We start from the raw sequence: 288358 nt of genomic DNA, 5'->3' as shown, positions 1-288358 counted from the left end.
GAGAGTATTTGGTAATTATTTATTAGTTGCTGCTGGCTTTGCTGCTGAAATGATATTTTCAGTGTGAATATTCCAACACAAATCCCTCTCCCTAAGCACATTTTCTATGGACACATGAAGAGGCACGAGGTCCAGGGATACCAGATGAGGAAACTGTGGACTTACATGAGTTTTTCCAGTTTCATTTCTCTTTCCTGGTCCTCAATTTTTAATTTATCATAATCAGCACTCAGCTTCTCCTGTTCCAGCTGCAGCTTCTGGTTCATACTGGAAATGTGAAAGGAAAAGTCAGCACAGCTCAGCCTGAGCCCCAGGAGGAAGGGAGGATAAATCTCCACAAACAAAATGGGACTGGGCAGAGAAAAAGTAAAGCTGTAACTCTCTACTGGAAAATTGTGAAAGAAATCAAGCATAAAGAACCTGAAGGACATTGTTTTAAAATATTGGAGAGCTAAATTCAGTGGTTTTTTTCCTTTGCCTTAAAGGACACAAAGTGTTGCTGGCATCTCTCTGTCTTGCTTCCTCATTTCCCTACAATTAATCTTTGGCCATACAATAAATACAATAAAAGAATGCCCAGATTTTAGAAAAAGAAGAATACAGGAGCAAAACATAACAGAGTCACACTGGCGTGTGAGCAGAAGATATAAAAACACCTAAAAATGGGAGCTGTTTGAGTCACCCAGACTCTCAGAAGGTCTGGGGCAGGACTGGCTGCTGTGAGAGGATCTCAAACCCTTCCTGGGGACATGGAACCATGTTCATGGTGGCTGAACTCAATGACCTTAAAGGCATTTTCCAACCCAAATGATTCCATGATCCTTTAAAACCTGCTCTCCTCCAAGCTCCTCTCACCCACTGACCTGCAGGTGCAATACTACTCTTTTTTTTTTAACTCTCTATAATTTTATGGCCTTGTTAAAGCTCCCAATAAAGAATTAGGCACTGTAATCCACCCTGCAAAATAATTACAGGGTTGGCTGCTGCATGTAAGGACAGCACTTCCAAAGAAACATCAGTCGAATCTAACAAAACCAACCCCAAACCAGCCCAGGACTGAGGAAGGGATGAAGGGGGTGAACATACTCCCTGATTTCATCAATTATTTTCTGCTTCTCTTCGATTTCATCCCTCAGCCTGGACAGCTGCTTCTGGTGGGCTTCCCTGTGGCTCTCCATCTGCTGCTCCAGGGCCTTCTGCAAACACCAGAGCCAGGAATCAGACATAGATCCAGGGACACACAGCTCCCTCTTACCCAGCCTCTAGATTGGAGAGAAAACTACCAAATCCATTCAGGAATCTGCCTGCCATTTCCTGCTGTAATCACAAAACTCTGTGTCTACTCATCCAAGCATTTAATTCAGTTTTTAGCAACAGATGTACAACAATTCTGACTCATTTTCTTGCAAAAACTACCACACAAAAACCCAGGGCTTGGCCACGAATGGCACTGATTTGACACCAATCCTCTCTTATTTCCCCTCTTTATTCCCCCAGGAAAAGACATGCACAGCTCTACCTGGGGCAGAAGTAAAACCCAAACCTCTGGGAGCTGTTTATCCACAGCCCTGCTATTGAAATTGTTCCTTAAATTTAAATTCTAGGAATAAATACGCCTCGAGCAGCACAAAAACCTCAATGTATCTCTTTAGATTGCTAATAGAAGATTTGCTTTTTCCCCTCAGAGCTGTAAGGTACAACCACTTTAATCACAACTGATTTAATCACTTTACAACTGCTTTAATCACTTAAAATTTTTATCGTGGAGGCAAAAGTTCTGCAGTCTACAAACCTCTATCACTATCCTCATAAAACTGCATTTTTCCTTCTCTGCAATTTGCAACCCCATCGAAACAACTCATTATTGCAAACATTGCTTTGCTTTCCAAAGGAAAAATACCAGAAAACAGGTTTATATATTTTATTATTATTTCCAGGAGATAATCAGAATTCCAGCCAAACTTCAGGGAAGGAGCCTCTTTTAAAATCAAATTTATAACTACCTAAATGGATATTAACCCCAGTAGCCTCATTCACTACTGAGCAAATTGACTTTCAGCAGAGCTCCACCAGCAAAAAATGAGTGTAACATAGAGGTGAATCAATGTAATTTTTGGTCACGTGAACAGGAAGACAAAATTCCACCCCAATGAACAATCTCACCACGAGATTCCCTCAAAATTTCCACTGTGCCAAACTACCTTCATCTCCTCTGCATCCTGGAGCCGTGTCAGGTGTTCCTTCTCCTTGTCCTTGAAGCTGACTTCGTGCATTTTTTCTGTTTAAAGGTGGAGACAGTTTTAATTTTAAATTTTAAATTTAAATTTTAGATCTTTAAATAAATTTAATTTATTCCAGGAGATGGAATAAAGATTCTGTTGTAACAATACAGGAGATGATAAAATTTTTAAAAAAGTAAAAGCCTTGTCCCCACCTGCTCCTCCCTCAGTCAGGGAAGATCTGCTTTTGATACACACACATTTTTCACATTAAGTTGGAGGGGGAAAACCAAGCAATCCTTAAAATGAAGTCAGCTGGGAGCTGGGAAAGACACAACTTGTGCACATCTGAGGGAAGCAGCTTTGTTTGGAATGGGGCAGGGGGTTTGCCAGAGGGACAGCTGACATTTAGATAAATTCTTCTCCCAGAATTTTACGGAATACTTTCTTAGCAAGGTCGATTGGTGCTGTTTGGTAAAGGATCTGGCTGGGGTTTTTTATAATTTTTCACATCGTTAAAACACAAAACTGAGTCCACGAGACCCAAAGTTGTACCTTGAGCGCGTAACTTGGCCAGCTCCTCGTTGAGGGAGTCCTGGGACTCCTCCAGCTGCCTCCTCTTCTGCTCCATGTTTTGCATGTAGTCTGTCAGGGACTTGATCTTTGCTTCGTGCTTTAAAGACAAGGAATAGCAGTGAGATGGGAGGAGCTGTGACCTAGGAATTCAGGGAAAACTGTCCCACACAAAGGAGAGAGAACAGAAAGACTTCCACATCCAGAGGTGATGACTGGGAGAGCACACAGCAAAATGTCTGGGAAGGAGCTAAGAGATCAAAGCAGGCTGTGTTTTTCGAGGTCACACTCAGTAGCCCACTTTGGAATTCAGGCAGTAATCCCAAAACGTCCCTGGAAGCTCCTGACTTGGTGTTAAGCAGATTTTTAAAGGCAGATGGACACCAGCCTTATGAGGTGCCTTTGGGATCTTCAACCTGCAGAAGCTCAGAGCCACTCTCCCCAGCCCTCCTGATGATTTGGTTCTTGCCAATGACCTTCTGAGCTAGGAGAGATTACGGTTAAATAGAAAACAGTGAAGTTTGTAGTGAAAACATCCAAAAAGGAATTAAAATATTCTAATTTGGGGACAACAATTAAGATACTGTTTGGATTATTGCATCCTAATTAAAAAGCCACTGAAGTACCTGTGGCTCACCTTAAAGTTCACCTTGGCAGAGAGGGAGGAGACTTCTGGGTCGGTGGTGCTGAGAAGGGGAGACTTGGAGGAACAACCCTGAGCTGGAATTAAAATAGTTCCCCCACCTTCTTTGGCTTTTAACCCCAGGGAGGCCTCCACAAGCACTCAGAAGGAAAACCTCCAAGATGCCAAGGCAGGAGATCGCCTGCTTGAGAGTTTTTCTGCTTGGTATCATTTTCAGTTTACATTTTTGGGCAGCCCATACCGTGCAATTTTAAGAATCACGCTTCCAGCTACAGCTTGATTGAGTAGAACTTAATAAAGACACTGTGCTGAAGGAAAAGGGGCTCTCCCTGCTCCAGGTGTGCTCAGGATAACTGCTAGGGAATGAAATACAGGAAACTGGATCATGTCTTTCCCTTCCCATGGCCACTTCCAAGCAGGTGAGGATGTCAGAGTTCTCAGCCTTTCTCCACAAGCATCGCTGCCTGGCCCTGCCACCCACTCAGAACCCCTCCTCCCACCTGGATTTCTATCCCAGAAAGTTTTCCATGTATATTTTGTAGCTTGCTGCCTGGTTTTCTTGGCAGCACACCCACAGAGCAAATCTGGGGAGCTGCCCAAAGGTTTGGCTCATGAAAAATATGGTCAGTGATCTTTTAAAGTGATCCAAGATGCAAATTACAGAATCACAGAATGAACTAGGTTGGAAAAGATCTTTGAGATCATCAGATTCCTGGTGAGGAAACCACTCCAGGGAGGAATTTCAGTGCTATCCCACCAAACACATTTTGAGACCTACTGTAGGACATGACCTTGCCAGAGCTCAGGACAGGACCTCCGAACGTGCTGAGAAACGCTCAGGGGGAGGAATGAGAGAAGAGAGGGCAAACAACAAAACACGCAAGAGACGACACTGCTCCGCTCCACAAGGCCCATGTCTCACTGCTGGCACACACATTCCATGGGGAAGGAGGCTGGGAAGGCCACCAAAGCCCGGGAGAAGGCAGGAGCAGACCCACCTGGGAGATGAGGAGCTGGCAGGCCGCGAGCTCCCTCTCGCTGGCGTTCATCTTCCTGTTGGAGTCCATCTGGGCGCTCTCCAGCTGCTTGCTCCGGTTCACCAGCGACTTCACCTCCGACTTCATCTTGCTGATGTAGAGCCTGGCCATGGTGAACTCCTCCTCGATCACCCCGTTCACATCTGCCAACTGAGCACACAGGGGTTGCCAGCTCCTCACAGCCACAGCACCTAGAGCTTTTCCTGCTCAGGGACCTGGGCTGGAGGCTTGGTCTGGGATTTGGGATGGTTTTACAGGCCAGGTGCCATTTTAGAAAGAGTTTGGAGAAGGGGAGAAAGATGTTAATTATTGCATGGGAATTTCTGAGAACTTAAAACTCCTATTTGGAGGACAAAAAAAATCAAAATTGGGATCTTTTCACAAAGCAAAGAGTGTTTATTATATTAAGGGGACATCTTCCTTCAGAATTTTTGATTTGATTTGTCCTCTTTTCTTGTATGTTTTATGCATATATGTGAAGGGATATCAAACAGTTTACCAGGTATTAGGTTGGATTTCAGGGGGAAAGGTTCTTCCCCCAGAGGGTGCTGGGGCACTGCCCAGGCTCCCCAGGGAATGGGCAAATTCCCAAGGCTACCAGAGCTCCAGGAGCGTTTGGACAACGCTCCCAGGCACAGGGTGGGATTTTTGGGGTGTCTGTGCAGGGACAGGAGCTGGACTTTGATCCTTGGGAGTCCCTTCCAGCTCAGGATATTCCACTGAGGAGCTGTGCAAGTTCTCCCTGAGCAAAAACACGGCCCAACTTCATCTGCTTCTCCCCTTTTCCCAGCCTGCCAAAGGGAAGGGAACATGTGCTCCTTCTCCTCCCAAAAATCCTGAAAAACGAGACTTCTTCCAAAATTTTCAGTCCGCTCTGAAATTAGACACACTTGGAGAAGATGCTAATTGCCAACAAATTTGCAATTATTCCCCTAAATGCTCCTCAGTCTGGCCTGATTTCCACTGACAGCTGTCCCCTGAAGTGCTGACATCTCAGTTCCCATAAAAACTTGTACCAAACTGCCTCTGCCTCCATTTGCAAAGATCTCCTCTCCCAGTCCCTGCTCCTGCGGCCACCAGAGGCTGCTGTGACATCTCCAAAGGCTGGGATCTGCAGAACCACACGGACAGCAGGGACTGTGTCCTCGGCAGCAGGACAGGCTGGAGCTCCTGCTGACCCAAGGGGGCCTTGGCAGGACATCAACAAAAAAGTGAACTAAAAGTAAGAAAAACGTATTGCAAGGAGTTTTCATACATCTCAAAAATGAACGGAGCCAGTTTTAAGCACTGCTACTTTTCATGTGGTTTCAAATGGACAAAGATGGCACTAACACCACCAGGGAGATTTTCCAGGCCAGGGAAAGTTTCCATCGCTGCCATTTAGCAATGGCCATAGAAATATTTTCTCTGAAATCAGCATTTTGTTCATCTACAGATGTGACAAAGTGAGCAGCCACCTCCTCTGCTGAGGAGGCCACACAAAGGCAAATCTCAAAGCGGGGCTGACCAAAATTTGCACCAAGCTTCAGACCAAAAATTGGCCACCTCAGAAGCCAAATCTCACCCCTAAAGCTTTTTCAGATTCTGGGAATTCTGAGTCATGCCACCTAAGGAAGGAGTTGGGCTACGTGTGTATTGTTTTGGGGGGAACTCAGACCCCCCATTAAACAGTTCAGTGACTCCCAGATGGGCTCTGGCCTGAAATACTGAGCTGGGAATAACTGTGGGAACTGTGAGCCCAGACACTGAGCCTCTCCCAGACAGACAAAGAGCTCTGCAGTGTCTTCCAGCATGCTCAGCCAGGATTTACACAGAATGTCCTGGGAGACGGACTGCTGGATCCACATATTCCACATCTACTGATGCTCCCAGGGCTGGAGCCAGGATGGGAGAGCTGGGGGTGTTCACCTGGAGAAGGGAAGGCTCCAGGGAGAGCTCAGAGCCCCTTGCAGGGCCTGAAGGGGCTCCAGGAGAGCTGGAGAGGGACTGGGGACAAGGCACGGAGGGACAGGACACAGGGATGGGTGAGATATTGGGAAAGAATTCCCAACTGAGAGGGTGAGGAGGCCCTGGCACAGGGCGCCCAGAGAAGCTGGACCCCTGGGAGTGTCCAAGGCCAGGTTGGAGCAGCCTGGGATAGTGGGAGGTGTCCCTGGCCCTGGCAGGGGATTTGGAACTGGATGAGCTTTAAGTCCCTTCCAAGCCAAACCCCTCTGGGATTCCCAGATTTGCTGGAGTGTTTTTCCCTGCAGGAGGAGCTGGGGAAAGCACAAAGCCCACTCACAGTTTTCACATCGTTGGTGCCGATGATTCCCCCGATCTCCCCCAGGTCCTTGAGCAGCAGGTTCAGGATTTCCGTGGCTCTCTTCTTCTGGTGGTTACTGAGCTCCTGCAGCTGGCCCAGCTCCCTCTGGGTCGCTGTCAGGGCACTCTGGAAAGGTTTAAAACCAAGGGTTACCCTCCCCCCTTCAGGCTGGGCAGTTTTTGTGTGGCATTTTCCTCGTGCCTGCTGGCACAATGTACTGACACATCCAGTTCCACCTTGGCATAATCCACTTTCACAACTCACTTGCCACCAAAGGCTACTTTAGATCTATTAAATGTAGCAAATCCGCTAAGAATCTTATTTGCATAATACATCAAAGGAGGTTAATCACAGAGAAATAGGTATAGAGGGATAGAAAATTCAATTTTTTCCGATGGATTTTGTGGTAATCTGTTTTACTGAGGGAGATAACAAAGTCTTTAATGAAACAGAGCTGTTAACAACAGTTCCTTAAGTTGGTGTCATGAATTAAGGGAAAAGGATGCTTTAAGCTACTAACCAGTCTTGATTTTCCTCAGATCACATTTTTCCCTTAAGATCAGGACACATCAGCTGAAAAAGCCGATTAATTTTTATCTGGTTCCTTCCTTGAGATCCCCTGGCTCCCTGTGAAATCCCTGCTCCGCCACACAGAGTCCAGGAAACCACAAAATGCTGCCATTTGCATGAGGCAGATTTTCACAGCTTTCTTGGCAAAATACAGGTTTTAAATATCCAAAACACAGGATGGCCACTTCTCACATCCAGTTCCTTGCTGCAAGAGCTACAATCTGCCACCAACTTCCACGGAGCAGCTTCTGAATTACCTCAATTTAGTTGGTTAATTAATACAGGGAAGAGAGAGTGACACCAGCAGGTTTTTGGGAAGCCCTTGGGGAATATTTAGGGAGCAAGCATAGGAAGAACAAGTTGCTCTTACACTTTTCTGTGCCAGCTCATCTGCCAGCTGCTCGTTGGTCCTTGTTTTGTCCTCCACTTCCTGGGATTTCTGGTCATAGTTGACAGCCAGCTCTTCCAGGGCTTGGAGCACCTCCTTCACTTCATCCTTGGCTGCCTCATTCTCAATTTGGAGTCGGGTCAGCTCCTCCTGGATCTTCTCATAATCCCTTCTCGTGGAGGCCAGAAGCTAGGAAGGAATATCACAGCAGCATTAAGTGACCCAAAAACTCCTTCAAAAGACAACACTGGAAAGGGGAAAAACAGGCAAAGAGGGGGAAAAAGGGTGAGCACAAATCCTGTGTGCAGGAGGGGAGAAATCCTGAAAACAGCACCAATTCCAGCATAAACGTGTTTGGAGGAAGCACAAAAAAAGCTCTGAACTTCAACAACAAGAAAAATCTTCATCAAATCCTATTATGACCCAAGACTTGAGGCAGAGAAACTGATTTTAAACAGCATCAGAGCACCAAAGACGTTTCCTGCCCTCAATCCAGGGCTGCAGCTCAGACCAAAAAAATACCACAAAGTGAAATGTTTCAGCAGAGGCTCGGGGCTTTGAACTGAGCCGAGGGAAAAGGGCTCTCTGAGGCAGCCTCAAAGACCTTGTGGCTCCACAGAAATATTTCGATAAGCAAACCTAAGATGATTATTCTCAGTTCTCATCTGAAGGATGATGCTGAGGACAGATTAGCTGCTCCTATTTGCTGAGGGAAAATATTCATCTCAGAAGAAAATACTGACTTCACACACACACACACACACACTGGTGAGTGTTTCCAGGCTGTAAAACTTACTAAAGTTACTCTCTGCACGCTGCTGAGGGAGATGCTGAGGTTTCAGTGACTGTCAGAGGTCACCGGCTTAGTCCTGTCCCTTGCCCTTGAACCAATGTTCAGTGAGGTGGTAAAGCCATGAAAATTCAGCTGTGGTGTCCTCAGCACAACCCCAGCCCCACCAGCAGCCCTGTGCTGCAGAATGATGTGAAAAGAAATAAAAGTGACACCTAACATTTACTGCTGATACTGCACTTTCAAGAATAAAAACAAAATCAGGGCTTGGCATGGCATGAAAACATCAAAAAGGGCATTACACCAGATAAAACCCATGCAGGAGATAGGAGAGGGCCTCATGCTCATCCTAACAGCCAAGTCTGGACATTCATTCACAGAATTCACTCCTTCCCAAGAAGTCTGGACTATGGGTTAGTATAATATTGCAGACAGTGGTATAAAACCTTCCCTGCTGAAATGTTTTGGGTGGATTTCTCCTGCTCTGCCCACCAAGCAGCTGAGTGAGAGACCCCCAGCAGAACACACACCCCCCCCTCAAGCAGACCACCCAAAAAGCAGAATGTCCCAGGAGAAATGGGGCTTTTTTTGGCTCAGAGTGCTCGTGGAAAATAGGAAAGCAGGGAGGCAGCTCTGGAGGCTGGCATGTGCCCAGAGAGGCACCGAGAGGATTCAGATGTAAGGGAAATTTATCTCCCTGGTAATGCTGCAGCCTCAGAAGTGCACTCACGTTATGGAAAAACCCATTGGATTGCCAGAGCCAGATGGCATGTAAATATTTAAACAACAAAATAGCTTCAAATAATTTTCCTGCTAAACACAGATGGAACTATTATTTACATTTACTTAAGAAATTTTCTCTGTGAATATTACCGTGCCTTCGAGAAGCGCTGTGCATCACCTACAGCATAAACAAAGAGATTCTGGCTGATACTATGTGGAAAAAGGGAGCAAGGTTTTCAAAAGCCACTGATAACACGTTAAAATGATGAGCTGGAAACAAAGGGAAAAGCTCCATGGCTGCAGCACCTCGTGGATCAGTTCCATGTGGGGATGGAATATTCAGAATCCCCCCAAAACACCCGCCTTAAGCAGCAGCCAGGGGTGAAAAAGGTATCAACACCCCCCCCCCCCCCCCCCCCCCCCAAAATCAGCCTCATCTGCAGCAGGCCTCAGGTTTATAATTAACCTGCTGGCTTAATCAAGCAGAAATAAGGACTGGTTAATTAGGGGGGGAGCAGAGTGAGGCAGCTGCTCGTGGATCAGTGAGCTCATCACATCTCCAGGGGAGAGCAGGGACAGCTGATGTGGGGAAAAACACCTTGAATAATAAAATATCACCTTATCCTTCAGAGGTCAGAGCCCGGCAAGCTCCTGAGGTGAGTCAGAAAAAGATTCTGAACAACATCAGCTGCAGAGATTTCACAGCTTAGCAAAGCTGGACTAAGAATGTGTGCAAAAAAAAAAAGGGGGAAAAGTGGCCACTGAAAACCTGATTCCTCTTCCAGAGGTGATACTGGAACAGGGAGGGTGGGGAATAATTGTGTCAGCTGCTCCCAAACAGGAGGAATGCACATCACCCCAAAAGCAAGGCACGAGGACGAGTGTGAGGGAAAAATCCACCTTAGGTGATTTCAAAAAGGGATGTAAAAAGGTGGGAGAAGTGAGGTGACACAAATAAACTCGTAGCACACATCAGGAAACAATGGGCTGAGCAGGCATAAAGTGCATTATTATGCTGGTGGAGCCACAGGCAGCACTGCTCAGTGCAGGGCAATCAAATCAAGCCGTGGCAAGAGAATGAGGAGCTTAATCTTGGACTAAAATAAAGCTGGAGATTCCCCCAGCCAGGCCAAGTCCCCAGAGGGGGCAAGTGAACCCTGAGTGATGAATTACAGATGTGTTCAGACATTGTTTTCTCCCTGATAACACCTTGGGAACCCTTTCTGAGGGCCTGGATTCCCAGTAAAAGCAATTCCTAAGAAATATCACAGCAACATTTGGGGAACTTGGTGGTTTTGCCTCATTTTGCATCTTCAAAACTCCTCAAAAATGACAGATAAGGGAATGGCTTGACTGAGTTTAGTGATCGTATTCCCCATCTTAAACCCAAACCCACATTCATTTTAGGGACAGAAAAAAAGCAATCAAATGTTTGAAGTGAGCAATCCAAGATTTTACAGCAAATCTGTGGCAGCACCAATTATCAGGTTTTTCCATCTCACAGATTGCTGCCTCTAATTGCCAAAATAATGACAATTAGTAATTTAATATCAGGAAACCTCTAACTCCCTGTAGTCCATAGTGCATGGATACCTGAATGGGTACAATGAAAATCACATTTGGCATGAAAAATCCTGGCCCCACTCTTCCCCTGGACCTCCAGCATCACTTCCCAGTGGGAAGGATTGTTATTTCAAGGCATTTTATCAAAGGCTTCATGAGACTATGATGAAATTTAAAGTTTAAACCTGGCTGACACATTTTCCAATTGAATTTTAGCCAGTGAATATGAATAGCTGTGATGGAATCATTAAACAAGGGGCTCAGGAGCAAAATGGAAAGGGGTTTTTTTGGTTGGTTTATTTATTTTAGTTTCTTACCTCCTCTTGATCCAACATTTGCTGCTTTAGTTTTTCAGCCAACTGGCTCTGCTGGTTGATTTCATCATCCTGCAATGAAACAGGGGTTGAGATTTTTAATTTCTCTTCACAGCTCTCATTTGATCACTTTTTATCTCCCCTTTCTAGAAAAAAAAGGGGAATAATTCAGCAAACTTTGTGAGGGGAGAAAAAAATAAACATCCACAGAGCTCTGCAGTAAAAGCTGTCAACACTGGTGTAAATGGAGATATTTTGGGTTTGGGATCCCAGTGTTTGGGATCAAATATCTTCTCATTTCCTACAGTGCTGTGCCAAATTATGCTTCCCATGTTTTCTAGGGAAGAACTCAAACCTGCTGCCAGTTCCCTCCAGAATAATTTAAGGGGCTTTGCTGCTTTTGATGAGGAAAGTGAAAGAAGGACTGAATTTTTCTTTTTCTTTCCCTAATCAATATGTAAAAGCTGGAGATTGCTGCTGGGGATGTAGTCAGAGAAAAGCTGGAATTTCTCACAGAAAACTGCTCCTTTCAGTGCCATCAACACTGCTGTGCAACCAGACTGTGCAGGGACACCTCGAGCACACCAAAATTAAGGTTTAAACACGATTCCTCTGTAGCCACAAACAGCCAAAATCCAATTTTAACAGGCAAGGACACACTGGGCTTTTTTCTGCTATTTTCCTGCTAATTACAACTGAATTTTCAAATTGAGTATCGATTCATGATGAGAGCTGCCCTTTCTCTAGACAGCCTTTTTGCTGCTCTCATCCACAGTGGTGAGTGGCTTTTTCTGGGCCTTTTTTCCCCCCCACCACCACTTTTCATCTTTCCAAGAGCCAAAGCTCTTAATGGCTGGATGAGGGAATTGCTGAGGGCTTTAAGTGCCAGTGATGTCCCTCAAGCTGTGCAAAGAGATAAATACATGAGCCACCTGCACTTGGGGCTGTGTTTGCAGCTCCAGCAACACAAACAAAAGGGGATGGGGATATATTTTCCTGAAAATTGTGAGCTGGAATTATTAAGGACAGTCACCATTTGTTTCTTTCCCTGGTGACTCCAGGGTGATGTTACAGTTTGCTGAGGGATTTTACAGAAATCACTGAAGGAAAGGAAAAGCCTGAATTTAAAATTGAAGGAAAACTTGGCTCTGATTTCCTGGAGAGTGCTCCCAAACACTGTCAGCACATGGAAAGGGGGTGGAGAGCTGAGAGGATCTGCTTTTATGCAGTGTTTGGAATTTTCCAGCCTTCTCCAGCTCACAGTGCTCAAGAAATGGAGAAAAAATACACCCACAATATGGCAATAATTTTCCATTTCCACCTGGAGTCAAGCATTCCCACCTTATCATCCAGCTGCCTGTAGAGACTGGCAATCTCCTCATCATATTTCTGCTTCTCCTCTGTGGAGATGCTGGCGACCACGGGGGTGATGTTATCAATGATTGGGGTGTTATCACAAGGCTCCAGGTTCTTCTGGTCCTTGGCACTGATCTGCTCCTCCTCGGGCACAGCTTCTCCTGCAGGAACACGACTCATGACAATCCCAAATCCATGGATACTTTAGGATGGGCCTTGCCAGCCACTGATGGACTCAGGGGAGTAAGGAAGGGCTTTTGTGCCACTGCCAGGGATACAAATGACATGGAAAAGGTGTGGGAAGGTGGCCACTCTCATGAGGAGGATGATTCCATGGAAATGCAAACTCCATGGACTCCGTGACCTTGGAGGTCTTTTCCAAGCTTAATGATCCTATAAGAACCAGCAACAGGTTGAACCCTAAAAGCACTGAAATCCTTTCACTCCCAGGATTAACTCCATGGATTAACAGAGGTGTAAATAAGGAGGGAAACCCCCAAATTCCAGCCTAAAATCTGCTGGCATTTAAATGTCTCTTCCTCTTGGGATTTCCAGCTCGAGGATAGACCAGAAGGGCACCAGGCCAGAGGTGTTCAAAACAATATTCACCTTCTGCCTTGCAAATTCAAGCACAAACACCAACTTCCACAGGTTGCCTGCACACAGCAGACACATTTCCTACAAAATCCCTGTCCCCAAGGAATATTTCCTTCGGGAACAGCGCTGTGTCACAATCACAGGCTCAGTGATGAGGGATGGGCAAGCTACTCATACCAGAAATTAAATCCACTCTCCCCAGAGGCTAGGGAGAGGCTCTGGGAGCCCCTGGATGCTGCTCAGGGAGTGGGGAGGTTACAGCCAGCCCTGATCCACAATCAGGTTTTTTTCCTTTCCCAGGAAAAGCTCCTATATTTTAGCCCCTGAAAGCTTTACCAGCCTTTCCTCTTGCCAATTTATCTCACTGGCAGGGGAACAGGTCAGCAGGACAAATATATCAAAGCCCAGAAAGGCTGAGTGGGGCCCCAAAGCAAAACAAAAAGGGCAAGAAAAAGCACAACCAACCAACCAGGTGATTTTTTTCCCAGCTTAAAGCAGGAAAAAGTGGAATTTGAAATCAAGCAGCATCACCTCTATCAAGGTACTTCAAATATTTTCTGCCCTGTTTCTGAAGGGTTGATGGTATTTTATATTATTAATGAGGGAAATGTGGATTGATTTTTTGCTGTTGGAGCAGAGAAGGAAAGGTGGGTTCGGTCAGAATGTGGGGCCTTGTACACAAAACAACACTCCTCAGGCTGTGGAGAATCCACCAGGAGCTTCCCAAAAGGAATGTTTAATTTGTCATCCACTGGATGAGAACCTCCTGCCTGTAAAACACAAGAGAATTGTGCACTTGGTGCTGAAACCCTCAGTGAGAATTGAGCTCACCCATTTCCTGCTGCCCTTTTCTTTTGTAGAATAAATCCTTCATTCCTGGAATAAGCTGTACCGGTGGAATATTATCCAAGATGTGATTTCTGTGACAGCTTCCTTTGTAAAAAGCCTCCTTCCTTCCAGAGGATGGGATTGCAGAAGGTCAGACAAGAAATCAATAATCTTTTGAATGCATTGCTGGGTAACCCTGATGGAACTGCAGCACTGAGGGAGGGGATGAGGAGGGGGATATTTAAACAAAAGGATCCATCCAGGCTTTTCTTTAAAAAAAAAAAAAAAAGGGAAGGAAATTCCTCAAGAACAGCAAGGAAATCGAAGTGGCCACATGTGGCAAACACGGGCAGAAGGAGGGAGAACAGAGCAGGTCCCAAATCCCCATCCCAGCATCTCCATAGCAATGGGGCTGTGCTGAGAAGGAAAAATTCCCTGTGCCAGGGTGTGCAGAGAAAGGCACAATCAGGGGGTAACAGCTCCTCTGAAAGAAACAGCACGGAGAGGTGGCAGAGGGAACGCTCTGCATCCCTGAGGAGCAGCGATTATCCTGCCAGGGTGGCAGTGGGATGGGAGACACCAGAGCTGCCCGTGCCACACCAACTGGGACTCGTCATTCAATCACCCTTTGCTCTTGGTTCAGGCTTTTCTCGAGACACATCCACACACAGAGCCTGGAGGACACGGAATTTAGAGAATACAAAGGACTCCAGAGCAGCATTCGTGGGGATTTGTTGGGATTTCAGGGAGGCAGGGTTGGTTTCTTTGGATTGGGGGGGGGGGGGGGTTTGTTGGTTTGGAGGTTGGGGGTTGATTTTTTACTCGTGAAATAAACAATTCAAACTGAGGATAGGTTGCTAAAATTATTTGTCAGCATTGCAGATTGAATTAATTTTTTTGCAATTTGTATTTCAATAAAAATTTGTTAATTTGTATTTCAATAAAAACTCTTTCATTTCTATGTATCCATATTCTGCCTCCTCTACCACCCTACAGCTGATGTTACAACCTACCCTGAACAGCAATTCCCCATGTCTCTAAACAGAAAATTGGCTGTTCTCAAGAAAAAATTTCATTTAGAAGCCACAGGAGCAGACAAATGGTGATTCTTCTAATCAGATGCCACTCCCTGTCATTGTGCTAAAGGACTAATTCTTCTAATGTTAAATTCAGTTATAAAAAATCCCCAAACCCAAGGTCCAATTACCTTCAAGCACAACGTTCCTCATGCCTGAGGAGCAGAATTATTTAAAAAAACCCCCAAATATAATGACGTTTTTCCTTTTCTTTATTAACATCATTAACAACATTAAAATTAGGGATGCCTCCCGTGTTCTCCACAGCTGAAATCACACTAATTTTGGCATTTTCACTGGTTCTTCCTGCAAATAGCTGCTGGTTTGCCTGGTTTCTGCCTCTTCACCTTTCATTATTGTTATGAAGTGTGAGTTATAACTGAGTGTGAGTTTAGAAGTAGTGATCAGACAGAATTTATTAGAACTGTGATTTAGGGCAGGATTTCAACACAGACACATCCAGCTCCCAGTTTTTGGCACCTACCATTCCTCCACCTGTTCAGCTCCAGCTCCAGGTGCTGGATAACATTCTTTAAACTCTTGTTCTTGTCCTTCTCCTTCTCATACTTCTTCTTCCACTCCTCTGCTGTCAGCTCCAGGTTCACAGACACCGTGTTCTTGATGGTCTTGGCCCTGCACAACAAAACCCAGGTCAGCTGCTCTGGGATTTTTATCCCAGTGCAACAGCGGGGATTGGGAATTTTTCTGTGATCCAGAGGGAAATTAACAAAGAAATTGTGGGTTCCCCATCGCTGGAAGCGTCCAAGGCCAGGCTGGATGGGGCTTGGAGGAACCTATGGAAGGTGTCTCTGCCCATGGGAATGAGATGAGCTCTGATGTCCCTTCCAGCCCAAATTCTAGGATTCTGTGAAAATGAGAAGCTCTGGAATCTGCTCCCAGGTTAAGGACAAAGCCAACTCCTGTCCTTGTTGCTGTGCAAGGTCAGCTGCCATGTCCAGCTTCAGCTGAGACCCCCCAGCAGCACCTTGGGCTCATCCCAACTCTCCACAACCACCCCTGAAACTCCCCCAGCAAAACTCATCCGTGTTTGGAGCATCAAAGGGAGTCAGAGAGGGAAATTCATCCTTCCTCAAAGCTGAACAGGCCTTTCAAAGCCCATTTCGGGGAGGGAGGGAAGGAAGGAGAGAAGGGAGGGAGGAGCCTGGGGGGGGTCACCACCAGGGAATGGGGTTATCCAGGGCTGAGCAAGGGATGCTGAACTCCTGCCAGAGCCTCTGGAGCCAGGCTCAGGAGTTCCTGCCTCCCTAGGCAGAAATATCCCAGATTTCAACCCTGCTAACAGCAACCAGCACCTCTTCATCATTGTGAAAGTGCTCAGCTCCAACCAAACCCAAACAATTGTGCCAGGAAGTGCAAAGCAAGCAGGAAACAATGCCCAGCACCTACTGCAGCAAATCCACGTTGAAAAAGGGAACCCAAACCAATCACTCTGAATTAAGAAAGCCTCAGATCTTGGCCCTTCACTGCTCAGACACCAAGTCCCTTCAAATGCCTCCAGTGTTCTTGAATAAAGCAGAGGATAAGGAAAGGAATAACAGACAAACCTCCAGCAGTTTATAAAGCTTCAGTGATTTGCACTCTGTGGCAAGCAGGAGTTTTATTATCCTTAAAAATATTTTAAAGTAACCATGTGCTTTTAAAATAATCCCAAATATTTTAAAGTAACCCTGTGCTTTTAACATAATTCCTAACGGGGTTTGCACATTGTCTCTGCTCAAGTTTCCACTCATTTAACTGTACCAGGGGAAAAAAAAAAACCCACCCCAGCAGGAAGTTTATCCTGATGATGGATGAAGCCCTTGCTGACAACTAAAATTAAAAATGATATAAAAACACAAGGAAAGATGGAGTAGAAAGAGAAAAAAAGCTGATTCACTACTAGCAGAGGAGCACTTGTACAATTTGATTGCTACAAAAGCTCCTGTGAAGATGGATTTTATTCCTGACATTTATTTTAATGGGGACATAATTCTTTTTTTCCCAGGAAAAATGAAGGAATCAGCAATCAGCCATGAGTCATGGGCCTTCCCCTAATGCTATTCAGGTCCTCAGCTGTGTCACAGCAGACAAATGAGACACCACAACCCAAGAGCCTGGAAAAGAATCCACATCAGGCAGCACCATTCCCACCCCAGTGCTGACAGAGAACGTTGTGCATGGATAATCCATGGGCTGCTCTGCATGGACCACCAGTCCTCCCAGGGAAATACAAGTGATTTCCTTCCTGCCAATTCAGTGCTGTTCACAAGGAACTCCTGGTCCACCCTAAACCCCAACCAAGCTCACAAATATTTCCCTATTTCCCCAGTTCTTGCAGTCCCATCCTCAGTGAGGATCCCCTTCAAAATGTTCCTCCTCCTAGGAAAGCCTTGAATGCTTAGCCAGGATGTGCAGAGTCACTTGGAAAACTGCTTTGCCCCAAAAAGAAAGGCAAATTTCTCTGATTACTGGGAAGAGCAATGAAACCAGGAGGAATGTAAGCTGCAATTTAACTTGGAAGCTGGAGTTCAGAGCTGTCAGTGCTCTCTGTTTAATTCCTGCATCCCAGTGCTCGTGTTTGCTCCACACAGGGCGTGATCTGGGCAGCAGAAGTTTGGATCTTCAGTAGCTAAAACTCATCTTGGCCACACAATGGGGAAATAAAACTACAAAGCAACTCTTTAACCCCATTTTGTTCATGGCCACTGAATTTTGTGGGCCAAAAGCTCCATGTGGTGGAAAACAACCCAATTTCAAACAAAGGCAAAGGTTCTGTATCCTCCAAACTGCTCAATTCTCTTTCAAACAATCCTAACTTGCCAGTAGTTTTCCTTTCTGCTGCTACACAAACCAAACAAAACAAGTAATTTTCCAAAGGATCCGAGTTCTCCTCAATTACCACAAAAGCAGTAATTACATAATGAGCCTGACCTATTTCTGCACACTTTCCCAGTGCATTTCATATCACTGTTACCAATAAATGCACATGCAAGAGAAATTTTCTTTCTGCATCCTTCCATACTTTTTGATCCTAAATTGTCCACATCCTCCAAACATCAGGTCCACGAGCTGCCATGGCAACCTCTCAAAGCTGTCAATATTACAGAGTCCACACTCTTTAATTTTCCTGATTTTTAAAGATACTTTTTACAACCATAACAATGACCCCTGAGGTGAAACTCAGGGAGAAGACACGTCTTAAAAAGCATCAAGAGCAGTGTCAGATACAGCAAAACTGAATTTTTCCACAGAAAACTGCCCAGTGCCTTTATCTTTCCCATAAAAATTTCAAGGAATTAAGATAACACTTTGTACTTCCTGCAGGAAAATCAACCGGGGCTTCCAAGCAGAGCAGGAAAATCAACTGGGGCTTCCAAGCACAGCAGGAAAATCAACTGGGGATTCCAAGCAGAGAAGCTTGGCCAACATAAACATTGACTTTTCTGGGAATGAAGAGACAGCACTCTGAAGTTCTCCAGTTTTTGACCAACTCCAGAAACCACAAGCTCTGGATTTCCAACACCTGGAGGAGCCCCAGGGATGCATCCAGGCTGATCCCAGCGGGACTCACCGCTGGCCAAACATCAGGGTGGACTTGGTCTCTGCCTCGTTGAACACGGAGGGGGAGCAGCAGATGACAATGGTGGTCCTGCAGTTCCCACCCAGGGAATCCTGGAGGATCCGGGTCATTTTGCTGTCTCGGTAGGGAACGTGGGTTTTCTAATCCAGATACAAGGAAGAGACAAGAACAGTTCTTTTAAACAGAGCAGTAAGAGAGAATGTGAGGCCAGGAGGAACGGATCTGAAGCACACAGTTGTTCTGATTGTGCCAAGGTTTGATAACCAGTGACATCACAGAGAATTAATTCCTTATCTCGGGCAGAACAGCCAAAGTGTCACTGGTTTGTGGCTGGTCAGCCAATGTTTTCTCCCTTCAGAACTGAAATGTGAGCTCCTTTTTCTCCCGTGGATGGCAAAGAAACAGATAAATAAAAGCCCCTGGGCACCCCCACGGACAGGATTACTCACAGTTCCCTCAGCCAGCGCCGAGATCACATTGCCCAGAGCAGACAGAGACTTATTGATATTTTTAGCTTCATCCAGAACAGCCCCCTCTGCTCCAGTTTTGCTGACCTGCCAAAGAGAGCAGGCGAGAGTCAGGCTCTGCTGGCAGCACACACAGCCCCAGCCCCACAGAGCTGTGCCTAAAGATGCTCCTGCAGGAGCAAATCCCAGCTTAGCTCAGCATGGACGAGGAGAATTTTACATCAGCTTTTCTGTTAGCACATGCCTCTAATAATTCCACTTCTCTCCCACTCCAAGAGCAAGCTGTCCCTAATTTTATTCAGGGAGAAGTCTGTGCTCACTTGAGGACATTTGGGAAGCACTTCCAAGGCCAAGCTGTCCATACAGACAGGGAGCACCACAGGGAGACTCTCAGTGGCCACCAAATGAGCATCTTGGCTCTGTATTTTGCTTGCATGGACCAAAAATATCAGGCCAGGTTTTGTTCGTGGCCACTGCCTCCTTTTGCAGGCCAAAAATGACACGTGGTGGAAAACAATCCATTTTCACACCAAGACAAATGTCTCCTAAAAACTGCTAAATTCTATTTCAAACCATTCTAACTTGCTGGTATTTTTCCTTTCTGCTACCACGCAAATATAACAAAACGAGTAATTTTCCAAAGTATCCAAATGTAGGATAAAGCCACATATTTTTCATTAAATTAAAACTCTCTGTACTTTCACCTAAAAATGACATAAAGTAAAAATAGTTGTGTCTTTTAGGAAGACAACCTACCCAGGAAACCCCAATCTCAGGTTTTCTGTACCATGTCCAGACATAACAAACCACAAAAGTTTATTTTTCAGAGAAGAGCAGTGCCTGTCCAGGCCCTCACTTCATAAACATCATAAAGAGCTTTTAATTTAACATTCATATGCAATCATTACCATGATTAATTACTCTGACAAATCACTTCTGCATTGTACCCAAGGGTTATCAATTAACATGTCACAATGAGCAACCCAAAATCCCAATAAACCTGATTTTGAACACTCCAGAAGACATCAGAATGAGAATTGGGAAACATTTTTGCATTGCAGCACTACTCTAAACCTTTACTCTTTTGGTAAACAGATCAAAGTTCTTTTTCTGGGGTTTATTTTTCCACATTGGAAAGCAGAAATAGTCACCACAATCAAGATTCAGGGAGCTTCAAGGAGACTTGAAAACTGCATTAACTGCTGGTATTTCATCTATTTAATATGTGAAATAATTACAGAAAAATCTAGAACCAGGACATGACAATATGAGCAAGTGAGAACATCTAATTTGATAAATTATATAAAAATTACATTCCTTTTTCCAGCTCCACAGATGTAAATGTAAAGCTATATAAAAGTACACTGGTTCAGCTCACTCCATTATAAATGCAGACCTTGGGGGGTTGCCTTTCACACCAATAATTCTGATCTGCTCCTTTCCTCCAGCCCGCATTAACCAAAAAATTACAACAGCCCTATTAATGATAATCTAAGGTGAGAGTTCTGTGAAACCTCTCTGAAACAACCTCACATCCTCAGTGTGGTGATCCCAGTGGGAGCAGTCCAGGAGAAAGGAGAATTTACCTTCTCACTCCCAGCCAAGTCCACCAGGTAGAGCTTCCCACTGAGCTTCTTCTCCGTTTCCACATTTTCCTGTTTGATGTTAATGAGGAAGATGCTGTGGCTCCTCGAGCTGTGCTCATTCATATCTGCAACCACAGGTCAGGGCTTTTGTTTAAATGCCTTTCAAACCTGGCAGGGAATTCCATCCCATCCGAGCTGGCCCATGGCTACCAAATTCCAAACCCCAAAGAAGTTGGGCGGGTCTCGGTGTGACTCTGGGAGGGGATCTCACATTTAGGCAAAGTTTTCATCCAAACCACACTGTTTAGACTCAAATGTCACTTTTTTATTGCTTACCTAGGTGAAAATCCCCCTTTGCCCAGGTCACAGGTAAAACACAGTTGCAGTTTCAGCTTCCACTTAAAAATAAGTTTGATTGTAACCAGGTTATGCTGGAATTTCATAAAGTAGCAACAAGAAAATACTAAGAATCAAGGAACCACTTTCTCACTCAGCAAATTAGTATTTGGGTATTTTTTGTTAAAGAAAATAGCAGGAGCAATGGGAGGAAATGTTGCTCAGAACAAATTTCTATCAGTACGATGGCAAAAAAAGCAATGTAATATTTACCAAAGCAAGAAGGCAGGGACAGAGAAGAGAAAGGAGTTAACCAGGGCATCAAAAGAAATAAAATTAAATTAAAATTAAAAACAGAAACACAAAAAACCCCAAATATACCCAAAATACCACCCCACCACCAAGAATTTCTTTATAAACTGAGGTTCTGCCAAGGTGACTGCTTGGATCAGGGACATCTTCCGGTACAAATTTGGGAACAGACCCTTTTATCCCCATTCATGCAACACAACATCAACAAGTTTGGATTCTTTTGGGGTTTAATTCCTGAAGACTTGTTTGTTTTGCCATCACTGGAACCCAATCCAAGTCACTGCTTTGCTGGGATAAGCAGGCAGAGGCTGAAAATTGCCCTATGCTCTCTGGCTGCTGTTTGACCAGGGAATTACAGCCCAAAGGAACATGTAAGTACATCATTTTAGCTCTTTGTAATTCCAAAGTATCTTCAGCCTGAGCCCAAATCTGTGCTGTGGTGTTTTATGGAGCAATTCCAGTTCACGCCACGCCTTAAATTCAGAGTTCAGAGCTGACAGTCAGTGGAGGTTCTGTACAAAAGTACAGTCAATTGACTGAAAGTGTTATCATTCCAGCAGCACTACATCGTTCACAGACTAACTCTGAGTCCTTGGTGGACAGGAGGGATCAATAAATCCCTTGGAAGCACAACCACCCCCTCTGGAGAGCCAGAGAATCCATGGACACTCACTTGTCACGGCCACGTGCCGGTTGGCCTTCCCTTCGTCGATGACATCCAGGACTTCTTCAGGACTGGATACGAATCTTTCTGTACAACCCTGGGGACAGGCAAGTCAGCAGTGTTTAGCAGGAATGAATCAGGAGTGTTTAGCAGGAGGAGCATTTAGCACTAATGAACAAAATAATTAGGAGAACCATCAGCATCCCACAGGATCGTTGGCGAGGCAATGGACCCGAACGTGCTTTGGGGTGATTTTCACGGGGAACTTGGGAGCCAATTTTTTTCCACAAGATTAAAGACTCGGTGAAATCCAAACACACAGCACGAAATTTTCCATGGGAAACATGGAGTGATACAACACATACTCCTAATTCGGGTTAGATTTCACACCCAAGTTAATTTTTCCCCCTCAAACTACAAGACAAAATGCAAAGTCCTTCTCTCTTCATGCAACAGCACTGAATAATTTAATTTTATGGGGTTTTTTTGCTCCTCAGGCTGAGAATAAACAGAAAAATATTATACATCTATCATTTAGGCTCACATATGTTCATGTCAAGCGTATTGCATTCAAGTGAGGACCCAGAAAGTCGTACAAGTAATTCCTAACCCAACCAATCTGTTCTGAGCTCTTGCGAGATTACAGCATCCACGCAGCAAAATATTAAAGAACAAAATTCCTCAGGTTGTTCTCTTTCATATCTGACATGAAAGGGGAATGTGAATACTTAAAATTTAACAGCATCCTAACAAAATGGCAACGTTCAAAGCCAGGAAAATAAAACAAACATGATTCAAGCCCATTAATATTTCAGGAAACTTGTTTAAACCCAGGAACCAACACAACCTGAACATTCAAGGCTTCAAACAGGAGTTGAATTATTTCAGCAAACACACTGGATGCAAATGGAAATGTGTAAATAAATGCACATGTGCGAAAGAATGAAAAGCTGAGGATTAAATTATTCTTTTACCTTAACATATGGGACTCTGTTTTTATCTTCATGTACAGCGAGGTTTGTCTTTGACACTGGAAAAGACGTGCAGATCATTAGGAATATTCCAGAGGTGATAAATAACGTGTCAGCTCCAGGCATGACAGACACATTTTGGGGATGGGAATTTGTAAATGAGGTCTGCAGTCACTCCCCACTCCTTATGAACCTCTCATATTTCTGACACATAGAAGTTGTTCCCTGCTCTGTCAGTCTTGTACCTGTTTATTTATAGTCAACTTCGGGGCACAAAACCTTTTGTTTATTGCTTAGGTGAATCAAATAAGCCCAGACTAAGCTGGGTTTTGGCAAAGCAGAGGAGACAGGAGAGCAGCCTGGGATTCAGAACAGCTCAGTGTCACACTTACAGTCATTTCTACATTTACAGTCATTTCTACATTTACAGTCACTTCTACATTTACAGACATTTCTACATTTACAGACATTTCTACATTTACAGTCACTTCTACATTTACAGACATTTCTGTCCTCACACTGATTAACAAATTCACCTTCATTAACACACAACATGCAGAGGTAGAGGCATGAACTGTGCAAGAAGCAGATCCTCCCCACCAAACTGCCTGACAGAAGCAAGGGATAATTCTAAAACACTCCCTGCATTTTGGAATCAGTTTTCCTTGAGGAACACACACATGGCCAAGGAGGCCCAGCCCTGCCTTGCAGGCTGTGAAATCCTCAGCGCCCTCTGATTCAGAACGAAGCTCGTGCTCTGCAGAGGCAGGTGCACAGGAGACAGATCAGATGATTTAAACTGCAAAATTCTCCTGCTCAAACCCTGGCACACAGTTTAAATTTAATCCCCTCCCAAATAAAGTCAGTTTCCCCTCAGGCTTTGGTTCAAAGCTCTGCATGAAGCCAAGGCGCTCAGTCACGTAAGAAGCACAGAACTTACCATCAAGTAGGTCCCTTATTTTGTCCAAATATATCTCAAAGTAGGAAACCTAATTAAATAATCACAAACATTACAGATTTAAACGTTGCTGATTTAATGTATTGCTGTCTCTGTGTTTCCACCCCTGTCAAAGCACCAAAGTAAAAATAAAATCCCACCTCCCACACAGTTTGAATTACATCTTTCGTGAGAGCACGCTTGTGTCTTGAATGATTTACAAGCCATTGATCTTTCTCCATTTATCAATGATTCATCAGGAAAGTACACAAAAAAACCTTCAGGCAAATCTTCTCCTTTTTTTTTGGGTAACACAGGCAGAATTGACAAAAGCACTGAGCTGAATCAAACCAATCCAGCTCCCGCCACACCTGTGCAGCCACGCCATGAGAAGGGTTGGGTTTGAGGACTGTAGCAGATTGTACATTGATTTTCACCCCCCCAAAAGCAGAGAGCACCTTTACCATACAATTTCCATAAGCCTCAGCAATACATATGAAATTAAACTTTTAAATGAAGCACACGTGACGGTTCTGCCTTGAATCAAATCCAAGGAAGAAAATGAAAATGAGCTCTGCTGTAACAAAGAGAGACAATTGTCCTCAAGAAAAAAAAATTAAGGAGAAGGAGAATGAATGAATGAATGTATGAATGAATGAATGAGTTTCCTAATAAAAGGGTATTTGACTCACAGAAGCAAACAGAAATATGGGAGGGGAGTAAGGTCTAGCCCTTCCCTAATTCAGGTTTATCCAGATTATTCAGCAGGAAAGGCTGCGTTCCAGGTATCAATGAACTCCTGGTATTTAGTGAAGTCTCATTTTCTCTCATCTGAAGAATAATGTCTGGGCTTTTTATACAGGTGAGTTGATCCTTCCATGTAACAACTGCTATTAAATACAGATATATTTTGCTTTTGTGCCTTTACTTCCCCATTTAAAGCCCTCCTCTGGACCAGCTGATTCCAAGAGCCCACTTAGGCCAGATTTAATATTTCACATTGAAAACCAACACATGGAGGAGAGACCAAATTCTAAATGGATCCCCACTAGAGAGAGAGGGGGGGGAAAATGCTATTAATTCTCAGTGCTGGCTCAGTTATTAGAAGAGTTTGGTTAAACCGTGGCTGCTGATGACAGAACACTCCTCTCCCTGACAGCTCCTTGTACAAGCACTCTCTGCTGCTCAGGCAGCTTTTCTGGGAGAGATTGATCAGCTCTGGTGGGAAACCACTGGAACAGTGCTGGCAGAATGTGGTTTCCAACATGACACACCAGGAGTTTCCCGTGACTTGGGGTCCCCATCTCTTGGTATCCAAGGGCTGTCGCGTGGAATTGCAGCAGCCCCGGGAAAGCTTTCCAGAGGAGGGGAGGGAATCTGTGCCACTCCTGTGGGAATTCAGAGGGGTCTCTCCATCTTTTACAATCAAAGGTCTCTGCAAGTATTTCGTGGTTTATTTGTAATATTTTTTCTGCCTGTACCTCATTGCTGAGAAGGTTCCCAATAAATGACTGAGCCCTTCCAGAAGCTGGTTCAGAGGTGCAAGGTTATTAAAATAAATACACAAATATTCCCCCAGGAGCACTTCAAAGAATTTAACGCAAATAGCACTAAAATAGCACTTATCTCTAACTTTTAGGCACAGAAAGGACAGAGAGCTCCATTCTCAGTGAGCAGCAGGAGAAGGGAGAATGTTTTTACATCTATCTGTGCTCAGCTACCGAAGTATTTAGGCCTGGTTTTGTTTTGGGGCAGGGATGACACAGAGAGCTCCTTTCCCCTGCAATCCATGGCCATTTTACTGATGTCTGCTTGGAAAGAAGCTGCAGCCTGACCCCGGCTCTGCCAGATGGACCAGGGCCCCCCACGGCTGAGAGCTCCCTGGGACACGGGATGGACAGTGGGAATTAAAGGTCACTCCGAAGCATTTGGGACATCACATGGCTGGGATGAAGGAAGGGACATGGAAAAACATGGCAGCTGTTCCAACGGAGCCTTGGACCTCCATCAGAAGGAGCCTGTGCACCAGGAATTCAAAAATCACTTCTAAACATCCTTCCATGGACTGCCCAATCTTCCGCCACTTCCAACCCCACATCCTTGAGATAGGATGTCAGTCTTTTCCCAAATGTCCTGCAGTTCCATGGGATTTCTGGTCATACCCAGTGGGGTCCAATCTCTGGAGAAGCTGCAGTTAATCAATATTTGGCCACCCAAAGGGTGGTTCCAGCAAACCTGAGCCGGACACACACTCCAGAAAAAAATTCCAGTAGCTGCATGAGGTGATTTCTAGGAAGTACCCTCAGTAATAAATACTGGATTTTGAGTTACAAAAGGGATGGAGGAGAAACCCCCCCCCACAACATTCCAAGGCAGATCTTCCATGGATTTCCTTCCCTTCGACCCATTACATAACATGTCACTCCACATTTACCTTTATGTGGAACTCCAGGTTCTCATCCATGGAGTAGATGTGATCAAAGATGTCGTGTGCAATTCTGGGGATGATTCCCATGAGCTGAGGGTCATGCAGTTTTCCCTGCGGACACAAAACCCAATGGTAACTTGGGAATCCTCCCTCAGGGACAAGACAGGAGGGAGATTTATCCAAACTTTCCTCTTCCAGAGGGTCCCTATAAATGTTTATTGCTCTGGGGAGGGGTTAACTTGATGTTAGTGCTCAGAGAAGGTGTCAGAACCAACTCCACACCTTGGAATTCCTCACGCCACGGAGAACCCCTTTGTCCTGTCAGCTCCTGCTGCTGTTTCCACTCTCACCCTCTGACTGAGAAGCACAACAAACATCCAACTCACAGCCCGATTCTCCCTGTAAAGCAGGATTTTGGGAATTTGTCAGTGACAAGAAGCATTGAAACATCCTGTTCCTCCTTCCTGCTATGCTGGGGGAAGCTCTGGGCGATGGGGATTTGAGGATTCCAGTCCAATTCCAATTCCCGTTCCAATTGGAGCTCACTGGCCCTATTGCCAGGGAGCCATGCCTCACAAACACTCCTGCTTTCCATATTCCTCTGCACAACCACCTTCCCCTGTTCCTCCAGGAACTGAGGATTAACTCATCCCAACAATTGCCCTGCGTTGCTCTCCCAGGCACGTCCGGGAGAGGCAACGCCACGGAAATGGAAACAGAAACCTCATTTTGAGACAAAACCCTTCTCTGACCACAGCTCACACTGAAATGCTGCTTCCAAACGTTCCATGAAACTGCTTAAATATGCACTAACAAGTCCACAGTCAAAGATTCCATCAGAACACGGTGTCTGGAATCTCTGGTACACCTCTGGGATAAATCTTTGTCCAATTAAAACTGCCCACGTCAGCACAAAAAAGATTCTTACTCCAAACAGTGGTAGGGAATTGTTATTATTTTAGAAAAATATAGCAGGTAACCACACAATTCCCAGTCATGGGAGGTCAGATTTGATCTGTAATTGCTAAATTTTTTTTTTTACCTTTTTTTTTTTAGCAAAATAGAAGAAAACCATGCACTCGTGTATGTGGTTTTTATTATTACGTTTGTCAGTGACCAGTGGGTCACACTGACCTGTTTTCCCACTTTTTCAGCTTTTATTAGCATCCTTAAATACAGTGAAAAATATAGATATTATATATATAAAAAATAATATATAAAATAGGTAATATATAAGTATATTCTATTGATACATAAATATATTGTGTTAATATATAATTGCATTAAGATATAATTATATTATGTTAATATATAATTGTATTATGTTAATATAAAATTATAGCTATATTCTAAGATATAATAATAAATAATAGACTACAAATAATATATAGTACATAAAAATTTTGGCCTAAAATACAGGCTAAAATATAAATTTTAGCCACTGCCTTGTTTAGCCAAAGCCGGTGGAATGGCAGTGAATTTCCCAGCACCAGCCAGGGATGAAGGCAATTTCACACAAAGAACTGACACCACCTCTCCCTCCACCCCAGAGCCTGTGGTTAAAGCACTGATTGGGTTCCTGGCCCTGAATTCCACAAACATCTTGAGGGGGAAAAGAAAAAGGGATAAATCAGCTCCATTGCTGACTGCTTTCCCTACAAAGCAGCACTCAGCTGGAGCTAAACTGTGAATATTTTATTTATGTTATACAAATCACATCCCCTCCTGCAGCAGTTAAACCCTACACCACACCCAACTTCTCACTGAGCTGCTCCAAAACTAAAAAGTCCTCCCCATCTGAGGCACCATTTTATTTCAGATTATGAGAATGGGGAAAAAAAAGGTAATTAATTAAATTAAATCCTTGAGGAAGGGGAAAACTTGAATATACGAACACCCCCCAAGACTTTGTTCTCCCTTGCTCCACCACACCGTGAGCGCAGCCCCATTTCCACACTCTCCATCCCTTCTCCCCGGAGAAACCCCTGAAAATCTCACTGGAACCAACCCTGTGCTGCTGCTCAGGGAGTTTTCCCTAAGAGGGGAAAGGAGCTTTTCCTAAACTGGGATAAACAGGGATTTGCTGGGATTCCTTCAGGGCGCTCAACTCCAACCCAAGCTGTGCCTACACTCCAAAGCACAGCAGAACACGGAATTCCTAAGGCAGCCACAAAAGCAGGAACGCTCCAGCCACTTTCCTGCAGTGGTTTTGGTGGAGCTGGATTTTACCTCAGCCAGAGGAGCCTTCAGATTCCAACTTGTGCTGCAGAGACCTCTGGCAGCACCAGGTAAACTTATCCCTTAAAAATTTTTCGGAAGTGACAATAATTGCATTTAATTCAATATTCTCGCAAGCCCCATGGTAATTGTATTTTCCTTTCCACAGCTCCTCTAGCTCAGAGGAGAAATCCAGGTGTAAAACCTGAAGTGTAAGGGACACTCAGCCACAGCTGCCACTGTTAAAATCAGTAGAAATTTCCGTGGATTTGCATTCAAACAAGAGGGGATGGAAGTGGATTCCACTTTTATTTATTGAATGGTTTGGGTTGGAAGGGACCTTACAGCTCATCTCAGTCCATGGGCAGGGAATCTCCCACTGCAAGAGAGGGACCAGAAACAGGAAGGCAAGAACAAGGACAAGGTGGGCTGGAAAGCTGGAATTAAAAATGGAAAGAAACCACAAATATTCTCATGGATTCTGCTGTAACCTCACGGAAAAAGGGTTTGGAAAACTGTGGTGCTGCTGCCACTGCAGCTGGGAAATTCCTCCAAAGAGTTCTGTGCTCGTTAAAGCTCAGATATTAATAAAAACAGTAATTTCCACAGGTGAAGTGCAACATTTGAGGCAGAGCTGGTTTCATTCAGGATGTTGATACAGTAACATCGATTTATGGGGACCGAGCACTGAAAGCTCTGCTGTGGGGTCAAAGCCCATCAATTTAACTTATGGTAAAATAAAAAAGTGCTTTTTCAAGTTTTATCCTGCTATTCAGGCAGCAAAGAAAGATCTGTGCCTGTCAGAAAGGCTGTCCTGGCTGTGTTCTAGCCCCATGTCCTGGTGGAGCTTAACACCAACACTGTGAAGCATTTCCCATTTCCCATTTCACAGAAAATCCCCCGTAACAGCTTTTCCAAGAGGATTTACTATTTCTTCAACTTCAGACTATTTTTTTTCCCCCTTCCACAACACACTTTAGCAACTTCACAAGAGGATGTAAGGCTAAGAGGGGGATTAAAGCTGAATACAGACTTGATTCCACTTTGAAATGACAGCTTTTCCTTTATTAAAGGAGGAAAACAGCCGTTTTTCCACGGTCATTTCCTTTATCACCCGCTCAGAATTCTGAATATAAATTGGCTTTAGGAGATCTTTCCCAGGCCATGTGGAAGCACCAGCTCGAGCCCTGCAGACATTTTGATTTAATTACACCCAGAGCTGGTGGATTACTCAAGGATTGTGCCATCTGTGAGGCCTGAGCCAGTGATTTCCCCCCCTCCTCCCAAGGACAGACTTAATTAGACACCACTGATTGCACCCTCCAGGAATGCAGTGATTTTCCCAAGGCCCCGTGGCTCTCATTGTCCTTTAACCTTCAGGTTTGGTGGCTCACCTGTGGTAATTGTGGAACAAAACCACGGGGTGCTGCTGAACCCAGGAAAACTCAGTTTTAACTCCCCCAGAGCCCAGCTTTGCTGAGCTGAGATGCCCCAAGCCACAGACACCCAGTTTGGGGAGGAGCAGCCTCATGCAAGGATGAAATCCTTGGAATTCAGCAGGAATACCTAAATAGCTTCTGCCTAACCCAAAAAAAAAAAAACCCAAACCACAGGAAAAGCCCTGCTCTGTCACCCTCAGAGCAGCAGGAACATGAACAGACTCAGCATTTCAGCCCCTGGAATTTGCTGTAATTCCGTGCCCTTCTCCAAGAATTCCAACCCCATCCGTCTGTGCTGCAGGATGCCAGAGGGGCATTCCCAGAAGGAGACTGCAAATGAGAAACCCAAGAACCAAGGCAGGAATTTCCCTAATCCTGCAGTGCCAGGGAACTCCGCAGACTTTTACTGCTGCTCTCATCCGTGGATTCACAAACCCCCCTCAAACCCTTTAAAACACAAACATTCCTGTAATGACAAACAAGGAGAAACCACACCTGATGTGTTCTGCTCACCGTTTGTTCCCAATAAATCTGGGATTTACTCAGATATCTGTGGAAAAACCTTGAGGAAAAATCCACATTGACTGAACTGCTGAAGGCAGGAGGAGCTGAACATTCCCAAATCCACTTTTCCACGTTTCTCCCAGCTCAGAGCTCTGCCTTGCCCAGGTAATTGGCACATGGAATTTTCCTCCTCCCCCCAAACTGGTTGATTTTGCCCCTGTACCTCCATAGTGTGTGTTTTTCCTGATGAGGTCTGTCCATAAGCAAAGATTGTCCCGTTGTAGCCTTCCAGAACATCTGCAAGGAGAAGGAAAACAATTAAAACTTTTTAATGACATCCTCAAGCTGAATTATCAGCATTTTTTAAGTCTTTAAAGTGTTGGAGCTGAATTAGGAAGTAGTTTGGGCAATAAAGAACGGGGAAAATATGAGATATTGAGCTAATTTTAGGGCCAAGAAAATCATAATAAAATCTAAATTACAGAATTGTAGAATTATTGGCATCTCTGTCACTCTCCTGCGAGAAAAACCTCTCTGGACATCAGATATCATCCAAACACATCTGTGGAACACGGGGAAGAAAAAGCTGAACTGCATTTAAAACCATCAGGCACCCTGGAGAAAATCAGACAAATTCCCAGATACTCCTTATTATAAATTCACATTCTATTTCCTACTTCTGTATCACAGTTCACGGCCTCATTAATTTCCAAGCCTGTCTGCAAAGCAAGAAGAAAGTCAAATGAACAGGAATTTGAAAACCAGCTTCTCTCAGGGCAGAATGAATAATTTGATACTGGATTCAGATACCAAAATATTGACTTTGCAGTGACTGCCCACTTCCAGCAGTCTGGGAGGGCTGTAAATTGTATTTGTGATGTTTCCCATCCTCTGGATCTCCTTTAATAGAGGTTTCCAGGCAAAGAAAAAAATGAAATTAATTAGATTATAGATGATATGTCATATAGATGGCATTTACATAAATACACAAATAATCCCCTTATTTGCAGCTCCACGTAGGTGCTCCAGACAGGAAGGAAGATTGAATAAGATACAGTAGAAAAATAGAAAAACAGTCTTGAACTCAAAGACAGTGACAAAGTTAGAGGCCATAATTACTGTCCTTCTGGAATTAACATTTTTAATTAATTTAACATCCTCAGCTGCCCACAAAAATAGAAACACTGCTTGCTTTAAGGAAACAAAGTTTAAAATAATTGATTATCAATAATTATGGGATGGATAAAAAAAATCCAGTTGTACTATTCCATAGGAGTTCATTACTACTATTTCATCTTCCTGCCAAATTTGGTTATTTTTATTTTTTTTAAATAGCTTGAATTAAAAACAAGAAAGTGAAAAAAAAGAAAAAAAAAAGGGTTATTATCTCCAGGTAAATGCAAGGTACCAACTGAGCTCACAGCCAAGGGGGAAAATAACCTGATTAATCAACTGTTATGTAAGAAAATTGCTCAGAATTTGCATCAATATTTGCATTTTGCTGGAGGAAGCAGAGATAAGTCATTTACCTTCTCAATTAGCAAAAAATACCTTATCCTATTAAGGAAAAAAAAATAGCCCTCTGCATCACCTGCAGTGAAAACAAGTCAGAGGTGTCAGTATTGAGGTTATTTTTGTTGGAAGATTTTCCACCTGAAGTCATTTATGGGCCATCTGTGCACTGAATCCAGAGAGAAACAGCCCCCGACAGAAAGAACAAAACTCCAAAGGGAGGGGGGGAAAAAATCAGATTAACAAAGGACTGAACCAAGATCAGGTGGGATTTTTAAGTAATTCCCAGAAAAAAAGGAAGTCTGAGTGGTTTTGTCAACTCCTGGCCCACAGTGATTCCCAGTTTTTCCCCAAAATCCTCCTTCTGCCCCTCAGCTGCTGCCTTTTTTTCCTGAGGATGGACACAACAAACACATTCCCACAGCCACATTTTTAGCCCTGTACTTCTCTTTTTCACCCATCATCTTCCCCAATTCCTCAGATTTACAACCAGAAAAGTCACTCAGCTCCCAGGTGGGAGCAACACCACCACCCAAAAAATCCTTTAAAGCCATTTTCTCCTCCTCCCAGGCCACACACACGTGCACTGAGGTGCTCCGGTGCTCCCAGACATTCCCCCTTCCGTGGAATTGCAGGAAAAATGCAAAATCCAGGCCCACATGTGCACCTGGGTGGATTCAGGAGATAAAAACTGGGGTTTTGGGCAACAGAGAGCAATAGAAAGCAAAGCAGAAGTCGTGGCAATCACACCCTGTTGTCCCCTGGCAGATTTGGGGCTATTTGGGAGCTTTGGTTAAAAAGAAGCAATCCCCACTGGTGATTCCACACACATTTCCACTGCTGGCACTCTGGCCCTCAGGAGTCCCTTCCTCCTCCCAAAAACTCCCTGTTCCCCATGTTTCTCACGTCAGGAATGTGAAACACTTGGGCAGGGATGGAGCTGTTTGCTCAGACCTAATCCCAGGCCTTGTTTGGTAAAAACCCCCTCGTTTGGGTCATTCTGATTGTCAATATAGTTATTCCAAGCATTGCTCCAGGGCCAGCAGGCATTTTCTGGGATGGCAGGAATCACAGTGGAGCCATCAGCCATTCCATGGGAGCGCAGTGAAACCGGAGAGCAAACGGGAACCTTGGGAAGCTGCCTGGAAAACCCTCAGGGATTCATTCACACGGTGCCCCAAGTTGTGCCACACTCAGCCCCCCTTTCCATGCAGGAAATTACAGGGAATGCAGCCCATCAGGAACATTTCACAGCCTGCACTTTATTAGGCTTTAAAATGGAGATTAAATGGAAGGAAATCTAAGTCCAGAGCTCCGGAGCTTCACTCCAGGGCTGCTGTGCTCTCCCTCCCTCCCTGTCTTGCCCTCTCCTCTTCCCCCTCTCCTTCCCATCCTTCACCTCCTTGTTCTCTCCTTCTCTCTTTTCCCCCCATTTCTCTCTCCTTTTCTTCCAAACCTTCCCCTCACCAACCTTGCCTTTCAAAATACCTGGGAAGTCCAAATCAACCCACATGGAAAATACATTTGAGTGCTATTTTCAAACGGAATTTGGGAAGTATTTGCCTTTCTCTTTGGTTCATAAAGACAATTCAGTCAGTGATTCAGTTCTTCCCAATTCCTCTCGCAAAGGATTTTATTTCTCTCACCATTTTTGGAGGAAAACCAACTTCCAAAGGGGATATAAAGGCCCTCCACAAATTCACCAGCAGCACACCCGGTAGGATTGAAACAGCTCCCCAAACTTCCAGGCAGTGCAGTGGTGTGTCAGCAGCCTGAACTAACGATCCCTGAACTCCACAAATCCAGTTTTTATTAAAGGCTCACCCATCTGAGGGCAGAGCTGCTGTAATCAGACCCCTCTGAGAAGAGGAAGCCGAGTTCTGACTCATTTCTGCTCTCCAACACCAAATAACTTTCCCTCTGGTCCTTCCCCCCCATCACCTGGGCTGCCCCAGGTTGGGCTGCTCGAGGTTTTCTGAGTGAGCCAAACAAATTCCTGCAGAGCTGCTCCAAGGGTTTGGAGCAGGACCCTGAAACACCAAAATAAAAACCTTGGAGGGCACAGGGACACCCCACAAGGCCAGGGAACAATGAGGGTTCTGCTGATAACCCCTGGATGCTGCAGTGTGGTCACAAATCCAGCCCTGAGCTCCAGGAATGGCTGGACAATGTTCCCAGAGTCGTGGTGGGACTTTTGGGGTGTCCTGTGCAGGGCCAGGAGCTGCACTGATGATCCTGTGGGTGCTTTCCAGCTCAGCATATGCACGATTTTGTGAATATCACCATAGATGGATCATCCAGCACCAGAACAAAGCATGAGGGTGACTTCAGCACTGGGGGGGTTTGCCAGGTGATTAACATGCACCCCCCAAAAAAAGATTTTGCAGTGAAAATCTTAAAATTTCAACCATTTAGGAAGGTTTTGTTCCAAGAACTAGGGTGTTTTCCAAGAGGCATCTGTGTCCTCATTCCAGTTTTAAATTAAAGCTCTCTGCATGCAAAGCAACTCCCAAACCAGGGCCTTCCCCACTCTCCTTCAATGATCCATCCTCCCACTCCATTATACAGATATTCCACACTCATCCTGGACTGAACAGTCTCACACTGCATGAAAAACACACTTTTTGTCCCTTATATCCCAAAAACCAAGTGTTTGTGTGGAATAACAAGGAGAAAGTAAGGAACAGCTGTGCTGCAATTCCTTCAGCATTGATGGTTTTGGTTTTTTCCACACAGACAAGCCCTTAAAGAAAGGAAATGTTTGGAATTACTAATTACTAAACTCCCCTTCAGACATCCAAACATTCATTACCCAGTCTTTAAACAGCTTGAGGGCACAGAGACATCCTTTTCCCTCCCCCCAGGCAGGGACAATAAGCAAAGACAACACCTACCTTTGACAATCTGCTTGGCACAGGCATTATAAACTTGTTCCTGGGTTGTGTTAGGAGGTAACACCCTGTCAAAGACGTAGGGCTTCCCTTGCTGCAAACAGAGGAGAAACTCCATGAGACAAAGAACATTTCAACCCCTTTATCATCCCAATCTGACATCCTGAAATGCAGCATTTCCCACAGAGGGAGCCATTCAGTGCACTGGACAGGACAATATCTTGTGGACTGAACAGATGTGACATTTTGGGTGCTCCAAACCCATCTTTTGTATGGCTGGCAAATAAAACATGGCATATGTTCCCTGTGTGCTCACGTTGGGGTCAGCAGCCACGGATGGGGGAGACAAGCAGCAGGAGCTGGATATTTCCTTCCCCTCCTGGGAAATGAGGGGAAATAGCCATGTAAAAACTGGGGGGATAATCCTGTAAATATTGGGGGAATAGCCACGTAAATATTGGGAGAATAGTTATGTAACTATTGGGGAAATAATCCTGTAAATATTGGGGAATAACCTTGTAAATATCGGGGCAATAATTCTGTAACTATTGGGGCAATAATCCTGTAAATATCGGGGGAATAATCCTGTAAATATCGGGGGAATAATCCTGTAAATATCGGGGGAATAGCCATGTAAATATTGGGGGAATAATCCCATAAATATCAGGGGAATAGCCATATAAATATCAGGGGAATAGCCACGTAAATTTTGGGGGAATAATCCTGTAAATATCAGGGGAATAACCCTGTAAACACTGGGGCAATAGCCATGTAAATATTAGGAGAACAGCCATATAAATACTGGGGGAATAACCCTGTAAACACTGGGGGAACAGTCATGTAACTATAGGAGGAACAACCCTGTAACTATTGGGGCAGTAACCCCGTAAATACCTGCAGAAGCTCTGCACTTCATTCCTACAAACCAGCAAAAGCTGTGCTGTGAGAAAAGCCCAGCGCTGAGAGGAGCTCAAGTTTGCAGGTCCTGAGTTCTGCTGAGGCCCAGGTGACCCAGAACGCTCCCAGTACAGTCCCAGTACCCTACTGGTTTCATCCCTACGCTAAACATGCAAATGTGTCACCAAAAGCACAGCTTGGAGCCAAAGCAGGCAGCCCATCACAGTTACGTCACCCTAAACTTGGATCATATTCAGAAAAGGTTGTGATTTTCCTCCTCAGCACCAACAAATCACCTGACGCTGTGTGGGAGGCGCCCCGCAATGACATCTGGAGCGGGACTGGTGCCACGCCGAGCTCCCCGATTCCCAAGCGGCACCAGGAGTGACGTTCCCACACGGATTCACGGCGCAGCACAGCCCGCGCTCCCGGAAAGCCTTGATCCCTCTTTGCAAGAACCGTAATTGCTCACAAGCCCAACACGCATCACCACCCCTAAAACCAGCCTCGTGTGACACTTCAAAGGCCCCTTCAGACAGAGCTCTGCTCCCCCAGCTGCACGCCGCATTTAAAACACGAATCCTTTATCGAAAGCGACATCCTTCTCATCTCCCATCAAAGCTCCCGGTGTTCCCCCTTCTCCAAGACACCACTGAGGAGGCCTTCAAAGCTGAGGAGGTGGCTGGTACCCGGTGCCATGCTCAGCTGAGGGAGGTGCCACCGGTGCCACTCGCAGCAGCAGCTGCTCCAACGCTCCGCTCAATTAACCATTTTTGTCACGCTTTGATTCGACTTCAAGAGAGCAGATCAGGAGCTTCCACTCACCTGCTCCTTCAGCTCGGGGGAAAAGGAGGCAGGGAGGGGTTTGCCTGAAGTGTGTGTTGCTGCTCCATCCCGGGGTTTTGGAGTTCCAGGATGAGAAGGCAATTTCCGAGTGGTTTAGTGGGTAATTCCTGGGTTTGGGGCCACCCATGCAGCCCCTTGTAAGACACAAGCCTGGAGAGGTGACTCCCGATCCCAGATTTCCCCCATTCCCAGGAAAGTGGGGAGACCAGCCAGCACCTACCCCACACTCTGTTTCCTCACAGCTCCCCACACTGGGATGCTCCCAGCCAGCCAAAGCTCTGCACTCCCAGCATGAGCTGCCCTGCCCTGCTATGAACATTCCAGAACCATTTCCCAAATGGAATTTTACCCCCTTACCCCAATTTTGCTCATCCCAAGCTCCAGGCAACAAAGCCAAAAAATCTCACAACCTCAAATATTCACTTATCCCATTTATTCCCTTCATGCCCAAGTTGAGGCTCAGAGAGCTGTCAGTGCCTCATCCCACCAAGGCAAACACAGCTCTGGTGCCATCAATCCAGCCCTTCCATGGAGCATTCCATGCCTGGAATGTCAGAGAGCCTGAAAAAAGAGTAATTCCATAATAACTGTGCTCCACGCAGCTGGAAGAGGCACTGCCTGTGAGTGGGATTTATCTGCCGGGCTGAAAAGCTCCAAGTGCGAAGCAGCAACTCCTAAAAGTGCTCCACAGGTCAGGTTTCCTCCTTCCAGGAGTTTTGTTTGGGAAGCTGAAAGGCTGGAAAAGCCATCACTGATATCTGAAGGAAATAAAGGAATGTGGGGGATCACAGAGCATCTTCACTGACTGCACGAAATGAGAGCAGTTGTGGGGTTTTGGGGGGTGGGTCTCGTGCTTCAAACCCACATGGATCTCATTCTTTGTTCAGGAGTTCCTGGCTGGATCTCTGATGTTGGGGAGATGTTGGGCTCTTCCTGTGTCACCCCACTCGAGCTTCTGAGCCTTCCTCCTGTGCCACCAGCTCCTCGCTGCCACATCCACACAGCCCCAGGTTTTTATGTTTGGGATGGGGGTTTTCCTGTTTGTTTCGTTTGGTTTTGTTTTGGGTTTTTTTTTGTTTTTGGGGGTCTTTTGTGTTCTTCTTATGATCTCCTGTATTCTGAGAGGTTTTCCCCAAAGATAACAAAAGCCACATCCACCCTACAGAGGCAACACCCTCCAGATCCAAAGGGTTTGCCCCAAACCAGAAGGCAGCATGAGCAACCATGAATATCCCGATTTTCAGCGTGTTCCCTTTTCTCCCCGTGGTCACCTTCAGAAGTGACATAACTGCATTCATTTTGTTTTACCAAATGTAACTCATCCTGCATTAAACACCAAAATCAAGAGGTACAATTCAAGGAAACAACAAGCAGCCAGAAATAAAATGTTATTTTCTGAGCGATGCCAACCGTTTCATCTGTGCACCTCGTGTATTATTTTCCAAACTTTCTCATTACATGCAGGTTATTATCTCCCATCCATAAATCACATCTCCCTTCCTTCCTACAGTCCCCCTGACAGTCTGTTCCATTAACTTGTACCACTGCTGCATAATGGCTGGGATAAGTGCTCTGATCCACCCACACAATTCCTGCTGGAGTTGCACTGACAGCCAGAGAGATTCTGCTCTGGCCCCTGGACAGCACCAGGAATTCTGTTCAGACATATTGACAATTACTATTGCACTTCTCTAGTTTCCTATTGAGTTAAAAGGCATTTTAAAAAAAAGAAAAAGAGGATTTCACAACCACAAAAAGGGATCTTCACCATAAATGCCAAATTTACCCTCAGAGCAGCACTGTCGCCAGAAGCTAATGCAGTCTCAATTAAAGAAATTAAAGATAACCAAATACATTTCCTGGTTTAATAAAATAAATAAATAAACCTCAACTCCCCCAAATTCCCCAGAGAGAGGAAATGAGGAAAGCTCAGAGCTGCCTGCTAAGGGTGAGAAGCCCTAATGGAATTCCATGATTAATCCCCTGTGATCCTCAGGGTGGACTCCAGCCCTGGGTGTGCAGGTTGTGACGTGAAGGGAGATGACACCTCCCCTTCAGGCATCTGAATCCACTCCCAGATCCATCCCCCCCCCCAAAAAAAACCCTTATAAAAACCATGGGCAAGGTAAGATGGCTCAGAACAGAACTCCCAAGTGCTTGAGTAGAAGGGAAGCAGGCAGACAACAAAATCCTGAATTTCTTTGAATTTGGGGGGCTGGGAGGAGGCATTTGAGTATGATGAGGGATTTTAGCCTGAAACCACCCCCCAAAATTAGAGGTTCTCACAGGTCACACACAAGAGCACAAAACCACAGAGGCAGGAGAGGGGGACCCTGAGAAGTTTCTCAGAGCAGCTGTGGCTGCCCCTGGATCCCTGGCAGTGCCCAAAGCCGGGCTGGACAGGGCTTGGAGCAGCCTGGGATGGTGGAAGGTGTCCCTGCCCATGGCAGGGGGTGGCACTGGATGGGCTTTAAGGTCCCTTCACCCCAAACTGGTGTGGGATGCTCTGACCCATTTCAGGATTACACAAGATTAGAGGATGACCAGGCAAGAATAGGGAGAGATGGGGGTGATTTGAGAAGGCAACAACATGGGATGAAGGGACAAAAGCCCCAGCTCTAAGCTGCTCACTGTGCTTGTCTGGCCATGCCCCACACTCCACCAGTACAGTCCTATCCTCTCCTCAAATTCCTTCCTAACTCTTTTTCCAGGTGAGGGACTTCACAGGGGTCTAAAGACCAGCCACCTGAGTGGGGCTGCAGGTCACAAGGTCCCTGTGTCCACGCTGCCTGTGGTGCCAGGGGGTTTGGGAAGGGAGTGGGAGGGTTCTTTTCCTCCACACCTGGTGAAATAAAAGCATCCCCTTTACCCCCTGACCAGGCTGCCTGAGTCATGCAACCACTCAGGGAAACTGCACAAACCCAAGTGCCAAATCACCCAGCTCTGAATCCCTTGGCAAAGCCTGGCTGTGCTGGATCCCTGTCACTGTCACCCTGGCTCCACGCTCAGGCCAGGCAGTTTTATTGGGATGATCTCAGGGAGGATTTATGGCACCTCACACGGCACCACTGCCAGCACAGGTAATGGAGCCGCGTGACGTGCAGGAGCTTAATTAATGGAGAATTATCTCCCAGATAGTTTTCAGTACCCTGAGTGCTCTTGTAGGAGAGGGTTTGTAAATAAAAGATGGATAATTGCAGGCCTGGAAGACAGAATCTTTTCAAAGCAAACCCTCACGGGTGGCAATGGGATTGGTGAGTCGAAGCACTTCCCACCCAGCATGGAGCTTCTCCCTCAGAAGGTGGAACAAAACACATTCCTTCCCTCCAGCCTCCAGAGCAGGAATTAAAGCCTTCCCTCCCTTTGAAAACAGAGAAGCCACATTTGCTGAATGCTGTCTCCATTCCCAACTGGATAAATGGCTGGCCCTGCAAATTCCCCCTGGAATTGCAGAGAACTTTTTAGATTGAAGGGGTTCTTTTCCCCACAAGTCACAGGGATGCTGCAGCTACAAGGCTGTTGCTGTTTTGCTGATGAAGCCCAAGAAATAAACAGGATCCATCCCATTCTCCTGAAGCCATTTATCTCTACTGAGAATTGAAAACACGGTTGAAAACAAATGGGGAAAATAAAAGCATGTGAGAAAAACAGCAAAATTCAGCTGTACTGACTGAGGAAATGCTGCTGCCATCCCCATCCATTTTCTGTGTCAGCTTGCCCTACAAAAACATTGGAACAGCAGCAAATCACCCAGTGGGTGAAAATTCAGAATCCCTGGGTGAAAAAAGAATAAGGAAATTTATTCAGAATAACCTGAATACACTACAGAGTCAAACTGAAGCATCAAAAAAAACCCCAAATATCCTTAAATCTTGATAATATTCCTAAAACTCATTTGGAAAATAAATGAAACCAAGCAGCCCTGTCTGAACAGGCACCGCAGAGCAACTGGAGTCAAACCCAGCATTACTTTTGCAGAGGGGGCTTAATTATTGATTTATCTCATGAATATTTCTGTGGAGCTGATGGAGTTTGGCTCGTGGCCAGTGATCCACTTTCAGCTCTCAGTGCCAGCAGAAAAGAACCTTTAACTCCTTGCAACAAATCCCCCCCCCCTCAGAAAACATCATTTCATTTTGGTGTAGCTCTGCAATTCAGGAAATCAGACCTTGGGGAATATTTGAAAGCTGTTCTTCCACCTTGATGCACGACCTGGAAAACAGACTCTTCCGAAAAGGAATCGGAAGTACAAAGATGCCCCGAAACAAAGGCAGCTATTAAAAAACCCTCTTGAGCAACATTTTTGCATAGTTCTGACACAGCAATACTCAGAGTAGCAGCTCTCTCACTATTATTGACTCGCACTGGTGCAACCAAGTCACTGCCAGACTCAAAATCATCCAAATTTTCTCCAGTTTTCACCAGGCTCCAGCATTTCAGCTAACCTACCCTACTTCCTTACAGCAGTGGGAGAAGAGAATTTGGTTATTTCTTTTGTTTAATTGAGAGAAAAGGCAGAAAAATGTTATCTGTAGAAGAAAAGAAAAAAAAAGATGCCATAATTCATGAGGCCTGAGACCCCTCTAACTAAAAGTCTCCTGATTTTAGGAGCAGTTGAGAATGAAAAGAGAACAGTGGATATTAGGAAAAGTTTCTTCCCAGAAAGGGTGACCAAGCGATCAGGAACGTGGTGGAGTCCCCATTCCTGGAGGGATTTAAAATCCATGTGGATGTGGCATTTGGGGACACAGGTCAGTGGTGGCCTTGGCAGTGCTGGGGAAAGGCTGGACTCAATGATCTTAAAGGTCTTCTCCAGCCTAAATTCCACGATTGTCCATTTCGTAAACATCCAACACCTCGAAGCCAATTTTAAACTACTGGGGTTTTACTGTTATTCAGAGAACATCATGATTTCCTTTGAACAAAACCAAAATTTCACAGCCAGAAAATAAAACCCATCCTCAGGCAGCTCCTGGAGCAGCACTGGAGGAGGGGTCAGACAAGGCCACCTCAGGGGCAGGGATAACCCATGGGTGGAGCAGGGTTTAGGATATTCCAAAACAAAGTGGAACAGGTGGAAATTTCCAAACAAAGCAGTTTTGGTGAAAGCCCCAAGGACCTTCAGCTGCACCTCCAGAAGCCAGAACTCCATCCCAGTTGTGCCATGGCAGTGCTGTGTTAATCTCCACTTCGTTAAACCTATCACTGGCAGATTTATGGGGCCACGGGGTGGCTCAGGAGATTTGTAATGGGATCCTGAGCGTGGAGTCAAATCCAGCCCGGGGCAGGAGAGGTCACAGCGGCTCCACAGGGCACCTCTGGCCCCTGGAGCAGCTTCCCTGTCAGCAAGAGCCAGGATGGAGGGGGATCAGGGAACAGTCCTGGTTATGGGGCATCGTGGCAGGGTGGCAGAGGGAGACAAGGGGGATCCCTGCACCTCCCTGCAAAGAAAGCATTTCCCGAGCTCCCACTGTCACATTTGCTCTGGGGAGCACCGGTTCAGAGCCTAATTTAGTGTGTGGCTGAATCCTGAGGGAGGAATTCCTGGAGGGCCTTGATCATGACAGCAGTGAGCCCCCGGGCACATCTCTGCCCCCCAAACCTCCACCTGTGAGGGGCCAAAACACCTCAGGACATCAGGACAAGGACACAGTCCCTCACCAGAGAGCTTTGTTCTCATCCCATCACCACCAGCAGCACCGCTGCAGGCAGATCATTCTCCTCTGCCCTCCAGAACTGCAAATCTCGAGTATTCCCAACTCCAGGAGAGAGGAAGATTCCAGCATCCACGATTTAACAGAGCAACCACACCCCAGGGCTCAGGGAATAATCCCTTGGTTCCCCGCTGGTGGGGTGTGCTCCTGATCCACTGGAGACCAGTGACAACAACTTAAATTCCCTTCCTCACTTGCAAACCGAGGAGCTAAATGCCAGCAGTGCTGGAAGCTGGAATGTTTACAGATCTGATGCTGCAGCAGGATTGCAAAAGCCTGGGATGGAACAGAAACATTCTCCCCACCCTGCTCCAGCCTCCGACCACACTAAAACCTCACGAACTGAAAACACGGCAGAGAATCACGGAAGGAGAATGACAGGACCAGGAGTTCTGCGCTTCCCTGCACCTTTTCCATGGAAAAGGGATACTCCAAAGGGCTGGAAGGGCAGCAGGCACCACAGTGCTGGGCATGATTTTGTCTACAGACAGAACTGATGTGCAGCTAGCGCAGCATCACCTGGTTTGTAGCATCGTAGCCTTGACCTGCATCCCTCGGAAAAACTTGGCTCTGCATCCCAAGGACTGCGGGAATAGCCACGATTGGAGGGTGGCACAGCCTCCACAGGCACAGCAATTACCCTGCAGAGCAGCTGCTCCCGGCAACAAACCTCTTCCAGCAGGGATGGAGCAGAGGGATCCATCTGCAGGGGCATTCACACATCCCACTGCTCTGGCTCCGCGGCACCGGGGCAGAGCCAGCCCTGCCAGGGCCAAGCCACAGCTGAAACACCTGCTGAAACCCCATGCCACAGCTGAAATATCTCCTAAAACCCCATGCCACAGCTGAAACACCTGCTGAAACCTCATTCAATAAGAACACGGAGGAAGATCAGCTCTTCCAGGAAGGAATGCACAGGAGCATCAGTGCTTCACACAGTGTTTGATCCCCACTATAAAATCACTGAGCTCTCTTCCCTCTAACAGCATTCCACTGGTTTCTTTTACCTTCCAATTCTTATCTCTTTGCCCAGTTTCTTCTGCTCCTTCCCTACCCCCAGTTTCGGAGGGGTGGGATGGAGGACAGAGGACACAGCTCCCCTTTGGGCCACGCACCACCCCAGTCCTTGGAGCCTCAGCTCCAGTTCCTCTCATCCATAACCCCTGTGGAAAGAGGAACTTGCTCATTCCCACCCATCACCTTCCAAACAGCTTCTGCTTCTTGCCCGATTTCCTTCTATCCCTCATTATCTGGAGAAAATCCAAAAAGCAGAATTCTGAGTTTTACTCAAAATGTCCAAATCTCACCATTTTGGCACCAACCCTCCAATCCCCCTCAAGAACAAGCAGCTGGGGAGCAGGTAATGGTAACAAAACTACAAATTTTAGTAAAATTTTTTTAAAATAAGGATTCTTTCCCTGATGTAGCAGGGTCTAGGAAAGCTTAAATAGGAAATTGTTAAGCAGAGACCCCCCCAATGCTGTTTGGAAAACATTTGCATTTGTAGGAGCAGGGCAATGATGACTGCAGTGCTTGGTTTGGTGACACTCAGCAGTCCTATCCCTGTTAATAAAATTGTATCAGGTAATTAGACAAGCAGAGACCAAAAAGTCATCACAAAAACGTTACAAACCAGAATTGCTGCTTCCTCCATTTCTGCACCAGTTATCAGGAGGAAAGCAGAATATTTAATAATTTGGTAAATTAATCCACCGCTGATAAAGTCAAGCATCAAGAAATTCAGATTTGTTTAAATCTAAATCAAAATTTAAGGGGAATTGCAGCTGGCTCTGCATTTGGTGGGAAGAACATCTCCATCAGCTTGTCCCACCATGAGGCATGGGTGGTGACACACCTTGTGCTTCCCTGGACAGCTGGCAAAGGGTGCTGGATGTGTTACTACAACAACTGCAGCCCAAACCCTCACAGCAGGAACGTGAATGAAAGTGGTATTTCTGAGCTGGTAAAACACACACACAAAACACACCCCCCTCCTGGGAACTCAGTAAGGACAAAGAGCTGCTTGGACTTTCTTTGGTAATTTTTTGGGGGGCTTTTTATGAGCAAGAACAGATTTTCTGGCTCATAACCCTTCCTGCGCTCTCCCTGCAGCAAGCAACGCATTACAGCCTGCAGAGAGCTCATCTCCTACAGCACAGCAATGAGATCAGCAGAGCAGCCCCACTTTCTGCTAAATTATCCCCAAACAGGCCGGAATTATCTGGCAGTAATTCCATCAGCAGCTTTAGCAGAGCTGATGCGTTCCCTGAGCACTTTTCCCAGAGCAGAGAGCAGCCCCGTTCCCTCCCAGCTCCAGAGGCTCTGATCCTGTTAAACTCTTCCAGCCATGAGTGAAAGCTCTGCTGCTGCTTCCTGACACACCAGGACAGGGAAGAGGAGGGAAGCACCACGACCTGTAAAATGACAGCCCTGTAAACACAGCACCTGCTGGCTCTTATGTAAACCCTGCCTCGTATTCTGATTTTTCTACAGCAGAAACAAAGCCAAACCTGCAAGACACTGGGCTGGCAACTAGCAGGGGATAAGGAGGTGCAAATCATCATTAACTGGGTGCAAATAATAATTAACAGGATGATTTAATAATCTTTTTTTTTGATTAACATAAGCACTTGCTCTTCCTGATAAGCCACAAGCCGTTCTGCAGGACTTCAGCCTCCAGCCCCCCTCAGCATTTGGTAATGTTTTAAGGGAAAAATCCAAACCAAACAAAAACCAACACACCAACAAGGGGCTCCAGCTCCCAAGCACTGCAGGTGCCTCTCTCCACCACTCCAGGACAGGACAATTTGCTCTGAATTCCCACCTCCACTGGCAGCACCACGGCTGCTGCAGCTTTCGGGCTCTCACCTTGCAGAGAACCCCAAATGACTGAAGCATGCACAAGCAGCTCTCACAGTCCCAAAAATCTGAAATATCTGGAATTCAAACCTCCAAACCTACAACAGATCAGAGAAAAGCAAGGAGTATTTCCACTGCACAAACAGGGAGCCGATGCTTGAGGTCACTGGGAAGTCAAATCCAGGTTTTTTCAGTTCCATACAAAGTTTGCATCCCAAACAGCCCAAATCCAAGCTCTGCTGAGGATAATGGATTAACAGCAGCACCAGGAGCAATTCTATGTTTATCTAGCACTGCTTTTGGTGAAATAGCACATGGATTTACCACAGAACAACAAAGAATGGTTCATTTTAAGGAAAACACGAGTCCCGTATTGAGTGATTCGCTCTGACCCGTTCTGGCACACACCCAGCCATAAAACCACCCCAGGGGCTCCCATTTTCCCCCAGCATTCCCACCTTCCTCCTGCACAGCCCCACAGCTCCAGCATCACACAAGGCACATAAATAAGTGTTTTGTGCTGGCAACAGCTTTGTTTGAAGTTTACGGCTGAGTTTACTCCACAATACTCAGAAAATCTGGGCCGCACACAAAGCAAGCCACGGAGAGAATAAATCCTCTATCACCAACATAAGCAAACATTTTTCTCCAGGAAAATGTTCCTGCACATGCTCCCATGTAGTGAGATTAACTCTGCTTTTAAGATTCGTTTGCAGCGCTGAACTGTTTTGCTTTGAAGTTAAATTGTGAGAGATACCATAAAGTGAGAAATAATCAAGCCAAGTGACAGCAGTTTTCCACTGGGTATTTATGGGTGAGCCAGAAAGCGGGAAGAAAATACAAAAAGCATAGGGAGAGGTCCTGAGAGGAGAAAACCAAGCAAAATGCAAGATAAAAGGGGAGAGGGGAGGAGAAGTAATAAAGGAGAGAGGGAGAATAGAAATGCAAAATAAAAGGAGATGTAAAGGAAGAGAGAGGTAGAGGATGGATATGACAGGGGGGTGCAGGAACAAAAATCCAGGTGACTTTCCTTAGAGGATTTTGGGCACAGATCCTTACCCAGTGAACCACAGGACCAAGCCCTGTGAGAAGTAGCAGCATTGCCCCCATCTCCCTGCTGGCCTAAATACAGAGCTTGGAGCAGTGCAGGAGGGCTGTGCAGACAGAAAAGAGATTACAGCTGCAGAAAAACCTGACTTCTGGTAACAGCTCGGCTAAAAATACTCCCTAACCCAGTTACCCCAATCCAGAGAACGCTCTCCTGCTCAGCCTTTGCTAAGTGGGGGAATAATTTAGTAGCCAGGATGATTCCTGGGTATCAGTGTGACTTTGAAATTCAACTTCCACCCCTCAGAAGCACAGGTCTTCAGCTCAGGAGCTGCCACAACATCTTTTGCTGACTGGAAAATGCTGCCATAGGAACAGGATCTCAGCAAATTTGGGAATATTTTGTACTGCCAAAAGGTGTTGGAGGCCTTTGGGGTCATTGAACGTGTAACAAAATGTGGTTTCGGTATCAAATCCTCCTCGTGGAAGAGAAATGTTCTACGGCAGCTTCAAAACCACCCCAGCTTTTCAAGGTTCACTCCATTCCCTGAGCCAGGAGAAAGATTTTTATACCATCCAAGAGCATCTCCTGTCCATCACCATAACTAGGTAGTGAAAAAAGGAATTCTCTCAGCAGAGAGAGAGAGAGAGGCATTGAAAAAATGAATCACTTTTAGCAAAGACTACTATTAAATATTTAAGTTTTTGTCTCTGGATACTCATTTCTCATGGGGGAAAAAAAAAATCCCACATTCCTGGTGTTAGTGAGACTCAGTCTCACAGTTGGGAAATAGGCATTTTCTGAAGCTGTCCTGTGACCAATTATTGATATTTTAATGGGAATCTGATGACAATCACAAGCACTTCCCATAAAAAGCCAAGAACCAAAGAGGCCATAAATCTGTAGAAATGGATGAATAAAAGCAGGAATCCATCAGCCTGTGACTCCACACCTTTAAGGCTGTGAAGGATCCCATTTTGGATATTTTGAGGCAAATTTTTGCTGCTGTGCTTGCTTTGTTTTGCTGGGATTATTTAAATATGCAATGTTTTCACACTCCAAAATCCAATAAAACTGAATTAAGTTCACAAACCACAAACAAGCACCATTATCCCACGTGTACCTTCCAGGGGAGCTGGAAAAACAAACACTGGCAACACCTCAGCCAAATCCAAAGTGTCAAACAATTACTGAGCAGCTCCAAACCACTTCTCTGTCTGCACACCTGGGTTTTAAAAGGTTGCAGCAACACCAAATCAAGCAAAAGAGGGAAAATAAAGAGCCTGAGAGTATTTGGGAGGAGTTGGGAGTATTTGGGAGTTGAAGAACCCAACAAAAACAAACACAAGAACATCCCTGCAGATGTTAAGAAAAATAAAACAAGCCACAAGCAAATCCCCCTGTCCAGAAGGGATCTTTTGAGGAAAAGATTCACACCAAATTCCAGATACATTTTTGCATTCAGCTAAACCAGCCAGGACTTAACCAGAAACGCCTCAGCAGCCAGACAGCCCCAAGCCAGGGAAACTGAGGTGGAAATGTGGGGTTTTTAGAAATGCATGGCAGTACCTGGAGACACCTTAGGCAGCACAGAACAAGGAATTTTGGAAGAAAACAAATCCCAAGTGAGTCATTTTCATGACAACAGGAAGGACACCCAGGATAATAGCAAGGCTGTCAGCAGCCAAGCTAAAACCGTCACGAGAAACGAAACGAAATCATCTTTCCTCCCAAGCCTGTTTTCCTCACAGAAACTCCCCCAGAGAAAAGCAGATCAATATTAAAGACTTACAAGCAGCACTGCATCCTTAATTTTCCCTTTCTGAACAGCTTTATTCTTCTGGCACAGTTGGAAGCCCCAAGCCAGTGCAGGGAGCTGTGAGCACACGTCACCCCCCGGGAGCTTCCCCCGCACGCTCAGGGCAGGGAGCCTCGGGAAAAATCCTCTCCAGTGGAGCACACCAAGCGCTCCCAGACTGCCCCAAATAACCCCAAATCTCCCTGCACCAGCCTCAACAAACACTTGCCTAAACAAATCCGAGCCCCAGTGGTTGACTGGTGCATCCCAGGGGAAGGAAAAGGACTGGGACAAGCGGGAATGATGCTCAATGTTTAAACCTTCTGGTCCCAAAAAAAGGCATCCAGCAGGAGGGGAAAAGACAACACAGAGTGGCTTGAAACTTCATTTTCCTGTGGTTTGACAATTTGTCTTGTTGGAATCCATCGCCTGTGCTTTAAGTTTTGAAGGTTTAAGTAGGAATCCATATTTCTGACAGGATAGGTTTGGAGAAGGATGCCCAGAGGGGATTGGGAAAAGAGAAAAAAAGATGCCCCGAGAAAACACAAAAGGGAAATTGCCGGGGCGAGGAAATATGCTTTTTATTTGGAGTAAATCATCTTTCTAGCAGCACCATCAATAAATAGAAGCCATTTTCACACCTGAGTTCTCACCGCTCTTTTAGAAAACAGAAAAGCAAACACAAGGGCAGCTTCACCCATAAAACACACATTGATCTGTGCTGGATCACCTGCCCCCAGTTCAGCACTTACAGACAAGCCTGGAAGAGCAGGAATGTCCATTCCAGAAGGAAAACAGCTGAGGATTCAGAGGAGAATCAAACAACCCCCTGCCCCGAACCACTCAGAAGTGGCTTAAAGCTGGCAAGAACGGGCCAGGCAGCCAAGGAGTTCGCTTTGAACCTTTTTGTGAAGTATCCCTGTCTTGGGAACACCTCACAAAATTGAGTCAATTCCAACAGAATCCCAGGAGCTGAACTGGCTGCCACTCATCCCAATAACCTGTGGTTCTGGGATTAGACAAAGGCAGGGTGGAAAAGGAGAATATCTGGAGAAATCCTCATCAACACAGATTTTTTCCATTGCCATTGTGGCAGGGTAATATTGCACTCCTGTTTCGGTGCTTTCTGGGAGTCTCACTGCCACAAGAAATAAATGTGTTTCTTGATAATCAGCATCAGAACAGTTCCATCCTGTCCCAACACACTGTAAAAACAGAGCCAAACCCCTCCTCAGTCATCTCATCAGGCCCCTGATTCTAATATTCCACACAAGCTCCTGAAAATAAGTGTGGAGCACAGGAACTGCCTTAAAAAAACAGCCACTCTTTAAATATCTGCAAATACCAAGCTTGGGAGCAGCTCCCTGAATGGCCACACCAGTTCTTCGGGAAATGAAATCGTTTCTTCTGCAGGGAACAGAAAATTCATCCAGACCCAGTGGGATCACCCTGTGTTTGCTCTTCCCCAAATGAGCAGCAACGTGATCCACAGGCTTCTGGTTCTTCCCGAGGTACCTATGGAGCAACGTCAGCCCAAAGCAAAAAGCCAGAGCCAGAGCTCTGGAAATAGTCTGACCTGAAAGCACCAGAGCCACAGGGGATGAGCACAGCACAGTGTGGCTCAGCTCCTCCACGGAATGGGGAAAGGCAGCGGGGTCCAGACGTTATTCCAGGCTGCAGGAAAATCCTGGGGTGTGCAGGAAGGGGGGGGGACATTGCTGAAACAAACAGCTCCCACAAAGTGTTTGTCAGCTGTCTGAAGACACCAATTCCCCAGGAATTCCATGCTCTGCCAGGTATTTGTATCCCAAAAGTCCTTCTCAGAAGCTTTCAGCCAAAACTCACTCGGTCCTCACCGGAAAAGAGGAGCTGGAAAACACCAGAGATGCTGGGAGGCAAAGCAAGGAGCAGCTCTGCAGAACATGGGATCTGCCAGGAGAACAGCACCCCACAATCCACTGAGAGCCCTGGGGCCACAGCCTCCCATCTCACATCCAGAAGGAGCTTTTTGCACAAGTCATTTGTAGGCACACCAGGAACAAACCCTCCACAGGCACAGGGGATGTGCGTTCGGGGGTCGAGATGGACGCTTGGCTTTTGGGAAAAGCTGCACCAAAAAAAACAATCCCAGCAGCACAGGGCAGTTTTTAAATTTTTATTTCTTTTAAACTCACCATTTATCTGTTATCCCAAGGATTTTGGTTTTTTTTTTTTTTTAATCTGTTTTACCCACAGAGTGACAACTGTTTAACAGCACTCAGAGATCTCTGTACAGGAGGGATTTTGGAACGTGCTCTTCACTAGCACAAACTGCTGACTTCACTGGTATACATGGAACAAAAGATATTTTCATCCCTAAAATATTTGGATATGCTTTAAGTGAGAATCTCTCCACAAGACATCCCAAAAAGCACTTATAGCACAAAGTATGAAAAAAAGAAAACAAAACAAAACCACAGCACTGCTCAGAAAGGAATCAGCCATCAATCTTTGTTTTCCTTTCTCTCACAGAATATTCTGAGCTGGAAGGGACCCACAAGGATGATCCAACTCTCAGCCCTGCACAGGAATTCCTCTCATGGAATATGACACTGCAGAACAGCAGTGACCACGGCAGAGCAGCAGGGCATCAGGTGATGATGGTTTTGTTTGCTTTGAGGCACGTTAGTTATTTAAGTGGAATATTTCACGGATGAGACAACAGAATCTCCCCCGTGTGAGTAAAGCACAATCCTGGAGGATCCTCCCATTGATCCCGGAGGCCTCCTGGATTTCCCAGGGGTTGGAGCCCCCCGGGATGGGCAGAGAGGGGAAGGGGGAGGCTGTGCCTGAGCCTGACACGGGCAGCACGCGGGGACTGCAGAGCTCAGCAGCTCCTGCTAAGCCGGGCTTTACAAATCCCTCCCGCCGCAGCGCCAAAGGCAGCTGACAGCCACAATGAAGAGCCTTTTATCCCTTCCTGGGAACAACATGAGGTTCCCGAGCTGCCTTTTGGATGTTCAGCTTCCTAACAGGAGATATTTTCCTGAACCACCAGCCTGGGAACAGCCCCGCGCTCAAAGGAAGCGGCTGCTCCAGACAAAAAATAAAGGGGCTGAAAACAACAACCCCTCCACAACTAAATTCCTAAATATTTTACACCAGGGCTGGCCGGCAGGATTCTCTGCCACAAACCTAAACCAGCGAGCATCCCAGCAGGTGCTGAGGCTCTGTGCATCCTCCCTTCCCAGATACTCAGGAATAAAAGCACCCAGAGGAACAGGACACGAGCACACACCGGGAGCTGCCTCCCTTTGCCAGCCCAGCAAAGAGCTCCACGCTCTCCCACGAGCAGGAAGCCAGCTAGAAAAATGCATTTTTAGGTATGTCAGCCAACACAATCAATCAGAGAGTCACCTTGAGGCTGCAGAGGAGCAGGGAGAGAAAATGAAGCTGCAGCCTGGTGAGACTCCTGGGCAGCCAACCACAGAATAAAGCCCTGGATTCATCCCCCATCCCCTCTTCCTGCCCTGCTGAGAGGGGAGATTCACCTAAAAGGTTTTTTGTGCTTTAAACTCTCTGGCAGAATGGAAGCATGGAGGGTTTTGTCTGATTTAAGCAAAGGAAAAGTCAAGGTAAGACGTTCTCACCCACCACGAGCCCGGAGATGGGCGGGAGACAGCAAATAAACACACAACAAAACAAATCCCAACTCCCAGGGATTTATCCCGTCGGAATAGAGTCAGGACTCTGCCCCAGGGCTTCCCTGAGGAGCAGCTCTGACCCCCACAACCCCAGTCCCAGCCCAGGGAAACTCAGCCTAAGTGGTTAAACTTTGCCTCTTGGCCGCTCCTTCCCACAAACACCAAGTCATGATCTGCAATTTCTTTGCCCAAGGCCCCAGGGAAGTGTAACAGGAGATGACAGTGGGAAACTCAGGAAGAAAGCTTTTTCCCCCGTGTTTACTGGGAAGAAATAAATTTATTCAGACTTACTAGTCAGAAAAAAAAAGAAGAAAAAATAGATGGTTCCCTTAAATCAGTTATATTTTATTTTTTTCTTACGTGGTGACATAATTCCTCTGGGGGGAAGCTGATAGTTGTGTCTGGTTTCTTAAATCTTAACAGAACCCTTCTCTTTCCAATCCACGGATCAAAAATAAAAGCTGCATTGCAGTGTTTTCAAATGCTATAGTAAAACACAAAAAAAGTGGTTGGTTCTGGTTTATTTTTGCTCCTAAGAGCTTGTGAAGACTGAAATCCTGCTTTTCCTAGAAGGAAGTCTGCTCTGGTGGTGCCTTCCCACGGATCAGGATTCCTTCCTTGCCCCTGCCAGGCGTTATTTGTTGGAGCAAAGCAGCCACTCTAAACCAATAAAATAATAATAAAAATAATAAAAATAATAAAAATAATAAAAATAATAAAATCCAGCAGCACTTCCCACTCTTGCTGCAGTGGGATTCACTGGGGATTGAGCTACACCAGAGCCCAGCGAGCTCAGGGCTGCAAATAAAGAGGACAAAGAATATGGGAAGGTTTTTATGTTCCCTTCCACTCAGCCAAACTACAGCTATTCCCCCAGAACTCCAGCTGATGGCTCCTCCTTGGGAAACAGAAGCTGGATTTGAGGACACATTGCATTAGCTGAGATGATTAAAATCCTAAATAATTACAATTTTTGCCTTAGGAAGGGAAGGCAAACTCTAAGCTTCTGACTTGGTTTTCAAGATAGCAAATAACACCCCAAAATGAGCTGCCAACCTGAATATCCACGTAAAATAAATATCCATGAAAATCAATACGTGCACTTTCCTTGCTTCTATTTTTTTTAACTTCCATGGAAGGAAATTAAAAGTTGCTGTTGCTTTTTCCTTTTTTTTACCCCCACCAAAGGAATTACTCTCACCTGCAAGATACAAAAACCTTTCCCAAAGCATCACAGCTACTGTTTTCCCAGACAACAGATACTTTGCGGACAAAGACACATCACGAGTGGGAAAAGAGAATTTTGAACTCCTCTTCAAAACACAGTGCTGTTAAAGGATTTACAGGAGCTGTATTTTAATCTGCTTTTAACATGTCTGAGGGTTTATTTATTGGGGGGGGAGGGGAACGTGCTGACATTGGTTTCTTAAACATCCAATGGTACAGATACATTTTCCCTCCCAATATTTGTTGGCCAAATCCAGCCCTCTGCTGCTGGCCAAGATTGATAACCAATTTGATTATTCTATTGTTAACAGGCTGCTGGGGGTGCCACCGCTTTAACCTTCACAGAAAGACAATTAATTTGGCAGGACAGAGGGCATTTAACATTTAAAAAATAACTGTGTATGTTCGTAATTCACCAATTTTTTCCCTTGCAACTGTTCGGCAACTTTCAGGAGGGACGTTTCTGATGACCTCGAGGTTTTGGTAAGAATTTTAACAAACCGTCCAAGGAGTTGTGCTGACCATTAGTTTTAGGGTCTCTTTATCATCATACGGAGCACGTTATTGGTTTAACCACAGATGACCAAATCGGAACTAAAGCACCACAGCCCAGGCTGGCCGGACACTAAACCAAAAATCTGCGTTCAGGCCCCCAGCAGCGCCCATGAACCCCCACCCAAAGCGGCACCGGGGGTTCTGAGCGCGGCCCCTCCGAGGGACCCGCGTTGGGAGAGGGAGAGGGAAGATGCTGGGCTACGCTGAGCCCTGGGATCAGCCACATCCCGACCCTTTGTTCCCACTAAACCTCTGGAGCAGCCGAGCCCCGGCAGAGCGCGGGGGCCGCGCAGGGCCGGGCGTGCGGCTGCTGCGGGCTGGGGGCGATTTGGCTTCATTTTAGCCTTTTAAACGCGGAAAAAGCCCCAAACTTGGGTCGCATCCCGCAGCGCTGCCCGGCGCGGTCCCGCCGCCGCTCTGCGGGTACCGCCCGCTCTGCGGGGCTGCCGTGCGGCCGCGGGGCGCTGCCGGGGATGGGGATCCCGGGACTGCGGCTCCCGGGATGCGGCTCCCGGCCCCGGGATAACTTCGGTGCCGGCGGCTGCCGCAGGGGCGCGGCGGAGGCGCGGGCGGCCGCCCCAGTCGAGCATGCCCAGTCCCCGGCATGACATCAGCGCCCGAGCCCGCGGCTCCCCCGCGCCCCCCGGGTCCCCCGAGACCCCCGGGGACCCCCGGGCCCCTCGGCCGGTGGGTTGGGGGCAGCCCCGGCGGGGGGGGGAGGGAGGGAAGCGGGCAGCGCCGCCCCCTCCCCAATCCCGCTCGGCCACTGCGGGAACAATGGATGGGATGGGGGGGACACGCGGGGAGGGCCCGGGGGGCTCCGGCGGGCGCGGGCACCGCGGGGAGGGATGCTCGCCCCGAGAGCAGGGACGCTCGCCCCGCGCCGAGGGATGCTCGCCCCACCCGCGCGGGCGGCAGCGGGATGCGGGATGCCGCAGACTCACCCCGATGACCACGGTCTCGTCGCCCTTGAATTTGGGGATGAATTTGTCGCCGCGCAGGATCTCGGCCTCGTTGAGGGGCCGGAAGCGGCACATCACCTTGATGCTGCACTCGGCGGGGTCCGCCATGGCGGCGGGCGGGCGCCGGGGCTGCGCGGGGCAGGTGCGGCAGCGGCGGGGCTGGGGCCGCCGGGCGGGCGGGGCCGGGAGCCCTCGCAGCCGCTCAGAGCCCGCGGACACGCCCCGGACCGGCCCCGCTCGGGCGCGGCTGCGCGGGCACCGCGGGGACCTCCCCCCGCAGCATCGGGGAGGGGTGCGGGGGAAGCGACCCTAAAGATCTGCTGCGAGTCCCACACCTCGCACTGTCCCAGGCTGCTCCAAGCCCCAATGTCCAGCCTGGCCTTGGACGCTGACAGGGATTCAGGAGCAGCCACAGCTGCTCTGGGCACCCTGTGCCAGGGCCTGCCCACCCTCGCAAGGAAGGATTTCTTCCATCTATCCGAACAAAATTTCCCTATCACTCCACTTGCCCATAAAGAGTCCCTCTCCAGCTTCTTCCAGACACTGGAAACCTGCTACGGGCTCTCCACACAACCTTCTCCTCCAGCATTCCCAGCCAGTCTCCATAGGGAACGTGCTCTAGTTCCCATATGAGCTTCGTGGTTTTCCTCCAACAAAGCCCCCCTCAGCATCCTCCCCCTTTGCTGCTGGCACAAGCCGGATCTATAACCAGGTTAAAGGATATTTCTTCCTGGAATATCACTCCATGTCTCATTCCTGGGAGGAAAAGCAGAAGCAGTGGTGCCTCTGGGCAACACTTTGACCTTGCTCAATTTACAAGAAGTTTTGTCACGATGCAGCCGGTGATTCAGCATCTGGGAAAAGCAGCGTCTGGAGCCTGCTCCTCCTCATCAGGGGTGCTGTCCTCAGCCTCCTGCCCTAAAAATGCTCCTTCCTTACTTGCTAAAATCACCTGCAACTCTCCCTCCTGGCTCATTTATTTCCCTGCATTCACATGACTTGAAACAGTCTAAAATACCATGAAGGAAGTCTCCTCCTCCTCCATCATTTTCTCCCTACGAGAATCTCCTGCTTAAAGAAGAACCGAAACACCATTGATGTCCTCCGGGAAGCTGCAGACACGGCCCAGGCTCCAGCAACTCCTGATCCTGGTTTCCACCAGAGTTTTATTCAATTAGCCTCAGCTACACAATTAAGATGAGAGTGGACAACGCTCCAGCATTTTGATGGAGATCTCCCTTTCCTTCAGTCCTTACCTGAGGTGGATGTGAGGAGCAGGCTGGCTACAAAGCCTCTCACACCCTTCTTAAAAGCAATTCCATGGGGGAGAGTTAGCAATGTGCAGCATGTGATAAGACATTATTACATAATGGGATTTATTCCCGTGGATTACCAATTATCCCTTTTATTTCTCTTATGTTTCAAGCTTTTACCCTGAATAGCAAATTTGTTAGTCATGACAAGTAGGGGCTTAGTCATAAAAGACAACCCTTTGGATGAATTAATCCTTATTCTCCTCCATTATCAAGAGCTCATTTTGGAGTGAGATAAGCACAACTCCATTTTTCTATTAGAGCAGGTATAATCTGCCATCAGGAAGAATGCAGAGAGCCATCTTTTCCCAGCAGTTTTGTCACAAACAATGTGACATTGTCTGGAGCGCAGACAATTCTGTATTGTCACCCAGCTGCTATTTTTACTGCTTATTGCCAGATTAGGTGAAGCAGCCTGGTAGGAACATTCATTTTCAGGCAGATTTGGGAGTGATCAGCACCTCGTTGGGTCTGTGAGCTGCTCCAAGGCTGGGCTGGGTGCCTGAAGGTGTGAGGGACAGTGTGGTGGGAACCTGCTTTGTAAAAACATGAAGATACAGAAAAGCAGAGCTTAAATACTTCACTCCTGCCACCTTAATTCATTTCTTTCCCTTCTCAGTAAAAAATGTCATTTTTTCAGCTGGATGCTTTCAAGAAATCCACGTAGAGTTACATTTTTCTGAGCTTACTTACATCAGAACATAGGAAAATTGTCTTCCACTTAGCACCACAAAAGTAAAACTAAGAGAACCTGGATCTTATCTCCATTTCCCACTTTCCCAGCAAGTTCTCCAGCTCCCCGTTTTAGCTCACCCTGGCAGATCAGATATGGTTTGACAGCAAGTTCTGATTTTTCCTGAAGAAATTCTCCAGCTGAGCCAACCTCACTTCACTGAAGATCCCAAGCTACCAGAGCTCTCCAAAAGTAATAACAAATTCCCTCCTCAAGGACTGGGATCATAAAGGAATGACAGGATTCCATCCCTCTGCAGGGGAGCCTCCAGCACAGCCAAGGTGTTGAGGCTGCAGGAAAACCAGGGAGAGGACAGGACCTGAACAACAGCAGGACACGGATTCTGACAGAGGTGATCCCGCAGAAATGAGGGAACATTTCAGCATTTCCTGTGCACAGAGCCCACTGCTTCCCTTCCTTGCTTCTGGGCTCCAGGAATGGGCTTTGGAGCTGGGAGGGAGAAAGCAGCAAGGTTGAATTTCTGCTGTGCTGAACAATTCCGTGCAAGGAGCAGACACCAGTGCTGGCCAGGGGCGCGAGTTGTCAGCAGGGAGAGCGGCTTTAATGCACATCCCATTGATCCCGGTGGCTCAGCAGTGGCCAGAGGCAGGAAATTTGATATGTTGGTGTCATCAGCGCTCAGATGTGGCTCAGGGGAAAGGGGTGCTAAAGGATTTCTCCCAGGAGGGACCAGAAGGGGCGGGATCCTCGTGACAAAAGGCAATTTTAAATGTCACCCGTAGTTAATGTCCCACAGACACCAGGAGACTCTGAGAGTGCACCGGGGAATGTTTGCAAAGGCAGAGCATAGAAGTGTTTAGCAAGAATAAAAATAAATAAAGGCAGGTTGGAGACCAGGCAAAAATGAGCTGGAAAGTTCTGAGAAGGCAGCCAGGAGGAACTGAGGGTCAGAAATGATCTAATCTGCATCCCCAGGGATCACCAAAGGCACGGAGACACATCCCCAGCTCAGGAGGGACTGGGCTGCAGGAACATTCGGCCAGGCAGGGGAAAAATTCCGCAGCAAAATGTACAGGATTGGCACAAGTGACACTCTCAGGGTGACTATCCCAGACCCAGCATCTCCTTGGATCAGACAGGTAAGGATTTCTTTGGGATCAGGGCCACGGGGGTTCCTTTCTCACACCTCCACAGAAATTTGGATGTGGAAATGGGGCCGTGGCACTCCAAAGATGCTCCATGAGAAAGTGCTTGGGCAGGAATTGTTTCTGATTTGCAAGACACTTCAGTATATGCTTACTTTAAAAAATGTATGTTGAGTACACACAGAAATCTCAATCTCCACATAAATTACTCACGTTATGCACAGTCATAGATTTCGTGTTAACCCACCTATAAAAAATGGGTTTGCCCAAAATAAATAAATCGATTTTACCACTGTATAAAACAGCAGAACGTTTCAGTTCATTACTAAGCACACAAAATATTTTTACCAAGTTACCAGCTTTTCATTTGGGTTAATAAATCACCTAAATAAAAGGGCGGTACCTCGGAAAAAAATACTGTCTTTATGGTATAGGAAGTTATGAAGCAACCATAAAAATACCGAACGGACTAAAAAATACCCAATCCCAAACCACGAAGGCTCCATAGAGACGCAGAAAGAGTTAAGGAGCATCGCAGGCAGCTGATGCCATCTTCTGGTGTCACTTACAGCGGGGATTTAAACCCCCCACGCGGAGTCGAGTCGGATCAGCATCAGGAGGAGGCGTCCCTTGTCCCCAGGGCGGGGCTCAGCGCAGCGCCATTAATTCGGGAAGGGGCACACAGGCAGCACGGGGCTCCAGCAGCTCCCGGCAGCTGCCAGCAGCGCGGCCCCGGGGAGCGGCAGCGCCGAGGGGGGACCCAGGGCAGCGTCTGCGGTGCCACGGGCGCGGCTGAGCCGCTGCCGAGCGTGCGGAGCGCGGCTGGGCTGCGCCGCGGTCACTCGCTGCCCTTCTGCTCCGTTAGCTGCTCCTGCCCTCCCCAGGGGATCCCCACGCTCGTCAGGCACAGCGCGGTGATTTTTACTGACATTCCCAAATTGATAACGTCTTGCCAGGGTATGATAGCACAGGGATGGGGTGTGGGCAGGCAGAGGTTGTGCTCTCCCACCAGACAAAAAGATTTATCTGTTACAAATTCGCTGTCTCTGCCTCAGTTTTTGTTTCCCTCCTTCCTTTGCTCCTTGTCCATTATCCTCCCTGGGCAATTCAACTTGTGTTGGAGTTAAACCAGGGTCCCATGGATTGAAGTTAGGCTGGACTAAAAAGATTTTACTGTTCTTAGTCACAGAAACGATCTTACCCTCAGCAAATTTGTAAGGTTGGGAGGGTGGGGAGGCCCTGGCACAGCATTCCCAGAGCAGCTGTGGCTGCCCCTGGATCCCTGGCAGTGCCCAAAGCCAGACTGGATGGGGCTTGGAGCAGCCTGGGATAGTGGAAGGGCACTGCCCCTGCCTCTAGCAGAGGTGAGTTTTAAGGTCCCTTCTAACACAAATCATTCTGAGATTCAGGGATTCTAAAAGTGAATTGGGTTCCTTCAATGTTATTCCCTGTTAGTTTTCACATTTTAGTCCTATTCCAGCTACATTATTTTCTTTTATTTCTATTTAAACTGGAGTTACTGGCTGACAATCCAGACAGATTAAATGAGTTAAATTCACAGCCGAATTTAACTTACATGTGTGCTCTTCGTTAATTTTTTGAGATTACAGCATTAAAAACCATCCAAAGGACACAGAGATTGCATTTAGAGATACAACAAGTGACTAGGAAATAAGCAAGTCACTGAGGAAACAGGGAATGTATCCTGAAACTCCCTTTTCCTCCTGAAAGGCACTTCAGAAGCAAACATTCAGTTCAGTTCTCACATGAGGGAATGGCATTTTGGGTCCTGCCACCGCAGCAGGATGGCACAACCCAGCCAGTGTAGGGCTCTCCACACCCCCTCACTCCAGGCACTGCTGCTGGGGTCCTGCAAGGAGCACATCTAATGCTTCCCACATAACGAGCTGCTTGGATCAGCAGTAATGATCTTCCATGTGCCTTTGTTCAGATGGAAACACTTCGATCTTCACAGCTCATCCAACTTACTCAGGAAAGATCCTCTCTCCCTCATCTTCCTTCTTTCCCAAGCAGCAGTTTGCCTGCTTTCATTTACTGAGGTTATTCCCAGTCTTTCCCATTAAAGTCTGAATGTTGCAAACCCTCAAAGCAGCAGAAACAGGGAACTGAGCTTTGAAACTGTTTCTCTCAAATCCGGGGAGCCTGTTGGGATGACAATTAAACACACACCAAAACTCCAGTCAGTCCATAAACAAATAGATAAATCTTATTAGAGAAAGAACCAGCATTTTCTAGTACCTGACATTTAAAACTCTGCACATGACATGAAATCCAGGAGAAATTGCTGTAGACAAACCAGGATTCCACAATCTCACCTGAATGACATTCCCAATACACAACAGAACAGAAATCCCTATGCCAATCCTACTGCAGAGATGCACAAAGGAGGGAATTAAAACTGAACAATGTCATATCCTCAACATGTTTAAACAGCACAAAACCACCTCAGTCCGTGGCATTCCCAGCTGGGATCAGGACAAAGTATTTTATAGCAATACTCCCTCCCTTTTCTCTCTGTTTTTCTTCTTTTTAATGAAGATTTCCATGGCCTGCAGCACTCCCATTTTCCTGCACTCGAGGCACACAGAAATTCTGCAGTGACTGTTCCAGTTCTGCTTCCCAGAAGGTTTCACCACCACTAATCCTTTAAACGAAACCCATTCCACAGCTGGCACTTACCATCAGAGCCTTGGGAGTTTATGGAATCCTTCTCTGCACCTCACATTTGCCCAGAATCCATTAGAAGTTCGAAGCTCCAGCTAAAGGTTTTTTAAGTAATTAGATGAGGATTAGACTACATGAAATCAGAGATACACAGCAATCTTAGAGACATCTTCTGGCCAATTTTCTCTGAAAATGATCCACTGAAAATGATCTTTGTAGTGAGAAGAGTCCACGCTAAGTGTACAGCTTTCAATCTGCAGAGGAAATTACTTCCCATTTTCATTAAGCTTCCAAAGGGTTTTGGGGATGGTAGTGAAGCAAGGTTATTTCTAGATATCAAGGAGAATAATTTTTTTTCTTTACAGACTCAAATTTCCAACAGTTCTTCCCAAGGAAAAAAAAAATAATTCATTTATACTTCAGACTATCAGTCATGCCCTGAAATGAGTCCAGCTCTACAGAAAGCCTGGAAAGATCAGATAAAGAGGAATTTTCAGGGAGCAGCAAGCCCAGTGAAGGCACAGTGCAGCCACAGGTGCCCCCCCAAAGCTGCCACCACCCCTCACCTGACCAAGGCAGTGCCGTGAGTTCCTCTATTCCCAGCAGGAATAATCTATCCTCACCTCTCCCTGCAAACATCACATAGAACAAAAAAATAGAGCATCAGTTCAGCAAAAGCCAGGTAATTTTAGACATCGTGACGAGCTCCCAGGATTTAAAGCTCTGCAAGTGTTTTTAGCTGCCAGGACTGTTAACTCGCACAACGTACGATAAAAACAGGTTTAAACACAGCTTGGATTAAAAATAGTTCTTTATACAGAAAGCCAAGAAGGAAAACACACTGACTGCATGACACAGGCAAAGCACATCTTGACTTTCCTGGGAGGGTGGGTCTGGACTAAACAACATCCCCAGGTTCCTTCCCACCTCAGTGCTTGTGGATTTGCAATACAGAAACACCCACGTGTGGAGAAGAAAACAGCAGAAATGATTCACCCCATTTCCTTGGCAGGGCAAGAAACTCTCATTCACTGTTTTCCCAGGTCTCAGGTCCCAGCCCATCCCTCCCCCTACCACAGAAGTATCCCATAATCTGCAACCTTCTGGAAATAAGTGCATATGCTGGGATCACCAGAGCTTCCAGAATTCCTGCCGTCCCTGCTTGCACACTGTGAAATAACCACATATGCACCATGGCCAGGTTTTGATATGTATTTTTTATTTCCCTGCAGTTTTCACTTATCAAGAACAAGTAACAGGGAAAGTTGTCTGAACTAGTGCATAAACAAACATTCGGAAACACCACTACACGTATCTAATGTACAAGAACCGTATAAAAAAAGTCACTAAAACACTACACTACGAAGGTGTCCAACGCTTACAGTCAGACTTTTTCCAACCCGTTACTTGCCTTGTAGCCACAGGAAAACTCTCCAAAATTGAAAAGACAATCTTGCCACAACCCTCCCTCCCCCCCCACCACCTGGGATGGCTCGATAGCTAGACATCCAATAATGAATTATTGCAATGATATAGAATGCAATACATACCTGGTAAAATATCCTTTATGTGGTGTGGTACAGTTTGAAAGCCGGTTAAAATAAGCAGTCTTCGGATAAAATGGCATCAAGGTGAAAATTTTCTCTGATCTGCACAATTGGAGATGTGCCAGATGCATAATTTTCCTAGTCAGGTTTTTTTTTTCCTCTCCTGTGTAATTATTTTTTATAAACTGGTATTATAAATAGAAATATACATTCAAAATATATGGAAAAGTGAGTTACTACATTAAATTTGCATGTATCGATCCATCCCTTTCCCCTGCACAGTAATAGAAAATACTATTTTGCCTTGAACTTCATATTTGACAGTGAAATGCCACTAAAGTATTTACCAAAAAGTCCATCTAGTCAAATTGTGAAACAAAATGAACCAAGTGAAAACTTTACATTTCCTTTAGAAAAAAATTACAAGAATTTTGTTTCCTAGCTATGAATCTTTAACTTTTTTTTTTAGACACAAAGTTGCATTTATTTGTACAAGATACAAAATGTAAACATGGCAAAATAAATAGTTTAAACAAGTGATGCAGGATCCCATGTCATGCTCATGATCCCATTAAAGAATTATTTTTTAATCCATTCAGTTGCAAATTCAAGTGCAAAAGCATGATGATGAATATCTACTATTCAAGTAACAGAAATAATATTGATGATACAAATAAACTATTTTACAAGGTAGTGATTTTCCCAATTTTACAAAATTTACATTATATATCGACTTAATACACGATATAATTGGAGTCCATTCAGGTCTAGCTCAGTTCTCTGTGATCCACAGAGTGCTGTGTTTGCATTCAGTTGGAATAGAAAGGAGCACACCATGAGCACAGCTGGGGACACTGCTTGGAGGTTATGTCACTTCCATGGCCACTGTGGTCTCTGCGATGCCGTTCAAGCCCAGGCGCTCTGGTTCATGGTTCTCTCTGCAAGCGAAGCAGATCCCACAGTTACAGCCACAACAGGACATTTCCTCACACACTTTTGAGTATTTTCTTTCGTATTTTCATACAGCTGTTACCTGGACCAGGGAGAAATCTTAGTAACACACTGCAAACATTATTTAAAAGTAAATCCTGGCATTCAACAACTGCTGTTACTCAACAATGCAGTCCCTTCTGCAAGATTACTGCATTTCACTGTCCATTTCCAGCCTAAGCTATGGATAAAATCACTAAAAGTTCTCCTGAAGGAACAAAGTCAAGATATGATAATTCAGTATCAGTTATTCTGTTAATGACCCAAGTGTTGTGTAATTCCCCCCATTCTGCTTTAGCACTGATTTTTTTTATTCATTTACTAATACCCATGTTTTTACTTTTCCAAATCACAAACATGACTTTGTTTTTTGAATATCATATAATCCAGCAGAGACTTGGAACAAAGCCCAAATATTGCCATTTTCAGAAAAATCTGCCAACTGCAAAGCTGCTGCCATTCCTATGAAACATCATCTAAGTATCCTGGAATAACAGTGCTGTTCAATGAATAAATATCTTAAATGTTGGACTTGATCTTAAAGGTCTTTTCCAACCTAGACAATTATGAATTACGATTTTATATGAAAGATGCAGGCTGTCACTTTTCTGGTTTGTGTTCTACATAAATATGTAACACATATATCCATATGTAAATATAAAAATATGTGTGCCAGCCTTTACCTTCCAATATTGGTATACAATGATTTAGAGGGAAGATGAGGAGAGTTTGACAGAATCTACCCAAAAGTGCTGCATGAGAAGGGATAGAAGGGACAAATGAAATGGCTAAAATTCAAGCAGAGCAGAAGTTGACCATAACTACTGGTGCCTAAAGGCAGTGCACATTATTTGAGGGGTTAATTTGCAAAATCAGCTCTTGTGGTTTGCCATGGCCACACTGAAGGTGCTGAGGGTGTTCCTGGGAGGCTGAAGGTGCTGAGCAGCCTCTTAGAGGTGGAACAGATTCCCTCTAGCGCAGAGTTGGGCATGACTATGGAGAGGACACAGCCTGAAGCTGCACCATGAGAGGTTTGGGTGGGACACAAAAGCAATTTCTTCATGGAAAGGGTTGTCAAGCACTGAAACCGCCCAGGGAGGTGGGGGAGTCACTGCTGAGGTGAGGATGGGTCCCAGGCCGGACACTGATTTTGGCGATTCCAACCCAAACGATTCTGTGATTCCAACCACAAAGTGGGAGCTGCTGCAGCCCTGTCCCCACTCACCTTGCTATACTGCTGATGGCACTGCTGGGAGTTACCTTTGGCACTCTGTCCATGCTGGCAGCAACTGTGGCGAGTTTTAAGGCTGTTGGCGAGGGCGCTGAAGTCCGTGTATTGATATGAACATTGACTGGAGACACAACACTGACGTTGTTGAGGTGCACCGCACTCGGCAGGCAGGAATTGTTCATGGGGAGAGGCTGAGGGCTGCTCGTGCACAAGGCTGGGATTAAGTGGTTTGTGGTGCTGTGGCCAACTGTCCTTACGAGCTGTACAGTTGAGATCCCTGGGCTGGATGATAAAGCCATGTTGGTGGAGTACAAAGTTCTGGAGGTTCCTGGTACATGGAATAAACGGCAGATGTTAAAAATGTGACATTTTGTAGATGAAAAGCCAAAGATTAAGCTCAAGGGCAATGCTTTTTGAGTGTGTATGACATTAATGTCTGGATTTTACAGATTCAGAAGATGGAAAAATTCAGAAGTGGCAGCATGGCACACTCCCACGTGCGTGATCTTCCACCCTCAAAGCACTGCCCTCTTGGGTATGAACTCAGACAATTACACACAGATCTCTCTATCCTGGAACCGCTCCAGTTTATTGATTTTATTCAGTCGTATTTTTTCTCCCTTTATTCATTTCATATTATCATTAAGGCAGCCTGGCAGAAGGTCTATAAAACTAATCACATCATTAGCTGCGAAAGCAACAAATTACTTTAAAAGCCTCTTCTTTATGCCGTCAGCCCAAATCCCATTTGCCTCTTGGCATTGTGGAGAAGGCACCAGCACAACCAGCACCAGAGGAGGAGGGCTGGGAGGGGGCACTGAATGCCAATGGCTGCACTTTTTGGGACAAATTCTAAATGCAGTGAAACCTGAGGCTCACAGTGATGTCAGAAGAATTGCCAGTAGAGGTTGGTTAGTACGTTTTTGGCTGAACACACAAGTGAGGTAACAACCAAATAAAGCATCAACTTTTCCATTTCCATCTCTAAGTACTTCAAGTTTTAAGCAGCTGATTTATTCTTTCATTACAAACTCACACTGGTTTAAAATGATATCATTTAGACTTTTGATTAGAACACATCATTAGAGGACAAAGACTACCAGAGGAAAGCAAACAATGCTCTTCCAAGGTAAAGAGCACTTGGTAGTTTCATATCCATTTTAATAACATATATTGAATCTCAGGCACCAGGTGGGATTCTTGGGGCTGTCCTGTACAGGGCAAGGAGCTGGACTTTGATGATCCTTGCGGGTCCTTTCCAACTCAGGATATTCCATGATTCAAACCATTGCTCCAAAGTACTTAGAGAACAATATTTAAAACTATCACAACTAACACATTTCTTTTTGTTGTTGTTGTTGTTCATTAATATTTAGAAATCAGCAATAAGATCAGTTGATAATTAAGACCAGTTGATACTCTCAGCTCATTCCAGACCAGGATTTTTAAGGGCCCCTCACCTGAAGGCTGGACAACACCATTGATATTGTTGTGGCTGGTGTTCTGCTCCTTCGTTCCCTCGCTGCGCCCGGGGGCAGGGGCACTGACCACTGCAGAGGCAGCAAAGTGGGCACTGGCTGAATCCAGGGTTTTGGACATACAGTCAGAGGTGCTGGAGCCCTGCAGGAAGAGGAAAAGACGGTTCTCATAATTATTCAAGTACAAAATGAAATACACCTTAGGATTGCTACAGTGCACAAGCAAAGCAGATAAATAAACATAGCTTCTACATGTGACCTAATGCACCACAACTCTGAACATTTCTGTGTTACCAGGCTGATGAAAAGTTGGAAATCTGTGTCCAAATGAGTGTTAAACAAGTGCTACCCAAGTACTTGTTTAACAAGTGCTACCAGGCCATGGCCAGTGCTGCTTTCAGCACAACAAATCACTTTAGTATGTGTTGCTTGGCTTGGAGAGGGGAACGGCTCCAGGGAGACCTTGGTGCTCCTTCCAGGGCCTAAAGTGGCTCCAAGAGAGCTGGAGAGGGACTTTGGAAAAGCAATGCAGGGACAGGACACAGGGAATGGCTTCCCACTGCCAGAGGGCAGGGATGGATGGGAGATTGGGAAGGAATTGTTCCCTGGGAGGCTGGGGAGGCCCTGGCACAGGGTGCCCAGAGCAGCTGTGGCTGCCCCTGGATCCCTGGCAGTGTCCAAGGCCAGGCTGGGCATTGGGGCTGGGAGCAGCCTGGAACAGTGGGAGGTGTCCCTGCCCAGGGCAGGGGCTGGAATGAGCTTTAAGGGGATGATTTAAGGTCCCTTCCAACCCAAACCACACAGGATTCCCTATGATTGGAGCAGTTTCGTCTAAGAGGACAACCATGGCTTAAATCTTCTCTGTTCTGCCTCAATGCTCTGCAGCTGCAAATCTCAGGGATGTTCAGTATTTGTGGTACATCCATTCCCAGGGAGTGACTTGTGCCACAGAGTAACTGCCAACACATTCTGGAATGCCACTCTGTTACTCCAGTTCCTACTGGAAAGACTCACCATTCTTACTGGAAAGAACATTAATTCTGCAATTCCAATTTATATTAACTAAGAAAATGACTTTGCACAGAAGCTTGAAGTGTTTTAAAGATCCAAAGTTCATTTGTTTTGTTTAAATGTATTTGGCATCGTGTCTTTACACTTACAAAAAACGTCATCAGTATCTGCCAACACAGAATCTGATTAATTTAAGTAGAAAACACTGAGGGGAAGGGACAATCAGCACAAGCAATTAGATAAAAAATACTCCAAGTAATACACATTTTCCTAGTAACAAACAACAGCAACAGCTTTTATGTTTTATTGGGAAGATGCTAACAGAAAACTAAGTGCAATGGAAAAACATTCTTCCCTTGCAAGGGATTCCAGAGGAAAAATGGGATTCTTTTAGAAGCCAGAATATGCAAATATGCAAAGCTCTTTTTCCTCTCAGAGGTACCAATTTTTAGAGCTCACTGAACATCTGTTCATAATAGAACACATTACCTCAGAAGGTAATTTTAATAAAGTCTCTTCAGAGCACTCATAGACAGGAAGACAAAACCACTGAAAATAGAAAGAGCTGAGAGCACACACAGATATTTTTACACTGGTAACTCTGTGGATGCAGGTAACACATTCAGCTATAAAGTCTCTTACTCAATGTGTAAAATGGAGCCAACTTACTAAAAAAACCCTGAGCAAAGAGTTTTACATCCCCTCTAAAATGTCCCACATTTGCTGGGGTGTCCCACTTGGTGATAAGAGATGAGCAGCACTGTAAACAAAAGGAAGTGTCAGGACATGGCAGGGTGGGAGCAGTACCTGTGCTTTCGGATGTGTCTGTTGGGAGGAATGCTGAGATTGCTGCTTCTGCTGCAGCTGGGCCAGCTGCTGCCTCTGCATCTGCACTAACTGCTGTTGGTGTGTCTGGAACTGCTCCTCTGTGATCCCCCCTGTGACTACAGGAAAGAAAGGAGCCACAGTTACACAGCCTGCACAAAACACACACATGGAAAAGGCGAGAGCGCGGCTAAGGTGGGTAACAAGCAGGTGAAGACAACAGAAATCACGTCAGATGCACCCAAAATCTTCACATCTTATGTAAAGGAGAGGTCAAGCTGTGTTTGTTTGTTGTGTTCTTTCAATGAATCAATTTGTAACAAAAGAATTCAGAGCTTTTCATTGCTTTTAAGCAGTTTCTATCCGCTGATTTTCTCTCCAGTAGCTTTAGGCAAAAGCTTAAGAGAAATTACTTTCCTGGCTTTCAGAAAAGCAGCACAGCCTAAAAAATCAGAGCTGAGGACAAAGAACCCTGGGCTGAGCTGGGTGTCTTCTTTCCCAGTTAACACTGGGAGCTGATTCCTGGACAATTTCCTTTCCTACAGTGCCTTACTGTCCCTTTCTCCAACACCAGAACGGATTCTGAGGGAAGCACACCACTGGCATGTGAGATTTTCTCTGCCAACTATTGTTTGAAATGCAGTAAGAGTTTAGGGGGCCACAGTAAGTTTATTTTTGAGAACCAGGTTAATGCCACCCCAGTAATCTCACAGGCCCAACACATGAAGGGAACGAAGTTAGAAAAGCTGGTTTTAATATTCCCCCCCTGAAGAACTGCACACTTGGTAAACTGGAAATACTGACAAGGGTTTCATGCTAAAACCTGAGCTGTGTGCAGGTAACCCAAGAGCTCTCTTGGGAGCAAGTAAAGAGAGAATTCACTTATCAGAAATTCCCATGAATTCATTTCAACACTTCATCCTCAACTCTGTTTTCCCAACACTGAAGCTGTGCTGCACCTCAAACACCTGGTTTCTGCAGGAATATCCTCCTATCAAGAGCCACTGAGCTAACATTAAAACACAGTGATTCATTTTTCAGGGTTTGGCTCTTCCATTTACCACTTTTAGTACTCGTGGTTGTCCTGAAATTCCATTGTGGAAAAAATACCAGAATGAGGACTGTGACTGCTTAGAAATTAGTACTGAAACTTCTTTACTGCTTCATTTTTAAACCAGGTTTCAACCATGTTAGGAGAGCACTTCAAAGTCCAATTACTTAAAAGTTACTCCTTTTAAACTCGAGCAATATTAAGATTTCCAACCTAAGTTTATTTTGCATTTACTTTGTTCCTCTTGCAGATTCCTACCTAGAATTTAACTCCAAGTTAAATCAGCTCAACCTGCTACATTCCCTCACAAAACACACGGCACTGCTGAAGGCAACAGTGCCAAGAACAGCATTATGGAATATTACATACATTTCTATTTTTAAGTTCTGAGGTAACAAATCCCAGAAAATGTGTTTTGTTTTATAGAAAGCTGTTTAAGAACAAGGTTAGATTTCACATTTTCAATTTCCCTTCCTTCCCAGTTTGTCACAGACCACATAGTCAAGGTTTACTCTTCTACAGGATACAGGGAAGGTAACTCCAGAATTCAGTATTCCCTCACTCTGCCTTTATGTGCCTGAATTTCAGGTATTTATTCAGTCGGGCTGAGCTCAGCTGTTCACCTTGTTATAAACCAGCAAATGTTCATCAGCACATTAAGTATCATTTGCTTCTGCCAAATCAAACACCTGGAGGGTCCTAGAGAAAAAAAGCAAACTTTCACCGTGTCCCAAGGCAGCCTCTAAGGTCAGGGTTAAGAGCTCTGCAGCTTCAGGGGGGGGTTTTATTTTATCTGAGCCTGACTGGGCTGAAAAACCGCACCACAACAGGGTAAAAAAAGTCACTTCAGCTTTCACTTGCATGCTCCTCTCCTCCTTGGAAGGTTTGCATTACTATGTCACTTCTCTCAGGACTTGAAGGCTTTAATCAAAGATCATCTTGCAGGCTGCCCCAAAAGTGGCATTGCATTAATTACTCCTACATGGTATTTAAGGCTGGGGAAAAAATACCTCTAAAAAGTAAAAGTTTGTTCCACAAGCAAAATCCTTCAGCTGGGAATAGCATCTTGTGCAGTTGTGCTCTCTCTAGGGACATGCTTTTCCCATTTCCCATTTACAACATGAGCAAGAGAGTAATTTAGCTCAAAAAATTGGTTCTTGAATCATGCCCTCATTAGGTATTTTGAAGAAAAGTCTACTTGCATACTTTTAAAATTAAAAATTCTGTTTGTACAATGCATTTGAGGAAATACCAGAGTTGCTTTACTAATACAGGGAAAAATGTAACACAGAGGTAATTCTACATATTCTCGTGCACCAAAAATCAAAGCCACTCCCCAGTCCTCTCTAAAACAAAATAACAAAAAAAATTAAAAATAATCAGTTTAAGTACTGCCACCGTTTCCTCTGGAGGGAACACCAAACCAGCTGTAAAATTAACTGATCTCAACAATTACTTCCCAAAGAGAATGACTTCAATAAATGCAGTGACAGTGCCTGTGCACTCTGGTCAGCCCTTCTAAAATGTATTCCCTATTTGCTAGTGAGAAAATCCAAGAGCCGTGCCTCTTGCTGGTGCAGTTATTTGGGGAAGAATCCTGTTGTCTATTGTGTCTGATCCTGTTCCAGAATTGCAGGATCAAGTTTGTAATTTAAATCTATGACAAAAAAAAGTCCTCCCCAGCCAAAAATTTCATGCATAATGTAGTTCAACTGCTGAGGGATTTCCATTTAATTTAAATGTATTCCTCAGATGAATTCTAAAATTATACCACAACTTTATTACTATTCCTCCAAAAAGTGGCTTAGATCCATCAGATTTGGTTTTCTTCTTTTTTCAGCTATTTCTTTAACAGCTCTTGGTGTTCATCAGTAATCCCATCACACTGAACTGCCCTTTTCTGCTACAGCTGCGACTCCCCAGGCCTTCAAGTTCTTTCAAGAAATAATTACATAAAATATATAGTACATTCTATCTGCTCTTTTCATGCAGCAGGAAAATGCTCCTGTGCCAATCTTTTCATGGGAGAGAACAATCTGAAGGTTACAGTGACCACACTGAAAAGCTGTGGAAGTATTGGGCTGGAATAAATACTCTGTGCCTCTGTCAGAACAAGACACATTACTGCAGATTAAATACCCAGTCCTACAGCTTTGAGAGAAATGGAACATTCCACAACCACAGCAATTACGGAATTCAGAGTCAATTCTATTAAATTATCTTGGTTTACAATACAGGATGGAGTAGGGATATACTCAGGTGCTCACTGTTGTAGGAGATCTCATTTGCTCTATCTCAAATTTTTCAGATTTTTGGGTTATCATCTCATTATGACTCCCTTATGATTATAAACAGGTGACAGTGTTAAATCTTGAGCCATTACAACTCTAGCTCGTGAGGCAAGTGATGCAAACACTGCTCAATTTAAGCTTAAACCAATCTTTTCATCACTGGATGCTTCCAATATCAACATTTTTACCATTTTCAGACCTTTTCACACCTGCTCAGGGCACTCAGGAACTTCCTACATTTTTTTGAGTCAAAAAAGGAAACTGACAACAAAAATGAGCCACACCCACCCTCCCCAAGAAACCATCAGTTTTGTTTTGCATTCACAGCGAGCATTCTTCTACCCTTAAACAAGGTTAGACCAATTAGTGCCATTAAGACTCAATTAGACCTAAGCAATTCCTAATATGAGCAGAATCCCTGCTTTGAATAATGTTTGAATCCAGTACTTCAAACTCTAATGGCAGCAAAGCTGAAAGAAGAGCACTGTTTGTGGGAAGTTTGTTCATTTTAAGAAACAAAAAATAGTCACGTTGTATCTGTGGTTAGAAGATCTTATCAGTCCAATCACAAGGAAAACCCCCCAAATTCAGTATTTTCAATCCCAGAAGAAGCCAAATCCTTGCCTACCTGATATGCCATTCTTGCTGGTGTTCAATAAAGCTACAGATGCTGCAGAGACTCTTTTATTATTCACAGTCTGCCCTGCTTTCCTTGAGGTACATTCTTCACTATCACTGTCCTGGAGATTGAGTAGCCTGGGCTGAAAACACTGCAGTCGACATGATCTGATATTGCTTAAGATTTCAGGAAGGGACAGTCTGTTTTCACAATGTTTATTGGAAGCATTGGTCCGTGAAAAATTAGAAGAAAAGTCTAAAGTCTGAGAAGAGCTTGAAAAACTGTTCAGCATTTCCGGGTCAATCTGCCTCAAGACAGGATCATGTTCTGTGGATATTCGGTCCATAATAACCCTGATTAAAGGGAGAGGAGGAGGAAAATCATTAGGTTCGTTATCTCTTTTTTAATACTTTTATCCTTTGAAGGCGAATGAAGAGTAAAAACAACCCAGCTGTACCTTCCACCCCTGCCAATCCTCCTCCTTGCAAATCCTATACATCTCCTTGGGATTGTAAGGGTTGTAAGGCAATGCCTGAACCTCAGTTTGTCCAATTCTGCCAGCTCTGGGCGTTCATACGAAGAATTCATTTGGTCCAAACGAGGCTGTGAAAAAAGAAAAGGTAATTTTATAGGCTCACTCAGAGGATGCTTTGATTGGGGCACTGGTTATCATGCACAGGCTCCAGGACAGAACACGTGGTTTATGCTGAGTTAACCAAAACTCCAACGGCTTCAGTAGTTAAAAAATAAACTCTAAGACTAACATTGAGGCTGTTAAATACTCTGCTTCTAACAGCAAGGGAGAAGTAGAAGAAAATGAAAATAGAAGTTTTCAGTCATCTCAACATCTTTTGGCAAAAGAATGAACTCTCAGGCTTAGGGCAAAAAGAAAGGAGCATCAATTCTAAATAAGAAGGAAGCTTCAGCTTGGACCCTTCAGAGCCAAGCAGAATAGGGGATGTTCTTGCAATTGTCTTTGGACTCACCAAAGCTTCAAAGCTTTGCTGGTGAGAGTGGGAACAGAAGAACTGCAATATTAACACTATACCAACCTAAACTGAAAGAAACCACAACTAAACCCAAGAGCACAGGCTTACAGCATAATACTGGCATCCTGCTCTTCTCCTGAAAGCACAAGGTCCATCAGGATCATTTTCTTCTTCTGCTTCTGACACTGGTGAGGGCACCTAGACCAGAAAACAACGTTATTGTCCCAACCGCCACCTTTGTATAATTGTATTTATTATAAAAGTTTATGTATTTATATAACATGAACTGCCACGTTTATGTATCGAAGCACAGCTAGGAAGGAGAACTCAGTTTATACAAAGAGCTTTAAAATCTATTCAGAGCTGGGAGAAGCCAGCCTGGCCAAAGGGCAGGTAACTGAAATTTCTGCCTTCTGTACACCCAGATTTTGGTGGTTACCTGTGGGAACTCGTCCTCATCGGAGCTGTGGAAGTCGTACTGTTTGATATCGCTCTTGCTGAGCACAGGCAAGGGCTCAGCCAGGGGCTGAGGGGTCACCACACACTCCAGTTTGGGCTTCTTCAGGTACTTCTTCTTCTGACGGACGACATCGGACACCTCCTCCTTCAGAGAGGAGTGGTGAGGATGCTGTTGGAGAAGAACAAACAGAAAATGCTAAAAACTAAGGCATGAGAAGAGAGAACTTAATTACTTTAAGACATGACTGCTTGTCTTCCAAAGGCTCTGGAAACATTTGAGACACATCCTGCAAAATTTACTGAACACATTAAACCCCACAACTTTGCCTCTGATTGTTTTTACAGGTATTTATTAATAAACAAAGAGCTCTCAAGCCATATGATTGCCTAAGAGGCTCCCCACTCTGCACTACACTCAGTATATTGTAATTGCAATTCCTCTTTCAATTATTTTCTGAGATCTCATTTTTCCACGGCACTTTCAATTTTCTGAACCGCTCAGACATGTTCAAAAGAAACAATTTAATTTGTTTCCTGTTTCTCACAGAGCTGACACTTTTGAACAGATGTGCTGGTATTTGGGCTGGCTATTTAAGATTTTTCTCACACGAACCCTCTGCAGTGAGCAACTCCATCGATACTGAACTGTCCACTTGAACACAAATGGTTATTAAACTTCAAAGCTCCCATTTGAAAAGATTATTTCACTTGCAAAATTCTCCAGTTGAAGGAGAAGCCAGTGCAGTTTTAAAAAGTGTTTCAATTTACCCCAAATTAACACTCATCAATAACAGCCTGACTGAAGCTAACTCCACTAATGGAGCTCAGCTTGGGAATCAGAGGAGAAACACGAGCAACGCCAAAATTCCTGGAGAACCAGGCATTCAGGGGTTTGTATGGAATTCTGGGACCACTAGGTGTCGCAGGTGCTAAATACAAATTTCCAGACGACTTCAACTCTCAGCCTCATCCCCAAGCATTTTAACTCCTAATATTTCAGGTTATTTCTTCAGAGATATGCTTGAATTTGAAGTATATCCAAAGGAACGATGATTCCAAAGGAATGATGATCCCAGGAACAAGAGACTCACAGCAGGAAAAAAAAAAAAAAAATCTCACCTTAACTTTACATTCTTGAACTTTGTGGTGGTTGCCATTATGGAGAGATGATGGAGTTGTGCCCATCTCTTTTTCGGGTCTATTCAGCTTCACTTCATTGAGGATTTCACCTCCATAATCACCCAAATGGTACCTGAAAAAAACAGGATCAAAACTACAGTGCTGCATTTCCACTGGGAAATGTCTGAAAGACACAAACCATTGTCTTCCAACTGTCTACACAAATCCCTTCAATTTTAGCTTCTGAAGTTCCTGGTGCTACAATAAATAAATTTTAAGAGATGATTTCAAAGCCATTCAATGAAAATTTATAACCTTGGTTTTTATAATCTGGAATTTTACCTTTTCTCCACAACTTCCAACGTTAAATGCAACAGCTCCCGTTTTGTTTTCTCTCTCCTCTTAATCATCTCCAAAATTGTTATGGCTCTGCTAAACTCCCTCCTTAATTTCAACATCTTCTCATAAGATGCTTCATCGTTCTTTCGGTTCTGTTGAGAGATGAAACAAATCTTTAGTCAAAAGCAAAAGCCATGAGGCACAAACTGCAAAAATAAAGTTACATAATGCTGCTGCAAATGAGGCTCATGAGGACACTCCAAAGCAGCTTTTCTTAAAGCAGATCCTACTTGGCAAACAAAGCCAAGCTTAAGAGTAAACTGAGAAGAACTTTTCAGCCATTTTCCCCCATGTTTTGCTCAGATTCCAGACCAACCCAGTGCAAGTTTGTCAGAATTCAAGCCTACAACACTTCCCCACCTTGATTCCACACACAGTAAGGCTGTACAAGTGTACAAAGCAAAATGCTGAATAATTACAGGTTTCCTGGTTCAAATCATTCCATGCTACACATACAAAACCTGGGAAATTGTTTCCCCTTTTCTCACAGAAAGGGAAGCTTCCAACCCAGCAGATTGTTTGTGCACCAGGCTCTGAGATTCAGCTCAAAAAATGGATGGATGGTAAATTATCCCCTGCAAGATGCTGGATAGGGATCCAAATTATTCCTACCAAGGGAGACATTTAAAATTTCAAGCAGTAAAATCTGCCAAGTCACCTTTCTGGTCTGCATCTTCTCAGTTCTCCTCCGGAAGGCCACGTAGGGGTCGTTGTTGGTGGAGCCATCCCTCTTCTCCTGCTTGATCTGGGGGATGAGGGAGGGCCCCCGGCAGTTCTTGCGCTTCCTCACCCAGTAGTCATAGACAGCCTTGATCAGGTAGTCATCCTCATTTAGCAGCAGTTTCGCTTCCTGAAGGGTTACAAGCTGCAGGGGAACAGGGGAAAGGTGCACTTGGGATGGGGGTGCAGGGAAAGTCACCATACACTCACACCTCTTGTGCACTTCCTGGATAAGTTTCATTATTTTCTAGCACCAGAGTAAAGGGATGAAAAACCATTGATGGAAATTGAAGCCACCAGTTGTTCTTCCCAAGTTAAATATAGAGTTCCCAATTTTTCGGAAGCAGCAGCAGCATCTCTTTCATCCAGTGGTCTAGAACTCCATCAATCTTTCATGAAGACTTCATGAAGAAAAACACTGTTTGAAACAACTACAAGCATAGGATAGAAAGAACTTACTAGAATCTGCAGATCATGATTTGGGAATCGCTTTGACTACTTCTTCCCCCCCCCCAAAAAAAAGCTTCTTATTGTTTGACCTTTATTAATGTGTAATTCTTTGCAGTTGAATGTTGATTCCCCTAGAAGTGAATCTACTTCTTAATTATTTCCCCCCAAAATGTTTACTTTGTCATAGAAAATGGCAATGCCCATCCCTGTTTATTCCAGCCCAGAGACACAAAGCTGTTCACTAAGTTATTTCTTGTTCACTTGTTCACTAAGTTATTTCTAAACAGGTAATTTACAGGTAGTTCTACAGAGGTAATTTAAAGATAAAAATTAAATCTATGTTCACCTTCTTATATGGAAATCAGACTCCAAATAAATGCAAGAACCATCACTAAGTAGTACATTAGTTTAACAGGCTCATATCATCTTAAGCCCATTCATTAAATAAAAAGAAAATAGTATCTCTAGTATTACTTAGAAGGAAGTCAGACAGCACTTCATCTTTCCCATAATTTGCAAAATATCAACTGAACAACTTAATTTGCACTTTTGCAACATGTCAAAATTAAGTCTTGTCCCTACGTTAGGAGAAGCAAAAAAAGGAAACAACACATTTTGGAAAAAAAGGAAATCCTAAGTGTAACCATGGCTACTCTGGAAGTGTTAATTCCAGCCAGAGCAGAATAAAATTGCAATTTGCCATCTATGGCAGAATTAGAAAAGCACTGAACTGTTTTTAAAAGAAAGGAAAAAATACTGCTTGTAAATCATTTCCATTTTGTTTGTCTTTTGCTCCCTTTTTTCCATTAACGTATTTCTTAAAAAAAATAAAGCAAGTCTGCCTTGAGTGCACAGTTGGCAAAGTTACGCTGACCCCGCCGTGTGCTTGTGTTTGCTGGCAGATGCAGAGTCCTTGCATTCCCTGCTTAAATCAGGTTATCAGAATGCCCAGGGGCAACACCTGGAACCCCCTCTTTGGCAGGAAAGGCATTCCCAGCAGCATCCTTCAATATTCCAGAGATAAGGCATGCAAACTGGGAACTGGGAGGTAGCCCCAGGTGGCATCTGAGAGCACTCAAACCCCATCAGCCACTTCCCTTCCCAGGCTCCAATAACCTGCAAAAGTTGCTTTTATATATAGAGGAAAAAAAATCTGTATTCTTACAACACTTTATTTTTGAAGAACATCTTTCAAATCTTACATTTAACTTCATTACTTCAGCAATGCAAGATAAAACCAGCATAAGGAGGATGAATATTAATCATGAAAAGTGATCACCAGAATGGCTTGATCTGAAAGCCAAAACAAATCCACATTCAGCAAGTATCATCCAATGTATTCCCTATTTTTTCCCCTCATTCCCATTTTCTTAGCATAGTAAGAAATCTCTGCCTTTTTGAAGTTGCTCTAAGATAGAGAAAATACAATATTTTGGCCTTTTAACTGAACTAAATCATGTCAAGGAACTGAGGCAGTGCCATGGATCCCACAATGGATTTTTCACTCCCACAAAGCCTCACCTCACTGGGAAAGAATTCCACCTGTTTCAAACTTGACTTGCACAAACTGATCCCTTAGATGGAGTTTTGGAGTAATATTTTGGGATGGAAGACCTTTCTCCAGACACTGCCCTCCTGGAACACCTCAGGATCTGATTTAACACTGGTACATGGTTAATTCACTGTCTGTGCTTCTAACCCTCAAAAATCAAACACAGTCAATGTCCAGCAGAAACAAGTGTAACAAAATTTGGATTCTCATACATTTATAGCCATTTCTACACCTATTGATCACCACAAGCTTGTTCTATACCAACAGTGGTAAAACAAGTTGTAAGTTGTCCCTCTCTAACACACTGTGGTCAGGAATTAAAATTTAAAATCAATCCCTGCAACCCCAAAAGCTCCTTGCCCACCTGTTTTATCTCAAGTTACCAATATCGACACAAGAGACAGCAATGTGATTTCTGTGGGACTGCAGACTCAAACGAACACATTCCTCCTGTTAGGAGGAAATAAAACCAAGCATCCACCCAGAAACCACCCCCCAGAAAAGCAAAACCTCTCAGTGATTTCTTCACACCATACCTGACTAGAACTGGCTTTTTCGAGTCTGTCAACCATTATTTCAAACTGCAGTGGCTTGATTTCCATCTTTCTGTTCAGCCTGTTCAGTAGGGTCTCATCCTCAGAGTCCATATCATAATCTGGCTGTTCATTGTCCAGATTAAAGGCTGGAACACAAGAAATCGAAATGTTGGGTAAGTAACACACTCTGGACACTCATCTGCAATCAGAAATCAAAAATGACTGATGAAATTCCAGACCAGCACTTCTCTGCCAGAACACTTTTTTTGTGCTAACAGGTTTCCCACGTCACACACAGCAGTTACAAGTTGCTTGTCTCCAACTTCCAATATGAAAGGAATCCAAAAAGTTTCCTTTTAAGAGACTTGAAGGGCTGATAGGCACAGAAACTTTGAAATATCTTTGCAAAACAGGAGCAAAGATGCTTGATAGTACTGATATAATACAGCTCCTCCAGAATATCATGGTAAGATTATTAACAACTAAGATAATTTTCAGTCAAATTGAAGACTTAGAAAAAAAGCATTTACACTGAAGTTCCAATATAACTTCAGTTGCCCATTTTTATACAGTACACCAAACCTAAAGTGTTAAAACATTTAATGGAGTAAACTTTTTCTTGTTTTATGTAACTGTAAAAATCCTAGACCAATGCTGTGGGAATTGTTACTTCTTCTCCAAAAACACCTCAGCTGCGGATGTAGAGCCTGACAATTCCTTCAGACTCTCCCAACAGTCAGTTCTCAACTTCTCAGCAAAGCTCATGTCCTTATTACTAATTGTGCTAATTAGTTTCCATACTTGACAAAGTTCCTGGTCGTACTAAAAGCAGAAGGAAGTTCTCATTCAGGTAACACAGAAGAAATACAATTTTACAACAACTACAAGTAAATTGCATATGACAGTAAGAACTGTTAATAGAAACATTAATTGTACACCTAATAAAACCTTGAGGAGGTGACACACCAGGTAACACTCCCAGTAATTCAATCAGCACTGGAATAACAGCAGCTAAGAGGTATGATGAAATATATTCTATTCTTAATAGACAAACAGCACTATCTCATCTCTGTGCTCTTAACTCATGGCTATACCAAGTGCTAATTTAAAAACCTCTGAGCTGCCCTTGTGTGCTTTGAGAGCACCTTAAAAACTTGGGATACCAGGAGCAAAAGAAAACCACAAAGCGTCTTTAAAACAAATCCCAGTATTTTCTCCCCCACAGGCAGGTGGTAAGCAGTGCCTTTCCACATCCCAGCCTTGCCCAAGACCACCCTCTCTGTAATCCAGTGCAATAAATGAGCTAAACCACTACCAGTATTTATTTATTTATTTGCTCAGGCACAGAAACTCAGCCAGATGCAGCTGGGAAGGGCTAAAAAGCAGCGCCTCAGCATCTTCAGCTCAAGCTGCTGCCTCTCAGAGGAGACACTGCCCAACTGTACCAACTGTGACAACAGCACTTAGCCACAACAGTTCTCTGACCTACCACACACTGTAACAATTTATTTGAGCAGAAATTAATAACAGGCTGTAACTATGTGTCAAGAATTGCTGGCAATATTAATTCAGTAATACAAGTTGCATGGCAAGTTTATTTAAGACACTGTCACCGGGAACATGACCAAAAGCTCTACAACAATTAACTGTGTATTAAACTGCAGCTTTCAACATCAGATCTGCCTCTCCAGTAGATCACTGCTCACATGTGGACTGAAATCCATTAAAGTCCACAAAAGGCACTGCTTGTTTGCCCTCAGGCAGATGTTGGTCTCACACCAGAAAGATGTCAACCTATTGCCTGTCAGTAGATAATTCAATAATCCCCTGTGGTCAAAACGTTTCCAGCCAGTTTTTCCAAGCCAGATTATCAGTGAGCAGGGGATGTTGTTCACCTGTAAATTGTGAGCAGTGCCAGTAAACTTCCCTTCATTTCCACAATGGGAAAAGAAGAATCACTAAAAGGTCTTGAACCATCCACCTTCCAGAACAAAATCAGACAGGCTCAAGTAACAGGTGACCAGGAGACACCAAGTCCAGCAAAGAGAAAAAAAAAAAAAAGCCCAACCATTCCATCAAAAAGCATCTAAAACCACCAATCACTCTCAGGAACACACGATGGATATTAGTAATGGGTCTCCAAGAGGGAAGGCAGGTCACTGCACTGCCAGCACCTGAAGTGACCCCATAGTGCACCTCAGCTGGAAGCAGGGGGTCCTTCCCTCTCTCTGCTCAGTATTTTGATAAATATTCAAGATGATAAAAGGCATTCAACAGGCACTTGCCAGGATCACCACACATGAAACAAATCCAGTCTCATTTTCTTAACCAAACCCCCAGAATTCCTGCAAGAACAGCAGCAGCCCTTGTCACTCTTTTCATACCTGCCAGCAATGCTTTTCTGTTATCAGCAGTGTTCTATTTGCCATGACCTGTATTTATCAGTGTGGCTCCCTTTCAAATACAGGGGGTTACATGGGGGGGGTGCAGGTTAATGACCCCCAAGGGATGGAAGCAGTACCTGCATTCTACCTGTTTCAGTGCAGACAGGATGGCCACAAACTCTGAGCAGCCTAGGGAGGTGTGAGAGCCTCAGGAAATGCAAGGTTACCTCTTCTCCTTTGGAGTTAACCAACCCCAAGCTGGCTTGTCACAGCTCTGGGACACCCATGGAAATGTCCTCCTCCCCTGATGTTCATTTACCACTCAAAACAAGCTTTCAGCAATATCCATAATTACCAGTATTCTTCTTTTCCCAAGCTCTGAGTGAACTGAAATTGTTCCAGAAAAAGCCATTATTCACCCTGGAGCTGGCCTGCAGCATGGCAGCTCCCTGGCTTCCAAAGCTATCACAAGACCCAGGTGTTTATGTGCTGTGGATGGAGCCATCCATCACTCCCTCCATCCGACCCCTGCCATGGCAGCTGAGGGAGCTGCTCCTGCAAGAGCTGCTGGAGAACCAGCCCTGTGTTCCAGCCCACAAGGACACCTCCTGCTAAATCCTGGGACTCAGGATGAATCCAGTGTTTTTCCTCCAGAACGTCTGCATTTCTACGGGGCACTGTTGGACAGGATCCCACCTGGAAAGTCTCCTCCAGGAATGCTCAGAACTTGCTGGTTTGCTCATTGCTATTGCAAACACAACATCCCAGTTCCCATCCTCTGCCACTCCACCCACTCCCAGCAGTACCTGCCAGAGGGATTTGCTTTTGTTTACTTGAGCTCCCCTAGGAACTGAGTTTGTACCAACTTACACAAATGCAATTTGTTTTTCAGTGAAGTTACACTGGACTGGGTTTAACTTAACCAAATTAACTAATTTCATTTAGCTAACTAAATTAAGGCTGTGGTTCCACATTCATTTGATGCTGCCACAGGCATGAGTTACCACTGAAACAAGCGGTTCCACTGCCTTCCCTCCCCAGCAAACCACGGCCCTGCCATCCTCTGTGCCAACACCAGCAACCGGGGCTGAGCCAAGGCAGCAAACTCATAAATACAGAGGGTCACCTAACCAAAAAACGAAATACAAACTTTCTGTCAAAAAACTTCACCTCTTAAGGATGGCTGGAGTTCATTCCCCACTTAAGGAACATTGTTTAATTGTTTCTGTGAGGGACGCTTGTTGTTTTCCATCCCCTTAGCTCTAATTCTAGGTCCTAGTGCACCAACTTAATCTCTTTGCTAATTATCAATAACTTAAAATGCATCTCCATGTTGCTGATGCTACAAATACTCTTGGAAAACTATTAAGCATGCTGGAATAATTAGAATAGTTCAAGGTTTTTTCCTTACATTCAGCTCAACATCACCTGAGTTGGCGCAACTGAGGTCAGCTAATGCCTGGAACCTTGCTTATTCACAAATTCCAGGCTTTACAAAGAAATTAACTTTTCTCTGCTTGGAACCACTGATCTAAATAAAAGAATGTAAAAAATATTAAAATCTTAGGCTACCAGAATCCCAGCAAAACATGATTTGCCAGAAATACTCACCAGTAAGCACGAATTATAGTATGTGCCCTCCTGGTGTTTTACATCAGTTTACATAATCTCCCTGGCCAAAGTGGGTATTGTTGCTATTTGTGCTTTTAGCATTAAAACAGAATTTCTAAGCAGTTTATGGAGCATAAAGCTGCCTTGTATCACACCTACTCCATCCAGAATATGTGGGAAAAATTATCTTGGAGCAGTATCTGATATTTATCTTCAGCTCAAATACCTTCTGTAATTCTGTCCAGAAAGACTGTGAGTCTCACCAAGACAAATAAAATTTTGGCATAATATACTTAACATTTTTAGACATGTTTATTAACAGTATTCACAGTTTTTCTGGCAGTGTCCAACAAAGAACAGAATAAAATACAATCCTCAATCAGCAGCTTGGTTTCAGTTCATTCACTTGCCTTCCTTGCAAGTTTGTTTTTTTTATTAAGGAGAGAAACAGTTCCTTATAGTTGATTTTTTCCCCATCACCTCTATGGTCTCTGTTGCATCAGAAAGGACCCTGAGCACATTATTTCAAAAATGTCCTGTTTTGTAAATAAATAGAAAAAATTGGACGCTTCACCACGCTGGTGAGAAATTACTCAATAATTAAATCAAAGGTTTTGCTACAAAGGTTAACTCCTGGGAGGAATCCAAGTGACCAAATAATCTCCTGGACCACATCCTGCAAAGGACAAACGTGATTTGGGTGCCAAGGAACAGCTAAACTGTAAGAGGGTGTCACTTGTCAACAGAACATCAACCAAAAGAAGTGTTAAGATTAATCCAGAGCCCACAAATTTGGATTAATGGGATCTTGTAAGACCTAACAAGCTAAGCTCACACAGAATGCTTCGTTTTATCTATAAAATAAACTCAGAGTTCCCTGCTGAAATGTAATTCCTCAGTTGTAGCCAAACTCAGAGGAAAGTGACTGTTACCCAGAACAGCCTGAACTTCAGGGGCAGCACAGCTGCCCTGCCCTGCCAGAACTCTATTGTGAGCAGCAGGACAAAGGCTGATGCCATTACAAAACTCTTCTGGTTTATTGATCCGCACTTACAGAGAACTTTGGAGTTAACAGGTGAGCAAGACAGCCTCTCTCCTGCTCCCTGCACCAGTATAAGCAACCAGGAAGCAGCCAGGCAGGTTCAGTTATTCCTTCTCAGGACTAGGAAGGAAAAAACCACAAGAAGAGAGGCTGGACCAAGAATACTGGAAGTCCAAAAGACGGGCTGAGGCTCAGCAGCTACTGCACAAGGACAGAGCATCAGCACAGAGCCCAGAAACAAACCCAGCAGCAAAACCCCCACATTCACCAGTAACCCTCAATTCTTCCAGACCTTGAGAAGACACTGGAATTTACAGACATAAATGGATTTTTGAGTCTTCCCACTTTTGAGTCTTTCTGACCATTGTAGCAACTTTGACCTCAAGACAAAGGTGACTCAGGTTAAACAAGGAGGGGCTGAACAAACAACACAACCCACAACAAGCCCAGTGTTTGTAACTTACGTTGGATGTGAATGAACTGCTTTGGTTGCTTGAACTCTCCTTTATACAAACGATTGTAGTAGTTGACATTGCTCTCTGCTTCAGGGACTGGGATAACCATGCTCTCCTTCTTTTCTCTGAAAACCTGCTGTGCTGAGATAGCCCGTTGCAAATGATGTTCCTGCAAGGGGAAAATGGGAGAGTTTATTTAGGTATCAGTGTACAAAGTGCATGTAAAGTCAGTCAGCCTTTTCTCCCACTGCTTCCTACAGGGTAACAGAGCGGAGGCTTTGCTGGGTTTTAGAGGCCAGCAGGATGCTTGTTGCCAGGATGGTGACAAGATGTGTTCGCCATCATTTAGTTTTCCTAATGGATGGGAATCTTGGAGCTGCAGCAAACGAGCTACAAACAGATGAAGAGAACCCTTTGTTGAGACACAGCCCACACCTTCCACCAGACTGGGAAAAAGACAAACATTCAAACTACACAAAATAACCTCAGCAGAAAATTAGGGCTGGGGAAAGCCAAACCCACTCAAACCTGTCAGAAAGAAAATGTATGCAAGAGCCGGCCTTTAAAGGATTATAAAGTCAAAAGAATAGCAAATTTCGTCATTCCTGTCTACCCAGCAATCCTTACTGGCCTTCTTTTAGAAGTTCAGCAAGTTAAGAGCAACAGGAAGAAGAGTTCTCACAGAATAACACCTGAAAAGCAGGGACTCCCCAAACAGGTATCACTTCATTTTATTGTTATGGGACAGAAGTCACAAATTCCACAGACACACTTCAGGTGAAACAGAGATCACAATAAATGTGGCAGTTCACAAAGATTTTTTCCCACACACTTTTAGTAGTTAACTCAGTGACAACCACCTAGTGTTGCAAGTCAGAGCTAACCTCTACCTTCTCTCTTAAAAGACTTTTCGTGTTAAAATTTAAACCACTGAAGAACTTCTCAGGCTAATACACCAAATGGCTATGCTGCCTTCTGTGTGCCCAGTGAACAGGAGTGACATTCCTCACCAGGACAGGACCTTAGATCCACATACAGCCATTGGGAAAAGTTAAGTACCAAGTTCTCCAAATCCAATATAAACCAAGCAAGCTGCAGTCTCCCAGCAGATGAGCTACTGGTGGAACCAGGAATGAAAACTTCATTCTGCTTTTACTGTTCTCCCCTAAAGCTTCCCAGATTTGAGGGGAGGGAGAGTGGCACAGCAGAATATCAACTTGAAATCCAAGCTCAGCTCTGTCACAGATCCATGTGACCTCACTTTGCCTGTTCCAGGGCTGCAGGTTATCCTCCAGCCATTCCCACACACCGAACTGCTGGGAAAAGCACTTGTTTCAGCAGGGAAAAAACCACACACACACACAGAAAGGGTTTGCTGCTCTATCTTCCTCCCTTTGGCTTTCTAGAGTGCCCCTCCCCACCGTTAACACTCCCAAGAGGCCAGGATCAACACCAGGAATGGGAACGTGCCAGCATTCCGGTGCCTGGCTGGCAGTGCAGCCTGGCACACACGGCAGTCTGGCACTCACACACTCTGCTACCCACTTGGAAATTCTCTCAAGAACAAGAGAGAATTAAAGAGAGGAACTCTTTAATTCTACAGAATGGTATTTTAAAAAAGGGGAGTGAATAAAAACCCTTTAAAAATATGTAAATTATATTTAATAAATTATCCCCTTTTAAGTATTAAGATTTACAGAAACACAAATAATGCAATTCCTGCAAAACGAGAGCAGCTTTGGGAATCTCCTGCAGCAGATGAAGCAACATTAAATCAATCAGGCTCCCAAGTGAGTGCTATTACAATTAAGACAAGCATGCAATCCAATAGTTGGTGTGATCTGCCTGAGTTACTCCACACTGAGTAAATCTGTCACTCCACCATTAAAACGTGTCTTGGAGAGCTTGGCAGTGCTGAGTAATTCAACTGCACAAAAACGGTTTCATTACTGGGTTGCTTTCAGCTGATGTCCCTGGAGCTGTTTACCAACAGTCCACAGCACAGAACTGCTGTAAGGACAGGCTTGATCTGTCCAAAATTCAGAACACCTTTTGGCTCTGCAGCCCAATAAAGTGTAATTCAGATGAGTAATTCAGATTCACAGCTGTTGTAGCACCGTAGTAAGCACACACAGAGTTCCCAAGGAGAGGCTGACAATAGGTGTTAGTACTCATTTCACTATAAAAAGCCTTCAAGCGTAACACAGCTTTCAAACAGAGATTTCAGCTTTCAGCAGTGCTGCTGTCACTCCTAGAACAGCAGAGCTCCAAAATAGATAGATAAACTATGTAAATTTTAAAATTAGGGGGAAAATACCTTCAAATCTTTCTGCTGAACATTGACTTCAGGAAAATTTAACTCCTGAACAGTTCTGTTTAAACAAACTCTGAAGATTTTTATATGAAAGCTGGGCTAATTAAATGGATTTATTTAACCTCAAAAAGTGATTTTACAGATAGATTTATTACCTGGTATATCAATGCAACTTTTGGTCTAGTTTTCACTTTTTTCTTACGGTTTTGAAAGACACAGCCAATATTTTAAGCTCACACTTTGTTCTGCAGTAGGGCAGATCCAAAGATCTTACACAAAATAAGGGAGCATTAGAGAACCAGTGATGACAGCAAACAGAACGTGCTGCCATGGGAATAAAAAGGAGTCCCTGACAAAGAGCGATTACCCACTAATTCCTTAAAAAGCACATCCTGACCTCTCTCTCCAGTATGACTACAAAATTTCAAACAAACACAGCTTAGACTGAGCTATTTCTTCAACTACCAGCATGAGGAAGATGTAAATGTTTAGGGTGTGTAACACTGCAGCTTGAGCACATTTAAACATTAAACCAGAACTGTTCTCTGAACCCCTTCTGAGACACCGCAATCCTGCCTTCCACTTTTCCTCAGAAGGGAAAAAGCCCCTGAAATTCCTACAATCCTGGTACCTAAAATACTCAGCTTTGGCTGCAGATATTCAGAGCCAGGTACCTTCACTGCCATTCCCTTCATCCCTGAAACACCACAGATTTCATGTTCTCCCTAAACCTCCTGTCTGGGAGTTTGTTCACTACAAAATAGAGTTCAACAATAGTAATAAGTTAACAGATAAGAGTGTCCTGAAGATTATTTTTGTTAAGCTTTAAGGGAAACAGTGATCAATACTGAATGTTACTTTTTACATCTTTTTCACCAATATTATGGAATCACAGAACAGTTTGGGTTGCAATCATCCAATTCCAGCTCCTTGTCACGAGCAGGGATGCTACCCACCGCACCTACTTCCTTTCATCCCACAAACCAGAGCACTTGGACCCTACAGACCAGTTTGGGTTTTCCTTAACCTTTAAATCCCCTGTTGCCACCCCCCAAGAGAAACAGAGTTTACCAAACTTTAAATAACTAAGTTTTTTGGTTGAGCATGGTTGGAGATGCCCAGGGCTGAACACCATCTTCACATGGAAAAGCTGATTTGTCTTAATTACCAAACTCCAATGAGCAATTCCATATTGCATAAAGACCCCTAGAAGACAAACCTTTAGGATTAAATGTACCTGTTCCCTTCCTCATACCTTAAAATACAAGCAAACCTACAACTCTTTAGAAGGTTGTTTCACTGCTGTAACCCCACAGCCCCCCAGGCAAGTATGATGGAACAGAAAAGTGAATTCATCAGCAGCTTTTCCTATTTAAAATAAGCTATTTCTAGGCCAACCTGGAGTCAGCCTTCCAATCTACCTGTACTAATAACAGAATTAAAGCAAAAAAACCAAACCCAATTAAAATGTACTGACGTCTAAATATCTCACTTGTTTAACGCTATATTTGAATTTGGAAATTTAAAAGGGACATTTTTATCTTTAATACTGAGATTTAGAAAATAAAAGTACAGAACTGCAGTTGGAAATGTGCAGACTCATCTTGCAAAGTCTCAACCACAGCGAGTAACACCTCTTGACAGCACTTCCAGAAAAAAAAGTGTCAGGAAGCTCAAAAGCTAATTTGGTCAGAAGCCTCCCTGCCTTGGAAAGCCTCAGCCCCATCTCCTCCCTCTCTGCACACAGATGCTTTTTCAGAGATTTCCAAGAGCAAAAGTGTAAACTCAAGCACCAGATTTTGTTTTCTTGTGCAGTTAACTCTTTCAATCCTACAGATCTGTTTTCCTTTCTCATCCCTCCCTCTGCTCTGGGAAGGAAGGACAACTGAAACAAGGAGTCACATAGAGAGCAGGAAATCAGCCTGTGCACCACAAAAATCCCCACGCTTGAGAGCTGAAACACATAGCTTCATTTCCAATTTATTTTGAGAAGCAAACACTTCAGAGATTAGCGAAGTTGATAATATGCATTTTTCTACTGATTTGATAAAGACTTCATCTAGTCATGAACCAGAATTGGTTCCTCTTGCCCCTTAAAACATTGTACTAATTATCGAGTAATGCAGGGCACTGGGCAAACCAGAAAAATCCAAACATTGAGTGGAAACCAATACACCCAAACCAAGGCTTTCGAGGAAGAACTCTTCTCAGTTTCCCTAAGGGGTTTCCAACACTCAGAGGAAGGAAGCTGAGGAAAACCCATAAGAAACAGGAGATACGCAAATGGGAAGGGCTCGTGGAACCGCTTCTTAGTTTCACTTTTGGCCCTATCAAGTTCTTCCAACATGATATCCCCCACCCTTTCTTAAAAAAAAATAATCTCAAGAACCACCTGCTCCACACTTGCCTTCCATACTGCTGAATTATGAGTACAGGCCCAATGCACTAAGGGTCAGCTGCTCTTACTGACTCAGTGAGGGGAGGCAGGGGAAAGTGAATCAAACTGGGCTGCTGCATCCTAAAAATTCACAAAAGTCCCTGGAATGGGTGAAATTCCTCACTGTGAGGGTGGGGAGGCCCTGGCACAGGGTGCCCAGAGAAGCTGTGGCTGTCCCTGGATCCCTGGCAGTGCCCAAGGCCAGGCTGGATGGTGCCTGGAGCAGCCTGGGATAGTGGAAAGTGTCCCCACCCATGGCAGGGGGTGGAACTGGATGGGCTTTAAAGTCCCTTCCAACGCAAACATTCACTGACTTTTCCATCACTTTCTTCCCTTTCCCAGTTGTTAAATAACTGGAACTTCCCAAAGCAGCATCAAAGCCAAGCCAATCTGGGATTACTTTACCTTCAAATCCCGGGATTACAGCCCATCACCTGAAGGGTATCTCTGGAATTCTGATGTTGGATCAACCCAACAGAAGAGCCCCCAAAACTCCCAGCCCTGCATGACACCTGAGCAGCCCTGGATGACACCTCGTGTCCAGGTAAAGACATCTCCAGAGGAGAGGAGATGTGAATCTAAATGAGGAGAAGTCCAGTTTGGACCAAAACAATGCCCAGGAATGCCTTCCCTCCCCCTCTGGCACTACCCTAGAGTCAACTGAAGCACTACAAAGCACTTCAGGAAGTAAGAGTGGCCATCAGCCCACAGACCCTGATAAAGGGACAGGGACAGTGAGATGTGCACATATCACAACCATTTTTGTGTTTCTATCTGCAGCACCAAACAGAATAAAACAAGTAAAACATTCTCTAAATAGCTTCAGTCTAGAAAAAAGGAAACAATGCAATTTCAACCATCCTATGTCAAACTGGACATGAAACAACCGTGAGATATCCCAAGTATTACCCCGAGTGGGACAGCAGTAACGTACAAGAACATGAGCAATCTCTCATCCCTAAAAATAATGATTATTCACTATTTATGAACATATGGACACAAAACTGTCACTGCCTATGAGATGTCAAAAAACCCACAGCCACTACAACTCTGTATTTTAAAGTGACATTTATTTACAAAAGTCCCCAGTCTACCAAAACATGACTATAAACTAATTATTAAAAATAAAGTTACTACTATAACAAAGAATTAAATTATTAAAAAATCCTTTTGGAAAAGCTGTTTCTGGTACTAGATGACAAATTTCTGTTTACAGAAGAGCGGGATTTTTTTCCAAAAAAGCTTTATGAGAATATTGTTACAAATAACATAACATGTAGTCCAAAGAGCACCTTGGGCTACACTGGTGTCACTCACAAGATAACAAATGATTCAATTAGGAATCCTGATATCCCAGTCAAAGCAGGATGGCAGGGTCTGCACCAACATATAGAAATATTCTCTCATTTTTCATGTCATGAACCCCACGATGCATTTTTAAAGGCTGAGATTCCTCACCAACGAGCTTTGCCCTTTATTAAATCCAATATTATCCATGGAACCCACATTCTGTTTGATTGCTGGCTGCACACACAAACACCTCCATGTGACCGTGAGTCACAGAACCGCTCCTTGCAGCGGGGAGGAGGAAGAGTCACCAGGAGGGAGAACTGGAAATTCTCCAGCAGGAGCTGACAGGCGAGCACAGCACCTCTCCCCCTCCTGCTGCACTCTGCATTTAACCTAAGCCTGTGGGGAACACTTTTATCCCAGGATTAATATCCAGAGTTCTTCTTTAACTCAGGCACACGCACCTACAGCAGGGAATTTGTGTTTTACAGAGTTTTTAAACAAATGGTGTTTTCATCACCGAAGTGATGCTACCTGGAGTGGTGGAGACCAGATGAACCACACAGAAATCCCTCACATTATAATTAATCATGTCAGAGATTGGTTCTACAGTTTGGACAACTTAAGAAAAGGTGACAGAAATTAAAACACACATACAGTAATTGATAGAAATTAAAATTATTGAAAATTAGCCACAAAACTCCATTTTAAACCAAATACCTTTAACTCAAGAAACATCTAGTATTATTTTTTCAGCTTTCTGTAGTGTCGGTGTCTCCCTTAATTATCCAGTCTCTGGATACCACTGCAGACACTGAATGTTTTGCTTACATCCAAGTCTGGCACAGGGAATCCAACATCACTGAGATGCTTCAAAGTAGAAACAGTTTTTGTTATGCAACACAGACTGGTCTAAGATACACCAAGTGTGAGCTGCAGCCAGAGAAATGGCACAAAGCTGAGAAAAACAAATTATAAATTCCAATGTAAACACGAGAAAACAACCATGGCAAAAGAGGAAGTGTTTATGCTGGCTCAGAACTGATCCGTGGATGAACCACTTTGTGTGTCCCAGGGGGCAGGAGCAGAGAGGAGTTTACTGATACGGAAAACTGGTAGAAAAATGACATCTCACCGACTGGGAAGAGCCTCACAAGCGAAGCTGAGCAAATCTTCACTTCTTGCAATGAAAGATGACACAAAACATCTTACAGAGAACAATTCTGCCAATGGGGAGGTGTTGAGCACTCAAACTTGAGAGACCACAGGTGTAAATGTATTAATGACAGCTAGAACTGCACCAAAGGAAATCAGGCAAATTAAGAACTCAGATTTTTTTCTGCAAATTTCTGCTGCCTTGCATTTGCAGCACTTCACCTGCCACGGACAGAGGTGTTTTAATCCACCACCTTCAGCCCCACTACACTGTGATTAGTATATATTAACAAGTAGGAATTTGCAAAATGGATTAAAAATTAAAACTTTTAAATAGTATATTCTCAAATACTTTATTTCTTTGACTTGGAGAGAGTGAACATTAAATGCAAAATTGTGACAGTCTGTACTGATGTTACTTTTAGTTTCATAAAATTATTTTTGCTACTCCTTACACCTTCTTATATATAGGAATTCAGTTCTAGTTCCACTCTTCTCTACTTGTTACAGAAACTTCAGTTCTACAATTGATCTTCACCACCACTGGCTTTTAGGACACCCAAGGTTTATGTAAATACTAAATGAGTTATTTACCTTTCCAAAAGTTGAACTGTTAGAATGATAAATATGCTGTGGCATAAACAAGGCATTGTTTATTAGCCTTGCTGGTAAAATAAATTACAAATAACCTTTTGAACATCTAGCACCAGTCAAAATGATCTTTCTTATGAAAGATAATTAAGAATGGAGGTTACTATAAGCAGTTTTAATGTCTGTTGATCCGAATCATTCGAACAGGACATTTCAACTGATTTCAGTCAAAACAGAAATTGTACCAAGCCACTCAGTTTTGCCAAGCAGAAATCCAGCACTCCGTAAATCCAAGGACGCCCGAGGTATTTCTTTCCAAGGTTTCCTCAAACTGAAGGAAAAGGAAAGACTGCTCCCTACATTTGAGAGGTCCCAGAGCTGAGCCGTAACAGCTCAACGAGGCAGATTCCAAAGTGCTCTCCTAAGCTTTTGTCATGGAATTACACCTCCTGCCGAGGAACCCTTCCTACAAGGGAAAGTTCCTGCATAATGAGCCGAGGTGTGCCTCAATTAACAGCCCGGCAGCTCCTTTTGTGCTCGCAGGGACACGGGCACCCAAACCCGCCCGGGCAGCTCTCCCAGCCCGGCTCACTGACCCGGCGCAGCCTCTAGCCTGCAGCAAAAATGCAGCTTTATCTAAATTACCAGAGCGGTGTTAAGATAGGGCTGAACCCATCTAACCTCGGGGTGACACCGATTCTCCATTCTCATCTCTATCCCCACGTGCTCCTGGTGAAAGGAAGGATGCTCTCTCCCACAGTGGGCTATCACCACCCTTTATCAAGGCCCCAAAAAGCAGCATGTCCCTTCTACCTGCAGGTCGGCTACTCCGGCTCAGCTTTATCTTAGCACACTCAGAGATCAATTACATTTGTCCCGGGCTAAGCTGATATCCCAAGCACTTGTTGCACGTTTGCTGATAGGTGTTAATGTGATAAGCCCTAATAAACGGCTCGGGAGGTGGAGACTTAAAAGCAAATCTTGGTCGTGTTTAACTTCAGCCACAACAAATTAAACCCGAAGCTCCTCAGTTTAACAGTTCCCCAGTGCTCAGCTGCCGGGGGTTAACTCTGATTCACCGCTATCAAACGGGACATTAAACAGGGACCAGAGATTCTGCAGGTGAAGGCAGAGGAAGGATGAAGCATAAGAGCTGAAAACGGAAATAATGGCTGGGAAATGGAATTGAAATGTGCACTTGGGATGAACATCACTGCACAAGACGATGGGACTCGGAGGGAGGGAGAAAAGTACAGAAGCTCAAGGCAGGGAAAGACCTCAAACAAAACTAAAGTTCAAAATTCTGTGAATAAAGATCACAATCCAGCATTTTGCTGCCTAATGCCAAACATACTTCAGTAATCTCAGCAGTCTCCAAATACTCCCAAAGTAAGTAAATAAATACAGGTGCTTAACTCAAACTGAGGAATAACTTACACTGGGAACTGTATTTCCCCAGCAGATAACCCAGTTGACTTTAGTCAAACAAACCCAATTCCTTTCCTAAGCAAAGTGTGCTGTCTTGATTTCACCTGTTTTTACATGGAAATACAATCCTTGGAGTTTCTCACGTAGATTCCCATGAAGTCTTTCAGAGGGATTTCTGTTTTACAGAATATTTGCATGGTTGGAGCTGAAGTTATCCTCTGTTGACCTGCTGTTTTACACACTGCTGTCCAGGCTTCTTTGTTCTACAAAGCCTCTCGTTTGTAAGGAACTTTGAGGGTTCAACCACAGGTTATGAATGCACAGCCCACACACAAACATCCAGTTAGGAGCAAGTTCAGTCCACGTGGGGAGCGATTTACATGGATTTGTGTTTTTAAACCCAGACCTGAGTGCATCAGACAGTACCAGGTAAGTACTTCTGAGCAGCAGCTTCAGTAAATCCTCACACATTTGATACTCTCCCAGTTCCCTGTATCAAAAGAAAATATTCATTATGGGTATTTTTGCTGATACAGTTTAACAGGAAAACTAGGACTTGTGCAAAGCTAAAAGCTTCCTGCTTTGAAAGGAGAATGAAGATGCTGTTCCAGGAGCATCACGAGCTCCAGGGCACCTCAAAGCTGGACGATGAGCACTTCAAGTTCCAATGTTACAACAGAAATTGAACAAACTAAGAACTAAGCAAGGAAAAAAAATCAAGTTAACTATTTCCAGTCAAAATACTCACAACTGAACGTTGTATTTAATGATCAGAGAAAGCTTATCCCGAGGTGATCCCTGAAGGGCTGGGAAGGAAAGTCCCTTCCCACGGGTACTGTGTCAGCATTTCTGCAGCGTCAAACCACGTCCTTAACTTGCCATTCCTGCACTTTTCCTCTCTAACCTCAGCCCTGTGATGCCATGCCAAGCTGAGCTGTCAATGAACGGATGTTCAAACAAGGATTGAGATGAAGGCTCAGATAGCTCTGACCAGGCAATCCCGGGATCACCCATTACCAGCACATTTTCGGCTTCCTCACACCTCAGGTAAATTCACTTCCCAGAGCCTTCCGTGTGAATGTGCCTCATTACTAAGTAGGATTTCACCTCACAATGTGCAACTCAGCAATCTCCAGCAACAGATATTCAAATGAAAACAGTTATGTGATAAGAAACAAAACCAGGGCTTATCTATTCTGCAACTTTCTCCCTTTCCAGTCAAAACAATTCATTAGCATTAGGAAATACGAGTCTTACTCATCAGAAAAAAAAACGTGTGCCTGCTCAGTTTCTGAACTCACAAAAGGATACCTTCCTGCTTCTGCTTAACAGCGACTGCTCCCTCACGTGAGTTTAGAAGCAAACCCACACAGTTTTCTTCCTCAGGTTTAATTTAGAGTAAATTATAAACATTTGTAACGTAAACATGCTACAGAACAGAAACCTAATTCTTTCACAGCTGGAATCTCCAAGTGAGAGAAACGAGCTGCTGATTTGTGAAACGCTGCGAGTGGATATAAATCTCTGAGATACTCATGCAGAAACAGTTCCAGAATATTCATCAAGAATAAATGGACCAAAATCTGCACTTTTGTATGTACAAAAGATCCATCACCAACTAATTAAATGACATGCCTGCACCAGCGAGGCTGGGTTGTAATGAACAAGGCAGACATGTCACTCAAGCATTTTAAATCCTGCAGATCTGTAAATAATGATGATTTCCAGTGGAATAGATCCCCGAAGGTGCTGTCTGACCCCATAACACACTGTGCTACAAGCCCTTTCTGATGCCACCAAGGCTTCCCAGAGGGTGGCACCGGGAGGACGGCATCCTGGGGCCAGAGGAACACGAGGTTTATGGTTCTGTGCAGCAAATGGAAAACAGCAGCCACCCCGAGGCTTCAAACAACTTTCACTTGGGATAAAAGGCCTTGAGACACTCTAGAAATTGAGGTGACAGAAATGAGTGTGCAGAGATTTCTCTCTCCCTCCAAAAAATCCCTTTCAAAATACACACCAAATCGATCACAGCAGCATTTACTAAGAATTCAAGCTGTTTAGGTAGTTTTCAAATATTTAACTACTGTCATCCATAGCAGCTGTTCCTAGAAGGGCTTTCATATCATTAAAAAAAAGAAGTACATTAAAGAATTCTCTATGTAACACTGGGAGAAGGACAAGCCATGAATGAAACCATCACCACATGACAATAATCTGAATAACCTAAGAATAGCAGTTTATAATCTTGCCTGGCTGATGCATCTCGCACTATGTTTATATACTGCTTCAGTCATTTCATTTTGATACCATTACATAATATATCAAACAGAGCCACATGTCAGGGCAGGGAAAACAAACCTCCCCCTCACAGAAAAACAAATTTTTAGGATAGCACTAAAGTAGTTTTATTGAAGTATAAATCTAATCTTCTCAATCGTTTAAGCAGCTTGTTTGCTTGAACTCTTACAGCAATTTTCCATTAACAACTTTTATTTTCAACATGATTTATCAAAATAACAGCATTTTTTAGGAATTCATTTAAATATTGAATACAAACACAACACTGCAAGATAGACTTTCAAGGCTGAGAAAACCAAATTAGTCTCCAATATTGCTTCATTAGTACCTCAGCATTGTTCCTTTTAACTACAATCCCAGATTGTAGCAGAGCTACTCTTGGGGAATTACTGAAGTTTTGATCACAGTATATTATACACAGTAAATTAAAAAAATAAAACCCTGCCATGATAAGACAGAGGATTCCTTTTAATACCAACAGTCAGGTGAGAAAAAGCAATGAGGCAAGCATGGAGCCTCCTTTGACAGCTGCAACCTCGGAAAAGCCAATCCACAGGCACAGAGGTTTGGCTGAGGCGGAGACACGGATTCATTGAGGAAATTCTGGAGGGTGCATTTACTATCGGCTCTGCAAGTACAGACACATCAGGCGACAGCCCCTGTCTGAGCTTACACAACTCCCAGGAGCACAAAACAAACCTTACTCTTACAGAAAAGTGTTTTAAGATCAGCAAGACAAAGCAGTGTATTGGGAGGACACCAGAACTGCGGGCAAGCGTTTTCAAAGCTGTCCTACTGCTCACCAAAAACCCCAGAAACTTATATTTACCTAGGCGGACAAAAGCTTTTCCACTACAAGCAGAACGCATATCACATGTCCACGCTGAACACTGGCTGATTGATTTGGAAATAACATTTAAAGCTCCAACGCTTCACGCGACGCGTCCAGCTGACGCCTCTGCCAAGCGATGCACACCAAGCAGCACAAACCATCGGTGTGAAATAACTCCGAGCAGCACCGGGGGTGGCTGCAGGAACAGAGACACTGTCCCACACGGGGAGCCAAAGCTGCTGTGTGTCTCTTCAACCCCACATGTGCACAATGTGTGTGTCCGTGTGTGCCGGGCTGTCCCCTCAGCCCCGCATGGGCACAGTGTGTCCGTGTGTGCCGGGCTGTCCCCTCAGCCCCGCATGGGCACAGTGTGTCTGTGCCCAGCACAGGGACTGACAGCACCGCCAAGACACGGAGCTGCCGCCGGGCTCGGGGACACCCGGCCGGAGAGAGGGACAGCGCGTCCCGCTCCCGCCGTCCCTCGGAAAGCGAGAAGCTGGCCCGGACCCGCTCGCTCCTTGTGGAGTGGCACAGCACAGCACGCTGCACCCAGCACTTTCACGCCGCCACCACCTCCCCAGCTCCAGCCCGAGCGACTTGACAGCCACGCACAAGAGGGTTGGCAGGAGTAGTATCAGCTTTAGTCCACAACGCGCCGAGCACCCCGAGCCACTCCGGCAGCCCGAGCCCGCTGCAACACCCCGGCATCCCGAGCACCCCGCACCGGCACATCCCGAGCCCGCTGCGGCATCCCCGAGTCGCCGCTCCAGCATCCCGGCTCCGATACTCCGCTCCGGCACCCCGCTCCGCTCCGGCACAGCGAGCCAGCACCCCGAGCCGCTCTGCCGCTCGAACATCCCGAGCTGGCCCCGGCATCCCGAACTGACAACCCGAGCCACTCCGGTACCCCGCGCACGCTCCACCGCTCTGACATCCCGAGCCGCTCCGGCAGCCGGAGCCCGGTCGGCAGCCCGCGCCGCTCCGCCGGGCCGGCGCCCCGCTCCGCCGCTCTGACACCACGCTCCGCCGGTCCGACACCCCGCTCCGCTCCGCGCTCGCCGCGCTGCCGCCGGCCCGTCCCGCCGCCCTCACGCCGAGTCCCCCCCGCTCACCCGCGCCCCGCGGCCGGGACGCGCAGCAGAAGATGGCGGACGGCGGCAGGGCCCGCTCGCGGCGCCGGACCGAGGCTTACGCTGCGCCGTTTGCGCAGCGCCCCGCGCGCCCCGCGGCAGAGCGAGCGTAGCGCGCTTGGTGAATACCGGCGGCCGGTTCCCCGTGCGGGGGGTGCCTGTAAACAATGGTGCCCCCCCTGCGCCGCGCTCCCTTACCGATTCTTCCTCCTTCTCCATCCCCGTAGGCATCTGCGGCACGGCCCGGTTGATGGAGACGCAGTCGTTGAGGTCGGGCATGTCCTTGCCGCGGTAGATGGGCAGCGGTTTGGCGGCGTCTAGCGCCCGGGCGCGGAAGGAGAGTTTGCTCATTGTCTCCCCCTCACAATAACACCCCGGGGCCGGGCGGGCGGGGGGGGGGGGGGGGGGGCCTTCAGTGCGGCCTCGCCGCCGCCTCCCAGCCGCTCCCGCGCCGCGCCCGCGCCACCATGGAGGGTCCCGCCGCCCCGGCGCAGCTCCCGGCGGGGCCGCCCGTAGCCCGCAGCGCACGCCCCGCAGCCCTAGATCCGCACCGGGCTCGCTCGGTCCGCTGCCTGCGCCATGGCAAACATGGCGGACATTAACCACAGCCGCTCGGCCCTCCCGGCAGCCCGCGCGGCGGGAGCGGCGCTGCGCGCGCAGCCGAGGGCGGGAGGCTGAGGGAGCCTCAGGGAGCCTGAGGGGGGCGGCGGGACCGGGTGAGAGCGGAGCGCGGTGAGCGGCCGGAGTGAGCCCGCCGTGTCCCCGCCGGGTGCCCGAAGTGTCCCCACAGTGTCTCTACAGTGTGCCTGCAATGTCCCCGCAGTGTTCCCGCAGTCTCCGTGCCGTGCCCTGCCCCCACGGTGTACTTCTAGACAGTGTCCCTATATTGTCCCCACAGTGCCTTCCCAATGTCTCTCTGCCGTGCCCCAGCAGTGTCCCGGCTGGGTCCCCACTGTCTCCTCACAGTGTCCCCGCAAAGCCCCTGCCATTTCCCCCACAGTGTCTCTACTGTGTCCCACGTTGTCCCTGCCGTGTCCCCATAGTGCCCTCCCTGTCTCCCCCACAGTGTCCCCGCCGTTTCCCCTACAGCGTCGACACCGTATCTCCACAATGTTCCCGTTGTGTCCCCACAGTATCCTCGCAGTGTCCCCACAGTATCCTCGCAGTGTCCCCAATGCCTCCCCACCCTGTCCCCACAGTGTCCCCACTGTCCCTGATAACGTTGCCCGTGTCCCAGCAGTGTCCCCACAGTCTCCCTGCCATGTCCCCACAGTGGCCCCACCATGTCCTCACCGTCTCCTCACAGTGGTCCCACAGTGTCCCTGCTCTCTGGACAAACCAGCGGTTTTCTCTCCTCAGTGTGTTGGTCAGTGTGGGCTTAAAGTGTTCCAGCCATGAAAACGTCAGGAGGGTTGACACAAACCAACACTTCGGACACAAACTTGTGCCTGCGCAAGTGGGTTTGGAATGACTCTGGAGACTCCACACTCTCCCTGGGAACCTGTTCCCATGCTCTGCCACCCTCATGGAAAATTGTTCCTCATGCTGAGGTGCAACTCCTTGTTTCAGTTTACTAAACTCCTTCATCACTCTTTCCATCAAGGGCAATGTCCTGCAACTTGGAACTTAGTAATCCCAAATTCTCACCTGGACAAAGCCTCAGTCCTCTGCCTATCCAGAGTTTCCTGCAAGAGTTGACATTAGTCTGCAAAACCCTTCATCAAAGACCTTTAGTACCTCAAATATATCCTCACTTCCATTTTATTTTGACACCCTGAGACCAGGCAGCTGCTTCTCTCACCTCTACCTTAGAGCTCTCACAGGAGTTGTCAGCGTCACCTTCTGAAATAAGCTGAAACTCTTACTCAAAACTTCACTGTTTGGATCACTGTGCCAACTGTACATAATTTCCTTTTTTAAAAATTAGAAAAAAATAGGTTCAGTCTCTGAATTGCCTCTTATTTTTAGTTACCTGTTGTGTTTTTTATTTACATGGTTTTGTATAGCAAATACAACTGCTGTTCGTGACAAACACATGATTTACAAAATGAAGGATAAAGAATTGTGTCAACTAGAGAGAGAGAGAGGAAGATGAAACAAGCACAGGAATACACAAGAGGGAAAAAGAAGCAGCAAGAACATTGTGTTCATCAGTCACGGACCCAAATTAGCCTGGGAAAGAGATCTGGAAATTATATTAACTACTCCTGTGAAAGCATCAGGTGAGTGTTCAGTCATGTGAGCACATGAATCTTTAAAAATATGAGAAAAGAAACAGAGAACAAAACTGTGTTAGACTGCACTTATTTATAATTCCCTTAGAATATTTTTGTTCCATAAGATTGACAATTTTTGCCTTGGATTAGAATTAACCGGTAAATATTTAAAATTTGTATGGTTTATCTTAGAGTTTATAATTCAGCACTGTTCTAGGAGTGGCCACACTTTCCACACCCCAAATGGGTTTGGTGCCCCTAAAGCAATTCAGGATTAATTGGCAGCGGCACAGGGTTGGCATTTTCGAGCAGTGATTGTGACATCATCCTGCATGAGCTGAATTTTCCACCTGGATGCCATCACCTGGAGTGTGCTGGGGCCCAGCTGCACAGGTGACATCCCTGTGAGAGGTGGGGTGGCTGCTGGAACAGTCAGTTCCTCCTCAAGTACTTCCTTGAGTAGTTAAAAACCACCACGACTTTCCTCCTCCTGCTTCTGCAAGAAAGAGGCATTTTCAAACTGCTGTAAGATTTTTTCCCCCTTTCAGTCAGCACAGCTGAACAATAGATAATAATAACCTTTTCCTTTTGTGTGCATGTTCTGCTCTTTTTTACTGCTTAAATAAAAAAGAGAAAAGTACAAAAATGAAACATGTTTACCCTCCAGCTGGCTCCTAGTCCTAAACTCATCCCATTATTTTACGTCTACAAGCAATGCAATTTTTTTAAAATGATGCCCTGTAGGATACAGAAAAGGGTTTTTATGCAGTCAAAACAGTCATTGCACAGAACTGAACATGGGCAGAACTGAAGTTTCAGCTTACATTAGTTTAGCTTTAAGAACCATCCATCTTTTAAGCACATAATCTGGTCTCTTCCTCCTGTAAAATCTTACAGGTTTTCTGAAGAATTCTAGCTGTAAAAAATTATGAGCTGTAACTCAGCTGTAGACAAAATAATTTATTTTCATGCACAAATCAAGGAAACAATGTCTCAAACTTATTTGTTCAATAGTTGAATTCTGACTCATCTTCATAGAGATTATGGAATTGAATATGCACATTTGAACACTGGATAGACCAAAAATCCTTGGATTTTATTTAAACATATATATCAGTGGAAATGTCAGAGCTGTATAGGCTTGGGGGCTTTGTCACATCCTTGCTCTTGGTTCTGCTTCTCCATAGTGACATTTAACACAAGGAATCCTTGTTCTCACCATGGCTGCATAAAGCCTGGGATATTTTTTGAGGTCTTTTTTCAGATTTATCCTCTTTATTTGTTAGTTTAGGATTTTTTTTTTCTAATAGTACATATCTCACTGCATTTATCTTCTCCAAGCAGAAGCATCACTTCTGGATAATTAGCTCAGAGTATCTTATGGCAACGTGATACAGCAGGAGCACCTACTACTTCTTTACTCTGTGTGTTGTTACCTTGTAGGTACAGAAAGTAGTTTAAAAAAGGCTCAGTGAGTGTAGAAACAGAGTTTCCAGAAATGATAATGGCCCCTGCCAAGGCACGGTGCTGTCCAGCCTTGTGGGGTGTCCAAAACCTTCATTCACTGTAGGGTGTTAAAAGAGAACTGGAATTTTTAGGGTGCTGATGACTTGAGTGTAAATACACAAAAATAATCAAGATATGAAGTGTACAGAGGAATCATCTTCTGCTACGTGCCAGGTACAGGCTCAGAAGGTGCAGGTAGGAAAGCGATGCTGACAATCCACACCACCAAATATTCCCGGTGTCGCTGCTCCTGCCATCATACATCCCGGATTCCAGCTCATTACAGAGGGGTTTGAGCTCATGTTTAAGGAAATCTTCACTAGGAGGAAGCCTGAAAGCATCCAGCAGGCTGGCTTAGTAACTTCAGCACAAGGGAAAGTGCTGAGCTTTCCAGGAGATCCATGAATGGACGAGGGGAGTCTTTTTAAAGGTTATGAAGTCCTTCTTTCTCCCTGTGTCTGAGAACTCCGATTGAAGTGAAAGGAACCTCTGTCCTATTCATTCAAAGGGGGTTTTGTCAGGAAAAAAGAGCTTGATCAAAGTAGCCAGTAAGCATGCTTAGTGCCTAATGTTCAGAGTTAATGTATCATTCCCAACCATTTCTATTTCCAATTATTCCAAGGGTTTAGGGAACTGGCAGCCTGCGCATTTTCCCCTCTAAGGTCACCAAAACCTACCAGCTAAACCCTGAAATCCAGTATGGAGTAGCTTCCTGGGAGATTTAAAGCTCTGCATGAAAATTATAAAAGTTGAAAATGGAGTTAAAATCTTGAGCCCAACGCTGAATAAAACGAAATAAAAGGGCAGCTATGAAAATAGCAGATTTTCCAAATTACAGCAGGAAGGGACAATGATGAAAAGCAGCAGGAAGCTCCTGATTTGAGAGTTTTACATCAAAACTATTTGTGTCAAGAAAAAGGTTTAAAATGAAAGGGAATTGTGCTTTGTGTGTGGAGGTTACCACAGACATCGGGAGCTCTTTAAAGGAACCTGCTGCAGCTGTTTCCTGTAGCATAAAATCTTGGATTCTGACTCAAAAGATAAATCTACTCTTGACTGTGCCTGGGCTCTTTTACAACCCAATTCAACCAGTGAGTTAACAATAATGCATATATGAAACCAGGTGAATTTGGTTTGGAATTATCAAGTAAAGCCATTGGGTACCTGCACGAGTGCAGCTCAAAACCACAGAAATCTGGGATTTTACCACCAGAAAAAAGGTAACTTTACAATGCAGTGGCCAGTGAAGAAAATAATGTTTATGGCTGGAACTAGAAAAGGAGTGTTAAAATCAGTACATGATAAGGATGGTATTTATGCCCTTTCACTTTGGAAAATAAGAGTAGAGAGATTTACTCAACTGTCATTTAGAAAAAAATAGCAGAGAAAAATCATGAAAACCAAGTTTACAAATGTACACGAATTTATCCCAAAATCTCACACCTCAGGAGTCAAACACAAGATAATTTTAAAAAATCAACGTGTTTTGAGGACATGGGAACTCCCCAGCTTGTGTGAAAAAATTAAAGCGACTCCCATCCTGCAACTTAAAATATCAATAAAGTAAGGCTCATGGAGCATTGAAAACTGTTTTTATTTTTATTCAGATTTCAGGAGCCAGAGTGAAAGACTTGCCATAAAGGGGACTCTGGAGAACTCTGCCCTAGAAGTAAGAGGTGCTCCCTTTCCTCCTCAGAGCTCTGTAGTTCTGCTGGATTTCAGCACAAGGGTAGAAGTGGGGTTGCTTTCTGAAAATAAATTCTCAGGCAACTGTAAAATCATAAAATCACAGAATCTCAGAATGGCTTGGGTTGGAAGGGACCTTAAAGGTCATCTAATTCCAACCTCATTCCATCGGCTGGAACACCTTCCACTAGATAAAACTGAGAAATTAGGAAATACACCAAGTGTACCTTTTATAAAAATAAAGCCACCTAAAAGCTTACCTAAAAAACCCCAACAACACCCCCTTGACAATTGCTGTCTTCTGGATTAATGGCCTGGATACAACAATTTTTCTTACTGATCCGTAATGGCAACATTTTCCCTGCCCACCTTGCTCTGAGGTTGATGCCACTGCTTTGTGCTGATGTGGAATGGCAGGACCCACTGGAGTGGGAATGTTTCATGGCTCCATGCAGGGAAAACCCTTAAAACCCCCCAAAATCTCTGCAGAGCTTATCCCCAGCTGGGGTAGAACCATTGTGAGAACCATTTGCTGCTCATCCCCTCTGTGCAGAAAAAACTCCTCAAAGCCTTTCCCTGTCCCAAATTGCTGGTGCCAATTGGAGTCAGGAGATGTTTCTCTAGAAAGGAAGATTTTCCCTTTATCTGACTCTGATGCAAATCAGAGAGAAGCTTCTAGTCACTCGTATGGGAGTGGTGTCATTGTGTGCTCTGTACTTCCCCCATTTTCCTGCAAAATGGGGCTGGAAGCCATCACTGCAAAGCCAGAGTCTCTCAGCAACGTTGCTGTGCATCAAGAAACCAAAATATTTGCTGGGCTGCAAGAAGAGTCAAAAGGAAAATGAAAGTGTTTCGCTGGCAATGAGGAGTGGGGACAATGTTTGCAGTACTCTGTGCACACATTTGTAATAACAAAAGGAAGTTTTGAGCTGTCGTGGGGAGTTATGCAATCAACATGCAGATTAAAAGATGTATTCAAGCTTCACATTCCTGTACTTCCTTGTCAAAGGGTTTTTTAAGAAAATAGTGTAAAAAAAGGCACTTTTACTATGCAGACATCAGTCACAGCAAAGCTGATGCAGTATTCCCACTTCCAAATTGCTATTCAGCCCTGTTCATTGAGATCTGCTGCTCCATGTACTACCAGATCTTCATAAATACACAAATGCTCTGGAAGAGCTGCTCCAGGAACGTCACACCTTTACAGCAGCTCCTGCTTCCTCAGGAACAGTGGGAGCCATGCTCAGCTCAGGAATTTCTTCTTAAATAAAGTCCCCATCCCTGGAGGTGTTAAGGAAAGACCGGATGTGACAGTTGACAAAGTGGTGATCACTCATAGGTTGGACTCAGAGGTCTTCTCCAATCAAATAGATTCTGTGATTCTGGAATATTTGTGGAATATTTGTGGCTCTCAGGGCACTGCAAACACCCAGCTTCCAGAAGCCCAGGTCCTTGGGAAGAGGCAGGATTTATGGGAGAGCCAATGCAGAGAGGAGCAGGAGCTGTTGAAAACTTCAAAGAGAGCTGAAGAGGTGCCCAAACCACGTGGGACCAGTTCTGTGGAGCCTGCACAGACATCCTGTAGGAAAATCAGGGAATGTCACAGGCGTGATGGGAATTTCTAACCCTGAAATCCTAAAAAATCCTATGAGATTACAAAAAAGGACATTGCTTCTGGCTACTCCAGGTATAGGAAAAAAATCTTCTAAAACAAAAGAATGGCTGGGTTTGGTAATGTTTCTGCAGGTACCTGAGTTGTGTCACTAATTAATCATTCTTGGAAACAAAGGAGAAATAAAGGAGTGGAAAATAATGCCATTATATAACAGGAAAATTGCATCAGGGTTTCACTCTTCAATTGAAAAAAACTGCCAGTGCAATAGGTAGATTTTCAAGGAGCCCAAATTAATCCATTCCCATTTTCCCCCAAGTATTCAGTGGTTGGTTGTTAATTAATTTCTTTGCACAATTCTCTCTCAATTTTAAACACACAGATATTTTGTGAGCTTTTCCTGAAGTCACAGGTTAATCCTTTTGAGGAAAATGATCCATAAAGCTGCAAGGAGTTGTAATCCCAGCCTGTCCGGATTATCCAAACTCCGTTTGTAAGGTACCAAGCTTAAGCAAACAGTGACCTCAGGTCACCTGGGACACATTAAAATATTCTAACTTGGGAAGTTATGGTTCCATGCCCAGCTTTCCTTTCCTGCTGGCACTTCTTTAATAGCAGGTTTTGTTCTGCTCCATTACCAGCTGGAAAGAGAACAGGTTCTCTCCATGACAGGACAACCTCAACAAGGAGCTGTAGGTCTTGGCACAGCATGGAGTTATTGATTTCCTGAAGAGCAGCTCTCAGGTCTCCATTCCACTGTGGGAGAGACTTGGTGGTGTTTAAGCAGCACCCCTGGTGCTTTTCCTTCTCCCCAGCTCGGGGTGGGAGCGGAGCCGTTGTCTGCTGCGGCATCGGGAGATTGGCTGATCATTTTCCCCATGGATCCTGCTGTGGTTTGGCTGCAATTTGCCAATCTCATTTCTGCATTTGGCTTATTCCCATGGACACATCATCATGCAGGGCATGCTTGGAATATATTAAATTCCATTTTTTTCCTCTTTCAGCCATAGCTGTAATGTGTCCGTGCTTACAGGGTTCATTTCACTGTGATGTTCCTGCACGAGGCAGGGAGGAGCTGGAGCTATGGATGCATCCAACCAAACCCTGTTTCCATCTGCCATGTGATTGATAATCTATAATTTATTATAACCATCCCCACCTCAGTTCCTGCCCTTCCTTTCAGTATAATTTCACAGCTGTTTTTGTTCTATTTTTGGAAATGGTTTTATTTACGTTGCCTGTTTTGTGTTCAGCTTTTAAATTATAATTTCAGGTAAATTCCTGTTATCCTCATTCAGGGAAAATTGGCCCTGTTAATGTAAAGAGCCATATGGTGTCAGTTGAAAAGATTCAGTGCAAATTTGATACTGGCATAGGAATCAAGCAAGATAAAAAAAATCTTTGGGAAAGGTCGAGTTGGTGTCAGCAGTGGCAGAGCAGAGGCTGTGGTGACACTGAGCCGTGTGGGTGGCGGTGGCATCACTACATCCAGGGGGAGTTTGCTACTCCGAAACCTCCCAAAAGCCAGTATTTAAAATTCATTTAGAAACAGACTTGAGAAAACAAATTTAATTTCATGTATGTCCAGCAATCCCTTTAGGTCTGTTGCTGACAACATAAATCCGTGTTTTAACTCAGAATTAAGAGAAGTTTTCATTCTCCAGTTTTGCTTTGACAAGTTTGCAATATAAATCTTATCTATATAAATCTGATGTGCAAACTTTCCTGAATGTATTTTAAAAGTATCTTATTTAAGCAAGTGCTTAATTCAAGCATGACATGTGATTTGCCAAACAAACTTATGACTAAGGCAACACAGAGTGAGTTCAGTAGGACCAAAATTTGCTCCAGTGTGATTCATCAATGAGTAAGAGTGATGCTATCTGGAGTTTTAATCTAAGTACAGATTTGAATAATGACCTGAATTTTTTGGAAGAGCAGCTAGCTAAGCAAGAAAAGGGGGAAAAAAATCTGTAAAGAATTCTGTGCTTGATATCACCACCTATTTTCAGCTGTATGAGTCAGTGAGCCATCACATGGATTTGCACAGAAATATCAAAGCAAATCCCACTTCAAACCCACACCACTTCCCAATATATACCCTCACTCATCGATCCCAACAAACCAGGGAACGTCTGTTTGTCTGAAATAAAAGAGAGCAGGGCTACAGGAACAATGAACTTTCTTAAAACAAAGCCCCTCATTTTCTGTGAAACTCCTGCCTAGGCTGATTTACCGAGAAGAAATAGCAGTCCAAAAGTGCCACTTGCTGAGCTCAATAAGTGGAGTTGTTCCGACGTGTGCAGAGACCCAGGGAGGGAAATTGTTTTGCAAAATTGCTAAAAAATTGTCTAAACTGGCAGAGATGGCAACGTGTGCAAATATTCCTTAATAACAATGATTGAGAGAGCTGCAGCTGCCAGTGTAAGACGTGAAACCCAACACATTTCTTCAATATTAGGAGCTTATTGGGATATAAATGGGAGCTGCCTCTGGATCCTGGGGAGGAACATCATTTGTAGTGGTTCATATTATGAGACATGAAGGCAATTACTTGCTTGAAGAAAACACAACTCAGTCTGTTACAGAATAGTTCTGCTCAGTCCCATCCTAGAGGAAGACGAAGCTTTGACAGACCTTCATTTTTTTTCCAGAATATTCTGCAATGTTTTGCAAGTTGCTGCCAGATGTGAAGTTCTCTGGAAATTCAAAGAAGGATTTAGGCAATATTTTAATATGGTATTCAGAATGGCAACGTTTACACGCCAGATGAAAAAAACAGATTATTTTGTACTTTTATTTCTTTCATTGATCAGAAAATCCTCTGTGGATTTATAAATCCTACTGCCTTAGGATGTCCTACTCTTCTCCAATAGTTTATAAACCCCTGTAACTGAAGATTATTAGGATCTCTCACTATAAAGAGGATTTATCTGTGAATCAACAAGCAAACAAAGAGGAGAAATAGAAAATGACACTGGGTCATCATCTCATTAGTTGGCAAGGCGGGAATCAGTCACAGGTTGGACTTGATGATCTTGGAGATCTTTTCCAACTTCAGTGATCCTGGGATTCTGTGATTCTTCCTTGCCCAGGTTGAGTGTAACCTTTAGCTGGGAGTTCTTCAATGCCAGATGAACCAGAACAGGTGAGTACGAAACATTCAAGTACAAGGAGAAATTGCTACTTTAGGGAAAGCAATGCAGGAAAGCTCCTGTTGGGAAAGTGCTGGTTGTCAGAGTAGGACCTTAAAACCCATCCCATTCCACTCCTGCCATGGGACACCTTCCACTATGCCAGGGTGCTCCAAGCCCCGTCCAACCTGGCCTTGGACACTGCCAGGGATCCAGGGACAGCCACAACTTCTCTGAGTCATGGATCAGGGCACTGTGCTGTGGAAAAGATGCTTTTTAGAACAAAAAGACACTCAAAGCCCTCAAAAGATGGGAAATGTGAGTGAGGAAATGCATGTGCCACGTTATTCTGGACAAAACGGACCATCCCACACAGGCTGTTTAGGAAGCAGCTGGAGCTGCTGTTTGGGAGTTCTACCTGCAAGTACATTTCTCTGACTTCCATGAGCAAAGCCACACCCTCAGCGAGGGGCACATTCCTGCAGGGAGCTGCCAGGGTTCTGACACTGCCAGCACTGGGAATATGAATGGCACAGGGAAGTCAATCCCCATCCAGCCATTCCTCTGTCATGGGCATGAGGGCACAAAGCGTGTGGCACAAGCTCTACCTTATGTGTCTTCTTGAACAGCAACATTAATTTCATCTTCATCTATTTTACATTAGTACTGTTGATTTTGAAATCCAGTGCCACATACTAATTCTAGTTCTTAGTGTCAACATTGTGAAAATCAAATCAAATCAAATCTGATTGACTGGAGACAACCTATAAACAGCTACACACTTTAGTTGATTCCAACAGGAGCACAAGCTCCAAGTGTGGCTCAGATGATCTGAAGGTGTTTAGGAGAGAAACAGCCATGTCCTGCTGAGACTACCGAGAAGTGCAACTCCTCCTCCTCAAATACCAAACAAATCTCCCAATAGGGCAACCAACAGCTGCCCAAACGACCAATGATTGGAAAAACAATCGTAGGGAGAGAGAGGAGAGGTGTGTGCCCTGCCTGCTCCGATGGAATGAAGGCTGGAGAGGGATGTGATTGCTGGCTGGAGAGGTAGCAGCGATCACTCATCCAGAGGGAGAAGCTGAACAACTCAGAGCAGGTGAAAACCAATGCTGAGGTTGGAAATCAGGAGACAATTGCTACTGTGGGGTGATGTCCCAATCAGAACAACAAGAAGAAAAAGTCAAATCTGCTCTGATGGAGCTTAAAAACTTCCAGAGATTATTTTGTGCTCTGCTTGGTGGCACTGGCTGAGGCTTCCCCACAGGCAGAGCCCTTGCACCACTATTTTGGGGCTGGAATTTTTGGGTTTAAGCAAAACATTTTAGCTTCAGTGATGCAGCAAAACAAGCAAGGTCTCCTCCTGGCACTGGGAGCCAGAGCTGTGTAGCAATTGGGAAAAGCAGTGAGATTGAAGGGAGAAATAAATCTCCAAATGTCTTTGGGAGCCTTTGTGGAGGGGCAATCCAATTTTCATGGAGCATTTAAGCCCTGACCCAGACGTGTGAGCAGGGAACTGTGGCAAGTCCTCGCCAGGGTGGGTGGGAGCAGAGTAAATTTAGCTGGGTTTGTTTGGAGATCAGACTGTGCTTCTCACACTCTGCTGAGGAGATGCTCCAGAAAAGATTCCAAACACCCCCGTGTTTCTGAACTCTGAGAAGTTGAATAGGTGCAATTGTCTGCAGGGCTGAGGGAAGAGTTCTCGCAGATTTCAAACAAAAACCATATTGTGCGACTGGAGTTAAAAGCAGCAATTTCTGAGACGAGGAAACTTTAGATTGGTGGTTATTTACCTGACAGGTCTCGATGCCCTTCTGCAGCACTACCAGCAGCTGATTGAAAAGAAACCTTGCTTTCCAAATTTCCTTTTTCTGAGAAGTGGAAACATTGAGCCATTTTACTCTTTCTTTGGTTCCAGAAACAAGTAGAAGAGAATATGAACTTCTGATCAGTTGTGCCTTACCAGGGCTTGGTTTTATTGAAGAAGGAAGTAGAAATAAACTTCTTTGAAGGTTAAAAGTTAGGAGGCCTCTAACTGAGGGACATTTTAAAGAAATCTCATTCCAGCTTGTAAGGATCATTAAAAAAACTCATGAACCACTCTATGGGCCTGATAATTAAAGGCCATCTAATTAGTTACAGCTCTGGAAGACATGTTAATGATCACATTTTGGGAAGACCCTGGATATTGTCCATTCAGATCAGCTGAAGGTGCCCCAACAGCTGCACTCAGGGAGCCTCCCACTGATGTCTGAGGTGAAGGGATAACCCTGCTTTCCCTGTAAATGGGAACAGGTGGGGCTGAAGGAAGGGAGCACAAAACCCATCTTCTCTTTTCCCCCTTTCCCAGGGTGGAAAGGGACCCTCCTGGGCCTGGCCCAGCTCGCACTGAGGAGTCTCCTGGCTCTGATCAGCTCGTGGAGAAAGGACATTTGCTCTTCTGAAAACTCTTGACATCTTTGAGATGTTCATCTCCTAAAAGTTTTGAGATCCAATTCAATAACCTATTCCACTTTCCTTTTATTCAGTAACTGTGCTCATTTTGCTGCAGGTCCAGTGATCCTCAGGATACTCTTCATTCACTCTTGCTGTTTAATCCATTATTTTATTGGATACTTAAGTCATCCTTATCAGGCAGTTAATAAGAGGGTCCTTGTCAATAGCTAATGGCAACATCTTCCTCTGGAAACTAATTAATGGAAATGCAGCATTCCTGTCCTTTGGAATGTGGCTCAGTTCAAAGCTCTGGCTAACAAAGCACAAGAAATCATTACAAAATACACACAGGTGCTTTGGGGTTTGTTAGGAAATGTCCTTTGGATATTTAGGAATTGCTTAATATAAAATTATCTTTTAAAAAGTGAAACTCTTTCAGCCTCAGCTCTGGAAGGTGTTCTTAATCACCCACAGTGTTCCACAGAGCTTGACCTTAAATGTACAGAGATGTTTTTACAAGGCTGAGGCCCCGACCCGGTGATGGGAATGTTCCTGCCATGGGCAGGGACACCTTCCACTGTCCCAGCTTGCTCCAAGACCCCTCCAACCTGGCCTTGGACACTTCCAGGGATCCAGGGGCAGCCACAGCTTCTCTGGGAATTCCATCCCAGCCCCTCCTCACCCTCACAGCCAGGAATTCCTTCCCAATATCCCCCTGAATCCTGCCATCCCTCAGTTTGAAGCCATTCCCTCTTGTTCCCTCCATTCCCTGTTCCTTTGACACGGAGGATGCAGCGCAGGCACAGCAGAGAGAGCTCAGTTCGGGGCACAGCCGTGATAACATCTTGTTGTACACATTCCGTAATTAATTTTAATTTACTTAATTAAGAATTGAGTCTTTGGGGAAGGAAGATGAAAAAGTTCCTTCATAAACTGACAATGGGCGATTGTTCCCAGCTCCTTATCCTGGAGGCACGGAGGATAATGGGAGCTATAGAAACCCTTGGACAGATTGATTATATGGATGTGATAGGAATCCCTCGGCACTTGCAGAGTAATGGGCACCTCCTCGCTCTTCCCTCACCACTCCCCATCTTCCCAAGGAATCCAACTCGGGTTCAAAACACGGAAAATTAAAATTTCTCCACAAAAGAACATTTTCATTTGAAGACTCACAGCTTGGGACGTTACTGAAGTGGGCATGGATTTAACCCTTGCCAGAAAAATCAACCAAACATTAAATCAGCGGACGACAGAAGTTGGGGAAATGATGTTATTAGAATTCGAACGTGGAAATTCCCAATACTTTTCCCCGGCATCCATAAAAATAAAATGATATAAAAGAAATCCGACAGATGTAGCGTCATATGGAGTTGCTTAATGGCAACGCTCAGCCTTGCAAAAAAAAGATTTACAGCCACAGTCACTACTAAAACTTGACATTTGCATTGAATAATTCATCATTTGCTGCTTGCTGGGCTTTGTTGCCTTTCTTTTATTCCTCAGTGTTATCAGCTCTGCTCTCAGCAAAGCCAATCAGTTCCAACAAATGCAGATATTTTGTTGTTACTCCCAAAACTTGACTTTGTTTTTAGCTAAACCCAGCTTAAATCTGCCCTCATGAGGACTCCTTGCCTGTCACAGATTTGATTTGCACCATTACCGGCCTGCAGCCTAATTCCCCCACAAGTATTCCAAGCATTTTAACAAGGATCACATGTGGCTTGGACATGTGTTTGCATGCCTACGTGTGCCTCACATTAGGACAAACTCCTTCCACCTCGCTCTTTGTATGGATGCAGCTGAGGACACTCCTGATCTGAGGATAAAAGGTGTTGGAAGCCACAGCTGGACCCAACATCTGGACAGAAACTTGTCAAAGTGGGTGTTAAAGCAGGATTTTATGGGCAATTTTATAAAGTCATTGTCCCCTTGCTGGCTTTAGCGTGGCAAATACCACACCTGAACTTCCATTAATCTCCCAAAGTTTCTCCAAATTTGTAAAATATATATTTTAAATTATTTATTTATTTGTTTGTTTATTGTCTAACACTTTGTTCTCTGTTTTTTATCGTTGTCATAACCAAGTTGTAAATGCCAAAGGTTTATTCCTTCCCAAAATCCCACTTGTCATCCCCTATTTGTTACTTTGGTTTATGAAACTCTTAAGACCAAGTCTGGGAACTATGGATTCTCCTTTTGGTCCCAATTAAACCAATGAGGGATAGGATAGGATAGGGTAGGATAGGATAGGATAGGACAGGAATAAAGTTTTATTTTTCAAATGTAAATCTTCACTTTTTCCTCGGAAGCAGAGCGCTCAATCCCATAACTGAGAGCAGATAATGACAACCCCAAAACTTTGTTATTTTTATGACTTTTTCTCTCTCTAGAGAAAAATCATTGAGAGAAGGAATAACTTATTTTCCTGGAAGTGAAAAGGAACTGTATTTCTGCTGGGAGTTCAGAATTGCTTCTCCTTCACAAAGGCCTCAGATGATTGTGGTTTGATGAGACAGAAACTTCTGAAGTGGGATTAAGAAAATGTCTGTTCTAGGATCCTGTTTTGTACCTGGAAAGTTGGTTCCTCCCAGCACAGACCCTGCAACCCACTCCCCGATCACCTGCTGCAGGTCCAAGTGAAGCAGGAACCAGCTGGGTAAAAATTCTGTGGTTTTGTGACCCAAGGAATTGGTTCTTCAGCTATTTAGGGAATTATCAGTGAAGGACTTCCCACTTACCTGCACCATGGAAGCGGATGTGGCTGGAAAAGCCTTTGTTCTCTCATCCCACTTTGTACCTGGTTCACCACCCCATGGCTCAGCCCAGGACCACTCATTGGGATCCATTCCTGCCTGCAATTTTGGAACTCCAGCTGACAGTGCTTGTGCACAGTGGTTCTCTTCGACTTGTGCCAACCTGTGCCAGTGCTTCCCAGGATTTTACACAGGAATACGTGAGGATACTCCTGCTCTTCCTTCCCTGCCCCACTTCATCCAGTGCAAGTCAAAACCCTTCCCACTTCCCAGATCTTTCCCAAAGCAGGAATTTCCAGAAAGTACTATTCTAAATATATGTAGGTTGTTTTCCAGTTCTAAATCCTAGCCCTTATCTCCCTTAGGGATGACACTCAATTACAGCCAAATCCTTATCTCACAAGCAGGTAAAAACGTGGGAGATGGAATCTCTCCAGGATCTTCTTTCACAGGGGGGGGATTCCAAATCAAATCTTGGATTTTTTAATTATTATTTTTTTAACAAAACAACAAAATTTGCTTTGAACTGTTCACAGCCAAGACCTGGCAGAGGGAAATGAGGGGTCTGAGCTCCCACTGCTTTCAGATACCGAGCCGATACAAAGTGTCACCATTCCAGGCTAAAGGAGAGGTTGTAATGCAGGGTACACGGGGCTGGTGGGAATTTTTGGGAGCTGGACACTCAGGCAACATTTATGGCATCACCACCAACCCAGCCCCAGGCTGCCCGTGAGTCTGAGCAATATTTAAGGACATACAAGAGCATGGAATTGCTCTTCATCCTCGGGAGCACAAGGATAACCAGACACCAGGAGTGGGGCAGGAATGCTTGGTGGGGTTCTGTGGGCTTGGATGTCCCTGCAGCTCCCAGGCTCATGACCTGGGGGTAGGGAAATTTATTTTTTGTAGGATTTTTTTTGTTTTTTAAACCTCCAAGTGTTTTTCCATCACTGATTGGACCCCGGTGTGAACAGTGAGTATTGAACTGAAGGATCTGTTTGGTGTTCGGGATTCCTGGAAATCTCGTGCTTGGACCACTGGGTGTTTTGGGGGCAATCCTGGCCCCTGGAGGTTGAGCTGCTCGGTCAGAGGGGTGGGATGGGGGTGGATGTGCCCGGCCTGGGATGAGATCCTGCCTTGCATGAGCAGGAGCTTCCACAGCCGCCGGCTCCCCGAACTTACCCGTCGGATGCAGCACCGATGCCGTGGCCGTCCCAGAGCACACAAACTATGGACAGGCAGCGGGATTTGCAGGCTGAACTGGGAATTCTCTCGGCTCTCACGGATTTAACTCAGCCTCACAGCTGTGGGTTGCTATTTTAATTTGATAGCGGTGCCCGTGGCCCCCTTTAAGAGTGGGCATCCCATCGTGGCATCGAATAATCCGTCGGAAGACAAAGTCCCTGCCCCGAAGAGAACAGCACAGGAACTGTTTTTTCTGGTGATTTAATCATAATATTGACAACTTTATCAAAAATTACAAAACTGATATTAAAAAAATTCTCTAATTCTTAGTAAGACTAGAATGGGTTTTTTTAAAAAATAGAAAAGCACTTTTATGCTACGGCTCTTCTGGAATTCTCACATTACAACCCTACATAGCAAAATACAAACTGTAGCTAAGAAAGGTAATTCAGTCCTAAGGTAATTCAGTCCACCACGAGCCCTCTAATATCTCTAGACCATCAAACTCAGGGACTCCAAAAGGATTTCACATGACTTATAAACCTTCTGCAAAGATGATTTTGGAAAGACCTTGGAATTTGAAGTTCCTTTTAACCCCTAAAACCTTAGACTGTGAGGATAACAGACCTGGGACATCAGAGGTGGGGTGGGTTTTTTTTTTTCCTTTTTTTTCTTATTTTTAAACTATGTGGATATTATTTTTTTTGCAGCTGATACCAGCCAGAAGTTGAAAATAGGAAGAAAATCCAACGAAAGAAATGAAAATATTTTTGTTTTGTTTCGTTTATGGTGTTCACAAAATGCACCATAATAGAAAGAGGAATATTTCCTTTAATTTGAATGTCATCTGAATGACTCAACCACATTGTCACCCACTTAAGCAAAAGAAAGCATAATAAATAAATAAATAAATAGACAAGAATATGCAACACTTTACATCCTCAAGGAATCACGGCGTTCCCTAAATCTACCGAGGTCCTGATCGGCGTCGTGGGCTCGCTGTACTCAGCCACTTTCGGGTGATTGTGCCATGGTAATGACAAATCCAGTGGTGTTCCACTTTCCACAATGGAGTATTTTTTTTTTGTTTTTGTTTTTTTTTTTTTCCACCTTTTAAATATAGGAATTCTCTCTTAAATTAGAAAGTAGGCAAAAAGTACTTTTTTTTTTTTTAAATTTTCCTTTTTAAGTCTTCTATTAGAAAAAATAGAGATTTATTAAACAAAAAATAATAAGGTAGAAAGAAGGGTTGGGCCTCCATCAAAAAAGTAGATTATGCTTTAATGCAAAGAGAAAGAAATGGCTCTATGGGCAAAATTCAAGTATGAGTGACCAGTTTTTTAATCGTAAAGTCGGTGCAACATTTCTTAAAATGTTACAACACTGCATGACCTGTAATGCTCACAATATTTACATTAACTGCTTACATGAAACCATAAAAACTCTAAAAGAGAGAAAAAAAAAAAATTGGTATGGACTGAAACAAACTACTCCTAGCACCCACATCAATGCCATTATTAACCAAGGAAATCAAGTGCACGAGAGTACTTTACATAATCTTAGGGATGTAAAGTAAAACAGCGGGGAGGGAGCACAAACCTAAGGGCCAAAGGAGACACAAACTCAGCTCTGGGACACGAAGCAGGGGGAGAAGCAAAGGAAATCCCGAGGGAGGAGGGCTCCAGCGCTCGCCCACGCGCACACGGATCGGGAAGAGCCAAGGGCCACCAGCGACACGGCCACGCGCAACGGAAAAACGGGAGCCAGCGGCCCCCGGGAACAGCTCCGGGAAGCTGCCGGGCTGGGCACGGCTCGGGGCTGCGTGGAGGACGGAGAAGACAAATGAACCTGCCCCTGGAAGGAGGGCTCCGTGCCAGGCCCTGCCAGGGCATCCCGCCCGGCCGGAGAGGGAGCGAGCCCCGGGGAGCCCAGAGGTAGCTGCGTGCCCGGGCACGAAGCCCGGCTGGGAAACGCCGGCTCCCGCCGTCCTGGGCCTCGTCCTTGCACACGAGAGCGGGACTCGGGCACGAGGAAGGGAGCTGGGATCCTCGGGAGCCGGGGCTGGAGAGCGGCGGGGCCGCCCCTGCCCGGGGTGCTGATCACTGCCAGTCCTTAGCTAGAGAGCGACAGGCGGGATTGGGGAAAAGGAAGTCTGAGGTAAGCGGTGGTCCCGGACCGAGGGGTGGGAGGTAAAGCTCCACTCCGGGACTGGGAATAGTGAACTGAGAGTTATTTCGGGAAGCCTCGGAGACAGAGATGCCACGGCTTCCGTCACCATCGCCACCGTCCGTGTTACAAAGAAAAATGAAATCAAATGGAAAGAATGTTGTGCTACACTTCCGTTCGTTAATTTTATAATGGCTCATAGCTTTAGACTTTTAAATCTGTAGTGTATTAATTTTTTTTTTCTACATATGTTTCACATTTCTCACTTAATATAACATAAATAATTTGGTTAATAGATTTAACCTGCGCATTTCAGCCACATTAATATATATAAGAATCTGTTAATGGTATAAATAATTCTTTTTAAATAAAATAAATCTGATATGTTACATAATACTGATAAAAATTACTGTTGCTAATAGTTTTGTAAGCCACCCTTAACTTTTTTTCTGTTTTAATACTGTGAGATGGATCCCGGGATTACTTTTCCCGGACGCTGCGGAGCACTGCCCTTTCATCCTACGGCCAAACCAAAGGTTATCAATACCAATCGATCCTGATCACTCCTGAAAGCAGGGCCTCTGCCCCCCTTCCGAGGAAACACCATGTTAATGACGTTAGATAATTGGAGCTAATTAATCTAGGGGGTGGTTGGAGGGGCTCAACGTTACGGGGGTATCGACTCTTTAGTTCCTCAGGTGGCTATGAAACTTTTCCTACAGAAATGGTTGACTAAAATAGTCCTACTCTTTTTTCTTTTCCTTTTTAATCAAATCTACAGCATTCTACGTTCAAAGCTAAGTAAATAAAAACGCAACCAAGGGTTGCAGCCTTTGAATTCTTAATTAGAGCTGTGATCCCACATCCCGTTGGGAATCTGCGAGGTTGCGCTCTCCTAAGAGGCCTGAACTGGAGTACAGCACTTCCAGGCACGGTTCATTCCAAACAGACATAGCAATGAACACTCAGTGGCGTGAAGTGGATGTCATAATTAAGGTATTACATAATCATGCCTTCTCTCTGCTGTTAAATACAAAAACAGCATCTTTTACATTATCATATAAAAGCATTTAGGCTGTATTTTTATTTATCACTTTACACTGGTAGTCTCTTGTATGTGTACTCAATAGAAACCAAAGAATTTTGTACACTATTTTTTGTACAATAAAAGATAAAGTGTGCATTAGGTACGCTTGTACATGACAATATTGTACAATATTTACAGTTCAGATATCACCATGAAATTCTGTATTATCTATATACACAATGAAAATTTCTCAGAAACATTTGGACTATTTCTTATAATCACAATTTTTAGTATTATAGAAAAAAATTTCAGTAATCATCTGACATTGTTACTGCAACCTTTCAAGATTTCTGATTGGCTTATCCAGCAACCTCTATCCCTCCTAATCACCCAAAATCTGGTACCACTGCTCCTCGTGGTGCCCTGCGATGGCAGCGAGCTGTCTCCACAGAAATATTGATAGACCCACGTCTGTATCAATACCTACAGATAGACTCATGTGCACGTTCACTGTGATAAGTACTGGACCAGTAACAAAGACATTCAATGTTATCTAGAGATCTTCCTCCTCTTGAGTTTTGGAGGCTTCACTTGTCTGTCTCCCTGCGGGATTTGGTGGACCTAAAAATAAGTATATTCACAGGTTAGCAAAGGACAGTGGTCAGAGGCATCAAGGAGCTACAGGAGGGCTCGAGGTGCTGCCAGGAACCAGCTCTTAGCATTTCACAGCTACACAGAATAAAGGGATTCCAACAGCTTTGAGGAACTGGGAGCAAAGGATTCCATATCCTGTGCATCCCAAACCTTGGAGAGAGGCAGCAGCTGCAGTGGCTGGGAAGCCACCCAATCAGGGACTGAAACCACCTAATCAGGGACTGATCCCAAACTGCAATAATGGCAAATTTAGTGACAAACTTCTATACATTGTAGTGACCAGAGCAATGAAAAGTGGGAAGAAGGTGGTGAGAAAATGCTGACAACAGAGAAAACTGGGGAAGTCCAGCTGAGGGCTGTTACTGAGGAATGAGGGATGTTCAGCAAACTCTTTGTGTTTAAAAGGAAGCATTCAATTCCGAGCTAGTGCTGGATGGATTGAGAGCCAAGGTTTGTCATCGCTGGCTGCTCAGGAAAAACCAGTGGGAGAGGGAGGAGGAGGAGGAAGGCTGAGCCTGGTGTGGAATTCCACCACCATCTGTTGGCAGCAGCTGCAGCTCCCAGCAGCAGGAACCAATCCTTCAGCACTTCCCGGGCTCCTTCCCGAGCTCTCCAGCCACTGACATTCCCTGCCTCCATTGGCTCCTGCCAGCAGAATTCCCTCTTGGAGCTGAGGACCCTGCTGCACATGTTTCCCATTTCACACTGACTGGGACTGAGCAGCAGGAGCTGCAAAAGCTGCAAGTCACTAAAAAGAGAGCTGCTGATTCCCTGGGAGTGTTTCTAGGAACGAGAATCCTCATGGAAATCAGCCCTGGTCCCAACTTCTGTGCCCACATAATTAAAATATCAATCAAGGCACTGCAGGTCCATCAGTTTGTCTGGGTGAAGAACCAGAGCAGCAAATCCAACCACAGCACCTGCCCTGAGCCACTTCCTGCTGCTCACAATGCCCAGAGCAGGCAGCTTTTAATATTCCTGGATATATGGGTGGGAAAAGGTGGCAGCAGGATGGGCCAGCCCAAACACCCATCCCATATTTATTTGTTACAGACCTACAGTCATCTCCTGCTTTCCTTGGCCTTCCAAAGGAGGAAAACACAACAACATTGTCTTAAATCAAGGCTCAAATCTCAGCTTGTAAAATTCAGTTTCAACGAAAGATTTGGTTGGGTCGTTACTTAAAAGCTGCTGAATAACTTCTTTAGTATTTCCTGATGGTTCTGAAATCAGCTCTGGATTTATACGAAGCTTGCAGGTCTTCATATATCTAAATATATATAATTATATATAAATATATTTCCTTTTTTATACTCCAGAAGCTCCCTGAAGTGTTACTGTAACTTCCACACCCGCACATGTTCAGTCCTAAGCACTGAACATCAGCAAAAAACTTTTTTCCCCTGTGTTCAAACATTTTATAATTAATAATTTGAATAATTAATGACCAAATAGAAGATGTGGGAGGTTACATGTGCTGTGATAGATTCAGTTTTTTATTTTTAGGTGGGCTGCAATGAAATTACAGCCATGGTTTTGATAGAAAAGTGAGGATATTTTATAAACCAAACTTTTTATTGGAAAGTTCCTGGAGCTACATAATAATGGCGTAATTAGTGTGGAAAAACCACTCTTAGGTGTGGTATTAGAAGTATTTTTTTTTTTTAAACTTACCTTTCATGACAATCTCTTTCATTTCTCATGGGGAAAACTGAATTCCAAGAGTTTTGCACTCAAAAGAAAGATGCTTTCAAATGAGGTTTCAATACCTTGCTACTCCAGTTGAGAAACAAATGAGCCTGATTTTGTGTCATTAGCCAGAGGAGCCCCATGGAATAGGAGCTGGACTGGAACTCATCCAGCCATTATCAGGCTGGATGTGTAAATCTCTTTTAAAAGTAATAAAATTTGCGATGCACCTAAAATCCTACAACTTTTCCCATTTTTCAGAACCATCAGACATTTGCAAACAGTTTTTAATGCAGGGGAAATATTGAAAACTCCTCATTATTTCAGAAAATAAAACCAGGATTTGTTAGAAAGCCACCCAAACCAAGCCTCCCTCCAAGGGACAAGCATGCAGAAACATGGAAAAGGAGAATACTCCCAAGGAAAAGGAACTTACATTCCCAGACATTTTGTCTAGTTCACTCATGGCCTCGTGTATAGCAGCTTCTAAATGGTTATTTAGCTTTCCACTTCTAGGGAGAAAAGATGAAAGCCATCAGTAATTCTTAAGGATAGAAAGAAAACTTGAAAAAAATTAAATAACAAACAGATGAATTCAATGGGAATGTTCTGACCCCGGAGCCTCCCAGGCTGGGAGCACAAGGAGAAAGATCAGATTTATAACAGTGTTATGGAAAGTAAAGGTTTGTGTTGGGATTACAGAAGAAAAGTTAAATATCCTTTTAACTTCCAATAAATGGTATTCATTATCTCAAATATTCCCAGTTTTACCCTGGAATGGCAGCACTCCTCAGGCTGTGGGAGAGGTGAGTGAAGGTTTCCTTCTTCCAACCCCAAATTACCCCAGGTCATGGGGCAGCTCCAAGCACATTTCACTTCACAGTGACATTTCTATGGATGTCCACTTCTTCCCTAAGGACTTTTCCCACTTGGACACAGTGACAGGTCCCACTTTGGAGGGGAGGAAATGAGAGGAGGGGGATGAGGAGAACCATCTCTGTCATGAGACATGAATAAATAACTGGGAAGTTGCCAAAAGCCCTCCTGTGTTCCCTTAAAATCCAGGAAGGTATTTTGAGGGTAATCTTGGAAAAAAACAGCCACCAACACTGTGTCATTGGCATAAAAAATCCTTCTCTTTAGCCCCTGGGACACAGAAATAAAAACAAAGCTGACCTCTTAAGAGGAGGGTAAGAGAGAGAATTATCTAATCCCTTTCAGCCTGTGGTCATTCAGAGCTGAGTTTGAATTCTCACAGATTTAAGGAACATCTTTTCCCTATGACAGTAAAAAAGGAGCAGCATCATAGAACAAACCCAATCACAGCACAACTCCTACTCTGCCATCCTTTTAAAGGTGTCCAGAGGGGTTTTTTTCCCCCAAAATTCAGTAATTTTCTTCTTGTTGCCCATCCTGATGCTTCAGACCCCAATATTTGCTGTTCCACAGTTTTTCTCTCCTGGTATTTGCCACTAAGAGGTGAAGTTGGATAAACCCCAGCAGCTGGCGCAGGTGTGACCAGAGCTCAGCCAGCCAGACCCCACAAATCCTGCAATGCTTCTCGGCAGTGGGAAATGAAGGGGATTTCTCTGAACAAACCTGAGCTCAGCTGCCACAAGGACGGGGGCAGAGGGGCAGGTCTGGTTAAAAAGTGTGATTTGGTCAGAACAGTTTGGATGTAATGACTTTTTACTGCTGTAGCTCAGGAATCCTCCAGAAGCTCCCACAGGTGGGACATTTTACAGAGGAGATGCACTCAAAACACATCAGATCCCAGAACCAACACAAGGAATTCCAAGGAATGAACCCCTCAGTTTGGCTGAGCTGCCCCAGAACGGGAGCAGAGAAAGGGAATGACTGGATTTGGTGGGGAAGGGGGACGGACTCACTTCCTGTTCCTTTTCCTGGCGCGGCTGAACGCCTCCAGCCCCTCCGTTAGTGTCTTCAGCTTCTCCGGCTCCACCTGAGGAAGGGATGGACACCAAGCCTCGTTACCCAGAGCAGCAAATCCCACCTTTCCTGCACTGCCAGCCTGGGAATCCCACTGGCACTGCCTCCCAGTGGGGCAGGAATAACGCCTGGATCTCCCCACCCCTGCCACGTTTACCCACGCATTGGAATTTCGCACCAGCAGCAACAGAAACGCAAATCCGGGACATTGGTGGCAACAAAACTGAGGAAAAGAATCCTTTTAGGGCCCTTTTAAACTTTGTGTCTTTAAAATGAACAATGCTGGTGAAGTTTCCCAGTCTGCACTCACTTTGCCCAATGGATTTTATACCTGGAATGCAGCCCTGGAATGCTGAGTGCCTGGGACTGACGATCCCATTTTTACACTAAAGTGTTCCCATCACCTTCAGTTCATGGGTGAAGAATTCCAGGTCTCTGTTCAACTCATGGCACGGCCAAACTCATTCCCATTCCAGAAGGAAAAATCTTTATTTGCCTTTTGAATCCAGGATTCTTCACTAGAGCTTTCTCCAGCTTATTTATTTGTCTTAAAATCAGTTATTTTAATTATTTCTTATTCTTCTTTAGCGCTCAGGGATGAATTTGGGCACGTGCTCAAGAGAACTGGGAATTTAAATCTTGAATATTTTAAATTTAAGCAATTTCAACCACTGTGTGGGCACCAGTCAGTCCCAGTGTAACAACAAAAGCAGAAAATTAATTATAACATCTCTATAATTTCATCATTTGCATCTCAAAACATGAAGCCACTTCACTCTGTTATTTTGATCTGGCTCAGTCATTCCTGCCGGTAAAAACAACAAAATCAGGTATTTATAACACATCAACCTCAAGAAAATGAATGGTTCAGTTCCTGTTTCTCTGCTACCTCTTACTTGACATTTTACATAAATACAAATTTACTGAGTGTGCCTGTACACAACCTGGAAATGAAGTGGGAATGCAAATTCCCTCAGAATTCCGCCTTCCAATGAATCAATAATTAATATTCACCACAGATCTGACATGTGGACATGACAAGGTGGAGCAATGGGTGAGCAGCTGCCAAAATCTCTTGAAACAAGGCCCAAAATTACACGTTTAGACCAAATTTCAATGTCTTGAAGTCACACCTGTGCTAAAGAAATTGGGAATGTGCTGATCCAGGCACTTCCAGGAGTCTTTAATGGAGAAATCTGCACATGGGGAGCTGAGATTTCAATTTTCATGAAATAAATTCAATTATCCCACAAATTGTAGAGTTTTCCCCTTAAAACTGTGCTCACTTTCGATGCAAATACTTCCAATAATTCCTCCCCTCATTGGAGCTTGGCAGAATACAAATGCACACAGAAGAAACTGAAAACCTGGGGAGCTTTTCTAAGGACAAAGATGAGAAGAAAGGAATTATGCCTATCCATGATAGAAATGTGTAACTAAGGAACAAACTGCCAAGGGCTGCCAGGAGAGAAACAGCAAAGTTCCATGTAAATCATGTTATCAAGAGTTAATATTGTGTTTGGGTAACAAAGGACCTCTTAAAGTAACAAAATATCTTCATTATTGGCATTTTGTGATGGTTATACATTAAAACCCACTTTTTTTTGGGATGAAGTATCAAATTGCTACAAAACAGGGTATGGACAGCAACTCTTAACAGAAATAACAATTAATAATATCATCAGTATCAACAGGCCACTGCACACCAAATCACACACAGAGAAGGGAGAACTCCTCCCTGGTTTACCTGCAGAACCACAACAGCCCAGTTGAACCAGGCCAGTTGAACCCATGGAAAGTCACACTGAGAGCAGGATTTGCCCTGTTAAAATTCACCATGGAAAGCTCCCACAAAACCTTTGACTGCTCTCAAAACCTGTTTAGGTGATTAATAGGGATAATAGTCAAATTAATTGCTTAATGAAATGCAGCTCCTCTGGTTTGGGGTTAGACTCAGGCTTGTTCCTCTTCTTCCCAGACATTTCTGCTGCACTTCCTTGGGCTCCTCTAATTTCCAGTAGCCAAAACCCAAGGGAAGGAAGGTGCAATATTCCTCCTTCTCCTGTCTGGATCCTCCACACAGACCCATTATTCCATTAAATACCTGAGTGCTCTAAATCTTTTAAATGGAAACAAAAATCAAATAATGCATAATCTAAAGACCAGAGAATGTACAAATCCCAACAGCAAATTCATGTCACAACACAGGAGGGTCACATTTGGTTACACAGAGACTTTAAAAGATGTTTTCAGGAAGCTCCAGGGAAAAGGAAATTTTCCCAAGTACTGCAGGTCACTCCCACCATGGACTGGTGCAGAATTCCTGAAGAACATTTGGTTTTCAAGGTTGTTTCTTTGTGGTTTCCAAGGTTGTTTCTTAGTGGTTTCCAGGTGATTTCTTCTGGTTTGGTGTGGATTTTTCCCTGTGGATCCCTCCTTTCACCCTCAGCTCCTGCCCTCTGGAATGGGCGTTCACTCTGCACTGCTTGATGAAGGAATTAGACACACTTCTCCTATTTCTAAATTTAAAATGATTAATTAAAGGTGGTCTGATGCCAGAGGTGATCCATGATGTGGGACTTCCTCATGGAGAACGTGGACTGGTCTCCACCTTGATGTGAGCATTCCAAGGATCTGCTTCCCTGTTTTTTGTGCTTCAGTACACACTAAAATTGGTGCCCCTGCATTTAAGATCACACAACTCCCACACAACGCACAGAAACCCCACCACAATAAAGGAGGTTTGCACAAGACCAGCAGCACGTTCTGGTACCCACAAATTAGGGAGGAAACATGAAATTGCTCAGGAATGCAGATAAGAAAATTGCCCTCTTTGCACAAGTTCTAAAAAAGAAACCCTTCAATTCTGTTAAACATTCAGGAGATTTGGACACCCAGGTTCTGAAGTTAATCCATCAAAGCACACTGGGGATGGCAATGTTGTTCCTGTGTTCCTGACTCCCACAGACAGGGATACTGGACATGGAATTCCTCCTGTTTCGTTTCATCCCTACAAGTTTGTGATCTCCTCCTGTGCCTCCACTTCCTAACCTGATGTGTAACTTGGGGATCTGAGCTTCCTAAGGGATAGGCTCTGAGACATTGTCCTGGTTTGGGCTGGGATGGATTAAATCCTGGAAAGCTCGGGAATATTCAGCACTTTCACCTGCCAAGGGAGACTGAAGTTCTCCTGCTCCAGGGGTGAAACCACTGTGGCCCAAAGAGCATCCAGGATTTACAGCTCCAGTGGGGAGGGACTGGCAGATTCCCAGAGAAGCTGTGGCTGCCCCTGGATCCCTGGCAGTGTCCAAGGCCAGGTTGGATGGGGCTTGGAGCAGCCTGGGACAGTGGAAGGTGTCGCTGCCCATGGCAGGGGTGGATGGGATGAGCTGCTCATCCCCTGTCTCCTCTGGATACTGCTCTTGGCTGAATTTTGGGGAAAGGAGCACTTTGGTCCAACCCACTCTCCTCATTTTAAGTGATTTGATTTCTTTGTGTCCCTGACAAACCCCTATTTCCTTAAATCTCTCCTTTCTGCTTATGCATTTTTTACATTTGCATTTTGTAGAATGGCACTTGAAAATATTTATAGGTGGAAGATGTGAGGCATTTTATGAGAACTACAAAGATATGATGTTACACAAGTAGTGGAGACCAGATTTGGGAAAATTTTCATAGTAAAATAACCAGTAACTCCTTGATAACTGCATTTCCTGTACGTTCCCCAACAAGCACATGATTTGTTGACACAAAAAAAGGATTTCAGTATGAAAGAGCAAATTGGAACACTTTCCTTATTACTAAATGATGATCAGAACCTCCTTTAAAGTTGGAAATGTGTGTGCATTTCCTGTGAGGAGTGTGTGTCAATCAGCGAGATTTCACTCATTACAGATTCCTCAGTCTGATTAGGCCACTTCTCCTTTTTGCAGTTTCAACACTTTCAGGTATTTCCATATCAGATGCTTTGGACACAGGCAGGAATTTGTCTGAACACACCACGGAAGTGAGAACAATTTTTTGTTAACACCAAGAAATCATTTAACAAAACCCAGATCTAACCTGTCTCATGGCCCTGGCAGAGGTTTCTCAGGAAATTAAGGGGAAATTCAGCCCTACAAGCTACAGCTATGAACAAAAGCCATTTGTGGTGCTAAAAGAAGAGACAAAGATAAAATAAAGAAGACAAAATTTTGACAACCATTTGTGTGCCCGTGGGGGGAGAGAGAAAGAGAGAGAGATGTGCATAGAGATATAAATATACCTTCCCCTCCTCAGCGTTCTGTTGACATGAATTGTGAACCTCTTCTTCTCTGCCAAGTTTGCCAGGCCAGGCAGTCAGTCCTTTGATCTGGCCCCAGACCAAGTCGCCCACGTTAAACGTCCTCGGCCTGTAGTGGATGAGCTCGTGGGACGAGGGGGAGTCGGGGTTCCGCAGGTCCTCCTCGCTGCTGATGCTCTTAGCATCCGAGGGGCTGGGCACACACCCGTTAATGCTTTTGGCATTAAAATCTCCATTGTAATGGATGTAGTCTTTCACTAAGGAACTTTCCAAGCTATTGGAGGAACTGGGAGATTGCTCTTCCAGGATCAGGTCTTGTTTGGAAGTGTTGAGCAACTCTCCGAAGCCCCTGTTCTGCTGCGGGCGGTTCCCGTTGATGTGTGCACATCGTTCCACAGTGTTCTCCAGTCTTTCCTTGAAACTCATCATAGTTCTTTTGTAATTGTTATACCTGAAATTCTCCTCCAGCATTTTCTCGCTCTGACAGTTCCGCTGTGCCAGCAGGGCCTGGTGCTGCTCCCCCTGCAGCAGCGGCAGCGTGGAGATGTTGTTGGGCCTCTCGTGGCACGGGCTGCTGTGGATATGGGCGGAGTGCTCCAGGAACTCCTCACATTTCCACCTGTTTATCTCCCCCACGGGGCTCTGCTCCCCTTCCCACTGCTTTTTGGGCGTGTTACAAGTGGCTGATTTGTAATACTCGTACCCATCCCCTTCACTGGAACTCTTGCCGTGCTCCGAGTTCTTCAGGAGCCGCGTGCCCCGGGCGTTCCGCGCGCGCCCCTCGTGCTCGGCAGCGGCGCTGCGGCCGTGGATGACGGCGCTGACGGCGCTGGAGAGGTTCAGGGGGTCCCCGATGGAGGCTGTGAAGGCACTCATGGCACTCAGGGCGGGGATGGGGCTCGGCTGCGCGGAGCTGGAGCCGGCGGTGGTGATGACCACCGGCACCCCCTTGCTGGCAGCGTCCACCACCGCCTTGTAGATGGCGTCCACCGAGGCGTCGCCCGCGGCCGCGGCGGCGTTGGGGTTCTCCTTGGCCTGTTGGGCCAGGGATGGGTCAGGTCTCTGCTGCAGATCGCAGGGGGGCTCCTGGAAGGGAGGAAGGAGAGTGTTGGAGCTCTCAGGAACTGGCGCCATTCCCATCTGGTTGATCATTCTTTTGTTTAGGACAGCGGCGTCTTCCTGCATCCTCACCTGGGGAGAAGAGAGGAGAGGAGAAGATGGGAATCGCTGTTTGAACTCAAGTTGGATTTCAGCAGACAAACTGTGATTATTCACTACAGCACGTTTCTTTTAGTCATACATCTGTTACAGATTTTCATGCTGAACAAGGTAGAGAGACAATTAAAAGCCTAATTCAGAGGAAAACAAAACCACTGTCTCAGACTTTGCCTCGTGGATCCAAGTGGACACCTTGCATGACATGACACAACCTCCCATGCACTGCTGGGACAACACTGTCACCTCTTCCAGAGCCTGTCAGGAATTCCCTCTTCCGACTGAGGCACAGCAGGCTCCTGTTTTCTCTCAAGTCCTACACAGCTGCACCAAGGTCAGTATTTCTGATACAGAGCCACAGGATGGTTGGGGTTGGAAGGGACCTTAAATCCCATCCAGTGCCACCCCCTGCCATGGGCAGGGACACCTTCCACTGTCCCAGGGTGCTCCAAGCCCTGTCCAGCCTGGCCTTGGACACTGCCAGGGATCCAGGGACAGCCACAGCTGCTCTGGGTACCCTGTGCCAGGGCCTCCCCACCCTCCCAGCCAGGAATTCCTTCCCAATATCCCACCTAAATTTCCTCCCTTTCAGTTTGAACCCATCCCTCCTTGTCCTGCCACTCCAGTCCCTCTCCAGCCTCCCCCTAGCCCCTTCAGACACTCCAAGTTGCTGTGAGGTCTCCCAGGAGCCTTCTCTTCAGCAGATGAGAAGATCTAATCCAACCTCCTGCTGGAGCACAGGATCACATCCAGGTGGGGTTTGAATCTCCAGAGAAGACCCTACAACCTCTGAGTTCTGCTCTCACCTATTCTCTTTCTTTCCTTCCCAGACCCCACTATTTCTTCTGTCCTCTTTGTGTGCTCCTCAATGAACTCCTGAATGCCATCACTGTGCTTTTGGAATTGGTCAACATTCCTATTTTCCCCTTTGCTGTGTGCCTCTGCCAGGGGATCTCATGGACTGCAGTCCCCCATATCCCACATCTGCATCCCTGTGCTCTGAGCCAGGGCCTGCCACAGCAAACTGGCACCTCCAGATTCAACCACCCGAGCTTTTCCTGTTCCTTGTTGCATCCACAGGCAGGGAACACGATGCCAACAAGATCCCTACAACAAAAACTGTGAAAACCAAGGGGAAAATATTCCAAAAGCCCTTTAACTGCTTACTGTGACTATTTATATAACTGGGAATGTGACACAAAAAAATACTGGGCTAAAGCGACCAAAATTCCTACAAGAGAGGGAACAGGCAGAGAACTGAGATTTTCCAGGCAAACTTCTCCACAGCTCCTTTTTCCTCCTGGAAGGGTGAAAGCACTGCCTGGCCCCACCTGCAGTGCCCTCCTCACACCTGCACTTCTGCAGCAATACTGAGGAACAACAAATCCCTCTTTGCACTCCGGGTTTGTCACCAATTTTTGCTGTGTTAACTCAATACCCAACCTGCATTAGGAATAACTGTCTGTCATGTGGAGAGCAGGGAAGTATTTTTGCCCAGTTTGTCATTGTTTATTCACTCCAATCCCTGTTTTTTCAGGCTGTACACTCCCCATCCCAGCTCTTCCATCCCATTTCAGTGGGAATACAAGAGGACTGCTGCACACAGGCACTTACAACAACTTACGAAGTTTCTAATTCCTGCAAAGTGCTATCAGTATTTCTTTCTCACTGCTGAATTATTACAATGGGCTAAATGGGAATTTAGTATCATTTCTGTGGGATGGAAAAGAGTTTTGCTAAAATTCTATAGTGATTGTCAGCACACAGAGGAACTTCTTTTCAATACATGCAGCATAACTCCTTCCCAAGGAACTAAACCCAATTCCTAAGGAGAAAGGAATAACATTTCAATAACAAATGTTCCTGCCTTGCAAAATCCATGAGCTACTGAAAGAATATATTGTCTACAGCATCCATGTAATTACATAAATAGTATTGTCTTAATCAGCAAAGAAACCCAAACTCTGGAGGATGGAATTTTACCTCCTGAGAGCTGCACACTTGTTTGAATATTGATTTCATTTTGTTTTCTACCTGGAAATTCTGGAACAGACACGCCATGGGGTTTGGGTTGTTGGCTGGGCCAGGAATTTGGGGCTGGCCTTGAAAGCCCTGCACGTTCTGGTAGCCCTGGAGAAGGTGCTGCTGCTGCTGCTGCTGCTGCTGCTGCTGCTGCTGCTGCTGATTTGAAGGAAACATCTGATTGTTGTTGAGGAGCGACTGGAGATGGCTGAGCTGATGGTTGTTCAGAGTAGTGTTCAGAGATGACATCTCCCCTGCAATGCAAGCACAGGCAAACCCCACTCAGCAGCAGTTCCCTGAACTCCCATTGAACTGACTGCCAGGAAAACCTCTGGAAAACAGCCCTGCTCCCTGCCATCCTCTGGAATGAGGCTCAAGGAGTGCTTCTCCTACTCTTTATTTCTCCACCGTTGGGTCTTTTGTGTCACCTCTCCTGACAGGACTCCTGGAACAGCCAGGAATGGCAGGAGGAGCCTCTGTGGAATTCCAGGCCTTGGAATCTCACTTCAACAGTGCTGGTGTGGCGAGGGGGATGAGGAAGGGAGACAGAGACAATCATTTAAACCCCCAACAAAATGGGTTTTTCACCAGCTGAGAAGGAGAAAAGGGTTTTTGGCTCAGCCATGTCACACAACACTCTAAAACAACTATTTTTTTACATTCTAGAATAAAAATTGAATTAACATTTTCTAATACATGAAAACTTCACTTCAAATGAACATTTTAGCTCTAAAAAAACCAAACACACTGTCGAACCTGACTTTATGAAATAATAAAGCTTAAAATACATCCATTTCCTAGTTTGCTTCTTTTTTTAAATTAAAATTCCATGTTTTCCTGAAAATTTCCATTTGAGGAATCACTGGTTAGTTGTATTTTGTATGGAAAATGCCAAGTAGGTTGAGTTCACTGTAGCCATTTAGAAGGTCAGGGTGAGGTATTATTTAATTATTATTTAATTCCTACTAGGATTAGATTACAAACAGGAGTACCTACTCTATTACATGTTTCTGGTAAAAATAACCACAAAATCATCACCTAGGAGGAAAAAACTTTGTTTAAGGGGTTTTTCATCACTTGTTTTGGGATCTTGGTCGTTTGTCATCTCCAGCACAACTACTCCCACTAACCCTGTGCTGCCACAGGCACCCACAGCTGACCCAGGGATGCTGCTGGGCTGCTACTCCTTGAACACTGAGATAAATCCAATTGCTCCCACAATTTTCTGGTGGATTTAGTAAGTCTAGGTGGCAGAATTAATAATTTCCAAGATCAATATTAAACGTTAAGGAATGAAAATAGAGCGTGCTTGACATTTCTCACAAGAACAGCGAGGTTTTCTCAACGAACAAGCTGCAACAACACAAAGCAAAAAAGGAAGTGGAATTTTTACAAATTAAAAACCAGAATGTGAAACTCTCCCTCCCCAACCCTGCTCAGGTTTGATTTTTTCCAAGAAGCTGAACTTACCGAGCAGGCCTGTCCCCAGGAGAGGGTTCAGGAGCTGTGGCACCGCAGAGTTACTGCTGAGCTTCGGCGGCGCCGGCGCGCTCCCGGCACCACTGGAGATGTTCAGCAGGGTCTCTGCCATGGACACCACGGCCGTGCCCCCGCCCAGGGCCGACACCGACAGCGCTGCCACCGCCGAGGACGTGGTGGTGGTGGTGGTGGTGGCCTGGGAGGAGGTGGCTATGGACACCTCGGGATGGCTGCCGGAGCTCAGGACACCCCCCACCAGCTGGGGGTTCAGGGCCATGAGCGCCGAGGCCCCGGAGGCGGCGGGCAGGAGCAGGGGGTTGGAAGCGGGGTCGGCGCCCGGAAAGCTGGGAATGGGGTTGGACAGGAGGCTCTCCACCCTGCTGCTGTCGGGCAGGGGCTCGGGGGGGGCCGGCAGCTGCGTGACCGAGGGCACGGGGGGGTTCTGCTGCTGCAGCAGGTCGGAGATGGTCACGTTGAAGGATGGCACGGGGAGCATGGCAGCTGCCTGGGCCTGGTTCTGGAGCAGCGCTGCCAGCAGCTGGAAGTGCACGGGCTGCAGAACCTGCCCGTCCATGTCACCGGAGAGGAACGCTAAAGCAGCACTGACATTCGGGTTCAGAAAACCTAAAGGGTTGAGGTTGACCTCAGACTTGCCTTCTCCTGCTGAAGGCTGGAGGATATTTAAGAGATTCTGGTTTAGGAGATGTTGCTGATTCACTGGCAGAGAGAGAGGCAGGGAATTGAGGAGGTTCTGATTCAGAGGATGTGGCAGATTGTTGTTTGAAGAGCTGTTCTGCGGGAAGTGGAGCGAGTGTTCGTGGCCAGCGAAGGGGAACTCACCCCCCATGGGCAGCTGGCCCTGCTGCAGAGGGGTCCCAGCTGCAGTGGTGACAATGACACCATCCTGGAGCACAGATGTGGTCTTGGTGATGGCAGCTTGGCTGGTGCCAGCGATGGCTATCGATGACGACGGTCCCGAACCCCCTGGAACGGGAAAAGCAGGAATATTAACGGGGTGCTGCTGCCTGTTGGGACACACCACCAGGGGCACACGGCACCAGGCTCAGCCCAACCAGCCACAGGACACCCACAGCCTGGGAAAAGGGGCTGGGGAATCCACACTGGAATGCTTTAAAAACAGGAATGGATCTGCCATGAGCTGCTTGGGATGCTCCGTGCCACGGCCCATCAGAGATTATGGAATTGTGCGCTTGTACCTCCCTTAAAGTTCTTGGAGAGGGGATATAACAGCGTTTAATTCACACATAATCACAGATTTTCATCAGCATAAACCTAAAACCAACCCTAACTTAATAGTTATGGACCAGGCTGGAATTAACTACTAGGAAGAAGGATCACAGGAATGATGCTGGGTGAAAGACTGAGTCCATGATCCACTTCCAGTTTTAATTCATTCACGGGGTTTTGGATTTTAAATTATTATTTAAGGTATTATTTTGGACTCCTGAATTAAAAAATACATGGCAGGATGAGACTGTCCCAGGTCTGTGGGAATTCACAATTTGTAAAGGAAAAATGCAAACTGGGGTGGTGTAAAATCCATCACTTGGGATGAAAAGGGAGAGCAACTGGGTAAATTTACCATGAGAAGGCTACAAAGAAAGAGTAACGATGTTTATTTGGGTATCTTTATACCCCTTTACCAAAGCTAAAATGTAAATTATTATTATTTTTTATTTAAGGCAGTCTTGAATTGACAGTGGTCACTCCTATAGCTCACAGGATGAGAGACTGAAAGGCACCAATGATCACAAAATAACAATTCCCGTTTTTCTCAACAAATACTCTTTAAAAAGGGATTTGCAACCACACTCAATAAGAACTGAGCCAAACCTTTACACCATTTTAAACTAAAAACACCATTCTGGAAGTGCTGTAATGTCGTGACAACTCCAAAAGGTACAAACTGAACATGGAACACTCTGCATGGCCCTGAACTCAAGAGAACAAAGCTCAGCCCTCTCTCCCAGTGCCATTATCACGTTTCAGAGCAGAAATTGAATAATAAAGTAACAAAAGGCGAGGTGAGACCAAAGTGCAATCGTGGAGCAGAGGAAATCCTACTCTGGGTAAGTGGGTCAAAAACCTTCTTGCTCTCAAAAAGCAAATTTTATTTATTTATTTTTCAAAATAAAATCAGCGTTTAGAACTAATGCTCCGAGGATTTAAAAATCATGGAAAGTCCCAAAGACCAACCCAAAGATTTAAGAAATTCCCAGTGGAAGAATCAGCTGTACCACTCCCCACTGGATGTGTTAAGGAGCACACGGAGAGATTTTTAATTCAAGCATGAGGGAATAATTCTATTTAGAGAGTTCTCCTGAGTATCAAACCTAGTTTGGGTATTTTCCAGTGGACCTCATCTCTGTTTGTAATTTATTTCTGCTCCTGTTGTCCATTCTGCTCAGGTAAATGACCCCATGAAAGAGGATTTGCTGGGCAGCAAATCTCAAAGTTGGAAAATTGCTGCCAGGTTTTGGGGAGAGATGGCTCTGTTTTCTCACCCCCACCACCCACAGCTTCTTAGAGGGCCAAAGTGCATTCAACACCTTTCTCCAGATTAATTAAGTAATTAATTAATTGCTCCCAAGGGAAAAAAAATGTCTTGATGGATGCTGAGTAGGAGACAGAAAATGTGTCCTTATTTCAATCCAGACTGGAGAAGCTGGGAGTCAGAGAGGGGATGAGCAGCCAGACTTCAGCAGGAAGAGAAAAAACAGACAAATATTCCCCTCCAGCCTCTGTCCAACATGACACAGTAGGAATTGGGCTGGAAAAGTCCTGGATTGGGTGTATTTACAGCTGCATTTGGGGACCAATTCCTCTCTGGCACCAGAGTGCCAGAACATCATTTCTGGATCAAAACACCACCCCAACAAGTCAATATTCCAGGTGAAGACATCCATGCACAGCCATCTGCACTGGAATATAGAGCTGAGAGACCTTCTCAATGTCTGGCCCCAGACCAAAGGACAGAATGATCCCAACACCCCAAAACTCCACCACCCAAGGGTTTGCTGTGACCACTCCCAGGCTCCACGATGACACTTGAGAGGTTTTGGATGAGAAATACAAACAGGAGTTGAGCGTCAAAAGGAAATCCCAACTTGATTCCCAGTTCCATAAAAATGTGGTATTTTGGAGCCTGGAAACCCAAGTGAGCTCAGTAAATAATCAGAGTACAGGAGCTCTTAAGGGTAAAAGAGAATGAAAAAAGATGAAGGAGTCAGACTAAAAGCCCTAAAAGCCCAGGCCAAACCCAGCTCCTGCAGCCACAGACTCTGCCAAAGGTTCTTCTGCCACTTGTTGAGAATGAACTCTTTGCAACGCAGCAAAAAGAAGAAATATCCCAAATGCAGAAAAAGCAGATCTGTTGTTCTCTCAGAGGGTCAAAGAAATGTTTTGGGAGCAAATAAATAGGATATCCATTTTAAAAATTATTACTGGTTTTATTTATGAGCATTTTAAATTCTGTTTTCTTTCGAGAGCAGGTTCATTTTCCTGTGTGGATTTTAGCTGTGCTCCTTTTTTTAAAGCATTGCTGGACAGGTGTTCTTAAGCAAAGACAATCAAATAAATGGGTATTATGGAATCAGTTTGTTTTTGAGAAGATTCACTTAAAATAAAGAAATTAGAGTGGGAGATATTCATCATTAATATCTCAGAATTGTCCTTCCTAACTATAGATGCATTTTCCTAAAGGATTGCGCTTAGAGCACACCAATTAGAAAAGAATATTTATTGCCAGTGCTATTTTACAACTCTTTTCCCTGTAAGAAACTCTCCATTATGCATCCCAGGATTTAAATAGTCTCAAAGATACAGTGCTGGAATTTGTGGAATAAAAATAGTCACTAAAACAGGTGTATGAAGCACTCAGCAAAGTGCAGAACTTGCTCATTAGCCATTAACACCTGAAACATTTTTAGAACTGAGCACAAATAAATGGTACAGGTTCCACTTTCTCAGTTCTTGCTTTTCAGAGAATCCCACATCGGTTTGGGTTGGAAGGGATTTTAGGACTCTCCAGTGCCACCCCCTGCCATGGGACACCTCCCACTGTCCCAGGCTGCTCCAAGCCCTGTCCAGCCTGGCCTTGGACACTGCCAGGGATCCAGGGGCAGCCACAGCTTCTCTGGGCACCCTGTGCCAGTGCCTGCCCACCCTCCCAGCCAGGAATTCCTTCCCAAAATCCCATCTCTCCCTGCCCTCTCGCAGTGGGAAGCCATTCCCATTGTCCTGTCACTCCAGGCCCTTGTAAATCACCTCTCTGCATATCCATTAAAACCACAGCCAGCTTTGTTGTACATTCGACATTTTCTTGGCTGCTTTTCTAACTTAGAACCTTGCAAGTTTTGGAAACCCTTGTTGGAATCTCCCATCTCTCCTGAATTCCTCACTCAATTCCACCACCTCCATTCTCTCCCGGTGAAATTCCAGGCAGAAGGACTCTGCAGGATTCTCTCCAATGTGTGAGTGGAGAGAGTTTCCCTGCATTCCTGACCCTGAGATCAGGAGGGTGTGGAAGCACAGAAGATCACTCAGATAGTTTAATTACTACCACAGCTCAAAGGAGCTGTGACACCCCAGCCACCACCGGGTCACCCAGCCACGCCCGAGGTCTCCCGGCGCTGCCGCAGCACCAGGGGGAAATTGGAATTAATAACAACTTAGAGATAAAACCTCGCAGTTTGCATTAGTGGGGAGATTGCTCAATTAGTGATTCCCAGAGCCTTCACTTCCCACTGAAATTGCTGATGGAAAACACGACTTCAGAGTCCTTAAAGATCCCAGACAATGAGTCCTTGCTTTAACTCCCTATTCCATCCCTTACCTGCACACTTACAACCAGGAGCTACACATTTTGACAATTATATTCCTCCTTTTCTTCCTGGAATGGAAAACATTTAAGATCTTTATCTGATATCTCCTTTATTACACCGCTTCCAATTCCAAAGAAACCATAATTCAGCAGTGAAGCACAAGCTGCTGTCACTCGTTCTGCTTATCGAGATCCTGCAGCGCCCTGAGACAGCACAGAGATCACCAAAAACGGGCCAATAAATAAAATATCCCCCTCAGCCCAGCAGAACCAGTTAAAAACCTGCACTGCCCTTGTGGGGAGCACCCCATGCCCATGGAACATGCTCTGCTGGGTAATATTTACCTGCCCACAATCCCCGTGCTGCCTGTGGCACCACGCTCCATGATCACAGTGGTTTTTCTCATTTACAACAAAGCAGCTGAAATCTTGGCCCCTAAAATTTTGGGGGAAGGGCAAAAAGCCCAGAACTGCTTATAGGACGACAGAAGTCTGTAAAATCAGGCTTTTTTAAAATTCAGTTTTGAAAATTTAATACCTGACCGAATTTCAGTCTCGACTCCTCTCCCTGCCCATCTTCTCTGATTCCTGCATTTTCCCAGCACTGCTGGGTAGGAAATGACTCGGAGGGAACTGCTGTGATGTGCTCAGCTGTTAGCAGAAAGCAGAGCAGTGTTTGAGCAGAAAACTGTCAAGACAACAGCACACGAGTGCAGGAGCAGGAATTCAGGATTTTCTCACTTGCTCTCCTCTCTCCCCACTCACAGCTGTGGCAGATGCATTGCAAATGAAGGAAAACACTTGACTGCAAATCTGGGAAGCTAAAAATGCAATAAAAAGCATTATTTCCTTCAATTATCCCCACTCCTCCCCCTAGCAAGGGCTGGAGCTGCCCACTGGTTCCATTTTCAGATGGTGAGAGCTAAATATGTGTGGGAAATCCCATACAATTAATTCAGTTCTTCTCTGTACTAATATCTTTAATAAGACTCATCTTTCTACATTTATTTGTTATTATTTTTCACAAATCCCCTGACTTTTATCAAGATAAATCCCTAGAAAGTTGCATGGCAGCTAAAACACCAACCAGGTAAGTGTCTGGTTAATTCAAAGACTGTGAATTGTTGGAAAATTCCGATTTTAAGAGGTAAAACAACACCAGAAAACCCCAAGCTGTGTTCAAGCAAGCACTGAACATTTTCCTTATTCTCCACAGTTCCTATCTGAATAGAAAAATAATCACTCTCATCTTCCCAAAATAATAACAGGGGAAAATAAGGCAGAATAGGAAAAGGAAGCTGGAATGAAGTAACAGGGATTCCTTATAATCGTTCCCAAGCAGGGAAAAGTCCCTCTGGATGTTTCTATCAATCCCAAATCAATGGGATATTTCAATCTGCTTTCTTTCTTTATTTATGGGATATTTATTTGCTTTAAATTGGAAGAGTAGGTGCTTGCCATCCTGTCTAGGGGTGACTCCAGTTTAATAAGAAATTTTTTCTCAGGCACAAGTCCCAAGAAGTTGCCAGATACTCTTCTGACCAAAGTCCTCCTGATTTTGTAATTCTAGGATATATAAAGTGATTTTGGGAAGCAAATCCAGACTTGTTTGGTTTAATTTTTGTTTTCCAGCAGTTTGCATTGATTTGATGAAATCAGCGCCTCCTAAACCCCTTCTCGGGGGGGTCTGGTTTTCCAAGGCCATGTTCCATTCCCAGTTTTCTTGGCTCTATTAAAACAAATTCCTCTCCTCACCCTCAGTGATTGGGGCCGTGCTCCTCCTTATTTAATTATACTTCACTATTTCTATTCTGTGCATTTCACCAGGGAAGGAATTACAGCCTTTTTTTGCCAGATCTGCCAATTTTTTGTCACTTCTTAACTTCTAGACCCAGAGTTTCTCCTATTTTATAATGTTAATATTTGAGACCACTGATCATCTTTATTTCCGTGGTTATTGTGGTTCCCTTAATTTCCCTTATCAGCTGTACTGATTTGCACGGATTTGATTGTATTCCCAAATATTTTCACTCACTTCCATCCATCCCATTATTTATGGATGTTGCCTTCTCAGCAGGATTTAGATGTTGTATGTTCAACACTCAAACACAGATTTCCTACCCTGTGAACCACACGTTAACAGCAAGAAAAAGGTAAATAAATAAAACCCTACAATCAAATCCATCACCCAGTGATGCAGTCCCATCCTAGAAAAAGAACAAACTCCACCACAATCACCCTGAAAATTACCTGGGAACTAAAGATATTATCTGTGGAAGAAGAAAACAAAAGCTGGAATAACAAAACTTGGTCCATGTGGTTAAAATATAATTAAAAGATTAAGCAATAACCAGCTAATTGTGGGGATTCACAGGATTTTTTTCCTCTCAGGAGCTATTTCTGAGGAGTAGCTGGTCAGAATCGCTGGCACAGACACAAAAAACAGATTTAGCAATTAAAATACTTCAAAACACAGGGAAAAAAACAAGCCACAAACTGAAATATGAACATGAGAGGTTCCTCGAAACATCTTCCTCAGCTGAATTGCTCTGGAAAATTCAGTGTACAGGGGCTTTCACCTGAAACTAATGGAGGAGAATTCCCAATATTCCTCTTCCCAGTTTTGTTACGGAGCTCAGTGCAGGCTGGCAACTCACTTTTACTTTAAAAAGTTATTATTAACACAAAATACTCAACATTTCGCAGGAGTTTTGTGGAAAGAACATTCCCATTCTCCTGGAAATCCAAGAGAATTCCCCTCTCTGGATTCAACCTCACCCCTGAGCCCTGTGCTGCTGTGAGGGCTCAGGCACGAGGCTCAGCGAAGGTTTGTGCAGAATTTTAGGGAATAACACAAAGGTAACACAACCTGAGACTTCACCTTAAAGAAGAAAACGTTCTCCAGGCTTCATCATGGATATTCAATAAATAATTAAATGCAGGCTGTGCATTCTGCAAGCACCAAACTACAGAAATAACTCCTTCAGCAGCAGAGAATGGAAGATTTCACAACTTTCCAGCCTTTGCCTACATGGAATTGCCTCTTATCTTTTAGATAAGGACAGAAGTGTGACTTGAGGCTTTATAATTATACAGTTCTAATCCTCTCAGCCATCCCCAGGGGGTGGGAATGCCAGGGCAGAACTGGAGTCCCCAGGTGGGGTTATGCACCAGTTCCTGTTCCTCCAGGGATAAGAACCGAACCAGTTGTTGATGTTGGAACCTTTCTCAGGGGTTTGACTCATTTGTTCTGTTGCATTTGAGGTTTTGGGATGAAATTCAGCTTGGAGCTGAGTGGAATTACAAGCACAGGCTCTGATTAACACAGGGACACCACAGGAGCCTTTGGGAGCGGTGCAAACTCCAGCCAAGGTGGGAACCCAAGGGATTGTGTCCTATGCTCAGTGGGACAGGGAAGCAAATTCCTGAGGCAATCCCAGACCTTTGTTCTGTGCAGAGAAGTACAAAGTCTCAGAAACTGCATCAGGAAATGCCCCCTGTGTCAGCATGATAAGGCAAAAGAGCCACACAAGGATTGAGAGCTGCTTGTTGTGGCCTCTCCAGGCAAGAAAAAATTAAACCTTTTTATCCCAGGGATGGGGAGAAGCCCTTAAAAGTCATCAGGAACCATGAGCAGAGTAATATTAGAACACTGTTTTTCTATTACTCCTATAATTCCATTCTGGACTTTAAACGGGGAAGCTGAGGAATGCAGAGCAGGTTCTTGCTTGGGTTAATGAGACTTGAACACTTTGGTGTGACCTGGGTTTTCATTCCACTTCAGAAATTTACACCAGTTCCATCTTCTAATACTTGGTTCAACCAGCAACAGTCAATGAATTCACATTTCTGAGCTGTTTCCCTTCTCTCTTTAAACCCCCCGGAGATGATAACAGCAGCAAACCCATTTCCTCTCCAAATCTCCCCTGGTGAACAAGCCAGGAAATCCCTCCCTACACTCCTCCAACTATTTATTCAGCCATTTAATCACCACCTTAGTAAAATTACCCCAATAAAAGCAAACACAGGCTTGGCATTCCCTCCTGCTGGCCCTGAAAAGGGTTATTTTGTACATTTTGGTACTCCTAGGACCTGCTCCAATCTCTGACACCGCCTCTTTAATTCCAGCAGTAAGGAGCTCATGGATCAACCAGACATGCACTGCCAGGTGAGCCACAACGCTGGAGCAGGGCAGGCTGCAAAAGAACTCCAATTTATTTGGAGAAGTGACAAAAGAGGTGTGGGTATGTCCAGAAGTGAATGGATTTTATTCATGAAGAGTGTGAAGAAGTTAGCAGAAGCAAGAGTTATCACAGGATGGTTTTGTGCAGAAAAAGGAAGAGATGTTTTAATTTACCCATGTTTTTTTTCCTTTCCGTTTTAGTTTTGACCATGTGGTTTTCAGCATGAAACAGGTGCACTTTTCACCAGGGTAAACCCGAGTTTAACAAGGAACATTTAAAACCAATCACCACGGATTTCCAAGGATGGAAACCTGGGAGAAGCCCCTCAGGAGGCCACGTACCTGCTTCAGGACTCGTTTGATTACAGCTGCTCCCAATGCTGTTTGGGATCACTGGAGTGGAGGGTGCCTGGAGTCTGGCCTGAGGTGGGTTGGGATGTAAGGAGTTTCCTAAGGCCATTCCTGGCTGGGGGAGCATCCCGCAGCTCCCGCTGGCCTGCATCTGGTTGAGGAGCCCCGCCAGGTGGTTGGAGGGGGCCGGGCCGGCGGCGGGGCCGAAGCCGGGGTTGGTGCTGGGGCAGGGCAGCCCCTCCCCGCGCAGGGGCAGCCCCGGGGCCAGCGGGGCCGCCAGGCCACCCGAGCCCAGCGCAGGCTCTGCCAGGTGCAGCTGGGTGCCGGGGCAGGGCAGGGCGCTGCTGGAGCTCCCGCAGCCCGAGGAACTATTGCTGCTCCCGTGGGAGCTCTGACAACTCATGGACTGCAGGAGCTGCGACATGGAGCTGATGGGGAAGGAGCTTTGACTTGGCTTTCTTATCAAATCAGAGCCAGCTTTGGAAACCCCAGAGCTGTCCAACTGAGACTGTCTCAGCAAGCTCAGCACCGTGGTGGTCGGCTGCTTCCTTTTCCTCAGAGGATCCTTTTGCTGAGACATCAATTTATCTCTCAGTGCTGCCCGGCCACTCTGCCCTTCCGTGGTGGGGAGGAGCACGTTGGCAGCAGGAGGGAACATGGGATTTAAAGTGCTGTGTCCTTCGGTGCTGCCGCCACTGGCAACAGGTCCAGAATTGCTACTGCTGTTATTGTTGTTACCAGCAAGTTTATTTTGATTTGCTAGCTGTGCTTTGGCTGCTGCTGAGAGTAAACTGCTTGCTGGAAAAGAGGCAGCGTTGTGCTGGTTCAAGATCTGATTTAAAGGCATTCCCAGCAAACCAGGCTGACTCTTCAAGGAACCGCTTCCAGCCGATGCAGCGGGAAAAACTGCATTGTTTGGAGGATTTAATACATTACTCATTCCAGCAATTAATGGGTTAGGGATGTCCTTGTATTGATTAAGTCCATCGTGCTTGGTGGAAGGGCTGGATGGCATAGACGGCCTCGGTGACCCTATGGTTGACCTCGGGGACCTGGGAGGGACTTTGATACCACTACAGGATGACTGTGGCCCTACTGGAGGCAGCAGGAAGTTTCCGTGATCGGACGAGGTGGAAGAAGAACGCGATCTTTGGGGAGAAGCCTCGATCCTTCCGATGCCGGATGCCATCATGTGAACGGGGGACGTCACCGGCGACGGGGACAGGGACGTTGAAGCCGAGTGCTGAACCCTTTGGACGTGACTGCCATGGTTCATGTGGGCGGGTTTGACGGTGGGCAGGGGCAGGTTGCTGGGCAGGGGCACCACGGCGGGGGGCATGCTTACATTCATCACGGGTACCTGAGAGTGGACACTCGAGTGGAAAGTGGTGGGGTTCATGATCACGGGGTTCTGGTTCACCGGTTTGCTGGGAATTGGGTCCAGTATGCCAAGAGGATCCTTCTCGGATGTTAATGGCTTTTTCTGAAGAGCACAAGAAGGTGGTGGAGGGGGTGGGGGTGGGCCTTGGGGGGGTTTATGGTGGAACATTGCTCGTGGTATTTCCATACCAGCTGAAAAGTTACACAGGGGTTTTTTCATTACTGGGCTCTTGGTGGTCAGGGTGGGGGACAGAGGTATATTAGTCCTTCCAGCCATTGCACAGGATGACTGTATGGGAGAGCCGTGGAGCATGACTGACGGCGGGGACAGAGGCGTCCTGGTCATGTGGATAGGACTGGAGTTGGGTGCTCCATGAAAACTGGGATTGTTCCTTGTGAAGACATCGGGGCTTCCGAGAGGGTCAGTCCTGGGAGAGATGGAGCCGTCCCCGTAGATCTGCGACCCCGATGACGCTGGGCTGGGCATCCCCCCGTGACTGCCGCGGTACGGAGACTTCTGCCCCAGTTCATTGCTCCCCAATCTCTGCCTGGGATAGGCAGGATGGAGCTCTGCTTGCTGGCTTCCAGCCATTTCTTGCACATAAAGCCTACCCATGGCATTAGATGCCCCCATCATCAACTTGAAAGGAGTCTTACATTCCGGCATCACAGAATTTGTAATTCCTTCATGTGATTTATTCCTCATCGACCTTGGAGTTGCTGCTCGAGTGGGAACTACCGGCGTTGCACCTGGTATGGGAAACACACAACAGTTACTGGTTGGAAAACCAGTGTCCCACGTTTCAGGGCAAAGCTACTGAGTGTGGAAATATTCCCAAAAGCTCAGGGAGCCTTTGGCTAAACTTTTGCTTCAGCAGAAATAAACCCTCCATCACCGAGCGGCTGCTGGAACGGTGCCTGTTCCCAACGACACAGTTGTACATTCCATATCCCAAAGAAACATGGACCATTTTAAACCTTTTCCCTTCCCTTTTGCCTTTTCCAGCCACTACCTCCAGCGTCCTGCATCTCCAGCATCCCCCCTCTGGCAGGAGGAGCGGGATCGCTGTGGCAGGGAAAAGGAGCCTCTGGCACCATCTATTGAGGACAGGAGGAACAAAGCCCATCCAGGATTTGAGACTCATTTCCCACAGAAAAGGTCCTGTCCCAAATGCTGTCCGTGAGGAGGGATCCTGAATGCTTTCTGTTTGTTTTCAGGATGAAAGCCTTGGGAATATTTGCACATGTTGACATATAATGGAAAAATTTCCTGTAAATCCTACTTTTGAGGCTACACGTTCCTACAAGCACAAGGCCACTTTCCACCTTTATTTAAAGATTTTTTTCAATGTTTTACTTCCAGACTAGAAGCACAAGCAGCTCCAAGTCTGGGGGACTTTCTGCCAGTTTTGCTGCTCTGGGAATTTGCAATTCAGCTCAGAGTGTTTGGCATGTAGCCCCTGGATATGCAAAATTCAACTGGAATTGGGAGCTAAAAATTCCATGTTCAAATGAACTCAGAGGTGCCTTGAAATTCCTCTACTCATTTTCCCTTCAGCCTGATCAGAGGGCACTGACAATCCTGCCTTTATCCTATTTGCTCCAACATGAGAGAAACAAACATTTCCCCTGTCCCAAAATACAATCAAAGTCTCATTTAGGGTGACAAAACTAAAGGCTGAACTGCAAAATAAAATAGTTATGAGAGACCTCACTTTGAGTGCTGGAAATAAGCAAATGGTCACATATCAATGTGCAAAAATGAAAAAGATCTTTTGCTTTCAAGGGGATTTACTGGGGAATTTTCTTCTTTGGTTATGCACATAAGTCTGACCGACAGAGGAGGTAAGAGCACATAAATATATATAAATTACCTCCTTCATTTTGCTAGTTTTTTGAAAACAGGAATGTAATTTAAGTACTACTCATTAAAAAAAATGAAGCAGGGAAATGCACAGTAACTTGGGAAATTGTGCTGTTAGTTGAAAACAAAATTACACTGAAAAAAATTTCCAAAGAAGGTTTTAAATCCTAAATTTCAATATGAAAATGCAGGGGCACATCAGTACTATGAACAGCATGGGTATCTGAGCATTGTCTATGTATCTAAAATTTATTATTTCTTGATTTTCTTATAATTTTTCCACTTTGAAGTGGGAAGAGCAATTGGCCAGGTGTTATGATAGCAGTGAGGGGTGCAGAAGAGCTCTCAGGCCTTTTCCCAGGAGCTGTAACACCAGAGTATAGAAATAAAAACTCAGCACCCTTCCCTCCTTTGTCCTGCCCACTGGGATTTGTAATTCTCCTTCAGAACCTGTTCTTGTGAATTCTTACAAAGTCCCTAATTCCAGATGAATTTCTGGGTTTGGAGCTGTTTCAGTGCTAACTCTGCTTTCACTCCAGGTCTCAGGGAGCCCCCCCAGTTTTACAACATGTTTTGATCTTTTGTTTGGAGAGTACCTGTCAACTTCAGGTACCAACAAATTTCCTCATTTTTTTAATTGATGGGGATAATTAAAATGCTAATCCAGGTTGGTGGCCAAAAATAATCCTTGAGAAATGATGGTGGAGATCTCCTCTTGCTGTCTATTCTCCTTGACAATACAATTTCCCATTTAGCCAAGTCCTTAGCCACATCCTAATCCCTTCATAATCACTTTATTCTGCTCCTCTAATTTCCCATGTGACAGAATATCAGACATATTACTACAGTTCCAAAAGATGAGTGCTAATGTATTTTCTTTGTCTAGAACAATCTGGTATCTTTTCCAAGAAAATCATGCTCTTAGTCTGGGCTGACCTGCTTTTAGACTCATTTTCTATCTACCTCCATCTCTGATTACTCCCATTATTTATTCCTTCAATCTGCTTATTTTTGTACTCACAGTAAGACTTTCGGGGTGGTTTTGCATAGTGATTATATAGATAAAAAATCAGATTATGAAATGATTCTGCATGATTTCGTTTTACTCACTTGTTCCACCACCAGGACTAGTTAGAACCAGTGAAGGATGTGGTGCTTCCATGCTTTTATGAAGTGTAGCCACAGCAATGATTTTCCTTTTGTGAATGCATAGTTTGGTGACATCTTCGTCCGCTTTAACATCTTCAGCAGTTCTCTGCTTCACAGCAGCTCCAGGATCAAAATTAAAGACCTGGCAGTGAAAATTGCAGCGTTTAAAATAATGACTACAGGCAGCAAAGTCACCAATTTCACATAAATTAGGAACTTTATATGGACTAGAGGAATTTTCCTCTGTTCTTGACTGCTCCTACATTGCCCAAGAGATTCCTTGACAGGATGTTTGGAAACAACAAATAAAAAATGAATATATTTATAATAACTGAGTCAGATCCTCTCCAAGAGGGGCTAAGGCAGAGGGGAGCTGAATTTTGTATCTTAAGGTCTAACTCTGGGTGGACACCACTTATTTTAGAGATGATCTGAACAGAGACTGAGTCATCGGCATGGGCAGCTCATAAATATTATGGCACAGAGATCCAAAATGATGCTGTGCTTTACCTTGGGAAGAACAAGAGGACATTCTAGGCCACACTTGCACGTTCCATCAGTCAGCAAGTAAGTCTTCACCTGCTCCAAGCAGGATAATAAAGACCCACTGGGACTGTAAAGGAACAGAAATGATGAATATGAGCTCTTTGATAGGTCATGACTTGCATCTGCTCACAAGGGCAGTGGGGAAAATCACATTTTATTTTTTTTTCTCATAGTACTTCTTGCTTTTACTCAAGAATTGAGATAATAGTGACAAAAAACCCCCCAAACACATTTTGAAAAGAAACAAAACTGTTGCAGCCGGGTCTCTTTGTTGCACAAAGTTTGGTTTCATTCAGCTAAAATTTCGACCTTCTCACTGAAAGTGAGGAATATTACACCAAGGAGCCAGGCCAGTGAGCTCCTGATAAACTGCACTCGGATTTCTCCAGCTCCCACCAGAAAATCATTATCCCCACATCCCAAAATAGGGCACTGGAAACTCTGTTATGGCAAAAACACCAATTCATAAGATGAAAAAAGAGTTCTCGTGTCCCCAGCCTGTAACTTGCAGATTGCTCTTTATTGCTGGGCCAGCTGAACTGTTTATCTGGAATAAAACACTGCTTATTAATGGCAGCTGTAAATAGCCCTCATTCAAACAAAAACAACTCAAGTGGAATAGTTTGGATCACGAAAACACTCATGACTCAAAATTCCAATCTATGACGAACTTTGGTACTTAGAATCCAACACATAAACACCTCATCCTGCACGAGAACCGAGTCACATCTAAAGCAACATCTGCAAGTGACATTTAAAGTTCTGCTGACAGTTTAAATAAGTAATTTCTTTGCCAGACATGCCCTGAAATATTTATTTTGGGGAGAAGTGCTCAGGTTGAATATGTGTAACAGTGACAGTTTGGAGGGTGAGGAAGATGGAAGAGCAATCTAAAAATAAAGGTACAGGTCTGGTGACTGGTCAGGAAGTCAAACCTTCCCTGTCTGAAATCCTTGGGGAGCAGGGGGAAACTGTTCTTCATTTTTATTTATTTTAACTAAACCAGGATCCTGCCTGATCCCTTTGGATGTTCTCACCTGTCCTGATCATGCTCAGCCCAGGCAAACTCCACACTTGAGGATGTAACAGCTTCCCATGGGAGAATCCCAGACTGACATTTGCTCTGAACCATCCCATATACACCCAAATCTCTCCAGACACTTTCTGTGATCTTTAAAATCTCCTGTTAGAAAGCATTCCCAGGAATATGATCTGGAGTGAGGATGCTGTTTTATTTGCATTGGCTAAAAAAGGCTGCTTTTCCCAGGATAATTTTAGTAAAAAGAGATTTTAAATAACCTTGGTGTGCTGTTTGCCTGGGCACACATAACCAGTGCAGGCTCCAGGAGATCCTGGAGCCTGGAAAAAACAGGAGTGTGCTGACAACCAGTGAGTGTGAAGGAAGGTCAATCCACTAAATGTGTGGGATGTGGGATGCAGCATCCCTACTGCACACACATGCAGGGTTGTTTGTCCACAGAACCCAACCCAATTTTAAAAAGGGCCACTTCTTCCCTGTTTCTGCCTTGATTCTGAGCAGAGCTGTAAACTCTGCAAAGTCTCTTGTGTGTGCACAAAGTTACTGACACTTCTGTAACACACAGGATAATCCACAGCTTCCTTTGTAAGAAACTACATGGAATTCCAGACTGGTTTGGGTTGGAAAAATCAGCTGAGTCCACCCTGTGCCATGGGCAGGGACACCTTCCACCATCGCAGGTTGCTCCAAGCCCCGTCCAACCTGGCCTTGGACGCTTCCAGGAATGATTCAGGCCCTACTTAGCAGCACTGTTTTGCTAAGAAAAGCCCTGAGAGTCAATTCAGTGCTTCTACCAGGTAACGAAAACCAGTTAATGAATGGATTTAATCTTGATTTAATCCAAAGCAACTGCTGACAGCTGACAGGAGAGCGTCCGTGCTTTCCAAGGAGGCACAAACAGAGAGTCTTTATTCAGCTGGGATCATCTATTCCACTTAAATCATGTCAGATCTTAATATATCCACTAATTTTCCCTGGGATAGCTGTGGAGTCAATATTGTTTGACCTTTCCTCGTCTCCATAAATGCTGTGCATGCTGGCAGGGCAGGGAGCAGCTTGTGGAGACTCAATCCTGGAGGATTCAGCTGCCCCGATGGAGCCCTGTGGATGCTCCATGTCAGGCAGGAGATTGGATTATTGGACTTCCACCCTTTCCAACCAACACATCCTGCTCTGTGCCTTGCACCAAACAGGAGTGTAAAATATTTTGCTTCATCAGAACAGCTCGGAGAAGGCAACCAGAAAATTCACCAAAAAAAAATACATTGGAAAACTTGGGAAAAGGGCAGGAATGAGCTTCCCCACAGCTGTTGAAAATGTGTAAAACTTGTTAGAGCTGTGCAAAATGAAGTTCAAAAGCTGGTGGGATCATCAGGTACATAAAAATACCAAAGCATTATTTTCCTGATGTCTGGATATAGAGATTATTGGGAGAAAAACCACTAATCCACAACTTTTCCTTTCCCATTGATCTGTGACTGAGGCAGAGGCCCAGTGAATTACAGCTGTAATGAGAAATACAAGGGCAAGGTGGTTTCTCTTTGCCATGGGTATCACTCACATGGATTGGGTTTGATTCTGCTAATTGAGAACACAAACCAGAAATCCTGGAATGCATCTGATCCTTTATGGTGGTTTAGTGTAACACTGGAGTGTGCTTTGGCTCATTACAGGCTTTGGTATTGGTAATACACAAAATGTTGCGAGAAGCAGTTATTTTAATCACAGAACAGTGGAAGAAATTTAAGCAAATAACTGACTGATAATCACATAGACTTGTGTGATGCAAACCCAATGTCCCCACATTTTATAAAGCTAACTTTGATCTTTTTTCCAATAACATTTAATTCAGACTCTCTTTGTCTGAACACATTTATTTCATAGCAATTTCGATGCATTTCTTTGTGACCGTTCCAGGGCGAAGCAAAAAAAAATCCAATAAGCTAAGAAAATAAACAAATAAAGTACCTATAACTTTGGATTTAGGTTTATGTTCCTGGTTTTTTTTCTACCTGAGAAATGTGAGGGGTCCATAGAAGTTGAAGAACATCAGTGATAGTGAACACAGAACCTTCATGGGCATAAAAAAATGGGTTTGGAGCTATTGAGTAGTCACATAATTTAAATTTACTTTGAAAAGAATCACAAAATCATGGAATGGGTTGGGTTGGAAGGGATCTAAAGCTCCATCCCTGCCCAGAGACACCTCCCACTGTCCCAGGGTGCTCCAAGCCCCGTCCAACCTGGCTTTGGGCACTGCCAGGGATCCAGGGGCAGCCACAGCTGCTCTGGGCACCCTGTGCCAGGGCCTGCCCACCCTCAGAGCCAGGAATCCCTTCCCAGTATCCCACCTAAATCTCCCCTCCTTCAGCTTCCCAAGACGATCTTGCACTCGAAGAACAATTTCTTGGAAGTTTTTGAGCAGAAGAAACGAGCTGAGTCAGCAGTTTACTGCACATTGTGGCCAAACTCCACCGAACACCGGCCCCAGCCCCTGAGGTGACCTTACCTGATGTAGAGAACTCCACTTTGGTCCACCCTCCGCTGCCAACCAACGGGAACTTGCACTGCTGGTGGCCCTCCATCCGTGTCCCCTCCGTCACACTCCTTCCCACCATTCATTTTCCTGTTTCTGGTTATGAGTCTTCAAAGATATCAACAGTAAGGTGATATCCTTTTATTACATGTCATCCTGGCCTCCCAAAGCAGGCCCTGCAGCACAGCTTTCCCCAAATCCTACAAAGTGCATTGGGAGGCTCCAGCTCAGTTTGAAACCAAGTCCTTAAAAGTGGCCATTTTGGTTAATGAGTCACTTTCCCATTATAATCCACATTAAATATGCAATGTTTAACTCCTTATATATTCATAAGGATGAACTATATAGATAAAAATTAGTGCTTCCAACTTGGGAAATTCATAATTCACCAATCCTTTGTTACCTGTCAGAAAGGAGAATGGGGAAAAGGAGAATTTCTAGTTCAACAGCATGATGGCTCCAAGCTTGATGACTGTCTAAGATAACTTGTATTTTGTGAAAGCTCGTCTCATTTTTATAAATATGAGTCAGATCCAATACCTCCAGGTATTACACCCTTTATATGCCACATTCTTTTTGTTTTCTTTTTATCTTCTGTTCATGATCCAAGTTGTCTTCTTGAGTTTCTTTCCTGACTCCTTGGCTCCAATCAAACAGCCTGAAAGATACAGATGTGGGAAACACGTGAGCCATTCTCTCCAGCCTTTCAGCCCAGCTCAGTAACTCAGGGAGATGTTTACAGCTGCAGCCATTTCCAGAGCTTAAAATCAAAATTTTAAATGTCAATGGAACCATCAAAATAAGGCTCAGAGCAAACAGAATCCTGCCAGCATTTTCTGTTTATATGTGGATGCAATTGAGCTACATCTTAAAAGCTACCAGAGTGCAACTGCTGGTAAATAGTTGATGTACAGTTTGGGAGAATTAAGGGATGCATCTTTTCACTGAATATTTTCACATATGCTTCTGTTCAGAACTATCAGCAGATGACTAAATTAATGCCCTTTAAAAATTGCTTAGAAAACTGAATGAATTTCATGTGAAGGAAGCTGCTTCTAGGCTTTGATAATATCCATAAAAATGCAAACCTCCTGCATTTCGATTGAATTAAAATAATCATCTCACCAAACAACTGGGTAATAAAAAGGGAAAAGCCAGCAGCAGTGACTGATCTCTGAATACCTGTGAAACAATCTGAATATCCTCAGCAATAATTCCCCTCAGAGATTTTCTCTCATGACAGAAGTTGTGTCATTCCCCCAAAATAGTTTTTTCAAGCTGACCAGGTGAGACTTAATTCTTGAGACTGGACATTTTATTGAGGTGAGACAAACATGGAATGTGGAATTTAAATAGTAAATACACCAGAAAAAAAGCAACAATCCTAAATTCAAATATAGGATGGCACTGATGACTGCTGCAGTAACAATGTTAGGAGGTTTTATTTGGAATCAGGTGTCTATCCTGCCTTATTCCCAACACTAACATTATGCCAACATGTTAAAACATAATCAGTGTTATAGACCTGACTGATTTTAATAAGAAAAGGGTTTTTTTTTTAAAGACAGAAATGGAACATAAAGACATTTCTGCAATAACACCACATTACATCTATATTTAACAGTAATAACAGCTCCTTCCTTCAAGACCACTAAAGCAAGACTACAGAGGCATAAATATAGTCCTGGAAAATGTTCCCTTAAGTACCCTCATGCAGAACATTCCCTTTAGAAGTGCTGCTTAGAAATGTAAAGTTCCAAATGCTCCAAAAAGGAAAAAAAAAAAAAAAAACCAAAACCCTCACCAGGGTATTTCCAAGAAGGCTGTGGATAAAAGGAGCTGGCTGGACAGACCCCCTCCACTGAGGGGCTGGAATCTAAAGAACAGGGAATTGGCCAAAGGTTGGAATCCATGATCTTGGAGGCTTTTCCCAACCTTAATGACTGTGTGAGTTCAGCTTTCCTGCAGGATGAAGGCTTCTGGAATGGGCTGGCACTGTTCTGCAGGGATCTGGTTCCACTTTCCCAAGCATTCCAATGGGATGCAGCCCTTGGCCAGGCAAATCTCAGGAAGGGACGAGGGGCCTGATGAGCTCCTGCCCCGTGAAGGTCACAGTGGGTGTCCCATGGACACCCTGTCAGGTCTCCTATCAGAACAATCTACCCTTTAATCTCCCAGGCTGGAACACAGAAACAGGATTTGGAGAGCTCTTGGCAACAGTTCAGGGCTCCCTGAGGTTTTCAGTTCAGAAATTTGGGGGTTTGAGTGGTTTTATTCTGATTAAGGAGGGAGCAGATGAGGTTTCATCAAAAGCAGGCCAGAATTTACCTTATTGCTGAAAGCTGCACTGGCATTTTTACTGTAGGTCCCATGGAAGGCTGAAACAGGTAAAAAATTTCCCTGGTATTGTGAATTAAGTGAGAATTACCCTTCTGTAATGCAATAAAATCAGAAAATTTATAAAATACTGGGAGCACCCGGTGCAGGGGAAGTTGCTCATGTCTCAGCCCAGCCTTGCTGTGGCTCATGTTGCTATTTAGGGCCATTATGAGCAAATGATATCCAGGAATTGCTTTTTTTTTTTGCAAGAGACACCTCAAAGTAACTTTTCATTTCTACAGCTTCTGCAGGGCCCTGCCTCAGCTCCCATTCCACCTCCACCACAGGATTATCACCATCTAATCAGATAAACCTCTGTCTGGACTGCACCTGGAGTAAAACAGGACTGAAAAGAGCTAAAAAAATTCATGGAACCGTTTAATCTGTGAAAAGTATTTAAATATTTTTAGGAAAAAGAGCAGGGTTAGGTGGGATATTGGGGAGAAATTGTTCCCTGTGAGGGTGGGGAGGCCCTGGCACAGGGTGCCCAGAGCAGCTGTGGCTGCCCCTGGATCCCTGGAAGTGTCCAAGGCCAGGCTGGATGGGGCTTGGAGCAACCTGGGATGGTGGAAGGTGAGGATTAGAGGATCTTTAAGGTCCCTTCCATCCCAAACCAGTCCGGAATTCCATGGTTCTAAATTCAATTCTCCTCCAGGTACAAAATTACTTCAACCCCCACGCTCCCCTAAGCAGGAGCAGGACCAGAGCTATTCCCAGCTCCCAAATTTGACCTGTTCTGTGCAATTTTCTGTGCTGGGAGGACACCCTGAGGTGCCTGGGTGTGATGAGATCCAGAAAACCGGGCTAAGGCTCCCTGGGAGTTTCCAATACACACACAATCCGTGTTTTATAGGAAATGCTCATGGAATGAGATGTTTTTCCCTAAAATCCAGCGAAGTTCCATGTGGATTTCCACAAAATAAAGCCCCCAGTCCATGCAGTGATCTCTGCATGTTGCCATAGGCAGGAATGGCACAGGTAAGAGGTGCCCATCCATATTTCCATACTGAAATCCATCGTAAGCCACAGATGGAAAGTTCCTGGGTGTTCTTTGATTTAATTAATTTAATAACATCACACAACTCAAAGCTCTACTGGTCCAGAGATTTACAACTCAACAGGACAAGAGGAGATAGCTTCACGCTGTGCCAGGGGAGGCTCAGGTTGGACATCAGCAGGAATTTTTTCAAGGAAAGGGTGCTCAGGCCTTGGAAGTGCCCAGGGAGGTCTGGAGTGCCCATCCCTGGAGGTGTCCAAGGAAGGCCTGGAGGTGGCACTCAGTGCTCTGGGCTGGAGATGAGGTGGGCATCGGGCATGGCTTGGACTCCATGGCCCTGGAGGCCTTTTCCAACCTTTTCCTGGGATTCCACGATTGCAGAACCCCCCCATCTCCTCACGCACCGTTTGCCCCTTCCCCATCCAAGCACTCTCTGAAGTACTTTGGACTGGGATGCAAAGGAGTTGGATTTTGGACCAAATCCAAAGCGTTCTGGACACTGGAATGAATCCAAAGGCCTGATTTCCATCAGCCATGTAATAAATCCCTCCCCTCAGTAATCTCCTCACAGCTCCAGACAAGTCCTGTTATCTCACCACAAGTAACAAAGCTTTCCACATCCAAACCAGCGACCGCTTTTTGCCCTGTGCCAGCACATGATGTTTAGATTTGTTTTGCAGTCCAGTTTCATTACAATATCCTTCAAAATATTTCACTGGAGAACTATGCAAAAACTACACGGAATTCTTTCCCCCCTTTAGCCCCCTCGACCCCTTCCCTGCACGGAAAATTTCTCCTTAATTTTCATCTGCTGGTGCTCTCTCCCTTTTTGAAATGCTGGGTTCCAGGCAGCCTCTTCGCACACTCAGCTGTTAATATTTACTTTAACAATTTTTTTAGTCAAGTGGGAAAATAGAAAACTCGATAGGATATAAAAAGAAATTTAAACTAGATACTAATTGTCTGGATTCCAGTCTGTTACATACGATATGAATGATGTTTATTTTATTAGCAAGTGGACGTTGAGCCAGTTAAGACAAATTTTGACAGGTTGATATTGCAAATCATGGAATGGTTTGGGTTGGAAGGGACCTTAAAGGCCATTTTGTTCCACCCCCAGGGATACCTTCACTATCCCAGCTTGCTCCAAGCTTCTGAGTAATAAATTCTTTCCTTTTAAAATACAATCTAAATCTCTCCTCTTCTTCCCCCTTGTCCTCTGATCACTTTTGATGCTCCATTACTTTTTCCTTGAACATGAACTTTGAAGTGCCCAACAATTCCATGGATCACAAAGGGGCTCCACAATCCCTGCCTGGCTCTCTGAGGCACAAATCCCAGCTCCTACCTTTGGAGTGGCCACATTTTGAATATAAAGCTTTGCAAACACTTAGAACAAACACCAAACACTGCTTAGAGACACAAATTACAATCTCATTTTCGAGGCTTTCCTTCCTAGCCCCTAAAAACCTCCAAAATGAGAAATGCTCTCAAATCACAGTCTTGGGGTTTCAGAACTAATAAGAAATTTTAGCTTCTTAAAAAGCATCACTTTCAAAGCACTCAGTGAAAAGGAGTTTTTATTTAGTTACCACTTGCACATTATTAATCTGTTTAAGTCTATCAAAGCAATTAGCCAGGATTCTCCTGTATCATCTAATTAGATACAAATGTTGCATCATTTTTTGGGAATGCTTTCCCACTTTGAAAAGCAGCATTCTCCTGACTAATTAGATCAGTGATGAATACTTTATGAGGGCCTATTTTTAGGCCAGTGATTCAACAAACAAAAGGGCCTGAAGTAGGAAGGAAACCTTGAATCCTTCAGGATTCTTTTCCTTGGGGTGGTGTCCAGGACATGGCACAGCTCTACAAGTGATTTACTCATGATTGAGTCATGATAAACATGATATATTCATGATATACTCCGGCCTTCAGGTTGAAAACACATCTCACTTTTAAATACAGAGTATTAAGAATACTTTGCCACAATCAGAAGATTGCTCTGCACTGAATGACTTAATTAAAATGGGCATTTTAAATAGCCCCAGTGCCAACTCACTTTGTACCAGTCCAACCAGCTCTGATACTGAGTTATTTCCAACTTTTAAAGCAGTTTTATATCAATAACAAGGTTTATATTTTCTTATTTTATATCACTTTTGACGTTGTGGATTTTTTTTGGATTAGAATTTAACCACTCTACAAAATAATTCCCTGGACGTGTCCAAGGAGCACCTGGATGCAGCACTCAGTGCTCTGGGATGGTGACAAGGTGGGGATTTGCCACAGGCTGGACTCAGTCTTGGAGGGCTTTTCCAACCTGGATGATTCCCTGACAGCCATTTGGGTGAATTCACCCATAAACAGCAAAAATCCATGAAGACTCCAGGCCCCTGTCCCTGTTCTCCACACCCAGGAGCCCCCTGGATGTTGCCCTGCTCCCAGCCTGCTTTCCCAGCACATGGTTGGACAGAACCCTCTGGCATTTGTTTTCCCGAGCATCCAAGACCAGATGCCCAAAGCAGCCAGTTGAGCTCTGCTATTTAGGGATCTGCACTAATAAAACAACAAGGAAATGATTTTCATGAAGAAAGACTGATTGATGTCCATGGAAATCCAAATCCCTTTCCTTGGAGCATTTTGGCTGAGGGTGCTGTTAATTAATCAGATATAAATCTGATATCCTTCCCACCAGTGTCCAGGGAAAAATCAGAGTATCCTTGATTTTGGAGATTTGATTGTGCCATTAAAGTCATCCAATGCAATGGCCAACTGGGCTGAGCTGGGAAGGAGCAGGATTCTCCCAGCAGTCCTTATGGATAGCACCAATCCCTGAAACCTTCTCCTAGGAAGACCTTTAACCCATCTTTCTGTGCAATTCCCAGAGCTGGGAGCAACTGAGGCTGCCACTTCCAATGAAAGAATGGATAAAGCCCATCCTCTCGAGATACAGAGAGCTCTGAAAGGCTTTGCACAAAAAAAGCGAAAAAAAAAACCCCAAAAAAAGGTAGGAAACAAAAGGATTTTGGGTTTATCCCTCATCCCTGGCTATTCACTATGGATTCATGAAATCCACCTCATGGAAGGACAGCCAGGAGTTCGGATGCTCTTCCAGGCCTTGCACCACATGGATTTTTTCACTTCCCAAGGGAAGTAGGTCAGAACCGTGCACGACACAGACCTACTGCATGTCAGAGAGATGGCAGCACTCAGGTATTTACAAAATGAAGGCTAATATTTGGTATGCACCAGAAATCAGCCACGAATGATGTCACTGTCATCCAAACCTTTCCGAGGGAATATTATTAAATGGAATATTACTGAGCAATGTGTTAATGAGAAGTGGAGAAACTTTACATCCACTCTGTTTTAGGGGAATTTGGATAAAGAAATGAGTTTTCTTTCAATTCTCATGTTACAGGCTTCCAAAAAGCTGATATTATTCAGCAGAGTTCTGCAATGATTTTATAATGAAGATTATATGAATTTTAGGAATCTTTGATAGAGAATGTTCCCAAAATATCTAATAAACAGATGCAGAAAGTGGGGAGGAAATAACTATTTGTAAGTGCTCAGTTCTGCTGCACATTGTTGACTTAGAGGTTACCAGGGAAATGGAAATTTGGGAAAATGAAGATTTAATTTAAAAGAAAAAAAAAATTTGAATAGAACTCTTTCAAAAACTGACCAGGAAAATTCAATTTGATTTTAGACAAGCAATTAAAAAACAGGGAAAAAAAAAAAAATCAAGATTCCTGGAAATCTGGGGAAAGGCTCCAAGCACCAGAATAACAATTATTGAATAGCCCCACATCTCCATCAATTTTAGGAGCAAAAATTAAGCAATAAATGACCAAAATGAAGCCCACCCTCCCATATTTTCAATGCAGAGGTCTCAATATGATACAATCTTCTTTGTATCAGACACCTGAAGTTGAGGACAGAGCAATATTTCAATAATTTGAATAATTCAGCTTGAGTTCCTGCACAGGAGAATGTCAGAACTGTAGCAAGATTGCAAATTAAACCCATAAATTATGCTTTTGTGCCAAAGTAGTAATCACGTGCCTGTACTATTTTTAGGCCCTTGGAATTTTTTCTCCAAGTGCTCTTTTTTCAACTGTTTATTGAATTACGTAGCTCTGCTCAGCAATTTCCCTGATGAAAGTACACTTAAGGTATTAAAAAATATATGGGAACCATAAAAATCAGCTCTTCAGACACCTCAATGCAAACCCCCCTCCCTTATCTGGCATAAATGGAATAATATTGGAGAGTCTGGACTGCCTCTGGACCCTGGGATGCTACAAATTTGATTAATCTCTCCATTAGCAGATAATTACTTACTAATTCAATGTAGAAGTATTTGGAGAATTTGGCCCCACTACTTTATCTGAGAGAGTTTTCTCTGTTTTCTAAAAAAAAAAAAGGATGCAAAAGTTCAAGGATATTTAGGGAAAAAAAGTGGTTTTAATCCTTTTAAATGCCAAATGTTTCCTTCTTGCTATAGCAGGGATTTATTAGTTACAAGTTTAATCATTTTTAATCAATCTCAATGAAGATTTGTATACATGACCTTTCCTTCTCCAGCCCCTTTTTCTCCTCACACTGCTCTGAGTCAGCTCTTTCCTGAAATCACCATTGGATTTAAAAATATTCCTGCTCACCCTGCCATTAAAACATCACCTTTGTTTTGTTACTTAAAAGCTATGAAACCAATAAAGGCCATAGAGAGTATTTTTAATGTATTAATTAAGAGTAGGGAAGGGGATTGAAATAAAAATGAAAAAACCCTGACCTTTTTCCTCATTAAGCATTAGATTGAAGGTGGCTCTGTTCATCTTGTTCACTCCAAGCTGGAAAATAATCAGTTAAAACAGAAAATAAACAATAGTGAGCAACACACTGCACTTAGGACATTGAGATTTCAACATGAAACGGTTCTTAATTATTTCTTCATATTTATAAACACTTAGAAAGGTTCCTTAGGATATTATTTCTCCTTTGAAATGCTGGAAGAACTGTTTCCACTTCTTGTTTTGTACACATTTCATTTCTATCAAACGTCGCAGCACGGAAAAAAGAATCCAATATTTAAGAAACTGCGAATGGATGATTTATTTTTAAAAAATCAGCCTTACTTCAGTTTAATCCAAATTCCGGCAACACAGATGATCAAAATTCTTTTCTGTACACACACACCCCACTATTTTAAATAACATTTTGTGCTTCAGGAGTGTCTGGCTGCCCCAACCCCTTCACTCAGAGATTTACTTTTCAGCAAGCCAAGGTATTTTTAGCCCACTAAAAGGAGCAAAGTGCCTCAATGTTGGTGTCTGTGTATTTTGGGGATGAATTCTTACATAACAATGATCAGATGTGTTCACACCAGCACCTTAATAAGGATAAATTTCCTTGTCCAATGAAGTGTGAGGAGTGGAGTCTGGCTCCTGGGAAATGAAACAATTGATTTTAGGATAAAACATTCCCTGCTTTGGAGCAGGGGTGGTAAAACATTCCTTGGAGGGGATTTGCCACCCAAACATGACAAATTTATGTTTATTGCACAGCAAGGTGGTACCTGGTGGTGACGTTCAGCTCTGCCCTGCCAGGTATCCCTGGCTTTGCTCTGGAAAACCTGATTTTCCTGCAGGGGAAATACCCCAAAGCAGACAGCAAAGGTTTGATTCTCTTCAAAAGGAGCTAAACAAAAGGGTGAATCACAGGCAAGCTTGACAAGCAGAAGAGAATTCCACCAGCTCATCAAAGCAGGGGAAAGAAAAATGAGAGTAAGGCCCACAGGCACCCAGAAATTAAAACCATGTGGCCCTTTAAGGATGCAGCACACCCAAGAGTTTAAGAACAAAGCTCCAAAAAAGATAAGAGCCTGGAAAATGCACTGCTTCGTCCCAGCTGAAGGACAAGATATGGAGCCAGATCCTAACTTACAACTCAAACAGTTCTTTATTCTCTGAAAGAGCCCCCAAAAACGGCTCTGGAATTGCCTAACAGAGATATTGAGGATGTTCTGCTGCTCCAAAAAGTGAATTACTGGGGAAAACGTGGGCAAAGAACCACTCAGGCATCTCCTCATCACAACATATTTAACGTTCATGCTGCAGGTATTTATTTCTCATGTTCCACTGTACCATCTCCTGGACTCCTGAATCCAAGGAAATCAGTGGGCAACTTCCAAAGGCTGCTGAACCTGAATTTCCCTCTGTTTGAAAGAAGAGCTTTTCAAAGCATTTTATTGAAGAAAATAAAGGTCCTTTGGTTCATTTTTACTGCACACCTTCAACTGAAGTGTGTTGTCAGGAATACAAAAGGTTTGCAGGGAAATGAGACAAAGTTGATCCCAAAATTAAGGTGATAGAATTAGAGAAACTGAGGATGTGAATGAAGAGGGATCTCAGGAGAGCAAAATGTTCAGCCCATGGCCAGTGGGAAAAGTCAGAAATACTGAAATTGTCTCTGGAAGCTCCTTCCTTGTGTGTTTTTAAAAGTTTCCTGACGGTTAGAGGTAAAATATCCCAGTTTTCCATCCATATTTGCAGTCAGGTATGAGGAAAAACAAAAAACCTTGGCCTGTTTTCTCTTTCCATCTATCCTAAATCACGCTTGGTGCAAATGGAACTTGCTTTTTATTTTATTTTTTTTTTAAATCTACAGAGCAACCCCCACCATTGCTTTGATAAAACCCTCTTATCTTTTTTTTCTGCCCATCCTACAGTGTTCCCTTTTTTCCTACAATAAACAAACCCAACTCTTTCAGCTGCTCTTTAGGAGCCCTGATTTCTAAATCTGGCATGGGCTGGTTGCTCTGCTTTGCATTCCTCTGGCTAATACCAATTTAAATGAAATTTATTGATTAAAATTTAATAAATAGACATTAAAATATTATTTAAAAATAAATAAAGAATAAATATTTTAATATTTTAAATATTCTTTTTATAATATTATTTTTTAGAATTATTAAGGGCAGGTCCAGTATTGCAAAACACCTCCTGCCTTTAATCTCACCAAGAGCAAACACACCCCAAGAAAATCTGGGATATTTTTAAGGAGTGAGGAGATTCCTATGGAAGGAGAATCCCAGAATGGTTTGGGTTGGAGGGACCTTGAAGATCATCCCAATCCACCCCCTGCCATGGGCAGAGACACATTCCACTTTCCCAGGGTGCTCCAACCTGGCATTGGACACTTCCAGGGATGAGGAATCCACAACTTCTTTGAGAATCCTGTGCCAGGGCCTTGCCACCCTCACAGGGAACACGAGATTTGCATAAAATTCCACCAAGGAATTTGTATCTGCTCTCCCTAACCAGGGACAGCTCTCAAAAAATGGATTCCAAATGAGCTGTGAACATCAAGGATTCTGTGGGAATGCTGCACATCTCAGTTCAGAGGTGATCAGACAGAATTCCATATTTCCTCTGAAGAGGGAAGTCCTGATAAGAATGAAAATGTGCTTAAAACCCTTATTTTGATCCAACAAATATTGTACAGCCACGCCAGTGACTCTCTAAGATGCCCAACACTCTATTGTAGATCAACCTAATTTCATTTAAAAATAAAAACACACACATTCCTTCAACTGGGCCACTTCAGATTAGGGATCTCTTCAGCCTTTTCTGGAGGGATTTAAAAAAGCTTTGGAGAAATCTTAAAGCTATGGAATTAGCCTGGTATTTATAGCTCCGTTTCCAAGCGTGTTCTTTGAGCTTCCTAGGACGTTCTTTTCCCCATCTGCTGGTTGTTGACATGGCATAACCTTGTCTTTTGATTAGGAAAATCTGTAAGAATACGAGCATTTGATTTGATATTGTGCTGGAGAGGTCTGGCTCCATCTCAGGCAGCTAGACTTTGCTCCTCCAACCATCATCCAGGGCAGGAATGGTGCTGCATTTTCCAGCACGGAGAACTGGAGTTCTATTGTCTGATTATGTCAAAATATAATACTCCCAGTTATGACTAATGCTCCATGTGAATCACAGCAGCACAAAATGGTGGTTTTCTCCCCGTTACAATGCTGTGCTTCACATGCTGGTTGGATACCATCTGGTACAGTGAGGTCAGGAAAGTTTTTTTTCTTTGTTCTCTTATCAAAAAGTCCACGTTTGGGTGCACTGTCTGCCTTCCACCAAGGCATGAACTGCTAAACTGTTTACTTTTCTACTTCAGCACCATCAAATGTTGAAGATGCCTGATCTTCTGGTTATTTTTTTAATGTTGCCTCAAATATTTCGTCTTCGCCGCCACAGTGTAAAACTACAAAAACCAAAGTTCAAGTTTCTCAGCTCAATAAATGCATTGATTTACTTTGGAATACTCACCTACATTGCTTCTCATGGTCTTGCTTCAAGTTATCTTGGGGATCTTTTAGGCTTTTTAAAATTCCTGCTGCACTTTGAGCTTTGCTTTAGACAGTCTCCTGTGGTGCTCTCGATGATGGGCTATGTCCATTGGGGCTGGCTCCTTGCCTCCCTCCACCCCTCATCTGAGGAACTCCTGCACCCCACTCACATCTGCTGAGATAATCACAGTATTTCTATTAAAACAATGAGCCAAATGTCTTAATTACACTTCTCTTGATTGCTTTGTAAGCCCTACACAATCACTCTGCAGTATAAACAAAGTAAGATTCGTTTTTAAGGAATGGCTTTGACTGGAACTGAAGCTGCCTCTGAGTTGTACTGATCCACACTAAACCCCTCCAGCTAAAGACAAAAAGCTGAGTTTGAGAGTTGTGATGCTGCAAAAGGCCTTGGTGAGGTAAAAGGTTCCACCAGCACCACAGATGAGCTATAAATGAGTCTTGGCTCAGGCACAGGACACTGGAGAACCCCTGGCTGAAACAGAAGCTGTTGGATCACGGAATCCCAGAATGGCTTGGGATGGAAGGGACCTTAAAATCAGCTGATTTCAGCTCCTCCCATGTGCAGGGACACCTTCCACTAGTCCAGGTTGCTCCAAGTCACATCCAGCTTGGCCTTGGCTCATTATTCCCTGGCATCTGCCTGTTCCTGAGCCATTTCCATCCTTCCTGCTCTGCTCCAGAGGCTCAGTCCCTCCAGCACGGATTGCCCTGCTGCAATCCCTCCAACCCCGAGAGCAGCCAGCAGCCTTCCTAGGACCTGGAGTCAATTAATTGGATTCTTCTAGAGGTGAAATGGATTGGAGCTCATCAGGTTAAAGGCATATCCCAAAAAGTTAATGGGGCCTTTAAACCTTCGGATCTGAGAGCCTGACGACTCACCACAGGCCCAGTCGGGCATCAAATTCACAATTACTGGGGATTCCATGTTTTTTCCAAAATAAATCTTCATTAAAACCAAATGCAACATCAATGGTTTTTGACTCCTTCAGAAAATGGAAAGAATTAGTTCTGATTTTCAAATCAGAACTTCGGAATCTCTTTAAAAGCCATTTATCATCACAGTGAAGGTCTGGGTTGTTGTTAAAACCTTCCCCTGTCACAGAAAACCCTGATATAAAATGGGAATGAAAAATTTCAGATAAGCCAAACAAACAGGGTATAACACAAAAGTCACACAGTGCACTGGCTGTGAAGCCAACTACAGCATTTCCCATGGTTATTTCAATCTCTCAGTGAAGTTTGGAAGCAAAACCCGCAGTTTGGTTTCACTGATTTCATCAGTATCCCCAATTTAACTGAGTTTTCAATTGATCTTCCCAACTGAAGTGCAAAATTAGGGCCCAGCATTTTGTAAAAATGGACATGAATGACTCTTGGTTGTCTCAAACTGCATTTCCCAACCTGGCAGAGCCTTTCAGGAACAGGCTTTTTTCACACACAAACACTTAAAATAAAAATTATTAACTCTGTACAGTTCGTCCCCAACCAGTATCACTTTAAAAACTACACCCCTATAAAATGATGAATATATATTTAGATTTTCTTAAGCACTGGGGCACTAGAGGACTTCCATGTTTAAGCCCTATCCAGAGTTTACCTGTTCTAAATACCGAGTACTAACAAGGAACATTCAGTCCACGATATTATTGAATGCACAGATATTATTGAATGGAAGTATTTCAAAACATGACCACCTTAAGCAGGTTATTCATGTAATTATAATTTATCTTTACAGTAACAAAAGCAATCAGAAAGATGGTATAGCCTGCCATTAAAGAGTTTGCATAAAAATGTATTTTAGATCATAATTCCACTATGGATGTAACATTCCTCATATAAAATTATTTATTAATGTTGAAACACATTGAAAGGTATTGATAAGAGACATTTTTGTGAAGAATTCCCCATGGAGCATAAAGTGCTAATCACAGCAACCACTGCAAAACTGTAATTTACTGGAAACAATTCCAATAGATGGATGAAAGAGCCCAAGAATAAAACCTAAGTCATAGCAGGGCTTAAAAAATCTGGGTCACATGGCCAGTGCTAAGGACTGCAGGAATATCAGGGGAAGAAGCTTCCTCCAAAGGCCTCGAGAAATCTACAGGAAAGCATCATAAGAATTAATTTCAATGAATAATCTGATTTTTAATTTATCAAAATTAAATAGCAACAATAAATTAATGATAAAATTGTCTGCACTGAGTGTATGGAAATGGACTTACTCAGTGACTACAGAATTTGGGGTGTTTTTTGATCCCATGCGCATCCCTAACAATAAAATTCCCAAAAAAGTTGCAGCAATCCAGCAGTGACTTTATTTCTGGGGAAGACACATCTGTTTTTTTCAGAGCCTTTTGCTGCCTCCTTCCTTTGTGAGCCTCCTATTTACATAACAAGTCTGTGCTAACAGATTAAAAAAATCCTGTCCCCATCTAATCTCTCCAGATACAAACAGTATTCTTACAACTACAATATCTGCAGGATCTAAAATTACAGATTTTTTTTATGAGGAAACATGAAAAATACCAAAAACTGTTATTCCAGTAAGAGCAACAAACAGAACTTTTTAATTGTGTGCTGTCACAAATGAGTAAAAAAGAGTGTGGCAGTCAGCCAGTTCTCTTTTTACTTTAGCTGTGATTTAAATGCATTTCTTCTAAACCAAACAACTTGATTACTGGCTGTTTCTCAGGTTATTTTTCTTATTTACTCTGTGCTAGAACTGAAAACCTCTCCTCCAAACCAGTTAATTCCAAAATAGACTCATGAGCTCCATGCTGGGAAATAGCAGCAGCAGCTTAGAGACCCGTTTGGGAGCATACAGTTCTGTCTGATTTTCTTTACAGTAATTGTTACTTTTATTTTGTTACGTGAAAAAAAATCACATAAAATTATATTTATTAATTGCACTGTCTTTCATTTCAGAGAAATCAGAGAATCTCAGACTGCTTTGGTTTGGAAGAGGCTTTAAACCCATCAAATCCCATTCCTGCCATGGGCAGGGACATCTTCCACTATCCCAGGTTGCTCCAAGCCTTGTCCAACCTGGACACTTCCAGGGAATGGCAATCCTCAGCTCCCCAGAAAGAGAGGCAAAGAGAGAATTCACCTACCTGAAATCAGGAAGACTGGTGGGTGTAATCCCCCGGGATTTGGTGGGTCTCAGAACTTTTGGGAAGTATTAGAGAAGTGCTGTTTCTTCAAGTCTTTGTGGTTTTTGCCCGTTTTGTTGCGATAAAGCCTCTTCTTCCTGCAATAAAATACACGTTGTACTAAAAGGAGATTTGCAGAAAGGCAAATTATTCCTAATTTCCCTCTGGAAGGATCTCTGTATTCACTGCCCATACACACAGAATCAGGAGAATTCCCTACAGTCCAGGTAAGGTCCAGGTGTGGCCGTATCCTCCCCTGCTTGACACTTGTAGAGAATTTAAGGCTGTAAAAACAGAGCCCACACAGCTGGAGAATGGAGAAAAAGACTCTAAAACAAGATATTTTTGAGAAGACCCACCACAAAACTTCAGAGAACTAAAATAGCAAAAAGACGCCCAGTTTTGCTTATTTATATACACATCTCTTTTTATATACACTCACACACATGGACATTTCTATAAATTAATATAAAAACCCCCGAAGTAGTTTAGAACCACTGAAAGTAGGTTATAGACTTGTAGACTTTTTTTCCCCCTAAAATGCCTTGTAGATTTTCCCCCTAAACCAAACAGAATGCTGTGACTTGAACACGTGATGGAGAATCAGGACCTGGGCCTAAGCAGGGCCTTGTATTTCACTTTATTCCTACAGCCAGCATAAAAAGTGGGTGCAAATATGCATTAGATGTGCATGATTGTGCTTGGAGCAACCACAGGGCTCGCAGGATTTTCAGGTTTCCCCAATTCAGACTCAATCCAGAAGGCCTGGCCTAAATCAGGGCTCTGCTGTCCCCTCAGCAGAAAGCCTGAAAACTCTGACAACGCCAAATTTTTTTCCTTACTCCTCCATTTTCCTGGAGTTTGAGGGAATTCCTGAGGAGGGAATTCCTGAGGTGCAGCCTCTCACTCTGCCAGAGGGCACAACTCATCCCTCTGCTCCAAGGCTGCTCCCTGTGTCCCTCATGGATCAGCCAAGGGAGCCGATTTGTGTATTTCTGCTGGATTAGTCTTAACCCAGATCCTTCCCTAATCCCTGTGGCTGCAGGAATGCTTGGGCTGGACCAGGAAGGGGTGGCACACGGACAGGAACGAGAAAGTCCAAGTGGAAAGAGCAGCAGCCACTTGGAGAAATCCAGGATGTTTGCTCATTTTATTTCTGAGGCCTGCAGTGCTGAAAATCTTCTCTCCTGCGTTCATGGGAGCATCTCAGTGTTGTCATTGTTTAAATAAAAGTAATGTTTATCTGTTTACAGCTTCCTAATTCTACATTTCAACTGTTATAATGCCAAAGAGCAAGGGAAATGTCTAAAAAATCTGAACACCTGACTAAAGCTGTTGGAAACAATAATCTTGCTTCCATACTGATTAGAATTCCCATCTATTATCCGAGTATTTGCTAGACATGTATCTGGAGAAAATGAAGTTAAAGCACAACAGATGGCAGAAGAAAAAAGAAGCAGCAGCTATCCCACCTTCCAAGGCTACCTTTGCAGGAACATATGGCCTTTTCCTGGGCTTTTGTGTGACAACAAGTTGGCCAGATGAACAGAACTTCAAAAATGAACTGTAACTGCCTAACAACACCATGGACCATGCGAAAAACACGAAAGCTCAAAGAAATACCAGTAAAACAGGCAGGTCTTTCTGAGAAGTTGATTCAAAAATCAGCTGGAAGACCAACAAACTGTCACATCTCTTTAAATGATGTGATACCTCGTTACAAATGTAACATACTATTTCCTCTATGTATGGGATATATATATAAGGCTAACATACTAACATATTTACTTTACATATGTGATCTATAGATATAAGTAACATTTTTTCAAAGGTTTGGCAACGCTGTCATTTGAGTGGCTGTTGTTTTGAGCACACAAGATTTAAGAAGGGATATTATCTATTTTTTGTGTCTCCTGTTACAGGAAAAAAGAAATGGAGTTTTAATTTGCAAGAGGAAAAAATCAGACATTGGTTAAGTCAATATCTCAATCCTAGAAATCCTGAGTAGTTGATACTTCCATGGAAAGGCTCTGCCTGCAGTTTGGACATTAAACAATTTCACGTTCTCTGCATTCTCCACATCTTGATGAAATTCATATTCAAGATTTAGACCCGTAAAGTCTGGAGAATAAAGGTCTCTGCAACAATCACACATTCCAATTTATTTTGGTTTTCTCAAAACATCTTAGAATTAAATTTGATGAATAATTTACGAATTATTTTCATTCATCTGTAACACAGCACTTTGAAAACTTGATTTGTTCCCCTCAGCCCCTTTGCATACCTGGGGTACAAGCATTGCTATTTTCTGGCTCACAATGGAAATGTAATCAACTTTTCTCCTTCACTGATCTTTAATTTAATAAAGAGATAACTGAGAAACTGATGAGAGCTGAGAAGATAAACAAAGAATTTGAGGTCTGTATAATGCCAATTTGTCTTTTCTTCTATTTCTCCTAAACAAATGTTGCTAAGTACAAAAGAATGAGTTAGTAAAAAAAAAATGTAGTAGTTATTACTATGAACTAACAAATCACTGAATTTTCTTATCACAGAATCCCAGAATGTCTGGGTTGGAAGGGAGCTTAAAGCCCATCCAGTCCCATCCCCTTCCATGGCCAGGGACACCTTGCACTGCACCAGGATCAGGACTGCGGTTCTCTCTGCAGGTGTCTCTCCCTCAGCCTTATCGTACAAAATATAAATATTCCCCTCAAAAGGGAAGACATTTGGTAAAATAACCCAAACAGGAGAGAGAAACAATTGTCACAACTGTCTTTCACCCCAGTGTCCACCCTTTCTCCCTGCCCCTCCAGCTGCTCCTGTGCTCCCACACTGCTGGAACACATCTTCCACAGGCAAGAGTTAACTCAACCCAGCAGAATATCTCCATTTCTATCTCCTGACTCGGGTTATTTTATAGAAATATATTTGTGTTGACCCCAAGATCAGAACTTTTTCCATTTCTCCAGGAACACGATGAACACAACTCTACCAATACTGGGATAAATGTACCCACAGCATAAGGAGAAGAAAGGATACCTGGACTTTCAGAGGAATCTCTTATCCCAAAGGCCCAAACTCATTAGGAGAGAAGAAATTTCTTGCAGCAAGCACACCAACAGTTTATATTTTTGCCTCATGACACTTTATCATCACATAATAAAGTGTCTTCTTTTAGCCATGACATTATGCCATTGTTTAAAATTAAATCCTCCCCAAAGAAAATAACATAAACTTCTCTCAACTGTGTTACTTCTTATTTAAAAATTCTTGGCACAAATCTCCGTAACTGGCAAATCTTGATTATTTTAAACTCTCTCACAGGGCAGATGCTGCCATGGGAGCAGAGAGGAGACCCCAGCAGACTCTGCTCTGGATTCAGGCTCCAACCTGCAGCAGAGAAATTATCCTGGAACTGGAAAGGCTGAGAAAATTCAAAATGAATTTCCATGGAGAAGGAATTCCATCCCAGCTCCATCCCTGCCTGCTCCAGGCTGCCTCTGTTGCTGTCACTCCACTTCCTCCAAGCAGTTCTTTCAAAGTGATGCTGCTAATTAGTACAACTAATTGTCCAATTCATTGATAGAGTATCAGGATGATATTTGAATAATCCCTGGGCATAGGGCTCCTAAAGCAGAATTCAGTTTCTGGAATTCTGATTCTATTCTTGCTAAGGTTAATAGATAGTTTCCCACTGAGTTTAATGTAATTCACACTGGATCACTCCTGAGTCTATATTTATATAAAAATGCCCTACTATTTCAATCTGTTTGATCATTTTAAAAATATCTATCTTATTTATTCAGAAATAGAGCTCAAAATTCTATAAAAAATTAGCTTGGGCTTGAATGAGTTTTCAGAAAGCTTTGAGAGACTTTACAAAGTCTGGTTTTAAGGTTTTTTTTAAAGTAAATTGTACTAAATGATCAACTATTCCTCCGATTTTTAGAAATATGTATCACAACAGCAATAAGGCCAAAGGGAAATATTAAATATTATTAATGACAAATGTACCAAATGTCACTGGAGAGAAGCACAATACAAACAAGGATTTAAATGTGTCAGGGTGTTTGACAGCAAACTGACAACAAGAACAACTAAATTCCAGATTTTTAAAGTTAATGACACAAGTATAAATTGAAGGATTTTCACATCAGCAGAGCATGCAGAGGTAACGGATCTGAGAACAAGACTTTTAGTAGCAGCCAACAGACACCTTGGTTAAACCTAAATTTACTTTTTTATTACATGATTTTATATGAAGTTTTCTCTATGACCAAAAAAAAACCCTTTCAAGCCAAAGAAATCCCTAATATACAAGAAGTTGAAAAATTTAAATTGCTTTGCTTAAGTTAGCTTAAGAATTAAATAATATTAATTTAATAATTAAAATGTAAGCGTAATAACATCACAGCCTTACAATTTTGTATGGCTCTAAGAACAGCCAACTGCAAAATGTCAATTTAATGACTGAATTTTTCCTCCTTCACAGAAACCACAATTAAAGTGTCCCAGTTCCTTCATTCTCAGCCTGTTTTTTACACTCTCTGACTTCAGGCATAATAAAAGATGAAGTTTCTGACCCCTGAAGCTTTTGTTTCCTCTCCTGCACTTGCAAACTTCCCTAATTCAAAGGTCTGGCAGGAAGGAGTTAACGGGAGCTTCCAGATGAGAGACTCCATCTCCCAAAGAGAGTCCAAGACATCCGTTCAGGGAGAACAACTTGAAATTCCTCCAGAATTATGTGAGATTGGAATTGATGGACAATCAGATCCCCTGGCAACCCTGACCTGGGAGATGGGAAGAGTCCTACTCCATCTGAGCGCTCCGGCACTGACAATAAGCTGAGAGTGAGGACCCTTCAGCTTCCTGCAAAGTTGAGCTCAGTCTGGCAGCTCTGAGAGACCTCCTCCCAAATTTTGGGAAGCAGCCTTGGTCTGATGTGCAACAAGCTGGACATGCCAGGTCCAGGTAGCTGGATGTGACCTGGCAGGACCTTGAGGGGCAGGAACACCAGCTACGGCACTGGGAATGTCACCAGCTATGGGGATCTGTACTGGGATCTGTCTTTCTCAGCAGGAACACAGAAACTCCAATGCCTGGATGTGTTCTTCACCCAGAAACTTCTTCCTTACCTTACAAGCCCTGAGAGTGGCTGCTCCTTCAACCAGCCTCTCCTGTACTTCAGTATTTTTGGGCTCTGTTTTTTTGAGCTGATCCAAACCAAGCCCAATTTGAAGGATTTGAATGGTCCCACCACCTCCAAAAAGTTCAAAGCTGAAAATAATTCCATACACAAAGAACTTGGATTTTGAAACTGCCTTTCAAGGGATGGCAGCACTATGCCAGGGGAGGAAAAGTCAATCTGCTTTTTCGGAATGTGTGAATGTGCAAACGTGGCAACCAAACCTAAACAAAACCAGGACCTAAAATAACCTCAAATTGGAATTTTACTTTTGCCCTCTTCTTGGATGAACGTGATCAACAAGTGTGAGGAACAGGACCTTCATTTGAGCAACCAAAGTCTTAGAGAATGCCAACAAAACATGGTTTTGAACATAGAGAGAAAACGACGCCATTCTGTAAATGGCACCGGAGCACAGAAAATGCCTATTTTAGCTCCTGCTCAATTGCAGAGAACAGATGGAAACATTTAGTTTGGACAACAAGAATTATTCCTTAATAATTCAATAATTTCTCCCTAGTATCAAGACAGCCTGAAAACCAGTAAGAGCATCTTTAATTTTCCATGAACTGAGATCTGTGTACCTTTAACATCATTAGTGATAAGATTTTACATCAGTTGAATTCCTGCTCTGTGGCATCATCCAGAGCTTTTAGCAGCCTCATAACAGATATGTTATATTATATATACCCTCGATATTCTGCATTAACAGCTACAAATAACAATGCCCAGGTCTTTCCTCAACTCAAGCCCTTGCAGGTAACAGTTAACTGGTACTAAGTGGAAGGACTGAATTAGTAAATCTTAAGTAGGGTCACAAAAAGTCAACAGAAGCCAGATCCAGGCTCCTGAATTATTTATTTTTTGAACTATAAACATGTCCTTGGTTAAACCACCAGAATTAAGAATCGACTCGTGCAGGTAGATGCTCATTTTGCATATTAGGGCTTCCCTACAAAGCTGTGTAAACTTACTCAAGGTAAGAATTTATCCTAAACCAGGAAAATGTAGTAAATGGACACACCAAATGATTTGGCTGTAAGTCAGGGCTGCAGGTCAGCCCAACTGAGCACAGGATGGTGAACACAGGAGAGTAACAAACGTTTGTACCTCAGAGCCTTCAAGTATTTTAGGCAGCTGATAAAAAAGAGCAGCTTAAACCAAGGTTTTTCCCTAAGAGACTTTTGGTTTATTTGTCCAAAGAAACATGAAATACAGAAAATATAAATTCACCTGCACAGAAATAACACTGTATTCTCACATTCCTCAAATTATCAAGGCCTATTGTTACATCTATTTACCAAAATATTTTATATCAGTGTTTCTGCCCACTTGCTGTAAACACATCGTTTTGTGGCAGAATTAATGTGACAGCACAAACATCCCTTCTGCTTCATTAATTTATTAACGTCTTGGTCCAAACCCCAAACCCACAACGAGCTCTAAATTTGTTGCAACCACACCCTAAATGGCAGCCTGGGCTTTGCAAAAAAAGTCTCAAAGCTGAAAATAAATTTAGGAAGGAATTCCTGGCTGGGAGGGTGGGCAGGCCCTGGCACAGGGTGCCCAGAGAAGCTGTGGCTGCCCCTGGATCCCTGGCAGTGCCCAAGGCCAGGCTGGACATTGGGGCTTGGAGCAGCCTGGGATAGTGGGAGGTGTCCCTGCCCATGGCAGGGGTGGAATGGGATGAGCTTTAAGATCCTCCCAACCCAAACGGTTCTGTGATTCCATGAATTTCTGTACAATTCTTTCCAATTTCTGTACCTCTGGATAAATTCTGCCAGTAAGTTTGATAAAAATCCGTTTTTGTAGCGCATTTTCCAGCTGCTCTTTCTGAATACAGAAGACATAAAACCAATAAAAAGGAACAGAAGCTTGTTTTAAGCTTTACTTCCAAATTTTTGTGTGATCAGCAACAGAAGATGACTCGGGAAGGGCCATGGACGTAACCAGGGGTGTGGAGTCATCCTGAGGAACAGATCCAACATACCTTCAGAGTAATGATTTTCTCTGCCCAAAATGATTGCAGACTCAGGCAGGGACTTGAGAGATTATTTTGGAGAAGCTGAGCCAAACTGAAAAGTCTCTTCACACAGAATTGAAAATTGTTTTTAAAATTCCCCACTCTTGAAGAGTAACACTCTAAAAAACTTAATCCATGAAGCTTTTTGGAACTACAGCAAGATAATTTAACACGTTGTGCTGCTCTGAAGTTAAGGTCACACATTCTGCCATCATGTTGTGCATGAATTTTGATTTCCCCCAGCATGATGGTATTTGACATTCACAGAATCATCTCAGGTTAAGGCAAATGGTGAAATGTTGCATCAGGTTGTATTTTAATAACTGGAATTGAGGATTTCAGGTATTTTGTACTCTTGCAAAGGCACCATGCGTACATTTACATGCAGCGACTGTTGTATCCAAGGAAAAGCCATTCAGTGATTTACAGCCACAGCACTCAAGCACAATTATCAGCTTTGAAACCCATCAATTTCATTTTTTTTCCCCTTTCTTCCTTGCTTTTAGCTGGCAGTAGCACAAGGAGTTCTGGCATAGATTGTTTTCAGTTTGTACACATTTCAAAACTGTGCTGATTTCCTGGGACAGAAGATTTAGAATTGCCACGTTCCCTTTAAGTGAGCAGGATTTGCAGTAGTGCAAGATTTCTTGTATTTTTAACTGTTGGGCTTCCAGCACCCAAAGCAAGGCTCATTTTCTCCTTTCACTGAACACTAGAGTGCCTTTTTCTCTCTCAAACCACTGAAAAATCTAACAGGGACAATGTGTTTCCTTTCCTCTCTATCCCTGCTGGATTTAACAGAGTGCCATGGGTAGAACATAACTCTAGGCTTAGTTTTTGTTCCATGGAAGGGACAAAAAGGAACAGGCATCCCATTTATTTTTGGTAGCTTTTGGTGTAACAGCAATGCAATTTAACATATTCTTCTGGTTTTTACACAAAAAGTGATATTGCTGCTCAGCTGCATTCCAGGAGATGCCAGAGAGCTTTCTGGAATGTTAATTGTGAAGTTATCAGCTACTAAACTTCTTTCTGGAAGTGTTTTCTGGAACACTGCAAATCCTGGTAATTTTAACCACCTAATGAGCATGAGTTTTCCCAGACTGATTCCCTCAGGAATATCTCCTCCTGGATAAACACCTGTTAGGAGCCTTGGCATCTTCCCTGTGAGGGTGGGGAGGCCCTGGCACAGGTGCCCAGAGAAGCTGTGGCTGTCCCTGGATCCCTGGCAGTGTCCAAGGCCAGGCTGGAGCAGCCTGGGATAGTGGAAGGTGTCCCTGCCCGTGGCAGGGATGGAAAGGGATGAGCTTTAACGTCCCTTCCAACCCAAGCCATTCCATGATAATCTGGGATGTGAAGCACTGGGAATCGCTGCCCACACCCTGCCAGGGTCCACGGTGAAAGCACACGTTGGTGTCCTGCTCCCAAACATCCCAACAGAACTTCCCACTGAAGGGAATCCTTCTCCTAGGGAGCCACCAGGCACCAGCACAGCTCTGGGTAATTCCAAGGGAATCAAGAGACATGAGGAAAGCTCTGCTCCCAGCTCCCGAATCCCTAAAGCTGTGTTTGGACTGGTTCTCGTGAACCACTGAAACAACAACAGATGAAGAGACAGTTTGATTCCTGCAAAGGACTGGCCAAAGGCCTTCAATCTCGTACTGCTGTCAAAATCCATCCAGAGGTACCATATGTGAAACCTATGAAAGCCGTTGAAAAATTAAATCACCCTAATTAGGCAGCCAGCACTAGGTGCTTAGGAAATGTCAAAGGGAAAAAGCATCCAGGCCCTGGAGATCACCAACATTTGCATTTGAAACCACACCAAGACCACGCCTTTGAGTGAAAAGGAGATAAAATGCAAGTTTTTCTAATGTTCAAAGGGTGCCTTGAAGGTTTTCAGCTATTTTAGTGCATTTTCTTTAGAAGCACAGATCAGGTTTGTGAGTTTTTTGTACTATTTTGCTTTCCAGTCTTGAAAGCATCAACTCAGCATTCTGAGCTTTGAGCTTTTAGAAACATTCTGTGTTTTCTTTTACTGTCAGGCCTTGAGCTGCTGTGGACAAACTCAAGATCCATCTGGACAAATCCAGATGTGCCGCAGGTTGTCCCACCACTCACTTTTGTTGGCCAAACCCTGAATTAAGTAATTTATTGAACTTAAATCATCAAGCTGCAGGTGTTACTGCAAAACCTACTGACAGAAGAATTCATGTTTATTTTCTCTAGATCTTCACAAGAAAACCTCATCAGAAACATCTTCAATGCTCCTCCAAAATGTTTATTTTTTACCTTTTGTTGGAGCTATAGAATCATGGAAATGAGTGACAGGGATGGCCTCAGCATTGACAGTGTTTCAGACGAGTTCAAGGACAGTAAGAAGGAATTTAACTGGTTTGGAATCTCTGTCCTAGAGCTCATCTTGCAAAACCTGACAAAGAGTTACCTAAATGTTTGAAAAGCAGGAGAAGAGTCAGGTATTTGGAGTGAGAGGCCAATCCAAAATGCAGGAATGGAACACTGAAATTCAGGAATGGAACCATGAAATCCAGTCATGACAGGGCTGTGTTTGTGATTCTGTAATCTGGGCATGTAACTGAAATGCTTTTTCAGCTCTGCCATCAATTCCCAGAGAGTCAGGACTCCGGGGTTCAGCAATTGCAGTTGGACAATCCTCAATCTGTCTGCTTTAAAATCACCTTTTTATCATCACTAAATCACCTCATTTAGTTCACTGCTAGAACATAGTTCAATCCTAGATTCATGTTTTATAAATTTCTATTTCCACCTAAAAAAATAATTTACTGTTGTGTCAGTCCAGCAGATCTTTTGTACATTGGGGTTGGGGGTTGTTCCCTCCCTTTTCACTGAATACATCCCATTATTGTAAATATTCCATGAACTTGAATCTAAGCTAAAATTTAAGGAGCACAGCCCTGCTATTCCAACAAGTAAGGGTCTGTAATCCTTGCAACCTCTCTTTGCCTCCCTTCCCTTCATCCCACTTTCCAAGTTCACTTCCCAGGCTGAGGAGCTAAACTGGTTTCAGCTTCTTACATACTTACTTCTGGATTTAGGGATTGATCACAGAGGAGGAAGTCAGACCATTCTTTCCCTCCAGCCAGAAATGTAATCCCCCTGACCTGAACCCAAAAATCACTTATGGTTTTAGCTCTTCCTCCAGAACTTCTCCATAATGGGAGAGGACAGACTGTGCTGGAATTCTGTCAGTCCACACCTGGAGCACAGGCTCTGAATACACAGCAATGCCAGTTTTTCTCCCTCAGAATTTGGTGCTTAACTATTTATTTGTTTAACTATTTAAGAAATGTTTCAGCGTCTGAAAAAAACCCTATTTAAAATCTACCACATTGTGTCTATCAGTAATTTTGGGGATAAAAAACCAAGGCACATCAGGAGTGCAGCTACAAACTTAGGATTTTATAGATCAATTTTATGCCACAGAGCCATAGCAGGAGGACACTGGGCTGTGCTCCTCAGCTCCCTGGTTGGGAGATCATTTCCACACAAATGTCTTGCACAAACTTTTCCCAGTTGGCATCGTTTTTCCTCACTGCAAGTAGTGCAAGGAAAGGTTGAAGCACATGTGCAGCTGAGGGACGTGCAGGAAGAATAATGGACTGCAACAGCAACAAGCAGAAGTACAGCTAGGAAGGATTTAATATGTATAAAACACAGAGAAAATATTTCAGTCCAGATCATGGAATGGTTGGACAAGATCTCTGAGATGATGAAGATGGGAGGTAGAAGAGCATTCATTTTATATAAAATGCCATTTGTTACTATGATAGGTAATGAATATGGAAACCATTTTCTAGGTGCTGTGGTGAGCTCATTGTCACTTCCAGGCTCTGAAACAAGATCAGGGAGCTGTGATCCAGGGTCTGTGAAAGGTGATAGTCCGGGAGCTGCACGAAGGCAGGGAACAGTCACTGCGCTGTCTTCTGGCCTTTGGCTTTTTACATCCACACAATCCCAGAAGGGATTGGCTTGGAAACTCATCCATTCCCACCCCTGCCTTGGCAAGGACATCTCCCACTATCCCAGGCTGCTCCAAGCCCCAATGTCCAGCCTGGCCTTGGACACTGCCAGGGATCCAGGGGCATCCATGGGATAACCTGTGCCAGGGCCTGCCCACCCTCCCAACCAGGAATTCCTTCCCAATATCCCATCCATCCCTGCCCTCTGGCAGGGGGAAGCCATTCCCTGCATCCTGTCCCTCCATCCCTTGTCCCAAGTCCCACTCCAGCTCTCCTGGAGCCCCTCTAGGAACTGGAGTGTCACCCCAGAGCCCTTCCTCACTCTCCTTTAGATGCCTAGGAAAGAAAAAGGACCTGTCTGGGGCAGGAATTCAAAATTTGTAGGGAGCAGCTCCAGAGATGTCAGACACAACCACACAATCCATGTCCAGTGAGGGTCCCACTCCCACCTTCACACCAGTATTCCTGGTTTGAAAGCATTTTATCATCAACCAGCCACACTCCCCTCTTCACAAACTACTCCAATAAAACTTTGGGCATTAAACATGGGCTCTCAGAGTCTGTTTTTCCAGGGAACAGGTGTGTGATTCCCATCTCCTTCTCCAGTCTCATCAGCATGTCCTATCCCTGTCCCTGCAGCTGCAGCCAGGCTGGTCCTTCATAATTATAATCCATCTTTAACTGGAATTTCAGCTCCACACTCCTGCAACCCAAATCAAAACTATTCATGGAGAATGTGTAATTTCATATTTTAAATATGTTTAGATGGGACCATCACGATAATCTGAGGGCACTGGCCCTCCTGCAGAAACATCTGTGTCAAAGCAGGGACTTGTCCCCTCCTGTGGTTCTATTTTTAAAGGCTTGAAATGTATTTTAGATTTTAGATCATCAAGGAAATGGAATTTAAGACAAATCAGAAAAATCGTTTTTGTACATGGACTAGTTCATAAACATAATTTCCACTGAAAAGGCATTAGAAAGAAGCTTTTTAAATGCTAAGAAAGAGAAAAAACAACTGAATTATGGAAAAACACTTGGTAGGAACCCCCAGACTTGATACCCTCGTGCTTAGGAAGGTGCCTGGCTCACTTTTAAATCCTCACTATCCTTTCCAAGAGGAGACATTGTAGAAGAGCTGGATTCTACAGATTTGCAGGGATGCAGACCAGGGCTACCCACAGCCTTAACAGTATCACCGACAAACAGCAAAATCAGCCAAATATTGCTTATGTGGCTTTATTTTTTTTTAACTAGCATCACCTGAATCAGGGATCTGCTAACTTGTTTCACTGGAAGACACAAGTTGTGCAGTTTCCTAACAGAAGTGAATTGGCAGTGAGTTTTAAAGTGCCCTTTGCAGGAGCAAAGTGCTTTCTCTCCCATCACCAGTTCCCAGTAACTGTTTTCCAAGGATCACAATCAACAGAATAAATATTAACGTGATCAAGGCACGTGCATATCATTCTGACACAACACTCAGAGGCAGTTTACTCAGCTTTTTGCACTTTAAATGGTATTGTAAGGTAGAATGATACCAGAAATGGCGTCAAGAGCCCCAGCTGAAGCCTGCGTGTGATGGGTATATATTGAATTCTATACTCTGAGAATACAATATCACTGAAAGCTACTCCATGAGAACTTCACTGAACACAAAGAGGATCCTCCAGTCGGAACACCCACGTGTCAGACTATTCCTGAGTGCCATTGTGCCTCCTGTCACCTGCTCATTTGCCTACAGGATCTGTCCTCTGCAAATGTCACTCGCTGCCACTCAAATGCTCAAATTGTGCTGCAGATAATAAGAAAACTTAAAGAAAAAAAAAATAAAGGCCTGAACCAACATAAATGTCTACACTGGCAAAAGTATAAAACTTCCAAACAAAAATCAGCAGCATAAAAAAATTGCTGTTAGAATTATCTAGGAGAGGTTAAATAGACATTATAATATCTACAACATGTATGATACTGGTTTTCCTTTTACTGAAGGGGCACCTGTGGCCAGGTTTCCTTCTCCATTTGCTGTTCTCTTGTTGTGACAGGAATGAAACAAGAATTCACTCCTGGAGCTACTTCTTCATGAACTATTTATTATCAAACACATGAAGATTCACCAGTGAACACTCCCATTTGTGTGGTATGAAAACAAGAGCATTTTGTTTTCTAACATCTAAACAACGAGCACCTCAAATAGATTCCTGTTCCCATGGAAAATGCACACTGGGATCCATGTCCTGGATTAAGGACTGATCAAAAAAGAGGAGATATTTTCACTTTTGATGAGTTTTGGAATAGAAGCTTTAGCTCACCTTCCCTTCTCCTAAACTTGGCTGCTTTTGCCCCCCCTCTCAGAACAGCACCAATAAACTGAGGGTGGACTTGGTGGACTTGGGTTGGGTTTATGGTTGGACTCCATGACCCTAAAGGTCTTTTCCAGCCTAAATGATTCTATGATTCTGTGATGAAACCTCAAAGAAATGTGATGAATCCTTTGAAGTGATCCAAACTTAGTTTGGGAGGCTGAGCCAAAGCCAGCTGTGGCAACTGCTGACCCACACTGGTGAGGATCTTTACCTCTCAGGAATACTTTTCAGGAATGTGGTAAAAATTAAAAATAACCCTTTTTGTGTTCAGCTCTGGAGCATCACCACAGGTTTTGAGAGGAAGAGAGGCTCTTTTCTTCAGAAACTTGGTGTGTTTGATTTTAAAAGCATCCCTGGTTTTAATTTTCAAGCATTTCCCTGGACTGGGATCCTTCAAGGAGAAGGGCAGTTGAGAATCTCAGAAATGATAATGCTTTCCTTAAGCATTTCAGTACATTCTTCACCATGATAGCGGCCCTCCAAGGATGTGAACTGATAGGAAGGGGAGAAGAAAACAAAACTGAAGAGCAAAATGAAAAAACCAATCTCTTCACAACCTTTCAGGACACCCTCATGTAAGAAACACCATTTTCTTAGGTTTTCATTAACAGCTGCATTTTAAATTTGCTGCCCTTGAGCTTCCTTTTTTTTTCCTGAAGGAATTATTAAAACAAAAATCAAAGATCTGAGTTTGGTTTGGTGTTTCAACAGAAAAGAATAATTCAGTTTATCTTAAGTACTACACTGTACATTCTTCTTTTAAATATTATTTATAATTAATAAATAATGACAGGAGCTCTCATCTGTTATTTTAAATCAGCAGCACTTCCAGCAAAAAGATGCGGCTTTTACTTCACAGAAATTTCTTGTGATATTACAGGAAAACCTAAGGATGGAGATCTGTAACATTTTCTAATACCACAGACTGAAATAATCAAAACCCTCAACATTTTCTGGAGATATCCCAAGAACCTCAAAACTTTCTGGAGGTATCCAGGTTCCTGGGGCTGTAGGAAGCCAATCTTTAGCTCTGCTAAGAAAAATTAACTATTAAAAAAAAACCTGTAACAATTTTGTTATGAATTTTAAAGAGAGAGACACTGCAGGATCAGAAAGTTTTGCATTACTTAAACATTTAACTTTGAAATTGCAGCTAACTCCCTGAGCTTGATTAATTTGGTTACAATAAAAGAAGGGTTGGGAACATTTCCTTTTGTTCAGGGTGCCTGCTGCTCCAATTTTTCAAAATGAAAAGCCTTTGTAGTGGTTGAGTTTTATTTACAATATCTGTGTAAGGAAAAATTCAAAACGTCAGCCCATAATTCAATTTCAGAAGGAGCAGCTGGAAGAGAAATGGGGATCATGGAAAACAAACTTCTTGCTCTGTGCAAAAACTTGGCAGAAGTGGTACAAGAATTTCTGCTCAGGCAGGGAACAACTTATCAAATCTATTACATTTAAAATGTACTTTGAAAATTTGGCTCTAAAATGCACCTAAAAGTTGTGATATTGAAAAGCAACATTAGGAAAATGTCTTTTTTTTTTTTTTAACCCAAATCCTTTAAATAATTTCTGTAGAAAAAAAAATTCAAATTAAGTAGGTCTCCATTTATTAAATTTAAGAAGGTAGAATTCGTTTATACCTTGCTTTAGAGAGAGTACCTTGGGAATTTCACACAACTCCAAGCCTTTCATGTGGAAAGAAGACAGAGCGAGACAGAAAATTGATTGTTCTGAGAAAAACATCAGGGCTTCAGAAAAGGCAACCGGGCTCCTTGCTTTTCATGGCAATTCAGGAAAAACAGGCTGAGGAGAAAACTGATGGAACACAACCCTGCTCCTTGTCTGCCTTAGCATAACCCCAGCCCCAACGTTGGGAATGACACAGCTGGGAGCCAGGCCATGCAGAGAGCAGAGTGTGAGCAGAGCCAAGGCTCTGTGTGTCACAGGCTGCACGGGAATCAAACAGCTCCATCAATTCTGGGCTTTGGACAGTGCTACATCACGGTCCCGCCATTCCACGGCTCAGGAATTCCTCAGAGACAACAAGGCTTGGAGCTGGGGGTGGCACAGGGTGCTGGATGTGGCTGCCAGTTATTGCACTGCTAGAATGTCTCAGGTTTAAAAAGATAAACAGGTGCAAACCCCACTCATCCTCCCGGCTCTGCAGAGCCAGGTTTCCGTATTAATAATGCTGGATTTACCCCCAGCACAAGGAAAACATGGAGCTGCTGGAGGAGTCTAGAGGAGGCTACGGAGCTGCTCCCAGGGCTGGAGCCCCTCTGCTCTGGAGCCAGGCTGGGAGAGCTGGGAATGTTCAGCTGGAGAGGAGAAGGATCCAGGGAGAGCTCAGAGCCCCTTGCAGGGCCTAAAGGGGCTCCAGGAGGGCTGGAGAGGGACTGGGGACAAGGCCTGGAGGGACAGGACACAGGGAATGGCTTCCCAGTGCCAGAGGGCAGGGATGGGTGGGAGATTGGGAAGAGATTCCTGGCTGGGAGAGTGGGGAGGGTCTGGGATGGAATTCCCAGAGAAGCTGTGGCTGTCCCTGGATCCCTGGAAGTGTCCCAGGCCAGGTTGGATGGGGCTTGGAGCAGCCTGGGACAGTGGGAGGTGTCCCTGCCATGGAACTGGATCAATTTTAATGTCCCCTCCAACCTAAACCAGCATGGGATTCTCCAAAAATTAGCACCTGTTGCTAAAAGGTGCAGTAAAGCACGAAGGCAAATTGTGAATTCCATCTGCAGGGAAAGGCCTGGACATTACTGAGGAAGGAAGGATTGAACAATTAAAGCCAGCGGACTGCTGGTTAAATTCCATCTATTTAATGGAAGGGTTTCCTATGGAGGAAAATAGCATATTATCATATAATTAAAGATAATGCACGAGGTCTGAGGGGGTGAGGCAGGGTCAGGAAGGTTTGGGAATACTGGGCTCCACAGGAATGTGGATTCCATCCACAGAGCCCCTGCTTTTAAAAATAGATCAAATGGAACAGCAGCAGTGGCTGCAGTACCTGTACAGCTGTGAGCACTTTAGTGGGGGGAAAAAAAGAGTTCAAAAAACAAGCTAAGATGCTGAGAATGAGAATTAAATGTTTTCTTGGATTTCACTGAAGCATCCTGAGGTTTATCATCATTTACATATTAAAACTTCCAGGAAATAACCAGTACAACACGAACTTTACAGAGAAAACTACTTTCTCTGCCCTAGTTTTTCACATTAAAAAATGCTTTTTCGGAACCCAAACACAGACTTTGATAATTATTCCCCCAAAACATTTGGTTTTCCTTCACCAACTGGTGTAGATTCCCATTTTAGAACAAATAAAAACATATGCAAAGGTCTATCCTGGAAGGGAAGAGTGACAACAAAACAAACCCAACCCCTCAATAAGGCAGAGGTATCAACAACCTCTATCAGCTCTGTTTGTCTTTTCAATGTAAAAATCTTCCTCCTGAGGGTCAAAAAAAATCCCCAAACTAAGGGAAAATGAGAAGGGAAGAGAACTGCCTTCACTTTTAACTTCATTTTCAAAGACTCCATAAATGAGACACTTAATTTGTCTGGGCTAACGAAGCACTTCCACGAATTCTCTATTGATGCTGCTTGAAAATAGAGATTATATATATTATATATTATATATGTATTATAAAGATTTGCAGAATGAGCCCTTTCCCAGCAGATCCAGATATCAGTAAAAGAAAAAAATTAATTACAAACACTGCATGAACTTTGTGTTTAAGTCAGTTTTAACTGTGCTGCATCAGAGCATCACCTGGGCGTCAGCACTCTAAGAACAGTGGAGGTTGATTCCTCAAATTCCCAACTCCCAATAGCCATCCAAAGTTCAGATATGAGCATTAAGGAGCTTATCCACGAATTTATCCATGCCCTTATTCAAGAGCATTTTACAGGCTTGGCTTTGAAAAGCCTCAGCTCGAGTTGGTGCCTCCAGAAGTTCAAAACTGAAGCTGTAGCCTCATTTTGGACCTCTCTGCTACAGCAAAGAAAAGCAAATATGTAAATTCCCAGTGAATTCAAGTGCTCCATTAGGAGCTCAATTATATTCTGAAATGATGTCTTAATTGGTTTGCTCATAGATGAGCTGTACTGCTAACCAAAAATCTACTGCCATAATCAGCACTAAATTTCAGATATTGCCACACATTAAATTAACAGCAGATAATGAGTGGGAAAATTAGCTCTACTTCCATAACAGAAAAAAAATGGTCCCATATTACCTACAGTGTTATACTGAGTTAGTTTCAAAATAGGAAAAAATGATACATAAACAAAACTCTCCTGAATATCCTCACATTTATTTGGCTCAGAAGACCACACATTGATGATAAATAACACATGCAGAGAAAATAAATGGCACAGGACACATCAGATTTGTGCTTTCAGTATTTAATTTAAAGAAGTCACATTTTTAAATTCTATAGAAACCTTCAAGAGATTGACCACTGTTTTACCCTTTTTTCACCTAGTTTTTGTCTTTTTGGGCATAAGGCCCACCCTCAATTACTCTTCAGGTTTTAAGGTAGTGCTGGGTCTCATCAGTACCACAAAAATATTGTAACTGATCTGCAGGTGAGAAAACTCACGAGAAAAGAAAAAGAAAGAAAAACATCAAACGTAGGAAAAAGGAGAAGCTAAGGAAGGACTCATATTCTTGTGACTGGAAGGAGGAGAAGAAACCGAGCTCTTTCCACGGAGATAATTTTTCACTTTAGAATAAATAAACATTAAAAAAGAGGTTAAAAGTTGGCAGAGTGGTCAGATTCCCAAACTTCAGCCGCGGTTCAATTTTGGAGGTCAAAACCCAACTTATTACTGCTAGACAAATGCATAATGTGGATTATTTGAGTTACCTTTGCTGTCTGAAGGAAACAGATTTCAGAGATCTTGTCTGTAAATGAGATAATCTTCAACAGTGCTGCCTCCAGCGACCACCATCGTCAACAAGGATCTGCAGAACAACAGCAGAGCAGAAAATCAGCCAGGAGAGCTAAATACTGATTTATTTATTTATTAAAAAGGCACAATTTCATGCAACACATGAATTTGGGAGCTGCTGTTAAAAATAAACAATCAAGCATCAGAGCCACTATATGGGAAGGGATTTATCTGCTTGAGGAATATGATAATTACCCTGCATTAATATATATAAAAATACACCTGACTTGGGGAATTCACTGTTAGACCAAAATAACAACAGCACGGATCCCATGAGTTAAAATTTAAATTAAATAAAATTACCAATTAGTATTGAAATGTGACATATTATAAGCACTAATAAATTATGAAAAGTTAAATCACCTCCCTAGACTGAAATTAAAGGTAACTTTAAGACAAGGTCACTATAAATGCCAGTTATGCTTTTAAAAAATAAAATTATTCAACAATAAAACCACACAGCATCATTTGTTTGTGCTGCTTTCATATCTCAGCCCTGTAACTACAGAAAGATGAATATAAAAAATTAAATCACTACAAAATTCATCAGGTCCAAAAGTTTTTGTCTTGCAAACAATTTTTCTTTTTTACTCAGTCAATTCCACTTGGTTTAGACTTTCTCAGACCATGGAGGAATCCAACTCTGAGCAAAGGAAAACACCCCTGACTTCCATCACCTGAGAAAAAACACCTTTCAAACCAACCTCTCCCAGAAACCAGCAAGTTATGGAATATCTACATGGATACTCTGCTCTTCATTGAGCTTCCAAAAATGTAAAATCCTCAAAGAGGACATAACTCACATCAGTCTCCGAAATAAAGTTGCCCACGATTATGTTCCCTCTCTTTCTCATGCACATCTGAGAAAATAACTGGCTGTCCCTGCACCTCCACGCCTGCCCAGCTGGGAAGTGATGGATCCGTGTGGGGAAAACTTTCCAGACACAAAATGAGCCAGCAAAGTCCTAAGAAGCTGCTGGGCAGGCACTGGGAGCAACGCTGCCCTGGCAGATTGGTGGTGAGTTTCCAGATATGGTTCAAGGTGGGGTTGAGGGGCAGGAGAGGAACACAAAAAGGTGGCTTTTGTAACTGAAGGCTCAAGGAATACCTGGAAGTCACAGAAGTTTCTGTGAAACAAGAGGTGAGAAGGATCTGGTGATGAGCTCAACATCACTGAACAACCCAATCCAAGACACCAAACGTTGGTGCACTGAGGTCTAAGGAACGCCTGGAGGTGGCACTCAGGGCTCTGGGCTGGTGACAAGGTGGGCATCGGGCACAGCTTGGACTCCATGGCCTTGGAGGGCTTTTCCAGCCCCAATAGCCCTAAACCCAAACCCATCCCCTTTAAATCCAGGCCCTGTGCAGCCAAAACCTACAACCCCTTGGAATCAGGAGTAGTTAAGGTTGGAAAAAGCCTTGAGGATCATCGAGTTCAACCAGCACCACTTTTTGACAGCTCTGTTGGCTTTGGTGTCCTTTATTTGGTCTCTAAGCCAACCCAGTGAAGTCCAAGGAATCAACTGGTACAGAAGCCAAGGCAGGATCCAACAACAGATTTCTTTAAGGAGTTCAGCACAGAATTTGGATCAGTGGCTCCAAAGGAGGAAGCTCACCTGCTGAAAACTGGAAAATGGACTGAGAATTGGAGTGAAAAATGGCATTTTAATGGAAAAACATATAATGTGGAGCAGCTCTGGGATGAGAATGCAATATTTCATTGTGCCACTCTAAACAGCTCTTGTTTGGAGTCTCCAGAGTGGTTCAGTGTCTGGGACTTGTCTTCCCTAAAAATGACTTTGTTCACATAATTTGGTGTTGAGGTTTTCTATCAACTGTGCTTCAGACTTCCCATTCAGTTCTTAATCTCCCCAGATTTCTTTCAGTGCCATGAAAAGATCTGTATTTTATTTTTTTGCCTGACAAGTAAATCATTCTCACGTTGCCTTTTGTGTTACTAGATGATATTTTCTATTTTCTTTGTGAACTGCACAACCACAATCCCGATACTTCAACTCTGTTCCCACTGCAGATGTTATTTCTGATCGGATTTAATCATCACTCTCAACCAGAACAACTGCAATAATTGTAAGGGTATCATTAATTTTGTTCTCAAAACCTCTAAGCCTTCTCCAAGGGCTTGGAGCATCAGAGCACTGGGAAGAAATTTCTTCTGGGTTTAACCACATCTTTCAAGGGAATCTGCTGAATTTCTTGGGACCTGTTAATTTTGCTGAATGGCACCCAAGTGCTTAATTTTTTCTTCATCTGATTTTATGATCATCACCCTAAGACCAGGAGGAGACACTCTGATCTCACCTTCAATCAATGGGAATTTATTGATGAGATTAAACGTTTTCTGTTTAAATGCACATGATGTTATTTACAGTGTGGATTCCTGAAAGGCATTTGATACAGACACCAATAAAGACACAGTTCCACAGAATTCCAGGATGCTTTGGGATAGAAGGGATCTTAAATCCCATCCAGTTCCAGCCCTTGCCATGGGCAGGGACACCTCCTACTATCCCAGGTTGCTCCAACTCCCATCCAGCAGATCCCTATGGATCCTGAACACCCTTTCCTAGTCACCACAGCCCAGGAGCCTGCAATTCCTTTGTGCTGCTCTTCAGGTGCTCCCCATTCTTCTTTTTACATTTTTCTGGTTTTCTTATATTCTCCAGCACCTTATTTTGAATGTTGTTCCTCTAAATATCCCAGAGTATGAAGAGTTGGTTCTACAGGATTCTGCATCCTAGTCTGGTGCCAACCCACCAAACATATGTCTCTGCTCAAATGGAAGAATCTGTTTTGATTTCTCTTTTTTTAAAAAAAATTTCTTCCTGGACTGGGGACAAAACATTTCTTTAGCTACAACTCAACATTTAGTATCTTCTGAGATATGAATCTTCCTATAAATTTTTCTTAATTTATTCCCATGTAGCAACTTTGAAGAAGCTGAACTGCGTGAACACACGACAATAATTATTAAATGTTTGAAAATTCATTACTAAATCAAAAGCAATTTCGAAATTCTTGGCTGTGAGGGTGGGGAGGCTCTGGAGTGGAATTCCCAGAGAAGCTGTGGCTGCCCCTGGATGCCTGGCAGTATCCAAGGCCAGGTTGGTCATTGGGGCTTGGAGCAAGCTGGGATAATGGGAGGTGTCCCTGCCCGTGGCACGGGTGGCACTGGATGGGCTTTAAAGTCCTTTCCAACCCAACCCATTCCAGGATTCCATGATGATTCTTCAATCTCATGGGTGACAAATATGCCTGAGCTTCCTAGAGATGTTTAGGAATGAAAAGAAACCTGTCAGCTCAGACAGGTGCAAAATCTCACATCATTTTCTGTTAGCTAAGGGACTATTTGGGATGCACCACACAGAAACACTCCAAAGCCTCTGCAATCTCCATCAGCCGTTGCCTCTGGGAGGTGTTTTTCTTGTTTGTGAGAAAAAATCCTTGCAGTCACATGAAAATTATTCCACAGCAAGATAAATGCACGCAGGAAACAGCAGAAATTTTCGATGCATAACACAGTCTCTGCACACAGAGTTAGGGAAGTATCTCTTAATTCTTTTTTTTTTTTTTTTTGTAAAGGACCAGCAGATTGGAAAAACACGGAAGGGATCTTTGTTTGTATTTTCACACCTGAGGGGTGCAGTGCAGGAGGAGGACAGGACCAGGAATATGCAAGAATGAGCAGGGCTAGATTCTCCTCTGAGCTCAGAACCCCCACCATGATCCAGCTGAGTTCCACAGGCTACCACTGGAAAAGAATGAAGAAAACACATGCGTGTTTTCCCTTTTTTATTCCACAATAATGCTGAAAAGGCTGCCTCAATCTTTCTTTTAAATTAATAGTTTGAAGTGAGAAATAAATAAAGCAGGTCAGCTTGTTTTTGTCAGAGATGAGCGAGCAAGGACTAATGAGATCACATGACAGATGAGTCTTCTCCAAGATTGTCCTAAGGAAGAATTCCATCCTGCTTTTAACTGTTATTTACCATTTTATTGACACCAATAGAACAGAATTTTCTAATTACCATTAGAAAACAAGAAGATATTGTAACTAAAAGTAGGAAAGCCTCGCTAATTGTACTAATTTAATTTCTGGTATTCTGGGGAAGGGCAGTTTTGGGGATGCTGTGGTGTGGGGCACTGCTTCTGCACCAGATATTTGTCTCTATTTATTCATATTTAAGTCTAACCCCCACATTATATATAAGCAGTATATGTACATAAATATACAGAATAAACAAATGTGTTTTCTCTATGTATATAGACAACAGATACTTTATTTTTTACTACAGGCAAAATCCCACTGCTATCAAAATTTCTGAGAACCAAAATATTTCTGGAAGAAATAAATCCCCCAGCCCTCAATGAGACACAAACTACATCAGAAAGAAATCCCATTTATCTTCCAAACACAAATATCTCCATTTTCTTCCTTTCTGGATTACTTCTAAATACTTTTTTAGCAGCTAATCTCTCTTTAAAGCTGAACAGTGTAACGGAGCACAGAAGAGGCCATGGGGTGGGAGAGCTGGGAATGTTCACCTGGAGAAGGGAAGGATCCAGGGAGAGCTCCGAGCCCCTTGCAGGGCCTGAAGGGGCTCCAGGAGAGCTGGAGAGGGACTGGGGCCAAGGCCTGGAGGGACAGGACACAGGGAATGGCTTCCCACTGCCAGAGGGCAGGGATGGGTGGGAGATTGGGAAGGAATCCCACGGACTGAGTTAACTTCCAAGAGTCTTCCTTTCTGAGTAGCCAAGAAAACAAGGGATGGGAAGAATCCCTCATTCATGGAAATTGAACAGGGGAAAGTGAGCTCAATGCCACGCTAAGAAAATTATCATCCACAGCAAACTAGGTCACAGGAGTGAGTGGTTTACTAAATATAAACTTTCTTTGTAGTCAGGCAACCACTGTCAGAGTAATGAGATTTACTCATATTTCACCCAAGTGCTCTTTGAATTCAGACTCATTAAAATAACCACTGAGAGACCACTCACACGTCCCTCACCTCAGGTGACGCAGCAGCAAATTCAAACTGTCTCTAAAAAAAGAGAACGTTTACAATTTCTAGGTATAAAAGAGACCCCTTTGCATCTACACTGCCATTCACCCAAACATCTCCTGTATCCAAAAATACACTCCCGAGCGTAATTCACTTCCCAAGTCACGTGGAGGTGACAGAGCCTTACTCTACTCCCAGAAAACCGTGGTGGCACAGTGAGTTTTAGTGACCTCCTCAAATCCCTGCTATGGTGGTGACACAGTTGGAAGGGAAACACAAAATTCCTGTCAGCTGTCACCCAGTGCTTCCAACCCTGCAAGGAGCCGGGGTTCTCCCGAAAAATGTGCAAACCAGGAAAAATGAATGCAAGGGTGAGAACGCTCCCTGTTGTTTATTTTCTTGTGTTGGAGAAAGAAAAGAGAATAATATTTTTCTAGCCATGCAAGTATCACTGTGTTTATAACAGGATGTTCTTCCTCTGCTGTTTGGATGGTTCCAAAAATATTCCCCTTTGGTTTGTGGCAGTGGCTGTCACCCTGACAGCGTTTGCTGCCTCCAGGGCAGGCTGTGTCTGTAACAAATCTGCACAGGCAACTGATGCCACACTCTCATTTTTTCTAAACTTAGAGCTAAAAACTGAAGGGGCTGAATTAGACAACTGTGGAATCAAAGCTTTAATTTCCAAATGGTTATTTCCTAGCGGTGCTCGCGTTCAAAACCTGCAAAGAGGGTGCAAGTTGGGCTGAAAGCTCTATTTTTGGTGGGTTTTGAGACAACTGCACGCTGACATTTACTATTATAAAATAATTAATGCTCCTCTGCTTTCAAACACTGGGTACCAGAAATGATGCCACTGAATCAAAACCTGAAAAGAGGACACTTCACTGCAGATAAGACACTGACATCTCTTCAGAGAATTCCTTTTAAAAAGGGAAAAAAAATGGCACAGTGTTGAGCCTCAGTTGTTTGAAGAAATATTTTTCTCCTCCAAAATGAAATTAGAAACATTCAGAAGCCCAAAATGTAGTAAATTTACGAATGTATCAATGTGTGGTTACACAGCCAAAGGAGAAAATGCATCTCTTCAGATACATCTCTTGGTTTATTTTCTGGCTTCTTCCAAGGACAGAAAAGGTAATCAAACACAACAGAAGAATTGTATTAATTGGCTGATCTTATGACAGTTTCCATTCAACAGTATTTTCCTGTTCTTTTCATTGATTACAATTATTCAGCACAAAATGCAGAGGTTTACACCATGTTTCAAGCAGTTTCTGCCTCTTTTTGGGCACTGCCATGGCTGGGACTGCCCTGGGTCTGCACTAGTCCCTCCTCTCTTGGATATTTTAATTTATTTAACTGCTATCAATGTTTAAACAATAAATCTTGGTATCATTGGAAGGATTTCCATGAAATCACAAATATCTTATTTATTTTTAAGGAAAGAAAACCTGAAAGTAAGTCTGGAAAAGAATTTCTCTGAAATCTGAGAGTAATAATTAACAGGTTTCAGGGGTCCTTTCTGCATTTTAATTTCTATATTTGACTAAGAACTGTGTCTAATTTCCCAGACCAAGAAGTGTTTTTTTGGTCTGTATTTTAACACCTGCAGTTTTACAAAGGATTTCTCTTTTGATGGAACTCCTGGAAACAAATTAATTCATAAGTGCCTCCAAATCCCACAAGATTTAACGGAGGAATACTTCTTTATATAGCAGTGCATGTTCACCATCAAACTGAAATCTAGTAAAAGATTTTATGTAAAATTAAAATGTTTTTAATCCTTCTACCCCACTTTTCCAGGCCTACATTCACATATACCTATTATTCCCCCTGCTTTCCCTTCATCCTCATTCCATAAAGAACATCCACTGAATATTTAGGCTCTAAGTATGGGTCACATTTAATATTTTTTCCGTCTCCATTAACGTAAGATTTATAGCACTGCCATAATTACAATGCTTTTAAAACAAGCCCGTACACAAATATCAAATTCTGATTGATTGGAATCAGGAACAAAGAATATAATCTTCCAAAACTTCATTCCTTCCTTTGGCCAAACTTAGATCAGCTGCTCTTTAGCTGATGATTTAGGTGCATCCACAAATGACATCAGGAGCACTTTACTTATGCCAATCTAATTTAATAAAAAATACCTTGGGAGATGATTGTGTTACTAACAGAAAGGAATTTATCTCCCTTTTCAGCTGCGTGTGCAGCTCATACAGATCAGCCCCTGCAAATCACTCCTGGAAACTTCAGAATACTCCTTAAATGTAATAATGGACTTTTTCTTAATAGCAAATTTATTTGAAGCTGTGCCCATATTCCTTCCTTGTGAAATAGAAGATAAAATCCCATTTCCTCACAGCTCATTGTGCTGCCTGCTGGAAAAGCAGAGGGTTTAGGCACATTAAAGAAAAAGTTTTAATAGGTTTTTGCCCCTCTTTATTTTTTTATTAAATAAGGAAAAACATAATTCTGGGTGGACTTCATAATTTTTTTTCCCAGCTACCTGTGCTTTCCAAAGCTCAGGAAGCCACAAGCATTCCCACGGGCACACATCCCTGTTTAAGGCACGTTCAGTCAAGAGCTCTGCCTTTGCTCTGCCATTCCTTCTGATATTCCTGCCCTTATCGGTTTTGTCTCCATCATTACTCCTTCCATCTTATCTTTATTAAAAAGAAAACCTTCCAGGGGAACTGCCTCCTCCTGGGGGGCTCGGAGAGGCACCACTATCACCTGAGACATCTCCACAACAGCCACGTGGACAATTAAGGCAGCAGCAGATAAAAGCAGAATTCCCTTCCTGCCTGGCTGAAATGAGGTTTGGAAATGTTCTGTTAAGAAAACGACCTTGTTAATTTTTCCAGACATTTCCTGGGAGAGCCACAATCGGCACATCCCCATTGCTGTCACCAGGAGGAACCACCCGGGGCTGTGTTGGCTTCACTCCCTCAGTATCCCGATGGATCAAGGGTGCAATTTGCCTCTTCCCAGCCTAACTGTGGAAAAGCTGCTTGGAATAATGCTGGGTTATGGATAAGACTGGCTGCTCTCCAAGAAAAGGAAATCTGGAGTGTCTGCATTGCCATAAAACCTCTTGGGGCAGCAAAAAACCCAACTTTTTGAACCCAAAGATAAAACTGTGGTTTATATTTAAAAGTTTCTTAGAAGTTCTTCATGGTTTAAAAGATCCTTTAGTTTCTAATGGTTGTTTGGGACAGGTAGAAGACTGGAAATATACATGTGGGAAAATGAAAAATGCAAAGGTTCAAGTCAAACAAACAGCTCCCCCCCAAAAACTGAACCTATTGGAGGAGATTTTGTAGAACCCATCTAAATCACCCCTCCCAATAAAAACACACAAAAATCTGTTTTATCTGCTCCATTTCTTTAGCCCACAGAGACACCACCACAAAAAGGGGAGAAAACCTTCATGTGGAGAGGGAATGAATGGGCAAGAGGAAGTGGGCAGAAATCCCTCCAGCCAGTTTGGCTGCTGGAGAAAAAGGCAAATTCTCCTTTTCAGGGAGGCGTTGCCAGTTTCAACCACCAAAGCAATTTTGATCTGCCAGAATTTTATACCACTGGAGATAATACTAAAAGTTTTCAAGGAAAGACATGAAAAGCTTAGCCAAGGAGTAGCCATGCCAAAATAATGATGTTGTTCAAAACTGTCATCTGACACATTTAAAAGTTTAAATTTGGGTGGTTTCTTTGCCACACACGCTCTTTTTACTCTTATACAGAAAGATTTTAATCTCAAATTGTATAGTCCACATCACTGCTGGAATTGTCATCTAGGTCCTTCTCACGGTAAATAAAGCAACAGCATTTACAGGCATTAAAAACAAACAAAAAAAGCAAAACACTTGTATAAAAGCTTAATTTCTTCCCATCTTCCTCTCTTCATCTCAGCCCACTTCAGCCCAGTTTTTACTCTCATGTTTTTCAACTTATCTAAAACTGAATCCTGAACTACCCTGATCTCTCCATTCCTACTAAGTCCCACTGAAGTCAGTGAAGGAAATTCTTTACTACAAAAAAAAATTCTTCACTATAAACAGAATTCTTTACTATGGAGAATTAGTAGAATTCTTTACTATGAAAAAGAAATCCTTCCCTGGGAGGGAGGGCAAGCCCTGGCACAGGGTGCCCAGAGAAGCTGTGGCTGCCCCTGGATCCTTGGCAGTGTCCAAGGCCAGGCTGGATGGGGCTTGAAGCAGCCTGGGATGGTGGAAGGTGTCCCTGGGGATGGCAGGGGTGGCACTGGATGGGCTTTAAGATCCCTTCCAACCCAAGCCATTCCAGGACTCCACGGAGCACAGAGCTGCTCCAGATGTACAACATGAGGACGCTGCACTCCAAGATGCTGCCGGCAAAGCCGGCGCCGCCGGGTCAGCGAAGCTTCGTGGCACCATCACAGCAGTCCCAGGGATGCTGAGGTCCACAGCCATGCCTCAAAAATTTAATGCATTCTTTTGTATACCCAGATGAGATTCTTTTACATGGAGTGGTTAAGCCGAAGGAAAGAAACAGGAAAAAAATGAAAAAGCAAACAAAACCAAACCAAACCACCAAAAACCAAAACAAAACCCCCCAAAAAACCAAAACAAAAAACAAACAAAAACCCCAAAAAACCAAAACAAAACCAAACCCAAACAAAAATAAACGAACAAAGAAAGGAAAAAGAAAATTAAAAAAAAAAAAAAAAAAAAAGAAGAGCCTTTGTCCCAAAGCAGTTTTTCCCTTGCTTTCTTTGGAAGAATCATCGAAAAAGCCACAAGTCTTGCTGAATGCTCTTCCATGACATTTAGTCTTAATCTTCTCTTTCTCCGTTTCACCTTTTATTTCCAGCTCAAATTCCCTACTCCAGCCCGAGCATTTCCCTGTTATCTTCCCTTGTTTACAATTCCAGCTCCACAGAGGCTGTTAAACCTTGTCCTGCACATTCCCTTCTCTTCCTCTTTCCACGCCATTATTCCTTAAGAGACCAGACAAAGGCACATTCAGGTGTCTTGAATAAATAAGGCAAAGCAGCATTTGAGCCCTGAAGTAGGAGTACTAAATCATGGGGCTGGAATCCCTTGGAGTGAGTGTCCATGCAGACATGGCCGTAAGTCATAAACCAGTTACATCCCCTCCAGCGCACTGCACCGAGGTCCTCAAACGGGGCATTTGTGTCCAGCACTCACTCTGTCATCTATGAGCCTCTGGGACTGAAATTGTAAAAAAACCAGGTTATTTCCTCAAATGTCTGATTTTGGTAACCTGTGTACGGCAAATAATGCAAGCAGGAATAAACATGAAATAAACAAATAGGAAAATATCCACTGGATGGCATCAGGACAAAAACCCCACCCCAAAATCCTCTGCACAGAAAGTCTAAAATCCTTTTCCTGTGCTAAGTTAATACAGAATGATATGGTTTTATAAGAAATCAACACAGATAAATGTTTATGTGTTTGCAGATAATCCTGGCCACTCAAAACCAGTGTGATGGCAAGAAATCCAATGGTTACACGAAGAAAAAAATAATAAGCATGGAGTAAATGTAACTTTAGGATGGATCAGAAACTGACCCCAGATTTCTGCATTTTCACACTCAACTCCTGTTCCTGCCCTGCACCTCGCCCCTCCCCAGCACTCACACAACCAGGAGCTGAGCCTTACACCTGATTTCTTGTTGTACTAACTATAATCTGAATTAACTTTTGATAAGACACCATGGCCAAAACGCAGGACAGAGGTGGGGGCCTGTAAATCCTGGAGTGGTCACAGGCCAGAGTGACCCCACTGTGCTGACCTAGCAGAGGACACCTGCCCTCCAACCTCCTGACTCCTTCATTCCATAGAAAATCTACACTTCCTATGGGTTGGGATCACAGAATGCACCAGCTGGAAAGGAACTCTGGAGGGCTCCAATCCAACCTCTTGCTCCAGGGAGCTCCAACTTGATCAGGGTGTTCAGGCCATTATCAAACAAGTCTCACATTCCTACAAAACACAGATTTTACAACTTCTCCAGTGCCCTGGTGATTTAATTTTTCTTGTACCTAACTGGAATCTCCTTTTTCCCAAGCTGTGTCCATTGCCTCTCCCTGTGCCCCTTCAGGACGAGTGTGTCTCTGCCTTTTCCATACCCTCCAGGAAGAAGTGCCCTTTGGTGATTCCCCCTCCCTGGATGACAACCAGCTCCGTGCTCTGAGTATCACTAAACCCACATCTCTATTTCACATTCATCTTTCCCATAGAAAATGGGCCCCATTTACCATGGAAATGAAACATAAACATGCAGAAAGACTGTCCACGAGGTGAACAGGGAAAGTTTAATAAATCTCCTTAAATCCAATCAACAGCCCCATTTAGACATTTCAACTGCTCCTTCCACTACTCACAGCAACTCCACCTTAGCATACAAACAATTTTCAGTCAAAGTGCCAGCTCAGCAGGGAAAGATTTAAATCTGGATTTTCTTGTCCCATAACTTTTCATTTCTTGGTTGTCAAGGCCTGAGATATTCTGAATTCTGCGTACTGTAGGAGCAAGAGATACTGCCAACAAATCTTAATACCTCAGCAAGATTTTCTTCTTTCCTTTGAAACATAAGGAAATATTTTTCAAAGCAAGTTGGGTCCTCTTAGGCAGCTGAGGTCACAGTGTCAGTTTGTTGTTGAGTCACTGCTTTCTGTTGGGAAAAGGCACAGATTCCATGGATTCCTTAGGAATTCTACCACCTACTGTAAACAATGCTAAAATTTAATCATCATAATCTTTGGTTTTAATGCAGTTAGAAGGTAAAGTTGCTTCCTGGGTTAACTTCATGCTGCCTGGACAATTCCCCTTTTCTGCAACACACTCATTTATTTTTAAAAGCTGTGATAAGATGGATAGCTCTCAGAGTATTTTCTACAGTTTAACAAGTTTCTAATATAAGATTCTATCACAGAGCTTCACTGAATTACTCCACAAGAATGGCACTGTTCTTTGCTGAATGGGAATTCCCCATGGAAAACAGCAGAGTCTAAAATAGCTCCAAGATGGAAATCTCTCCTCTGTCTCCCTGGGTGCTCTCACCTGCCTCCTTCCACATCCCCAGCACGCACTGAACCTGCTCCAGGCTCCCTGAATCTCTCTCCCTGGCTTCTTTCCCAACCTTTTCCATCAGGTATTTCCTCAGTGTCTCAAGGAGAGTGACTTGCCCAGCATGGGTTGTGGATTGCCAGTCCCTGGAAGTGGCCAAGGCCAGGTTGGATGGGGCTCAGAGCAACTTGGGATAGTGGAAGGTGCCTGACACAAAGCCCAACAACCTGAGACACATTTTTATCTTAAAAATGAGAAGCCTCATTAATTTATTTTTATTACTTTTCTCCTCCTCACCTCCCTCTTCAAGCTTTGCTCTGCAGCCCCAAATCGATCTCTTCCCTCTGACCAGAGATGTGGCCCCTGAAATTTCTTCATCCCCCCAATTAAATCACATTCATCTTCCCTTCTGTATTCCCTCCATTGACACAAATTCTCCTCATCATCCCTTATTTTCTTATTTTATGCCAATAAGAATCTTGTAAACTAATAATACAACTCCCTCACATGAGGAACCTCCTGATCTCCTGCACTTCCAGTTCTCCTGTCCAAACTGATTTGATCTTCTGGCTTTCATCTTCTCTCGCTGAACCAGCTGTGACACAGGTGGGAAAGCTGAAATGTGCTCCATCCCTACTCCTGCACAGACATTTTTTATTTCCTTCCATGGAATTGTGGGCAAGCTTGGATCAAACAGGCACCGAGTTCTCACTAAAACTACAAAGTAGGTGAGGGACAAACAGGACATGGTTTTAAAAGGTAAATTTTGCAATTATTTAAGTGTAAAGTATAAAAAATATTCAACTCAAGTAAAATATTTCTGTGATAAACCCATTCTTGTGCAAAGCTTCACTCAAAGTAAGATTTGAGACGGAGTCACAATCTTTAAAACCTCTGCGTAATTTAACAACTAAATTTTAAATTTTGGACTATTTCCTCAGTCAAACTCCAACAGCCTTTGAGGAAGAGAAAAAACCCCAAAACACAACAGAGAAAAGTCAACACAAAGTTTAGATCCCACAGGAACTGTTTTAAACTACATTTTTCTACGATCCCTCTTTTTGGGGACTTCTTTGGTTAAGAAGTCACAAACTGCTGCTGCATTTGGGAAAAGAAACTTCATTTTCATGCGTGTTTCAAATCAATGTGAACAGTAAACGCTAAGGTACGGTCTGGTATACAGATAAATTAGAGTCCACAAAATACAAAGATGACAAGGAAATTATTTGTTACGACTTTTAGGGCAATTATGTGTCTGATAATTGCATTATTTACTATTTTGAGTGGTGATGTATCTTAGAGTTGTTTAAAATACGTGAATACGCAGATTGTAAATAAGAAAGCAAATTAATGACATTTATTGGTATTACCTGGTATATCAAAGAATAGGTAAAAAATAAGTGTTGAAAAACTTGCAAAATTTATTCAATGTCAAGGCTTTGGGCACAAGCTGAGTGCAGAACACCGAATAAGTGAGGAAAAAAGTTACAAAGAGGCAACAAAAAAGATTATCTAGCAGTGATACTGAGTGGAGAGTAGAAACACAAATGAGTTACAAGTCTAGACAAAGTAACTATGCAGAGTATTTATAAAAGGTTCAGAGACTAAAGGCTTCTCCGGTAGGCATCAGGTTTCCTAAACACGGGCTTTTAATGAGAAGTAACTGTAGCAAAGTGACCAAAGCACTTCCAAAAAAGGCTGCAAGAACAGGCGTGGCAGGAAAGGAAACTCCAGAAAAAAGGCGAACATTCCCTAAACCCAGAGCATGGAGCAGTCGTTCATCAGCTGCTAAAAAGCCGCTGAAAATTCTGAGTTGTTCTTCAGAACAACCAAGGAAATTTCAAACCATGAGCTCCAGGGACAAACCCCCATGGAAAACAACCACACGTGAAGGAGCGGGAGTTTCTTTAAGGAGAACTTCCAGAGACGACAAAGCGCAACTTCCACTGCCTTTCCACTGCCATTCCCAAGGAGTCACATCCTTGAAGTCATACTCCATGGAAATTACAGCAGGAGACACCCAAAATGATGCAGCAGAGCCCCAAGAACAGCACATGGGATGGGATAAATTTGACATGCTGGAGGATCCTTCCACTGGGAACCCGCCGGTGGCACAAACGCATCCAGGCGGCTGCGATCCCACCCGGAGCTACGGATTCCGCAGTTGGGATCACACGGAGACATCAGGGGGAGCAGAGCAAGACTTTCAGGGAAGTTAAATAAATTATAGCTCCAATGAGGCTGAGGCAGCTGGAACTTCACAACATCCGACTTGGCACAGAGGGAAAACCGATCCGGGAACGGCACCTCCAGCAAGGACGCTGGAGAATCTCATCCATCAACAGTGCCCAGTGTTCAGCATCACAGTTCAGCCTTTTCCTGCACAAAATTATCTGAGAATTCCTGAACTAGTGAGCTCAAGAGCCTGCAGTTGTTTAGAAAAAGATGAAGATTTTCACACACACACAAAAAAAAAAAAAAAAAAAAAAAGACTACTAATAGAAATAATTCTATTATATTAATAATAATTATAGAACTATTTCGGTAATTATTATTATTAGTCAGCTATTCCTTATTTGTGGAGAGTTTATAAGGAGTTGTGAAGGATCTCCTACCAGGAATCCCACATGGCATCATTTACTCATGGAGGGAAAGACAAAGGGAGAGAGAAGGCCAATCTATAGCCAGCCCAGACGGACTTGATTTAAATTGTACTTCATTTAAATGCAACCTCTCACACCTGCAGACATCAGAATATACTCATTTATATCAGCATATTTATAACCCAACACCAAAAATAAGGTAATATAAGGAATTACCTTGTGTCTAAAACTTATTAAACTTATTAAATTACAGAATTCAAAAATTAATCCAAAAATACTTTCATTGACTTTAGTCAATGAAAAATTTAATGAATTAACACATGGATTTCTTCTAGGTATTTGGAATCTGACAAGCAATTTGTGATTGGCAAAACAGTGTTTCCATTCTGCAGGAACTGTTTTCAAAAGCTACTGAGAAACTCTGTAAGTTTTCAGGACGCTACCCTGGACATTCTCTGTTCCACACCACCTTCAATTCCACAAACACAATATTCAGTTTAACTTTCAAATACAAATGTCTGGAATACAAAAGTTGGCAGTGAAAGGTTGGTTTTGTTTATTTGCTTTGTGTGTTTATATAATTTTTTTAAAGCATGGACAAAGTCACCAGACTTTGTCATTTAGATACCCAATATCCTTTCACAAAATCCCAGACTCATTCAGCTTGGAAAAGACCTTTAAGATCAAGTCCAACCATTCCTAGCACTGCTAATGTCCCCAGGTGCCACATCCACACGGTTTTTAAATCCAGGGATGGGGACTCCTGGACAGCCCTTCCCATGAAGGAATTTTCCTCAAAATCCAACCTAAACCTCCTCTGCTACAACTTGAGGCCATTATTCCCTCTTGTCCTGTCACTTGTTCCTTGGGAGCAGAGACCAACATCCACCTTTTATGAGATTGCTCCAACACTCTTGAAGGTTGCCACTTTTCAAATGTCATCCTATGTGAGGAACTACAGGCACATTGACTATAGACACCAAACACTGATTCACATCTGTAAAAATGGCAGTGTTTATGCAGATGCATCATGTAGCATTTATTTTGATATTAAACCACAACTAAAATCATTCAACTTTATGAACCAGAGCAGCCTTCCTCAAATCTCAATTTTTTTATTTTATCTAGAAATGGATGAAGCTAAAATTATCCCATCACAATACTATGGGTCAAAACTCAACCACTGCCCAAGATTCCTCCCAAATTAATATGGTTTTATAGGAGGCGATGGAAGGACAGGAGTGGTTCTGCCTTGGAGATGGCTGGATGCAACCCCTGGATTTTAATCACAGATTTTTCTTCTATCATTGAGTGTTTTAATTACTTTTAGCAGACAGTTAAGCAGCAGAACTGAGGTGATATCTGTAGGCTAAATCTCTCTTGGCCTGCTGAGTGCTGACTGGGCTATCTGCCCTGAGCTGGGATGGATCCTCATTCTGTGAAGGTGTATCCCAACAGGTTGGATTAAATCATCAAGGAGTCCTGGAAAACGCCCTCTTTTAATGTGCCCAAGCATGCTGGGGAGAAACTGGAGGAGAAATTCAAGATAAAAAGGGCCAGTGACTGCTCATCATTTTTTGCACATTATTTTCGCTGCTGTCTCTGCAGTTGACACAATGTGGGATGTAACAGCACCTTCCCAACAAGGATCCGGGACTTCCTGTTGGACAACGAGGAGGTAAAAACCCAACACCCATCACACAACCTGTGTTGTGCAACTGTCGACCCCATCACATAAATGGGTGGGGTCTCTACATTTACCACGGGCAAAAACAACGATGAAAAACAATCTCAATGTCACTGGGTTGTGTTTTGTTCCTCTCTCCCTTTAATTGTTGTTTTATTTCATCCTATTGGCTGAGGATTTAAAAAAGAGAAAAAACTTGAATGACATTTTCTGGTTTCAGACTTGAGGTCCATCTCAGACACCTGCAGCAGATGCCTTTAATTGATATTCCATGGTACTGGTCCCACAGTTGCTGCCTCCATGAAGACCTGATAGGGTTTTTTTAGGGAATGTTGACTTAAACATCTATCCCTTAATTAGAGGGGGAAGAAAAAAGCTTTCTAAATTCTGAGGGCTGTTCCAGTTCTACTCAATCTAAACAGGATCCCATTTCAATTTCCCATACTAAATTCCCACATTCCTTTAAGAGCTGCCCAATTAAAGCTTCATAGGAAGATGAGTGGCCTCAAAATGGAAAGGAAAAAAAGCCATTTTTAATGATGCTTTATCATCAGTGATAAATAGAACTACAAAAATAACTGGCCTACACACTTAATTGAGTAACATTTTCTACCACATATTTTTACCTGCAATAGTTTCGTTTCTTAAATCAGAAAAAAATTGGGTGTTTTTTCTCAATTCAACTTGCTGAATATAAATACATAGAATTTATATTCAGGATATATATATTCAGGATATTCTCACTTTTTTCTTTCTTGAAATCCACCACTACTCCCTAAAATTATAATACACAATAAGAACGAGCCACCTTGGCCAAAGTCCTGAATGCTGCATTAGAGAAGTTAGGGCGCTGGAAAATCTTGAATATGGCATTAAAATCCTTAAATACGGCATTAAAATTCCTAAATATGGCAGTAAAATTCTTCAAGATAGCATTAAAGGAAGTTTAAATGAGCATTTCTCTGCGTATTCTTTAACACGGGGCTATCTGCGCAGGTCAGTCACTTTTAAGGCTTAACCATGTTTTCCCTAATGTTGCTTCACATAGAATTCAGTGAAAGCTCCATTCTGCATTTAATCCCTGAGCTGCCATCAGCTGCTGGCCCAGCAGCACCCCCACATCCCTATAAACCATATGGCCCCGTGCAAGGCGGGCGGCCCCGACAGGAGCACGCGGCCCTTTCTGCACACATCTGTTGCTGCAGCACCAAAAGGCTCCTGAGGCTCCCAGCCAGGGGCCAGAAGGCAGCGAGTGCCTGGCACAGGCTGGGCAGGGCTGCACCACCACAGCCAGGGACCACCTGGCACGGCACACGGAGCCGGGGCATGGAGGGGGGATGGTGGGCTTTGCAGGGATGGGGGCACAGTGGGATCCAGGGCGGAGCGCAGGGATATTCCCGCTGCCTGCTCAAAGCTCTTCCCGAGATACGTGACACAGGGCTCTGCTCCCAGACTGGGGTCATGGGGATGCTCCCAAGGCTGGAGCTCCTCTGCTCTGGAGCCAGGCTGGGAGAGCTGGGGGTGTTCACCTGGAGAAGGGAAGGATCCAGGGAGAGCTCAGAGCCCCTTTCCAGGGCCTAAAGGGGCTCCAGGAGAGCTGGAGAATGACTTGGGAGAAGGGATGGAGGGACAGGACACAGGGAATGGCTTCCCAGTGCCAGAGGGCAGGGCTGGATGGGAGATTGGGAAGGAATTCCTGGCTGGGAGGGTGCTGAGGCCCTGGCACAGGGTGCCCAGAGCAGTTGTGGCTTCCCCATCTCTGGAAGTGTCCAAGGTCAGGTTGGACAGGACTTGGAGCAACCTGGGATAGTGGAAGGTGTCCCTGCCATGGAACTGGATGAATTCAAATATCCCTTCCAACCCAAACCATTCCACAATTCTACAATAATTCTATGATTTAAACAATTTATTCCTTACAAAGTTATGCAGAGCTGGAAGACAAATCTGAACTGTTCATCTCAAACAAGGCACTGCACGTATCGCTGAGCCTTGTCTTCCTTTCATCTAAAAAAAAATCCGCCCCCAACAAACCCCAAACAAATCATGTTGGAACTTCTCTAATTACAAAATCAAACATGAAATTTCTCCTGTGACATTTTCGATACTTGCAGTGATGAACTCCTGCGATACACACGGAGTATGACAGAAAATCATTCTGCAAGTTCACAAGTGATAAGCTCCTACCCTTTTTGGCACATCTCAGCTCTGATAGCAGTCAATTTCTTCCTCATTATAAATGGGAAAAGTAAAGATATCATGCAAAGGCCACTTAAAAGCAAAATAAAATAAAGGAATGCAAATTTATATTGGAGTTACACAACTGCCAAGAATGCTCCGAGCCTGCTGATCTTCTGTTTACTGCTCGCATGTTCTGCTCTTTGCCTCAGCCGTGTGTCTGCAACATCGAAAACTTCAAAAAGTGTCTTTTAAAAGCTGACTTTGAATCCTTGCGAGCATGAGTCAGACATAATTTACATGGCTGAAATTTCACTGAGCAACTTGGAAATTACACCACCACAAACCTTGTCAGGAAGAGTTGCTCGCAGCCTCTGCGTGTGCTCAGTTCCTGTAATCCCGAGCCCTCTCCCAACAGGAATAAATTTCACGTTATATTAAGAGTGACGCAGGGCTGCCATCAGTCACTTTTTAAGGCACAGATGCAGGAGGGTGGGATCAAGACGGGAGCACAGGGGAAGGAAGTGAGAGCGCTGGGAATACGGCTGAGCCGTGCAAGCCACGGACCTTTCACCACGGACCATATGCTCCCCTGGCATCCCAACACGTCCTTAACAACCAGACAACCTTTTCCCACACTAATTTTGTTTAGCCAGACTGCTCCAAACACACCTCCTTTTTTCAATTAGCCACGCAAACATGGGAAAGTGCTCGCAGACCCCTGGTGCCTGTTAATGACGCGCTGAGGAGAAGGGCTGCGAGCTCAAAAAACAGCTCCCACTTCTGCAAGATCCACTCCAACACGTGGGATGCAGCAATGCCTGGGAGGTTTAGATTGGGAATTAGGAAAAATAACTCCACTGAAAGCAAGTCCAGCCCTGGCACAGCTGCCTGGGGCAGTGGTGGAGTCCCCATCCTGGAGGGATTTAAAAGCCCTGTGGATGCGGCACTTGGTGGGCTTGGCAGAGCTGGGAATGGCTGGACTCGAAGGTCTGAGAGGGCTCTTCCAACCTAAATGATTCTGATTCTCTTATTCTACCATGGAGGCAAATGTTGGGAAGGGATTTGCAGTTTTATCTCCCATTAATTCCTCTGAGACTCCAACATTCGCTCTTCTTGCCCACTGGGACATCAGGAAGCACCAAAAAGAAAAGAAAAGTTGTTTGCAAATAATAAAAAACAAAGAGAAAGAACTTCTGTCCTTCTCCATGGATGCCCCAAGCCTCGACTACTCCCAAAAAGTCCTGGAGATGTGTCAGGGATCCAGTGCCCTCCAGGTGAGGTGCAGACACTGCAGATTCAGATGACAAATTTTCTGTTTTGGAAAAAAGCTGTTCTCACATTAAGGTAAGAATGCACAACAGTTACCCATCCAGAGAGGAACCACAAGAGATATTTGTAAAGGATGAGTTGACTCTGAAGACTTGAAGAAAGGGCAGAAAAACATGGTTTTTTTTCCTTTTTAAAGCCCAGCTGTATTTTATTATCTCCTGTAAGGTAGCAATTAGCACAGCTCTCAAACCTGGGCAGACTCAAGTTCTTCACCTGAGCATCATTCACTCTTCTGACAAACTCAAAGGCCACTAAAAAATTACCAATTCTCTGTCCATTGGAAAAATAATAGGATATCTGGGCCAATTTTTTGGACCAACCTGTATTTTGAGACTGTTGACTTCACATTTTCATCTTTTTAACTGAGTTCTACTTCTTTATGTTCAATTTAAAGACTAAAATTTAAAAGATGTTAAAATGAAAAAATCAGTCTATTTCAGTATCCTAAGCACCAAAGCAAAAGTTTTCATTAAAGCATTAATTTCTAGAGATGCTAAATAATCTTATTTGAGACTAAATTTTTTTCAAACTCTGTTGATAACTGATATTATTTAGACAGCACAGTGACAACCATGAAAAACATTCTGCTTTGAAAGTCTTTTCCTTAGATTTAGGTCCCAGTCATTAAAAAAAGTCTCCATCCTTACTCAGTTTGTAGCACAAAAATGCCAAAGAGCAGCAAAAGTTTCCCTTACAATTTTTTTGCTGTTAATTCCTCTCATGAATACAGTGGATGTGCTTAATCATGGTGCTTAATTATTCCCTAACATCTTAATTCAGCCTTTATCAGACCAATCCCTGTTTGTCCTTCTAGCTCTGACCAGGTGGTTTCACACAGTGAATTTAACATTTTATCCATGAATTGAAAATATGAAGCCACAAACCAGCATGGGTATAATCCTGCTACCTCCTGAATCCAATTCAAAATTCCCACTAAATTCATTTGAAAATTCCTATTTATTACCCAGACATGACAAACAGCAACAGGACACGCCTACCACAGAAGGCTCTAAAATCTCTTTTATTTGACTATAATTCAGGGCAGAAGTAACATAATCTTATTTTCAGAGACCACAGCAGAAACAGATTTCTAATCCCAACTCTGACACTGATTTGAGCAAGTTATTTAATCTCTCTCAGCTGCCACTTGGAAATGACATATTTTTTCTTTGCCTCTTAAGTACTATGAAGATGCAGAAATAGATACAGCTTTGAAATCATTAAAAAAAAAAAACCAACCAAGAAAACCAAAGTACCACAAAAGATAAAAACCAAATTAGGCGCACTGAAGGTATCATAAAAACCTAAGGATATTCAGAAGTGAAGTTTCTCTTCCTACTCACAGATTTTTCCAAAGAGTATAAAAATCGAGAGGTTTGTCTTAATTTTCACATTGCCTGAAGAAAAAAAAAGGAAAATCAACCCCCAAAAAACGACCTTACAAATTTTTTTCCTGCTGCTTTGCCATTCAGGGAGGTTTGAAGCAGAAGCACTGATTCTGTTTGTATTCCTGGGAACTCCAGGCTGCTCTGGCACACATTTGAAAGGTTATCTTTAAAACCAAAAGAGTTCAAAATTGATCTTTTCAAGCTAATATGTACTCCTGCATGGATGGGGCTTACATTGCACTGTTTAAAAAGAGGGAATGAGCAAGTGCTGGTGTTGAGATTCTGTTCACAGAGCTCCTGCCCACTTGTCTCTGCTTCCCTCCTCCCATTTTTTTACCTTTCCATGGCCAAAGCAGCCCTGGCACCACCACAGAACTCAGCCAAGATTATTTTTGTCATGTAAAGTATCATTTACATAATGTCTAATTAAACACGTGACTCCAGCAAGGAATCCAGATTCCCCCTCTCCAATATTCCACAAAAATGCTCTCCCAGCACCTCCAGATAATTTATGAAAACTTACAGTCGATTTATTCCGTGTGACACTGGTAAACAAATTAATGTGGGATTTAATTGCTTTGTCTCCTCAGCTCGGGCTTGCTTTTAGCGATATTTATCTGGAATTATTATCTACAAAGAAAATAAATTGTAACTGAGCTTATAAAACTGATGGTGGTTTGAAGTTGACAACTGTCACCATTATTAATCTGAATTTCACTTCAGGGGAGAAGAATGCTTGATCAAGTATTTCTGCAAGGAAGGCTGGTTTTCTGCTGTCTCATGTTTCCTGCAGTATTGTACTCACATGCCGTTTTTTTTTCCAGAGTTATTTATTTATTTATTGCATTTGTATAAACCACTCTGTTTCTTTCTCCCAAAGCAGACCAGAAATCCATCTTTAAGCAACCTATTTTTTCGCCATTGAAACATAAAATAATCCAATCTCTGCAACACCTGATCCATAACCAGCACTGAGAAACAAACAAAACAACTGCAGTAAAAAAAAATTTCCTTAATCATTATTATATAATTCATACTGCCTCAGCAGTATTAGCGGAGATCACTAAAAAACCCTAAATACAAATATTAGTGTACAAAATAGCAATAACCCATCTGGCTTGCATTAGCTAAAGTGAAGTTTGGATGGTGGAGAGCTGAAAAATGATGACAACATGAGCTATGCATTCCTGAAAGACCTATACATTTCCCAAATTCCTGTCTGATTACAACATATCTCACAGCTCCAGGAATTACCCACACAAAAACCCCTCTAACAGGTATAAACCACCACTCTGACGCTGCCTCTGTGAAGCAGCTTCAGCAGGATAAAAATAAAGAAATTTGTGTATTTGAAACTGAAGATAAGGATTAACAAACAAGGAATAAATGTCCCAACCAGGACAGAATTAGCTTTTAAATTTTGATTTTCACCTGAAGGTCCTTTCCCTTCCTATTTTGAGATTTACAGCAATAAAAGGCATTGAAATCTAGAAGTGAAAGTTTATTTTCTTTAAGGGAAAGAACCCATGCAGGCTGGAGGATGGGAAAGGAAGTAGGCAAAAAGAAGGATGTTTGGATATTTGCCACTGTGAATATGAATGACTTCAGTAAACCTTGGTTATTTTGGACTGGAAATGTTTTCTCTTTTTAGGACATAATGACCATAGCCTGGAATTACTGTGAACTAGACACGTGGGCATGAGAAATTGCTTGGGAATTGCACTGGGGAGAAGGCCAGACAGGGATATGAGGATCCTGGCCATATAAAAAGAGCCCAGCTCAGGCTTTCAGACACTCACCTATGCTCAGGTAATGGCATAATCGACATGCTGTAATTAAATATTTTATGAACATACACATCCACATTCATTTTCCAGTTCCTAAACCCAGGGAAGTGCTGCTTCTCCAACATGCAAAGCTCAGGAAGAGTCACAGCAATGAATTCCTCGTGTTACCAAAGCAGCAAAAGAGCCTTTTCCTCTGATCAAACACTCAGGATCCCCCTTTACTGTCCCTGCTTTGGGGTGAGTGGGGAAGAGAAGAGGGAGAGTGGAGGAAATGTCCCTTCAGGTGTGTCTGGATGAGCCAAGGCTGGAGCTCTGAGGGATGGACAGACAGACACGACCCAGAGTCCCTCTCCCCAGCCAGGAGGAGGCAGTGCAGAGTGAGTGGCTCCAGCGTGTCCCAGCCTGTCCCTCTGCAGCTCTGGGGCTTTTTGTACCTCAGTCTGCTCCAGTCACACTCTCAGGCCCCGGCTGAAGGAATCTCTTCTCCCAGTGACTGATGGAACCCAGCAGAGACACCAAGTCCCCGCAGAGGTGGATTTCTGGCCATTGCTAGGCCAGCACTCCCTGCAGAGCCACTTGAACACTCAGCTGAAAAGATGTGTCTCCGAAAGGCTCACGGCAGAGCTCTTCTCTTCCCATTTCCTTTGGAGACCTGGCTCTGCTCTCCATGAAAAAGCAGAAAGTAACTGGCAGCTTTTAAATTCTCTTCTCCTCTCCCATCCCCAGCAACGATCCCATGCACAAAACACGTAAGTGCTATTTCCCCCGACGGATTGTGTCCTTAAGGAATGCCAGAATGCTGAAGCCCTTTCCTTAAAGTGTCTGGGCCAGGAAAGGCAAGGAGAGGGAAAGATAAGGAAGGATGAACACTCTTCTCCCTTTAAAGTTCAGTAAGTTTATACAGGAAAAATTAAAATGCAAATTTCACTGTTCCTGAAGACATCATTGGGCCAAAGCTTCCCCAGTTTACTTGTTCTGTCATCTTAATGCTGCCATGGAAAAGGCAAAATGGGCCCCTGTGTCCATCAGAGCCATCACTATAGAGCCAAGAGCATCATGCTCAGGGATTCTGCATCTCCACCTCAGCTGTACTGACTCAAGTCTGCATGCAGTAGCACTTTTCCAGCTTCCAAAGGGACTACAACACGATACCAACCACCCCTTTTTCAGTTCTTTAATTAACAGTATGGTGAAGGTTTTGAATCGGACACACCAGGTAATAAAAAGCAGCTGCCACACCTTGAGTTTCAGAAAAGGTTCTGGCACAAAACTCCTCCGGGTTTACAAACTCAGCTTCCAGATACACCTGCAGTGTCTGTTTCCTTTCCAAACTGTTGGGGGTTTATGACAAATTCATATTTCTGTGTCACAAAGCACTGAACACACAACTGGTAACTGAAAAGTCTTGGTAGGATCCAAATGGATCTTGTCAGGCAATTAGTGATCTGTGACTGGAGGTGTTCACAGGGGAGGTTCTGCACCCACCTCAACAACACTGGGCCATTTCTGCCCCAGGCTCTGCTGCGGAAAGGGAGGGAGGAGGTGGCTTCATCCCAGCCCTGGACACCTGCACAGGTAAGGGCAAGGAAATACAAAGGATCCTGTGCAGCAAGCAGGATGTAAAAAAAATCATGGAATTGGGTTGGAAGGGTCATTAAAACCCATCTTGATCCACCTCCTGCCATGGGCAGGGACACCTCCCACTATCCCAGGTTGCTCCAACCTGACCTTGGACACTGCCAGGGATCCAGGGGCAGCCACAGCTTCTCTGGGCACCCTGTGCCAGGGCCTCAGCACCCTCCCAGCCAGGAATTCCTTCCCAATATCCCATCTCTCCCTGCCCTCTGGCACTGGGAAGCCATTCCCTGTGTCCTGTCCCTCCAGGCCTTGTCCCCAGTCCCTCTCCAGCTCTCCTGGAGCCCCTTTAGGCCCTGGAAAGGGCTCTGAGCTCTCCCTGTGTCCTTCCCTTCTCCAGGTGAACATTCCCAGCTCTCCCAGCCTGGCTCCAGAGCAGAGGGGCTCCAGCCCTTGGAGCAGGCTCCACGGCCTCCTCTGGACTCTCTCCAGCAGCTCCACATCATTCCTGTGCTGGGCCCCAGAGCTGGAGGCAGCCCTGCTGGTGGGGTCTCACCTGAGTGGAGCAGAGAGGGACAAACACCACCCTCGACCTGCCCTCTGTTTCTCACTCAGCTGGAGCACAGCCCTCCAGTAGCTGCCTGCAATTCCCAATGTGCAGGTGGAAAGGGTTTTCCCAACACCTTTGCCAGGCCTGTCAGAAAGGCAAAGTGACAAGGAGAGCTCAGCCTGCTTTACCTACAAGTTTACAAGAGAACCTACTTCATCCTCTAGCAGGAACATCAAAAACTTGTAACAAATACAGAACTTCAGACACAGTCACGGAGAGCTTCTTAAAGTGAATAACACAAATCTGTATCCTGGGCAATAAATGCCACTGCAGGCTGGAGGATTTCCATCCTGCTTCTCCGTGGTTTCTAATTCAAGTTCTAAGCTCAAGTCAGATTTTTGTTCTCTTCTGTACTTTCTTAGAACAGGCAACAGCAACTTTCTACCACTTACAATCCCCACACAACTATTTTGCTGTATCTGAACAGAGCTACCCTTGGCAGGAATGTTTTAATCTGTGGGTGGACACCCAGCCATCATTCTGCACACACATCCTGGTTTCACAGAACTTTTCCCTTAGGTTTCTTTTGCAGTGCAAAGCTTTGGGTTTTAGAAGGAAAAAAAGAGTCCAAATTGAGACAAGCTACTTAAATGCCAGCAAAACTTCCTGTACTGGGGAGAAAAAGGCAGAGATGAATAATCTGCCTGTAAATATCCACACATAAAATAGAGAACGTGATACTATCACTCATTCCTTGACTGGGACAAATGGAGACTCTTTCCAGCTCCATCCCTGAAGTCCAGGAGATGTTTTGGGTGGCCTAAGGTCTGTTTTCCTGGATGCATACTTCCACAGCACCTCTTTCCAGAGGTCCAGAGCAGCTTCTTAATTAGCTGCTCATCAACTGCTAAACCCACGTGCATCACGTGAGGTTTCATTCTGCACTTGCTGCTGAACAGAGCAGGCTGTAAAGAAGGGCAGTTCAGAAAAAGCACAATTATTTATGAGTATGGATCCTGTGACTTTTGCAGAATGCAACCTTACAGTGAAATATTCCTAAATGATACCCTGAAATGCTCCAGAGAGAATTCAGATACATCCACTGTCCCTTCTCCCCAGTGTCCAAAACAGCTGTAACAAAACCACAAGTTTTTAGCAGCAGATTTCGGTTTTCTCTGGGGGAAGGGAAAAGATCAGTATTATTTCTCCAAAATCCCCTTCACAGATGAACCCAAACTTACATAGCAAAGTGGCACACTGCTGCCTGCCAAGGTTTAATGCAACATTTTACATCCAGTTTTGAACAACTTCTGAGAAAACCCCCAAAACAGTGACATTTTTCCCAAACTGATGGATTCATTCCTGTATCCTTGCACTCTGTATTTCACATCAGGTTATGAAGAGCCAGCAGACAACGTGCCAGGAGCAGGGAGCCTGCACACCAAACACTGTCACAGTTTGCTGCAGGAACAACTTCCAAGGACTGGGAGCTTCCTCGCGAGCCAGTGCTCCCCTTCCCAGCCAGAGCCAGCTCAAATTGCTGCAGCAGCCACTGCACTTGAGTTCCTACACCCAGGTTAGCCCCAGTAAGCCTAAATTTGCAGCCAAAAGTGGAGCTTGCAGCACTTTGATTGGCAGCTGATGGATTTTGCTAATTAATGTAAACGGCGCTAACCTGATCCATGGCTCACGGTTGGATTCCCATTTGGAATATGCCAGGAGTCTCACTCACAGAGATGTCTCACCCCAGACCTGGTACCACCAATAGGTGAAACAAAATCATGTACGACAGACACGTGGTTTGAATTAATGATTTTTGCACAAATGGTGGGGTGTGTGTGTAACTTGATACGTTAGAGTACTACAATGGCCAGGATGTTCCAGCTTTTCTCTCTTTCCAATGCTAAAACCCAGCACTGCTCAAAGGAGCATTTTCACCACTTTGCACGATCTATAACAATCATCATTATGTGCCCAAGAGCTATTAAGGGTAAAGACAACTCTATGACTTTGGGAGAAACATCAAAAATATGCATTTTTTACTGAAAACACAGCTACAGGCTGATCAAACCACTCAACACCACCAGAAATGTTCCTAGAAACTGAGGAGCCTCTCTTGCAGGGAAATGACAAGTCTGGCTACTCCTCCTCTTCCCATCTCTACTACGAGGAGTTTAAAAGGTTCCTCCTTGATTTCTAAGCATAGACCTGGTGATCAGATGCTGCATGATAGGTTTATGAACACGACAGGATGATTTCAGAATGATTTCAGCACAACAGAACACAGGGCAAGTCCCAGCACTCCTCTGAGCCCTCCCTAAGGTCACCACCCATGGGGACACAGCCCAAGAATCCGAGTCATTGAGCCTGAAACGCAACCACAAGAGAAGCAGCCAGAGCTGCTGTAAACTTGATTAAGATGTGGGAAAATAGTAGAAGGGACTTCCAGTTTATAAACCATAACATTACACTTCCGAGGGAACAAGCTGGATGTCAAAAGTATTCATAAAACCAGTCGTAAAACAATTTTCCTGACCTTTAACAACTAAAATGGACACCCAGTAGGGCAATACCTAACTATCAGTGGGTTTTAGGAAGTTTGCATTTATTAAAACCCCCTAGAAAACGAACCCCCAAAATGCCCAACCCCCAAACTCGATGTACAGGTCTAGCAAGTATGACAGCATATTTCTGTGAACTCCCAGCTCCTGTAACCCTACCACGCTGGTAACTCAATAGTGCCACGCAGTTATTGGTGTCCCAGGAGCCTCTCGCCCAGGGGGACACGTCCGGTGGCTCAATTAAACCAGGATGACCCTGCAGCCACTTGTGTTTGTGCTCCTCATCAGCTCTGGGGAGCTTCTGCTGGCGAACCCCAGTCCGAGTCCAGCATCCTGCTAAACTTTTGTTCGTGTCTCTGGGATTCAGTGGAATTCCTGAGCAGAGTCATTTCCTACCCCTTTGTAATCCCCCATAAACAGTTCAATCATTAACAGCATTAACAACCTGTGTACCACACAACAAACCCTTTATGGCCTCCTTTGCGTCTCCCCTCACTGCTTGGGGCTTTTCACCTTTTCTGCTTCTCTTGGTGTCTTAGTGCACTCCAATTCTTCTTTCACTTGGGGGTGGGGATAGAACTGGAGTATTTTTCAGTTAGGACATAAAAAGAACAAAAAAAAAAAACCACCCCAAAGAAAAGAAGCCTCAATCCTTTTGTTCTGCTCAGACTGGTATTTTGGAAATTAGATCTGCTCTCCCATATTTATTCTGGCCTTACAATCCAAAATGCTCAGAGATAAATGTTTCTTCACAAGATGCTCCCAACCCCCTACCAAATATTAGATATCACATACTTAAAAATAGAAACTAAGGTCTAAATTGGTAAATTATATCATTGATCCAGGCCCTTTTATCGGTGCTAGGAAAGCTGTAGAATATATAAATTTAGTGGAAGTCTCAGTGCATAAAAAGTGACTATTCTGGACCCTTTGTAGAATGTGTCCAAGGGCACAATCTTACATCCATTTTTCTTTTCATTGTTCTAACTATGAACTTATTAGTGGGCAAGAAACCAAAACATTATCCCATGTACTTTTGGTTAGTTTAATGCCTTGTTATTTATTTTTAATACAATGTCATTTTAAGTTTTGGAAGCAGAATCAGAGAACTGCACCCATCTCACCTCATTATTGAAGGGTCTCAGGGTTTCTAATACCAGCATACAAAAAATAAACTTAAAGGTTACATCCTTGTCACCACACTGGGTTCTCTCCCTCTGGATCATCACACAAAGCAAAGGGATGACCCTAAAGCAGCACTCCTTACCCACCTGGACCTACCCCATCCCATCAGAAAAGTGCCCATGTCCAGAAGCATCTTCAGATTCATTAAAAAAATTAAAATTACATGTAGATGCTTAACCCAGGGAAGACCATGCTCTCCAAAGCCAGCTTTCCCTCAAGATACAATTGTTCTGCTCATCATTTCTCAGCCAACTGCTCAATAAGCTGCATATTGAATGTGAGATGTCTAATGAGCGTCTCCATGACTGCAGAAATGACAACTTCCCAAAACAGAAGGTCTGATTCCCAAACTGCTGCAGTCTGGATAATGTTCACCTGCTGTCAGGCTGCTGGAATATTTCTCATTGCCCTGGCTAGACACAGGACAAGTGGAACTCTCCCAGTCAAGTGCTACGTAGGACTAACTTTACAAAAATTTCTCCAGGATTTTCTCTCTCCCATTTCCCCTCATTACCAAGGTGGGTAGCAAGCACCAGCCAGGCCAATCCCCTAAAACAAGAAGCTGCTTCCCGTGAGAATGACACTGGAGTGAAGGATTGCGCTCCCGATGCCGGCAAGTCTCCCACAAGTCCCAACTGGCAGGGACACGACTGCTCCGAGAGCCTCCATGGCTCACCTGGCTCCACCTGCTCCGCTCCCCACCCACACCCTGCTCGCTCTGGAGCGCGTTCCAGAGGCATTACCAGCTCCAGGGATGGGAGGACAGCCCATGGATTCTGCAAGGAATGCTGCTGTGCTCTGGACACAGATCCAGCTGAGGGGCTCCGGGGTGCGGGGCAGAGCGCCGGGGCCGCGGGCGGAGCGACGCTCCTGCGCAGACACCCAGCTCACCTGGCACAAAGACAGGAGCTGACAGATCATGGCACGGACCCTGGGGCCAAATGACCCTGAAATAATTCCATTAATACTGCCCTTCAGAGAGAGACCAGGTCTCAGCAAAACTTCTGTGGATGCTTATGGAGTATGGGGTGGAAAACCTCCCACCCCCACAACCAAAGCCGTGGGTGAAGTGCTAAATTACTCCAATTTATTTGTTATGTTGCTATCATTTTTCCTTAATGATAATTTCATTCTAAAAAAAATGAACAATTCTATTAAAATGTCTATTTCAAGACATTGAAATTCACTTTTTAACCCGCATGCTCGAAACTCTCTCACACTGCAGCTCAAGGACTGTAGAGTAAAACGAGATCTAAAGCAAACCCAGTTCTGAACCAGGTTAAATATCTCAATTTCCTTCATGCTGGAAGTTCAGCGTCCCCTTCCCATCCTGTCCTTCTTAACCTGCTGCTGGCTGAAGATAATCTCTGCCAGGCTTCCCAATTGCTGACACAGGAACCTCTGTGAGCACACTGAACTACTTCCTTTTCTCCTTGAAAAGATTTAATAACCTACAACTTTCTTCTCTGCCCTACTTGGAGTCTATCGTTTGCTTCTCTCTCGTATCGAATCTGCTAAAATAAAATTTTATAGAGTGTCAATTCAACAAAGGCAAAACTATAAAGTCTGTTCTGACAGCTTCCTTTCTCCAAAAAATTTAATCAAAAAAGAAAAAAAAAAAAAAAAAAATCCTTTGCCCTTGAGAAGATGAATTGAATAGCCTTAGGTATTCTACAGCTGTATTTATGAAAAGCTTTTGGACACTAAAAGTCTCTACAGAAATGGGGAAAGCGTTTTGCTCAGGTCATAAAACTTCTTTTTCATTGCACTGAGAAAAATATGCTGCACTCCACTACAAACCATCAGCTGACCCCTGGGAGAGGCACCAGCCCCATCCAGCCCAGAGGAAGTGGTACCTATGGGATAATAACCCCAAAACCCCCACAAACATGCACAGAAAATAGAATTGCTCCCCTAAATCTGAATAGATTTCTCTCCAGAAACACACAGTGCTCTGCCCAGACGTTAATTAAAAGTTTTCTTACCCAAATCATGTTATTACCATTTCATATTATTTATGGCAGCAGCAAATCACAGGAAATAATACTAAAAAGAAGTATTAAAAAATGACAGATTTTATCATTTTCTACATAAAAAATTAAAGTAAAAATCATGTCAAAGTAACGCAAAGCTCCCAGGCTACAAATGAAAACAAAGCCAGCACTTTTAAACACTGAATAATTCCATATCTTTCCCATTGAATACTTTATACTGGAATGTTGCGGGAATTTATTATTTTCCTCACTTTTATCCAAAACAGTTTAGCTTGTTTTTAAAATTTTGTATTTTAAAGTAGTGACAAAAACTTGCAACAAGCAAGATTCTGAGAGACCAACATCATGCAGAACAGGTAATTTCACTTGGTTCAAGTCCCTCCCAGTCTGTCTGATGTCAAAGCCTCAATTGACTCATGTATTGCTATATAAAAACCTAAACAAAACCCCAAATCCTCTCAAATCTGGTTTTATAAATTATAACAAATATTAACATATTTTTCATCAGACAGTGAATCACGGGGAAAATGCATAAATAACTCATGGTTGGTTTGCAGATAATTTCATTTCAGCTGATTGAACAAATCCCATTTTCTTGCTTGTGACAGAACTATAGGAGAATATTTATTTGAAACAATGTTGAACAGCTGTGGTAATTTAGAGGGAAAAAAATACTTTGGGACAGGTTTGGGTTTGGGGATTTCTTTCAGACTAGAACAGGAAAAAAAAATTTAATTGAGTTAATTTTTAGTAAGCTCCAGCTAACCAGAAACTAACATGGAATAGTATCACTACTTTGAGTTTGCATTATCCAATAGAAATTAAATTCAGAAACCAAGCTTCTGTATTGATAACCATTCTACTCATCCTAAATTACCACTCTTTTTAAAATTTTTAATGGAACTATGCAAAATCACCCCCCTGTATTAGGTCCAAAATAATTTTTACAGAAGACAGTGACAAAAAATTAAAATCCCACATTATTCCTGATATTTTATACCTTACAGTAGTATCAGGGCTCTGGTTATGATTGGCAAATGCACAGAAAAACACTATCCAATAGAGAGACACAAAATAATTTAGTCAGTCCTTGAATTCAAAGGGATCAGAGTAATTCTTAGAATGCAGATTGTTTAATGTTTACAAAATCAACACATCTGGTTCCTTCTTCTGCTGAGGTTCCTCCAAAAATTTTGTTCCTGTTTTTATTGAAATACTTAAGCACTCAAAAGAAACTGAGATATTCAAGAGAAACCCCCTTTCCTCACTAAGGTACACTGAATTTATTTCATTTAAGCCCTGCTTCAAACCATTATCTGAAAGTAGAAAATGCTAAATCATATTAGAGCCCCTGTTCAATAAAGGAACAAACTTTCTGGCTGTATATAAAGGAAGAATGTTTGTCCCTGTATATATAAGTCTAGAAACATTTATTCCAAAAAAGAGGAAGATACAAGAAATTTAAAGACTCATTTTCATATTTGTTCCAATTGTAAAATATGTTTCCTTTTTTTTTTTTTTTTTTTTGTGGAATAAATTCCTATACCTTAAAACTCTGCAGATAAGAGTTAAAATAAAGAAGTTCAATTCTCTACCAGAATGCATTTGCTCAAGTGTAAAGCTAACAAATGCTAAAATTTTTTGGCAACATGTCTGCATTTCTGAATCATTAGGTAGTCAAACTATTTTTTGATTTTGCTTGCATGATGCTGGATTAGAATAATCCATATAAATCAGTGGCTTTCCCTGCCTAGGAATACTGCGTTTACCCCCGGCCAGCTGATGGCAAAAGGAGGCATAAAAACGCAGGGAGGTTCAGCAAGATCCAGCAGAGCTGCCTTGGATGTGCAGCACTGGATTAGGATTGTTTACTCAGGGGACGAGCAAGGAGAATATAGTCAAAGTAAACACAACACACACAAGGCATGCCCAGCATTCCAGCCACCCTTTCCAGAGCAGAACGAGGGGACGCTCTCCTAGGGAGAGCTCAAACATGGATTGGATGGGCTGGCCAGGAGAGCGGGGAGCCGCGCAGCGCTGCGGCCAAGGCGAGCGGAACCGGAGCGGGACAAAGGAGAACGGGCTGAGCTAGAGCCATGCATTTAATTCCCTGGAGACTTCCCTCGTGGAAAGCCAAACATCCAGGCAAAAGTCCTCCAAGATTTTAAAGCACTTCTCCTACACTGATACAGGTCCTCATCTGAGAGCAGCAGGGCTGGGTGCCCAGCCAGGCCTGCTGAGCAGGGCTGCAGCTACTTCCAGCTCTTCCAAGTTGAGGCAGCAACAGTGGCAATATTATGGAATTATTTATACACTCACAGGCCTGTTTACTTCCCTTTTCAAATCATTCTGAGGCTGCTGGATGTAAAGGCTGTGATTAAGCAGCACTTTCTGCTTGATACTGTGTGAAAATATTCTTGATAGTTGTGGGTTCAGCCAGGCTACCAGGTGGGTTTTCCCATCAAGAGTCACCAACTCCCTTTCCCATCACATTGTGGATCCCAGGGTTGGAGCCCCTCTGCTCTGGAGCTGGGCTGGGAGTGTTCACCTGGAGAAGAGAAGGATCCAGGGAGAGCTCAGAGCCCCGCCAGTGCCTAAAGGGGCTTCAGGAGAGCTGGAGAGGGACTGGGGCCAAGGGATGGAGTTCCCACTGCCAGAGGGCAGTGTTAGATGGGATACTGGGAAGGAATTCTTGGCTGGGAGGGTGGGGAGGGGCGGGGATGGAATTCCCAGAGAAGCTGTGGCTGCCCCTGGATCCCTGGCAGTGTCCAAGGCCAGGCTGGATGGGGCTTGGAGCACTCTGGGACAGTGGGAGGTGTCCCTGCCCATGGCAAGGGTGGAATGGGATGAGCTTTAAGCTCCCTCCCAACCCAAACCACGCCATGGTTCTCTGATCGGCTCCCCTCTGTCACGGCAAACAATTTCCACACACCCACAGGCCCCTGCTCCCCCAATTCCCCCAATTTTTATTACATCCCTGACTACCTCTGCACCAGCCCAGCCTCCAACTCTTCCCCAAACACCGGCTTTGCCTCCATCCCCTTCCCTCCCTGCTGCCATCCACATCCCCCCTTCACCGCTCCTGACCACCAACCCCTCTACCCAGCGTCTGCCTCTTCCTAACGTCTCACCACTCGCTTCCTTCCTCCTCCCGCCCCCGAGGCCTCTCCAGCAGCTTTCAGTTACAATCCCTTCCCTCCCGGAGAGCCAAACTCCCCTGTTCCCTACCGCTGAAAGCCACAGAGAACAGCAGGAAGAGTTATCCACAGGCTGCACCTTGCAGCTCCGGGGAACTCCCCTCTCCCGTGAAGCGGCTTCACCATCCTGTGCACAAAAATCAAAATATTTCTACCTAGTGATGCATTCCCTGAAGTCTGATGGGCTTTTTTGTGGGGTTCCAAACGCACTGCCCCAAAAACACGCAGGGAAACGCCACCAAGTTGAGCACCAGACAATTGCCAGAGCAACTCAGAATTAGTAACTTCTCAGGAATGTCTACTGGGGCACAATAAAGTAGGTGAGTAAAGCAAAAGTAAACAACAGGAGAGTCCATGCAAATTGAGGACGGAATAATTACGGATTACACCGGACAGGATTAATGCAGAGATTAAAAAAACCCCAGTAATTATTTGTGGATTTCTGATGAACATCCAGGTTCATAGAACCTAATCCAAAAATCCCACCTGTCTGTGAAGACCTCTGGATAACCAACTCCAGGCCCTACACTAAGACATTAAATAAAAATCTCTATAAAGAGCTTTCTATCAAGACAACAACTGGAAATGCCTTAAAATACCTTCAATTTAAGGTTCACCATCAGCAATAATTAAGTGTACATTCACCACCATTATAGTGAACATTTTCCTCTATTACACATGCATTTGACAATCTACAAATACAAAAGCATTTAATTTTTTCTATAATAGCTCAGAAGCATTCTAGACTTATATATATCATCAATAAATTCCACCCAAAGTATTATAATTATTTGCAATAATTGGCAAAAGCTGAATGTTAACACATTTTTACTGGTTTTTTTTGAACGCAGTAACATTAAAAATGGGAATAATACTTCCAAATGTTCATCTGTGGGATAAGTGTGTCTCAGGCTGTTGTATCAAATCCGTAACATCAAAAAAACCTGAATAAAGTTAAACTTATTTTTATTTAGCATAGATCAATATTTGAAGAAAGTTGATCAATTCTTTTTGATTTTTTTTCTTTGAAAATGAAAAGAAATCTAACGACAGGGTATACAAAGCTTATATATTCCTTCTCTGACAAAGCAACAGTTATTAGTCTGATAATTATTATTTAAGAAAAATTATGCTGCTCTTACACACGGGAATACCTTTTCTGGCACGTAAGTTCCCTCAACATAAAAATGGAAATTAAAAACACTGTCTTAATTTTCTGTTTATTTTTTAGTTCCAAGGACATGCTCCTAAGTTCTACCTCCCCAGGTGCCTGCAGATCCTCAGCAGGACTCTTACCTCAGAGGACTTGAGTTACAAAAGTAACTGGTTCATAACTGTGAAGTTTTTGGGGAAAGCAGCACAGGGAAAAGCCCAGCAAACCCCAGAATCCTGGGAACAAAGCTCCAGGTGTAAGGTGATCCCCCAGGAATCCACAGAGCAGCTGATTAAGGAGCTGCACAACTTTGGGGAGCATTACTTTGTTACAAGTTTTGTTCCCCAAGACCTTTGTGAAGTTACAACTCATGAAAAATTCAGATTTAGGGCTTGATCCAGCACCTAAGAAGTTGATAAATATTTTAACAGTGAAAACAGAATAGACCTTGGTCTTTTTTCTTGAAGATTTCATATCTAGATCTTTAATAACAGAATCTCAAGAGTAGAGATATTTCCAAAAATTAAAATCACCCACACCATAGTTTTTAATACCACAGTTTAATGCCTGAATTAACATATTTATCAAAGAAAAGTGGGATACAACAGCTACAAGACATCCTGAGAGTAACACAACTTCCAGCAAAGCCCCAGCAGCACTGCAATGTTAGAGCCAGGGCACCCTGCACAGATGGACAAGTCATTTTTAGAAATGAATCACGCTGCAAATGATTGGACTAATTTTAAAACAGAGGTGAGGAACCAATAGCCTCCAGCCCAGATATGGTTTGCTTCAGCTGGCCCACAGACATGGCCCTGCTTTATTACTTAATAACACCCAGGCTACTTCAAGGGGAACCACGTGCGTTTTAAAAGGCTCCAACAACTCACAGATTTTTAAGGACACGGTCCTTAAACGCAAACATCATTCCCAAGTTTCAAGTATTCCACAAAATTATTTGGTTTAGTTTTTAGTTCCTTTTATTGTCCACTAAATACAGCGCGTTCTTGCTGCCCTGAGCAGGTGGGATTTCACAGCCCTCAGCATTTAAATCACCTTAGCAGGGAAAAGCCAGCGGTGCTTCGAGTTTGGACAACAGGAGGGTTGTGGTAGAAGGATTTTGATACCTGCTCTGGTATCTAGATCTTATTTAGGACAAAACTTGCACTGAAAACCTCAAAGAGACACAGTCCCAAACACGGATCTCTGCCTTTTCCAGACCTCCCAAGTGCAAAGCAGTTCTGAACCTGGAAGGAACCAGCGAAAGGCATTTCTTGAGGGAATCGCAGGCCACTGCTTGGCTTGGATCCTTTCTGCAGCTCTTTGCAGCTCCCTGATTATGTTGATATTGAGGCAAGTGAAGGTTCAGCTTTAACTGAGGTTTGCCTGCCATAACCAGGGAGCTCCAATGCAATCAGCACAAACAAACCCTTCCACTGGATTTGAGCCTCCCAAACCCAGGAATCCCTACAGCAGCAACTCCTCTGCGACAAAATGTAGGAGGAAAAGTAGTTTTAAACAGCATCTTTAAAACCCAAACCTTTTCTAGCATAGTATGAACAGGGAAAATTCATGTTTTCTGAGGAAAATGACTGTAAGTTTCCAAAGGGGACTATTCCTTGAGAAACATGGGATGAGCAGAAACAAATAAAAAGCCAGAAAACTTTACAGTATTTCCCATTCCAGGCAGCCACGTTCAGGAACAAGACAACACCACATTGCATCACCAGTCTAGGCCAACACATCCACCTCTGAAATCTGATCCAGGCCTCTTCCCCATAAAGATTACGAGGGAACAACGTATCCCTCTCCTGCCCCCAAGCCCCTAAAAAGACAAAAGGAAGTTCTGTTCTAAAAAAACCAGCTCACTACAGATTCCTGACCACTTTGTTTCTTGAATCAATGATCTCATTTGTTCACTTTTGCAGTGTTTTCTTCCAAAAATAGCAGATACTAAAAAAATTGTTCTTATCTAGAGTTTGGATGAGAGGCTCCAGCAATTTTTTTTTGTGTTTCTCTTCTACACACAGTCAAAATAAATAAAATCTATCTCCTTAAATGGACAGTGTACTTATATAAAAAAAATTAAACAGATGCATAAAGCTCCACTGCAACAGTCTTAAAAGTAAAATAATTAAATTAAAGAGATTAGGGACAAACAGTCAAAAATATAAGGCTATGTTTATTACTTTCAATGCTACAACTTCAGTCTTACCAAAACACATGAAATTTGTGCTCATTCTAGTGAGGCTAATCACATATATGTCTATATACATATATAAAAATATACATGAGGTAGACAGGTAAAAGCTTAAAGGATGAAGACAAACCCAAACGTTCCACGTATTTTTATCAAGTCTTTAATTTATCACAACAGATAATCCTAAATAATATGTTGGCAATGATCTACCAGAGCTTAAAAACCAAGTCTAAAACTGGCCAAGTGAAACTGAATTTCCATGGTTTTCAACCATTAGGCAGCATGAACGGAAAAATCTGACTATCTGTATTTATGATATGTAGGCCCAGGTTCTATCTGGCCAAATTTTCTCCTAAGTTAGGCTGTGTTTGTTTCCTTTGGCAGTGGGGTACAAGGCAACATTATCTTATGCCTTCCTTGATCTAAACGTTGGGAATATCACCATTTGATCCAACAGGATTTGTTGTGCAAACAATTGACAACTGTTCTGCTTCCCTCACTTGGGAATTTTCCTGAGTGAGGCCACGCTACTGATGCTGCAAACGAAGGGCCCTCATATTTCAGATGCTATTTACATTTCAGATTACTCAGACACCAAAATAATTCTGCATTTAATGCCACTGAAAATGTGGACTAAGCAAAAATTATGACAATATATATTTTTTTTATCCCAAGCTTCAATTTTACCTCATATGAGAATAATGAATTAATGTACTGCTTCTATAGGTTTTGGTTATCAGATATTGTGGCAGGATAAGAATTTTTAAAACATTGCTCGCTTACTTTAAAATATTTTCTGTAGAATAAAAATATATAAAATAAACAGCACATTGAATTTAACCAGAGTAATAAATGAAAGAATAAAGGTTTGCTTAGAAACATAAAAAAGAATTTTCAAGCATTTTACCATTTCATTTTTAAGCACATTTAAAGCTCCTGAAACAGAATATTTCAGAAAAAAACCCCTCAAACAAACAAGAACTGTATCTTGGGCATCTCCAGCTCCCTGTATTGCCCTCAGCTGCAGCCTAAGAACCAACAATTGAACCCACTCCAGGATTTGTTCCTTAGTCATTCCCATGGGAAGGATGGGAAGCAACAGAGATTTTGGGGCTGGGAACACCTGTCAGGCTGCAGATAAACCGAGATGACCAACTCATTTCACAAAGGTCTATGAATAGCCATGGCAGGGCTCTCACTGATTCCTGCTGCCCTGGGCCAGAGCAGAACAACAGCCTGGAGCTGAGGGGCTCACAACACAGATCCTGGGAGCCACATGGTCACTGGACCCTAAAGCAGCACTGAAAAGTCCAAATTATCTGGTTTTCCCACTTCTTGTAGATGCTCATTTATATATTTATATATATGTGTATTTGAGTATGCAGCTAAACTCATTTGCATATGTACTCATACGCTTTTTAACATTGTAATCCAAGTGATTCTGACAAATTTTACCTCGATTTGAAAACAGTACAAAGTCTGAACTCCTTTCTAGACAATTCATCGGAAAAATAGGTATTGCTATAATAAAGAACTTGGAATTCAAGAGAGGGAAGGAGTCAGCACTTCTTAATTTCTTAACTGCCGCTTTTTGTTTTATTCCCTCTTCGTTTAGCTCCAGATACACAGAGAAGAATTAAAGCATCCTGAAAGCCATTTCCAATGCTCTTCCAAAATTTCATCCCTAATACAAGCCTCGGTTCCTGTGCAAGCCCATTTGAAACTGATCGAGCAGTACTATTCCACCTAATAGTTCCAAAAATAAATACAAAGAAAAGCCAATGAGAGAGCCTGTGGTTTCCAACGTTCAAGTAACTCTTTAAAAGAATAAGCAGGTCCTTAACGACATAAGAGCATTAAAAAGGAAATAAATGTATCCTGTATCTTTTAATTCTTGAAATCAATGGTAACTCTGATTTCCACTTCTACTAGGACAGAACAAGACCCAACACAGGGACAACCAAACAAAACTAAACCCTCAGATAACCCAACAAGCCTGAAAGAATAAACAGAATTCCCCACTTTTCCAAAGTTTTGACAGGATTTTTGCAAAAGAAGCTCAGCCACTTTCAAAATTTGTGTCCCTGGCCATGAACAGATGAGACTGTACTGCTTTGTGCACATGGCCTCTTAAGCCCATAGAAAGACACTGGGACATTAGTGGGGCTCCAGATGGGCACGAGGGGCCTCCCACCTGGCCTGCTGCTTTCCACAGGGAACATCCACAGGGAGCACTGGCTGCTGATCCAGAAACTAATGCTGGACTTACAGACTGTATTCCAGCCACTGATCTTCCACAGAGAACGAATAACCATGAGTAACAGTAGGAAAAAAAAAATAAATCTACTGACAAAGCAAATTAAATAACCCAGCTGAAACCCAAGGCATTCCATCTTGGAGAGGACTGTTACTGATGCCCAGATCTCCAGTGTTTTTTAACAAGGAGAAACACTGATCCCTCCACAGCCAGAGTACGAAGGGACTGCAAGTTGTACAAGAAAAGTTCAATTATTGAAGGTATTGCATCATAAAGATTCTCCTCAAACATCCGCCTCCCTAATCCAAATAGAAACCAACTCATTTGTCCACAAAGGAAGGACGGTATGGCAGCAAACTCCACAGAAACATGATTAAAGTCAGGCCTAAACAGCATCTTCATGTTCAGCAGAGCCATGGCAAGTCCTTGCTAATTCCAAACTATCTGCCCTTAGAGCCCAGGAAGCCACTGACCCAGAATACAGGAAAATAATTAGTAGTTTTGTCCCCAAAGATAAAGAACTGGAGAATCCGCATAAAGTTTTCCTAAAAGCAATTAGCACCTGTAAATATCTTGATAATAGCAGCAAAAAGAGCTTAAGAACCCAAATAAAAGGAAACTGTGTTCCTTTTTAGTTACAGCTGTTCATAACTCACAATCTTTCCCAGCACAGGTTGAAAGATTCAATTCCTTCAGTTCTTGGAAGCTTGTGACAGCAGCCAGAAGCCCCAAATTAGCCTGAGACTCCTTTGTGCTAAGCCTGCAGAAATGCAGGAATTGCCACCCAGAATCCCAGTCCCACCAGTGCTTCCTTCTGAGGGCCCTTCCCACACCCCAATCCCACCAAATCCACAGCTCTCCTTCCAGCACAGACTTGGCTGCAGGACTGGAGGCCTAGGGAAATGAAGGTTTATCAGTAATTTTATCTCTAGGTTTTAAAGTAAGAGAAGACCCTGAATTATTCTGCCCAGCTTCAGAATTCTGTTCAAAATCTGGGAATTTTACTGCACAACCATAATAAATCAAACCATAGCTATTCTAAAGACTGAAACACAAAGAGATGGTTAAATCCCTGTAATAATTAATGTATCTCATCACTATAGGCCATGGAAGCTGGGAGCAGAGCTGCAGCTCTACATGCACAGGGAACGTAATCCTGCAGCCACTATAGGTTTCCATGTACAGAGGAAAGCAGATCCATGGGATCTCAGGTTGAGAAAAGAAGCACTGTCATGAAATAAAATAATAAACTGTGTCCTTTCCTCTTGGACAGGGCTTTTGCTGTCCAACTCCTACCTGCAGTAAACCAAAAGGAGAGTCACATGTTTAAATAATGGGTGTTTATACACAGATCTGATGATTTTGGTGATTGTCACCAATGAGGTTTTTCCCCCACATGTTTAAATTCAAAGTTATTACAAGCAAAAAGAAAACTAGCAGCAAAGTATTAGAAAGAACTACAGTTATGGCTGCTACCTCCAATTCTCCATCACAACATTGTCAAGTATCAATCCAACTCTGGTTTTCTCCCCATTTCCACCCCATCAAATTACGGCTCTCGCAAACTCTTCTCAGCCTGATCCCAAAATTGCTGCTTCCCGCGAGACACGTGTGTACAAATTAGAAATGGGAGATACCCCAGCATGCCAGGAGAGCTCTTTCTTGTGGGCATCCTTCAGCATGAGGCACAGATGACACACACTCTCTGCTGACCACCATTTAACTGGGATGCCCCTCTGGAACACACACTCATGGCCTAGTCCATGGTTCTGCACTCAGTACTTAATAAACCAAAAATAATAAGCCCAAAATAAACCAAAGCACTCCAACTGTCTTTTGGAAATTACAGAGGACATAATTAAGCTCCAGAAATAAGCAGACAACAGCAATTTCAATATAAACATCCTACTTGTGTAGGGGGTAGGGGACTCTCTCATTTCAGCTTGTTGGTTTTAATGCCCCAACTCTTACTTCTGGATCCTTGCAAACATCTAGAAGGCTTCTCCCAACATTTCCTCGAGTCCAGAATTTAGTTTGACATTTAAACCCATTACATTTTAACCTATTTCAGACGTTTTTACACATAACTTTCCTTTGAACCAGTAGAAAACATGATCAGGTCAGTCCACCAGCAGCACCTGACCAACACTGTGAGCAGGGATGGAGCCACTTGGCCTTCCCAGCAGAAAGCCATGGAAAAACACATCCCTACATATATATTTGAACAAACCATTGACCAAATATAGCCGGGCACCACCGATAACCAGGGGCTGCTACCAACCACATCCCAACCCTGCAAACACCAAGTCCAGCTCTTGGACTGTCTATCCCTGGAAGTTCAGCTCGGGAAAGGGTCTTTGTACAAGTGGTCTTTGTACCTTCAGCACCGCAGGGGTTTAATAACTCAAACAATAAGTCAAACAACGGCCTGGAACCTGGGGGGCAACGCCGGGGCTCCCTGTTATCCCAGGAAAACAACACTTTCGGGACTCGGCCGGGGCTCAGCACCCACCGCACCACCCCGAACTTTGCCCGGCGCCCCCGCCACCATCACCCCCCTCCCCTCCCGCTCCGGAGGGGCCCAAAGGAGCATCCCCGGAGCATCCCCCGACAACAAAGCTGGGGCGGGGGGCGCCGGGAAGGGGCCTGAAGTGACAGGCGGTGCCCCCCCGGGGTAAACAGGGGGTAAACACGGGGTAAACAAACAACCCCCCCGCCCCGCCGCTCCCCCCGCACTCACCTCAGGGCCCCCGGGCGCAGGGAGGAAGGCGGAGACGCACACAAAGGGTAATAAAGGGGGAGGAGGAGGAGGGAGCGGCGCTCCGCGGGGCCGCCCCCGAGGGACGGGGGGGTCTCGGTGTGTTTGGGGGGGATGTGGAAGAAACTCCCCGGCGGGGCTGCGGGGGGGGCAGCGACTCGGGGCCCCCCGCCCCCGCCTCGGCGCGGCGCTGCTTCGTGTCCCTTCAGCGGCGCGAACAACCGGCCGTCCCGCCGCCGCCCCCCCCCGCGCTCCTCCTCATCGCCGCCGCCGCTGTCGGGAAGGAGGAGGAGGAGGAGGAGGAGGAGAAGGAGGAGGAGGAGGAGGAGGAGGAGGAGGAGGAAGAGGAGGGGAGGCAGCAGCGGCGGCCGCCACCGCGCATGCGCCCCGGGGGAGCTCGGGAGGCCGCGGGGAGGAAGGGGGGGGAAACGGGGGGGGGGGGGGACGACGACTTCCCACAGCGCCGCGCGCGCCGCTCCCGGAAACGGATCCGGGAGAGGGAGGAAGGAAGTGGATGAGGGGGAGGAAGAGGGGGGGAAATGGACAGGGAGGAAGTGACGGGAGCGAGGAGAGGCGAGGAGGGGAGGGGAAAGGACGGAAAGGGAGGGGGAGAGCGCGGTGACGTGCGGGGGCGGTGCGCGCGGGGCCGATGGGAGCGCGCGTGCGGCGGGTCCCGCCCTCAGGTGAGGGAGGAGAGGCGGGAAAGCGCCGTGAGGGCAGAGCGGGCAGGTGAGGGGGGCGGGGGAAGCTCAGTCCGCCGCCTCCGCCGGGCGGGAGCTGCCGAGCAGCGGAGGATGCACCCTCCCGCCCGCCCTTCGTCTGCTCGGGCTCTGGCATCTCTCAGGGAGCCGCGGACGCAGCCTGTGAGGAGGGTAACGGGCGCTGGGGGTTCGGTTTCTGAGGGGATGCATGGCTGCCGGGGAGGGCTCTCGGGTGCCGGGGGTTCGCCGCTGCTCTGCGGGGGTGAAGCGAGGGCTGAGGGGAGCACGCGGACGGCGGTGGCCGCCCTCGGGTGAGAGAGAAGAGGCGGGAAAACGTCGTGAGGGGAGGCGGGAGGCCGGATAGGTGAGGCGGACAGCAGCCTCCAAGTCGTTTAGAGCCCCGCTATTTCCTCATGGGCCCGCTCAAGGTCCTCCCAAAACCCGCCCTCAGCGTACCCCCAGCCCCTCATGGACCCTCCCAAGCTCTTTGGGGCCTCCCTCGTCAGGGTGGTCGCAGACTCTCCCAGCCCCGAAAAATCAACCCACTCAGACCCCCACCCTCCCCATTCCCACAGCCCTTCCCCAACCCCCTCATGAACCCCCCCCCCCCCCCCCCCCCCCCCCCAGTTCCTTATCAAAGCATTCACAGACCCTCCTAGCTCTCATAAATTCCCCTCCAGTCCCTCAGGACCACCCCCAAACCTTTCCCGTCTGGTCGGGACCACCCCCAAGTCCCCCTCCAGACCTGCAATTCCTGCCCACATCTCCCTCAGAGCCTCCCTCAGGCCCTCTTGAATCCCCCTCAGAACGTGTTCAAGCTTCTCAATCCCATCATGATTCCCCTCAAGGGCCCCCAGTCCTTTCAAGTTCCCCCCAAACCCTCTCTGGATCTACTCACATCTTTTCAGAGAACCCCCAATCCCCTTAGGACCCCTTCAAGTCCCCTTCAGAGCCAGCTTATCCAGAGAGATGCTGTGGTTATTGTTATAAACTGCACATTATAAACAAGGATGGCCAGTTATTCCTGGAAAAACTTAATTGTTGTGTCTTAATGTGTTCCTGTGTGCTTGTAGCTTGTTCCAGCTTCAGAAACATAAAGACATTATTTTAAACTTTCTAAAGCATCCTAAAGCCAGTGCTGTTTAGGAGATGTGTGTAAACATGGGTTTAATGTAATCAGAAATAAATTTAAGATGCTTTCAGTGTTTTGGCTCTTTTTTACTAGGAAGGTAGACTGATGCATCTTTATTAGTTAAGAACAGATGTTCATTACAGTCCTTAAGAATGACCAACATCTAGTTTCTGGCTAGGATTTTTTGGAAAACAATGTTATTGAATAAAACGTTTATCTTCTCTCCTTTAAAGATGAAACCTTCCGCAATGAGCAAGCGTAAGTTGAAGGAGAGTAGTGCAGAAAGTGCTGAGTGCATTTCCCAGGTCAGTAATGTCTTTATTGATTACTTTCTTTTCAAGTTATGGAACTTTTGTAACTGTTCACGGCAACAGATTTGCATAAATCTGGTTTGATCTATTTAGGTTTTTGTCTTCCAGTTTGTAGGGTGAATCAGAACCCAGGTGACTTTTTTAGGAGCTGGACAGCAGCTGCCAAATCAGTTTTTAGTTAGTTTGGTTTTTTTAAAACCTTTATTCTCCTGTTTCCCCAAAGTTGCTGGTTAAAGTGGGTCAGTGATTTCTTATCTTTTAATCTCTTCTAATTGCTTTTCCTCCTTTATATAATATTTATACAATATTCTGCCTCCTGCAACTTTATTCTCATTTTCAAGACCTCTGTATCATTGATGACAGTAAAGATTTACATATTACAGAATACTTGTAACACCACAAAAGTGCCTAATTTACTACTATTTTATTGCTGTAGTTAAATTATTGGCAAATTCTGGTGTTTGAAGCCCCCTACATTTTTCCTGTCCTGTGTTACATCCATAGGTGCAAACAATCTTTCGTGAAAGATTCTGTCACCACTGTGCAGCTGGAAAGCTGTTTGGGTTGGAACAGCAGTACAGGTGAGTGAGCAGGCTCTAGGATTCAGTGATTTCTAATTTAACTACAGGTGTAAAATAATCTGGTGAAATCAGAATTTTCTGTTTCTCTGTTTTTCTAAATTATACAGGTTTAAATGACTTGCAGCTCAGTGCTTCTAAAAACTATTTGCCTCAGATTTTAAGGGTTTTTATACAACTGTTCCCTGCTGGTTTTGTCAGGCTCTGAGTTTCGGATTTCTTGTCCTTGTTTTGCATCTCTAATTCATGAAGGACTTTTCTTTTTGAGACTGAAAGATACTTTCAGTGCATGTTCTAAGACCTTGTATAATGGCCTGGCCAAGCAAGAAGTTAAATTCTCTTGCTGTGATATTTATTTTTACTTCAGCTTGTCTCCTGTTTGTTGGTAAACTTTGTTAGAAGTAAATCTTAAACCTTCTGTGCCAACATCCTGGTTTTTTTTGAAGTAGAGATCCATATTTAAAGGAAGAAGGGACTTCTTGGGACAGTAATGCTGTCCCAGTACTGGTCCTTTTACAGATGCAGGTCAAATTCTGCAAGTAACAAAGATGTATTTAAAGAACTTGTTTTAAACAATCAGTTTTTTGGTGAGTGGAATTGCCTGATGTGAGCACAAGTTTTCATTACGAAGGGACAAAACCATGTATTAAAGCAGTGCCCTAGGCATGCAAAGCACACATAGGCCTTTTATTGCTGTTGTGAGAAAATGTCTTTCTATTATGTCCATTTTACAAAACAAGCCTCCCCTATTTATACTGGAATTCTGAAAAGCAGTTTACAGACTGTGTTCTGCTTAATGTGCCACTGGTAGTGAATTATCCTGGAGGGGAAATACAATGAACTCCCCAGCTCTGATTTTTTCCTTCCCAAGATGTACCAGGGCTCTTGGCTGGAGCTGGCTCTCAAATAGTGAACAAACCCACATGTGTTGGCTACAGCTGTTCTGTAATCACTCACTCCTTCAGAAGCAATTGCATGATGCCAGTGTTCCATATTCCAAAAAGCACATTAATGATGTGTGAGCATTTGGGAACTGGAGGTGTCAGTAGTTGCTGTAAGCACTTTAAATGTGGTTTGAGGTGAGTGAGTCTATCTGCAGGTAATTTAGAGCTGGTGAGGTATAGTGGTAGCACAGAAAGCAATCTATTTTTTAAAGAAGGAAATAATTATTGAAGTCTGTCTTTTCATGGCAGTGAATTGCAGAACTTTATGAATTAGTGATACTCTCAACTTCTGCATGTTTTAATATTTTAAAATATTTTAAGAGCTCTGATCACTGAGCCCTTTGTACTTTATTGTATTACATTTTGCATGCCTTGAGTGAGTCTTGGCTCTCAGAGCAAGCCAAAGTGGATCAAGTTTTATTTTTTGAATTTTCCCTGGTTTTGGGGAATGTTGACAGCTTTGAGGTTTTCAGCCTATTTCTGTTTTCAACAGACATTTGCTGGAGCTGCTGAGAAGAACCACGGTGCACGGAGAGAGTAATTCCGCCCTCATTATTGGACCCCGGGGATCTGGGAAAACTGCGGTAGGAACAGCTCTTGGAACTTTGTCCGGGGTGCAACAGAACCTCACTGCAGTCCTGGGAGCTTTTGCAGCTACATGTTCATGTCTGCCTGGTTTTACAGAGAGAATTGCTAATGGTTTGCATGTGAATTCAAAACATTCTAGGACTTTGTGTGGGCTAATTCTGTTCAGGAACAGCATGGAGAAATCTGTTCCTAACACTTGTCTTTGCAATTAAAGCCATGTTCTGATTACTCTTTAATTAACCTGTTATTGGGCCCTCACTGTCAAAATGATGAAAAGGCCTCCAAAGCTCTAAAAGGAGCGGTCTAAGGGGTAGGTTTCTCCATAGCTGTGTGTATGCAGGGAATGGTCAGGTATCTTAATCCTGAAGGAATATTGTTCCCTACAGAACATTGTTTGGTGGTTATGGTTTATAAGTGTAGGTTTGTGTTTTAAGGGAATTCCCCTTAGCTGAGGTACATGAAGGGATGACCTCTAACTTAAGTGTTTAATACTTCAACATTATTCAAACACTCAAGTCTTTAATGTTTACATTAAATGATGTGATGAAAATTTGTTGTCCTTTAAGCCAGAATATAAGTTAGCAAATCACATCTGCAAAATGAATTATTTCCTTATTATACATCAAGTGAAAGATGTTGGAGTCAAGAAAATCATGTGTGTGTATACTTATGTATTTATACATTCACATAGGTGGAAGCTACAAATCCTCATCTGAGGAAGCCAAGCAAATAGTAGCTTTTTAATTTTTTATATTTAACATTTCCACTACTTATAGATATTTTAATACAAGTTCCTTATGACTTTTGCAGTAAGAAGTTCTTGATGGACTGTAAATTTGGGACCCCTAAATTTTATAAGCAGCAGTTGATTGATCATGTGCAGTTTAATTTTGTCTTCCAGAAGGAAAGAATAAGCAGAGTTTCTTTTAAGATTTAATGCAAAGAGTTTCTTTCTATAGCATCCAAAGAAGCCATGAAGCTGAATATGGCACCAGCTCAAGAGCAAAATCCTCTCACATCTCAAATTCATAAAGCTTTTTGATTAAGGCAAAAGCCCCAGATATTACCCTAAAAAATGAGGGACTGAAATACCAGAGTTATTTTTCTTTCTTTCTTTCCCAGTTCAGCAGAATGAAAAATGTAATTGTCACAGTCATGCTGGTGAATGCAAAGTTGTCATTTTAGTATTTTACTCTGGAATTTACTCAAACATATTACCTAAAGAAACCTCACACACTGTTTCCTATCCTGTAATGTCTGTAATTACACTTTTCTTGCTGTTAAAATGTTAATCTTCTCAAAAAATTCTGTATTTTTTCTTTCCTAGTTATTAAATCATGTCTTAAAAGATCTCAGGGAAATGGAACAAGTTACAGAGAACCTCCTGGAAGTCCATCTGAATGGCAAGTAAACCATCATTGATCCAGTGTTCTGTTCTGTTCAGTTCTGTATTTCGTATGTACTGAATAACAGCTTTGGTTTCAGCAGTTTGGCCCAGCCTAAATTATGGATGTGTTTGTCTGTGAGCTCCAAAATGCCTCTCTTTGTATTTCTTTGTATGGAGGGAACTTCTGTGCTCTTAGTGACAGAATTAAGTAACTTATGAGGTAACAGAAAACTCCTGTCCAGTCTAATTTTTAGAAAGGCAAAGCTTTGTAAGGCTGGAAAGAGAGAGAAGCTGCTGGTTAAGTCTCTAGTGGGAATGAACTGCTAGTTCTTCATGAAAAATCCTTTTCTTTCAGGACTTCTGCAGACAAATGATAAAGTGGCCCTGAAGGAGATCACCAGGCAGCTGCAACTGGAAAATGTGGTTGGGGACAAAGTTTTTGTGAGTAACTTCACTTACCCCTTTAAAACCCTTTCCTGGGAACCTGGCGTTGTGGGATGGAGCTTGTTGGGAATGAATGGGCTGTGGCTGCCAGCAGTTCTGCACAAGTGCTGAGGTTACCTCTGCTGGTTGAGCAATATTAATGCATCCTCATTATTTTTTAAAAATACATCACCTTGTGCCTTACTGAAGGAGGAAAAAAGGGAAGTCTCTCAAAAAGTCCCTAAATAAAACAAACTTAAGTATTCCAAAGAAACTTTGTTCAGAGGGGTGGGGAATTTGGAAATGTTTTTAACATTTCAAAACAAAGAATTAGCAAGTTAACCAACCAAAAAGCAGGACCTTTACTATATTCCCAACCTTTTTTGGTTCTAGGAAGTCTATCCAGGCTTCCTAGAGCTCTCATTTTCCATGGAATTTCTGTTAAAATATTTGCTGCTATTGCCCTTTTGCCACAGATAAACTGATTTACATTAGTACTGAAGACAGTCGTAAAGAGAGTGACCAAAGTGCTTGAGAATAAATTTCCCTCATTTTCTGTAACTCACGTTCAAGGGGTAAACTTGCCTTTCTGCTCCCTTTGATAGGGCTTGTGGTCTTCAGTTAATTATTTCTCATCTCACACCCGGAGTGCTGCAGAGTGGGAGAGTTTGTGTAACTGGAGCAGGCTGGTCACAGCCAATCAGTGTTTTCTGTCAGGAGTGACTGATGCTTCCATCTGTTTAATAAAGTTGCTAATTAAACCCTGAATCCTGCTCCTTCTCAGTGGAACATGTTAGGTGGCACTTTTTCCATGTGTGTAGCTGGAAAATGAGGATGCAACAGTTATTTAAGGAAAGATAGAGCCTGCTTGTGAATTTAGCTTATTGCAGGCATTCTCCTGATCACTAATTTTTGCCTGCCTGAGGCAGTTTGGGGATTTCAGACTGGAAAAAAGTGGATGAATGTAGAGTTATCCATCTTGTCCCGAGGAGTTTATGATTATACAGCATGAAGTAAATTGTACATTTTTGAAAGCATGGTTTTGGAAGGAGATGGCCTTCATTGCATGTCTGCATTTGCTGTAGTTAAACAATTCTGAGAATGACACTGCAAATCTATTCTGAAATTTATTTATTCTCTGTCTAGGGCAGTTTTGCTGAAAACCTTGCCTTCCTCCTTGAAGCTTTGAGGAAAGGTAAACACTAAAAACCCCTGTTCTGAAACTCTGGGTCACTTGACTGAAAAGTGGAGTTTTTTCTTCTACTTTACAGGTGGAATGAAGAAACTTAGCCCAAGAATGTGTCATGATTACAAAATAATACAAAAAGTAGTCAATACTGAACAAATACACACCTGATGTAACTGATGCTGTAAAGGCTTGCATGTGATGTCCGCTGTGAAGGACAGATTCTCTTACCAGACTGATGCTCTTAAAAATACTGTTTTTTAAAAAAATTGGCCAGAGAAGTCTGTGTTCCTTGTAGCCAGAAATGCTGCTTGGCAGAACACTACAAAACCTTCCCAGTTTTTCAGTGTTATTTTTCTTTTTGCTGTTTCTAGTTTTGGGAAAGGAGGGCTTAGTAAAAAGCTAAAGGAAAATCTGTGAATTTTTAACCCCAGAATTAATGAAAGCTGTAGCAATGGAAGTCTAATCCTGGAGCTGCCCTGCTAATTCTCCAAATTTCTCCCAGGAAACCGAACCAGCAGCTGCCCAATCTTGTTTGTACTGGATGAATTTGACTTGTTTGTCCACCACAAGAATCAGACCCTGCTCTACAACCTCTTTGACATCTCCCAGTCTGCACAGACCCCAGTGACAGTTATTGGGCTCACCTGTAGGCAGGTAAGAAATGGCACTTCCTCATGTTTTTAGCTGTTTTAAAGTGACTTGTCTTAGTGGGAATGTCTTCTCCTCTCTTAGAACCATACTTAATTTCCTAAGAGCTGTTCTCAGTTCTCTATTTTTCTAACTTTTGAATTGGGAAGGGGGATGTAAAAAAATAAAAACTTGTGCTGAGAGCAAATTTAAAGTGCTCAGAACTTTCAGCTTTACTGCTAAAGGAGCAAACCCAACATTTCTAAGGACAAACATTCCAAACTAGACTGTTCTCTCTTTGGAGGAGCTCCTGAATTTCTTGCTCAGTAGTTGGCAAGGACAGAGTTACACTGTGTTTAAATCTCTGTTCTGAGGACAAAGGCTTTTTTTTAAGTAACCACTTCAGTAGGGCACTTTTGCTCTAAAATGGGTTTAGGATCCCTGTTCAGTTTCCTATGATTTTACAATGTCCTGGTACTGAATTGTGGGCAGGCTGTGTGCACGGTGAAATAATTCCTGTGGAACACCATGGAAACTCGATAAAACTGATACTGTTTTCACAATAAACTGTTGGTGCTGAAGTTAATTGGGTTATAACAGGAAGAAGAATAATTAAAATCTCTTATCGAAGCCTGAATCTGGGTTTGACTGGGATTAGGTGGTACCCAGCAGGGCAAGTTTCTGGCAATAGAAAAGTAAATTGTTGATTTAATAAATTACAGTCTTTTCTTTTGCATCATCACTGTCCTGAGTCTGAGCTCCTCAACCATTATTTAGAACCCTTTATCCCCTTTTGAGTGTAATTAAGGAAGTGTTTCCAGAGCTGACAGCTGTTGTTTCTGAGGGTTTTTTGTAGTTCTTAAGTATTTTTTGGGATTTTTAAGTTGTGTTCTCTCAGGCTGACAAAAAGCACGTGGCCTGTCAGCTCCGGTGTGACCACACAACAACTTGTCCAGAGCCCTGATAGGCTGCAAGGTTTGATTCAGGCTTAAGTAGCTGAAATATTTCCATAATCTATGGAGAAATTTTGCTGGGTTTCCTAGCAACAAATGATCCTGTGTGATGTGGTGCATCACGTGGGCTGGGATGGTTGCTAGCATTGCAAGGCACATCAATTAAAATAATCAGCAAAGGGCTTGTTAGAACATTTAACTTATGTTACAACATTTTAAGCCTGAGAATTTAATAATTCTTTCTTTTTTCAGCACACTTTACTTCAGTGATTTGTCTGTAGTAAAGAAAACACCAAATTCATCTGCTTTTTTAATTACTGTTTTTCCTTTTTTTTTTTTTTCCATCAAGGATATCCTGGAGCTCTTGGAGAAAAGAGTAAAGTCAAGGTTCTCTCACAGACAGATATATTTGACTAATTCCTTTGATTTTAAACAATATATTAAGATATTTCAGAAACAGCTTTCTCTTCCTGCTGAATTTCCTGATGAGTCTTTTGCACAAAAATGGAATAATAATGTTCAGGTAATTAAAGCATCTTATACCTAATTTTAGTTAAAAATTCTAAAGTGAAAGCAGTGTAAAGCTGGTTTACTTTATACACATATCCTTTACCAGTAAAAGTGGGAAGCTTTTACCTAAGATTGGCATTTCCTTTCACTGTCTGAGTGTGATAAGGAATAAATTAAATTATGATAGAGAATCTTTGCTTATTGAAGTCTGGAGGTGAAATTGTCACAGGAAAGACCAGCAAGTTGAGGTTAGACATGAAAATTGTATTGTCAAGTGTAAGCTGAGCTCTTTAAAAAAATTATTAAACTGTCATTTTTCCAGGTGAGTATGAAATGATTAAAAGTGAGTATGAGATGGTTAAAATATCACTTTATTGTTTCTTGTAGCATCTCTCAGAGGATAAAACAGTGCAGGATGTGCTGCAGAACCTTTTCCACCACACCAAAGACCTGCGCTCGCTGCATTTGCTCCTGGTGTGTATTTGGGTATTTATGAAACACCTCCTTGGTTTGCAGTAATTAATGAACAGCTCTTGCGCTTTTCAGGCCATTTAGCTGAGCTTTGCCTGAAACATCATTTTACTGAGCTTTTGCCAGTGCTGGTTCCTTGCAGGCTTTATCACCCTGTGCTGTGTTAGTGAGTGTGGGGAGCTCCAGTTTCTGAAGTGGTTACCCTGTGAGGATGGACTGTTCAATTCAGATGGGGCTGAGCTCATGCTATTTATCTTTCTCCAAGCCTTTCTATCTATAAAACAAAACTGTAGGTGAAACACTTTGAAACTTTTTTTCCTTTCTGAGATTCTTTTTGGTTTCTATTGAATCCTGAAATCTGCCCATATTGAAACCTACTTTTTCTACTCTTAAGTTGACACGGGAGCTGCAGCCCTCTTGGTCTTTTTTAGATTTTACCCTGCCTCCCTGAATCCTGTTTTTGAACACAGCTCATATAAATACACTGACATTTTTACAGAGGATTACACTTGTTTAACCATCCTAAAATACCCCTGTGCTTGTGTGGGTGTGAAAAGCCCCCTGACTGTACCTGCCCCTGGGCTGTTGTGCCAGCCCCCAGATCTGTAACCTGCTCTGGGTGGGCTGTGCTGGCCTCCAGGGCAGACAGCTCTGTCCAGCAGTGTTCAGAGCCACCCTGAGAACCAGAGCAGAGAAGTTCCAAAGTGCAGAGCCCTCTGCTTGGTGCTGCTCTGGTTACAAGATTGCAGATTATTCCTAGTGCAGGGCACTGAAATCTGTTCCTGTGACTGCAGTGGAGGCCAGGAAAGGAGCTGATGGCAACCAACAGCCTCCCTGAGAGCAGGTCAGAGCTGAGGCACACCCTTCCCATTGTTTTCCACAGCATGTGCTGAATTTTTCCTTTGGAAGAAGTCATCTTTCCACAAAAAATGTGTAATACAGATTCTGGCAGGGATGAGTGAGGCATTCCTGGACAAACTGTGGAGAGGAGAAGGCTTAAAGGGGCTCCAGGAGAGCTGGAGAGGGACTGGGGACAAGGACTAGAGGGACAGGACACAGGGAATGGCTTCCCAGTGCCAGAGGGCAGGGATGGATGGGATATTGGGAGAGAATTCTGTGAGGATGGGCAGGCCCTGGCACAGGGTGCCCAGAGAAGCTGTGGCTGCCCCTGGATCCCTGGCAGTGCCCAAGGCCAGGTTGGATGGGGCTTGGAGCAGCCTGGGACAGTGGGAGGTGTCCCTGGGTACAAAAGCAGGTGCAAACCAGCTGTAAGTCATTCCTACAGCAGCCTCTGAGGTGCTGATCCATGGACATGGATATGAACAGGCTCATGAGGATTTATCTCCTGGAATCAGGAGGCTTTAAAGTTTTAAGCCTGGAAAACCTTCCTGGCTAAATGCCATTGGAGTGCCACCTATTTGCAAGGTTTTCAGTATGAACCTACTGTGTGTGGAGGGTTTATCCATGAATGTTTCCTGCAGGTGACTCTGGGGGAATTGTGTTCCTGTGCATTCCAAGCAGGAATTGTGTGGTGGTTGGGAATGGAGTGAGCACTGTGTCCTGCTCTGTTGCAGATGCTGGCTGTCAGTGCCGTGACTGTGCACCACCCCCTGCTCACACCTGCAGACCTGCAGGAGGCCAGCAGGCAGCACAGGACCGACTCCAAGGCAAACATTGTCCATGGTAAAGCTCAGCTTCTCCCCAAAATTGTTCCTAGATGCAAAGGAAGTGTTGAGTCCCTCCCTGGAATTCTCCTGGTGTAAGAGATGCTGTGTAGGGAGTGTTCCCCATGGGGATGAGCTGCACAGGGATTGCCTGTGCCCATGGAGTCAGCTCTGAGCTCACACATGGCTGTGGATACAACAATGCCAGCTTAGCTACTTACAGGTCTTGCTTTTTGGTGGGAACAGCCCATTGCTGATCATTTTTGCTTCAAATACAAGGCAAACAAATGTTCTCGTATCAAGCCTCTCCAATTCTGGAATTTCTTTACATAAGATACAGAACACCAATGGGTGAGGCCCAGAGCATATACAAATAGAGGAATAAACAGAGTGGGTGAACTGCCTGTGTTTCTGATGTGCTCAAGGGAAGTACTTGGGATTCTTGTCTTTCCCTCCAGGTTTGTCTGTCCTGGAAATCTGCCTCATCATAGCCATGAAACACCTGAATGATGTCTATGATGGAGAACCATTCAACTTCCAGATGGTTTACAATGGTGAGAGCAATGCCTGAGCTTCACAAACCCTACACCACTCACTTCCTCCTAACTGCCCCTTTTCTTTTCCTCCGACTGACACAGAATTCCAGAAGTTCATCCAGAGGAAGGCACATTCTATGTACAACTTTGAGAAGCCAGTTGTCATGAAGGTGAGCCTGAAATGCATTTTTTTTTTAATTGTAAAGTATTTAGGTTTTATTTTCCAGAGCACAGATTGGGGTGGTCAAACGCAGCCCTTGAAGGGAGCGATGTTTTGGGGCAGGAATGCCCTTCCCTTCCACTCCCTCTTTTCCTGTTTTTAGGCCTTTGAACACTTACTGCAGCTGGAGCTGGTGAAGCCCCTGGAGCGGCCGTCAGCGCGGGCACAGCGGGAATATCTCCTGATGAAGCTGCTGCTGGACAGCAGCCAGATCATGGATGCCCTGCAGGTGTACCCCAACTGCCCCACAGACGTGAAGCAGTGGGCAGCCTCCTCCCTCAGCTGGCTCTGAGTACTGCCCCTGCTCCATCACAACTTCTGGAATGCTGTGAGCTCCAGAAGAGGGAATGTTCACCCACAGGAAGGTGCTCAGATGAATAAATTTTTGGAAGCAGCTTTCTTTGCTGATCCATTTGGGATTTTCTAAGGAGAACTGTGCTGCTGTTCCCTTCCAGCAGCCAGAAATGTGCCTCATCACACCCCCAGGTGCTTTAGCTCAGCTCCGTGCCAGCTCCTTCCCTCACCCACAGTTCCCACTTGGAGAAATCCAGGCTCTGGAGTTTCTCCCTGTGGCTGAGTGCTCTGGATCGTGGCTCAGGCCACGCTGCCCTGCCGGCTCCCTTCTGCAGCACAACCCCATCAGGTCAAAGCTCACACTGCACTTTTCCTTCTCAAATCTGACTTGACATGGAAAATTTACTCAATTAAATCTTTAATCACAACTGAATTTACTTCATTAAATGTTTAATCCCAACAGGCTTCAGCTGCAAGGGCTATTTTGTGCCAAGTACAAGGTAACATCTTTCCATACCCACTTTTTTGTAACAAAACTTGGGAGTTTGGCTCAAGAACTGCTCTAGGAACGGCCCCATGTGTTTAAAGTAAGTTTCCAAAGAAGCATTTGCAAGTCAGAGTAGTCACATTTTTTATTTTCCCGCTGGGGAAGAGGGCAGAGTATACATTTGTATTTGTACAATATTTAACAATCACTTTATTGAGGGCGAGGGGGGGTTGGTTGGTTTTTTGGCACTTGCAGAAAAGCAGCAAGTGCCTTTTGACAGTAGTACAACAACCTGTGCCCAAAACACTGACAAATACAAAGAGGAAAGTTAAAGTAATCGCTCACCAAACTCGAGAGGTAACAAAGAGGAGATGGACTGAAAAAAAACCAAAACTGAGGGAGAAAGCAAAGCAGTCCTGCTGGTTGAGTATCTGAGGTAACAGATGTTCCATCAAGGATGCTACTGGAGTCGTTTTGCCCAGGGATGTGTATTGCAGCTTCCGGTGTTTTGTACCAAGTGTTCCTGATAAACAGAAATGTCTTTAAAAAGGTTAAAAAAGCTGGAAAAGAGGAGAGGGGGTGACCTGACTGATTGTGTCGATGCTGATGGGAGCGGGACAGGTCTCAGCACTGATTACACTGGAGACTGGAGAACTACACCCCTGTGGGTTCTGGGTGATTTCCATGTTCATGGGGCAGGTTGGGAATACCCCAGGAGTGGCAGCACTGGTTCAACCCCTCCAGCAGCTCTGAGGATGTGGGACAGGAACTTCTCACCCTCTCACACATAAAAATCACACCTGGTGAGGCCAGGCAGGGGCTCACACACCAGTCCAGGGCCATCCTTGGGCTGGGAGCTCACAGCTGCTGCCCCTCAGGAGCTCAGGACAGGAAGGGCCAATGGGCACTGCCAGAACAATGCCAAAATCATCCCTAGCACCATGTTCCCTGGATCCTGCCCTTGCTGCTCCAGCAGCTCAACTCCCTGAATGCTCTGAAGTGAAACAGGAATTCATTCCCAAGGCCCTGGGGGCACAGCTGGAGCAGAGCAGCTCGGGGAGACCATTCTGACCGCTTAAAAAGCACTGGGAAGGAGCAGCCTTTTCTCAGTGACGCTACATGATGCTGGTAAATCCCAGGAAGCTGGGAGTGGGACAGGAACTGAGCAGGGATATCCCAAAGGTAGGAGCCAGCCCTGAGCCCGTGGCAGCTCCGTGGGAAGGGTCACACACAGGAGGGACTTGGATACAGCTTCAGTTTGGGCCTCAGATTTCCAACAGCACAGAATGAAACCATCCCTTGGCTCTGTTTTTGCCAGGGAAGGGTTAAAAGCCCCAAGGTGTCTGAGAAGGACTGGGTTGGGACTGGTTCAGAATTCCACAGCTCCGGTCCTGTCCTGCTGTGTGGAGTTTAATTAAAAGTGGAGCAAAAATGGAAGCCAAAGGGAAGTGTCTGGCCAAGAGGACCCCACAAACTGGATTTCTTCCCCTTTCCAACGGCCCCTTGCAGCAGGATCCTCAGGCACAGCTGTGAGCAGCAGTGCCACAGCCCTGAGTGGAACATCAGCCCTTCCTCCCTCCCTGCCCAGAGCCGGCCTGGCTCTGCTTTATCCATCACACGCCACTGTTCCCAGGGATGAAGTTCACAGATCCAGGTTCCAGCCAGCCTTCAGCGAGCTCCCGCCTGCTGCTTTGCAGAGACTCTGCATGTGGACACATGGAGACAAGGACACACAGCACACCACGGGCCGCTGCCGCCTCTGCGCTCCAGGGGCTTACAACATTTATTTTCCTTGGAATTTGGCCTGAAGGATCCAATCAGTGTAGTGAGACAGGATTTGGGAGAAGCACTTTGGCACCCAGCTACCAGTCATTGTAATTCCAGCATAAGGCTCGACATCCTGAACCCCAGTCTTGGAGTTGTGAAGCCATTTTCATGTTTTTCCTTGTTTTTTGTGAGTCTGTGCTCTGGACACTGATATTCCTTTTGTTACCTCGGAATGGTCGTTGCATATTGTGAGCAGAACTAGGTTATCCCTGAAATTTGTAACATTTAGGATCTGGAATCTGTGGCTAGAACTTTGTGTGTGACTCCAGGCTCAACCTGTGGCTCACAGGGAGTGAGCTGCACTCCCCTCCAATGGCACCAAGCTTTGAGTGGAGGGAAGTTGCAAATCTCCAAGCAGAGGGTGAGGAATTGGGGGAACTGAGCTTCCTGAGGTGATCCTGAAACAGTGACACAGCCCCCACTGCCTGGCGGGACAGGGAACACGCGGCGACCTCGGCACAAACATAAATAGGAAAAAGACTCTTTTTCAAAAAAACAACAAGAATTCAGAGCTTTCCAGTGTCACAGCTCAGAGAAAATTTTAAAAAAAAATTAAAAAAAAAAAAAAAAAGAAAGTCATGCTTAAGGTTTCAAATATTCCTCAGACACAGCAAACCTAAATAGTATTCAGTTAAATAAATGGATGAGATACTCTGGGAAACAGAGGGAAAAGCTTTCAACTAAAAGAGGAAGGAAAATTTTCTTTCAATAAACAGCACTTTTTCTTTTTTATACACAACAAGCGAGTACAAGAAAAGGCTAAAAACACGGCTCTAGGAATGGCCACTTCCTGGGGGCATGAAGCTTTCCCCTTCTTAAATAACACAGGGAATTGGGAATACATCATTTACAAAACACGGAGCGGTTTATTATTCCAATTAGTGTTGTCAATCATAATTTAGTGAGGTGGAACTGAGGTATACCTGGTTGAGGGAGGTTAAGTAATACTTGGAAGCCTCTTTGCTCTATCCCATTGATTACTCTTGTTTCTGTACACGGAACAGCAGCACACGGAACATTCACAAGCTGTGTCGTAGTCGCATTACAATAGTCATTTTATAAACAACAACGAATGCAATAAAAACAAGTTACCCTTTTTTTTTTTGTTGTTTTTAAATCTGAAATGAAATGTTTTTGATTTAAAAAAAATAACAGTAGTTCATTTAAAGGAATTAGTCTCTTCTGACAGGGATTAAGAAATCGGATGTCAGTGTTTAAAACGCTCATTAGCCCATTCAGGTCCGGATTCTTCATTGTAAGTTCCTTATCAGCACGTGAGGGGTTCTCAGTCACGTCCTTCAGGTGTAAGCAGGGAATGCAGAAAGTCTCATGGATCCACGTTGGGAAGGAGGAGGAGGGGGAAAACAAAGGATAAACACCTCTTGGTGATGTTCCAGAGAGACTTACCATCCGTTCTTCCCACCCAGAACAGCAGTGACGCCAGCAGTCCGTGCGCTGTAGCAGCTCCAGTGAAGAGTCCTGTGGTCACTTCCATGACCAGTGCAACTATCATAGACTGGATTCTTTGGGAGGAAAGTCAACGTTTGTCACCATTGTGACCACAGTCACAATGTCCTCTGTTGTTATAATGTTAGTGAGTTTTTGCATCTGGATGATCCTCTCCTCCACACAGCCCGCGGACAGCCGGGCCTCGGCGTCGTGATCCCAGCACTCCTCGATGGTCTCACACAGCATCGCCATTCCCTGTGGAAAACCAGGCCAGGGAAAACCATCACACACCCACAGGAACAGAGGGGGGCCCCAGATAAAAAATGGTGTTTTAAGGGACACCGGGCAAATGGGAACCCTTGGATCCCACAGGACACGGGGCTGGGTTGGGTGTAAACCTGGAGTGTCCTGTGGGGCCTCAGCTCTGCTTTGTTCTGCACTATTGAACCAACAACTCTTCAACAACACAGGGCAAATCTTTCTCTGCAGCTGGAGCTTCACAGTGTTCTAAAGAGGTGAATCCCTCAGCCATCAATTGGCACTTCAATGAAAAGTAACTCCAGGATCTCCCACCAAAAAGCTGAAAAAATCACTCACTTTCTACTACTGAAGAAAGAGCAGTTTAAGATGAGGAACATTTACAGCCCATTTAACTCCTACTGGAATTATTAAATCCCTCCCAAACCCCAGTGTGATGGACACAACACGGCATGGACAGAATGTGGGATTCAAATCCTTGCAGCAGTGGGTTGGGTCACACTTACAGAATGTTTCTGCCAACACTCCCTTAGGACAGGCCTCTTCTTTTTGTGCACCACAACTTCCTGCATGTCCTCCAGGGACGGGTGCTGGCCAATCTCCTCCTCAAAAGGCAGCATGTACTCGTCCACGGGGCCTGCAGAGGGAAACATGAGTTCAACCACTGACTTGGAAAAGGGAAAGAAGATTGGATTGTTGGGAATTTGGCCATAATCAGAATCCCAGAGTGGTTTGGGTTGGAAGAGATTTCACCCAGTTCCACTCTTGCCATGGGCAGGGATGCCTCCCACTATCCCAGGCTGCTCCAAGCCCTGCCCAAGCTGGCTTTGGACACTCCAGGGACCCACAGTGCTGACCCTGAGCATTCCCCAGCCGAGGCCGTTGCTCACCGTCGGCGGCCGTGCAGCGCGAGGCCAATTCCCAGAGGACCAATCCCATGGCGTACATGTCTATCCTCAGGAACGCGTCCCTTTGGAAGTTGATAGCACCTTCGAGCACCTCCGGAGCCATGTACCTGCGGGTGCCCACCTGCAAGGGCAGCAGAACACCACAATTTGTACCCAGAATCAGCCCCAGCACGGGCACCAGCCCAGCTGCTGCCAAACAAAATCCACGCTTTGTCCCAGATTAAACAAAGCCATGGTTATTCCTGCCTTAGGAAGTTTCATCCCTCAGTTTCTGAACAGTAATTAAATAATTAATAAAATATGACAAAAGTTCTTGTCCAAATCTTCCAGTCAGGATAAAAAGGGGAAGAAGCTATGCAATGAGCCTGAGGTGGAATTCCCATTCACATCCATGTAACAGCTGGATCATTCCTGGAAATAAACCAGAACTTACCTGTCCATGGGTGTCTCCTGCAGACTTTCCAGCCTCAAACTTTAAAGCTAGACCGAAATCAGCAATACAAGCTGTGAGGTTGTTTTTCAGCAGCACATTCTTGCTTTTAATGTCCCTTTCAAGTTCAAGAAAAAACCACAAATTAGAGATCTAGAACATGGAATACAGATAAAACTAAGGAAAAAGGGATAGCATAAAACAAGGAACATTATGGTATGAAAGGCAAAAACAGGATAAAGAAGTAGATAAGTTAAACAACAAAATGACAATAATAAAACCTTGCAGACCTTTATCCTTATGGGAACAAATGAGACAGCAGTTGGAACTGTAAATTTCTGCTTGTTTTTAAAATAAACACAGATGTATGATGGATATATGGAGATATGGAGATATGGATGATACAAGTGGGATACAGAGATAGAATGCAAATGTTTTAATCCGAGTATGCAGTGAGTGCATCTTGTTTAAATAGCAGGAAACAAAACCCTTGGAAAAATGCATCGTGCTGGCTCCTAACACGGAGACACGGAATTCCTGCAGGAACAGAAGGTGATGGGCTGCATGCAGGATTCCCATGTGTCCCCATTCCCGGGCAGCTGCCATTCCCAGGGCAGTACCTGTGGGAGATGGCCGGCTTGTGGCCGTCCTTGAGCCCCGGGATGTCCTCGTGCAGGTAGGCCAGGCCACGGGCCATGGTCTGGGCGATGTGGCACAGCTCGTTCCACGACACCACGTTGGCCTTCAGGAAATCTGTCAGGGACCCCTGCAGCAAAACAGTCACACACCCAGCTCAGTGTCACTCATCCAGGGAAAAGCTGCAATTCCTGCTGAGCTGGGGGGAACATCTGTAGGACCTCTGACTGTCCTTCCTCATGGACCAACAGGAGTTTCAGAGTGAAAGACACTCTGAATAAACAGAGATGAAATCATTCAACACCCCAGTTTCAGAGTGAAATATTCACTGAACAAATCTAAAGAGATCAAAATTATTCAACATAAAACTGCACATATTCTTAATTAATCATATTTGTGTTTCTTCCTGTTGCTGTCACAATAGAATTAATCTGTATCACTTCATTTTTATTTTTCATTCCAATCAACCAACAAGAGTGGACCAAAAATAACCTCCTCCAATCTCTGCAAGATGGTAGGTTATTTATTTCAGGCAGGCTTAGATGGGGGATATTCAAAAAGACATATTCTAAAAAGCCAAAAAAAGGTAGAATTAATTTTTGATTGTTTCCTAAACAACTCCTCTATCAGTAAAACCTGACGACAGCTTCCTCAGCTGTCTGAAAATGAACTGAACCAAACTCACACCCAGTGAAAAGCGAGCAGCTAAGTGCAAAATACTTTCAATTTTCTTCCTTATCTGCCTCAACTCCACATCTGTGACACTCTTCTAGGGCTGTTCTCCCCCTGCCTCACTCAGGAGAGCCCCGAGCCCATGGAGGGGCAGCCCCACCTTCTCGTGGAAGGCGGTGATGAGCCACAGGTCGACGTCAATGCTGGAGCCGCGCTTCTCGGCGCCAATGAACTGCAGGATGTTGTCGTGCTTCATCCCGGGCAGGCTGTAGATCTCATACTCGTTCTGCCATGACTGCTTGTCCTGCAAACACAGCAGCACAACCCCAGTTACCCACCAGGAACGGGATACCGGGGGCTGGCCCTGAGGGGAGTTTGCTCCCAGCATTTGGAAAAGGTCTATCAAAAAACACAGGGAATTTCTGCTGCAAGAACAAGAGCCTGCAGTGTTTAATCACCATCAGGAAACACCAGCACATTCCTGCACCTCGAGTGGCAGGGGGTGCTTTAATGAATGTAAAAACCCATCCCAGCATCACCATTCAGCATCACTCTGTGTTCTCAAAATTCTTCAATCCATTTAATCCAAGCCACAGCTTTCCGAGGGCACTTGCTGGGCAGTAAGTGTTATGGCACTTAATTGAGGCAGGTTTAATTGGAACAATCTCTTTAGGGTTTGCATTTCAGGACATTCCTTCTAAGTACAATTTAATTTGATTATTAACTGGTCAAGAAGTGGGTGAGAGCTGCTTAAAACTATGGATGCTGAATGATTTTATGACTAGAAACACACACTTCACAGGGTTTATGCTTCAGTAATGTGTTTACTGCAGTAAAATACTTCTTTTAAATCACCAAAACTCTTCCTGCATCTTTTACACCTCAAGGACGTTTCCATTTGGATTTACAGAATTATTGGGCCAAGAAAAGCTGCTTTAATGTGAGGAACAACCCAGGACCCCAAGAGTTCTGCTCACCTGGATGGGGAATATTTTGACTGCAACGTATTCATTGAGCAGCTGAGCTTTCCACACACACCCAAATCTCCCCCTGGCTTTGATCTCCAGGAGCTGCAGCGGCTTCAGACCCATCAACGGAGATGGTGGGGGAGGCCCAGGATCCTGCAATCAGGTGAGACCATTAATTAATGCTGCTGATGTTAATGGCATTAATTCATGTCATCCCTGACAGCACTACAGATAAAGGATTGTAAACGGGGAGATCCTGGAATCACCCAGCCAAACCCCACTGCAGCAATTCCCCAAACATCCAGGCACAAAGCCGAGCCCTTCTCCGCAGGGACGGGAAATGGGATTGTGAAACATGCTCAGGAGGGATGTGCCAGAGGGAGCAGCTCCACAGGGATGGGATACACCCGGATAACCGGGTGGGACAGCACAGCAGGAACCAAGGAATGACGTGATCAGCTGGGAAAGCACAGCAGAAATTAAAGAAGAATATACTCAGGTGGGAAAGCACAGCAGAAATTAAGGAATAGTCTAATCAGGTGGGAAAACAGCAAAAATTAAGGAATAATGTGACCAGGTGGGAAAGCACAGCAGAAATTAAGGAATAATGGAATCAGGTGGGAAGAAAGCATAGCAGAAATTAAGGAATATTGTAACCAGGTGGGAAAGCACAGCAGAAATTAAGGGATATTGTAACCAGGTGGGGAAGCACAGCAGCAATTAAGGAACAAAGATAATCAAGCTTTACTTGTTACATTTGTTAAGAGCTGGAATTGCAATGAGCTCCTTGGATGCAATTAAGGTTTTCTGTGTTTATCTGATGTGTGGGACCTTTGAACCCTGCAGATCCACATGTGGGGATCAGCCCCTCCTGCCCCACTCCCACTGCTCCCCACTTTGCCAGTGTGTTCCTGAGATCCCAGCACCTGGCTGGACCCAGAAGGGAGCTGGAGCTACACTGCAGAGGTGATCTTGTCCTGTCCTGCAGGATTGGTACAACTGGAGGTGAGACGGAGCTTCCCCAGGGCTCTGTATCCATATCCCATTTCCATATCCCATTTCCATATCCCCACACTACAGCCTGGGACCATTTCCCTTCCTGGGAAAGGGGAGGGGACAGTTTATTGCACACCCTGTAGCTGCTGTATCACATCATCTGAACAGAACGAGCAGATTCTCGATTTTATTGCCAAAGCTCTGCTTCCTTCTGGGCTGGCCCTTTCCCTCCAGGTGGGATCAGCTCATCCCGGTATAAAAACCCCAACAACCAACCCCAAAGTTTTCAAAAAGCGTCCAAAACACCTCCTTGGCTCCTCTATTTTCCCCACAGAGCCCCTGTAAAGCTGTTTTCAAGAGAATGAAAACCACCAGAGGAGTTGCTTCAACAAGAGAGAGGAGAGCACTCAATAAAGAGTTAAATACTTGAGCACTTCCATCAAAACCATAAAATCCTGGGCAGGTTAAAGACACATTTTGTGACAAACTGTGGGGTTAAGAACCCTTAATAGGGGGAGAATGGAGACAAGTGCTGAGAACACAAGTCCTGAGTAGTTTCAGTGCAGGAATAAACATCCACTCTCTGCTTTCTTACACAACTACAAATAAATTAAAAAGAACAAGTTTCAGAGGAAGAGTCAGAGCAGAGTAACCTCATTGCATAAATTAATAACTAGAAAAAGAATATAAATAACATTTGAAATCCAAATTAGAAACACACTGCAACACTGTCCTCAAAAAAGGAGGAAATCCTTTTGTCAATGTGACAGCGACAGGCGCTTGAAGTTGTGACATCAACATTTGCAGCACAGAAAATGAAGTTTGAGAGTGAAGATTTCCCTCCCTTGGTGCCTTTCATTCCCTGCCAGAGCCCTCTTGGAATATTCCAGGCACCAGGGAAAGCAGTGCCCTCAATTTGTAAAATACAAACTGTACTAAACAAAGATTTGTAAATGCAGTTTGTCGTTGTTAGAAGAGGAAGTGGGAACAAGATGCTCCAATTTATCCCCCAAAGCCAACCCTGATTTAATGAACTGTTCAAGTTCAGAACCTCCCGCCTTGTCTAAACCAGAGAAATTTGTAGGAAATAACCCCAAATCCCCCTTTGCTCCAGTGGCTTGGATTCCCCTTCCTTCCCACACTCTCCTCCCAAGAAACTGCTGGGATTTGGAAGCACCTGGTGCCTGAATCAACCATCAGGAAAATCAAAACCTCCAAGTTCCAGCATCTCTGCCAGGAGCTGGAAATGAAAGTGACAGTGAAACCTGGTGCTTCCTAATTCCCCAGTAGACCACAACCCTTCCCATACACCAAATTCCCTATTTCCAAGAAATCCCTGGCTCTCCACACCACCTTCCCAGCACCTGCCACAGCCCCTCCTGCAGTTCCAGCACCTTTCCCTTTCCTGGGAAGACATTTCTGGGAGCCAAAATTTCCGTTGTTGCTGAGACAGCGCCACCCGCCCACAGCCCAACCCAAACAAATCCCAATTCCAAGTGGGAAGCAGAATTCCTGCTGTTAACACAACTAGAAAGAAAAGTTTTCCTTTTTTTCCCCCCGATTTTTTCTGAACACCTTGCTTAAAATCCAACTCCAGACTCTGCAGCTCCAGGGACTATTTTTACATGGATGCATTCCCTGACAATATTTCCAACTCGCTCTGCTCCAAGGAAAAATGTTTAACGTTCCAGAGGCCCCGTTATTCCCGTGTGGCCTTGGGGCTGATCTCTGTGGCGCCGAGGCCAGAATGCCAGCAGGGATGGCAGGAGGATAAACTGGGCTCCCAGATTTCCAGCTGTCAAAAAATCCAGGGCCCAATTCCCTGTTCCTGCTCCTTCCCTCAGACTGAGTCACACAGGGAAAATATTCCTTAAGGAAGGGTCACTTCCAGGAATGGGGTTCCTCAAGGGTCCTCAAAAATGGGTCTTGAGATCAGAGAGCAGCTCAACAAATGTGGAACTCAAATCCATTAAAAGCAGCTCCTTGGAGGCAGGACCCAGCATCCCTGACTGGGATAAGGGTATCAAACATGGAATAGAGATCCAAGGAACTCTGGAAACTCTTTACAGAGGCACAGTCAGGAAAATATTCAAATTTTAAGACATTTAAACCATTTGATTTTCTTCTAAAATGTGTTTCCAAGGTATTTCAGGTATTAATTAGAGAACTTTAACGATGACAGAAATTGAGCATTTCTATTACACCTCAAATCTTGATGTTTTCAATATTCCATTGAAAAGCTGAGCAGGAATGCCCCAGTTTTTAAATTAAGGGGTCCCGGGGACTTGGAGTTTAATACAAATAAAAATAACACCGGGCCAGTGGGAAAGATGAAGAGCAGTGAAGGAGTACGTTCATTTTTCTCCAGATGATCCATTTTTGTGAGTTTCTGCACTACACAAAATGCCAGGATCAGCAGGTGGAGACCACACAGCTCCAGTGGGTGTTTCCAGGTGGGAGATGGGAATGGAGAGCCAAAGACAGGGCACAGGGGGGTGGGATGCGCCCTTGGCTTCCAGGGAAAGCCCTGTGCTGGGGCCATGGATCCCCCTGGCCATGTCCCTGTGTTCCAGGATCAATCCCAGATTGCAGGTACTGACCCCACCAGCCACGAGAGCTCCAGGGAATTTTAGGAGATCCATGAACCCCAGGCTAAAGCTGCATTTTTAAACCACACATGTTGACAAATGGCTCGTCCAAAATACTGAGAAATCACAATTCCGACCAAACAACGTCTCCCACATCCCCAGAAAGCCAGGAACAAACATCCTCTTACCTCAATCATTATATGAAAGGCGTGCTTGCAGAGAGGGAAAAAACACAGGCAAGAGAAATTACTATTTACACCAGGAATGGGATGCAAAAACAGCTTAGAGGAGACAAAGTCAATTATTTGTGAGTTAGTGACAGAAATGTTCACGGGGACAGCAAAACTTTCTCATACCAGTATCAACATTTAAAACAACAATCAAAGAAATCCAGCATTGTCAGCCAAGAAAAATGGGGAAAACAGGATTATTACATAGGCAATTAACTGAATTATTTTATAATTACATCAAGAAATGTCCACTGCAGGTGTACAGAGCCGTATGGAACTTCCAAACATGAAATTCCAAACCCCCGGGATGCAAACTCATTCCCTGCAGTGCCCCCCGCTGCCCGCGAGGGGGCAGCGCCGCACCGGTGAAATTCCCCTCCCTGGCGCTGGCCGGGAACGGGAAACTTCCAATGGCCCAGTTGGAATCAAACTTCATCAACGAACGGCACCATGGATTTGGGCTCCATCACTGAACCTGATCGATAAATCTGTAAATAGAGGGGGAACTCGAACACACTGCACCCAGCAGACACAAAGAGTGAGATCAATCACAATATTAAAAATTCCTTCAAACAATCCCAGGAAGTTTACAGACCGTGGAACAAAATCCAGGCTAAACCCATGTCCCAGGATTTCCATGACCCCCTTGTTTGTGCCGCTTTCATCGCTTTTGTTGAACAACCTCGGTGTCACCCCAGCAGAGACACAGAGATGCCTCCGTTCCTCCTCCTGCACTTTGGACTGGGAGGACCTGGCACTCCCAGAGCAGCTGTGGCTGCCCCTGGATCCCTGGCAGTGCCCAAGGCCAGGCTGGATGGGGCTTGAAGCACCCTGGGACAGTGGGAGGTGTCCCTGCCCATGGCAGGAGTGGCACTGGATGAGTTTTAAGTTCCAGTCGAACCCAAACATTCCAGGATTCTGTGACTCACCTGAGCCATGTCCTCTGTCCTTTATACCTGGATGGGCTGGATGTGGGAAGAGCAGGGAATTCAAGCCCCTGTCTCCAGCTGCGATCCCTTTCTCCCCCTCTGCCTTCACACCCTCAGGATGCTCTGGAGCACAGGGCCAACCCAAGCCTCTCCCTGTGCCTGAAGAGTTCCAAGCACACACTTCCCTTTCTCCAAATAATTAATGCCAGAGGGGCTGGAGGATTCCTTGGAGAATGGAGTCATAAATCCTGTACCAGAGCTTGGAGCACGGGGATCCACCAGGATCTCCTCCACCACTGGCCAGCGCAGCTCCGGAGCGGAGAAAAATCCACCCCAAGAGGCTGCAAGTCCTTTTTTCCAGGCCTATTCATTATTAAAGTTCTCCAGCTCCTGAGAATTATGGAAATTCCTCAGCAAGAAGCAGAAATATGTATGAATTCAACCTTTGTGCTCTGACCATAATGAGAAACTGCAAAAATGAAGCTCTGAGAAACAAGTCCTCTCCCAAACCTCTCACTCCTCCCTCGAGGGATCAGCTTCCCCCAAACACTGATAAATTCCACACACATGGAAATTTTAAAAAGATGTATTTATGCTCATTAACACCTCTGGATTATAAACCAATGTCCTCCCCTTCAGCCCACAGAGCATCACCTCAGGCTCCCAGCAGAAATCCAAAGGGCACTGGTTTAAGGGTATCGGGCTACAAAAGAAATGCAAATCTGAGATTCATGTCAGGAATTAACTCTGATAAACAAAAACTGGGAGCAGTCAACCCCCCTGGAAACCCCTATTACCCCCACAAAGGTACATAAACACACTCACTGCTGTTTATGCTGCCCGAAAACCAACTCTAATGGGTTTATTACAATATTTGTAACCAATTAGACCAATAAAACCCCTAAGCACTGTGGGTTTTCCCCAATATCTGGGCTACCCCACAGCCATACTCTGAACTGTAAAAGCTGCTTTTTGGTATTTTCACACAAATTCTTCCCTCTGTTACAGATCTGAACTTGTACCAGCCCAAGGATTCTATTAGGAAAAAAAAAGGACCCCCGGTTTCAAGCTCCTCACCCAGTGCACATTCAGGACTCCAGATTTGCAATAACTTCCCAATCTCTTTTCCCACTTCCCTATAAGCACCTGGCTTCTCCCTGTGTGTATTTTTCAAGTAGCCATTAATCTTCCCAGGTTTGGATTCAATCCTTCTAAAAACACCTCTCCCTTGCACTTTTCCAGTGTTGAAATGTAACAATAACAAGAAAAGAAAAATCTGGCTTTTGGAAGGCTAAAATGGGCAAAATCTGAGCAATTGATTTAATTCCTTCATTCTTCAGCAGGAAACTGGGATTTTCTCAGTGTAGAAAGATTATCCCAGAAATTTCAAGTGCACCAGGTAGATTTAGGAATTCCTGTGCTCAGTGATTAAAACCCTGATGCATCTTTGACGCCAGAAAATTCAACCATTTCAGAAGAAATCCCCAAATTTAGTCATGAAGACCAGAAGTGAATCTGCAAAGCCTTTTCTCAAGCCTCTCAACACAATTCTCATTTCAAAACCAACCCAAAGCAAAAAAGCAACTGTGATGCAGTAAAATCTTGCCAAGCTGGGCGCCCAGGGAAGTACAAGAGGTTAAAGATTCCCTGCTCGGTGGGGTGAGACATGGGGGGAGCTGCCAAAGCCCGAGTGGCAGCTCCGTGTGAAGGGTGACAGTGGCACCCATCAGCTGCCAGGGTGGGAACAGCCCCTTGGAATCTGCACTGACAGCTCTGGCCCCAGCCCAAGGCATGTCAGGAAGAAGGGAGCAGCTCCCTGCCATCCACACTCCAGTTTTATGGGGAATGTCTGGGGAGAAACCTGGATTACACCTCATTCCAGACCACAGGGTTCCATTGCCAGGGTCCCCCAGTGACAGTGAACCAGGTCACCGCAACTCCTTCTGCAGAACACTGCACACACTCAAATATTTAAAATACCAACCCAATTCTTTTGATAACTTTTATCAGCTGATGAATTTATGTTTGCTAAATCAAACAGAAATAAGGAGACAGAACAGTTCTTAAGTGTTTTCCATACACACAGATGTATTCAGCAAACATGGATTTGTTAATAACTCATTTGAGAACACAGATAGTGACAGATTTGATGGAATTTGACAGCTTTCACTGGATAGTTCCCCACACAGCAGTGAGGCACAGTGAGCAGCACAAACAAGCCAAGACTAATTGTCCTTTATGTCTTGTTACAGGTTCAAACATTTCTTACAGGTTGTTTCTTGCTTTTTTCTTTTCAAATATTCCAAATTATTTCTTTCCCTTTTGCTCTCTGATTTTTTTATCACCACTTCTATTCTTTTTTATTTATCACTTCTTCTAATTCTTTCACCATTTCTCATTCTTCAGCATTTCCTCATTTTTATCTTTTGCTTATTCCTCATCCATCCTTTCATTTTTTTTACTGGAAGTTTGGTACCAGGGCAGCAGCTTGGTACTCCCATTGTTTCTGGGAATAAACCAAGGAAGAGCAGATAACCTTTATTTGTATCTGACATGGAGCAATCCCTGTTATTCCTGCTGTACATCTGACCTGTCCATTCTACCACTGCTATACAAAGATTTAAACCAAATCCATTTGCCTGCAAACTCCACTCATGCCCTGATTATTAATACACTATTAACAGATTAATTGCAGAAATATTTCCGTGTTTATTCGTGGTTATAAAGTTCCCAATGGTTTCCCTCCTTCCCTGTCTCCTGTTCCAACCAGCTGTAATCAAATTTAAAGTGGGAACCACTGCTCTGCTGCATATGGGAGAGTGTTTATACACTGGATTTACATAATAATTCCGGGTAGTTTTTCAGGCAGAAGTGGCTTTTCCTGACTTTCCACATGAGCCTTGATGTCTGTTCACCACAAGATAGGAAAATGTTGTTGCCCACAAGCACCAAGGAGCACTTATCCCAAAGATACAATCTGAGCATGAACACCCCAGCTGATTACCCTATTTATTAAAAATTTAGGTGTCCATCCTGCTCCAAACACAGCCCATGAAAGAAAAAAACTGCAGCAAAAGGAGGGAGAATCAGAATTCGAGTTCTTGATACCCCACATGTATTTAACATTCACTTGCTTTTTCTATGGCTTTATCCATGACTTAATTTCTTTACGAAGACAATCCCACACTGGAATTATCCCCACGATTAGCAGTTATGAATTTGATCTCCCAGCAAAGACCACTGGGTTGATGTAAAGTCCCAAATCCATAAAATGGGAGCTGGATGAACTAATTATGCTGACAGATTGCAGGGAGTCTGAGGAGCTGCAATCCTCTCTGCAAGGACAGCAAACAGACTTTTTTCCTCTAAATTATGTTCTTTTCATTTGGCAACAACATATGTCCACTGCCTCTCCCCAAATTCCTCTTATCTATTACTGCGAAACTGAAACCAAAACACTTGAGTTATCAACCCCAGGCAATCCTGCTTCCTGCAGCACCCTCCAGTCAAGCAGCAGCACTGAAAATATCCCAGGAGCTGGGAGCACGGAGCCCACACAGATCAATCCTTGGCAATCCTACCCAAAAGAACAGGAGTTTCAATTTTAATCATAAAAAATGTCACTGTAGGACAGGTCACATATTCTGGTCACTGAGCTGAGTTAGAAGCTCAATTCTTACTGCAAAAATCCAAATTACTTCTCTATTTCCACAACTACATTTTCTCCATCCTTTTTGCTTTGGTCTCTAGAATTTCATGTTTTAACTCTTTCCATAAAAGCCTCATAATCTCAGTTGGATCTCCAGACATAACTGAAGGAAGAGGAATTCCAGGATTAGCACAAATTACAGCTCCAGGATCAGCTGGAGCCTCCCAACAGCAGGAACTCCACACACAGGAGGTTTGTTTGGATGCAGCAGGTTACACTCAAATGTGGAGCCCACAACCTCATCATCCTTTTGAAACAAAACACCAACACCCCTAAAACTGAAACATTTCAAGACAAAACAGAAAATACATAAACAAGAGAAAGAAGATAACAGGAATCACAATCCTTGATCTGAGCTACACCCTGGAGTTGTGCTTGAAGATTTTCTGAACATTCCCTTTAACTGCACCTGTATCCCAGTTCCAGGCTTCCTTAAAAACAGCTCATCCTCTATTAGCTACTATTTTCTGTACACCTCAAATGGCCAAGATGAATTGGCAACTCCCTTTTTTGTTCTCAGCCAAGCATTACAGCTCAGCCCGAAGCACCCCTTCACTGTGTCTTTGCCCTCTGTGTTCAGTTTTTCTCCTCCCAAACAAAGAGATGCATAAAAACATGAAGTAGTTGCTGATATAGTCATCAAAGAATAATTAATAAGGCTGTTTAAGTAAAGCTTAATTCTCTGCTTTAGGGGAGAGCAAGCGTTAGGACCTCGAAACCAGGAGGGCAACAGAGACCAGCCATGAGACAGATCCCCTTCAGGAATGGTTTGGCCCTTAGAAATCCCCAAATCCCACAGCAGGGGCTCACCTGGGTGGGAACAAGCACGGGAGGATAGGCCAGCTTGTGATGTCTGTACATCCAGAAGGAAAAGAGCACAATCACTGCAATTCCCATGATAGGCACCAAGGAATACAGCAAGGTGTTGAACAGAGGTGGCTTCGGTGTAACAGGATTGGAAGTTGCTGAAGAGAAAAAAAAAGGACACAGCTTTTAAAGAACAAAACCAGGCAGTGTTTGAAATGTGCAGCAGCCTGAATTTTCTAACAGCTCCTGCCAGCAGCACAGCAGGCTCCCAGCAGCTGATTAGCCAGCACAAACTAACACCTGGTTAAAAGGCAGCACTCTGGAAAGCATGGGAATAGCTCAGATCCCAGATTCACGCTTCAGCACGGTGGAATTCTGTGCCTCCAACCCCCACCAGCCTAGAGCAAGCAAGGGGTGTTTGTATTCCCAGGGGATTGCAAGAATGCATCACCTAATGAATGGAAAACAATCCATACTGAGGTTTAGCCTTGCACAGGGCAGAAATAACCTGCCAGCACTTCTGTGCTCTGCTGCTCGGCTGCAAGGAGGAGTTCTCCAGGTGAAGACACTTCCACACAACCTCAAAAAAGGCTCTGGAAAATCTGGAGCTGCTTCAAAGGCAGCCACAGCCCCCTGGGGCAAGAGAGGGCTCATGAGAGGGAAGAATGTCAATTATTGCCTTAGCAGCATCACTGACAAAAATGACAATAATATCTCCTGGGTCAACAAAGGCTATTTTAATCTCCCAAAAAGTGTTCTTTCATTTCATAAACAACTTCCTCTGGCTATTTGGTACATGAGACATTTGCTGGTTTCAGCTCAGTTATTAACATCACTCCGTTTTCCAGCAAAGCTTAGATTCCCGACTGGAAGAAGATAGGCAAGAAAAATCAAATCATTTTTAGCTGCTGTTTTTTAAAATAATTATTTGTTACATCTGCCTAATTTGATTGTCCTTCAGAACTACACAATATGCTGAGACTGAAGAACCTACAAGACAAGAAATTCTTTCCCCCTTTTGAGAGGTTACTGTATGCATTCACAGAGGAATTCAAGGTCCAGCTGGGATAAAGAGGATTTTTTTTGAAGAAAAGGAGAATCCCCAGGCTGGCACAGGGATACAGGGATGATTTACACACTTACAGGAGCTTAACCATGCAATTAAGGTAAGATTTGACAGTAACTTCTGTATCTTAAACCAGGCAATTATTCCAGATTATCCTTCCTTCTCACCCTTGGAAAGAGCTGAAGCACCTTTTATTGATTTTATAGGGAAGAACCTCTCCAAGTGGAATAAATGAACTGGCAATTCCTCGGCTCTGCCTGGGAATGCACAGAGCTCTATCAGAACCCTCTGGCAGCAAAGGCAGGCCAGGACTTTTGGAAAAGCCTGATCTCCTGAAGAAGCACCACGTGGAATATTCCCATCAGGAGGAACTTACGCTGCGTGACCTCCATCTCCGGGAAGTAGAAGAAGCGCTCGTTGCACATGTTGCCCTCACAGCAACAGAAAAACACCTCAGGGCTGTCCTTCTTCTCTATGCAATCATTCCTGCAAGAGAAAAGAGTCAAATGGTCATTAATCTCGAGCTGGGTTGTTTTTGTTCTGGAAAAAATATGTGTCCATCTTTAAAATTTCTAAAGTGAACATCATTAAATCGCCCAGGATAACACAGTGTCAAAGTAACAGCTAAACCTAATGAAATAAATTAAATGTTGGTATTTTATATTGCAATGAAATTTTATTACAAGAGAAACACATTTTTGCTGTTTTTAAGACAAAGTTAAAGAAAGCCACCAGAAGGACACTGAGGAACAGTTCACAATCTAGATTTAAACAGGACAAACAAGGGATCAAACAGCTGGTGCTTGACCATAAACCCACAGGACAGGGCTGGAGATAAGTGAGAAGGAGAAATTTTAAATTTTATTATACTTGTAGAAAGAAATGATAAAATTTCTACAATTTCCTCTGCCTACATTATGCTCAGGGACAGGGTTTATTTCACTGAATTAACTGCAGGAAAGACTTTTTTACTAATACTCTGTTAACAAATAAGCTGAAACTACTCCCATCAAGAAAGAAAAAACAGGCACCAACCAGGAGCCAGCCTGACAGCAGAATTGGAAAAGCCTGAAGAAATACTGAGGGATTTTAAACACAGCTGAACATTGTCAAGGAAGTTTTGGGCTCATCTTCAAAACTTGGGGTTATTCCCTAGAGCCAGCTCTTGCTGTCACCCTGTCCTGTGGCTTCCAGGGAACATTTTCTCTTTGATGTCCTTAATCTGCTGCTGTTTGGAGTCACCCCCACGAACTTCCAGAGCAGTAAAACCACCCCATGCTCCAAAGATAAGATTTGGGCTGTTTTGGACAAACACAGCACTGTGTGTGATTAGCACAAGTTACTTAATGAGGACTTACTCTGTTTCCAGCTCTTTCCTTACCGTCCTTCCTGCATTTGATTTCTTTTTCCAATTTCTTTTCTTTGCTCAAGGGAGAATTTAATCTCACAATTTTAGGATTTTTTAAGATTGTGGAACTGAGCTGTAAACTGTCATTAAAGCAGAAAACATCCTGGTGTGGGGGGCAACTTGATTTGGGAGAAAGGGCGTCAAGGTTTTCTTCTAACAATTCAACTTTTAAGAAACACAAAGGAAAACTTTTCTAAAATATTGCTGAAATAATTTCTAAATACTTTTTAATGAAGATCCACTGTGGATCTATTTCTTAATTCTCTGTCTTTTCAGAAAATAAATGTTTTGGCCCAATACAACCCAGAAGAGTATTTAAAAAACTGCAACACCATTGCTTAAGAGAGTCATGACCTTTATTCAGTCAGCATCTAACAAACCCCAAGTCCTGCTGTTACTGCTCGTGGGTACTTTCTAGACCATCTGTTAGCAACAAAATAACAAGGAATTTAGAATATTCTTAGAGCTGCCATTGAGCTTATTAATAAACTGCCAAAATACTTCCATGATTTGGTAAATTGCAGACACAAAGTGCTGACTTTCCAACTCTAAAGACTTTGGAAAAATCAACGAGAGAATTTTGCATCCTGGTTGCAATGATTATATTTGCACTGTTTGGCAATAACAAGGCACTACAGAATCTATTATTAATGGGCTAAAAAAGAATAAATGAAATACCTGGGTTCTTTTAAGAAGGTAAGACAACTGCAAACAAGACAAAGTACTCACATGAAGTCCGGTCCCTAAATACAAGGTAATTATTCACGGACTCATTTGTCTCAAGCCGTGGTTCCAGAGGGGATGACGTAGAAATTATGGAGAGGCAAAAGAGTTTACAGTGACAAATCAATTTTGAAAATTCCTAGGAAAACTCACCTGTCATAACAATTGATGTCATCCAGCCAGCAGCCTTGCTTTACAATTTCAATTGATCCAGAAATATTCTTCCATGTAGCAAAGCAGTGTCGCCTTTTATCTTTATCACCATAGCAGGGCTCGATCCCACTGCGATTGGTTTTATCCTTTTCCCAGTTAGCGTTGTAGTAGATGCACTCCTGTGTTTCTGATCTGCCTAGGATGGCACCTGGGAGGAATGGGAAGCACAATTAAATGGAATTCTGAAGAATCAGGCATATGAACCAATGGAAGCTGTATAAAAATATCATTTACTGCTTGTACCAATGTGCCCTCTCTCCCCTCTTTTTAATAAAGACAGAAAACATGTAAAGTTCAGCAGCATTCCAAGTGTTGAAACATGAAACAAAGATCTTCTGTGAAGTCAAACACTGACTTGCATAACTTAGCAAGATTTGCAGAAATGAAGAACAAGTCATGGCAATACTTCTCCATGAATAGCAATAGCAGAGAAAATTTAGAATGCTGAGCAGCGAAGATTTAATTAAAATATTTGCCAAACCAGGAGATTTAGCCAGGAAAATTCACCAAAAGGCATTTGTGCTTCTTATCTTGTTACATGAGCCAAAAGAGCAGGGAGTTCATCTCAGAAACCCCCAAAAAAGCCAAGAGGTGTTTGGGGGCAAGGGCATCACAGAATCCAAGAATGGTGTGGGTTGGAAGGGACCTTAAAGTCCATTTAGTGACCATGTAGGAAACCACTCTGGGATTCTGGGATTCTAGTGGAGATAACCTCAGAGTTAATGGGATATAAAGCACCAGTCTGGTTCCCGCAGAGGTGAAAGGTTGTTGGGAAGCAAAAGTGTTAACAAAATACAGGAAGGGAGTAAGAACTGCATTTTATGCCTGTTTTTTATCTTGTCAGACACTGCCCAGAGTGTGCCATCAATCTTCATGGAAGCTCCACCATTTAACTTGTATTAAACCCACGGAGAAACAGAGAGGGAACTCGAGAATCAGAGGATCCACTGAGGCAGGGCCAGGAGGATGCCAAAGCACTTTGCCTGTATTTATCTATACATTTAATATTTTTAACACATTACACAGCACCCTGAAGATCAGACTGGAAGAGAAAAGGTCTCCCATGGCAGATTTTTATGTATTTGCTTGCATCACCTCCTTTATCCACATTTATCCACAATAAATGTGACCCAGCAACCACTCCTTCCCATTCCTGAGGATAACGAGGATTATTCCCATCTGAGCCTTGCTGCAGCCCTGGGAGAGCTGAGCCCAGCACTGCCCATACTGAGCATCCCACATTGCTCCTTCCCAAAGTCCTGCCTCTGACGCATTCCCAAAATAGGCCGAGGCCGCCGCTTCCGTGCTTTGGGCAGGAGGCTGGCGGATCAATGGGAGAGGGGCAGGAGCCAGCTGGGAACGCTGCGAGGTACAGCCTGGGAACCATTATATTCCTTGTGCTGCCACGGCCTGACCTTTACAACTCTCAGCTATGGCAAGAAACAGATGAGGCAACAGATTGAACAATTTGGTTCTGTCAGTGCAATAAAGCAGAAGTCCTGGATTTCTCTCACACGTGCCATTGCTTTTCTCCCGCTGCCAAGCCGAGCTTTGAAGGACCACAGACAAGCTGAATTTTATAAAATTCAGGAACTGCAGTAAAACTAACGTTGCATAAATATTCTCCTTATTCCTGTCTTCTTTACAGTCAGGTTTTCTTATCCATTAGTTTTTTAATCCATTAATGCTCTAATCAGTGACTGGCAGCGGTCGCTCTTGGTTTAATGACCTTGGATCTGGCTGGGGCTTCTCACCTGAACGGGCACCTGCAATAGGTCTGGCCAGACTAACCCAGGCTTGGACAGACCAGGACAATCCTGGATTAATCTTCCCAAGCAGAAAATCAGGAACATGATGGAAGCAAGGCAAGAGGAGAAGGGGAACCACACAAAGAAGGCAGCCCTGAGCCCATCTGCTTCCAACCAGCTCTGCCGCTCCCTCCACAGGGATGGAGCTCCCAGGGGAGAAGAGCAGCTGGCATTCACAATAAAGCGAATTTATTACACAGAGCAGGTCTCTAATGAAACTCCTGTACCCATTCCAAGTGCACATGGAATTGCCAGGTCCTCAGAAAACAATTCCTGAACCTCAAAAGGCAAAATGCTGCTGTTGAAAGAAGCCATAAACAAAACTCCAGCAGTGTCCTATGGATAGAACGTGAGGTAAAGCTTGGGAGGAAAACACACTGGGAAAGCAAAGGGCATTGAGTACAGAACAGAGTTTAGTTTGGGCACGTTAGCCAAATCCCACTGGATATCTGTGTGTTCCCACTGCAGCTCCAGTGCTGCTCCATCCCTCACACTCGTGCCCATCCACGACAGTGACAGAGGGAACAAAAGCAACACTTGAACTTCTGAACCACTGTTAATACAGGAAACAGCAGAACTGGGAGCAGTTCCATTAGAGAGTACATGTGCAGCCTGGAAAACCTCACCTCAGGAAGAGCTGGAAGCATTGGCTGCCATTTTTCTATCAGAAAGACTGAATAACTGGAAAAAATCTACCAGTTTTTCAATTAAAAAGGGGCAAACAGTGAAATCTCTGCACAGCTCCTAAGGACTAACACAGCCTTAATTCAGGAAGGGATCACTGGGAAAGGTGCTGGATGGAATGGGAATTGTCTCTTACAGGTGTCACCACGTTACACCCAGGGGGGAAAAAAAAAGACAAACTCCTGGGAGTTCATCATCCAACCTTATCCACTAAACCTAGAACTGAGCAACACAACCTTATGGGTCTGTAATGCAGGAATGGTTTCCTGGTACTTTATGTGCGATGTGATAATGATCATCTCCCTCCTTTTCCAGGGAAGACTTCAACACTTCCCACGTCCTACCCTCATTCCCAAACCCTGCTTTTGCTGCATGATTAGTTGGTGACACCATGTAAAGACACAAAGGGCAAAGGGAACTGAATCTGTGAGCTCTCACTGGTTTATGAAATGTAACAACATTTTCACGCTGAAGTCATGAAAGTTGATGAAAAGCCTACAAAGATTAGTTTGATGGTGCCAAGGACACTTTTTTTTTTGCTATTCCCTAGAAAACTTACAATATATAAAAGAATTAAAGAGTGAAGTTCAGTCTGGCAGACACCTCTGCCTGTAACAGAAAGGTTACTTAAACTGTGTTATATTTGAGATGAATTTGAGCCCTTTAAACACTGAAATACAAGGAATGGAGCAGTTTATTAGAATAAACCAACAGAGCAGAGAGGCCTGAAGCACCACAGGGACTGAGTAACTTATAGATAGAATGGCCCATTCACCAAAATATCTCCATTGTAACACGCTGTTCTAGAGGAACAGAAAAGAACAGAAAATGCAGCATAAATAGAAATAACACCTTGGGAAAAAAAACTTCAGCTGCTGCACAGGTACCTTTTTCAAGTACTTGCCCATATGTGTTATTCTATTTGTTTCCACAGTGATCTCAAACACTTTCTAGCCCTACAAATATATCTAAGAACAGACTACAAATATAGACTGAAAAGGCCCAGCTTTGATGTTTCCGCAAGCAGGAAGCAGGATTTTATCATTCTCTATTTTTTCTGATAACACCCAGGGGAATATTTCTCAAAGGAAGAAGAAAGAAGTTATTTCCAACCTAATAAAGCAAACTGAGTTCCAAGAGAAAGGACTTTTTCTGTCCTCCTTTTACATGCCACGATGTCCCCAAACTTATTTTGTTGATTTTTAGACTAATATTAGTCCTATTCTCACTGTTCTCAGTGCTCCCAGGTCAAACAAGGACTGTACTTCAGATGAGCTGAGCCAAAGTACATTCATTAAATCCAAACACAGCAGCAATTAACTCAGGCAACGCAAGAACTGCAAAAAAGATAAACAAGGCAGGGAAGCAACAAATCACCTGCACTGCTGCCACACTGTCCTGGGAAATTTCAAAATTTAAAGATTAACCTGATGGTCCAGAAAGCTGCTTTCTTTTTCTAAAATAGTCTTTAAAAATAAATTAAGTTTGCAACTCTTGAACAGGGGTAAACTTGGTAAGTTTTAGTGTAGAGTTTTGTATAGCAAGAGCTGCATTTTTCTCCAGGATTATAGTGGGGGGAACAACAGGAAATCTGTATTTGCTAAGATATCTCATCATGTACTTGGAAAATATTTCAATTTTTTTGCAGTTCACACCTTTTCAAAATGGAAAATTTGTAGGGATGAGCCTGCCATAGAAGTATGAAATTCTGGAGCTGAGATAACACTTCTGAAAAAGAAGGAGAGAAGAATCTAGTGCTAGAAAATCGAAGGATGATCTACCCAAAATCTACACTAAGTCTTAAGAGCACAGGTTTCCCAGCAGAGTGGAAACTATGGAGGATGATGCCACCTAAAACCAGGGAACAGAAGTGAGAGGGAAGCAGGGGAAGGTGAGAGGAATAACACCAGTATTGTTAAAAACCCCTTGCAGCCCCTGGTTTGCTTGGTGGACAGTAACACAAAACAACTTTTTTTCACTCTGAGTCTTCTGGACTTACGGTATGGAAAATAATTTTTAGAGTCAGCTGCTCTAACCAATTGATGATGCTATTTTACATATATAGATATATCTTGGTTTTATTTGCATGGTGCTCTTGCTGAAGGAAAAAAAGCTGGAATTACTTTTGCAATTTGTTCCCTCAGTCCCTCCCAGCATTGATAGAAGAAATTAATAATGCTGCAATAGGATTTTGTAGAGAACTTCCATTTTCTGCCTTGTACTTCCAAATATTTTATTTAAGCCTGGATTTAAGGAAGTGGGAAAACCCCCAGATCTCTGGTGGCCAAGTTTTCCAGAATCCCTTCCGAGCAAATCACATGGCAGAAAATGGAGAAAAAGGGTCAGTGGCCATCTCTGTTCTTTAGGTAGAAATTAAAGTGCCACCAAGAGCTGGTTACCCCCGAGATAAAGATTGTCATCCTTTGGGAATCTCCAGAGACTTGGAGTTAAGTGTTATTTTTCACACTCCCCAACTTCAAGGGAACACAGTAAAACACAGGCTGATGTTTTCAAGTTCAAACATGCCACTGCTGTCACTGCGAGGTGTGAGCAGCACACAGCACAAACACCTCTCAGCCGCTGCCTGATGATTTTTGTAGGGGAAAAAAGCTTGACAGATCCTACAAAATGTTTGGTTTGAGGCACAGCCTTGGGGCTGCACTCGCCTCAGGTGCTGGGGGCTTTTAGGCATTGCTGGTCAAATGTCCCCTCCCTGGCACGATTACAAGATGGTTAAAATATTTCACAATCGGTAACAAAGAGCTCAAAAGTTTAAATTCTACAAGACTGAGACATTGGAAAAAAAGGAATAGGGCCAAACAGGCACTAATGCTAGAAATGCCCAGTTCCCACTTTGGATTATCCTCCTCTCCCCAATGCAAAAGCCCAAACACCAAGAATAATAGTAAGGAGAAACCTCAATTAATTTTTTGACATTAAAACTTGCAAACTGGGGTTCTGCTGCACCCTCAGGATCCTCATGATCCACCTACTCCTGGATTGCAGCTCAGGGAAGCAGCTGCCTGGAAGGAGACAGGGATTCTCTCCCATTGCACACAGGAGTGACACCATTTCCACACGGAATCTTGGAATGCTGTTATTAAACTAAAAAAGAGGCCCCACAGCATGAAAGGCACCAATTAAGCACCTAAATAAACCACCTGAGGACACCCAGACTGGATCAGGAATTATGAATCGTTCTCAGAGATGAGTCTCATGCTGGTGGTGGCAACCAGAAGCATTTCTATTTTGGGACCTGCCAGGGAGTTTCCCGGGAATGATCTCAGATACCTGTCAGAGCTGCTCCTCTGATCTGAGAATCCCAAAGCAGCAGAATCCTGCAGTGCTGCAGCTCACCAGATATGGGGAGCTCCTCTCAGTAATTATGAATCCCAATGAATTTCGGGTCAAAATTATCCTTTTTGGGGTTGGTGTTTGTGGAGGTTCTTCTCTGAGCTACAAAAGTTCCTAAGAACTTCCCAACCATGAGCTATGAAACGTTTAGGATTTTCTTCAGTGGAGGGTTGAAATTCCTGCAGCCTCATGGAGATGGGAAATTTGAACATATTAACACTTCACTAAAAAGCATTGGGAAAGCTTTATTTTAGCTGTCTCCAAATTTCCTTCTCTGGTCAGGCTGTAAGAAAAGATCAGGAAATTACATTTTCTGCAACCCTTCTCCTGCACTGCTTGTTTCACACATCTTCCAGGATCCTGTTCAATACAATCAGTGTCAATACTTCACCTGTATGCATAAAGAGAAATAAGGAATCTCCTCTTCACAGACTCCCTTCTGACCCTCAAAAACATCACAGAAAAGTTCAGCCAGGCTAATTACAAGAAATTATTCTACCTTTTGCCTCCCAAGTCAGTCAAGCACAATGCAAATGGAACAGTTTGACTGCAAAGCAAACAGAACCACACACCAAGTCAAACAAAAACACAGTCAAGACATCTAAGAGGCAAGCATCCAACTCCACATTTGATGTTTCCTCCACATGATATATCCAACCCCCACTTCTTTTTCTGTCTTACAGGACCTTATATAACTATCTAAAAGACAACAGGACCAGTGTGATTCTGCCTTCAACTCAGCTCTCCAACAAATCTCTCTGTGGGTGTCATGTCCCACTCGGTGCTATTGCAAGCAAAAACACCACCCAGTTATCCTACATGTGCTGATCAAGCTTCTTATTTACATTCCAATTCTTTAGCCATCGCTATACTTCTCTTTTTTTTTTTTCTGTGGTTACAACCAAAACCCCAGCATAAACATACTTACAACCAGGTTTTTTTAAGAATTTTTAAAGCATCAGCTGTATCCTTTTCCTTCAAGCTGGCCCAGCAAAATTTCCAAGTGCTGAGCTCATGGGCAGGAGCTGCATGGTCAGTGCACATCCACTGCCCAGCACATCCAGACAAGCTCCAGCTGCCCCTGTCCAGATGGCAGCTGGACAGGAGGAGAGACAGGTCCCACATTTGTGTAAACACCCAGAGGGATTACCTGGGACCTGCAGGCAAACAGGATAACGTGGAGGGGAAAAGGCAGAACCCAGCCGTGAAAAACTCAAACCATTAAATGTTCCTACTCCACTGAGCTGGAAACCTTCCTTACCCCTCCCTCTTTCAACTCTCCAACTTATTTATGGAGAATCATCACTCTGAGCTTCAGTCTGGATTCCACATAGCCCATGATCCTGGGGTTTTGTATTTTCATTTTCATTTCCCCACCTCATCCCAACAGGACTTCCCAAGTTCATCCTGCTCATACATGTGGCCAGAACTCCAGTCAGGACTTCAGCTATTCCCAAGGACTTCTCTGGTATGGATATTGGGTTTGTTTGCTAGGAAATACTCCTTCAGAAGCATTTTGGGATCAGCTGCATCACTAAAGGATGTCACTGGCAGCTTGTGGTGTCTGCTCTGATGCAAGAGCCCAGTTTGAAAAGCATTTTGGAGCTGTAGCGCAATCAAAAATCCGACTGAGCTGTGCAGCCTCAAACAGCTGAACTGGCACAAATGAGTGGAAGTAATTCCTTCCTTCAGCCACTAAACTTAAATAAATGTCAGGCTGCAGCATTACACATCTGAGTAAATACCTATCAGCATAAAAATGCTAATATGTTTGTGACTGCTGAACTCTCTTCCTGAAGCAAAACATCTACATAACCCCAAACTTCGCTGTATCTGTTTAATTCCATTTCCACTGTCCAGTCCTGTTGAGATCAAATTCCAAACCTTGTCTACATTGAAAGAATTTTAAACTTTGTGTCTTCATGCTCTGAAATCAGTGTTGATTATATTTAAAAATCCAGCAAAACTTCCTCTTTACCTCCAGCTAAAGTGGCTGTCACTTGAAATGGATTTTCTCTTTGTCCCCTCTCAGGCTGCCTCATTTTGCTCCCCGTGCCAGACTGTAATCTGAAGATTAAGTTAAAAATCCCATTTCTACAGCTTGAAACAACCATGTTTACAGACAGAACCACTGTTGACATGGCCAGCACATCCTCTCCAAAGTCAACTCTGCCAGGCCTCAGCTCCAAAGACAACACCAGGGCTCAGCTGCAGCTCAGCCCTGCCAACCACAGCGCTCATCCTCAAGGAGCAGATCCCGGGACCTCTGAGGGAGGGAAGAGAAGATGACAAAGACTTTTTTGACTCAAGTTTCTTATTCTGGACTTGTTTTCCAGGGATCAGGGAAATCCAGAGTCCAGCTACCTTATGGAGTCTTCATTAAGTAAATGTTTTCACTCATAATTTAAATACTCTGATCATTTTTAACCCCCATCATCACCTTTTCATGCTCCAAAGACACTCCAAGTGAGCTTTCCCTCAGGAAGTGAGAACTGACAGATTTCACTAAAAATCACTATTAGGACTGTTTTTACAGAGAATAAATTCAGATATAAGTGACTGGTAAACTATTAAAAAATCATTTATTTAAGATTCAGAAGAAGAAAACAGCAATGGAACAACAAAGCAACTTCTTCATGAACCTCAATATAAAACTGTTTTTCTCTTCCATTTTTTCGAATCTTTATGGATTCTCATGAAGCAGATTTTGCTGTCCACTTGTCCTCTTTTCAAAAAGTGTTATTACTAATTGTATCCAGAAAAGCAAGACCAACACCCAAAAGAACAAATCCAAAAAAGAAGCATTTCAAGATCAAAAGGAGGTTATTAAAGTCAGCATAATACATATTAAAACTTAACTCTTTTTGTATTTCTAATCAGAGCTTTAAGAACAACTGACTGGAAAAGGGAGCAATTAAAAATTACAATCTTAAAAGTCTTTTCAGAGCCTAACTCTGTAGTAGGGACTTTAAAAATATGCTGCATATTGGCCACCCAGCACATTTATTGGCATTAAAACATTAAATGCAGCAACTCCAGCTCCTTTAAATAAATCAGCTCTGATCTAACATGAGATTCAAATCAATACAAAAGTAATCCAAGACAGCAGGTTTTATTTCTCTTACCTGCCTACAAGCACTTACAAATAGTTTATGTTTCAATGTTTGGTGTTTTTCTTAAGGAAACAACTTATTAAAAAGAATTGCTGTTAAATTCCAGCAACTTGTACTCCTTAAAATAAAAATTTGGAGGATTTATATATATATACATGTATTTATATAAAACCTACCAACTAATTTAGGAAAAAATCCAACTAAGAAAAAGAAGACCAAAATATTCTTATTTCTGGTTCTGTATGAGTAGCAACAAATCTGATGTCAATCTACACCATCTAATTTAACAGCACAAAAATACCTTTTAGAAACTGCCAGAATTATCTCTAAGTATGAAAAAATTAAGATGGGTTTTAAAGGTTTTAAGCATCTAGACATTTAAAAATGAATAAATCAAATTCAATCTCATTTAGGAATCATTCACACAGGCTGAGGGAAATGCAAGTCAACAGGAGCATCACTGTTAGGAAAAGTATACAAAACAACACTAAAAAAGTGCTACTGGATATCAGAATTTTGGTAAAACACCCCCTGATTCTACAGCCCACACCTGACACAGCATGATAATCCCAAGCTATTTCAGTTTATAGCTTGCACGTCAATGAAAAAACTGCCTTCAAGTGTTCAACTGAGCCAGTGTTGCTTCATTTCACTTGGCAAGGAAGCCTTAAAAACCCATTTGTTACAAAAATGTTATACCAAAACTGCAGTGTTAACTTTTCAATGTGCTAATTTGGAATATTTGGATAATTTACAGGAATTTTGTTAAGAACTGACTCTCAAGAGGCCCTGCACAGATCCCAACCACACCAGGATCTATATTTAGAACAGCAACTCCAGTTCAACCAGTCCATCAGTTCTCTACTGGGTGATGCTTTTAAAGCAGGGGCAATCCAGATCTGCTGGCTGAGACTTGCATTAAAATATTTGCTTTTAATTCATTTTCCCCCTGATGCAGCATCAACATTCAGGCAAGATTACAGATCTCCAGAATGATAACCGTGTTGTAATATAAAAATATTAATTTTTGCTACAGAACTAAAGAAAAATAAATTTTAAAAAATCACACATAACTGCCAAGTCACAACAAAGCCAGAACAGTTTTAGCATTTCATAAAGATTGGAGGAAAAACTAAGTAATGAACAAATACAGAGCAATGCACAACTCGCTGCTTCCTACAATGGATTTCCAAGTGGGTTTTGACAGCTAAATATTATTTAACTTATTGTCTGCAATGCCTTAGGTCTAGTCTCTGTTTCTAGGAGGCCTCTTAAGGCATCATCTGGTTACTTCTCTATCGTTCTGTGTATTGGATGAGCTCACAGAGCCCGGTTCCCAAACCTGGATTTAAGACACCACTATGGTCTAGAAGCTACAAATATTTTCTACACTGTAACCAACAGACTGGAAAAAAAGCACTCAGTGGTGGCACCGACAAAAACTGAAATAGAAAACAAACCCCATCCACTTTAATATTTAATGGAACTACCCAAAATGTTTTAATGTTTTACTGACCGACCAACAAATAGATTTAGTATTAAAAGGTTTACCTTCACTTCAAACTTCCCCATAAAATACATCGAGTTCTCAAATCGGCCCTAAACAATCTTAAGGAATAAATAAGGGAATAAACAGCAAATCAGAATATTTCAGATCTTGGAGAAACCACTTCAGTTGTACTTGGTGCACACAAATGAGGAGCTGCTCGTCTCCCTAAGCAGGCACAGATTTAACACCTAAACAGAGACTTGAGAAACTCACGTCCTTCAGCTCTTCTGCTCTGCCATACAGAATTGAAAATTGTACTCTGAAAAAATGTATTTTATTTGGGTACTTTGCTGCGTTTGACCCTTTTCCAGACCCTGAAGCAATCCAGCTCCATCCCCCGGAGCTGGAAGGGTGGAAATCAGGAAGAAAAATCTTGCTGGATGGAGCTGAATGCAATGGATAATAACAGATCACCAATATCAGAGCTGACACAAATACAGCTGAGTGCAGCACAGGATCAAAGCATCCTCCACCTTCCCTCAGATCTGGATCCAACAGCAGGGGAAAAACCCACTCAGTGCTCACCTGGTTCACTCCCTGGGAGTTTAACTAACTAACTAATTTGGAATCACATCTGCTGGATCTGAAATAACCCAAACTACTCTTTTAAGATACAAAATAAACATTTTTGATACTTGCTTAAGTATCCAAATGTGTATTTTCTCCAGCATTTAGAGATGATACTGAATCTCTTTCTCTACAAACAAATACAGTTACAAAAAACCAGCTAAGAGACTTTCTGGCATTCGCGAAAGGAAGATGATAAATGTAATACAACCAGTTTTAATCAAGATCAAAGCTGTAGGAGAATGCAGACAGACAGTCTAGACTGCTTTACTTTGAAAGCCTAAGCATATAAAGCAACATCTGCAAAGAACATTAATCACATTTAGTCCACAATCTTATCACCTCCCAAGCAAGCAGAAACAACTTTTACTTAAAAGTCATATGCTTCTATGTGACAAGCATTTTTAATTACCTTTAAATTAGATATTTATCACTGATTACAAAGCTGTTCTTTTCACTTTGAAATAAGCTGATGTAATTTGAAATACACTTGCAGAGTTCCCTGGACAAAGAATGCAATAAAGTATTGGTAAGGAAGCTTGGTGAACAGCAACAATCATTTTACACCGCTGGAATAAAGCAGGAATTCTCTAAATACTGAATTAAGTTCTGATTTGCTCCTCTGCATTTCAGACCATAACTCAGCAGGCAGCAATAAAGTGTAAGATTTTCTGCACAGTTTTCTTTAGCTTTGGGAAATGACTTGAGAAGATAAATAATCAGCTTCTTTTCAATTTTCTTTCTATAAAAAAATTTATCTCGCTCCTACATTTTAAAGGGGAATTAAAAATTGGAGAGATGGTGCATATCTACATATAGAGTATTTATGTGATTTCATACATAACTTTCAATACAAAAGTAATCTATTCTTTGTTTACCTTGGTTTATTTTGTTTACATTCTGGTCCATTCTCACTTACGATTTTGCCTACTCACTAGCCATCATTTCATTTATTTTGTTAAAAGTGTCTTGCATTAAAGTTCTCCCTTCTGCCAAGGTTTTCATACAATCTAGCCTTCAACAAGAGCCTGGCAGAGACAAGCCCACAAAAAAAAATCCATCATCTTACAACCCTGAGGCAACAGCTGTGAAAATTTACAACATTATAAACCCACAGAGGCAAAGAATAAAACTGGGAATTTCTGCACTAAGCTCAACTTCTCCAGCAGCCCCACATCCCACAGGAGAGCTCGTGAAACGCAGCAGCAAATCCAAAATTTATGAGTCTTATTCAAAAATCTCAGTGTTAAATTCCTCAGTTCAGAACAGAATATGCAGCCTCCCCTGCATCAGGACTCACTGAAAATACAGATTTTTAGGATTTCTACCTTTCAGTTGGAAATCCCCTCTCTTTGCAGGCACTGTCAGCCATCCTGCTGCTCCTGGCTCCACATGGACTGAGATTCCTCAGTCCCTCCATAAATTTATAGACAAAAAGATGATTCCTGAATGGCTTTTTTCCTCAATCATCCCCAATTTGTCGACTTTGCTGTTCCAATTCTCAGCAGCAGAACAGAGGTTTTCCAGCCCCAGTAACTCATCCCATGCTGAAACAGTGGAGATTTCATTGAATTGCTGTGGAAAAAGCACCTGGTTTGTTCTTCCTGCACAGGCAGCAGCATCCTCCTGAAGCTCTGCAGTGTTCCTGGAGTGCTGGAGTTCATCTGCCTGAGCTATTTAAAGAATTTCCTATCTTTAGGCCTACTGACAACACTTTTTTTATTTTTTAATGTAACTTTAACCTCCCACAAAAAGCAGTTTAACAAAGGGAGACTCTGCACACCTTTTGAGACTCCTACACCTGTGGAAATTGGAATGCCTGGAAAAATATCCTCACATACTACGAATTAAGTTCATTTCTTGGTGTTATTTTGTTATTTAACTGGGCACCTCATAGAGCCACACCAAGGCAATCTATTTTCTGGCCAATTTTCAATTTGCTTATCTGATCAATTCTACGACGATTCTTCAAGTTAAAACAAATTACAAGTATTTATGAAGAGCAGGAAATTTTAAAGTGCTGTAGGATACTGCAGAGGCTTTCTCAGAGCTTGGCTATTAATCTTCAAAACCACGGGATTGGTTTGGGCTGCAAAATTTTAATGAGGTGAATTTGACAGAATAACTAGAGCTAGACAGCTGCTTTTAAAAGAGCAAATAAAATTTAGTTTCAATCCTAACTCCAGCTACATGAACTTCAATTTTTATTATCTCATCTCATGGAACAAAGCACGTGGCCTAGGAGAAATAACACTGTGGCTATTTAAAGACAAGCCAGGTTCTGACAGTTCTCCCTGAACTTTCAGTGGAAACCAGGAATCCAAAGTCCATGGATGAATCAGGGATGTACGTGACACAAGAAAACAACACCACAAACAGAAGCTTTAGCCTGAAAGCACTGCACTTGCTACTACAAGATAATTTGTCTTCTAAATTTAGATAACAATTAAGAAAATGATATCTAGTGACCTGAAATCTGGAAGGCACTTTAGGATATGATTTTGACCTTCTTGTTCTTATTCAAGAACACATTTAAAGCCAGAACCTGAATGCTGTTACTCCATTAAGAAGCTTCTTGACACTCTGACGAAGTAACAGCCTTAAATTTGATGATTAAAGCTCCAAGTTCCGCAGCAATAAAAGGCTCAAGAGGGTTCCCTAAACATGTTTTCCACACGTACTCCCCATGCCCAGAGGCAATGGGGTGAATCTCTCCTGCCTCTCAAAGATAAGAGGACAGAGATGACTGTGGATATATTGCATTAGTTTATTTGGGAGGGACCTGACAGACAGGTGATCTGCTAACACGATCTGCTAAACACTCCTAGGAAATTACCAGAACATCAGTGAGAGAGGAAAATGACAATTTTTTCGGCTATGCTGCACAGAAGATTACAAAAAATACATTTAAGCTACAATTCTGCCTATTAATGCCATTCTCTGATAAGCACAGATTCCCCAAAACTTCCCAGCTCCACCTTAAGCCGTGACAGAAGTGGCTGCTTACAATATGCAGGATTCCCTAGAAATAGCATTCCACCCACTGCACGTAGAAGCAGGTGAGTAAGAGGCAAGGAAGGATCTCTTCATGGAATCTACCATGGGTTAGTATTTAGATTTCACAGCATTTTGGAAAATCAGACCAGCCTGGAGTATCCTGTGTTAACCAAGGCTTGAGAAAGCAGCTATTCAAAGAGTTCTGTTGCCAGCACACAGTAAAAAGATGAAGAAAGTTTTCAGGCCAGGGTGAGGGAACTAAGAATTCAGAATTTTAACCTCAAAGTTATCAATGCCTGACTCTTAATACCAAGGGAAAAAAATCTGTACTTGAGTACAGGAGTACAAATCACATAAACAAATTTTGATCTGCTTTGCTCAAGCAACGCTGCTGATAAAGAAGCAGGAGAAGCAGAGGACTCAAGACATCAAAGCAACTGAGAAGAACCCAGGACACTCAGTTTGGATTAGCCCTTATCACTGCAATGTCTGACTGTGCCTAAAGTCACCCAGAAGAGCCAGCTGAGAGCGAGCACCACGTTCCACTGAATCTGCTGACAGGGGATGTTTCAGGCTCGCTGAGTGTGAAGAGAATTCAGACATTAACCCAGTCTGGGACTGATCACACAAACTCAGAAGGACAGATTCACTTCCCTAACCCACCACAGACTGCACTGCTCTCACCCTGCCCTTCAATGCCCTACAGGATCCTCCCCGAGGACACTGCAAAGGGAACGACCACGGAATCACAACCACAGCTACAATTTACCTCTACAAAAACAGACGGCAACCGGAGCGCAGTGAACTTTGCACGGGCTCACAAGTGCTGATTCCACCCCCCACCTTCTGCCACACCGGCTCCAGCCCGAGGAAAACCTGGCCTAGGGAGGGGAAGGACCGCTCCCTTCCAGCAGAAATCCAGAGTCACAGGGATCAGGGAATCTCCAGGGCAAGGAACACTGCTTTAATGCTGCCCCTGGAAAGTTCCTCAGCGCAAACTCTGAGGCTAAAGCCGGTGTTCTGTGTGGAAGAGATGAGGAAACAAATGTGTCCAAACACATGAAGTGTTGTAAAGCACTTTGGTATTAAGCTGCCAGTTCAGCACACAAACAGAAGGTTGGCCTTAATTTTAATCTGAATTCTCTTTTTGAGGAGAATTTCAAAAGCATCAGACAATATGAACTGTAGGGTGAACTAAAGGCTTTCGACAGGAGCATTCAGCAATCAGGATTTATTTGATCTGGAAGTTCCATCCAAACCCAAGTTTAATCACCTCTGAACAAACTATTCCTCCCTGATTTTGTCCATCTGTGAGATCATTTTTTATTTCCACATGTTCTGAAACACTGAGTTCTACAGTTTAATTACCCATCATTAGTAGATGTACTTTTTCGGTTTAAAGTACCTTCATCAATCATTTGGGTGGATTTGATGTGAAGCAGCTGGCCAGCAGGCTGAGCAGGAACAAAAGACAAGTTATCAAGGTACTCAGCCCCAAAAGCATCCCTAAATGAATTTCCGTGGTTAGCACACAAAGGTAGGATGTTGGCATGGACTGGGATGGAGAAATTACAGGTACTTAGCAGTATCTGGGTTATTCACTTCCAATTCCCAACCTGATTTAAAACAGAATGATGCTTAAAAGGCAAATCCTTCAAGTTTGATGCTGGGAATTTTTAGAACAGAAAATAACTCAGCAGATTTCAAGTTGTTTATATTAAGATATACATGTGCTCATATGGAACCTTTATTCTTAGCTATTGGGGATAAAGAAATATCAACATCCAGAAGAATGCATTTCATTAAGAGCAAAATAAAGACTTTTCAGGTATTAAGGGACAGAACGATGATGTATTTTTAGGGCTTTATTTTCTTTCAGATAGGAAGCACCGGTGTCATGGGGATTGCTGACTTTCTCAAGAAAAATTACGAAGTTGGAGTCTCTTACCCAGAGAAGTCATAAACACAAGTTTAAGGGCTTCTACTGCCAGATGTTGTGTTTGATGGAGAAGTGCTTGTGCTCACACAGAAACAGGTGTTCCTCTTGTCACAGCTGAGGAATTCACTCAGCAATAAATCCTCCTGGCAGGCCAGAAGAACACCAAAGCTTCACAAACGCAACAAAAAATTTACGGAAGAATTTTCATGTCTTGCCTGCTCCAGGTGTTTATCCTGTGGTACTCAATGAGTGTTTGAACGTGAACACCAACAGTTGTATCAGTAAGATCAATAAGGAGAATTTGCCCTTGCAAAGGAGAAGAAAAATGGACTGCTTTTTACTTTGGATTTTTCTGTTGTTTGGTTGGCTGGCTTTTGTTGTTTGTTTTTTTTTCCCCATGGACAATGATTACCTCCAGACAGCCAACACACCAACAGATATTTGGTAAATCAGTGGCCAAACAGCAACAGTGACTCAACTTTCAGTGTAGCACCCTCAGGAGTGGTTTATTCTGTCCTATCAGGAACAAGTCTGGTGTCATGGAGCCCACAGGAGTAATCCCAGGCTTTCCCGAACTCCCTTCCTTGAAAACCCAACTGAGCCAGAGTCTGACACCTCCCTTCACCCTGGATCTAGTCAGCAGTAACGTCCCAGAGCTAAGGTGGATGTAACATTCCAGCTGCCTTAGTTTCTCCTCTTACGATGTTTATTTAACCACAGTGTTATTTATGCAGAGATACCAAGGTTGGTAATGCCCTGAACTTGGGTATCCCACTTCCCTGTACAGTCAGAGGAGAAATCCAGGACTCCTGACCACAGAGCGTGGAGTTGCCCTGAGCACCTCAGAAGGGAACACTGAGCACAAATTACACAAATTCCTGCCCACAGACCTTACATTTCTAGACTTGATGCCTCCATCCAGCCCAGCCTTCCCAGGACTGAGGCCATCTACTTAGATTACCAATAACTTTTTTAAGGAATCCACATATTTGCTCTCCACAAGGCAGCTACTGAAAATTCCCTAGAAAAGCTTTGACATTATACTCCCAGGATACAGATCCCAAGAATGACCAGCCTTGCTAGAGGGAAGGCGGGCACAAAAGAAACCAATGGACATTTAGGCCTCTGCTCTCCAGTGGTGGCAGGTCACACACTGGCCTAAATGCCCTCAGGAGAAACCACCATCTCAAGGAAGGGGTTAAAAATTCTGCTTGAAGCAAAAAGCAACTTGAATATCACAGTTAACTGAGAAAGGAAGAGGGTGATGGAAATAGCAGCCTGGGCCTTGGAACACTGGCTTCTCTCTTCCCTAAAAGGGAGGCTGAGCTGGGAGAGACCATGGTTGGGATAATACCTCAGAGTCGATTCCTGTGTGTTTTTTAAACTGATTTGACTTCCAGTCACGATTTATGCAGCATTTCAGAACACTGCTACTAGAGACCAATTTATCTCCATTTCACTGCCCATGCCTGGATTTCAGCACAGAAGTTGTCCTCATGTAGAATTTCAGGGAAGATTAACAGTAACATGATGTCTGAACAAAGCCCAGCAACAGCCTGAGGCTGACTTCACACTGCAGTGTAACAAAAGGCTGAGGAGTTTAGGTGTTGCCCCAAAGACTTGGTTACCAGCTGAACTCTCAGCACCACAAGCTCATCCTGAGCTTTTCTTTCCAGAAGTGTGCTCTGCTGACTGGATGATATTCCTGGTTTAGGGCTTCTGTCAATTCAGTGACTGACAAGCTCCTGACAGGTGTCCTGGTTCTTACACACTTCCCTGGCAACTGGAAGATGCTGCTGGGCTGGAGACCTCTCAGAGCAGATCCCGGACAGGATCTGCTCCATGGCTGTTCAGCTGATATGCAAAGTTCACCAGAGCTGCCCTTGTTTGTAAACGGGATTCCTGATGCTGCGTTAAGTGTTTTGATTCAGTACACTCAGGCATTATCAGTTAGGGTTCTATAGCTAAAGGACATCCCCTACATTCTTCCCCCATCATTTCCAGACCTGAGTGCTGTCTCTTCTCTTCTTGGATCAGATTTTTGCATAAAGTTTGATGCTTGCCTGCTCAGAATACATTTCTAATGACATTTGCAGCTAAAATTTGAGTAGCACAAATTAGACACTGCTAAGATTATGTTGCAAATTAGTCTTTTCAAACTGTTTTCTTAAATCTGGGGTGTAACTGGATTTTACTGACCATTGTATCAGCCATTCTGTGATTATGTCAGTCTGAACCCTTTATTTAGTTCACACCTTATTGTTTTCAGAGAACCTGTGAGATAGAAGTGCATTTTATCACCTATTCCTTGGAATGACAGAATCACAGAACAGTTTGAGTTGGAAGGGACTTCAAAGCTCATCTCATTCCATGCTCCTGCCATGGGAAGGGACACCTCCCCCTGTCTCAGGCTGCTCCAAGCCCCATCCAACCTGGCCTTGGTCTCTTCCAGGGATCCAGGGGCCACAGCTGCTCTGGGCAACCTGTGCAAGGCCTCTCTGCTGGTCTGCCTAGAAATCTTGGGCCTAGGGCCTCTAGAGAATAATGTGATACGAAGATATTTAAAAGCAAGGGAAGAGGAAAAATCCCCCGTGAGAACAGACCTCCACTGAGAGCCTCAGAAGAACACTGAAAAAGAGAATTCTTTCTGAAGAAGAAGGTTATTAAAAATGATAATTTTGTGCCATTTTCCCTTTCTCACCCAATATGTGCACATAACAGCTCCATTCACCAGCACTGAGGTGGCATTTTCCCTTGATAATTCACTTCCTAGGACAATTCAGGCAGACTCCCTGCCAGCCCTTATTCCATCCATCCATTTCCTTGCTCCATCATCTTTCACCCAACTCTTGCCTTTGACACTGAGTGCAGAAAGCTCCGTGCTGTTTTTTCCAGTCATTTATGCTGCTTTAGCAGATTGGATCAGCCCAGCCCAAAACCCAACAGCCACAAGGGCTGAGCTCAGAGTGAGGAGTGACTTCAGCACAAAATGGGGATGTGGGTGAGGAATCACACACAGAGAAGAGGAACTCTCGGTCTCCCTGTTCTCCCATCAGTTTTTCTTAAACACCCTACAAGTGAAACAACCTTTTTGGGCAAGTAGAAGGTGATTAACAGGTTTTTGAAGCTGGCTGAACTGCTGGAGGAACAACTAAAAATCACGGATGTTGTGGGCTTACTTCTAAACATTTTTATTACTGAACCTGTAGGTTCAGAATGAAGGAAGGCAGTGGGGAGAAGAGTTCAGATGGGCAACTGAAGCTCCCCCAGAACACACTTTGTCAGCATGTAAATATCCCAAAAGTTCATCAAAAGCAAATTCCAACACACATTTTTTCAGTCTTACACATGAAGAAATAGGAACTCGTCATTTACCTCCTCTCTCCCATCTTCTCTTGGAATGAAAGAGCTTCCAACACAAAGTGTTTGTGACATTGAGAGAAAAAAATCTGGGATTATTAAATTTCAGAGATATATTTTTGCAAACAAGGTTCTAGGAAATTAATTGTGCTTCATTTGCCATCCATCTGAATGCTTTCAAGCCGCTGGAAAAGTCCAGCTGCACACTGGAGCATCAGGATTTTTCACGAGGGATCCACTCCATTTGCACTGGAATGAAAAGTGGGATCTGTGCTCTCTTGGCTCCCCTGGAAGCCTCTGACCCAAAAGGATGTGATTCAGAACTTTTTCAGCTGAACAGGAAGAGAAAACTTTCACCAGAAAGCACTGTTTTCACGCATGGTTTCCCAGAGAGGTGGTAAACACTGAGTATGGAGCAGGAATGAAGCAAAACCATCTTGTGGTTTGAAATCACCTTCTCACAAATTAATCATGGTTCCACAGCTTGGTTTTAGCACATGCATGGCACATAGAAACTCATAAGAGCTCACTTCTGATCTGTATCATCCCAAATGGGCGAGGTCAGTTGAGCCTTAATTTGTTGGGGTCTGTCCCAGGGACACAACCTGAGTTAATTGAAATGTAACCAAGCTCTTACAATTTTTCAAAGCCATTGAAGATAATGTTTTTGATGGGCTTCGTGTTAAATTCAATAAAATTCAATTATCCCCAGGGATAACTTGCAAAAGAAACCGTTTCCAGAATTTAAAATCAGAGAGCTAAAATGAAAGTATGTAACCAGTGGTCTTTTCTATGATATTTTAAAAATAGCTTTATAAACAAATGATGAAGAACAAATAACCTAATTCTTTATAAAAAGTACAGAAATTCAAACAATTGTGTGCCATTTTGCAACCTTCACAGCCTAAATGTTTTTCAACCCTGAAACACAGAAATATTTAAAGAAAACTCTTCCATCATGTAATTGCTGTGAGCTAAAGAGAACTATCTGTACCCTCTACTGACAAACACTAGCAAAAATTTCTAAAATTAACAGTTACTGCAAAGTTTAATTTTGTCTCGTACACTCAACACTGTAACTCAACAACAAAATTAAACCACTTCCCTGTTTATGTGGAAATTCCTAGAAGGAAACAGTTTTTCATGTTAGAAGGCTTGATAAAATGATTGGTCATATTTAAAAATAGCTTTTAAAAACAGATCAAATTTCAACTTATGTGCTGATATTGAAATCCAAGTACTCAAAATCCAGTTGAGAGAGTGAAGACCACTCCAATCTTTAGGCAGCATTTAAGGAATGGAGATTAGTGTTATCTAGGTGAGATAAGAGCTCTCAACCTGAAAAAATAACGTCAGGCTTCAGCTACAAATAAACCCCATCTCTAAATCACACGTTGGTGAGGCACCAAAAGGCAGGAAGCTGCTGAAGCCCAGCTAAAATCAGCTCTGTGAGCAAGCAAAGAGATCTCGAGATAGAGCCAGCCTGGGGTGGAACAGAACTGCTCCTGTAGGGAACCATCCGGAGAACGATGTGGAACACCACAGGGTCCCTCAAGGGCTTCCCCTGGGACCCATCTTGGCTCAGCCCTTTCTGGCTGCCTGGAGGAGGTGGTGGAACACCTCAGGGAGGTCTGCAGACAATCCCAGGGGCAGGGATGTCACTCCAGGCAGACTCGAGGGGTGGGCACAAGGCAATTTCATGGAATTCAACAAGGACAAACGTGGTGTCCTGAGCCTCAGGACACAGCACCCTCTGCACCAGTACGAGTGGGGACTGCCAGACTGGGTACCAGCTCTGCAGGGAAGAACCTGGAGGTTTGGTGGACACCACATTGAACAGTGATTTCAAAGAGGAAACAACCATTTCTATTCAGAGCCGTTCCGGTGAAGTGACATTAAAAAAGTGACATTAAAACCAGCCAAGCAGCAGATTACAGTAACCAACTGCACAGGGTCTACATCCAAACTGTCAATGCTCATCAAAACAGGAATCACCTTTAAACATCAAATAGATCATTTGAAAAAAAAAAATTATCTATCTCCACTGCAGATCTCAACAAGCCCAGGGCACTGCTCCCTGGCCCTCAGGCCACATGTCCCAGACTGAGCATATCCATCCCATGCTACCCTCGAGCACAGATCCCTGCTCAGGGCTCCATGGGATGCTGCTCTGGTCCCAGGGCAGGTGATGGGGTGCTTTGGGGTCGGCTGTTCTGTAAGTGGGACAGTTCCCCAGTTTAACACAGGGCTGGGCTGGAAGGCAGTAAATCATGACCATGTTTTCACAGCACGCTAATGGCACACACTCCCCGCTCTCAGGCAGGGGATGAGGGAATACTGAAGCGCTGAAGCTGCAGGAATTCTGGTTCAGCCCTGCCTGTGCTGCCTCCTGGCACTGGCCCTCAGACCGTGCTTTGTGTCATCTCATTAGACACCACTTGGCACAAGCTACAACACTATCAGGGCTGCACTGGGAGCTGAGCAGGGCTTGTGCTCCCTCCACAGCCTCATTTCACTGGGAATTCCAGAAAGAGGCAAAAGAGACAAGCCACGGATCACCTCTAAAACATTCTTCACATCTACAGTCAATCATACAAAAAATTTAAAAACAATCCCTGAGTTGCCTTACCCATTTCTATTTTTTTCCAGAAAAACAAACAAACAAACAAGAAAATCACAAACCAAACAAGCAGAAACAAAACAAAAATCCCTGCATGTTGACCTACCCTCATAAAAAGTTCAGTATCTTTCAGAAAATATACAAATCATATCCTAAATGTTTTTGAGCACTGTCTCCCTCCTGCATTTCTAAAAATGATGGATGTAGCATCCAACTTTAAAAGTCAATCTGCCACAAGAACCTCTGCAATTTGTTAGAAAAACAAATTATTTTTCTGATGTGCATCCCATTTAGGGATGGAAGACACACAAAGAGTTAAAGCCATTGAAAAAATAACAATTCTGAGCTACACAGATTCTTACCATTTTCAAAATAATTGTACAGATACTTTCTAACAAAACCTTCATATTAAATGTCTTTGGTAACTTCTCAGCTTTAACAGCGGCAATGTTCAGAACTAGACCAGCAAAACTTAACTCATTTGCTGCCATCCTTAGAGAAAGTGGAATCTTCCTAAGTGTGAGAACAGCCTCATTAAGGCAAAAACCAAAACCAAATCAGACAGCAATACCTAAATTGTATTGTGCTTGCCATATACAACTTTGCTCTAAATGCAAAATACAATGTTAGTTTTCTTAGTTTTAACATGGCCGATGAACATCTCAAAGTTCAGAAAGCAAAAGAATTTGAGAAATATTATTTTCTTTTTGGCCAAGATATAACATTCTTTTTCATTATCTATTCACTCACTAATGACAACGTTTCCCTCATGTAATTAAAGCGTAATAAAAGCAGAGAAATGCATCTTGGCATTTCCTACATGCCCATCACAGTTAAGAGTACATAGGGGTTTGCTTTTAATTACATTGTCATTTCAGCATTTTGTATCGTATTGCCAACTAATTACAGCTCATATAAATCCTTACAAAAAGAAGTTACACTTTAACAAAGTAAGGAATCTCCAAAGGTGGTACGTAGCTATTTAAATTAATTGAACAACTTGTAGCCCTCTTGCCAACTAGCGGTCCCCAACACGCCATCAGGGCCAAGCAGTGCAGTTTAATAGCTCCCAACCAGCCGCCTTGGTGAGTAACTCACGAATAACACCGAAATTAATTACAATGTTATACTGAGTGCATCCTGAGCGAAACAGATTAACCTGCACAACTTCAACCAGAAACACCAGCAGAACGCAAAATTACGGAGCCTTCCACAAGGTGTTTTTAGAATTTGGAAACACTTCATTTCCCGTCCAAACCCAACACAACACGGAGCTGGCAACCCCACAAGTGTTGCTGTTCCTGCAGTGCCTCGCTGTAAAGTCACCAGGATTTGGGGTTACACAGCCGCCACTCGGACCTTTGCTGGCACCAACACAATTGCAAGTGTGTCCCTTGCTCATTTTCTCCATAACGAAGCTGTTCCGTGAAGAAATTCCAGCACAGTTCATTAGGGGAACGTCACAAAGGCACAGAGGTAAAGGCCCCCATCCCGCTCATCCTCCACTGACTGCACGCCTGGAAACGGGATTAATTAATCTGGGAGAGCTGGAGAACAGGAGCTGGGAAAGAGAAGGCACATTCTCTCACTGAACTACTTGAAAACGAATTCAGTTTTCTGTACCCACCTCTGATTAGGTGCTGCCACAAGCAGGACTTCACACCTCCACCTTCCAGTCTGAGCTGATCCCATCCCAACACCACCAGTGCTGCCTCCAGCTGCTCCTGGCTGCAGGAACAAGTAGACTTCCCACAAAAGCTTTCCTCCTTTCCAAGGGTTTTTCTAATACCTCTAACCACATAACCAAAGATTTATGTCTCCAGTTAATAAGTGAATTGTCTGTTTTTGTTGTTTCCAGTTACAGCTTTAACTAGGAAATTCTGAAGAAAACCATGAATGCTGACTTTCTTCATCAAGAATTAAATTATTGTGAAACCATGACAATAATTATGCAATGGAAAAACCCTTCCCTGCTCTCTTTGCACCAACAACTGAAGGATTTTTTGTATCTAATGTACATTTGGGATTCCTGGCCACAAAGATATGCAACGTAAACAACATGGCAGTAAATATTCATTTTCTGTGGGATTAAGCCTAAATATGCTCTGCTGTTTGGCACTGTAGTCACAAACTGTTTCTAAGAAAAAACCCCTCCACCACCACACAGACAGTGCAGGGAGAGAAGACAAGAGATGCCACATAGAGTCACTGCCATCCAGTATCACTTCAATTCCGTATGGGAATAACAGGAAATAAGATGTGCCGAATTTTAAGCTCCAAGGCAACAAAAACACATTAAGATTTCATCACACAAGAACTTGGCTGTAAAATCCGTAATTTTCTTGATCTTTTTACGGAGTTTTCATTTTCAGGAACATCAGAGAGCTAACAGCTCATGGATGCTACCAACCAGCTCAAGGAGGCATTTGCATTAAGCTGCTTTCAGTTAATTAAGTGGTGGAAATGCATCTCTCCTACACCAAGAAACCTCTTCCACAATCAGATTCCTTGTCAACCTCACTCTTTTTCCAGCCTGGAAAAACTACAAGTGGAGAAGGTTGGAAGAAAAGGTAGAATGAATAGGAATGAAAAACATTGGAGGCACTATTATATTCCCCCTTACCTAAAACTAATTATATGACAAAAATTAATGTCTATGGTTATACAGAGGAAAAAAAAAAAAAAAAAGCATTTGTCTGTCCTCATTTGCTAATCAGCCAAACCCATCTCCCAAAGGATTTTGCCCCCAGATTCCAGAAAGGTGGGAATGGGAAAAAGGAAAAAAGCATTCAAATACTCTCCATTAAACCCAGCTGAAAAGTATTATTCTTGCTAACAGTAATTCTCTTCTTGCAGAAAAGAGCTTTTCCCTACCACAGAACACCTGCCCCTCGACTTACACCCAGCATATGCAAACAAACTTATTTAAGCTTTTTCTTAAGCAAAGCCTTGTGCATGAAGGGTAGAGATGCAAATAAACTCATGACAGCAGCATCTCTCCGGAAATGTTTGTAAAGCAGAGTTCTACCAGAACGATGCTCACGCGTTCTAATGTTGCATTAGCACAATTACAGCTCTTTTCAGAGCCTAGAAGATTTAGGGTTTGTAACTGTTAAGTATTAACAGATCACTTAGAAACAGTTATCAGATTTTTGAGCTGTAATCATTTATAACATCAACCTCTCCATAACCCAGTCTGTTCTTGAAAACAATATTAAATATGTTTATTTAATAAAACAAGTCCTGCTCTCAGCAGTAACATCAGGAGTGCTGAGGTAGTGCCCAACGGTAACACATTTAATATAAAAAATTGTACATTTTGCTAAAATAAAGGAATCTTTACTTTAAAAGCAGTACTAAGTCTGAAGTGGTTTATTGCCCTGCAATAAAGTGAATGAAGTGATTAGAGTCCAACCACAATCATGGACAGCTCATGGGGAACACACAAGCAGAGACAATTTCACAAACAGTCCCAAACCTTTGGCAAGATTTTCAAGGGTTACCAAGTTAATAATGAAAGGACAGTAAAACAAAGACATTACACAGGTAAAATCAAAGGAAAATGTCTCATGTCTCCCCTTAATTCCTTCAGAACACCCAACCATTCAGCCTCTAAAGTCATACCATGGAAAGCAAGTTTTCCATTTCTAGATAGGTGTCTTTTTGGAGGGGGGAAAGATACAATTTAAAAAATAATTTCTCTGATAATAATCGCTGGGAGAGAAGAGAATAATAAACTAAAAATTAGAGAGTAAATACTCTCCATGCAGTGAAAATACTACCTCAACTACAAAAGTATCTTTGACGTGCCATTTCCTTCAGCTAAACTGCTCAAGACCTTCTGAGAGGCTTGGGAATGATCTGGCATTAGGAGAAATAGAAAGGACAAACACTTTTCTGAAACGGTTCCTTTTGCTTAGGTGATTTTTAGCTTGATTTTAGCCTCAGTTCTAAAAAATACAGGTCTTGTTCCCTGTAGGAGATTGCAGAACTACTTTGATGAGGGACCACCCAGGTACCAAAGGCAAAGCCGGTATCTCAGAAGAGATGATGGGTTGGGAAATAAGGAGTTTGAGTAACAAAAACAACAATGAGATTTTAAACTAAGATTCCGGTTGAAGAAAATCCACTACTTCAGCATCTCCCACACTTTCAGCTGCACGGGGCGTATGTTCCGAAAATCTCAGAAAATTATGAAAGCGCCCATTCTCTGTTCCTGAAATGTTATAAAGTGTAGCTCAGCAATCACAAAAACACCAGAACCCAAACACACTTCCCTGGGGGAGGGGAGCACACAGATAATATCTAAAGAGAACCTCCTTTGATGAACAAGCTGTTTTAGTCACAAGTTTTCTTGTTAAACTCCTCTACAATCTTGCCTCACCTACAGCAGAGGGAAGCTTGTCCTGAAGTATTTTATTATTACTTCAGGATCTTCTGTTCCGTCTTAAATCAAACATGCACATAGGTTTATCTCAGAATATTAGAGGGCACATGGAGAACCTTGACCCGGGAACTTTGTTTTGTTGTTTAGTTAATATGCATTCATCTCAGCCTCTGAAGTTCCTAGAAATGGGTGCAAACCTACACCCACTTTTATCCAAGCATCTACAAATATTTTAAAGCCTAATAACAATACAGATGCTCTTTTTTCAAATATCTTAGTCAGAATGGGGAGATATTTTCACTCCCTTAACAAAGATGATTAAACTCACTGGAAATTCCTGTCCATTTGCAGTACATTTTCAGGATTTCATAGAGTAGTTTACAGATAGTAAAATAAATCGCTTTGAACCTGAAGAGCACTTCCACACCCACCACGCAGAAAAGAACCCACAACATTTACACCTATTAAAAGAACCCTGGTATTAATTGGCCAAGTAAACATCTGCAGAAAATAGCTGCATTTAAAAATAAATCAACAAATATAGCAAACCAACCCCCCCACCAGCTCAAACAGCCTGTGAGGAGCTGGAGCTGCACATCAGAGAGGCAAACCAGGCATCTTCACACCTGAACTCCAGGATCTCCTCAACCACTGCCAGTATTCTGAAATAGATAACCTGGGCAGACTGATTTTCACATTAAAGACTGGAAAAGAAACTTCTGGCGATGATGATGTTAGAACCAACCCATCGGGTAGGGTTTTAAGCTGAAATAAGTCAGTTAAGAAACACTACTCATAAAAACGCCTATACCTCAAGCTTAAAATCTTATATAATCTTGTAGTTCTGATCATAAACCAAACAGTTCACTGTTGAATTTGTTTATTTTTAGACTTGCCTAAAATTTTAGACTGTCTGCAGTCCTGGTGTGAGTAGAAAATAGTATAATAATTGTTAAGTACCGGAACACTTAATGTGTAATACTGGAATAACCACCAAAACAATGTCATTAACATGAGAAGCAGCCCGGATTGCAGGCAGTTTCCTGCTCATTTAGCCAAGATTAATTCTTCACAGGCAAGAGAAACATTCTTTTCACTTTACCAAGAACAACCCGAGCGAGAAATGTTAAAGAAAAGACGTTCTTTACTGCTTAGCTGTTCTTTATATTAAGTCTGATAGGTAATGTCAACAAAAACCACTATTCTGTGCTCTAGGCAAAAGGATCTTAGAGGTGGACGTGGAAGAGAGACAGGCATGGAGAGCAGATGGCAGCAAGTCTTTCAGAAACTGTTAGTGAGAGGAGGAAAAAAGTTTCCCTACAAAACATATTGCTGAATTACGAGAAACGCTGCTGAGCTGAAAAATCAGGCATTAGGAAAAGACAACACACACGTCTTCTACTGCAAGGCAAAAACTGTCAGAATTATGTTTTGTTTCAAAAGAAGAACAAAAATTAAACCTCCTGAACAACCTTCTGGCTGTCCTTAACCCGCTGTGTCGTTTCTCTGCTTAGAACAGGCAGGGTTTTTGGGTTTCTCTCTGGCAGCGCTCGCCATTTCACAGCGCATTTAGCGCACACGGCGCGGATCGATAGCACTACAGACACAAGACGAGACTTATCCATTTACTAACCACAGCAAAACGGCCTCTTCAGCAAAATCCCCCACCTCCCGACGCTGGAAATTTAAAAGGCATCGTTACAGGGATCTCATTACTCCCTTCCCCCGGTCACACGGGGAAGCTGAGCACTTGTCCGGGAGCACTTTAAGCCTGATAAACGAGTGTAGCTTTGCACACCCTGCAAGGATGCTAAAAACCAACGCAGAGCACTAAATACACGTTCCAAATGCAGGCACGGAGTGCCAGGATGGCTCGTGAACTCGCATTAGGTCCTCACACAGCTCGTAAGAGGGTTTTTTGTGAGACTGATGAAGCTCCAAACACAAATGGACCAACAGCTGACCAACCACTGGTTGCTGCCATAACAATTTTCCTCCTGGAGGAGCGTGGGGAAGTCCTTACGCCCCGCTCGCTTCCCAGGACTCAGAGCTGGCGTTTGGACCTCGAATTCTGCTGTTTTAAAGAGAAAATTAGTAGGTTTGTTTTTTTTTTTCTGCACTACAAGGCAGTGACATAACGAACAGCAATATACAAAGGGTTACAAATCATTGTTTAGAAACTGAAAGCCTGGCTTTTCACCCCAATTCAGTTGGTACATCTCTACACGCACACACCCCTCGCTATCACCAAAGGACGAGCTCAGCCTTTCAGAGCGGCACCTATTCTAAATTAATGAAGCATTTAAGAAGGTCGCTATTCACCAGTGAATAGTCCGGAGCAAGAGAGATCAAACACAAGGAAAATCAGCTGGGTAACTCTTATTTAAAAGCAGCATCCAACACCAATAACTGCGCTGCCAGGTTACTTATGTGACACTAGGTGGTTATGTCTCCACATTTATTCCACACAACTGATCTGAAATCCAAGCGCTGTGCGCGTTTCAAGTGCTCACGTTATGTATTTTTAAGAATAAACACGAAAGCAGCTTCTGCCTTTACAGTCGCTGCCATCCACAAACATTTGCCACCTGAAAAAAAAAGGGAGATTTCTCCTCATTCATACAGAGCCAGCCCAAGTTTTCAACTGCTGACCCCAAAGCCTTCCGTTTAAAAGTGACAAATCCAGGAACGTTCACTTACCTGATGAACAAGAGATAAGAAAAACAGCGAACGCCAACTTAGTAGCAGCTCCCATTTTCCAATGCTGTTAAAACATTTAAGTGACTTTAAGTATCCAGTTTTCTGGGTCCTGCAAGCTGGAAAAATCTCCCTTCTTGCTGAACCGTTATAAAGGAATTTATAGCAACATTTCTGCAGCAGGTAGTGTTCATAAAACACTAAAAATCAGGTTTGTTTAGACACTGACGACCTCCCCGCGGCTCTTTCTAGAGAGAATCCGGGTTGAGGGAGGGATAAATATATTTGGAACCGTGTTTCAAAACACACGTGTCATTTGGCTTCTGTACAAACGGTGGCAAAATTTAATTCATAAAAGTAATGCTACGAATCCACTTAAAAAAAAATAAATAAAAACCAAAACAAAACAAGTCAACGATTAAGCTGCTGAGCACGACGAAGTCTCTGAGTCTCCAAGTGTTTTCCACATCAGGCGCCGTGAAGGATCATCCCTCGTGGGTGCGAGTGTCGGGGGGTCGGATCGGGATCAGTCCAAGGCGATGTTTTCCTGCCTCCCCCCCCTTCACACCCCGTGTAGTGTTTGGGAGAAAAGCAGCTCCATTCCAGTTCCAAGCCTCGGGGCGAAGGGAGGAAGTTTTGTCAGTTTGATGAAAAAACTACCTTAAAAACCAGCCACCAGCTACACGTGGGTTTTCTTTAATAAATGCTGAGGGATTTAGCGTAGCCCAAGAGAAGGAAAGGGGGGAAACAACAGTCTAGGAACAAACAAACCTTCGGGCTTCCCGGCAAGTGGCAAATCTCTAGTCCTTGGCCAGGCAGCGAGAGCAGCGCATCCCCCCCGTCTTCGCCGCCCTTCTCCAGCACCAGCACTCCCGAATCCCAGCAAGATTTCCAATTCTTCTAGGAGATTTCCATCCCCTCCCCCCGCAAGAGGCTATATTTGGTATTTAAACACACAAGAGTGGCTGGGGAGGGGGTACCAAAAAAAAAAAAAAAAAAAGCAGTATCCAGGCGCTGGGGAGGAGGGTGGTATATTCTTTGTGGCAAATCCTTGATGAGTGCCGTGCTTCCAGGAGAACTGAGCTTCTTTGGAAGGGAGGCGGCTGTGCCTCACGGCGGGCTGAGGCTGGATGGATCCAGGCTCCTCTCGCTCCTCACGGGTCCTGGATGGATCCACGCTCCTCTCCCTCCTCACGGACACATCTCCTCCTCGCCGCCCCGCCGCTGCTCACACAGAGACTCCACAAAATCCACCCCTCCGAGCTCAATCCAGTTCTTGCCTTTTTTTTTTTTTCCTCTTTTTTCTTTTCCTCCTAGGAGCGAGCAGCAGGAGACGGCAGGGGCGGGGAGGCAGAGCCTTCTCCCCGCGCCTCCCACACGGTGGAGCGGGGAGCGATCCCCTCGTCACCCTCTCCCCTAACTCTGACCCCGGCTCAACTCTCCGGTCTCCCGGGCGGCGGAGGCAGCGCGGCTCAGCCCAACTTTGTCCCTCCAGCAGTGCAGCTTAGGGGCTGGCGAGGCGAAAAGGCCGAGCCGGGGGATTCTCTCCGGGCGGCGGCGGCCGTGCCTAGAGCCCGCCGAGTGTCGCTGGCAGCGCGGAACAGCCCTCGGTGCCCTGCTGCCGCTGCTCCCCCGTGGTAATCTCATATCTACCCATTCACCCGTGTGGCGTGTGGAGAACCGGCCCAAGATGGCGGCGCCCGGGCGATTGTTTTTGTTTCCTCTCCGCCTCCCCCTCCTTCCCCACGGCCGCGGCGGCCACTCCGGATTGACGGCCACACCGCCCAATCACAACGCGGGGTTTGCATCTTAGCCCCGCCCACCCCCTCTCGCCCCTCCTATCCGCGGCGGGGCGGAGCGCGCTCCCCTACGCTGGCCCCGCCCCTCGCGGCCCGCGCGCGCCGCCTCACGGGCGCGCTCCCGCCCGCCCTTCCCGCCCCTCAGGGCGCGGCCCCTCAGGCGCCCTCGCCCCGCTCCGCCCCGACCCCCCCAGTGTCGGTAATTCACCTTCGCGGGGTTCCTTCGAGGTATTGGGGGGCTGTGCTGTGCTCCCAAGCTCAGGTGATGGAGGCAAAACGCTGCCGGCAGCCACGCGGTGGGACCTGGCTGGGAGGGGTCACAACGGCGTAAGGTGTGCACAGCGGTATGAGGCTGGGGGCGCTGCCACTGGGGTCAAATGTTGGCCTGGTCCTCCGCCTCACCCCCACCCCAGCCTGAAAACGTCCCTGAAAATGTCCTACGGGTAGCCAGATGAGAGCTACGGCTGTGGTGCTTTCTGCTGTGGGCTCGTTGCTCAGGAGCATCACTGCTACCGCAGCATAGACTCAGAGTCACAGAATGGATTGGGTTGGAAGGGATCTTAAAGCTCATCTATTCCTGCCCTGCCATGGGCAGGGACACCTCCCACTATCCCAGGCTGCTCCAAGCCCTCTCCAACCTGGCCTTGGGCACTGCCAGGGATCCAGGGGCAGCCACAGCTTCTCTGGGCACTCTGTGCCAGGGCCTCCCCACCCTCCCAGCCAGGAATTCCTTCCCAATATGCCATCTAATCTAACTTTCCCCCTTGCCCTGTCACTCTATGCTGTTCTCTCTGTGTTTCTGGTAGGCTCCCCTGAGGTACTGAAGGCACCTGGAGTGAGTTTATGGCCTCGGCACCGAGATGCTCCATTAGCAGGTGGCTGTACCTCCCCAGTCACGTCCCAGTAATTAATTGGTTCTGCTCCTTCACGAGTTTGGTGTCACTCCTTATACCTTTTTTTTCTTAAATGGATGCCATGAAATACATCTCTGGTCTCTGGATAAAGAAGACATGGCTCTTAGTTCTGGATGTCCATGTGGGAAAACACAAGGGCCTTAGTGCTGGCCTTTAATTTCTGTGTTCTGTAAAGAGCTGTAATTGCACAAGCAGCAAGTACCAAGTTCTCTGAGAACTGGTTATGCCGTTCACCAATCTCAGATAGGTGTTAAGTGACTCCAGTTTCCTTTTCAAACTGTTTAGTGGCATGGACTAAGGGTTTTTTTTGGGGGGGGCAGGGATGTGAATACTTGGTGGTACTAGACAGGAAGGAAAAATTATCTCTATTTCACATATATGAA

General features: G+C 43.9%; 5 protein-coding genes across 12 annotated transcripts in view; 1 reads left to right on the top strand and 4 right to left on the bottom strand.

Moving 5' to 3' along the window:
- The window catches only part of KIF5C (kinesin family member 5C), a gene marked incomplete at both ends in the record, with an annotated part of 59859 nt that extends 5336 nt beyond the window's left edge, over positions 1-54523 (bottom strand). The window contains 20 exons of the mRNA XM_082284780.1: positions 166-267; positions 1087-1196; positions 2202-2278; positions 2775-2892; positions 4434-4622; positions 6757-6903; positions 7718-7924; positions 11129-11197; positions 12467-12642; positions 15467-15615; positions 18554-18702; positions 19012-19116; positions 20616-20740; positions 21937-22024; positions 22902-22957; positions 23839-23887; positions 26270-26374; positions 30647-30720; positions 34830-34920; positions 54398-54523. Of these exons, the coding sequence (XP_082140906.1) occupies positions 166-267; positions 1087-1196; positions 2202-2278; positions 2775-2892; positions 4434-4622; positions 6757-6903; positions 7718-7924; positions 11129-11197; positions 12467-12642; positions 15467-15615; positions 18554-18702; positions 19012-19116; positions 20616-20740; positions 21937-22024; positions 22902-22957; positions 23839-23887; positions 26270-26374; positions 30647-30720; positions 34830-34920; positions 54398-54523 (2312 nt within the window). The remainder of the gene's footprint in view (positions 1-165; positions 268-1086; positions 1197-2201; positions 2279-2774; positions 2893-4433; positions 4623-6756; positions 6904-7717; positions 7925-11128; positions 11198-12466; positions 12643-15466; positions 15616-18553; positions 18703-19011; positions 19117-20615; positions 20741-21936; positions 22025-22901; positions 22958-23838; positions 23888-26269; positions 26375-30646; positions 30721-34829; positions 34921-54397) is intronic.
- Positions 54524-61510: 6987 nt separating this feature from the next.
- On the bottom strand, positions 61511-97069 carry EPC2 (enhancer of polycomb homolog 2). The gene is made up of 14 exons (XM_082285401.1): positions 96688-97069; positions 83021-83180; positions 77520-77665; positions 74920-75126; positions 74205-74353; positions 73863-73995; positions 72724-72912; positions 72393-72482; positions 71753-71898; positions 71305-71648; positions 67317-67453; positions 65481-65640; positions 64015-64348; positions 61511-62737 (listed from the first exon to the last, which is right to left on the bottom strand). The coding sequence occupies exons 1-14, from the start codon at positions 96838-96840 to the stop codon at positions 62665-62667; spliced, it is 2421 nt and encodes an 806-aa protein (XP_082141527.1). The 5' UTR covers positions 96841-97069; the 3' UTR covers positions 61511-62664.
- Positions 97070-113348: 16279 nt separating this feature from the next.
- Positions 113349-223715, bottom strand: MBD5 (methyl-CpG binding domain protein 5). Of its 6 annotated transcripts, none has more exons than XM_082285060.1 (16): positions 223338-223715; positions 180762-180859; positions 162274-162410; positions 159114-159308; positions 155576-155633; positions 147802-148056; positions 147372-147506; positions 143788-143890; positions 143239-143419; positions 138876-141014; positions 129499-130491; positions 128041-128282; positions 124774-125982; positions 120449-120522; positions 118996-119071; positions 113349-116837 (listed from the first exon to the last, which is right to left on the bottom strand). In XM_082285060.1, the coding sequence occupies exons 7-16, from the start codon at positions 147482-147484 to the stop codon at positions 116766-116768; spliced, it is 5202 nt and encodes a 1733-aa protein (XP_082141186.1). In that variant the 5' UTR covers positions 147485-147506; positions 147802-148056; positions 155576-155633; positions 159114-159308; positions 162274-162410; positions 180762-180859; positions 223338-223715; the 3' UTR covers positions 113349-116765. The 6 variants fall into 6 exon arrangements, with proteins under 6 accessions (XP_082141186.1, XP_082141187.1, XP_082141184.1 ...); XM_082285061.1 differs by having other exon boundaries at positions 147939-148056; XM_082285058.1 differs by having other exon boundaries at positions 147372-148056.
- Positions 223716-223986: 271 nt separating this feature from the next.
- On the top strand, positions 223987-236265 carry ORC4 (origin recognition complex subunit 4). Of its 3 annotated transcripts, none has more exons than XM_082285502.1 (14): positions 223987-224038; positions 225422-225493; positions 226004-226080; positions 227515-227605; positions 228937-229012; positions 229352-229437; positions 230566-230614; positions 231111-231262; positions 232538-232711; positions 233086-233172; positions 234744-234852; positions 235292-235387; positions 235472-235539; positions 235693-236265. In XM_082285502.1, the coding sequence occupies exons 2-14, from the start codon at positions 225422-225424 to the stop codon at positions 235879-235881; spliced, it is 1326 nt and encodes a 441-aa protein (XP_082141628.1). In that variant the 5' UTR covers positions 223987-224038; the 3' UTR covers positions 235882-236265. The 3 variants fall into 3 exon arrangements, with proteins under 3 accessions (XP_082141628.1, XP_082141627.1, XP_082141626.1); XM_082285501.1 differs by having other exon boundaries at positions 224010-224218; XM_082285500.1 differs by having other exon boundaries at positions 224010-224227.
- A 232-nt stretch (positions 236266-236497) lies between these two features.
- ACVR2A (activin A receptor type 2A) lies at positions 236498-286983 on the bottom strand. Its single transcript, XM_082284991.1, has 11 exons — positions 285266-286983; positions 256128-256335; positions 254220-254329; positions 252781-252935; positions 243528-243671; positions 242711-242854; positions 241863-242008; positions 241246-241360; positions 240795-240933; positions 240411-240541; positions 236498-239901 (listed from the first exon to the last, which is right to left on the bottom strand). The coding sequence occupies exons 1-11, from the start codon at positions 285318-285320 to the stop codon at positions 239707-239709; spliced, it is 1542 nt and encodes a 513-aa protein (XP_082141117.1). The 5' UTR covers positions 285321-286983; the 3' UTR covers positions 236498-239706.
- Positions 286984-288358: the final 1375 nt, after the last annotated feature.

This window comes from Coloeus monedula, assembly GCF_965178545.1.
Source record: "Coloeus monedula genome assembly, chromosome: 7".
Taxonomy (NCBI): Eukaryota; Metazoa; Chordata; class Aves; order Passeriformes; family Corvidae; genus Coloeus; species Coloeus monedula.
This window is presented reverse-complemented; position numbering and strand designations above follow the sequence as displayed.

Coding starts and splice junctions, on each gene's coding strand:
- EPC2 (XM_082285401.1), bottom strand. CDS start 96,840: ATGAGCAAACTCTCCTTCCGCGCCCGGGCGCTAGACGCCGCCAAACCG. Junction 72,483..72,723: donor ATGAGGACGAGTTCCCACAG/GTAACCACCAAA, acceptor TTTCTGGTCTAG/GTGCCCTCACCAGTGTCAGA. Junction 67,454..71,304: donor CAGCAAGAATGGCATATCAG/GTAGGCAAGGAT, acceptor TCTTTCCTGTAG/TCACAGGGGGGATCACAGAG.
- ORC4 (XM_082285500.1), top strand. CDS start 224,150: ATGCACCCTCCCGCCCGCCCTTCGTCTGCTCGGGCTCTGGCATCTCTC. Junction 224,228..225,421: donor GGACGCAGCCTGTGAGGAGG/GTAACGGGCGCT, acceptor TCTCCTTTAAAG/ATGAAACCTTCCGCAATGAG. Junction 235,388..235,471: donor CTTCCAGATGGTTTACAATG/GTGAGAGCAATG, acceptor CGACTGACACAG/AATTCCAGAAGTTCATCCAG.
- MBD5 (XM_082285058.1), bottom strand. CDS start 147,484: ATGAATGGTGGGAAGGAGTGTGACGGAGGGGACACGGATGGAGGGCCA. Junction 143,891..147,371: donor AGTGGAGTTCTCTACATCAG/GTAAGGTCACCT, acceptor GTTCCTTTACAG/TCCCAGTGGGTCTTTATTAT. Junction 141,015..143,238: donor TAGTCCTGGTGGTGGAACAA/GTGAGTAAAACG, acceptor TTCCCATACCAG/GTGCAACGCCGGTAGTTCCC.
- ACVR2A (XM_082284991.1), bottom strand. CDS start 285,320: ATGGGAGCTGCTACTAAGTTGGCGTTCGCTGTTTTTCTTATCTCTTGT. Junction 242,855..243,527: donor TCAAAATATTCCCCATCCAG/GTGAGCAGAACT, acceptor CTGTGTTTGCAG/GACAAGCAGTCATGGCAGAA. Junction 240,542..240,794: donor GCGCTGCACGGCCGCCGACG/GTGAGCAACGGC, acceptor TTCCCTCTGCAG/GCCCCGTGGACGAGTACATG.